Here is a 288358-nt window from a genome sequence, read left to right as displayed (position 1 = left end):
TGGACCCCTTCCTGACACCTTACACTAAAATTAACTCCAGATGGATTAAAGACTTAAACATAAGACCTAACACCACCAAAACCCTAGAAGGAAACCTAGGCAAAACCGTTCAGGACATAGGCGTAGGCAAGGACTTCATGACCAAAACACCAAAAGCATTGGCAACAAAAGCCAAAATAGACAAATGGGACCTAATCAAACTCCACAGCTTCTGCACAGCAAAAGAAACAGTCATTAGAGTGAATCGGCAACCAACAGAATGGGAAAAAATTTTTGCAGCTTTCCCATTTGACAAAAGGCTGATATCCATAATTTACAATGAACTAAAACAGATTTACAAGAAAAAACAAACAAGCCGATTCAACAGTGGGCGAAGGATATGAACAGTTACTTTACAAAAGAAGACATACATGAGGCCAACAAACATGAAAAAATGCTCATTATCACTGGTCATTAGAGAACTGCAAATCAAAACTACATTGATATACCATCTCATGCCAGTTAGAATGGCGATCATTAAAAAATCTGGAGACAACAGATGCTGGAGAGGATGTGGAGAAATAGGAACACTTTTACACTGTTGGTGGGAGTGTAAATTAGTTCAACCATTGTGGAAGACAGTGTGGCAATTCCTCAAGGACCTAGAAATAGAAATTCCATTTGACCCAGCAATCTCATTACTGGGTATATATCCAAAGGATTATAAATCGTTCTACTCTAAGGACACATGCACACAAATGTTCATTGCAGCACAGTTTACAATAGCAAAGACCTGGAACCACCCCAAATGCCCATCGATGATAGACTGGACAGGGAAAATGTGGCACATATACACCATGGAATATTATGCAGCCATCAGAAACCATGAGTTCCTGTCCTTTGTAAGAACATGGATGAACCTGGAAACCATCATTCTCAGCAAACTGACACAAGAACACAAAATCAAACACCACATGTTCTCACTCATAGGCGGGTGTTGAACAATGAGAACACATGAACACAGGGAAGGGAGCACTACACACTGGCGTCTGTTGGGGGGAAATATGGGAGGGACAGTGGGGGGTGGGGAGTTGGGGAGAGATAGCATGGGGAGAAACGCCACATATAGCTGAAGGGGAGACAGGCAGTAAATCACACTGCCACGTATGCACCTATGCCACAATCTTGCATGTTCGTCACATGTACCCCAAAACCTAAAATGCAATAAAAAAAAGATGCCTGAATAAAGGAGAATTAAAGGCTGCCTGAAACTCTCAGAGTAAATGAGGGAGGGTGGAATGAGAAAGGGAAAATTGAAGGATATATGTCCTTATTTGGGTCCCAGAGACAGAAAGATAAAAAGGTAAGAATGGGTTGAGTAGGCAGGTATACAGAAATAGTCTTGCTTACATATCATCCTACATAAACTGATGAAAAGCCATCATGGGGTTGAAGGGATGGAGTGGGAAGTCCCAGCACCAAACTAGGTGGTGAGGAGTTAGAGCCCTGTGGCTAAAAACTATGGCTAAAAAAATAATTAACTCCTAAGCTTCCCTGTGGGGATGTGGTTTTAGCCCATGAGATTTACAATATTACCAATGCACACATGTATGATGCTTTACAATTTCCAAAATTATTACTCTCACATAGTCTTTAAAGGTTAGAATGTCTAAATCCACACCCTCACGTGATGCTGGGATTCCATGTTAACCATTTCATTTCCTCCTCATACAATCTTAGTGAGATACATGTGTGGATAAAATTATCATTACTATTATACTAACCATTTAACAGAGGAGAAAGTAAACCAACAAGGGCAAGTGACTTGGCCTCAGTCAGAAAGTTGGTAAGTGATGGAGTTAAGCCTTTACTGTAAATACTAAACCACCTGCTATCCTCAGAAGCTGTACATTTTTTTCATGCCTCTGTTCCTTTGCACAAGTTCTTTGTCCTTCCTATAATGTCCTTTCCTCCTTCTCTGGTGATCTTCCCCTCATCTTCCAAGGCCTAGCTTGAATGCCACCTCCTCACTGAAGTCTTCCTTGACTTCCTATCCTCCCAAGAAGAATGAGTGGCTATTTTTTCTGGTCTCTTATGCATCTTTTACAAATCTTTATTAAACCACTTATTTTTGTGTATTATATGTATTTGGGCATATGTCTGCTTCCACGTTGGACTGAGAATTTCTAGCTCTTGGAGGGTAGGTACCTTGCTGCCTGCTTTTTATCTCTTTATTCTTCAGGTAGTGCCAGGTACTTACATTTGAAGAATAAAATGTCTTAATAAGTGAATGAGCTGGAGATTTTATGCACACTCTTACACCAGCTATAGCCCCACACATGTTTGCTCCTAAGACATGTCTTCAATTAACAGTGGGGTCTTTTTTGAGACTGGCTTGGTCAACATGTTCATCAAAATCTGGATGAAGTTGAGTCAATTGTCAGGCTCCTCATCCAATATTAGGTGACCCTGACCAGGACCACTGTCTCTGCAAGAGATTCATTCAGTTCCAGGATTGATGTGACCCTGAAGAAACCTGAAGATTCCCTCATTTTCTCCTGCCTGAACTCAGATGGTTCTAGAGTAGAGAGAAGTTTGGAGGAGAAACAAGAATAGAATAAAAAGAGAGTAGAGAAAAACAGAAAAAGGAGACAAGGAGGGAGAGATGGGAAGGAGAGAAAGAGCTAGAAGGGAGGGCATAGCAGAAAGAGGCAGATGTGCCACCTTAAATCAGATGGGAGACATTGTAGGAGTTGGAAGATGACAGCTAATTGGTACCATTTTCATGTAAAATCATATCACTGAGTTTCCACAGGCATATAGCTGATGCTTATAGTCACACACTCTCACACATGCGATACCAACGACAAACACCTGTATCCTTTACATTCCACAAGAATAGTAGCAAGGTGCAGTAGACACAGGGTCTGGTGTGAGGCAGATGTGGATTCAAATCCCGAGCTGTGTGTCTTTGATCAAGGAACAACTCTTTGAGGCTTATTTTCCTTTCCCGTCAAATGAAAACAATATTTACCTTGTAGGGTTATCTATCTTATGAAGATTAGTGGTACTGTACATAAAGTGTTTGGTAAATAGGCAGTCAACAAATGATAGCTACTATTATTACTGTGCTATCAGAATGCTGTGTAGTGAATAAAAGCAGATTTTGGAGTCAGACTTCATTTGAATTCTATTTCTGCTATTTACTAGTTAGATTTCATACCCACATTCTGAGAAATTAGTTCCCCTACCCTTAGAATTGTTACCTAGGCAGTGTAGTGCAAGAGCATGGTCTCTAGAGTTTTAATCCTGGCTCTTCCATTTACTGTGTGACACTGAATAAATTATCTGACATTTCTGAGCCTGTTTCCCCATCTGTAAAGTGGGAGGATAATAATAGTATCAGTTCCCTAGAGTTGTTGTGAAGATTAAATGAGTTAATTTATACTTAAAACTATAATGCTTAAATATGTATCTGGAAGATAGTAAGATCTCAATAAAAATCAACTATTTCAGTATCCGGAAATACTTTCCAAATTCATTGTCTCATTTATTTCTTACAATACTCTGTGAAATGTATATTCTCAGTCTCATTTTACAGATGACGAAACTGAAGCTTAGAATTGTTCAAGCTCATATAGGTAGCATTTGACAGGGCCAGAACAAAAGGTGTTTGCTGTAACTATATGTAATGCCTCTCTCTACTTCTCCACTTTAAACCCTGACACCTAGACTATTTCTCAGTGCTTTTCCTTGAATGCCACGCACTGTGTTAGGTGTGTCAGGAACTAATTCTGAAAATGCAGTATAGCCTCATTCTCAGCAAACATGCTGGATGGGCTTTGAATTGCCTACTTGTTCTTCTCAATGCTTGCTTTTGAACACTCACCTACATATCACCTCCTATGAAAGCCAGATCTATCGCTTCCCTGCTTTGCAGAAGTCACTTAACATTGCCTTTTCTCAGAAATCAGAGTTCTTACTTTGCACATTTGGTCATTCTGGCAAAATGCTTTTACCCTTTGTCTGACCTAATTAGCTAGAATTTAAAGCTCTAAGATATTAATTTCCACAAACACACTTTTGACACAGCAAAGTTGGCTAAAAACATATTTCTGTAAAGAGAATCCTAATTTTCTAATTCTCTATTGACTTTCATTGTAAAGTTGCAGGCGTGTTCCCATGGCAACTGTCCCCACAACACGCTGAATCTAAAGCTTTTGGTAAAGAAGGGTTGACTATGCTGTGCTGGCAAGGATTGGGCAAGACTGGACAGTGTATGAAATAATGTATATGAAAACAAAGTGCCATATAAATAGAAGATACTACTAGTAGAAACAGCAGGACAAGGATCAACTCTCAGTCCCACAGCCATGCTTGCCTACTTTCATCATCTGGAAAGTATTAGAAGTCATCCTACCTTAGATCTTTGCAAACTGCACTTCACACCCACTCCCCACACCTATCATCAGCCCTCTGTATCACATTTTGTTGCTTTAAAAAAAAAATCTCCATAGCACTTACCACCACCTAGCATACCAATTGTTTTATATATTTGTTTTTTATATTCAGCCTCTTCCCCCATTATAATGTAAGCAATATAATAATATGATTTCATTTATTTTACACTACTGTATCCTCATCACTTGGGACAATGCCTAATATATGATAGACACTTAATAAATATTTCTTGAACAAATGAAGGAATGAATGAATGGAGGTTGTTTGTTCTGCCTATAGAGCTCATTTCTCTGCCTCAACCTCCTACACCTGGTTAACTCCTTCACAGCCTCCAGAATACAGCTGAAATATCATTTCCTCAAGGACACTTTCCTGTTGCCTTATCCTTGGTTGGATCCTCCTATTATATCTTGTCACCACAGCCTATACGTTTTACCTATAGAGCACGATTAAATAATAAGTCATGTAATTTCTTGTTGTCTACCCAATTCAAGACAGAACCTCCATGAGGGCAGGGATTACATTAGGTTTACCTCTCAGTGCCTGGAATAGGGCCACAGGTCCTTATTAAATAAGGTATGAATTATCAAATACAGATTGTCAGTTAAGGAATGGCACTCAGGCAGCAGGGTGGTCTCAGCTTGAGTACATACTGGTTAGCATAAGATTCAGACATGTTTAGAGGACTGATGGGATGGTCTCTTAAGAGATCTGTTTAGATGAAGGATTGAGAAGCCTTCTGGGAAAGAGTCCAGTAAGAACAAAAAAAAGAGTGGAGGCTCACAAGGTTGGATCAACAGCAGTACAGCAGTGAACAGCATGAGAGAGAAAGGTAAAACCTAACAGGGCACTGGTTACCATTTCTATCACTCAGCTTTTTCTTTGGCCCAGATCTTGGGGCACTCAAGCCTGAGCTTTAAAGACAGTATGACAGGAGGAAAAACAAGGAAAGCTCTCCTACCAAGAAAAGCAGATATAAGAAATATGAGGCAACCTGCTTTGGGAGCTTTCTTTTTAAATATAGCCTAAATATGAAGGCATAGCCTGGCTCAAAGGAAGATCCACAATGCAGACAATAAAGCCCTCAACATTAGTTCCCAGGGGCAGTGGTGACAGTGGCCAGGGCAGTGGCAGTAGCATCTCTATAAAACCAGAGGCTGGCACCTAAACACTACAGGGAAGAAGAAAATGGTGGAAGACAAACTTCAGCTGAGAGAGCTGTGCTTGTGAACACATTTCCCAGCAAATGCTTGGAAAGAATTAGGTTATGGTATTCTAATCTTTGTCCAGTAATTTACTTTGTAGAGTAGAACTTTGCCAACTCTAATATATTCTCTCTCCTATAATCACCAGGATCACCTAGCCTCAATGCCATGGTCACTCCAGGAATTTTCAGCAACATGCACATCTCTCTCTCTCCATACTTCCAATTGGTTATGTTACTTTTAGTTAAATATAACAGATTTATTGAGATGTAATTTGCCTACTAAGCAAAACACCATTTTAAAGTATATAATTCAATGGTTTTTGGTATATGCACAGTGTTATGACCATTGCTACAATCAATTTTAGAACACTGTTATCACCCCCAAAAGAAACAAGAAGGCCGGGCACAATGGCTCCTGTCTGTAATCCCAGCATTTTTGGAGGCTGAGGTAGGAGGATCACAAAGTTGGTAGTTCAAGACCAGCCTGGCCAACATGGTGAAATTCCATCTCTATTAAAAATACAAAAAATTAGCCGGGAATGGTGGTGTGCATCTGAAATCTCAGCTACTCAGGAGGCTGAGACAGGAGAATTGCTTGAACTTGGGAGGCAGTGGAGGTTGCAGTGAGCCAGCCAAGATTGTGCCACTTCACTCCAGCCTTGGCAACATAGCAAGACTCCGTCTCAAAAAAAAAAAAGGAAATAAACAAGAAACCCAGTACTCACTAGCAGTAACATTCCATTTATTCTCAACATTCCCTCTACAAGCCTAGGCAACCAATAATCTACTTTCCAAATCTATAGATTTGTCTATTCTGGATATGTCATTTTGAAGACAGTCATAATATTGTATAATCCATTTATATGACATATCTCTCTTTTGTGTTACCAGAATTTCATTCCTTTTTACTAATGAATAATATTCCATTGTATAGATATACTACATTTTATTTATCTATTCATCAGTTAATGGACATTCAGGCTGTCTGTACTTTTTGGCTGCTATGAATAATGCTGCTATGAACATTAGTATACAAGTTTGTGTTTTCAGTTCTCTTCTGTATATACATGGGAGTGGAATTTCTGGGTCATATGGAAACTCTATGTTACACATTTGGAGTAACTGTCAGACTGTTTTCCAAAGAAGCTGCATCATTTTACATTCTTAACAGAAATGGATTAGGGCTCTAATTTTTCCATATCCTGAACACTTGTTATTATCTGCTTTCTTTTCTTTTCTTTTTTTTTAACTTTTATTTTAGGTTGAGGGGTACATGTGCAGGCTTGTTCTATAGGTAAATTGCATGTCATGGGGATTGACATAGAGATTATTTTATCATCCAGGTAATAAGAATAGTATCAAATAAGTAGTTTTTTGATCCTGTCCCTCCTCTCACCCTCTACCCTTAAGTAGACCCTGATGTCCATTGTTTCCTTCTTTGTATCCATGTATACTCAATGTTTAGCTCGCAGTTGTAAGTGAGAACATGTGGTATTTGGTTTTCTATTCCTGTGTTAATTCACTTAGGATAATGGCCTCCAGCTCTATCTATGTTACTGCAAAGGATATGATATCATGGTGTATATGTACCAAATTTTCTTTATCAGGTCTATCATTGATGGGCGTTTAGGTTGATTTCATGAATTTTCTATTGTGAATAGTGCTGCAATGAACACATGCATATGTGTGTCTTTATGGAGAACTATTTATATTCCTTTCGGTATATACCTAATAATAGGATTGCTGAGTTGAATAGTACTTCTGTTTTAAGTTATTTGAGAAATTGCCAAACTGCTTTCCACAATGGCTTAACTAATTTACATTCCCACCAGCATTGTATTAGAACCTAGCCAGCATCTGTTATTTTTCAACTTTTGAATGATAGCCATTCTGACTGGTGTGAGATGGTATCTCATCGTGGTTTTGATTTGCATTTCTTTAATAATTAGTAATGTTGAGCACTATTTTATATGCTTGTTAGCTGCATGTATGTCTTCTTTTGAAAAGTGTCTGTTCATGTCCTTTGCCTGTCTTTTAATGGAGTTGTTTGGTCTTTGCCCTCAAATTTGTTTAAGTTCCTTACAGATTCTGGATATTAGGCCTTTGTCACATGCATAGTTTGCAAATATTTTCTCCCATTTTGTAGGTTGTCTGTTTAATCTGCTGTTAGTTTCTTTTGCTATGTAGAAACTCTTTAGTTTAATTATGTCCCATTTGTCAAATTTTATTTTTGTTGCAATTGCTTTTGTCATCTACCCCATGAAATCTTTGCCAGATCCTATGGCCAGAATGGTATTTCCTAGGTTATATTCCAGGGTTTTTATACTTGTAGGTTTTACATTTATGTCTTTAATCCATCTTTAGTTTATTTCTTTGTATGGGTATAAGAAGGAGGTCCAACTTCAATCCTTTGCATATGGCTATCCAGTTATCTTAGCACCATTAATTGAATAGGGCATCCTTTCCTCATTGCCTGGTTTTATCTGCTGTGTCAAAGATCAGATGACTGTATATGTGTGGCTTTATTTCTGGGTTCTTTCTTCTGTTTCATTGGTCTATGTGTCTGTTTTTGTATCAGTATCATTCTGTTTTGGTAAATACAACCTTTTAGTATAGTTTGAAGTTAGGTAATGTGATGCCTCCAGCATCGTTCTTTTTACTTAGGATTGCCAGGGCTCTTCAGGCTCTTTTTTGGTTCCATATCAATTTTAAAATAGATTTTTCTAATTCTTTGAAGAATGTCATCAGTAGTTTCATAGGAATAGCATTTAAACTATAAATTTCTTTGGCATCATGGCCATTTTTAATGATTCTTCCTATCCATGGCATGGAATGTTTTCCCATTTGGTTGTGTCATCTCTGATTTCTTTGAGCAGTGTTTTGTAATTCTTGTTGTAGTGATCTTTCACCTCCCTGGTTAGCAGTATTTGTAGGTATTTTATTCTTTTTGTGGCTATTGCGAATGGGATTGCATTCTTGATTTGGCTCTCAGGTTGCATGTTGTTGATGTATAGGAATGCTACTGACTTTTGTGTATCCATTTTTGTATTCAGAATCTTGCTGAAGTTGTTTTTCAGATCTAGGAGCTCTTGGACAGAGACTATGGGGTTTTCTAGTTACAGAATTATATCATCTGAAAACAGGGATAGGTTTCTTCCTTTCTTTCTATTTGGAGGCCATTATTTCTTTCCTTTCCTGGTTGCTTTGGCTAGAACTTCCATAACTATGTGGAATAGGAGGGGTGAAAGTGGGCATCCTTGTCTTGTTCCCATTCTCAAGGGCAATGTTTCCAGTTTTTGCCCATGTTGTATGAATTTAGTTGTGGGTTTGTCATAAATGGCTCTTATTGTTATGAAGTATGTTTCTTCATTGCATAGTTTTTTGAGGATTTTAACAAGAAAACATGTTGTAATTTATCAGAAGCATTTTCTGCATCTATAGAGATGATCATGTGTTTTTTTGTTTTTAGTCCTGTTGATGTGGTGAATTCTATGTATTGATTTACATATGTTGAACCAACCTTGCATCCTAGGGATAAAGCCTACTTAATCATGGTGGATTATCTTAATTATGAGCTATTGGATTTGGTTTGCTAGTATTTCATTGAGGATTTTTTTCATCTATGTTCATCAAGGATATCAGCCTGAAGTGTTTTTGTTTTTGTTTTTTGGTGCATCTCTGCCAGACTTCGGTATTAAGATGAGGCTGGCCTCCTACAATGAGTTAGAGAAGAGTCGCTGCTCAATTTTTGGGAATAGTTTCAGCAGGAATGGTACCAACTCTTCTTTATACATCTGGTAGAATTTGGCTATTAATCTATCTGGTCCAGGGCTTTTTTTTTTTTTTCTAATTGGTAGGCTTTTTATTACTGATTCAATTTTGGAACTTGTTACTGGTCTGTTCAGGGCTTCAGTGTCTACCTGGTTCAATCTTGGGATGTTGTATGTTTCCAGGAATTTATCCATTTCTTCTAGATGTTTTAGTTTGTGTACATAGAGATGTTCATAATCATCTCTGAGAGTTTGTTGTATTTCTGTGGGGTCAGTGGTAATGTCCCCTTTGTCATTTCTGATGGCGTTTATTTGGAGCTTCTCTCTTTTGTGTTATTAGTCTAGCTAGCCACCTATCAATCTTATTTATTCTTCCAAAAAACAAACTCCTGGATTCGTTGATCTTTTGTGTGATTTTTTTGCATCTCGATTTCCTTCAGTTAAGCTCTGATTCTGGTTATTTCCTGTCTTCTGATAGCTTTGTGGTTGATTTGCTCTTATTACTCTAGTCCCTCTAGGTATAATGTTAGGTTGTCAATTTGAAATCTTTCTAACTTTTTGATGTAGGCATTTAGCACTATAAACTTCCCTCTTAACAGTGCCTTAGCTGTGTCCTAGAGATTCTGGTATGAAGTCTCTTTGTTCTCTTTAGTTTCAAAGAATTTCTTGATTTTTTGCCTAATTTTATTATTTACCCAAAAGTCATTTGGGAGTAGGTTGTTTAATTTCCATGTAATTGTATGGTGTTGAGTGATTTTCTAAGTATTGCTTTTTATTTGTATTGCACTGTGGTCAGAGAGTATGCTTGGTGTAATTTTGATCTTTTTGAAATTTTCTGAGGTTTTTTAAAAATGGCTGATTGTGTAATAGATTTTACAGTATGTGGGATATGCAGATAAGAATGATGCATATTCTGTTGTTTTGCATGGAGAGATCTGTAGATGTCTACTGGGCCCATTTGGTCAAATGTTGAGTTCAGGTCCCAAATAAGTTTGTTAGTCTTTCTGCCTTGATGATCTAATATTTCAATGGAATGTTAAAGCCTTCTAATATTATTGTGTGGTTATCTAAGTCTCTTTGTAGTTCTCTAAGAACTTGTTTTATGAATCTGGGTGCTCCTGTGTTGGGTGCATATATATTTAGGGTATCTAAGTCTTCTTGTTAAATTGAACCCTTAACCATTATGCCCTTCTTTGTCTTTTTTGATGGTTGTTGGTTTTAAGTCTATTTTTTTTCCTGAAATCAGAATAATGAACCCTGCTTTTTTCTGTTTTCCATTTGCTTGGTATATTTTTCTCCATCCATTTACTTTGAGGCTATGGGTTTCACTGCATGTGAGATGAGCCTCTTGAAGAAAGTATATCATTGGGTTTTGTTTCTTTATCCAACTTGCCACTCTGTGACTCGGGCATTTAGTCCGCTTATTAATATTTATCAATATTAATAAATGTGGATTTAATTCTGTCATATTGTTAGCTGGTTATTATGCAGACTTGTTTGTGTGGTTGCTTTATATTTTCCTCATCTGTGTGGGCTGATGATCCTTCAGTCTTTAAAGTTGTCCTTAAGATGGTTTTTTTTTCTTTTAATTTCTTTGATATCCTTGAGTGTTTGATTGCCATATAAACTGGGTTCAGTCAACTGGCTTTGATTATAGTGTGCTCCTGGATCTTGGAGGAGTCCTCTTCCATTACTGTCTGCATGCCCATGTTTCTTTTGTTGGGTGTTCTGGTCAACAGTGCTCCTTTTGGTAGGATCTGCTATTAGCAGACACGCTATATCCTTGCCCTGTCAGTGCTGATTTGCTGTCTGAGTGCCTCCTGTGGGGGAACATGGGGTTGTGCCTGTTTGCAGAGTTGAGACAGAAGGGGGAACCTTGGACTGCAAGCTCTTGTAGGTGTGGTCTGTCTGGTTACGAGAGGCAGGATTAGGTTGAGTTGCCTGAGATGTTGGCTGAGTGTTTCCAGGGCAACAGGAGGCAGTGCCCTTCAGCAAATTCAGGCAGAAGTAGGACCTCTAGGCTGGAAGCTTTAGCAGGCAAGACTCACCTAGCTATGAGAGACAATGGTAGGTGGAGTCACTCATTTTGTTGTCTAGGTGTTTCCCATGACAACAAGAGGCTGTGCCTACCAGCTAAATTCAGATAGAATTGAGACTGCTGGGTTGGAAGCTCAAGCTAGCATTGCCTTCCTGTCTACCAGCAGTGGGGATGAATGGGGTCATCTGCCCTGCCATTTGGGTGTTTTCCAGGATAACAGGAGGCTGAGCATGCTAGCTGCATTTAGGCAGAAGAGAGATCACTGGGCTAGAAGGACTAGCAGGCCTTAATTATCTGGCTACCAGTGTTGGGGGTGAGTGAGGTCACGTGCCCTGCTGTCCAGGTGCTTCCTGTGACAGCAGGAGGCTGCAACTACCAGCTGAGTTTACAGAGAAGTGGGATTGATGGGACAGAAGCTCTAACAGACATTGTATGCCTGGCTACCAGTGGCAGGGTTGGGTGCGGTCACCCTCTCTGACATTTGGGTACATCCCAAGATAACAAGAATTGCTAAATGAGTTCAGGCAGAAGTGGAACCACTGGGTCAGAAGCTGGTGCCAAGTCCCATCTGGTGAGGAGGTGTGGAATAATCTTGCTGCTCCCAGCATGGCAACTGCAGCCTCTACTGGGTCTATGATGCTGGTGCTAGTCTGCTCCACGGCCCAAGGCTTTTAGAGGTCCCCCTGGACTCAGGAGTTGCCCCTGCAAAATGTCTAGATGGCTCTCTGGCTCAGTCTAGAAGTGCAGTGGGGAGAGGTGCAGAGGGTGAGGGGAATTCTCCCATTCCCTGTCTTGCACAGGTCTCTGTTGAGAGTGGGAATCCCACAAGGGTATTTTACTCACTCACCCTTTCACATATTGGAGAGGTTCTCCTGGCCCCATGCTGAACCCAGAAAGGCTGGTGCCAAGCTTTACTTCTCTCTGCTCTCTGTGTTTCCCTGCTACCCTGATGGATCCCAACGTGGTGTCTCAGATGATTGACCTTCAGGGTTAGTATTCGCTAGCCTTATTGTTTCCTCTCCATGAGAGCAGTGCACAGGAACAGCTTCTAGTCTGCCATCTTGGCCCCTCCCCTCTGCCCTTTTTTTATTATAGACATCCTAGTGGGTGTGAAACGGTAGATCATTGTGGTTCTAATTTTCATTTCCCTAGTGGATAATGATGTTGAGCATTTTTTTATGTATTTATTGGCCATTTGTATATATTCTTTGGAAAAATGTTTATTCAGATTCATTTTCCATTTTAATTATTTCTTTTTATTATTGAGCTGTAAGAGTTCTTATATATTCTACATTAAACCCTTTTGGCAAAAATGTGATTTGCCAGTATTTTCTTCTTCTTCTTCTTCTTTTTTGTTTTTTGAGATGGAGTCTTGCTCTGTCACCCAGGCTGGAGTGCACTGGCACTCTCTCAGCTCACTGCAACCTCCACCTCCCAGGTTCAAGTGATTCTCCTGCCTCAGCCTCCTGAGTAGCTGGGACTACAGGCATGCATCATCAAGCCTGGTTAATTTTTGTATTTTTAGTAAAGATCGGATTTCACCATATTGGCCAGGCTGATCTCAAGCTCCTAACCTCATGATCTGCCTGCCTCAGCCTCCCTAAGTACTGGGATTACAGGCTTGAGCCACCATGCCCAGCCTCTTCTATTCTTTAGGTTGTCATTTACTTTCTTGATGACACACAAAATACCTTAATTTTTATGAAGTCCAATTTATCTATTTCTGCTTTCTTCCCTTGTACTATTGATGTCATATCTCAGAAACTATTGTCTACTCCAAGGTCACAAAGATTTACTTATATGTTTTCTTCTAATACTTTAATAGCTTCAGCACTTACATGTAGGTCTATGATCAATTGGACTTAATGTTTTTATGTGGGGTGAGGTAGGCATCCAACCACATTATTTTGCAGATGGATATCCAATTCTCCTAGTTCCATGTGTTGAGAACACTATCTGTTCCTCCACAAAATTGTCTTGGTACTCTTACTGAAAACCAAATGACTCTCAAATATATTCCACTAATTTAAATTTCTATCTTTAAACCAGTATCACACTGTCTTGATTACTGTATCGTTGTAGTAAATTTTGAAATCAGGAAGTGTGTATACTCCAACATTTTTCTTTTTCAAGAATGTTTCAGATTCTTGAATTTTCTTATAAATTTTATCATCAGTTTGTAAATTTTTATTATTATTATACTTTAATTTCTGGGGTACACATGCAGAATGTGTAGGTTTGTTACATAGGTATACATGTGCCATGACGGTTTGCTGCATCCATCACCCCGTCATCTACATTAGATATTTCTCCTAATGCTATCCCTCCCCTTGCCACCCACTCCCCTGCTATCCCTCCCCTACTGCCCCAACAGACCCCAGTGTGTGATGTTCCACTCCCTCTGTCTACGTGTTCTCATTGCTCAACTTCCACTTATGAGTAAGAATATGTGGTGTTTGGTTTTCTGTTCTTGTGTCAGTTTGCTGAGAATGATGGTTTCCAGCTTCATCCATGTCCCTGCAAAGACATAAACTCATCTTTTCTGTGCCTGCATAGTATTCCATGGTGTATATGTGTCACATTTTCTTTATCCAGCCTATCATTGATGGGCATTTGGGTTGGTTCCAAGTCTTTGTTATTGTGAACAGTGCCACAATGAACATATGTGTGCATGTGTCATTAAAATAGAATGATTTATAATCCTTTGGATATATACCCAGTAATGAAATTGCTGGGTCAAATGGTATTTCTAGTTCGAGATCCTTGAGGGATCACCACACTGTCTTCTACAATGCTTGAACAAATTTACACCCCCACCAACAGTGTAAAAGCCTTCCTATTTCTCCACATCCTCTCCAGCATCTGCTGTCTCCTGATATTTTGATGATCGCCATTCTAACTGGCGTGAGGTGGTATCTCACTGTGATTTTGATCTGTATTTCCCTAATGACCAGTGATGATGAGCTTTTTTCATGTTTGCTGCCTGCATAAATGTCTCCTTTTGAAAAGTGTCTGTTCATATCCTTCACCCACTTTTTGATGGGGTTGTTTGTTTTTTTCTTGTAAATTTGTTTAAGTTCTTTGTATATTCTGGATATTAGCCCTTTGTCAGATGGGTAGATTGCAAATTCCCATTCTGTTGGTTGTTGGTTCACTCTAATGATAGTTTCTTTTGCTGTGCACAAGCTCTTTAGTTTAATTAGATCCTGTTTGTCAATTTTGACTTTTGTTGCCATTGCTTTTGGTGTTTTTGTTATGAAGTCCTTGCTCATGCCTATGTCCTGAATGGTATTGCCTCAGCTTTCTTCTAGTGTTGTCATAGTTTTATTTTTTATGTTTAAATCTTTAATGCAGCTTGAGTTAATTTTTGTATAAGGTGTAAGGAAGGGATCTGGTTTGTTTTCTGCATGTGGCTAGCGAGTTTTCTCAACGCCATTTATTAACTAGGGAATCCTTTCCCCATTGCTCATTTTTGTCAGATTTGTCAAAGATCAGATGATTGTAGATGTGTGGTGTTATCTCTGAGGCCTCTGTTCTGTTCCATTGGTCTATATAGGTTTGGTACCAGTACCATGCTCTTTTAATTACTGTAGCCTTGTAGTATAGTTTGAAGTCAGGTAGCATGATGCCACCAGGTTTGTTTGGGTTTTTTGCTTATTATTGTCTTGGCTATGCCAGCTCTTTTTTGGTTACATATGAAATTTAAGGTAGTTTTTTCCAATTCTGTGAAGAAAGTAAATGGTTAGCTTGATGGAGATAGCACTGAATTTATAAATTACTTTTGGCAGTATGGCCATTTTCACGACATTGATTCTTCCTATCCATGAGCATGGAATGTTTTTCAATCTGTTTGTGTGCTCTCTTATTTCCTTGAACAATTGTTTGTAGTTCTCCTTGAAGAGGTCCTTAACATCTCCTGTAAATTGTATTCCTATGTATTTTATTTGCTTTGTAGCAATTGTGAATGGCAATTTGTTCTTGATTTGGCTCTCTTTAAGTCTGTTATTGGTGTATAGGAATGCTTGTGACTTTTGCACATTGATTTCATATTCTGAGATTTTGCTGAAGTTGCTTATCAGCTTAAGGAGATGATGGCGTCTTCTAAATATACAATCATGTTGTCTGTAAATAGAAACAATTTGATTTCCTCTTTTCCTAATTGAATATCATTTATTTCTTTTTCTTGTCTGATTGCCTTGTCCAGAACTTCCAATACCATGTTGAATAGGAGTGGTGAGAGAGGGCATCCTTGTCTTCTGCCAGTTTTCAAAGGGAATGCCTTCAGTTTTTGCTCATTCACTATGAAATTGGCTGTGGGTTTGTCATAAATAGGTCTTATTATTTTGAGATATGTTCCATCAATACCTAGTTAATTGAGAGTTTTGAGCATGAAGGGGTGTTGAATTTTGTCAAAGGCCTTCTCTGCATCTATTGAGATAATCATGTGGTTTTTGTCTTTGGTTCTGTTTATGTGATGGATTACATTTATAGATTTGCAAATGTTGCACCAGCCTTGCATCCCAGGGATGAAGATGACTTGATCATGATGGATAAGCTTTTTGTTGTGCTGTTGGATTCAGTTTGCCAGTACTTTATTGAAGATTTTTGCATTGATGTTAATCATGGGTATTGGACTGAAATTTTCTTTTTTAGTTGTTTTTTCCAGGTTTTGGTATCAGGATGACATTGGTCTTATAAAATGATTTGGGAAGGACTTCCTCTTTCTGTATTGTTTGGAATTGTTTTAGAGGGGGTGTTTCACACCTTGTTATTGGTTTATTCAGGGATTCAACTTCTTCCTGGTTTAGTCTTGGAAGTGTGTAAGCATCCAGGAATTTATCCATTTCTTATAGATTTTCTGGTTTATTTATATAGAGGTTTTTATAGTATTCTCAGATGGTAGTATGTATTTCTGTGGGATTGGTGGTGATATCCCCTTTATCATTGCATCTATTTGATTCTTCTCTCATTTCTTCTTCATTCGTTTGGCTAGCAGTATATCTATTTTGTTGATATTTTCAAAAAAGAAGCTCCTGGATGACACAGATGACATGATCTTACCTTCCAGAAACCCTAAAAAGACACAGACTGGCAAATTGGATAAAAAGTTAAGACCCATCAGTGTGCTGTATTCAGCAAATCCATCTCAGGTGCAAGGACACACATAGGCTCAAAATAAAGTGATAGAGAAAGATTTATCAAGCAAATGGAGAGTACAAAAAAGCAGGAGTTGCAATCCTAGTCTCTGATAAAATGGACTTTAAACCAACAAAGCTCAAAAGAGACAAAGAACGGCATTACCTAATGGTAAAAGGATCAACGCAACAAGAAGAGCTAATGATCCTAAATATATACACACCCAATACAGAAGCACCCAGATACATAAAGCAAGTTCTTAGAGACCTACAAAGAGACTTAGACTCCCACACAATAATAGTGGGAGACCTTAACACTCCACTATCAATATTATACAGATCAATAAGACATAAAATTAACAAAGATATCCAAGACTTGAACTCAGATCTGGACCAAGCAGACCTAGTAGACATCTACAGAACTCTCCACCCCAAATCCACAGAATATACATTCTTCTCAGCACCACATTGCACCTACTCTAAAATTGACCACATAATTGGAAGTAAATCACTCCTCAGCAAATGCAGAAGAATGGAAATCATAACAAACAGTCTCTCAGACCACAGTGCAATCATATTAGAACTCAGGATTAAGAAATTAACTTAGAATCGCACAACTTCATGGGAACTGAACAATTGACTCCTGAATGTCAACTGTATAAACAATGAAATGAAGGCAGAAATAAAGATGTTCTTCAAAACCAATGAGAACGAAAACACAATGAACCAGAATCTCTGGGACACATTCAAAGCAGTGTCTGGAGGGAAGTTTATAGTGATAAATGTCCACATAAGAATTGAGGAAAGATCTAAAATCGACACCCTATCATCAAAATTGAAAGAGCTAGTGGTGCAATATCAAAAGATCTCAAAAGTAAGCAGAAGACAAGAATTAACTAAGATCAGAGCACAACTTAAGGAGATAGAGACACAAAAAACCCTTCAGGAGCTGTTTTTTTTTAAAAGATCAGCAAAATAGACAAACCAGTAGCCAGATTAATAAAAAAGAAAGGAGAGAAGAATTAAATAGATGCAATAAAAAATGATAAAGGGGATATCACCACTGATTCCACAGAAATACAAAATACCATCAGAGATTACTACAAACAATTCTATGCACATAAACCAGTAAACATGGAAGAAATGAATAACTTCCTGGACACGTGCACCCTCTCAAGCCTAAATGAGGAAGAAGCATTCCTTTATACCAATAACAGACTAACAGAGAGCCAAATCAAGAGCAAACTCCCATTCACAATTGTTACAAAGAGAATAAAATACCTAGGAATAAAATTAAGAAAGGAAGTAAAGGACCTCTTCAAGGAGAACTACAAACCACTGCTCAAGGAAATAAGAGAGGACACAAACAGATATAAAAACATTCCATGCTCATGGTTAGGAAGAATCAGTATTGTGAAAATGGCCATAGTGCCCAAAGTAATTTATAGATTCAATGGTATTCCCATCAAACTGCCAATGGCCCTCTTCACAGAACTGGAAAAAACTACCTTAAACTTCATATGGAACCAAAAAAGAGCCCTCATAGCCAAGACAATCCTAAACAAAAATAATAAAGCTGGAGGCATCACATTACCTGACTTCAAACTACACAACAAGACTACAGTAATCAAAACAGCATGGTATTGGTACCAGGATAGAGATATAGACCAATGGAACAGAACAGAGGCCTTGGAGGCAGTGCCACACATCTACAACCATCTGATCTTTGACAAACCTGACAAACACAAGCAATGGGGAAATGATTCCTTGTTTAATAAATGATGTTGGGAAAACTGGCTAGCCATGCGCAGAAAACAGAAACTGGACCCCTTCCTGACACCTGACACTAAAATTAACTCCAGATGAATTAAAGACTTAAACATAAGACCTAACACCATAAAAACCCTAGAAGAAAACTTAGGCAAAACCATTCAGGACATAGGCATAAGCAAGGACTTTATGACTAAAACTCCAAAAGCATTGGCAACAAATACCAAAATAGACAAATGGGACCTAACTAAGCTCCAGAGCTTCTGTACAGTGAAAGAAACATTCATTAGAGTGAACTGGCAAACAACAGAATGGGAAAAAATTTTTCAATTTACCCATCTGACAAGGGGCTAATATCCAGAATCTACAAAGAACTAAAACAGATTTACAAGGAAAAAAACAAAGAAACTCATTCAAAAGTGGGCAAAGGATATGAACAGACACTTTTAAAAATAAGACATCTATGAGACCAACAAACATATGAAAAAATGCTCATTTTCACTGGTCATTAGAGAAAGGCAAATAAAATCCACATTGAGATACCACCTCATGCCAGTTAGAATGGTGATCATCAAAAAATCTGGAGACAACAGATTCTCGAGAGGACGTGGAGAAATAGGAACACTATTACACTCTTGGTGGGAGTGTAAGTTAGTTCAATCATTGTGGAAGACAGTGTGGCGATCCCTCAAGGACCTAAATAGAAATTCCATTTGACCCAGCAATCCCATTACTGGGTATATATCCAAAGGATTAGAAATCATTCTATTATAAAGACACAAGCACACATATGTCCATTGTGGCACTGTTTACAATAGCAAAGACCTGGAACCAACCCAAATGCCCATCGAGGATAGACTGGACAAAGAAAATGTGGCACATGCACACTATGGAATACTATGCAGTCATAAAAAAAACAATGAGTTTATGTCCTTTGTAGGGACATGGATGAATCTGGAAACCATCATTCTCAGCAAACTGACACAAGAACAGAAATTCAAACACTGCATGTTCTCACTCACAGGTGGTGTTGAACAATGAGAACACATGGACACAGGGAGGGGAGCATCACAGCCTGGGGTCTGCTGGAGGGGGCTAACGGAGGGACAGCAGAGGTTGCAGAAATTGGGGAGGAATAACATGGGGAGAAATGCCAGATACAGGTGGCAGGGGGATGGAGACAGGCAACCACATTGCCATGTATGTACCTATGCAACAATCCTGCATGATCTGCACATGTACTCCAGAACATATAGTACAATAAAAAAATAAAATAAAATAAAGAAATTTTTTTAAAAAACTTTGAGAACTAAAAAGAAAGAAAGAAGGCACTTATCTGATAAGCACTTGGGAATCAATGTATGTGCATTGAATGCCTTCTGAGACTCATGTGGTATGTAAATGATAGTTTCTAGTTACCTAGAGTAAAACACCTTGGAAAATTGTTCTCAGCAGATCAGATCAACAAGTCTCAAAGGTTTACAAAGTCCCTTCACACTGTAGTATGTAGTTCTGTCTTTCTCTGAGAGATTTTTCAACAGTTGGTTCTAGTCAAAGCTGAAAGAGAATTTGACATAAATGTCCACAATCATCTTGGCATAACACTATGTGGAATATGTTTCCAAGCCAAATAAATATGCCAATATGTTCTCTCTACCCAGCTATTCTACAGGCACTCAAAGTGAACTTTTTACCTTCCATGCAATTCCTTCTATTCCCCGGAAATCTGAGTCACCCTTGCCTCTCTCATCTCCCTGGTCCAAATCTACTTTGTGTAAAAAATCTCGCATGAATATACTGCTCTTGCCTTTTGTTACGACTTCCACTGCTCTAGGTCAAACCCTCATTCTTTACCATTGTAGAATCCTTACCAGTTTCTCTACTCTCAGTCTTGTTGACTCTAATCTTTCATAGTACAGCTGTTGTGATCTTTAAAAAAATACATTTTTATTGTATTTTTCCTTGCTATACATATTGTATGATTAATATATTGTATTGATCCTATTTTTCCCTTGCTAAAAAATGTTAATGGCATCTCAAAACCTACAGGGAAAGTATCTTCTCTGATCCATTCTTTCAGCCTCACCTCCTTCCACTTAATTTCCACACATGTGCCCTTTAATCATACTAACCTTCTTAAAATATCTCGAATAGGCCATGATCAGTCATACTCTTATACATTTGCACATTTTATTCTCTTTGCTAGGAATGTCTTTCTACTCTCTCTGACTGGTAAGCTCCTATTTATCCATCAGTCTAATTCATAAGTCAGTTCCTTTGTGAAGACATCTCTGACATCCTAAGGCAGAGGTAGTCAATTTGTGCTCTATGTTCTGTATACTGTACTATTATTGCTTTCATTTAAACATCTCTGGCTTCTCCACTATACTTAAAGTTAGGAACTCATTCTGGGGTGAAATAATCTTTGTATTTCCAACCCCTTGCAGAGCACTTGATGCAAAGCAGGCATTCAGAAAATATTTGGGAATGATCAGTCCTTCAACAATATAATCTTGCTGTTTAGCTTGTCAGCAAAATGGCATTGCAAATGACTAGAAACCTTATAAACACATGGATTCACATACCCACAGTGATGAATCTTGATTTTAATACAAAACACTTCCTGTACAGATAAAGGGGGAATGTCTTCTCCCATTAGACAAATTCATTTTGAATTGAGAAGAATTTTGAAATATATAAAATATAATACTAGTCTTTCTCTTCAAATATACAAACAAATAGGAAGTTGAAGATGAAAACTCACTTCTTTAAGTAAAATACTTTTAGTGTTTGGATGAAAAGGGACTGGATTTTTATTTAAAATGATGGTTACTACACATATACTTATCACTAAGTAAACAATTCAAAAATTTATATTAATATCTTTTTTAAATAATCATATATGTTTTAGCAAAGGAAAATTTTCCAGAATAAGTTGGTCATGTTTGTTAAGATAAAACACATTCATTCTCTTTTTAAATACAGTCTGGCAAAAAGTAACTCACCAATATTCATGACTAGCCAACTGAGTAGTAAATGACTTCACAAGTATCTACTTCAATTAGCTCTGGCAAATTTTAATAAATCATTATTTAGTTTCCTTACGTAGATGCAAAATTTACCTGAAGAGTAAAAATGTGAGTCATTGCTTTAAATTGTACTATTATGTTCTTTCTAAAATGAAGCCTAAATCTACTGCTGAGTTGAAGAACCTGCATTAAGGCTATAGCAAACAACAAGAAAGCACTTTTCCGAGAAAAATGTCAGGGATGTTGTAGTTAATAATCTGATTCATGAGTCAAATGGAGGGTCGGTCTCAATGACCTCTAATTTCCCTTTCAATGCCAATATTTTATGGTTCTATAAAGTCAAGTCCTCCTAACTGGTGATTTGAATATATTTACTTTAAATAAAATGTGCCTTACCATGAAGAACATTTGTTAAGCACATCACATTTTTGATGCCTTTCAAAAATTACAAAAACAGAAATGACTTCTATAATAGGAAGAATTGGGATCAAATGACAAACTTTAAAACACACACTTAATAATGCAGGAACTCATTTAAAATGACAGAGTTAAAGGGGAAAAACAGGTCATTTTCTGATAAAGTATTAATAATTTTCCGTACAAGTCAAAAAGTACAAAGAGTACCCTGTATTGAAAAAAGGAGCATGAGATCTGAAACTAAGTACATCTAGCAAATATCCTTTTGAAAGAAAAAAACTATTGGTCTCTTTTTATGTAATCAAGGATTTTTGAACTGTTTATAATTTAAAGCTACAATCCCTTTGCATACAATGTGGATACAGTTTTCTTTAAAAATCATTCCTTATCTTATGATTTCTTTCAGGGCCAGTTTCCTCACATGGTGACTTTCTCTCAGGTATAGAAAACCTCAAACAAGGCTTTGAGAGGAGTATGCTCCTCTCATAACTTTGTTATGACAAAGTTAGTGAAGGTTACTGGCTCTGTTATCGGTTAGTCTTAGGGATTCAGATCCCTCATGACCTTAGACAAACTCCTAAAAGTAACTGAAACTGTTTCACCAGCTATAAAATGAATTGTAATAAGGATTGTGTGAAACAACTTTTTTCAAATAATGTGATCAATAATTGTTATTATTAGTGAACACCAAAAATGATCATTAACATTTGGAACTGCTTGAATTTGTTACCAGGTAGAGCTCTTTCAGTTAAAAATACTCGTTAAAAATTTTTCCATATGACTTTGTTTCTTGTTCTTACATAAAGAGATAAACAGAAAAGGGCAGAGACTTTTATTTTTTATTTTTTTATTATACTTTAAGGTCTGGGCTATATGTGCAGAACGTGCAGGTGTGTTACTTAGGTATACATGTGCCATGGTGGTTTGCTGCACCCATCAACCCATCATCTAGGTTTTAAGCCCCACATGCATTAGGTAATTTGTTCTAATGCTCTCCCTTCCCCTGACCCCCACCCCCCAACAGGCCCCGGTGTGTGATATTCCCCTCCCTGTGTCCATATATCCTCATTGTTCAATTCCCACTTATGAGTGAGAACATGTGGTGTTCGGTTTTCTGTTCCTGTGTTACTTTTCTGAGAATGATGGTTTCCAGCTTTGTCCATGTTCCTGTAGAGGACATGAACTCATTCTTTTTTATGGCTATGTAATATTCCATGGTGTATATGAAGGGCACAGACTTTTAAAGGTCACAAATGTAACCCAAAGAAGGTTGCTAGAGATTTTGGCTGTACACTTAGATTTACAAACTTAATTTTACTCTATGATTAATATTTCACTATGGGAGGGGGAAATACGGCCTTCCCATTTCACTTAACAAAAATAGGAAACACAATGAAAATCATTGGTTTAAGTTATAACCAGTAAAAGCTGATTAATTCACAAAACATGTAGTTATTAATCCAGTGTTTATTATGTGCAAAGTCCAAGGCAAATTCATCCTATAGAGGACTCAAATGAGAAGAACGTCCTGTCTGCCCCCAAGGAGCTTATAGTGCAGTGATCTGTGAGATAAAAAAAACACAACTTTAGTGTAAGGCCTAATGTGCTGAGTGCAAATAGATTAACACAAAGTGTGGTCAATTTTTCCTAATGTCTTGAAACATTTTCTGGATAGAGCAAAGATTCTTTAGTCATTTAAAATATTAATCCATATATCTTAACTAAAGATTCAGAATCTGCCTCTTACTTGTTTGCAACAAAAACAGCTCAGGTCCATCTTTAGTTTTCCATGCAAATTGGGAAGGGCAGAATGTTCTCACATAAGGTAAGGTCTCACATTTTGTAATGGTTTTAACTGGTTTCCCACAAAGTTCTATTGTTACATATTGTTATTATTTCTACAGAGAGCCAAATGATCTGTCATTTTTCTGGCAGGTTCATTCTGCCTCTTTGAATGAAACTGGGAAGATTAGCAGGTTTCTAGTTTTCTAAATAAGGAATTACCAGCTCCCAGGCCACGAAAGGGTACAGAACTGTGGCTTGTTAGAAACTGGGCCACGCAGCAGGATGTGAGCAGTGGGAGAGTGAGCTCTACCTCCTGTCAGATCAGTGGTGGCATCAGATTCTCATAGGAGCAAGAACCCTATTGTGAACTGCGCATGTGAGTGATCTAGGTTGCATGCTCCTTATGAGAATCTAGTGTCTGACAATCTGAGGTGGAACAGTTTCATTCTGAATCCATTCCCCACCTCCCCTGCTTCCTTCCATGGAAAAATTGTCTTCCTTGAAACCAGTCTCTGGTGCCAAAAATGTTGGAGACCACTGCTCTAAGTGATGTAATCGAGATGGTGATTTGTGATGGTAAGGTCAAGGACAGTATTGGAAACTTGGATTTGAGGAGTAGTTCTATCACTAACAAGCTATGTGACCTTAAAAGACATTTTCCTCTCTATGCCTTCATTTCCTCATCTATCCTATTTTTTTTGATGTGAGGAGAACATTTAAGATCTATGTTCTTGGCAATTATCAAGTATACAATACATCATTAACTATACTCATCATGCTGTACATTAGATCCTTAGAACTTATTAATTCTGTTAAATTAAAATTTTACACCATTTGACCAACATCTCCCCATTCCCCTGCTCCCCCCAGCTCCCAGGAACTATCATCACATACATACCTATATGTGTGTGTGTGTGTGTATGTATGTATGTATATATATATATATATATATATATATAAAAAATATACAATGAAATTCTACATATATACACAATTGATGGACACTTAGGTTGATTCTATATCTTGGCTATTGTGAATAATATTGCAATGAACGTGGGAGTGCAGACATCTCTTCAACATACTGATTTCATTTCCTTTGGCTAATATCTCTTCAACATACTGATTTCATTTCCTTTGACTATAATTTTGTGACTGAGATTGCTGGATCATATGGTAGTTCCATTTTTAAGATTTTGAGAAACCTTTATAACATTGTCAATAATGGCTATACTAGGCAGGGGACCAGAGCACCACAGCCTGGTGTATGGTTCTGTTAGGCCTCTCGGGTGTTCTCCAGGCTTCTGGGGCATTCTTCAGCCTCTCCAGCCTTCTCCAGGCCTCTCAGGTGTTCTCCAGGCCTCTCCGGCGTTCTTCAGCCACTCCAGCCTTGTCCAGGCCTCTCAGGCGTTCTCCAGGCTTTTGGGGTGTTCTTCAGCCTCTCCAGCCTTCTCCAGGCCTCTCCGCTGTTCTCCCGTCCCAGGCAGCAGGATTTAGGGGTTAGTGATCGAAGATAGCTGATTAGGAGGAACTCAGGATTGCAGCTCCGAGAGAAGGCACAGAGGGTGAGTGGACGCCGCATTTCCAGATGGAATTTTACTGCCCACAGACCAGGAGATTCACAGGAGGAGGAGCCCCATGGGTCACCAGTGCCGCTGGTCTGACCGGTGCGGCCGCTTGGCCTACGCCCTGGGGCGGGGGGCAGCGGCTCCTTGAGCAGAGTGAGAGAGACTGAGTCCGCTCTGAGCCAGCAAGGGGAGCTGAAGCAGGAAGTCAAGCCAGGAGATTCCTGGGCAAGGGCACACCACGAATCTCAGAGCCGCTGCTTTGGCTGACACAGCGGCTCACAGGGCATCAGATTTTTACTGCCCATGGACCAGGAGATTCACAGACAGAGGAGCTCCACAGGTTGCCAGCGCCACTGGTTGGACCGGCGCAGCCGCTCGGCCAAAACCTGGGGCAGGGGGCAGTGGATCCTTGTGCAGAGTGAGCAAGACTGGGTCCCCTCTGGGCCAGCAAGGGGAGCTGAGTCAGGGAGTCAAGCCAAGAGATTCCCGGGCAAAGAGGGCAACACGGGAAGCATGGCTGAACCCAGGATGGTCCAGCTCTGTGGGGGAGGGGTGGCCTCCATTGGGAAAAACCCTGCAGTTCCCAGGGTAATTTGCCATAACCAAGGTAACTGGCCACTACAGAGACTCCGTCACTACAGGAGCGGGCCAACAGGGCGGAAGCAGTTCTAATGACACCCATATAAACAGGACTGCAGGGAAGTTCACACAGAAGCTGGGCAGAGCCCACAGCAGCTCAGCGAAGCAGCTGCAGCTGAGTGTGACTAGGCTGCCACCTTGTGGGCAGGGAAAACGGTAGCAAGACAACAGGAAATCATAAAGCCCCAACTCCCTGGGACAGAACACCTGGGGAGAAGAAAAGGGGGTTTATGAGTTCAGCTGCTGCAGACTTAAAATTACCAAAATCAGAAAGACAGCAACTACAAAGTCGATAGGTGGATAAATCCACAAAGATGGGAAGAAACCAGTGCAAAAAGGATGAAAACACCCAAAACCAGAACACCTCTCTTCCTACAAGGGAGCGCAACTCCTCACCAGCAAGGGAACAAGACTGGATGGAGAATGAGTGTGATGAAATGACAGAATCAGCTTTCAGAAAATGGATAATAAGAAACTTCCGTGAGCTAAAAGAACATGTTCTAACCCAATGCAAAGAAACCAAGAACCTTGAAAAAAGACTTGATGAAATGCTAACGAGAATGGACAACTTAGAGAGGAATATGAGTGAATTGATGGAGCTGAAAAACACAACACGAGAACTTCGAGAAGCATGCACAAGTTTCAACAGCCGAATTGACCAAGCAGAAGAAAGGATATCAGAGGTCGAAGATCAACTCAATGAAATAAAACGAGGAGGCAAGATTAGACAAAACAGGGTAAAAAGGAATGAACAAAGTCAACAAGAATTATGGGACTACGTGAAAAGACCTAATCAACGTTTCCTAGGTGTACCTGAATGTGACGAAGAGAATACATCCAAGCTGGAATATACTCTTCAGGATATTATCCAGGAAAACTTCCCCAATCTAGGAAGGCAGGCCAATATTCAAGTCCAGGAAATACAGAGAACACCACAAAGATATTCCTTTAGAAGAGCAACCCCAAGGCACATAATCATCATATTCACCAGGGTCGAAATGAAGGAGAAAATACTAAGGGCAGTCAGAGAGAAAGGTGGGGTTACCCATAAAGGGAAGCCCATCAGATTCACAGCAGATCTCTCAGCAGAAACCCTACAGGCCAGAAGAGAGTGGGGGCCGATATTCAACATCCTTAAAGAAAAGAACTTTCAACCCAGAATTTCATATCCAGCCAAACTAAGCTTCATAAGTGAAGGAAAAATAAAATTCTTTGAGAACAAGCAAGTACTCAGAGATTTCATCACCACCAGACCAGCTTTACAAGTGCTCCTGAAGGAGGCACTACGCAGAGAAAAGAACAACCAGTACCAGCCACTCCAAAAACACACCAAATGGTAAAGAGCATCAGCACAATGAAGAATCTGCATCAACCAATGGGCAAAACAGCCAGCTAGCATCAAAATGACAGGATCAAATTCACACATAACAATATTAACCCTAAATGTAAGTGGGTTAAATGCCCCAATCAAAAGACACAGACTGGCAAATTGGATAAAAAGCCAAAACCCATCAGTGTGCTGTATCCAGGAAACCCACCTCACATGCAAGGATACAAAAAGGCTCAAAATAAAGGGATGGCGGAAGATTTACCAAGCAAATGGAGAGTTAAAAAAAGCAGGAGTTGCAATTCTCATCTCTGATAAAATAGACTTTAAAGCAACAAAGATCAAAAGAGACAAAGAAGGACATTACATAATGGTAAAAAGATCAATGCAACAAGAAGAGCTAACGATCCTAAATATATATGCACCTAATACAGGAGCACTCAGATACATAAGGCAAGTTCTTAAAGACTTACAAGGAGACCTAGACTCCCACACAATAATAGTGGGAGACTTCAACACACCATTGTCAATATTAGACAGATCAACGAGACAGAAAATTAACAAGGATATCCAGGACTTGAACTCAGACCTGGAACAAGCAAACCTAATAGACATTTACAGAACTCTCCACCCAAAATCCACAGAATATACATTCTTCTCAGCACCACATCACACCTACTCTAAAATTGACCACATAATTGGAAGTAAGTCACTCTTCAGCAAATGCAAAAGAACGGAAACCATAACAAACAGTCTCTCAGACCACAGTGCAATCTAGTTAGAACTCAGAATTCAGAAGCCAACCCAGAACCGCAGAACCTCATGGAAAATGAACAACTTTCTCCTGAATGTTGACTGGATAAACAATGAAATGAAGGCAGAAATAAAGATGTTCTTCAAAACCAATGAGAACGAAGACACCACATTCCAGAATCTCTGGGACACATTTAAAGCAGTCTCTAGAGGAAAATATATAGCAATAAGTGCACACATGAGAAGAAAGGAGAGATCTAAAATTGACACCCTATCATCAAAATTGAAAGAGCTAGAGGAGCAAGATCAAAAAAACTCAAAACCTAGCAGAAGACAAGAAATAACTAAGATCAGAGCAGAATTGAAGGAGATAGAGACATGAAAAACCCTACAAAAAATCAATAAACCTAGGAGCTGGTTTTTTGAAAAGATCAACAAAATAGACCACTATCCAGACTAATAAAAAAGAAAAGAGAATAACCAAATAGATGCAATAAAAAATGATAAAGGGGATATCACCACAGATGCCACAGAAATTCAAACCATCATCAGAGATTATTACAAACAATTCTATGCACATAAACTAGTAAACCTGGAAGAAATGGATAAATTCCTGGACACTTGCCTCCTCCCAAGCCTAAACCAGGAAGAAGTCGAAACCCTGAATAGACCAGTGACAAGGTCTGAAGTCGAGGCAGCAATTAAGAGCCTACCACCCAAAAAAAGCCCAGGTCCAGATGGGTTCACAGCCAAATTCTACCAGACATACAAGGAGGAACTGGTACCATTCCTACTGAAACTATTCCAAATAATCCAAAAAGAGGGAATCCTTCCCAAATCATTTTATGAGGCCAACATCATCCTGATACCAAAACCCACCAGAGACTGAACAAGAAAAGAAAACTACAGGCCAATATCCATGATGAACATAGATGCAAAAATCTTCAATAAAATACTGGCAAGCCGATTGCAACAGCACATCAAAAAGCTTATCCACCATGATCAAGTAGGATTCATCCCGGGAATGCAAGGCTGGTTCAATATACTCAAGTCTATAAATGTAATTCACCACATAAACAGAACCAAAGACAAAAACCACATGATTATCTCAATTGATGCAGAGAAGGCCTTCGACAAAATTCAACAGCCCTTTATGCTAAAAACTCTCAATAAACTAGGTATCGACGAAACGTATCTCAAAATAATAAAAGCTATTTATGACAAACTAATGGCCAATATCATACTGAATGGGCAAAAACTGGAAGCATTCCCTTTGAAATCGGACACTAGACAAGGATGCCCTCTCTCACCACTCCTATTCAATATAGTACTGGAAGTTCTAGCCAGAGCAATCAGGCAAGAAAAAGAAATAAAGGGTATTCAATTAGGAAAGGAGGAAGTCAAATTGTCTCTATTTGCAGATGACATGATTGTATATCTAGAAGACCCCATCGTCTCAGCCCAAAATCTCCTGAAACTGATAAGCAACTTCAGCAAGTCTCAGGATACAAAATCAATGTGCAAAAATCACAAGCATTCCTATACACCAATAACAGACTTAAAGAGAGCCAAATCAAGAACGAACTGCCATTCACAATTGCTACAAAGAGAATAAAATACCTAGGAATACAACTAACAAGGAACGTAAAGGACCTCTTCGAGGAGAACTACAAACCACTGCTCAATGAAATAAGAGAGGACACAAACAGATGGAGAAACATTCCATGTTCATGGTTAGGAAGAATTAATATCGTGAAAATGGCCATACTGCCCAAAGTAATTTACAGATTCCATGCTATCCCCATCAAGCTACCAATGACCTTCTTCACAGAACTGGAAAAAACCACCTTAAACTTCATATGGAACCAAAAGAGAGCCCGCATAGCCAAGTCGATTCTAAGCAAAAAGAACAAAGTGGGAGGCATCACACTACAGGACATCAAACTATACTACAAGGCTACACTAATCAAAACAGCATGGTACTGGTATCAAAACAGAGATATAGACCAATGGAACAGAACCGAGGCCTTGGAGGCAACACAACATATCTATAACCACCCGATCTTTGAAAAACCTGATAAAAACAAGCAATGGGGAAAGGATTCCCTGTTCAATAAGTGGTGTTTGTAAAACTGGCTAGCCATATGCAGAAAGTAGAAACTGGACCCCTTCCTGACACCTTACACTAAAATTGACTCCAGATGGATTAAAGACTTAAACATAAGACCTAACACCATAAAAACACTAGAAGGAAACCTAGGGAAAACCATTCAGGACATAGGCGTAGGCAAGGACTTTATGACCAAAACACCAAAAGCATTGGCAACAAAAGCCAAAATAGACAAATGGGACCTAATCAAACTCCACAGCTTCTGCACGGCAAAAGAAACAGTCAATAGAGTGAGTCGGCAACCAACAGAATGGGAAAAGATTTTTGCAGCCTACCCATCTGACAAAGGGCTGATATCCAGAATTTACAATGAGCTAAAACAGATTTACAAGAGAAAAACAAACAAGCCCATTCAAAAATGGGCGAAGGATATGAACAGATACTTTACAAAAGAAGACATACATGAGGCCAACAAGCATATGAAAAAATGCTCATCATCACTGGTCATTAGAGAAATGCAAATCAAAACTACATTGAGATACCATCTCACGCCAGTTAGAATGGCGATCATTAAAAAATCTGGATACAACAGATGCTGGAGAGGATGTGGAGAAATAGGAACACTTTTACACTGTTGGTGGGAGTGTAAACTACTTCAACCATTGTGGAAGACAGTGTGGTGATTCCTCAAGGACCTAGAAATAGAAATTCCATTTGACCCAGCAATCCCATTACTGGGCATATATCCAAAGGATTACAAATCGTTCTACTATAAGGACACATGCACACGAATGTTCATTGCGGCACAGTTTACAATAGCAAAGACCTGGAACCAACCCATATGCCCATCGATGATAGACTGGACAGGAAAAATGTGGCACATATACACCATGGAATATTATGCAGTCATCAAAAACGATGAGTTTGCGTCCTTTGTAGGGACATGGATGAACCTGGAAACCATCATTCTCGGCAAACTGACACAAGAACACAAAATCAAACACCACATGTTCTCACTCATAGGCGGGTGTTGAACAATGAGAACACATGAACACAGGGAGGGGAGCACTATACACTGGGGTCTGTTTGGGGGGGAGTGGGGGGGACAGCAGGAGGTGAAGAGTTGGGGAGGGATAGCATGGGGAGAAATGCCAGATATAAGTGAAGGGGAGGAAGGCAGCAAATCACACTGCCACGTATGCACCTATGCAACAACCTTGCATGTTTTTCACATGTACCCCAAAACCTAAAACGCATTAAAAAAAAAATGGCTATACTAATTTGCATTCCTACCAAGAGCATGCAAGTGTTTCCTTTTCTCTCCACATCATCACCAATGTTTGTTACAGTTTATCTTTTTGATTATAGCCATCCTAACAGCTATGAGGTGATAGCTTATTGTGTTTTCTTTTAAATTTAATTTTATTTTATCTTAACGTTCTGTGATACATGTGCAGGATCTGCAGGTTTGTTACATAGGTAAACATGTGCCATGGTGGTTTGCTGCGCCTATCGAACTCTCTCCTAGGTATTAAGCCTGGCATGCTATTAGTATTTATCCTGATGTTCTCCATCCCTCAGACCCCCATGACAGGCCCCAGTGTGTGTTCTTCCTCCCCCTGTGTCCATGCTCAATGTGATTTATTTTGTATTTCCTTTGATGATTAGTGATGTTGACCATTTTTTCATATACCTCTTGGCCATTTGCATGTCTTCTGTTGAGAAATGTCTATGCATGTCCTTTTCTCATTTTTAAATTGTCCTGTTTTCTTCCTATTAAGTTCTTTTTGTTTGTTTGTTTGTTTGTCTTTTTACAAATTTTCGTTATTAACCCCTTGTCAGGTGTATAGTTTGTAAATATTGTTGGGTTCTGTTGTTATACAAATTGATTGTATTCTTTATAAATTGGGATTATGATTATCCTAAAGGAAGCTTGCAAATTCTTAGCTAAAGGCTTTTAGTTATATCATCTGGATGAAATATTGACGCTTCTTGTAATCACTTCTTCTAACCTCTCTCTCTCTTTATAAAATGATAAAATTTCCACTAGCTTAGAGGTAGGGTTTGGGGATAGCATAGTACAGGAGGGAGCAAGAAGATGGTGATGATAAATAGTGTTAAAGATGTCTAAAGAATTTAAGAAGTAAATTGATGTAGTCCAGCTTCCTCATTTTACAGTTTAGGAAATGGAGCCTGACAACGGAGATAAATTAAGGTGATAACAACAGCTAGCACTTACAAGTTGCTACTGTGTGACAGACACTGTCCTAAGTGCTTGACATGTATTATCTCATTTAATATTCACAATAATACTCTAGAATAGGGACTATAATACCCATTTTACAGATGAGAAAACCGGAGCACAGAGAGGTTAACTTGCTCAAGGTGACATAATTAGAGGGTAATAGAACCTAAATAATCCAAAGAATCTCTCTGGCATATTTTTCCTTCTAAAAACCATACTGCCCACTAAAAGCAATTTAAACTTTTAAATATGACATTTATACCTTCCATGATCTGATACTAGCCTATTTCTTAGCCTTGTTTCCCACAATTTATATTCATGTATTTTGCACTCCAGAAAATAGTTTGCCTAATATGCCACATGTTTTCCTCATTTGTTGCCTTGGCTGTGATACCTTCTGTTCCTTCTCTTGCCATTTCTACAAGTCCAAGTGTTGCCCATTCTTTAAGATCCAGTTCAAGTGTCATTCACTTCACTTAGAAGAATCTTCAACCTCCTCTGTGTGTCTGAAGCTCTTCAACCTGACCTTCTGCACAGGAGGGGCTTTTATTCTGGTTTAGCTAGGGAGAGGGAATGATAAGAGAACCTATACTTTTGTCCATTTCCTAGAGCCCTGCCTGCCTTATAGGCTTGTCATAAGGATGTAATGAGAAAATGGATATAAAAGGGCTTTTGAACTGTAGAGCACTGTAATGGTCATCATTGCATTTGGAGTATCTCTTTACTTTTCCAGGTTTGGGAAAACAGAATCTTCTCAGGGTGTGTCTGTTTTTAGAAGGGCAAAGTTCCATTTCTGATCTTTATTTTTAAAAATTGAAAATGTCAATATATAGTCCTGCGGGGATCCCAAGATGGCCAAATAAGAGGCAGCTCTGGAAAGCAGCCCCCAAGGAGAGATGCAGAAATCGAGTGGTCTCCACAACTCCAAACGAGGTACCAGGTTCATATTGTGGGTCTGGTTGGACAGTGGGTATAAACCAAATAGGGCAAGTTGAGGCAAGGTGGGGCATTGCTCCACCCAGGAGATGTGTGCAACCGACCTGGGAACTAAGGGATCTCCCCCTCTGGGACTTCAGTTTGGATACGGTGCTCCACCCAGGCACTCTACAATCCACAGAACAAGAGATCATCGCTGGGCTGAAAAGCCTCAGTGAGCTGCCTCAATAGGGCAGAACAGCAACTTCAGCTGGCGCTGGGGCTGTAAGCATAGATCTAGGCAGAAGCACTGGCTGAAGTGAAAGCCAGAAAGCAGGCTGGACGGATCTACCCTCCCCCCAGAGGGAAGGGGAACTGAAAACAGGGAAACACCCCATAAGGTAGGACGGGTCTCCCCACCCCCCGCACCCTGCACAAAGCCCAGCAGACTGAAAAAAACTCTCACATCAGAGTTTCACACCTAGAGAGCGACCAGGAACGATCCAGCTTGGCCAGGGGAGGGCCAGCCTAATTTTCCTGAGTAAATAAAAGATGCAGCAGCTCCACTGAATCCGTTGCAGCCCAGCAGCGCCTCTGAAGGCAGACAAAGGAAAGGCTGCCTCCCCAAACAGCTACCTGAGATCAAAAGTATATAAACCCAATGAGATGGGAAAAAAACAGCACAAGAAGAATGAAACCATCAAAAACTAAAACGCCTCTCCCACACCAAGAGACCACAACTCCTCACCAGCAAGGGAACCAAGGTGGACGGAGAACGTATTTGATGAATTGACAGAAGCAGGCTTCAGAAGGTGCATAATAACAAACTTCTCTAGTTAAAGGAACATGTTTAACCCAATGCAAAGAAACCAAAAACCTTGAAAAAAGGTTAGATGAAATGCTAACTAGAATAACCAGCTTAGAGAAGAGCATAAACGACTTGATGGAGCTAAAAAACACACCACAAGAACTTCGTGAAGCATACACAAGTTTCAATAGCCAAATAGATCAAGCAGAAGAAAGGGTGTCAGAGATTGAAGATCAACTCAATGAAACAAAACGAGAAGGCAAGAGAAGAGAACAAAGAGTGAAAAGAAATGAACAACACCTTCAAGAAATATAGGATTATGTGAAAAGACCTTATCTATGTTTGATTGGTGTACTGGAAGATGATGGGGAGAATGAATCCAAGCTGGAAAACACTCTTCAGAATATTATCCAGGAGAACTTCCACAAACTTGCAAGATAGGCCAACATTCAAATACAGGAAATACAGAGAACACTATGACGATACTCCTCTAGAAGAGCAACCCCAAGGCACATAATCATCAGATTTACCAGGGTTGAAATGAAGGAAAAAATACTAAGGAGGCCATAGAGAAAGGTTGGGTCACCCACAAACGGAAGCCCATGAGACTCACAGTGGATCTCAGCAGAAAGCCTACAAGCCAGAAGAGAGTGGGGGCCAATATTCAACATCCTTAAAGAAAAGAACTTTCAACCTAGAATTTCACATCCAGCCAAACTAAGCTTCATAAGTGATGGAGAAATAAAATCCTTTACAGACAAGGAATTGCTGAGAGATGTTGTCACTACCACACCTGCCCTACAAGAGCAGTAAACACAGAAAGGAAAACCCAGTACCAGCCACTGCAAAAAAGAACCAAATGGTAAAGGCCAATGACGCAATGAAGAAATTACACCAACTAAAGGGCAAAACAACCAACCAGTAATAAAATGGCAGGTTCAAATTCACATATGACAATATTAACCTTAAGTGTAAATGGACTAAATGCCCCAATCAAAAGACACAGACTGGTAAGTTGGATAAAAAGCCAAGAACCATCAGTGTGCTGTATTCAGGAGACACATCTCATGTGCAAAGACACACATAGACTCAAAATAAAGGGATGGAAGAAGATTTGCCAAGCAAATGGAAAGCAAAAAAAAAGCAGGGGTGGCAATCCTAGTCTTTGATAAAACAGACTTTAAACCAACAAAGATCAAAAGAGACAAAGAAGGACATTGCATAATGGTAAAAGGATCAATGCAACAAGAAGAGCTAATGATCCTAAATACATATGCACCCAATACAAGAGCACCCTGATACATAAAGCAAGTTCTTAACAACCTACAAAGAGACTTAAACTCCCACACAATAATAGTGGGAGACTTTAACACTCCACTGTCAAAATTAGACAGATAAACAAGACAGAAACTCAACAAGGAAATCGAGGACTTGAATGCAGATCTGGACCAAGTGAACTTAATAGACATTTACAGAACTCTCAACCACAAATCCACAGAACATACATTCTTCTCAGCACCACATTGCACTTACTCTAAAATCGACCACATAATTGGAAGTAAATCACTCCTCAGCAAATGCAAAAGAACAGAAATCATAACAAAGAGTCTCTCAGACCACAGTGCAATCAAATTAAAACTCAGGATTAAGAAACTAACTCCAAACTGCACAACTTCATGGAAAATAAACAACTGGTTCCTGAATGTCAAATGGATAAACAGTGAAACGAAGGCAGAAATAAAGATGTTCTTCAAAACCAACGAGAACGAAGACACAACATACCAGAATCTCTGGGTCACATTTAAAGCAGTGTCTAGAGGGAAATTCATAGCAATAAATGCCCACATGAGGCACAAAGAAAGGTCTAAAATCGACACCCTATCATCAAAATTGAAAGAGTTAGAGGGGCAAGGTAAAAAACACTCAAAAGCTAGTAGAAGGCAAGAAATAACTAAGATCAGAGCAGAATTGAAGGAGATAGACACACAAAAAAACCCTTCAAAAAAATCAACAAATCCAGGAGCTGGTTTTTTGAAAAGATCTACAAAATAGATAGACCACTAGCCAGACTAATAAAAAAGAAAACAGAGAAGAATCAAACAGATGCAATAAAAAACGATAAAGGGGACATCACCACTGATTCCACAGAAATACAAACTACCATCAGACATTACTACAAACAGCTCTATGTACACAAACCAGTAAATCTGGAAGAAATGGTTAAATTCCTGGACACTTGCACTTTCCCAAGACTGAACCAGGAAGAAGTTGAAACCCTGAAAAGACCAATTACAAGGGCTGAAGTTGAGAGAGCAATTAATAGCCTACTAATCAAAAAAAGCCCAGGTCCAGATGGGTTTACAGCCGAATTCTACCGGATGTACAAAGAGGAGCTGGTACCATTCCTTCTGAAGCTATTCCAAACAATACAAAAAGAGAGAATCCTTCCCAACTCATTTTATGAGACCTACATCATCCTAATACCAAAACCGGGCAGAGACGCAACTGAAAAAGAAAACTTCAGGCCAATATCCATGAAGAACATCAACACAAAAATCCTCAATAAAATACTGCAAACAGAATGCAACAGCAAATCAAAAAGTTTATTCCTCATGTTAAAGTAGGCTTCATCCCTGGGATGCAAGGCTGATTCAACATACTCAAGTTTATAAACGTAATCCATCACATAAACAGAACCAAAGGAAAAAACCACATGATTATCTCAATAGATGCAGAGAAGGCCTTCAAAAAATTCAACAGCCCTTTATGCTAAAAATTCTCAATAAACTAGGTATCAATGGAACATATCACAAAATAATAAAAGCTATTTATGGCAAACCCACAGCCAATATCATACTGAACAGGCAAAAATGGACACATTCCCTTTGAAATCCAGCACTAGACAAGGATGCCCCCTTTCACCACTCCTATTCAATATAGTATTGGAAGTTCTAGCCAGAGAAATCAGTCAAGAAAACGAAATAAAGGGTATTCAATTAGGAAAAGAGGAAGCCAAATTGTCTCTATTAGTAGATGACATGATTGTATATTAAGAAGACCCCATTGTCTCAGCCTAAAATCTTCTGAAACTGATAAGCAACTTCAGCAAAGTCTCCGGATATCAAATCAATGTGCAGAAATCACAAGCATTTCTATACACCAATAACAGACAAACATAGAGCCAAATCAAAAGTGATCTCCCATTCGCAGTAGCTACAAAGAGAATAAAATACCTAGGAATAAAACTAACAAAGGATGTAAAGGACCTCTTCAAGGAGAACTACAAACCACAGCTCAAGGAAGTAAGAGAGGACATAAACAGATGGAAAAATATTCCATGCTCGTGGTTGGGGAGATGCAACATCGTGAGAATGGCCATACTGCCCAAAGTAATTTATAGATTCAATGCTATTTCCATCAAGCTTCCAATGATCTTCTTCACAGAACTGGAAAAAAACACTTCAAACGTCATATGGAACCAAAAGAGAGTCCACACAGGCAAAACAATCCTAAGCATAAAGAACAAAGCTGGAGGCATCACAGTACCTGACTTCAAACTATACTACAAGGCCACAGTAATCAAAACAGCATGGTACTTGTACCAAAGCAGAGATATAGACCAATGAAACAGACAAGAGACCTCAGAAGCAACGCCACACATCTACAATCATCTGATCTTTGACAAACTTGACAAAAACAAGCAATGGGGAAAGGATTCCCTGTTTAATAAATGATGTTGGGAAAACTGTCTAGCAATGTGCAGAAAGCAGAAAGTGGACCCCTTCCTGACACCTTATACTAAAATTAGCTCCAGATGGATTAAAGATCTAAACATAAGACCTAACACCATAAAAAAACCTAGAAGAAAACCTAGGCAAAACCATTCAGGACATAGGCATAGACAAGGACTTCATGGCTAAAACACCAAAAGCAATGTTAACAAAAGCCAAAATAGACAAATGGGATCTAATTAAAGTCCAGAGCTTCTGTACAGCAAAGGAAACAATCATTAGAGCAAATCTGCAACCAACAAAATGGGAAAAAAATTTTGCAATCTACCTATCTGACAAAGGGCTAATATCCAGAATGTACAACGAACTAAAACAGATTTATAAGAAAAAAACAAACAACCCCATTCAAAAGTGGGCAAAGGATATGAAGAGACACTTTACAAAAGAATACATCTATGAGGCCAACAAACATATGAAACAATGCTCATCACCACTGGTCATTAGAGAAATGCCAATCAAAACCACATTGAGATACCATCTCACACCAGTTAGAATGGTGATCATTAAAACATCTGGAGACAATGGATGTTGGAGAGGATGTGGAGAAATAGGAACACTTTTACACTGTTGGTGGGAGTGCAAATTAGTTCAACCATTGTGGAAGACAGTGTGGCGATTCCTCAAGGACCTAGAAATAGAAATTCCATTTGACCCAGCAATCCCATTACTGGGTATATACCCAAAGAATTATAAATTTTTCTATTATAAAGACACATGCACACGTATGTTCATTGCAGCACTGTTTACAATAGCAAAGACCTGGAATCAACCCAAATGTCCATCAATAACAGACTGGATAAAGAAAATGTGGCACATATACACCATGGAATACTTCACAGCCATAAAAAACGGTGAGTTCGTGTCCTTCATAGGGACATGGATGTATCTGGAAACCATCATTCTCAGCAAACTGACACAAGAACAGAAAATCAAACACTGCATGGTGTCACTCATAGGTGGGTGTTGAACAATTAGAACACATGGACACAGGGAGGGGAGCATCACACACTGCTGTCAGTTGGGGGGGACTAGGGGAAGGACAGTGGGGGGTTAGGACAGTGGTGAGGGATAATGTGTGGAGAAATACCAGATATAGGTGATGGGTGGGATGAAGGCAGCAAACCACCTTGCCATGTATGTACCTATGCAGCAATCTTGCATGATCTGCACATGTACCCCAGAACCTAAAGTACAATAAAAAAAAAATTGAAAGTGTCAAAATTTCAATAAGAAAAAGGCCAAGTAATGAAAGGTAACATGGACAAATAAAAATATTGACTTTAGTAGGTGATGAGAATGTGAACAATTATGGTATTACATTTTTGTTGCTTTTACAATAGAGGAACATGAAAAGATGAGAAAAGCAAGGATAGTTGCTTGGAATTAATTGGGTATGCTCATAGCTTTTGTTTGATTTGCAAAATCTGTGTTCATTTAAAACCCCTAAGAGCAGGCTTGTGCTCTTTACTGATAGAGTGATAGGTCCATAATGCTATAAAATGAAGGGTGGCTACAGGCCCAGGTTTTATTTATGTCTATGTGTGCATGTATAAAACCCACCTCCAAGCTAAATGATGACACTCAAAAGCCTTTAAAGAGACAGTGACATCTGCTATGGGGGAGTCGCACTTAGGACAACTTGATTGACCATTTTTGGCATATGCTGGTCTAAATACCTCATCTATTGGCTAACAATCTTTTCTGAATTAGGTCCAACTCTCAGCAGGCACACTTCCATCTGGTTAAGTTTAGAACTCAAGCTGTTTTTAAAAACGACCTTACAACAATACTAGCCTAGGCAAAAGGTTCTTACGTATATCACCCCTGTACTTCTCTAAAATACATTTTCATTTCTCTTTGTTTTGAACAAAGAGTGACTTGGGTGAGTGACATGGTTGCTGGCGCTCTTGGAGCCTGGATTTTGATGAAGAGCAAGAATTTTTTTTTTTTTTTAAGACACAAAAGGAGATAGGGAGAAAGAAAATGTGTACTCCTGCGAAAAAAAAAAGGACTGGTATGCTTGCGTGGTGAAACAGGAAGCTGATATATTGGGTGCCTGCATTCTCTCACTGGAGGGAAGTAATGATGAACCCGATGAACAGCTGCTTAGTGCAGACAGAACCTTCTTCTACATGAGTCTCTCATTGTTTCTACATCATGCACTAACTTTTGGGACAGTACCTCATGTTATCAAGTTTCACAGATGATTAGAAGAGAGATGACAATAAGCAAAGCTATGTGGTGTATAACATGTACCAGCAGGACAGTAAATCAAAGGCCTGAGGACTTTGTCTTGTAATTTGCTCAATAATAATGCTGTTGAGCTTTCCTTACCACCCTCTGCTCCTTACTTATGGGTATAAGTTCCTAGATAAGAGTTGACTGGCTTACGGATTGTAAGTGAAGAGCGAGTTTGAGGATTGAGAGATATGGTTAGTATTTCTTCAGAATGTGTTTGGAGCCCTGATATTAACATAGAAGCCTGAGGTACAGTCTCTCATATCTAGGTGCTTTGTGATTCTGTCATAGGGTTGGGGTTTAGTGGGTGTTTCCTAGTTGTTACAACTTTGTGTAAAAACAATTTTCACTTTATTCCTAGTCTGGATCGACTTCAGAAAGCAATGTTTAGGATGGTGTCAGAAGTCTAGGGGTGTTCAGTTCTTTATTCAGTTAAAGATTTTTAATTTTGAAATAAGTTAAGACTCATAAGGAGTTGCAAAACAGTAGACAGTTCCTGTGTACACTTCATCCAGATTTCCCCAATAAAAACATCTTATGCAATCACACTGCATTATGAAAACCAGGAAATTAACATTGGTACAATAGTATTATCCAAACTATAGACCTGATTCAGATTTTATCAAGTTTTATATGTATTCATTTATGGAGGCATTTAAAATGAAATTTTGTGATGTGTAACTACCACCACCATCAGGATACAAAACTGTTCCATTACCAGAAAGAAGCTTCCTCATGCTACCCTTTTATTAAAAATCAGTCACATGGGTGTTTAAGATTAACTAAGTTTAAACCTATCCGAAGTGCCTCCTAACAGGAAATACTTTCCTGAAGCCTTTTTTCCAGCTTAAACCACCATGACTGACCTCCAGAGGAACACTATTTTCCTATTAAATCTCTGCCATGAGTGTGAACAATTTCCTCATTGCTTGGTTTCCTGTAGCACAGCTGTAAAAGGTTGAAATTTTTTAAAGACTTGAAAAAACATAAATGAGGAGCACAAAGAAAATAAAGAAGTACAAGACACACACAAGAAAATCAAGCTTCCAAAGAACTTGTTTCCAATTCCACGCTAGTTAACTTGCTTACAGGACTCTTAAGCCATGTCCCATGCCTTATTCTGTCTCCTTAGCTACTTGTGCTTCAGACCCTGGATACTGGCCAACACAACTTCCCAGGCACCTTGACTTACCCATTCTTTAAATCTCCATATGGCAGGCATCAATGTATTTCCTATTACTTGTGAGATGGCTATTCCTTTCTTTCACTTCTTCCATCAAGTACCCACACACCTAACCCTATATGGCCATCCACTTAGTGATGGCTTCTCATCTGACATTTTATCTATAATTTACTGGTGACTGACACAACTAATATTCTCATCTTTTAGGTGAGACTCTGACAGTAGTAATATAGTAGTTACATAAACTCTTGTTAAGGTCTTTCATTATAGATTCCCATAAAGTAACCACATATCCTTGCTTGGAGTTACAAGCCATGTTCTCACAGGTTTATCTCTAAGAGGGTCTCTATAAATCTGAACTCATCAGAGAAAATGATTATAGTTTTTTAGGGTAATGTAATAAATCATCACAAACTCAGCTGCTGAAAAAAACCCACCCATTTATTACCTCACAGTTTTATAGAAGTTGAGGAATGCTGTAGCTGCATTTCTCTGCTCAGGGTCTCACTAAACTAAAATCAGGGTGTTGGCTGGGTAAAATTCCTTTCTGGAGACTCTAAGGAATAATTTAATTCCAGCCTCATTCAGGTTTTTGGGGAATTCATTTCCTTGCAGCTGTAGGACAGAGGTCCCTATTTTTCTGCTAGTTATTGGCTCAGGAATGAAATGCTCTCAGCTCCAGAGGCTACCTCTCTCCATTGACAGTTCACAATATGGGTGTTTGCTTTATTCCAGGCCAGATGGAGCACCTCTCTCTGACTTACTCTTCTGCTCCCAGTTGGAGAAAATTCTATTTCTAAAGCACTTATATGATTAGGACAGGTCCACTAGATAATTTCCCTGTCTTAAAATCAGCTGTGCTACATGAGATAACCTAATAACAGGAGTAAAATGCATCATCTTCACAGTCCTGGGGATAATTCAGGGAATGTACACCAGGGAAAGGGAAACATTGGAGGACAAGACATCTTATGTTCTGCCTACAACATGAAACACTGTTTTTCCTGTTTAAACAAATCCCTTAAGTGATTGGCTCTCCATCCAGAATAAAGGTTGGATTAAAAATAGCATAGGTTCTCAATGATGTGCCAAGAACAGGTAACAAGTACGACCAGTTCTTGATTCCTTCAACCCTTAGGAAGATTCGTCAGAGCCTATGGTGACATGAACCCCTAAGCCCAATGGACTCAAGTTGTGAGCTGCTTTGATCACATACTCCAGAAAGCTGTGCAAATACTAAAATTTTATATCTATGCTTGATATGAAAAAGGTCAGGAACATAACTTTAGTGCTTCAGAAAAATCAAAACAAGCTATTCGGGCCAATGTGAAATGTGCTCAGAACTTAGATCTGATGTCTTTCTACTCTGACAAGGTCACTGTGATATTTAATGGTGCCTTGAATGTGCAAAGTGCTATTTAGAATACATACAGACATGCTACCCAAAGTTTATGTGTGGAATGGGCATTATATTTCAGTTGAAATAGATTTTTCTCCATATGATTTAAAAGAAAAGTACATAAAACTATTTATAAATCTGTCCTGATGAACACGCATAATGTATAAAATGTAATTTGTGATAACAACATAAATGGGAAGGGAGGAAGATGTATAGGAGGTGAGTTCTCATATATGATTGAAGCAAAGTTGGTATTAATTCAAACTAGATTGTTACAAGTTTAAGATGTTGGTTGCAACCACTAAGAAAATAACTAAAAATATACAGAAACAGAAAAGAGAAAATACAATACAAAAAAGTCAACTAAACACAAAAGAAGGCAGTTATGTTGAAATTGAAGAATAAAAAACATGTAAGACATCCAGGAAACAAACAGCAAAATGGCTGAGTTGAAGTCTTCCTTATCAGTATTTTAAATGTAAATAAACTCTTCAATTAAAAGGCAGAGATTGGCAAGATGAATGAAGAAATATGATCCAACTATTCACTGTCTATAAGACACTCACTCCCTATCATTTTCCTCCAAAGCCTCCAAAATAGTCTCACTGTTTGCAGGCTTAATCCCCTAAAAACTATTTCCCCAAATCAGAGTAATCATTCTAAAACAATCCTGATCTAAAAAGTCTTCCTTCAGTGGTTTTCTGATGCTTAAAATAAATAAAATTCAATTACTGTACCATGGCTTATAGGACTTGCCAAAGATTTTCCCCTGGTTCTCCTTATTCACTTCCATCTTTCTCATTGTACACTCCAATCGTAAACTAAACTGCTTGCTCTTTTCTACTCTAATTTTCAGTTTTTGGGCTTTGTTTGTGTGATAATTCCTTCTCCATAAGTAATTCTGACTCATGTTTCAGTTAACTGTCTCTTCCAGAAAGTCTTCTCTGACCAATGCCCATTGCTCCCCACTCCTGAACTGTGTCTATCCTGATTTTATAATATTAAAATTTCCTACATTTTTGTCTGTATCTCCCCATTGGATGGAATTATTATCGGCTATTCTGCCTAATGACCTCTTTGTTTTTATTACTGCTAAGGAAGCCACTAGGACTGTTGTACTAGAAGCTAAGTTCCCCACTGGCTGCTCTACACTGAGTTCATTGTAGACACTTGCGTTCTGAGTAAGTTTTGTTTGAAAACAGCCAACATGATTGTTTCTTTCTAAAAGGCAAGAATCTGCCTGGCTTCTTTTAGGTGTACCTTTTTATCTGCCTCTCTAATAAGTATTACATTCTCCTCACTCCCCTGCAAATGTCACATCTATCCTATCCAGGACTGTACAATAGGGTCAGATATTTCATAAGTGCTTAATTGATATTTTTGAATGTCTAAAAATTTGCAGCGTTATTCATCCATGAGTATTTAGTGATGAGCTGCTTGATTCCAAAAGGAAAAAGAGGAAAAAGGGGTCTATGAATGTAAACCTTAAGACTAATATTAATAACTCAGGTAAGATGGGTGGAATCTGGGCATCACTGTATTAAGAAGAAAATTGGAATACTGAGTGATAGGTGGGAGAATTACTTTGAAAAAAGTCCATAGGTAAGCCTTGTCCCTATCTGTGGGAAAAATTGGAGATATGGGTAAAGCACAATTCAGCGTATCACAAGTCAAGTTCTACTAACACATGTGTTAGGACCTGGAAACACTGAGAAGGAGAATTGTTGAAGATTCTATACTTTAATAATTACAAATACAAAAACACATGCTCTTTAGAGATCCATATATGCCTAATGACTTTCATAGTGCTCCCTCAGAATGTGTGTTTTAAGCCTTTTAACCTTCCCAAAATAACATGAAGTAGCAAGGATTATCCATTTGTTTGGCATAGTATCACCTTGACCAATAAAAGCCCAGTGTTGATGAGCAAGAACTTCTAGACTGGTAGTCCAATTTTTCTGACCCAAATTTTATTCACCATTTACTGAATGATACCATTTATATTCAGTGCAAATATTGTGCTGGGTAGTGCTGTGGGGGAATCATTCAGTAAGAATTTCTTGAGAAGCTTACAGTAAAGCAAAGAATGACACAAATACTTATGTCCACAAGTCTAAAGTGTGAAGGTAGTATAGAGTTGGGAAGATGAATTTAAACTGGAGTTGGATTTGGGAAATATAAGTTTTGTGAAGGGTATAGAATTTTAGATGAACTTTCTTTGAAGCACAGATAAATCTTTCAGGTATGGGGGCTATAACACTCTATGCAGAAGTAATAAGGAGTCAGAGGTAAAAGTAAAAAATAATGGGTGGTTGTGACAAAATAATGTACATGTAAGACTTGTGCATTGAAGCCTGAAATGGAAGATGACACTGAGCACTCTAAATTGGGGCTTATTATGGAGGATCTTGGATGCCAGGCTGAGCAGTTAGGATTTTATTAAGAAGTGAGCTCAAACTTAGATATGTGTTTTAGGAAGATAACTCTGATAGCACTGGGGACATGGGGAGGGAATGGACTAGAAAAGAATAAACTGGAAAAGGAATAGAGAAGGAATAGATTGCAAATAGAAATTTTCCACTTGCAAATAATGAATGGGCCTGGTGATTTCAAGTAATAAGAGCCTAAACTAGGGAGGTGCAATGAGAACGAAGCAAACTGGAGATATCTCAGGAGCAAATGTCTGTTTGAATGAAAGAGCAAGAGTGAAGTAATGGACTTTGACAAAGTGTTATTTTTTGAGGGATTCTGAAGATATCAGTAGGAGACTAGGACAACAGAGTGACTTTAATCAAGATGAAAAAGAAGGGAAGGAGCTGTCTTGTGAATTATTCACATATCTGATACAAAACGTTGCTTTGGGAGTTCCAGATATGTTCTAAGCTGGCCTTCAGGCAATCAGTGGAGGAATAGTAGATGCTAGAGTTTAAAATAAAACAAGCTTCACACTAGAGTAAGTCAGGCACTTCTTATGTTTCATTGAACCTTTCATTTTAGAGTTGAACACAGAGTTTTTTCCTACAAAGGTCAAATATCATTTTTGAACTACTTCTTAGTTCAATTTTTGATAGCAAAAGTGTGATGACATTTTAAACTTGCAAAAAATAATAGAGAGAAAAAGCTGTAAATAGAATTATAGGAAATATCTAGTAATTCTGAGCCTTATTTGTTCTTTGGAGGTAAGGAGGCAAAAGAATTAAAAGGTAAGAAGCTCTACAAGCAATGTTACACTGAGTATCTATTCACCAAGCACACATTTACTGAATGTTATGAGCAAGGGCCTTACTAGATACTGTCAGAGCTACAAATGTGAACAAAATGGTTCTTGCTCTCTCCAGAAACTTACAGTTTAGTGTGCCATAGACAAAAAGAAAAACACACACACACACACACACACACACAATGATTACAAGCCTGGGTAACTAACTGGAAGGGCGGCTGTTGCCTTAATGGAAGTAAGGGGGAAAACTGCATTTGTTTTCATACTGGACCAACTTGCTTTTTGTTTTTTTTTTGGTTTATTTTTGGTCAGAATTCATGGTTAATTATGTATCTTGAGCATTTCACTTTGTTTATTTTAACAGCTCTTAAAGCATGTGAAGGAGTAGAAATGAAGCATTTCTGATGGGAAAATAGAAGATAACTTTATTCTTAGGTCTAGCTGTGTCATTTAATTTTTATATTAAGGAGCTCAATATGTTTTCACACACATTCTCTTAAATAGTTTCTGTGAAGCACAGGGAGACAGAAATTATCCAGAGTATGCAGCAAGTCATCTCTCCAGGGTACCTTAACAACAATCAATAGCAGAGCCAGGACAGGAATGTAGGTTTCTTAACTTCGACTTTAAATCTCACTAGTTTAAACTCCATTTCTTCCCAAGATAATATTTTTTTTAAAAGTTAAGTAAAATCCTCTACATTAGCTACTGTTAACTCTAATTTGTTTGTAACTTTTTATTTTGATGGAGTCTCGCTCTGTCACCAGGCTGGAGTGCAGTGGCACGATCTTGGCTCACTGCAACTTCCCCATCCTGGGTTCAAAGCAATTCTCCTGTCTCAGCCTCCCAAGTAGCTGGGGCTACAGGCACACACCATGAGGGCTGGTTAATTTTTTTGTATTTTTAGTATAAATGGGGTTTCACCATAATGGCCAGGCTGGTCTCAAACTCCTGACCTCAGGTGATCCACCTGCTTCAGCCTCCCAAAGTGTTGGGATTACAGGTATGAGCTACTGAACCTGGCCTATGACATTTTTACTCATTCCAAAATCTTAGCTCCTGGAAACTTTAAAAAGACATTGCATTGGAATTTACTGGAGATGGATTCCTGGGCCTTGGAAGATGACGAAGACTGTAGTCTGAGTTCCCAATAAGCTCGACCATTAACAGGTACTTTTAAAAGAAGTCTGAAGTGTGAGATATTCCCTGCAAATTCATCAATGGGTGGGGCAAAACTAACCTTGGCATCTGCTTTCCCTTAAAAATTGGAGCCCATTTTATACAGGGGAGTATTACATTAAGATGCCTTTATTAATGTTTCTGTAAGATTAATCATTCAAACAACAAAGTGAGCTCCTATTACATCCTCGGCATGGCATAAATTAGAATTTTACCCTTTCTTATAATAACTGGGCCAGGATAACTGTTAAAAGAAAGAAATTTGGAACCTATATCTGGGTTACTAGACATTGACCCTTTCTTGAGGCTGTAAGTTCTTGAATATGGTGTGTGGATGATTACAATTCATTTATGTGTGTGTCTCTGTGAGCTTATATATGTATATATATATACACACCTGTAAAAATACATTTGAAATGTAATTTCTGATGAAAAGGGATTTTACTGCTATAACACAGATGGAAAAAGACTGAACTCAACAAAGTGGTAGCCCTTCTTAAAAATATAAAAGTCCCAGTAAGAAAGGCCAATAGGGTTACTAGAAGGATACAGTATTCATTTTCCAGTGTATTTCTCCTGTTCTTTTGTTTTGTTTTGTTTTTGAGATGGAGTCTTACTCTGTTACCCAGGCTGGAGTGCAATGGTGCAGTCTCTGCTCACTGCAACCTCTGCCTCCCAGGTTCAAATGATTCTCCTGCCTCAGCCTCCTGAGTAGCTGGGACTACAGGCATGTGCCACCACACCTGTCTAACTTTTGTATTTTTAGTAGAGACGGGGTTTCACTGTGTTGGCCAGGCTGGTCTTTACTCCTGACCTTGTGATTCACCCACCTCAGCCTCCCAAAGTGTTGGGATTACAAATGTGAGCCACTGCAACTGGCTTCTCCTGTTCTTAAAAGAGGTGTACATATTTATGGGGCACAGAGATATTCTGATACAGACATGCAATGCAAAATAATCACATCAGGGTAAATGGGGTATCTATCCCCTCAAGCATTTGTTCTTTGTTTTATGAACAATCCAGTTATACTCTTAGTTATTTTTAAATGTACAATTAAATTATTTTTTACTATACTCACCCTGTTGTTGTAGCAAATACCAGGTCTTATTCATTTTTTTTCTAAGTATGTTTTGTACCCACTAACCATTCCCACTTCCACTCCTACCCCCACAATACCCTTTACATCCTATGGTAGCCATCTTTCTATTGTCTATCTCCATGACTCAATCATTTTAATTTTTAGCTCCCACAAATAAGTGGGAACATGTGAAGTGTGTCGTTCTGTGCCTGGCTTATTTCACTTAATATAATGACCTCCAGTTCCATCTATGTTGCTGCAAATTACAAGATCTCATTATTTCTATGGCTCAATAGTACTATATTGTGCACATGTGCTACATTTTCTTTATTCATTAATCTGTTGATGGACACTTAGGTTGCTTCCAAATCTTGGCTATTGTGAATAGTGTTGCAATACCTATTCACAATAGCAAAGATGTGGACTCAATCTAAATGCCCATTAACAGTAGAATGGATAAAGAAAATGTGGTGCTGCATATACATCATAGAATACTATGTGGCCATAAAAAAAGAATGAGATCATGTTGTTTGCAGCAACATAGATGATGCTGGAGGCCATTAGCCTAAGTGAACTAATGCAAAAACATAAAACCAAATACCACATGTTCTCACTTGTAAGTGGGAACTAAGCAATGAAAGCACATGGACATAAGGAGGGGAACAACAGCCACCAGGGCCTAATTGAGGGTGGAGAGTGGGAAAAGGTAGAGGATAAAAGACTACCTATTAGGAACTATGCTTAGTACCTGGGTGATGAAATACTCTTTACACCAAACCCACATGACATGGACTTTACCTGCATGTGTATTCCTAAACCTAAAATAAAAGTTGAAAAAAGAAAATAAATTGCAGATTAATGTTGCTAAAAATAAGTGCTATAACAAACATGGGAATGTAGACATCTTTTGATATATTGATTTCCTTTCTTTTGGGTATTTATCTAGTAGTAGGATTGCTGGATCATATAGTAGATCTCTTTTAAGTTTTCTGTGGAACTTACAAACTTCCAAACTGTTCTCCTTAGTGGTTGTACTAATTTACATTCCCACAAACAGTATACAAGGTTTCCCCTTTCTCCATATACTCGCTAGCATTTGTTATTGCATGTCTTTTGGGTAAAAGCTACTTTAACTGGAGTGAGATGATGTCTCACTGTAGAATTGATTTTCAGTTCTCTGATGATCAGTGATGTTGAACACCGTTTCATGTACCTGTTTGCCATTTGTATGTCTTCTTTTGAGAAATGTATATTTGAATCTCTTGCCTTTTTTAAAAAATTGTATTATTAAAGTATCTTTTCCAGTGGAGTTAATTGAGCTCCTTATATATTCTGGCTATTAATTCCTTGCTAGATGGGTAGTTTGAAATATTTGTTCCCATTCTGTCAGTTGTGTCTTCATTTTGTTGATTGTTTTCTTTGCTGTGCAGAAGTTTTTAACTTGATGTAATCCTATTTGTCCTTTTTTGCTTTGGTTGCCTTTACTTGTGGGGTATTGCTCAAGAAACATTAGCCCAATCCAAAGTCCTGGAGATTTGGATTTTCTTTTAGTAGTTTCATAGTTGGAGGGCTTAGAGTTGTCTTTAATTCATTTGTGTGTATGTGTGTGTGTGTGTGTGTGTATTTTAAAACATCTACAGGGACTTTTGTGTACACTGTACCCAGTGTATACTCTTTTACCTCTCACTCTTCCCACACTTTCTCCCGAGTCCCCAAAGTCCACTGTATCATTCTTATACCTTTGCATCCTCCTAGCTTAGCTTCCACTTTGTTTTGTTTTGAGACAGAGCCTTGCTCTGTTGCCCAGGCTGGAGTGCAGTGGCATGATCTCAGCTCACTGCAACCTCTGCCTCCTGGGTTCAAGTGATTCTCCTGTCTCAGCCTCCTGAGTAGCTGAGATTACAAGTGCCCACCACCATGCCCAGCTACTTTTTGTATTTTTAGTAATGATGGTTTTTTGCCGTGTTGGCCAGGCTGATCTTGAACTCTTGACCTCAAGTGATCCACCCACCTCAGCCTCCCAAAGTACTAGGAATACAGGCATAAGCCACCACACCCAGCCTTAGTTCTCACTTATGAGTGAGAACATATGATGTTTGGTTTTCCAATCCTGATTTATGTCACTTAGAATAATAGTTTCGAATTCTATCCAGGTTGCTGAGAATGGCATTATTTCATTGCTTTTTATGGCTGAGTAATATTCCATTTTATATATATTACTATATATATAGTAATATTCCCATATATGTATAATCACATTTTCTTTTCTTTTCTTTTTTTGAAAGAGAAAAAAGAAAGAAAGAGAGTAATATTCCCATATATGTATAATCACATTTTCTTTTCTTTTCTTTTTTTGAAAGAGAAAAAAGAAAGAGAGAAAAAGAAAGAGAGAAAGAAAGAAAAAAAGAATGAAAGAGAGAAAGAAAGAGGAAGAGAAAAAGGGAGAGAGAACAAGAATCTTGCTCTATTGCCCAGGCTAGAATGCAATCTAAAAATAGGTATTAAAAACCTCTTTTATGCCAATGCTTGTGCTTAACAATGGAGACAGGAAGGAATAAGGGAGGAAAATAACAAACAAGCAGCCAACCAATATTTCATTTAAACCTGTGAAATGCTATGCAATTGCTGAGGAGTGATTTACTTCCAATTATGTGGTCACTTTTAGAATAGGTGTGATGGGATACTGAGAAGAATGTATGTTTTGTGGATTTGGGGTGGAGAGTTCTGTGAATGTTTATTAAGTTTACTTGTTCCAGGTCTGAATTCAAGTCCTGGATGTCCTTGTCAATTTTCTATCTCGTTGATCTGTCTAATATTGACAATGGTGTGTTGAAGTCTCCCACTATTATTGTGTGGGAGTCTAAGTCTCTTTGTAAGTCATTAAGAACTTGCCTTATGTATCTGGGTGCTCCTGTATTGGGTGCATATATATTTAGGATCGTTAGGTCTTCTTGTTGCATTGATCATTTTACCATTATGTAATGTCCTTCTTTGTCTCTTTTGGTCTTTGTTGCTTTAAAGTCTATTTTATCAGAGACAAGAATTGCAACTCCTATTATTATTATTATTTTTTTGCTCTCATTTGGTTGGTAAATCTTCCTCCATCCCTTTGTTTTGAGTCTTTGTGTATCTTTGCATGTGAGATGGGTCTGGATGCAGCATACCGATGGGTTTTGGCTTTTTATCCATTTTGCCTGTCTGTGTCTTTTGATTGGGGCATTTAGTCCATTTAAATTTAGGATTAATATTGATATATATGAGTATAATACTGCCATTTAATGCTAGCTGGCTGTTTTGCCCATTAATTGATGTAGATTCTTCATTATGGTGATGCTCTTTACCTTTTGGTATGTTTATGGAATGGCTGATACTGGTCATTCCTTTCTATGTGTAGTGCTTCTTTTAGAAGCTCTTGTAAAGCGGGCCTGGTGGTGGTGATGAAATCTCTGACTACTTGCTTGTTCACAAAAAATTTTATTTTTCCTTCACTTATGAAGCTTAGTTTAGCTGGATATGAAATTCTGGGTTGAAAATTCTTTTCTTTAAGGATGTTGAATATTGGCCCCCACTCTCTTCTGACTTGTAGGGTTTCTGCTGAGAGACCTACTGTGAGTCTGATAGGCTTCCCTTTGTGGGTAACCTGACCTTTCTCTCTGGCTGCCTTAGTGTTTTCTCCTTCATTTCAACCCTGGTGAATCTAACGATTATGTGCCTTGGGGTTGCTCTTCTTGAGGAATATCTTTGTGGCGGTCTCTGTATTACCTGGAGTTGAGTATTGTCCTGTCTTGCTAGGTTGGGAAAATTTTCCTAGATAATATCCTGAAGAATATTTTCCAGCTTGGATTCATTCTCTTCGTCACATTCAGATACACCTATCAAATGTAGATTAGGTCTTTTCACATAGTCCCATATTTCTGGGAGACTTTGCTCATTCCTTTTTACCCTTTTTTCTCTAATCTTGTCTTCTCGTTTTATTTCACTGAGTTGGTCTTTGACCTCTGATATCCTTTCTTCTGCTTGATCAATTCTACTGTTAAAACTTGTGCTTACTTTGTGAAGTTCTCGTATTGTGTTTTTCAGCTCCATTAATTCACTTATATTCCTCTCTAAATTGTCTATTCCCGTTAGCATTTCATCAAACCTTTTTTCAAGGTTCTTAGTTTCTTTGCATTGGGTTACAACATATTCTTTTAGCTCACCCAAGTTTCTTATTATCCACCTTCTGAAGCCTGATTCTGTCAATTCATCACAGTCATTCTCCATCAGGCCTTGTTTCCTTGCTGATGAGGAGCCGGATCCCCTGTAGGAGGAGAGGCATTCTGATTTCAGGTGTTTTCAGCCTTTTTGCACTGGTTTCTTCCCATCTTTGTGGATTTATCCACCTGTCATCTTTGTAATTGCTGACTTTCAGATTGGGTCTCTGAGTGGACGTCCAGCTTGTTGGTGATGAAGTTTTTTCTGTTTCTTAGTTTTCCTTCAGTGGATGCCCCTCCCCCACAGAGCTGGACCTTCCCAGGTTCAGCTGTGCTTGCTGTGAAACTCTCAATCCTCAGTGTTTCCAATTGCTGTTTTTTTGTCGGGGTGGGACCAGCTGAGCCTGATCACCTGGCTCCCTGTCTCAGAGCCTTCTTTTTTCAGTTGAACGGTCGATTCTCTCCCAGGTGTTCCAGTCACCTGTTGAAAAGGTGCTTGAGTCCATGTAATTTCCCTTGCATCAACCCACTGCACCGGCTGAAACAGTGGCATTGAGATTTGTGGTGCTTTTCTGCCTGGGAATCTCCCAGTCTGGCTCCCTGTCTCAGTCCCCTTTTCAATCAGCTGAATGGGCAACTCTGCCTTCCCGGAACTCCAAACGCCAACCAAAAGGGTGCCCAGTCCCTTATACTCTGCACTGAGAACCGCCGCGCCAGAGCACTGGCAAAACAGCCGCATTGGCCAAAAGAGTAGCCCTGGTGACCCATGGGGTTCCTCTGCTGGAAATCTCCTGGTCTGTGGGCAATAAAAATTCATCTGGGAGTGTGGTGTCCACACACTCTCTGTGCTTTCACTGGGAGCTTCAATCCTGAACTGCTGCTAGTCGTCCATCTTGGACTCTCTCCTATAATCACATTTTCTTTATCCACTCGTTGATTAATGGGCATTTGGGCTGGTTCCATATTTTTGCAATTGCAAATTGTGCTGCTATAAACATGCCTGTGCAAGTATCTTTTATGTATAATGACTTCTTTTCCTCTGAGTAGATACCTAATAGTGGGATTGCTGGATCAAATCGTAGATCTACTTTTAGTCCTTTAAGGAATCCTCACACTGTTTTCCATAGTGGTTGTACTAGTTTATGTTCCCACCAACAGTGTAAAATTGTTTCCTTTTCACCACACCCACACCAACATCTATTTTTTAAATTTTTTTATTATGACCATTCTTGCAGGAGTAAGGTAGTATTGCCTTGTGGTTTTGATTTTCATTTCCCTGATAATTAGTGATGCTGAGCATTTTTTCCATATGCTTGTTGGCCATTTGTATATCTTCTTTTGAGAATTGTTTATGTGTGTCCTTAGCCCACGTTTTGATGGGATTCTTTGTTTTTTTTCTTGCTAATTTGTTTACGTTATTTGTAGATTCTGGATATTAGTCTTTTGTTAGATGTATAGATTGTGAAGATTTTCTTCCACTCTGTGGGTTGTCTATTAACTCTGCTAATTATTTCTTTTGCTGTGCAGAAGCTTTTTAGTTTAATTAAGTCTCACATATTTATCTTTGTTTTTGTTGCATTTGCTTTGGGTTCTTAGTCAGAAAGTCTTTGCCTAAGCTAATGTCTAGAAGGGTTTTTCTGATGTTATCCTCTATAATTTTCGTATTTTCAGGCCTTAGATTGAAGTCTTTGATCCATCTTCAGTTGATTTTTGTATAAGGTGAGAAATGAGAATCCAGTTTCATTATTCTACATGTGGCTTGCCAATTATCACAGCACCAGTTGTTGAATAGAGTATCTTTTCCCTACTTTGTTTTAGTTTGTTTTATCAAAGTTCAGTTGGCTGTAAGTATTTGGCTTTATTTCTGGGTTCTCTATTCCATTCCTTTGGTCTATGCACCTATTTTTATACCAGTACCATACTGTTTTGCTGACTATGGCCTTATAGTATAGTTTGAAATCAGGTAATGTGATTCCTCTAGATTTGTTCTTTTTGCTTAGTCTTCTTTGCCTATTCAGGCTCCTTTTTTGTTTCATATGAATTTTAGGATTGTTTCTTCTAGTTCTGTGAAGAATGATTGTGGTAGTTTGATGGGAATTGCATTGGATTTGTAGATTACTGTTTGCAGTATAGTCATTTTAACAATATTGATTCTACCCATCCATGAGCATAGAATATGTTTCCATTTGTTTGTCTATGATTTATTTCAGCAGTTTCCCTTGTAGAGGTCTTTTACCTCTTTGGCTAAGTATACTCCTAAGTGTTTTATTTTTTATTTTCTTGCAACAATTGTAAAACAGGTTGAGTTCTTGATTTGATTCTCAGCTTGGTCGCTGTTGGTGTATAGCAGAGCTACTGATTTGTGCACATTACTTTTGTATCCTGAAACTCTGCTGAATTTACTTACCAGGTATAGGAGCTTTTTGGATGAATCATCAGGATTTTCTAGGTATACAATCATATTATCAGCAAACAGCAACACTTTGACTTCCTCTTTACTGATTTGGATGACCTTGATTTCTTTATCTTGTCTGATTGCTCTGGCTATAACTTTTGGTACTATATTGAAGTGGTGAAAGTGGGCAACCTTGTCCTGTTTTGGTTCTCAGAAGGAATGCTTTCAACATTTTCCTGTTCAGTATTACGTTGGCTGTGGGTTTGTCATAAATGACTTTTATTACATTGAGATATATCCCTTGTATGTGAATTTTTCTACAGGTTTTAATCATTATGGGATGCTGCATTTTGTCAAATGCTATCTCTGAATCTATTGAGTGAGCATGTGATTTTTGTTTTTAATTCTGTTTGTGTGCTGCATCACATTTACTGATTTGTGTGTGCTAAACCATTCCTGCATCCCTGATATGAAACCCACTTGACCATGGTGGATTTTCTTTTTGATATGCTGTTGGATTCAGTCAGCTAGTATTTTGTTAAGAACTTTTGGCCGGGCGCGGTGGCTCACGCCTGTAATCCCAGCACTTTGGGAGGCCAAGGCAGGTGGATCACGAGATCAAGAGATCGAGACCATCCTGGTCAACATGGTGAAACCCCGTCTCTACTAAAAATACAAAAAATTAGCTGGGCATAGTGGCGCGTGCCTGTAGTTCCAGCTACTCGGGAGGCTGAGGCAGGAGAATTGCCTGAACCCAGGAGGCAGAGGTTGCGGTGAGCCAAGATCGCGCCATTGCACTCCAGCCTGGGTAACAAGAGCGAAACTCCGTCTCAAAAAAAAACAAAAAAAGAACTTTTGCATTTACTTTCATCAGGTATATTGGTCTATAGTTTTTTTGTTGTGTCCTTTCCTGGTTTTGATATTAGGGCAATACTGGCTTCATAGAATGTTTTAGGGAGGATTCCCTCTTTCTCTGTGGAATAGTGTCAATAGTATTAGTACCAATTCTTCTTTAAATGTTGTAGAATTCAGGTGTGAAGCTGTGAATCCATCTGGTCCTGGACTACTACTACTACTACTACTACTTCTTCTTCTTCTTCTTCTTCTTCTTCTTCTTCTTCTTCTTCTTCTTCTTCTTCTTCTTCTTCTTCGATGGAATCTTGCTCTGTCATCCAGACGGGAGTGCAGTGGTGCAATCTCGGCTCACTGGAACCTCTGCCTCCTGGTGGATCAAGCAATTCTCCTGCCTCAGCGTCCTGTGTAGCTGGGACTACAAATGTACATTGTTACGCTCAGCCTCCAAAATCGCTGGTGTGAGCCACCTTGCCTGGCCCTGTACTTTCTTTGTTTGTGATTTTTAAAATTACTATTTCAGTCTTGCTGCCTGTTATTATTGTTCTGTTCAGAGTTTCTATATCTTCATGTTTTAATCTAGAAGTGTGTATTTCCAGGAATTTATCTATCTCCTCTAGGTTTCCTAGTTTATGCATGTAAAAATGTTCATATAGCCTTGAATAATCTTTTGTATTTCAATAGTATCAGTAGTAATATGTCTAAATGAGCTTACTTGGATCTTTTCTTTTCTCAGTCAATCTCACTAATGGTCTATCAATTTTATTTTTTCAAAGAATAAGTTTTTGCTTCCTTTATCTTTTGTATTTTTTTTTTTCATTTATTTCTGCTCGAATTTTTGTTATTTATTTTCTTCTGCTGGGTTTGGGTTTGTACTGTTCTTGTTTTTCCATTTCTGTGAGGTGTGAAATCAGATTGTCTACTTGTGCACTTTCAGACATTTTGATGTAGGCATTTAATGCTATGAACTTTCTTCTTAGCATTGCTTTTGTTATATGCCAGGGGTTTGATCGGTTGTGTCACTATTATCCTTTATTTCAAAGAATTATTTAAATTTTCCTCTTGATTTCATTGTTGACCTAATGATGGAAAAGGAGCAGGTTATTTAATTTCCATATATTTACATGGTTCTGAGGTTTCATTTTGGAGTGAATTTTCAATTTTATACCACTGTTGTCTGAGAGAATACTTGATATAAGTTTGATTTTCTTAAATTTACTGAGACATGTTTTGTGGCCTATCATATACGGTCTATGTTGGAGAATGTTCTATGTGCTGATGAAAAGAATGTATATTCTGCAGTTGTTGGGTAGAATGTTCTTTAATATCTGTTAAGTCCACTTGTTCCAGGTTATAGCTTAAGTCCATTTTTTAATTGACTTTCTGTCTTGATGACCTGTCTAGTGCTGCCAGCAGAGTATTGAAGTTCCACTGTTATCATGTTGCTGTCTATCTCATTTCTTAGGTCTAGTAGTAATTGTTTTATTAATTTGGGAGCTCCAATATTAGGTGCATATATATTTAGAACTGTGATATTTTCCCATTAGACTAATCCATGGATCATTATAAATGTCCCTCTTTGTCCTTTTTAAGTGCTGTGGCTTTAAAGATTGTTTTGTCTAATATAAGTATAGCTATTCCAGGTAGCTTTTGGTGTCCATTTGCATGGAAATATCTTTTTGCACCCCTTTACCTTAAATTTATGTGAGTCCTTATGTGTTAGGTGAATTTCCTGAAGACAGCAAAAATTTGGTGAATTCTTATGCATTCTGCCATTCTGTATGTTTTAAGCGGAGCATCTAGGCAATTTACATTCAATGTTAGAATTGAGATGTGAGGCATTATTCTAGTCATCATACTAGTGTCTCAATACCCTGGGTGTTTTTTTTTCCTTTTCATTGTGTCATTGTTATATAGGTCCTGTGAAATTTGTGCTTCAAGGATGTTATTTTTTAGTGTATTTCAAAGATTTGTTTCAAGAGAGAGCTGCTTTCAGCAGTCCTTGTAGTGCTGGTTTGGTAGCGTTGAATTCTTTCGGCATTTGTTTGTCTGAAAAAGACCATCATTTCTTTTCTTGTTGAGTATCTGCCGGGTTTTGGTATCAGGATGATGTTGGCCTCATAAAATGATTTGGGAAGGATTCCCTCTTTTTGGATTATTTGGAATAGTTTCAGAAGGAATGGTACCAGCTCCTCTTTGTATGTCTGGTAGAATTTGGCTGTGAACCCATCTGGACCTGGGCTTTTTTTGATTGGTAGGCTATTAATTGCTGCCTTGACTTCAGACCTTGTTATTGGTCTATTCAGGGTTTCGATTTCTTCCTGGTTTAGGCTTGAGAGGAGGCAATTGTCCAGGAATTTATCCATTTCTTCCAGGTTTTGTAGTTTATGTGCATAGAGTTGTTTATAATAATCTCTGATGATGGTTTGAATTTCTGTGGAATCTGTGGTGATATCCCCTTTATCATTTTTTATTGCATCTATTTGGTTATTCTCTCTTTTCTTTTTTATTAATCTGGCTAGTGGTCTATTTTGTTGATCTTTTCAACAAATCAGCTCCTGGATTTATTGATTTTTTGAAGCGTTTTTTGTGTCTCTATCTCCTTCAGTTCTGCTCCGATCTTAGTTATTTCTTGTCTCCTGCTAGGTTTTGAGTTTTTTTGATCTTGCTCCTCTAGCTCTTTCAATTTTGACGATAGGGTGTCAATTTTAGATCTCTCCTTCCTTCTCAAGTGGGCACTTATAGCTATATATTTTCCTCTAGAGACTGCTTTAAATGTGTCCCAGAGATTCTGGTATGTGGTGTCTTCATTCTCTTTGGTTTCGAAGAACATCTTTATTTCTGCCTTTATTTCATTATTATTCCAGTCAACATTCAAGAGAAAGTTGTTCAGTTTCCGTGAAGCTGTGCGGTTCTGGGTTTGTTTCTGAATTCTGAGTTCTAACTTGATTGCACTGTGGTCTGAGAGACTGTTATGGTTTCCATTCTTTTGCATTTGCTGAGGAGTGATTTACTTCCAATTATGTGGTCAATTTTAGAGTAGGTGTGATGTGGTGCTGAGAAGAATGTATATTCTGTGGATTTGGGGTGGAGAGTTCTTTAAATGTCTATTAGGTTTGCTTGGTCCAGGTCTGAGTTCAAGTCCTGGATATCCTTGTTAATTTTCTGTCTCGTTGATCTGTATAATATTGACAATGGGGTGTTAAAGTCTCCCACTATTATTGTGTGGGAGTCTAAGTCTGTTTGTAAGTCATTAAGAACTTGCCTTATGTATCTGGGTGCTCCTGTATTAGGTGCATATATATTTAGGATCGTTAGCTCTTCTTGTTGCATTGATCCTTTTACCATTATGTAATGTCCTTCTTTGTCTCTTTTGGTCTTTGTTGCTTTAAAGACTATTTTATCAGAGATGAGAATTGCCACTCCTTTTTTCTGCTCTCCATTTGCTTGGTAAATCTTCCTCCATCCCTTTATTTTGAGCCTTTGTGTATCCTTGCATGTGAGATGGGTTTCCTGGATACAGCACATTGATGGGTTTTGGCTTTTTATCCAATTTGCCAGTCTGTGTCTTTTGATTGGGGCATTTAGTCCATTTATGTTTAGGGTTAATATTGTTATGTGTGAATTTGATACTGCCATTTTGATGCTAGCTGGCTGTTTTGCCTGTTAGTTGATGCGGATTCTTCATTGTGTTGATGCTCTTTACCAATATCCATGATGAATAAAGATGCAAAAGTCCTCAATAAAATACTGGCAAGCCGATTGCAACAGCACATCAAAAAGGTTATCCACCATGATCAAGTAGGATTCATCCCAGGGATGCAGGCTGATTCAATATATGCAAGTCTATAAACATAATTCACCACATAAACAGAACCAAAGACAAAAACCACATGATTATCTCAATTGATGCAGAGAAGGCCTTCGACAAAATTCAACAACCCTTTATGCTAAAAACTCTCAAAAACTAGGTATTGATGGAATGTATCCGAAAGCAATAAAAGCTATTTACGACAAACCAACAGCCAATATCATACTGAATGGGCAAAAACTGGAAGCATTCCCTTTGAAATCTGGCACTAGACAAGGATGCCCTCTCTCACCACTCCTATTTAATATAGTACTGAAAGCTCTAGCCAGAGCAATCAGGCAAGAAAAAGAAATAAAGGGTATTCAAATAGGAAAAGAAGAAGTTAAATTGTCTCTATTTGCAGACGACATGATTGTATATCTAGAAGACCCCATCGTCTCAGCCCAAAATCTCCTGAAACTGATAAGCAACTTCAGCAAAGTCTCAGGATACAAAATCAATGTGCAAAAATCACAAGCATTCCTATACACCAATAACAGACTTAAAGAGAGCCAAATCAAGAACGAACTGCCATTCACAATTGCTACAAAGAGAATAAAAGACCTAGGAATACAACTAACAAGGAACGTAAATGACTTCTTCAAGGAGAACTACAAACCACTGCTCAACAAAATAAGAGAGGACACAAACAGATGGAGAAACATTCCATGTTCATGGTTAGGAAGAATCAATATCGTGAAAATGGCCATCCTGCCCAAAGTAATTTACAGATTCAACGCTATCCCCATCAAGCTACCAATGACCTTCTTCACAGAACTGGAAAAAACCACCTTAAACTTCATATGGAACCAAAAGAGAGCCCACATAGCCAAGTCGATTCTAAGCAAAAAGAACAAAGCGGGAGGCATCACACTACCGGACATCAAACTATACTACAAGGCTACAGTAATCAAAACAGCGTGGTGCTGGTACCAAAACAGAGATATATACCAATGGAACAGAACAGAGGCCTCGGAGGCAACACAACATATCTACACCCATCCGATCTTTAACAAACCTGACAAAAACAAGCAATGGGGAAAGGATTCCCTGTTTAATAAATGGTGTTGGGAAAACTGGCTAGCCATGTGCAGAAAGCAGAAACTGGACCCCTTCCTGACACCTTACACTAAAATTAACTCTAGATGGATTAAAGACTTAAACATAAGACCTAACACCATAAAAACCATAGAAGAAAATCTAGGCAAAAGCATTCAGGACATAGGCGTAGGCAAGGACTTCATGACCAAAACACCAAAAGCATTGGCAACAAAAGCCAAAATAGACAAATGGGGTCTAATTAAACTCCACCGCTTCTGCACGGCAAAAGAAATAGTCATTAGAGTGAATCGGCAACCAACAGAATGGGAAAAAATTTTTGCAGCTTACCCATCTGATAAAGGGCTGATATCCAGAATTTACAAAAAACTAAAACAGATTTACAAGAAAAAAAACAAGCCCATTCAAAATTGGGTGAAGGATATCAACAGTTACTTCACAAAAGAAGACATACATGAGGCCAACAAACATATGATAAAATGCTAATCATCACTGGTCATTAGAGAAATGCAAATCTAAACTACATTTTGAAACCATCTCACGCCTGTTAGAATGGCGATTATTAAAAAATCTAAAGACCACAGATGCTGGAGAGAATATGGATAAATAGGAACACTCTTACACTGTTGGTGGGAGTTTAAATTAGTTCAACCATTGTGGAAGATAGTGTGGCGATTCCTCAAGGACCTAGAAATAGAAATTCCATTTGACCCAGCAATCCCATTACTGGGTATATATCCAAAGGATTATAAATCCTTCTACTATAAGGACACATGCACACGAATGTTCATTGCAGCACAGTTTACAATAGCAAAGACCTGGAACCAACCCAAATGCCTATCAATGATAGACTGGACAAGGAAAATGGGGCACATATACACCATGGAATACTATGCAGCCATCAAAAACGATGAGTTCACGTCCTTTGTAGGGACATGGATGAACCTGGAAACCATCATTCTCAGCAAACTGACACAAGAACACAAAATCAAACACCACATGTTCTCACTCATAGGCGGGTGTTGAACAATAAGAACACATGGACACAGGGAGGGGAGCACTACACACTGGGGTCTGTTGGGGGGAAATAGAGGAGGGACAGTGTGGGGTGGGGAGTTGGGGAAAGATATCATGGGGAGAAATGTCACATATAGGTGAAGGGGAGGAAGGCAGCAAATCACACTGCCACATATGCACCTATGCAACAATCTTGCATGTTCTTCACGTGTACCCCAAAACCTAAAATGCAAAAAAAATAAATAAAATATAATAAAAATATTGTGATAAAACTAAATAAAGACCATCTTTTCTTTATTTATGAAGCTGTTTCACTGGATACAAAATTCTTGGCTGATAGTTGTTTTGTTTAAGGAGGTTTGAAATAGGACCCCAAACTCTTCTGGCTTCCAGGGTTTCTGCTGATAAATCTGCTGTTAATCTGATACGTTTTCCTTTATAGGTTACTGGATGCTTTTGCCTCCCAGCTTGTAAGATACTTTCCTTTATCTTGACGTTAGATAATCTGATGATTATGTGCCTAGGTAATGATCTTCTTGTGATAAATTTCCCAGGTGTTCTTTGAGCTTCTTGTATTTGGATGTCTAGATCTCTAGCATGACTGGGGAAGTTTTCCTCAATTATTCTCTCAAATAAGTTTAAAAAAGTTTAGATTACTCTTCTTCCTTGGGAACACCAATTATTGTTAGATTTGAATGCTTAACATAGTCCTAAACTTCTTGGAGGCTTTGTTCATTTTTTTAAATTCTTTTTTCTTTGTCTTTGATGAATTGGGTTAATTCAAAATCCTTGTCTTCAAGCTCTGAAGTTATTTCTTCTGGGTGTTCAATTCTATTGTTGAGAATCTCCGGTGCATTTTGTATTTCCCTGTGTCCTTGATTTCCAGAAGTGGTGATTGGTTTTTATTTATACTACCTATTTCACTGAAGATTTTTGGTTTCATATCTTGTATCATGTTTTTTCTTTTTTTATTTCATTAAGTTGGACCTCACCTTTCTGCAGTGCCTCCATGATTAGCTTAATAGACTTGAATTCTTTTTCTGGCAATTCAGAGATTTCAACTGGGTTTGGATCCATTACTGGTAAGCTGGTATAATCTTTTGGGGATGTTAAATAACCTTGTTTTGTCATATTACTGTAATTGTTTTTCTGGTAACTTCTCATTTGGGTAAACTATGTTAGAGGAAATATTTGGGCCTCAAGGGCTGCTGTTCAGATTCTTTTGTCTCACAAGGTGCTCCCTTGATGTGGTGTTTTCCCCCTTCCCCTAGGGATGGGACTTCCTGAGAGCCAAATTGCAGTGATTGTTTTTGCTCTTCTGGGTCTAGCCACTGAGCAGTTCTACTGAGCTCCAGACTGGTACTGAGGGTGTCTGCAAAGAGTCCTGCAATGTGATTCATCTTTAGGTCTTTCAGCTGTGGATACCAGTACCTGCTCCAGTGGAGGTAGCAGGGGAGTGAAGTAGACTCTGTGAGGGTCCTTGGTTGTATTTCTCTTCAGTGTGTTGTTTCTGTGTTGCTTGGGCTCCAGCACTGAGGTGGCACTTTCAAGAGCACATCAGCTGTGGTACTATATCAAGGATGTAAACTTGCCCTACTGTTGCCTGATTAAGTATTTAGGTTTCTAAGGTAGTTAACAGGACCATAGAACTCCTACGAGATTATGTACTTTGTCTTTGGCAACCAGGGCAGGTAGAGAAAGACCACCAAGTGGGGGCAGGTGTAGGCATGTCTGAGCTCACACTGTCCTTAGGTGGGGCTTGCTATGGCTGCTGTGGGGCATGGGAGTGTGGTTCCCAGGCCAATGGAGTTATGTTCCCAGAGAGATTATGGCTGCCTCTGCTGAGTCATACAGGTCACCAGGGAAGTTGCTGAAAGCCAGCAGTCACAGGCCTCACCCCACTCCCATGAACCACTGAGTCTATTTCCAGTCAGCCAGTGACCAGGGCTGAGAATTTGTCCCAGACCACCAACCTCTCTGCTGAGAAAGGAAGCTGACGTACAGTTTTTTTTTTTTTTTTTGCAACTCAAGGAGCCTGCAGTGGCCATACAGTTCCTCAAAGGGTTTGTGAATTCTCTCAGCTTTCCTTATGTGTTCTTGCAGTAGTTCTCGGAACAAAAGTCGATGATGTCAGTTTGTATGTGCTGCTATCTCTGTACAGGAGCTATGAGCTAGTTCTGCCTCCTATCTGCCATCTTAATCTATCAGCTTTAATTCATTTTGATTTTATTTTTGTATATGATGAGAGATGAGGGTCTAGATTTATTTTTTTTCATATCCAGTTTCCCCAGCACAATTTGTTGAAAAGACTGTCCTTTCCCCATTGTATGTTCTTGGCACTTTTGTCAAAAAAGGGTTTACTGTAGATGCATATATTTATTTCTGGATTATTTATTCTGTTCCGCTGGCCTGTGTATCTGTTTTTATGCCAGTACCATGATGTATTGGTTACTATAGCTCTGTAGTATAACTTGAAGTCAGTTAATGTGATTCCTCCAGTTTTGTTTTTTTGCTTAGGATAGTGTTGGCTAATCTGGGCCTTTTGTGGTTCCATATAAATTTTAGGACTGTTTTTTCTATTGCTGTGAATAATGTCATTGGCATTTTGATGAGGATTGCATTAAATTGGCAGATTGCTTTGGGTAGCATGGACACTTTAACAATATTGATTCTTCCACTCCATAAACATAGAATACCTTTCCATTTTTTGGTGTCTTTGTCATTTCATCAGTGCTTTACACTTTTCATAACAGAGATCTTTTACTTCTTTGGTTAGGGTAATTCCTGGGTGTTTAATTTCATGTGTAGTTATTGTAAATTGGATTACTTTTAAAATTTCTTTTTCAGTTGTTCATTGTTGGCATATAGACATGCTACTGATTTGTGTATGTTGATTTTGAATCCTGAAATTTTAGTTAATTTGTTTATCAGTTATAACAGTTTTCTTTTGGAGTCTTATGTTTCTCCAAACATAAGGTTATACCATCAGCAAACCAGGATAATTTAACTTCTTTCTTCCTAATTTGAATGCCCTTTAAATCTTTTTCTTGTCTGATTGCTCTAGCTAGGACTTCCAGTACTATTCTGAATAACAGTGATGACAGTGGGCATCCTTTTCATGTTCCACATCTTAGAGAAAAAGCTTTCACTGTGATACTAGCTGTGGGTCTATCATATATAGCTTTTATTATGTTAAAATACGTTTCTCCTATCCCCAGATTTTTGAGGCTTTTATGATGAAGGAATGTTGAATTCTATCAAATACTGCTCAGCACCAATTAAAATGATCATATGGTTTTTGCCTTTCATTTTGTTGATATGATGTATCACCTTGGTTGATTTGCATATTTTGAACCATCCATACATCCCTACTATGAATCCCACTTGGTCATGATGAATAATCTTTTTAACGTATTGTTGAATTTGCTTTGCTATTACTTTCTTTAGTAGTTTTACATCTATGTTCATTAGTTATGTTATCTTACAGTTTTTTTGTTTTGTTTTGTTTTTTTGGTATGTCTTTGTCTCATTTTGGCATCAGGGTAATACTACTCTTGTAGAATGAGTTTGAAAGTATTTCCTCCTACATTTTGGGGAATACTTGGAGTACAATTAGTATTAGTTCTTCCCTAAATGTTTGGTAGAATTCAAGGCGTGGAGCAAAATGGTATAAGAGAAAGCTCCACTGATTGACCCCTAACAAGAACACCAAGTCGGCAAATATCTACGTAGAGAAAAACACCTTCAGAAGAACAAAAACTTAGGTGAGCACTCATAGCACCTGGATTTAATTTCATATCACTGTAAGAGGCACTGAAGAGATTTTACAAAACAGTACAGAATCACCAATGCCATCCCTCTCCCACCCCCAGCATTAGCTTGGTGCAAAGAGCTTCTGTGGGCACTCGGGGAGGGAGAATACAGCACTTGTGAGACATTGAACTCACTGCTGTCCTGTTAAAGCAGAAAAATAAAACTGGACCAAACTCACCTGACACTTGCCCATGGAGAGAGCATGTAAACCAGCCAGAGAAGAATTGTCAATTTCAGTGGTCTGAACTTGAGTGTTTAAAAATCTTACCACCAAAGGCCACAGCACTCTGTGACTCCAAGTAAACTTGAAATATTGTCTAGGCCATAAAGATTGCCACTTCTAGGTGAGTCCTAGTGTTAAACTAGGCCAAGAAACAGTGAACTTGGTTGGGAGTCATTGGAATACGACATACTGAGACATCAACTGGGTCAGTCAAAGGAGTGCTAGCATTGTGCCTCCCTCAACTGCAGGCCACACAGTGGCTGCAAAACAGATCTTTTCTTCTACTTGAGGGAGGAGAGGAAAGATTAGGGGGGATTTTGTCTACATGTAGGATACCAGCTCAGTCACAGCAGGATAGGGAACTGGTCAGTCATGAGGCCCTAGTTTCAGGCCATAAATCCTGGATGATATTTCTAGACAACTAGATACCAGAAAGGAACCCACTACCTTGAAAGAAAGGACCCAGTCCTGGCAACATTCATCACCTGCTAACTGAAGAGTGCTTGGTCCCTGAATAACAAACAGTGATAGCCAGGTACCACATCCAGGGACTTGGATGAGCATCTGAAACTTGCTGGCTCCACGTGAGACTCACTACATTAATAGCTGTGGTGGCTATGGGGAAAAATTCATTCTTCTTCAGAAAAGCAGAGGACAAAGTAAAGGGGTGTTTGTCTTGCACCATAGCTACCAGCATGGCCCCTGGGGTGTAAAACACCAAGTAGGCTCTTGGGGTCCCCAATTCTAGGACTTGACACTTGAATAGCATTTTTAGTCTTGCCCTGGGTCACAAATGAAATCCTACTGCCCTGAAGGGTGAGTCATAGATCAGGCAGCATTTATGACAAGCTGACTTAAAAGACTTTGGGGGCCATGCGTGGTGGCTGACGCCTGTAATCCCAGCACTTTGGGACGCTGAGATGGGCAGATCACAGGGTCAAGAGATTGAGAACATCCTGGCCAACATGGTGAAACCCTGTCTCTACTAAAAATACAACAAAATTAGCTGGGCGTGGTGGCACGCACCTGTATTCCCAGCTACTGGGGAGGCTGACACAGAAGAATTGCTTGAACCCGGGAGGCGGAGGTTGCAGTGAGCCGAGGTCACACCACTGCACTCCAGCCTGGCACCTGGTGACGGAGTGAGACTCTGTCTCGAAAAAAAAAAAAAAACTTTGGGGCCACAGCATTAAAGAAGCTCCTAGCTGAACTTTGTAATGATTTCAACTGTGTATGAACTTTCCTGAGCAGAATCTGGGGAGGGGACAAATGAGAAGTGCAGATACAAGCATAGAGCTGCAGCTGAAGGTGTAGGCAGGTGGAGAGGCGAGGCCTGGGGCCCTGCTTGTTTTCTCAGCCAGAAGGCCTGGGGCAAGATCTAAGCCCTGCCCACTCACTGCCTGGATATAAACTCAATCAGTTAGGGAGGAACAGCTGGAATGAGACTGCCTTTGCTGGCTTTGTGGAAGCTGGGTGAGGCATGTCATTGCTGGCTTTCCCCTACTTCCCTGGTGACTTGTATGACACAGCAGAGGCAGCCATAACCCCTGTGAACATAACTCCGTTGGCCTAACGACCAACTCCCCATCCCACATAGTGTCCACAGAAAGCCCCACCTGAGGAGAGCCTGAGCTTAGACCTGCCTAACCCTGCCCCCACCTGATGGAGAGCCTGAGCTTAGACCTGCCTAACCCTGCCCCCATCTGATGGTTTTTCTCTACCTACCCTGGTACCTGAAGACAAAAGACATAATCTCTTGGGAGCTCTATGGCCCCATCCATCACCTAAGAAACCTGAGTACTCATCATGGCCAATGTAGGACAAGATTATATCTTCCTTCTACTAGCACAGCTGGCACTCTCTTGAAAGCATCACCTCCTGGCTGGAAGCCAACAAACTTAAGCCATTACAGCAACTCATGACAGAACAACCCTGCTTCAAAGGAGAAAATGAAAGCTAATTCCACGGCCTACAACACCCTGGTTAACCAGAGGTCCTGAGTCTGTCCACATGACAACTGCACTCCTGTGATAACCAGCATTGGAGAAAACCAGTACACTAAACAAAACTACAACCGAGGACTTCCACAGAGTCCATTTCACTCCTTGTCAACTCCAAGCAGGTACTCATATCCACAACTGGTAGACCTAAAGATGGGATCAAATCACAGGACCCTTTGCAGACATTCCCCAGCACCAGCATGAAGCCTAGTAGTCCCGCTGAGTGACTAGACCAAGAAGGGCAATAACAATCACTGCTGTCCAGCTCTAAGGAAATCTTATCCCTAGAGGAAGAGGGAGAGCACCACATCAAGGGATCACCGTGTGGGACAAAAGAATCTGAACAGCAGTCCTTGAGTTCTAGACCTTTCCACTGAAACAGTCTACCCAAATGAGAAGGAACCAGAAAAGCAGTTCTAATAATATGACAAAACAGCATTCTATAACACCCCCCAAAAGATTACACTAGCTCTCCAGCAACAGATTCAAACCAAGAAGAAATCTCTGAATTGCCAGAAAAGGAATTCAGAAGGTTATTAAGCTGTTTAAGGGGACACCAGCGAAAGGCAAAAAACAACTTGAAGAAATTCTAAAAAATACAGAATATGGATGAAAAAATCTCCAGAGAAATAGATACCACAAAGAAAAGACAATTACAACTTGTGGAAATTAAAGAGACACTTAGATAAGTGCAAAATACACTGGAAAGATAAGTGCAAAATACACTGGAAAGTTTCAACAACAGAATCAAACAAATAAAAGAAAGAACTTCAGAGCTCAAAGACAAGGTTTTCAAACTAACCCAATACAGCAAAGACAAAGAAAAAATAATAAAAAAAATCAAAGCCTCCAAAAAATTTGAGATTATGTTAAGTGACCAGGCATTTGTGTTCCTGAAGAAGAAGATAAACCTAAAAGTTTTTAAAATGTATTTGAGGTAATAATCAAGGAAAACTTCCCTAGTCTTTCTAGAGATCTAGACATCCAAATACAAGAAGCTCAAACAGAAAGAGAGCTACTCTATATGTTTACATGAAAGTAAGGAAGGAGAACCAGAGTTTCTGCCTGGTAATTCAGAGTATCCTCCTGTATCTTTTCGAAGACCATCAAGGCAGTACCTCTACGAGTCTACAAGAACCACAGTATGATAGGTCTTTGGGTGACCCATAAAGCAGATACAGCTTATATCAAAACACCAAAGTCATTTCAAATATCTGGAAAACCTTCCCAAGAAGGATGACTACAAATAAGCCCACATAGTGAAGACTATAATATATACCTAACCCTTCAATTCCGAGACACTGAAGAATATCTACTAGCATCAACACCAACCAGGAAAACATGACCTCATGAAATGAACTAAATAAGGCATCAGGGATCAATCCTGGAGCAACAGAGATATTCAACCTTTTAGACAGAGATTCAAATTAGTTGTGTTGAGAATACTCAAAGAAATTTACAGAAAAGTAATTACAGAGAAGTAATTCAGAATTTTATTCAATAAATGTAACAAAGACATTGACATAATAAAAAGAAATCAAGCAGAGATTATGGAGCTGAAAAATGCAATTGGCATACTGAAGAATGTGTAAGAATATTTAATATCAGAATTGATGAAGCAGAAGGAAGAAAGAGTGAGCTTGAAGACAGGCTATTAGAAAATACACAGATACACAGTAGAAGGAAAAAAGAAAAATGAATAAAAAACAATGAAGCATGCCTACAGAATCTAGAAAATAGCTTTGAAGGGGGAATTCTAAAAGGTATTGGCCTTAAGAAAGAGGTAGAGAAAGTTTATTCAAAGAGATAATGACAGAGACTGTCTCAAACTTAGAGAACAATTTACATTTAGAGATCCTTTTACCATTACATAATGGTAAAAGGATCAATGCAACAAGAAGAGCTAACGATCCTAAATATATACACACCCAATACAGGAACACTCAGATACATAAGACAAGTTCTTAATGACTTATAAAGAGACTTAGACTCCCACACAATAATAGTGGGAGACTGTAACATCACGTTGTCAATATTAGACAGATCAATGAGATAGAAAATTAACAAGGATATCCAGGACTCGAACTCAGACCTGGAACAAGTAAACTTAATAAACGTTTATAGAACTCTCCACTTCAAATACATAAAGCATACATTCTTATCAGTACCATATCACACCTATTCCAAAAGTGACTACATAATTGGAAGTAAATCACTCATCTGTAATTGCATAGCATTTCATAGATTTAAATGAAATATTGGCTAGCTACTTCTTTGTTATTTTCTTCCTTTATTCCTTCCTGTCTCCATTGTTAAGCACAATTATTGGCATAAAAGAGGTTTTCAGTTGCCATTTTTAGACCGAATTCTAGCCTGGGCAATAAAGCAATACTCCCGTTCTCTCTCCCTCTTTCTCTTCCTTTTTCTTCCTCTTCTTCATTCTTTTTCTTTCTTCCTTTTTTTTTAAATAAAAGGAATAATGGAAATAGAAAGTTAAACCTCTGAAATGTATTTGATTTAGCCTTGGCTGAAATTGTGACCAAAACTAGAGGATCACAAACTTCAGCGCTCAGTTTCATGAAGAATTTTGAAGAATGAATGACTCTTGGTATAGGAATTGGCAAATGTGAAGCACTGAGCTAGCCAGAAATCCTTATTATATAATAGGGAAGTACAAGAAGATTATTTTAAACCCACTAAGAATATAAACAGCAAGATTAGGATGAAAGTCTCTTTTCTTCATGTTTATATTTCTTCTGTATCTTGTCATAAAATTATTCCCTAACTAGTTTTCAGTAATTTCCTTGGAGAAATATTGACTTTAAATTTAAAAAAAAAGAAAAATATAGAACTTTTGTAATATGTAATCTGTTTTGTAGCCTAGGAAAACTGACAGTCAGGAATTTCTGATAATGAACATCACAATTAAGATGAAGTAAGAAAAATACCAATGCACTTTATTTCTCATCATTGACTGGAATCTTTCTGCAGATTTTAAATGCAGGTGATGAATAAACCAGATGGAATCTAATAGCAGTACTTGGCAAAGAAGTTATGAACTGATAGAAGACAGACAAATGTTTAATGTGATAATCAAATCCTAAATTTATTCTTTTTGTGTGATGCTTAAGTCCTAAGACCAAAGATGGTGAAAATGTTTAACAAATAAATGATAATTCAGCAACAGGTAAATATTAATTTTCTTAACTATGCCTATTTATTACTTTTTAAAAAATTCTGTGGCATAAGTTTATTTCAAATTCTTTGAAGTAAAAGGAAGTATTGATGAATTTTGCTAGTATCACACAGGAAGTTTAGAAAGCCATGTTTTAATTAAAGCAGAAAACAAAAATTCATGGCTCATGTATTTGGCTAAATTATGATGATATTTTATTTCCTAGTGAACTGTAACTCATAGTACTCATCAGAATCTAAATCAAACTTGAATACCCCCAAAGAGCTTTCTAAAGCAATGTTCTCATCCACTGACAAAAAAAGAGAGCAATATAAATATCCATGGATGAGAAAGTTATAAAACATCAAGAAGATTTATCCCAAGAAGACTACCTCAAAACATTTAATAATCAGACACCCAAAAGTCAAGGATAAAGGAAAGATTCTAAAAGCAGCATAAGGAGAGAAACAAAAACCATACAATAAAGCTCCAATACTTCTGGTAGCAGAACTTTCAGTGGAAATCTTATAGAACAGAAGAGAGAGGCATGACATATTTACAGTGCTGAAGGAAAAAAATGCAAAACATTTACCTTAGAATAGTATATCTGGTGAAAATATCCTTCAAATGTGAAGGAGAAATACTTTCCCAGACCAAAAAAAAAAGAAAAAGAAGTTGAGGAATTTTATTAATACTGGAATGATCCTGCAAAAATTCTTAAAGGGAGTACTTCAATCAGAAAGAAAAGGACGTTGGAGATCGATCCAAGATGGCCACTTAAGAGGAAGTCGGGATTGCAGCTCCGAGAGAAGGCGCAGAGGGTGAGTGGACGCCGCATTTCCAGACGGACTTTTACTGCCCACAGACCAGGAGATTCACAGGAGGAAAAGCCCCACGGGTCTCCAGCGCTGCTGGTTTGAGCGGAGTGGCCGCTCAGCCTACGCCCTGGAGCGGGGGGCAGTGGCTTCTTGCGCAGAGCGAGAGAGACAGAGTTCCCTCTGAGCCAGAAAGGGGAGCTGAAGCAGGGAGCCAAGCCAGGAGACCCCTGGGCAAGGGAGTGCCACGAATCTCAGAGCCGCTGCTTCGGCTGACGCAGCGGCACACAGGGCAGCGGATTTTAATTGCGCGGAGAAGCTCCCCGCATTCCCAGCACCGCTGGTTGGCCCGGAGCAGCCGCTCGGCCTGCACGGGGGGCGGGGAGCAGTGGCTCCTTGAACAAAGTGAACGAGACTGTGTCCCCTCTGGGCCAGCAAGGGGAACTGTGGCAAGGAGGCAAGCCAAGAGATTACAGGACAAAGAGGGCCCCTCTAGAAACACGGCTGAACCCGGGACGGTTCAGCTCTGTGGGGGAGGGGCGTCCTCCATCGGGAAACACCCTGCAGTTCCCGGGGAAATTTTCCGTAACCAAGACAACCCGCCACTACAGAGACTCCGTCACTACAGGGGCGGGCCAGCATAGCGGAAGCAGTTCTAACTACACCCACAGGACTGCTGGGAAGCTCACACGGAAGCTGGGCGGAGCCCACAGCAGCTCAGCGAAGCCTCTGCAGGCTGAGTGTGACTAGACTGCCACCTTGTGGGCAGGGAAAACGGTAGCAACACAGCTGAAAAATATAAAGTGCTAAACCCCTGGGCCAGAACACCTGGGGAGAAGAAAAGGGGGTTTATGAGTTCAGCTGCTGCAGACTTAAAATTACCAAAATCAGAAAGACAGCAACTACAAAGTCAATAGGCGGATAAATCCACAAAGATGGGAAGAAACCAGCGCAAAAAGGATGAAAACACCCAAAACCAGAACACCTCTCCCCCTACAAGGCAGCATAACTCCTCACCAGCACGGGAACAAGACTGGACGGAGAATGAGTGTGATGAAATGACAGAATCAGCTTTCAGAAAATGGATAATAAGAAACTTCTGTGAGCTAAAAGAACATGTTCTAACCCAATGCAAAGAAACTAAGAACCTTGAAAAAAGACTTGACGAAATGCTAACGAGAATGGACAACTTAGAGAGGAATATGAATGAATTGATGGAGCTGAAAAACACAACACGAGAACTTCGCGAAGCATGTACAAGTTTCAACAGCAGAATTGACCAAGCAGAAGAAAGGATATCAGAAGTTGAAGATCAACTCAATGAAATAAAACGAGAAGGGAAGATTAGAGAAAACAAGGTAAAAAGGAATGAACAGAGTCAACAAGAAATATGGGACTACGTGAAAAGACCTAATCTAAGTGTGATAGGTGTACCTGAATGTGACGAAGAGAATGCATCCAAGCTGGAAAATACTCTTCAGGATATTATCCAGGAAAACTTCCCCAACCTAGCAAGGCAGGCCAAGATTCAAGTCCAAGAAATACAGAGAACACCACAAAGATATTCCTCTAGAAGAGCAACCCCAAGGCACATAATCATCAGATTCACCAGGGTTGAAATGAAGGAGAAAATACTAAGGGCAGCCAGAGAGAAAGGTCGGGTTACCCACAAAGGGAAACCCATCAGACCCACAGCAGATCTCTCAGCAGAAACCCTACAGGCCAGAAGAGAGTGGGGGCCGATATTCAACATCCTTAAAGAAAAGAACTTTCAACCCAGAATTTCATATCCAGCCAAACTAAGCTTCATAAGTGAAGGAAAAATAAAATCCTTTGTGAACAAGCAAGTACTCACAGATTTCATCACCACCAGACCAGCTTTACAAGAGCTCCTGAAGGAGACACTACACATAGAAAAAAACAACCAGCACCAGCCACTCCAAAAACGCACGAAATGGTAAAGAGCAGCAACACAATGAAGAATCTCCATCAACCAATGGGCAAAACAGCCAGCTAGCATCAAAATGACAGGACCAAACTCACACATAACAATATTAACCCTAAAGGTAAATGGACTAAATGCCCCAATCAAAAGACACAGACTGGCAAATTGGATAAAAAGCCAAAACCCATCAGTGTGCTGTATCCAGGAAACCCACCTCACATGCAAGGATACACAAAGGCTCAAAATAAAGGGATGGAGGAAGATTTACCAAGCAAATGGAGAGCAAAAAAAAGCAGGAGTTGCAATTCTCATCTCTGATAAAATAGACTTTAAAGCAACAAAGATCAAAAGAGACAAAGAAGGACATTACATAATGGTAAAAGGATCAATGCAACAAGAAGAGCTAACGATCCTAAATATATATGCACCTAATACAGGAGCACCCAGATACATAAGGCAAGTTCTTAAAGACTTACAAAGAGACATAGACTCCCACACATTAATACTGGGAGACTTCAACACACCGTTGTCAATATTAGACAGATCAACGAGACAGAAAATTAATAAGGATATCCAGGACTTGAACTCAGACCTGGAACAAGCAAACCTAATAGATATTTACAGAACTCTCCAGCCCAAATCCAGAGAATATACATTCTTCTCAGCACCACATCACACCTACTCTAAAATTGACCACATAATTGGAAGCAAATCACTCCTCAGCAAATGCAAAAGAACAGAAACCATAACAAACAGTCTCTCAGACCACAGTGCAATCAAGTTAGAACTCAGAATTCAGAAACCAACCCAGAACCGCACAGCCTCATGGAAATTGAACAACTTTCTCCTGAATGTTGACTGGATAAACACTGAAATGAAGGCAGAAATAAAGATGTTCTTCGAAACCAACGAGAACGAAGACACCACATACCAGAATCTCTGGGACACATTTAAAGCAGTCTCTAGAGGAAAATATATAGCAATAAGTGCCCACATGAGAAGAAAGGAGAGAACTAAAATTGACACCCTATCATCAAAATTGAAAGAGCTAGAGGAGCAAGATCAAAAAAACTCAAAACCTAGCAGAAGACAAGAAATAACCAAGATCAAAGCAGAAATGAAGGAGATAGAGACACGAAAAACCCTACAAAAAATCAATAAATCCAGGAGCTGGTTTTTTGAAAAAATCAACAAAATAGACAGACCACTAGCCAAACTAATAAAAAAGAAAAGAGAGAATAACCAAATAGATGCAATAAAAAATGATAAAGGGGATATCACCACAGATGCCACAGAAATTCAAACCATCATCAGAGATTATTACAAACAACTCTATGCACATAAATTAGAAAACCTGGAAGAAATGGATAAATTCCTGGACAGTAGTCTCCTCCCATGCCTAAACCAGGAAGAAGTCGAAACCCTGAATAGACCAATAACAAGGTCTGAAGTCGAGGCAGCAATTAAGAGCCTACCACCCAAAAAAAGCCCAGGCCCAGATGGTCTCACAGCCGAATTCTACCAGACATACAAAGAGGAACTGGTACCATTCCTACTGAAACTATTCCAAATAATCCAAAAAGAGGGAATCCTTCCCAAATCATTTTATGAGACCAACATCATCCTAATACCAAAACCCGGCAGAGACTCAACAAGAAAAGAAAACTACAGGCCAATATCCATGATGAACATAGATGCAAAAATCTTCAATAAAATACTGGAAAGCCGATTACAACAGCACATCAAAAAGCTTATCCACCATGATCAAGTAGGATTCATCCCGGGGATGCAAGGCTGGTTCAATATACGCAAGTCTATAAATGTAATTCACCACATAAACAGAACCAAAGACAAAAACCACATGATTATCTCAATTGATGCAGAGAAGGCCTTCGACAAAATTCAACAGCCCTTTATGCTAAAAACCCTCAATAAACTAGGTATCGATGGAACGTATCTCAAAATAATAAAAGCTATTTATGACAAACCGACAGCCAATATCATACTGAATGGGCAAAAACTGGAAGCATTCCCTTTGAAATCCGGCACTAGACAAGGATGCCCTCTCTCACCACTCCTATTCAATATAGTACTGGAAGTTCTAGCCAGAGCAATCAGGCAAGAAAAAGAAATAAAGGGTATTCAATTAGGAAAGGAGGAAGTCAAATTGTCTCTATTTGCAGACGACATGATTGTATATCTAGAAGACCCCATCATCTCAGCCCAAAATCTCCTGAAACTGATAAGCAACTTCAGCAAAGTATCAGGATACAAAATCAATGTGCAAAAATCACAAGCATTCCTATACACCAATAAGAGTCTTAAAGAGAGCCAAATCAAGAACGAACTGCCATTCACAATTGCTACAAAGAGAATAAAATACCTAGGAATACAACTAACAAGGAACGTAAAGGACCTCTTCAAGGAGAACTACAAATCACTGCTCAACGAAATAAGAGAGGACACAAACAGATGGAGAAACATTCCATGTTCATGGTTAGGAAGAATCAATATCGTGAAAATGGCCATACTGCCCAAAGTAATTTACAGATTCAACGCTATCCCCATCAAGCTACCAATGACCTTCCTCACAGAACTGGAAAAAATCACCTTAAACTTCATATGGAACCAAAAGAGAGCCCGCATAGCCAAGTCAATTCTAAGCAAAAAGAACAAAGCAGGAGGCATCACACTACCGGACTTCAAACTCTACTACAAGGCTACAGTAATCAAAACAGCATGGTACTGGTACCAAAACAGAGATATAGACCAATGGAACAGAACAGAGACGTCGGAGGCGACACAACGTATCTACAACCACCTGATCTTTGACAAACCTGAAAAAAACAATCAATGGGGAAAGGATTCCATGTTCAATAAGTGGTGTTGGGAAAACTGGCTAGCCATATGCAGAAAGCAGAAACTGGACCCCTTCCTGACACCTTACACTAAAATTGACTCCAGATGGATTAAAGACTTAAACATAAGACGTAACACCATAAAAACACTAGAAGGAAACCTAGGCAAAACCATTCAGGACATAGGCGTAGGCAAGGACTTTATGACCAAAACACCAAAAGCATTGGCAACAAAAGCCAAAATAGACAAATGGGACCTAATCAAACTCCACAGCTTTTGCACGGCAAAAGAAACAGTCAATAGAGTGAATCGGCAACCAACAGAATGGGAAAAAATTTTTGCAGCCTACCCGTCTGACAAAGGGCTGATATCCAGAATTTACAATGAACTAAAAAAGATTTACAAGAAAAAAACAAACAAGCCCATTCAAAAATGGGCGAAGGATATGAACAGATACTTTACAAAAGAAGACATACATGAGGCCAACAAACATATGAAAAAATGCTCATCATCACTGGTCATTAGAGAAATGCAAATCAAAACTACATTGAGATACCATCTCACACCAGTTAGAATGGCGATCATTAAAAAATCTAGAGACAACAGATGCTGGAGAGGATGTGGAGAAATAGGAACACTTTTACACTGTTGGTGGGAGTGTAAATTAGTTCAACCACTGTGGAAAACAGTGTGGCGATTCCTCAAGGACCTAGAAATAGAAATTCCATTTGACCCAGCAATCCCATTACTGGGCATATATCCAAAGGATTATAAATCGTTCTACTATAAGGACACATGCACACGAATGTTCATTGCAGCACAGTTTACAATAGCAAAGACCTGGATCCAGCCCAAATGCCCATCGATGATAGACTGGACAGGAAAAATGTGGCACATATACACCATGGAATATTATGCAGCCATTAAAAAGGAGGAGTTCACATCCTTCGTAGGGACATGGATGAACCTGGAAACCATCATTCTCAGCAAACTGACACAAGAACACAAAATCAAACACCACATGTTCTCACTCATAGGCGGGTGTTGAACAAGGAGAACACATGGACACAGGGAGGGGAGCACTATACACGGGGGTCTGTTGGGGGAGGGGGGATAGTGGGGGTGTGGGGAGTTGGGGAGGGATAGCATGGGGAGAAATGCCAGATATAGGTGAAGGGGAGGGAGGCAGCAAATCATCCTGCCAGGTGTGCACCTGTGCATCAACCTTGCATGTTTTTCACATGTACCCCAAAACCTAAAATGCAATAAAAAAAAAAAAAAAAGAAAGAAAAGGACGTTAATGAGAAATAGTCACCTGAATGAACAAAACTCACTGGTAATAGTACACAGAAAAGCACAGAATATTATATCACTAACTGTGGTGTGTAAAATATTCTTATCCTAAGTAGAAAGACTAAATACATACCTATAAAAATAATAAATACAAGAAAATTTCCAGATATGGCCAATACAATAATATATAAATGAAAACTTCAAAAAGTTAAAAACAGGGGATGAAGTTAATTTATAGAGTTTCCACTAGGTTTTTTTTTTGTTTCTTTGTTTATGTAACTAGTGTTAAGTTGCTATCAGGTTAAAATAATGGGTTATAAAATAGTATTTGCAAGCCTCTTGGTAGCCTTAAGCCAAAAAATGTATAGTGGGTACACAAAAAATACAAAGCAAGAAACTAAATTATATCACCAAAGAAAACCACCGTCACTAGAGAAAGACAGAAAGGAAAGAAAGAAGGAAAAGAAGGCCACAAGACAACCAGAAAACACAATGTCAGGAGCGAGTCCTTACTTATTAATAATTACATTGAATGCAAATAGACTAAACTCCCCAATCAAAAGTCATCGACTAACTGCATCAATGAAAAAGCAAGACCTACTGATCTATTGCCTACAAGAAACACACTTCACCTATGAAGACACACAAAGACTGAAAACAAAAGGATAGAAAAAGATATTCCATGCCAATGGAAGCCAAAAAATAGCAGGAGTCACTGTAATTATACCAGGCAATATATATTTCAAGACAAACACTATTAGAAGAGACAAAGGAGGTCACTCATAATGATAAAAATATCTATTTAGCAAGAAGATATAACAATTATAAATATATATGCACCCAACACTGGAGCACCCAGATATATAAATCAAATATTATTAGAGCTAAAGAGATAAATGTGCCCTGATAAAATAATAGCTGGAAATTTCAACACCCTACTTTCAGCATTGCACAGATCTTCCACACAGAAGTTCAACAAAGAAACATCAGATTTAGTCTGCACTACAGGCCAAATGGGTCTAATGGATATTTAGAGAGCATTTCATCCAAGAGCTACACAATACACTTTCTTTTCCTCAGCACATAAAACATTTTCAAGGATAGAACACATGTTAGGTCACAAAACAACTCTTAAATAATTCAAAAAATTGAAATAATATTAAGCATTTTGTCTAACTGGAATGAAATAAAACTAGAAATTAATAACAAAAGGAGTTTAGAAAACTAAACAAATACATAAAAATTCAACAATATGCTCCTGAATTATCAGTGGGTCTATGAAGAAATTAACAATAAAATTGAAAGAAAGATGTCCCTACACAAACAATAATTCAAATACAAGATACAAAACCTATGGGATACAGAAAACATAGTATTCGGAGGGAAGTTTATAGCATTCAGTGCCTACATCAAAAAAGAGGAAAAGCTATAAATGAACAATTTAATGATGCATTTTAAAGAAGCAGAAAAGCAAGAGCAAACCAAACCTGAAATTAGTAGTAGAAAAAAGAAATAATAAAGATTAAAGAAGAAATAAGTAAAATTGAAATAATGAAAATAATACAAAAGATGAATGAAAACAAGCCTTGGTTGTTTGAAAAGTTAACAACATTGATAAATCTTTAGCCTGTCTAACTATGAAAAAGAGAGAAAATTCAAATAAATAAAATCAGAACTGAAAAAGGAGACATTATAACTGATACTGCAAGTAATCAAAGAATAATTTGTGTCTACTGTGAGAAACTACATACCAATACATTAGAAAATCTAGAAGAAATGGACAAATCCCTATACAGACTACCAAGATTGAGCCACGAGGAAATCCAAAACCTGAATAGACCAATAACAAATAACAAAACCAAAGCTGTAATAAAAAGTCTCCCAATAAGGAAAAGCCCAGGACCTGATGGCTTCATTGCTGAATTCTCCAAATATTTATTAAAGAGTTAATACCAATACCACTCAGACTTTTCTGACAAATAGAGGAGGAGGGAATAGTTACACATTCATTCTATGAGGTTAGTATTACCCTGATATCAAAACTAGACAAAGAGACATTTTAGAAACCCTACAAGACAATATCTCTGATGAATATTGATGCAAAAATCTTCAACAAATGGCCAGGAAACCTAATTCAGCAGTACATTAGGAAAAAAAAAAAAAAAAGAAACACTGTTTTTTTTTTTTTTTTTTTTTTTTTTGAGACAGAGTCTCACTTCGTCACCAGGCGCTAGGCTGGAGTGCAGTGGCACGACCTCAGCTCTCGGCTCACTGCAACCTCCACCTTCTGGGTTCAAGCAATTCTCCTGCCTCAGCCTCCCGAGTAGCTGGGACTACAGGTGCACGCCACCATGCACAGCTAATTTTTTTTTTTTTTTTTGTATTTTTAGTAGAGATGGGGTTTCACCATGTTGGCCAGGATGGTCTCTATCTCTTGACCTTGTGACCCACCCGCCTCGGCCTCCCAAAGTGCTGGGACTACAGGCATGAGCCACCGTGCCCAGCCAGAAACACTGTTTATAATGACCAAGTGGGATTTATCTCAGGGATGCAAAGATGTTTCAACATACACAAACCAAGCAATGCAATATATTGTATTAACACAATAAAGGATAAAAACCATACAATCATTCAATTAATGTTGAAAAAGCATTTGATAAAATTCAACATCCCTTTATGCTAAAAACTAAAACCCTCAAAAAACAGAGGATAAAAGAAACACACCTTAACCTAATAGCCATCTACAACAGACCTACAGCTAGTATCATACTAAATGGGAAAAAAAACCCTGAAAGCTTATTCTCTAAGAACTGAAAAACAATAAGGATGCCCACTGTAACCCCTGTTGTTAAACATAGTGCAAGAAGTCCCAGCTAGAGCAATCAGACAAGAGAAAGATATAAAGGACAACCAAATTGGAAATAAAGAAGTCAAAGTATCCTTGTTTGCAAATGATATAATCTTATACTGGAAAAAACCTAAAGACTCCACAAGAAAACTATTACAACTGATAAACAAATTCAATAAAGTTGCAGGATACAAAATCAACTTATAAAAATCAGTACCATTTCTATATGTCAAAATTAAACAAAGTGAAAAAAATAAAAATAATAATCCTATTTACAATAGCCACACATAAAATTAAATACCTAGGAATTAAAGAAATGAAAAATCTCCTTTTTTTTTTTTGAGACAGTTTCACTCTGTTGCCCAGGCTGGAGTGCAATGGCGTGATCTCAGCTCACCACAACCTTCACCTCCTGGGTACAAGCAATTCTCCTGCCTCAGCTTCCCAAGTAGCTGGGATTACAGGTATGCACCACCACACCTGGCTAATCAATGAAATAAATCTATAATAAAACCTATAAAACACTAAGGAAAGTAGTTAAAGAAAACCAAAAAATGGAAAGATATTTCATGTTCATGGATTGGAAGAATCAATATTTTTAAAATGTCTACACTACCCAAAGCAATCAACAGATTCTGTACATTCCCTATCAAAATGCCAATTACATTTTTCAGAGAAATGGAAAAAAGGAATGTAAAATTCATATGGAACCACAAAAGAGCCAGAATAGCCAAAGCAACCCTACGTAAAAAGAACAAAACTGGAAGAATCATGTTACCTGACTTCAAACTATACTACAAAGCTATAGTAAGCAAAAGAGCATGGTACTGACACAAAAACAGAAACATAGATCAATGGAACAGAAGATAGAACCCAGAAACAAGTTGACACACCTAGAGTGAACTCATTTCTGACAAAGGCACCAAGAAATATACAGCAGAAAATAGTCTGTTCAATAATGGTGCTGGGAAAACTGGATATTCATACTCAGAAGACTGAAACTAAAACCCTATCTCTTGCCACATACAAAAATCAAATCAAAATAAATTAAAGAGTTAAATCTAAGACATCAAACTATGGGTTTATTGCAAGAAAACTTGGTGAATATCTCTAAGACATTGGTCTGGGCAAAAAATTCTTCAGCAATACCTCACAAGCAAAAGGAACGAAAGCAAACATGGACAAATGGGATCACAAGACAGATCCAAGATGGACAAGTAGGAACAGTTCTGGAGTGCAGTTTCCAGCGAAGAACAACATAGAGGGTGAATGATCACCACATTTCCTAACAAGTTTTTACTGCCTACAGGCCAGGAAATTACTGGGCCAAAAAGCAACACAAGTTTCCAGCATGGCTGTTTCAGCTGGTGTGGTGGTTTCTGCACAAAAGTTCACACAAATCTGGGTGGCCATTTCAACTGGTGCCTGCAATGCTTGGGAGACAGAGCTGCCCATTCAACTGAAAAAGAGGGGGCTGAAACAGGGAGCCAGGTGATCTGGCTCTGCTGGTCCCACCCCCACAAAGACCAGCAGTCAGAAATGCTCTGGATTGAGAGAATCACAGCAAGTGCAGTTGGACCCAGGACGGTCCAGCTCTGTGGGGGGAAGGGCATCCACCATTACTGAGTCAGTCCACCACTACTGAGGCAGTCTGCCATTACAGAGAAGTCTGCCATTATTGAGGAAGTCCGCCATTACTGAGGCAGACCACCATTACTGAGACAGTTCTAACTGTACCTCTGTAAAGAAAACCACAAGGAAGTTTACACTGCAGCTGGGCAGAGCCTGTGGCAGCTCAGCAACAACTGTGCTGGCAGACTGTGACTAGTCTACTTTCTTGCTGGGAAGGGCATCTCTGAAAAAAGGTAGCAGCACATCAGGAACTTATAAATAAAGCTCAACCTTCCCAGGACAGAGCACCTGGGAAAAGATGTGGTTATGAGTTCTGCTGCAGCAGACTTAAACGTACCTGCCCAGCAGTCCTGAATGGAACAACAGAGTTCCCAGCACAGCACTTGAGCTCCTATAAGGGAAAGACTGTCTCCTCAAGCAGCTCCACAACCCCTGCATAGCCAAAGAGACAGCTCATAAAGGAGAGCTCAGGCTGACATCTAGTGGGTGCCCTTCTGGGATAAAGATAACAGAAGAAGAAATTGGCAGCAAATCTTACTGTTCTGCAGCCCCCACAGGTGATCCCCAGGCAAGCAGGGTCTGAAGTGGACCCCCAGCATTGCTGCAGCAGAGGGGTCCAACTGTTAGAAGAAAAACTAAAAAACAGAAAGAAGTAGCTTCAGCATCAACAGACAGTATATCCACTCAGAGACCTCACCCGAAAGTCACCAACTACAAAGACCACAGGTGGATAAATCTGTGAAGATGGGAATAAAACAGCACAAAAAGGATGAAAACACCCAAAACCAGAACACCTCTCCTCCTCCAAGGGATCACAACTCATCAGCAAGGGAACAAAGCTGGATGGAGAATAAGTCTGATGAATTGACAGAAACAGTCTTCAGAAGGTGGGTAATAACAAATTTCTCTGAGCTAAAATACCATGTTCTAACCCTATGCAAAGAAACTAAAAACCTTGAAAAAGGTTAGGTGAAATGCCAACTAGAATAAACAGCTTAGAGAAGAATATAAATGACGTGATGGAACTGAAAAACACAGCATGAGAACTTCACGAAGCATGCATATGTTTCAATAGCTGAATCAATCATGAAGAAAGGATATCAGAGATTGAAGATCAACTCAGTGAAATAAAGCAAGAAGCCAAGATTAGAGAAACAAGAGTGAAAAGAAATGAACAAAGGCTACAAGAAATATGGGATTATGTGAAAAGACCTAATCAACATTGGATTGGTATACCTGAATGTGATGTAGAGAATAAATTCAAGCTTGAAAACACTGTAAAGGATATTATCCAGGAGCACGTCCCCAACCTAGCAAGGGTGTTCATGGAAACTGAACAACTGGCTCTTGAATGTTGACTGGATAAACAATGAAATGAAGGCAGAAATAAGGATGTTCCTTGAAACCAATGAGAACAAAGACACAACGTACCAGAATCTCTGGGACACATTTAAAGTAGTGTCTAGAGGGAAACTTATAGTAATAAATGCCCACACGAGAAGCAAGGAGAGATCTGAAATTGACACTGTATCATCAAAATTGAAAGAGCTAGAGGAGCAAGATCAAAAAAACTCAAAAAGCTAGAGAAGTCAAGAAATAACTAAGATCAGAGCAGAACTGAAGGAGATATAGACACAAAAAACACTTCAAAAAATCAATAAATCCAGGAGCTGGTTTGTTGAAAAGATCAACAAAATAGGCCACTAGCCAGACTAATAAAAAAGAAAAGATAGAAGAATCAAATAGTTACAATAGAAAATGATAAAGGGAATATCACCACTGATTCCACAGAAATACAAACTACTATCAGAGATTACTAAAAACAACTCTATGCACATAAACCAGTAAATCTCGAAGAAATGGATAAATTCCTGGACACTTGCACCCTCCAAAGCTTAAACCAGGAAGAATTTAAAACCCTGAAAAGACCAATAACAAGAGTTAAAGATGAGGCAGCAATTAATAGCATGCCAACCAAAAAAAGCCCAGGTCCAGATGGGTTCACAGCCGAATTCTACCAGACATATAAAGAGGAGCTGGTACCACTCCTTCTGAAGCAATTCCAAACAATACAGAAAGAGGGAGTCCTTCCTAAATCATTTTATGAGACCAAAATCATCCTGATACCAAAACCCAGCAGACACACACACACACACACACACAAAATAAAACTTCAGGCCAATATCCATGATGAACATAGATGCAAAAATCATCAATAAAATACTGGCAAACCAATTGCAACAGCACATCAAAAAGCTCATCCATCACGATCAAGTAGGCTTCATCCTGGGGATGCAAGGCTGGTTCAACATACACAAGTCTATAAATGCAATGAATGACATAAACAGAGCCAAAGACAAAAGCCACATGATAATCTCAATAGATGCAGAGAAGGCCTTTGACAAAATTCAACAGCGCTTCATGCTAAAAATTCTCCATAAACTAGGTATTGATGGAATGTATCTCAAAATAATAAAAGCTAGGTATGACAAACCCACAGCCAGTATCATACTGAATGGACAAAAACTGGAAGCATTCCCTTTGAAATCTGGCACTAGACAAGGATGCCCTCTCTCACCACTCATATTCAATATAGTATTGGAAGTTCTAGCCAGAGCAATCAGGCAAGAAAAAGAAATAAAGCATATTCAATTAGGAAAGGAGGAAGCGAAATTATCTCTATTTGCAGATGACATGACTGTATATTTAGAAGACCCAATCATCTTAGCCCAAAATCTCCTTAAGCTGATAAGCAATTTCAGCAAAGTCTCGGGATACAAAATAAATGTGCAGAAATCATAAGCATTCCTATGCACCAATAACAGACTAAGAGAGAGCCAAATCAAGAGCAAACTCCCATTCACATTGCTACAAAGAGAATAAAATACCTAGGAATACAGCTAAGAAAGGAAGTAAGGGATCTCTTCAAGGAGAACTACAAACCACTGCTCAAGGAAATAAGAGAGGACACAAACAGATGGAAAAACATTCCATGCTCATGGTTAGGAAGAATCAATATCGTGAAAATGACCATACTTCCTAAAGTAATTTATAGGTTCAATGCTATCCCAATCAAGCTATCTTTGACCCTCTTCAAAGAACTGGAAAAAAAAAAGCACCTTAAACTTCATATGGAACCAAAAGAACGCTGGATAGCCAAGACAATCCTAAGCAGAAAGAACAAAGCTGGAGGCATCACACTACCTGACTTCAAAATATACTACAAGGCTACAGTAATCAAAGTAGCATGGTACTGGTACTAAAACAGAGATATAGACCAATAGAACAAAATAGAGACCTCAGAAGCATCACCACACATCTACAACCATCTGCTCTTTGACAAACCTGACAAAAACAAGCAATGGGGAAAGGATTCCTTGTTTAATAAATGGTGTTGGGATAACTGGCTAGCCATGTGCAGAAAGAAGAAACTGGACCCCTTCCTGACACCTTACACTAAAATTAACTCCAGATGGATTAAAGACTTAAACATAAGACTGAACACCATAAAAACCATATGAGAAAACCTAGGCAAAGCCATTGAGAACATAGGCATAGGCAAGGACTTCATGACCAAAACACCAAAAGCATTGGCAACAAAAGCCAAAATAAACAAATGGGATCTAATTAAACTCCAGAGCTTCTGTACAGCAAAAGAAACAGTCATCAGAGTGAACTGGCACCAACAGAATGGGAAAAAATTTTTGCAATCTACCCATCTGACAGAGGGCTAATATCCAGAATCTACAAAGAACTAAAACAGATTTACAAGAAAAAAACAAACAAACCCATTCAAAAGTAGGCAAAGGACATGAACAGACACTTTACAAAAGAAGACATACATGAGGCCAAGAAACATATGAAACAATGCTCATCATCACTGGTCATTAGAGAAATGCAAATCAAAACTACATTGAGATACCAACTCATGCCAGTTAGAATGGCGATCATTAAAAAATCTGGAGACAACAGATGCTGGAGAGGATGTGGAGAAATAGGAACACTTTTACACTGCTGGTGGGAGTGTAAATTAGTTCAACCATTGTGGAAGACAGTGTGGCAATTCCTCAAGGACCTAGAAATAGAAATTCCATTTGACCCAGCCATCCCATTACTGGGCATATATCCAAAGGATTATAAATCGTTCTACTATAAGGACACATGCACACGAATGTTCATTGCAGCACAGTTTACAATAGCAAAACCTGGAACCAAACCAAATGCCCATCGATGATAAACTAGACATCGATGATGGACTTGACAAGGAAAATGTGGCACATATACACCATGGAATACCAAGCAGCCATAAAAACGATGAGTTTGTGTCCTTGGTAGGGACATGGATGAATCTGGAAACTATCATTCTCAGCAAACTGACACAAGAACAGAAAATCAAACACCACATGTTCTCACTCATAGGCAGGTGTTGAACAATGAGAACACATGGATGCAGGGAGGTGAGCATCACACACTGGGGTCTGTTGGGGCGGGCTAGGGGAGTGACAGTGGTGATTGGGGAGGTTGGGGAGGGATAACATGGGGAGAAATTCCAGATATAGGTGATAGGGGGATGGAGGCAGCAAACCACATTTCCATGTATGTAGCTATGAAACAATCCTGCATGATCTGCACGTGTACCCCAGATCCTAAAGTACAATAATAAAAAAAACACACACACAGAAAAGAAAAAAAATGTGATCACAAGTTAATAAGCTTTTGAACAGCAAAGAATACAATCAAAAAGAACTTGCTATATGTATCTGGGTCCTCCTGTATATTTTGAGCCTATGTGTGTCTTTGCTTGTGAGATGGGTGTCCTGAATACAGTACACTGATGGGTCTTGACTTTTTATCCAACTTGCCATTCTGTGTCTTTTTATTGGGGCATTTAGCCCATTTACATTTAAGGTTAATATTGTTATGTGTGAATTTGATCCTGCCATTTTGATGCTAGCTGGGTGTTTTGACCGTTAGGTGAGGCAGTTTCTTCATAGTATTTGTGGTCTTTACATTTTGGTATGTTTTTGCAGTGGCTAGTACCCATTGTTCCTTTCCATATTTATTGCCTCCTTCAGGAGCTCCTGTAGGGCAGGCCTGGTGGTGATGAAATCTCTCAGCAGTTGCTTGTTCGTAAAGAATTTTATTTCACCTTCACTTATGAAGTTTAGCTTGGCTGGATATGAAATTCTGGGTTGAAAATTCTTTTCTTTAAGGATGTTTAATATTGGCCCCCACTCTCTTCTGGCTTGTAGGGTTTCTTCTGAGAGATCTGCTGTGAGTCTGATGGGCTTCCCTTGGTGGGTAACCCAACCTTGTCTCTGACTGCCCTTAGTATTTTTTCCTTCATTTCAACCCTGGTGAAGCTGACGCTTATGTGCCCTGGAGTTGCTCTTCTTGAGGAATATCTTTGTAGTGTTCTCTGTATTTCCTGGAATTGAATGTTATCCTGCCTTGCTAGGTTGGGGAAGTTCTCTTGGATAATACCCTGAAGAGTGTTTTTCAAGTTGGTTTCATTCTCCCTGTCACTTTCAGGTACACCAGTCAAATGTAGATTTGGTCTTTTCACATAATCCCATATTTCTTGGAGGCTTTGTTTATTTCTTGTCACTCTTTTTTTCTCTAATCTTGTCTTCTTGCTTTATTTCATTATGTTGATCTTCAATCTCTGATATCCTTTCTTCTGCTTGATTGATTTAGCTATTGAAACTTGTGTATGCTTCGTGAAGTTCTTGTGCTGTGTTTTTCAGCTCCATCAAGTTGTTTATGTTCTTCTCTAAGCTGGTTATTCCAGTTATCATTTCATCTAACCTTTTTTCAAGGTTCTTAATTTCCTTGCATTGGGTTAGAACATGCTTCTTTAGCTTGGAGAAGTTTGTTATTACCCACCTTCTGAAGCCTGCTTCTGTCAATTTGTCAAACTCATTCTCCATCCAGTTTTGTTCCCTTGCTGGTGAGAGGTTGTGATCCCTTGGGGGAGAAGAGGCATTCTGGCTTTTGGTGATTTCAGTCTTTTTGCACTGGTTTCTTCCCATCTTCCTGGATTTATCTACCTTTGGTTTTTGAAGTTGGTGACTTTTGGATGGGGTTTCTGTTCTTTCTGTTGATATTGAAGTTATGTCTTTCTGTTTGTTAGTTTTCCTTCTAACACTCAGGCCCGTCTGCTACAGGTCTGCTGGAGTTTGCTGGAGGTCCACTCCAGACCCTGCTTGACTGGGAATCACCTGCTGGGGACTGCAGAACAGAAAAGTTGCTGCCTATTTCTTCCTCTGGTAGCTTCATCCCAAAAGGGTACCTCCCAGATGTCAGCCAGAGCTCTCCTGTATGACGTGTCTCCCAGTTAGGATACATGGGGGGTCAGGGAGCCACTTGAGGAGGTATCCTGTCCCTTAAGTGAGCTCAAGCACTGTGCTGGTAGATTCATTGCTTCTTTCAGGGCTGCCTGGCAGGGACATTTACGTGTGCTGAAGCAGAACCCACAACTGCCCCTTTTCCCAGGTTCTCTGTCCCAGGAAGATGGGGGCTTTGTAAGTCCTGGATGGGCTGCTGCCTTTTTTTTTCAGGGATGCTCTGTCTAGCAAGAAGTGAATCTACTTGGCCGTCTGCCCACAGAGGCCTTGATGAGCTGCCATGCTGGGCTCCACCCAGTTGCTGTGTAAACTTCCTAGCAGCTTTGTTTACACAGACAATGTTGAAACTGCCTACCTGAGCCTCAGCAATGGTGGGGGTCCCTCCCCTCACCAAGTTCAAATGTCCCAGGTGGAGCTCAGACTGCTGTGCTGACTGTGAGAATTTCAAACCAGTGGATCTTAGGTTGCTGGTCTTCGTGGGGGTGGGACTTGACTTGCCAAGCCAGCTTCCTTGGCTCTCTGGCTTCAGTCCCCTTTTTCAGGGGAATGAGCGATTCTGTCTCGCTGGTGTTCCAGGCATCACTTGACTAAAATGGCCACCCAGTTTTGTGCTGGAAATCCAGGGCACTGATATTGTAGGCCCCAGAGGGTATCTGCTGGTCTGTGGGTTGTGTAAACCATGGAAAAAGCACAGTATCTGAGCCAGAGTGCTGGAGTGTCTGGAAAAGTCCCTAATGGTTTCCCTTGGCTGGGAGAAAGAGTTTCTTTTTCCCTTGTGCCTCTCAGGTGAGGCGATGCCCCACCCTGCTTTGGCTTGCCCACTATGGGCTGTTCCCACTGTCTAACCAGTTGCAATGAGATAAACCTGGTAGCTCAGTTGAAAATGCAGAGATCACTTGTCTTCTGATGCGCTCTCACTGGGAACTGTAGACTGGAGCTCTTCCTATTCAGCCATCGTGGTAGAAGTCTTGAACATTTTAAAATGAAAAGTATATTTGCATTGTTTGTAACTCAAAAGATAATTGTTTGAAGGGATAGATAACCTATTCTCTATGATGTGCTTATTTCACATTACATGCTTATATAAAAATATCTCATATATCTCCTAAATATATACATTTACTATGTACACACAAAAATTGTAGCTAAAACTAAAATTTAAAGGTTTGGTAGAACTAGCAGTGAAACCATTAAGTTCTGGGGTTTTCTTTACTGGGAGAAATTTTATTACAGCTTTAATCTCTTTACTTGTTACTGATTTGTTCAGGTTTTGGATTTCTTCCTGGTTCAATCTTGGTTGGTTGTATGTGTCTAGTAATTTATCCATTTTTTCTAGATTTTCCAATTTATTGGCACATAGTTCTCATAGTAGCCACTAATGAGCCTTCAAATTTCAGTATCAGTTGTAATGTCTCCTTTTTCATCTCCAATTTTATTTATTTGGGTCTCTCTCTCTCTCTCTCTGTCTCTTTTTCTTTCTCCCTCTTTCTCACTCTCTTTTAGTCTGACTAAACGTTAATTTTATCTTCTCAAAAATTAAGGTTCTGTTTCATTCATCTTTTGTATTTTTTAAATTCCAATTTCATTTATTTCTGCTCTGATCATTATTATTTCTTTACTTCTACTAATTTGGGGTTTGATTTGCTCTTGCTTTTCTAATTCTTTAAGATGCATCAATTCGTTGTTTATTTGAAGTTGTTCTTCATTTTTTATGTAGGCACATATAGTTATAAATTTTCCTGTTAGTACTGTTTTCACTGTATCCCGCAAGTTTTGCTTTGTTGTGTTTTCATTATCATTTGCTTCAATACAATTTTCAATTTTTTAAAAAATGTTTTCTTTGATCCACTGGTCACTCAGGAGCATATCGTTTAATTTTTATGTATTTTTATAGTTTCCAAAATTCCTCTTGTTTTTGATTTCTAGTATTATTCCATTGTGGTCAGAGAAGATGCTCAATATTATTTCACTTTTTTGAATATTTTTAGACTTGTTTTGTGACCTAACATATGGTCTGTCCTTGAGAGTAACCCATGTGCTGAGAAAAAGAATGTGTATTCTGCAGATGTTGGATGAAATGTTCTGCAAATATCTATTAGGTCCATTTGTTCCATTATGCAGATGGTCTGGTATTTCTTTGTTATCTGTCTGGAAGATCTGTCCAATGCTGAAAGTGGGTGTTGAAGTCTCCAGCTATTACTATATTGGGTCCTATCTTTCTCTTTAGGTACAATAATATATCTGGGTGCTCCAGTGTTGGCTACATATTTGTTTTCTGGTTTTTACCTTTTTTTTTCCTTTTAGTGAAGGTGATTTTCTCTATACCTTAACTTTGTCTCCACTCTCTTTTGATTGTTACTATTTATATTCTTTTGTACTTGTCTTGAAATGTTGTTGTAGTTATCATTTTTAATTCATTTATCTTTTAGTCTTTCTACTAAGTATAGAAGTAGTTACACTCCAAGTTTACAGTGTTATAATATTCTGTAGGCTTTTTTTGTGTACTTATTGTTACCAGTGAGTTTTGTGCATTCAGATGATTTCTTATTGCTCATTAACATTCTTTTTTTTTTTTTTTTCTGAATGAAGTACTCTTTAGCATTTCTTGTAGGACGAGTGTGGTGTTGATGAAATACCTCAGCTTTTTCTTGCCTGGGAATGTCTTTATTTCTCCTTCACACTTGAAGGATATTTTCACCATGGATACAATTCTAGCGTAAAAGTTTCTTTCCTTCAGCACTTTAAATATGTCATGCCATTCTCTCCTGGTCTTTAAGGTTTCCACTAAGAAGTCTACTGCCAGACACGTTGGAGCTCCATTATATGTTAATTCTTTCTTTTCTCTTGTTTCTTTTAAGGTCTCTCTCTCTTTTTTTTTAATCCTTAACCTTTGGGAATTTGATTATTAAATGTTTTAAGGTAGTCTTCTTTGTTTAAAATCTGCTTGGTCTTCTATAACCTCCTTGTATTCAGATATCGATATTTTGCTCTAAGTATGGAAAGTTCTCTGTCTCTTTGGATAAACTTTCTACCCCTATATCTGCCTCTTTCTCCTCTTTAAGGCCAATACTCTCAGATTTGTCCTTTTCAGGCTATTTTCTCAATCAAGTAGCCGTGCTTCATTCTTTTTTAGGGTTTTTTTTTTCATCATCTCCCTTGACTGTGTATTTTTTATATATAGCCTGTCTTCATGCTCACTAATTCTTTCTTTTGCTTGATCAATTAAAAGAATGTAGTGTATTCTTCAGTATCAATTTTCAAGTCTAGAACTTCTGCTTGACTCTTTTAAATTATTTCAATCTCTTTGTTAATTTTATTTTATAGCATTCTGAATTTTTTTCTGTGTCATCTTGAATTTCTTTGAGTTTTCTCAAAAAAGCTATTTTGAACTCTCTGAAATGTTGCATATTTCTATTTCTCCATCATTGGCCTTCAGGTCCTAATTTAGTTTGCTCAGTGAAGCCATGTTTTCCTAAATGGTCTTGATTCCTGTGGATGTTTGTCATTGTCTGGGCATTGAAGAATTAGGTGTGTATTTTAGTATCATGAATCAGTCTCAGCTTATTTGCACTTGTCCTTCTTTGGAAGGCTTTCCACATATTGAAAAGGACTTTGGCATTGTGATCTATGCCATATCTGCACCAAAGGGTACTCCATGATGCTGTGGTTCTTGCAGACATGTAGAGATATTGCCTTGATATTTTTGGATAAGATGTGGAAGAATTAACTGGATTACCAGGCAGAGACTCTTGTTATTTTTCTTTACATTTCTCCAAAGTGACTCTCTCTGCTGAGCTGCCTGGAACTGTGGGTAGAGTGACACAAGCACCACCACCACTGGGACTGCATTGGGTCAGACCTGAAGCCAGCACAGCATTGGGTCTCACTCAAGGCCCGATATAACCACTACCTTGCTAACACCCATGTTCCCTCTAGGTTCTAGGGCTCTACAATCAGCAGGTGGTAAAGCCAGTCAGGGTTGTGTCTTTTCCTTTGGGGTGGTGACTTTCTAGACCCTGGGTGGGTTCAGAGATGTCATCTGGGATTCAACAACTAGAGTGAAAAACGTTAGAAATCTGCCTGGTTTTCTATTGTACTGAAGCTGAGCTGGCACTCAAGTCATGAGATGACATTCTTCCCACTCTTTCCTCCTCTTTCCACAGGTAAAGGAACCTCAATCCATGGCCTCCACTTCCAGAGGCCAGCAGAGAGTACTGCCATACTACTACTGATGTTTACTTGAGGCCCAAGGGCCCTTAAGTCAGCTTGTGAATAATGCTAGGCTTGGGACTCACAAATCATGGATGTGGGCTCCCTTCTGGCTCAGGACAGGTCAAGGAATTCCATCAAAGAGTCAAAGTCTATAATCACAAACTCCAAGAGCCTGCCTGGTGCTCTATACTTCTGTAGCCAAGCTGGTACCTAAAGTGGAATACAAAGTCCCCTTTACTTTTTCCTCATCTTTTCTCAAGCAGAAGAACTCTTTTATCATAGTCACCACAGCTGGGAATGTGCTTTTTCTCACCTGAAGCCAACACTTCTGAGGATCTCACCAAAGGCCCATGGCATACTACCTGGTTATCACTGCTGGTTATTGTTGGAGCAAGGGCTGTTTAGTCAGCAGATGATGGGTCTTGCCAGGACTAGGTCCTTCCCGTCAATGAAGTAGGTTTTTTTTTTGACTTAGGTTGTGTCTAGAAATGTAACCCAAAAGTTAGGCCTTGAATGGGGGCCTCATGACTGCAACCAATGCCCTATGCTACTGTGCCTGTGCTGGTATCTGAGGTGCAACACAAGGTTCTTTTAACTCTTCCCTCTCCTCTTCTCAAGTGGAAGGAAGGGATTTTTTGGAGCCATGAGCTGTGCCCCCTGGGGTTGGAAAGGGGTGGTGTAAGCACTCTGTTAGCTGCCCTGGCTGGTGTCTCAGTGTATCTCATGCCCACCAAGTCCAGTGGCTCTGAGCCCACCTGAGCACTGGGACTTGCCTAGGAGTTGGGTCCTTGTGGTTTAGTCTGCCGAGGTTTATTTACGGACCCAGAGGACTTTAGTCTGTTATGGAGTGAGTGTTGCTGTTCACTCGGGGCCAGCAAAATATTAAATATATTAATTTGAGGAAAAGTTATAGGTTGGTCTCAAACCTTTCGGAAGGCCAAAAGGTTTTATTGGGGCAGGCCGAAGGTGGCCGCTGGTCCACTAAGTTAGGGAGAAAATAGGGATGAGGCTTTCCCAATTAAGTCTGTTTACCCCACATCCCTTTGTCTCCACTCTGTTTACTCATGTAAACTTTGTGCTGGATGGTTCTGTAAGGGGGAGATCAAAGGGGAATTACCTGTTAACAGTGTTTACTCTGGGCCTGGAACCTAAAGCTTTTATCATTCATATAACTACTCTTTTAACCATGTTAATTACCAACAAGCATGTTAACTTAGAACCTCTGTTATAAAATCTTGAGGGAATAAAAGTGTGGATGGGCAGAAGGTCTGGGTCTACTGGTTGTGTTTTGCCCTCTGAAAGCAGCCAACTGCCATCCCTAGTCCACTTGAAGCACTGTAACGGTGTGAGAATGCATTCATTCATCCGTTGTTGAGTCAGGTTCTGCAAGTCAGACTTCTGCAGATGGTGACTGATGTCTCAGGTGGTGACCCTGACATGACTGAGGACACAGTGGAGAGGCTTGCTAGAATTCAAATTCCAACCACTGTGATGTGTGATTCCCTTCTAGCAAGGGCAGGCCTATATGCTCCCTCTGTGGGTGGGTGTTAACTGAGTTCAGTCTGGTTTTGCTTTCTGCTGTCACAGCCAGCATCGAGTTCTATGGAAAGTCTCACAATTGCTTTTATCTTCCTCTCCCAACAACAGAGGTTTTCTCTCCATGACACACAACTGCTGCTGTGGGATGTGGGAGTGGTGGCATCAGCAATTTAAGACTGATTTTCCTACCCTCTTCAGTGCCTGTTTTTAATGACATTAGGTTGAAAGCAGGTACTGTGAGTGCTCACCTGATTTGCAGTTCTTATGAAGGTGCTTTCCTGTATAGACAGTTGTTAAATTTGGTGTTCCTTTAAGGTCAGGGTGGGTGGTGTGATGATTTGTGAAGCCTTCTATTCAGCCATCTTTCTCTGCCTATCAAAAACTCTTAATCTTGAAGAAAAGAGATAATAGGCATGAAAATGCTTTGCTAATGGCAAAGCAGTACAAAAATGTAGAATGCTAGGTTGTCCAAAGATAACAAATACCATAATATGTTTTCCACACTTATTTTGAAGGATTAATTTACTTAATTTGCACAGAGTTTATATAGCTCCCTGGAAGTCACAGTGGAGACAATGACTTCCTCACTGCCCAGAAACCAATTTCTTTGTTTGACAAGATATCACATTTCTAATAAGGCATGCAACATCAAGTAATGGATTCATATCCTACATATAGAACATTTCTCAAAGGTTTTGGTCCCAGGAACATTTATCAAATGTTTGGTCTCCTTTCTCATTCTTTAGGATTATTAAAGACCTTAAATAGCTTTTGTTAAATACATGGATTATATCTACCACTATTTACTGTATTGAAAATTACATTTGAAAAAATATATATGTTTATTTTAAGATAGTAAACATATTATAGAACATAAATATAATGTTTTGATATGAAGAATAATATTTTATAAAGAATGAGTGAGAAAAGAGGCACTGTCTTATAATTTGCAAATCTCTTTAATGTCTGGCTTAATAGAAAATAGCTGGATTCTCATATCCGCTTCTGCCTTGAATCTTCTGTGATATGCAATTTTGGTTGAAGGAAATTCAGCCTGAAATGGATATATAGTTGGGAAGAGAGGAGGATTTTAACAGCTTCTTCCAATTATTTTAAATTTTTCTTGACTCTACAACAAACAAGACAAGTGTAGTTTCTTAGTTTGCAATGTGTGACACTATATCAATGAAATTTTCAGACTTCATTGTCTCAAAATCTACTGGTCTATCTTGCAGTTTGAATGAATCTGTCACCCAAGCATGATTCTGTAACATCATGCATTGGTTATATTAAAAATATTGGTTTACTGATTTATGTAGATCTTTCAAATGTTGACATATTCTTTTATAAAATATCTCAGCTATTAAATCTGTTAATATCACCACTTATCTCTTCAGAAAAGTCATAATTATTGGAAAGCTGTCAGGCTCACAGTCGTGGATACAAGTTTTTCAAAATTCTACTTTATTTTCTGAGAGCTCAATTTTTAAATTATACTTTAAGTTCTGGGATACATGTGCAGAATGTGCAGGTTTGTTACATAGGTATACATGTGCCATGGTGGTTTGCTGCATTTATCAACCCATCACCTACATTAGATATTTCTCCTAATGCTATCCCTCCCCTTGCCCCACAGTCCCTGACAGGCCCCAGTGTATGATGTTCCCATCACTGTGCCCATGTATTCTCATTTTCAACTCCCACATATGAGTGAAAACATGCAGTGTTTGGTTTTATGTTCCTGTGTTAGCTTTCAGAGAATGATGGTTTCCAGCTTCATCTATGTCCCTACAAAGGACACAAATGTTGTGTATATGTGCCACATGTTCCTTGTCCAGTCTATCATTGATGGGCATTCAGGTTGGATCCAAGTCTTCGCTATTGTAAACAGTGCTGCAATGAACATACATATGCATGTGTCTTTATAATAGAATGATTTATAATCCTTTGGATATATACCCAGTAATGGGACTGCTGGGTCAAATGGAATTTCAATTTCTAGGACCTTGAGGAATCACCACACTGTCTTCCACAATGGTTGAACTAATTTACACTCTCACCAACAGTGTAAAAGTGTTCCTATTTCACCACATCCTCTCCAGCATCTGTTGTCTACAGATTTTTTAAATGATCGCCATTTTAACTGGTGTGAGATGGTATCTCAATGTGGTTTTCATTTGCATTTTTCTAATAACCAGTGATGATGAGCATTTTTTCTTATCTTTGTTGGCCTCATAAATGTCTTCTTTTGAAAAGACTGTCTTTCATATCCTTCGCTCACTTTTGAATGGGTTTGTTTGCTTTTTTCTTGTAAATCTGTTTTAGTTCTTTGTAGATTCTGGATATTAGCCCTTTGTCAGATGGGTAGATTGCAAAAATTTTTTCCCATTCTGTTGGTTGCTAGTTCACTCAGATGATTATTTCTTTTGCTGTACAGAAGCTCTGGAGTTGAATTAGATCCCATTTTTCTATTTTGGCTTTTGTTGCCAGTGCTTTTGGTTTTTTAGTCATGAAGTCTTTGCCTATGCCTATGTCCTGAATGGTTTTGCCTAGGTTTTCATCTAGGGGTTTTATGGCGTTAGGTCTTATGTTTAAGTCCTTAATCCATCTGGAGTTAATTTTAGTGTAAGGTGTCAGGAAGGGGTCCAGTTTCTGATTTCTGTTCATGGCTAGCCAGTTATCACAGTACCATTTATTAAACAAGGAATCCTTTCCCCATTGCTTTTTATGCCAGGTTTGTCAAAGATCAGATGGTGGTAGATGTTTGGCATTGCCTCCAAGGCCTCTGTTCTGTTCCATTGGTCTATATCTCTTGGTGCCAGTACCATGCTGTTTTGCTTACTATAGCCTTATAGTATAATTTGAAGTCAAATATCATGATGCCTCCAGGTTTGTTCTTTTTGCTTAGAGTTGTCTTGGCTATGCGGGCTCTCTTTTAGTTCCATATGAAGTTTAAGGTGTTTTTTTTCAGTTCTGTGAAGAGGGTCATAGGTAGCTTGATGGGGATAACATTGGATCTATAAATTGCTTTGGGCAGTATGGCCATTTTCACGATATTGAGTCTTCCTAACCATGAGCATGGAATGTTTTTCCATCTGTTTGTGTCCTCTTTTATTTTCTTGAGCAGTGGTTTGCAGTTCTCCTTGAAGAGGTCCCTTACTTCCTTTCTTAGTTGTATTCCTAGGTATTTTATTCTCTTTGTAGCAATTGTGAATGGCAGTTCGTTCTTGATTTGGCACTCTGTTAGTCTGTTATTGGTGTATAGGAATGCTTGTGATTTCTGCACATTTATTTTGTATCCTGAGACTTTGCTAAAGTGGCTTATCAGTTTCAGGAGATTTGGGGCTTAGACGATGGGGTCTTCTAGATATACAATCATGTCATCTGCAAATAGAGACAATTTGACTTCCTCCTTTCTGAGTTGAATACTCTTTATTTCTTTTTCTTGCCTGATTAATCTGGCTAGAACTTCCAATACTGTATTGAATAGGAGTGGTGAGAGAGGGCATCCTTGTCTAGTGCTGGGTTTCAAAGGGAATGCTTCCAGTTTTTGTCCATTCAGTATGATATTGGCTGTGGGTTTGTCATAAATAGCTTTTATTATTTTGAGGTAAGTTCCATCAATACCTAGTTTATTGAGACCTTTTAGCATAAGGTGCTGCTGAATTTTGTCGAAGGCCTTCTCTGCATCAATTGAGATAATCATGTGGTTTTTGTCTTTGGTTCTGTTTATGTTGTTGATTATGTTTATAGACTTGTGTATTTTGAAACAGCCTTGCATACCCACGATGAATCCTACTTGATCGTGATGGATAAGCTTTTTGATGTGCTGTTGAAATCGGTTTGCCAGTACCTTATTGAAGATTTTTGCATCTATGTTCATCATGGATATTGGCCTGATATTTTCTTTTTTTGTTGAGTCTCTGCTGGGTTTTGGTATCAGGATGATATTGGTCTCATAAAATGATTTGGGAAGGAATCCCTCTTTTTGGATTGTTTGGAATAGTTTCAGAAGGAATGTTACCAGCTCCTCTTTGTATGTCTGGTAGAATTTGGCTGTGAACCCATCTGGACCTGGGTTTTTTTTGATTGGTAGGCTATTAATTGCTGCCTAAATTTCAGCCCTTGTTATTGGTCTATTCAGGGTTTTGACTTCTTCCTGTTTTAGGCTTTGGAGGGTACAAGTGTTCAGGAATTCATCAATTTCTTCAAAGTTTACTGGTTTATGTGCATAGAGTTGTTTGTAGTAATCTCTGATGGTAGTTTGTATTTCTGTGGAATCAGTGGTGATATTCCCTTTATCATTTTTTTATTGCATCTATTTGATTCTTCTATCTTTTCTTTTTTATTTATCTGGCTAGCAGTCCGTGTATTTTGTTGATCTTTTCAACAAACCAGCTCCTGGATTTATTGATTTTTTGAAGCGTTTTTTGCGTCTATATCTCCTTCAGTTCTGTTCTGATCTTAATTTCTTGTTTTCTGCTAGCTTTTTGAGTTTTTTTGATCTTGCTCCTCTAGCTACTTCAATTTAGAGCATAGGGTGTTGATTTTAGATCTTTCCTTGCTTCTCATGTGGACATTTATTGCTATAAATTTCCCTCTAGACACTGCTTTAAACATGTCCCAGAGATTCTGGTACATTGTGTCTTTGTTCTCATTGGTTTTGAAGAACATCTTTACTTCTGCCTGCATTTCATTGTTTATCCAGTCAACATTCAAGAGAGTGTTGTTCAGTTTCCATGAAGTTGTGTAGTTCTGAGTTAGTTTCTTAATCCTGAGTTATAATTTGATTACCCTGTGGTCTGAGAGACTGTTATTATTTCTGTTCTTTTGTATTTGCTGAGGAGTGATTTACTTCCAATTATGTGGTCGATTTTAGAGTAGATGTGATGTGGTGCTGAGAAGAATGTATAGTCTGTGGCTTTGTGGTGGAGAGTTCTGTATATGTCTATTAGGTTTACTTGGTCCAGATCTGAGTTCAAGTTCTGTATATCCTTGTTAATTTTCTGTTTCATTGATTTGGTTAGAGTCCAGACCCATCATTGTGCTGTATTCAGGAGATCCATCTCATGTGCAAAGACACACATAAGCTCAAATTTTACCATTGGCAACAAACACTGTTTATTGTTTCGCTTCAAGTGACATGCTTGCTTTATTAATTTCTGAGAAAACGTGTCAGATATTCAAATCTGAATAGTCATAATTCTGTCAGTATTCCATTCAAGTGAGAATGGTGTTTCATGAAAAAAGCGACTTTTCAGTTTTCAACTCAGGCAACTGCACAAGTACCTTTCCATGAGGAAACAATTATACTTCAGTGTGTAGTGGAAGTGCTTTATGTGTACTTCTCATTTCACACCACAGAATACTTTTATTTTTTTTATCGAAGATGATTTTAAATAAAACTATCATTTAAAAATTTTTACAGTAAGTTAATGATGGTAAAGAATACAGTAATAAGTGGTACAATTTCTCCCATCAACACAGTTGTTCCAGGATAAACCATGAGTTTCAAAAAAGTCTTTTAACACTTTGAGTATTTCAGCAACACTTGTGTTTGTTTCTAACCATTCCCAGCAACTTCAGCAACATTTATGGATTTTTACATTTGTGAGGCAAAAGTATAATTCTGAAGATGATGTCATTCTTCATATTTGTAGCTAAATATTTAAATAGATGAGTTATTGTATCCTTGGAAAATGGCAGTGCCACAATTCCTTTTATTGACTTTTCATTCAGTAGGCATTCATTCAGCAGCGTCAACTGGAGAAGGCTTAATTTAGTCTCTTAATTACTGTGTATGCTCCTTCAGCCAGTTTATAACAATTTACCTCATCTCTAAAAAGAGAAAAATTAGCTGTGGATAGTGGCATGTGTCTGTGGTCCCAGCTACTCAAGATGCTGTGGTGGGAGTATCACTTGAGCCTGGTAGGATGAGGCTGCAGTGAGGCATGTTCATGCCACTGCATTCCAGCCTGGGTGACAAAGCAAGACACTGTCTCAAAAAATAAAAAAAAAGTAATTTACCACTGCGAGCAGAGAAAAATTACTCTGTATATTTTCTCCCCTAAAGCAACACACAGAGTCCTCAATCCTTCCCTCCTTTTTACCTGCAAAGTTTGTTTGTTTATTTTATTATACTTTAAGTTCTGGGGTACATGTACAGATTGTGCAGGTTTGTTACATAGGTATAAACGTGCCATGATGGTTTGCCGAATCCATCGCCCCGTCAACTACATTAGGTATTTCTCCTAATGCTATTCCTCCTCATCCCCCCACCTCTGCCAAATTAGTTTGTAGAACAAAAAATAATCCACAGAAAAATGTTCCTAAGTGCCATGAACAATTAACATTTCTATTGCTAATGGCAGTACATTGTAACTAACAAAAGCAATATCTGGTGTAAAAACATTAAGAAAATAAGTCTTTAAAAAGTCAAAGAATCTCCTTTCTGTCATGTGGAAAACCTGGAATTTAAGTATTCCTACAAATATCCATACAACTGGCTTACTAGGATGTCTTTTATCATAGACTGTTTGTGTGTTGGGGGATCATTTTCTGGTTTTGTCTGTTTATGCTGCTATAAAGAAAAAACTGAGGCTGGGTAAAGTATAAAGAAGTTTATTTGGCTCACAATTCTATAGGCAGTACGCAAAGTATGGCACCAGATCTGCTTCTGGTGAGAGTTTCAGGATGTTTCCACTCATGGTTTAAAGCAAAGGGGAACTAGAGTGTGCAGAGATCACATGGTGAGACAGGAAGCAAGCAAGAGAGAGAGGGAGGTGCCAGGCTCTTTTCAACAACCAGTTCTCATGGAACTAAGAGTGAGAACTCACTCCTGCAAGAATGACAACAAGCGATTCATGAAGGATCAGCCTCCACAACTCAAACACTTCCTGTGAGGCCCCACCTCCATAACTGGGGATCAAATTTCAAAGTGAGATTTTATGAGGCCAAACAAACCATGTCCAAAGCATACCATTTGTAAAATAAACAAACAAAAAAGTTTTTCTGATAACTCATAATACACTTCTATGACCACCCTGAGGATAAAGTTGCCATCAGAAGAATTATATTTCCTCTCCCAGGAATGGATCAATATTCACATTAAAAAACACAACACACTTGGCTGGGCACAATGGCTCATGACTGTAATCCCAGTGCTTTGGGAGGCCAAGGTGGAAGAACTGCTTGGGGCCAAGAGTTTGAAAACAGCCTGGGCAAGATACTGAGACCCTGTCTCTTAAAATAGAAAAAATAGCTGGACATAGAGGCACACACCTGTAGCTTCAGCTACTTGGGAGGCTGAGGTGGGACAATCACTTAAGCCCAGGAGTTTGAGGCTACAGTGAGCTATGATCGCACCACTGCACTCCAGCCTGGGTGACATAATGAGACCGTGTGTACAAACAAACAAACAAAATGCTTGGTAAGCTTTAATTGACTTTACCACATATCATCTAGCTTAAATTTCTAACATTGAGTAAATTCAAGAAGTCAGTTCATAAAAGTCTGTGTTGTCGTAAAATTACCTAAAATGCCTAAGAGGATTAATGTCAGTTCAAGTCTTTAAAATCTCTACAAACAGATTCTACCACTTTTTTGAAAACATCATTCTGGAGATTATTATTAGTTTATATGAATGAAAACTCCCATGATATATGATCTCAAAGTGTAATTAATTGAAAAATCTTTAGGCAAGAAACTAATTTTGACTACTGATTTTATTTCCTGCCCTTTTCTTATTGTTAATTAAAATTTTTTTTTAGACATGGGATCATGCTATGTTGCCCAGCCTGGTCTTGAACTAGTGGGCTCAAGTGATTGTCCTGCCTACCACTCTCCCGTTTTTAAATTAAAAAATATTTTAATTATTATTATTATTTATATATATTTTATTGCATTTTAGGTTTTGGGGTACATGTGAAGAACATGCAAGATTGTTGCATAGGTGCATACATGACAATATGGTTTGCCGCCTTCCTCCCCATTACCTATATCTGGCATTTCTCCCCATGTTATCCCTCCCCAACTCCCCACCCCCCGTTGTCCCTCCCCTAGTTCCCCCTGACAGACCCCAGTGTGTGATGCTCCACTCCCTGTGTCCATGTGTTTTCATTGTTCAACACCCGCCTATGAGTGAGAACATGTGGTGTTCGATTTTCTGTTCCTGTGTCAGTTTGCTGAGAATGATGGTTTCCTGGTTCATCCATGTCCTTACAAAGGACACGAGCTCATCATTTTTGATGGCTGCATAGTATTCCATGGTGTATATGTGCCACATTTTCCCTGTCCAGTCTATCATCGATGGGCATTTGGGTTGGTTCCAAGTCTTTGCTATTGTGTACAGTGCTGCAATAAACATACATGTGCATGTGTCTTTATAGTAGAATGATTTATAATCCTTTGGCTATATACCCAGCAATAGAATTGCTGAGTCAAATGGAATTTCTATTTCTAGGTCCTTGAGGAATTGCCACATTGTCTTCCACAATGGTTGAGCTAATTTACACTCCCACCAGCAGTGTAAAAGTGTTCCTATTTCTCCACATCCTCTCCAGCATCTGTTGTCTCCATATTTTTTAATGATCGCCATTCTAACTGACGTGAGATGGTATCTCAATGTAGTTTAGATTTCCATTTCTCTAATGACCAGTGATGATGAGTATTTTTTCATATGTTTGTTGGCCTCATATATGTCTTCTTTTGTAAAGTGTCTGTTCATATCCTTTGCCCACTTTTGAATGGGCTTGTTTGTTTATTTCTTGTAAATCTGTTTTAGTTCTTTGTAGATTCTGGATATTAGCCCTCTGTCAGATGGGTAGATTGCAAAAGTTTTTTCCCATTCTGTTGGTTGCTGATTCACTCTAATGATTGTTTCTTTTGCTGTACAGAAGCTCTGGAGTTGAATTAGGTCCCATTTGTCTATTTTGGCTTTTGTTGCCAATGCTTTTGGTGTTTTGCCATGAAATCCTTGCCTATGCCTATGTCCTGGATGGTTTTTTCTAGATTTTCTTCTAGGGTTTTGATGGTGTTAGGTCTTATGTTTAAGTCTTTAATCCATCTGGAGTTAATTTTAGTGTATTTTAAAAAGTTTTTGTGGGCATATAGTAGGTGTATATATTTAAGAGTACATAAGATGTTTTGATGAAAATATGCAATGTGAAGTGAGCACATCATGGAGAATGGGGTAGCCATCCTCTCAAGCATTTATTCTTTGAGTTACAAGCAATCCAGTTACATTCTTTAAGTCATTTAAAAATATACAATTAAGCTATTATTGACTATAGTCACCCTACTATGCTATCAATTAGTAGGTCTTATTGATTCTATTTTTTTGGGATGCATTAATTATTCCCACCTTCCACCCAACTCCCCAATGCCCTTTCCAGCCTCTGGTAATTAACCTTCTATTCTCTATTTCCATGAGTTCAATTAATTTCATTTTTCAATCACACAAATAAGTGAGAACATGCAGTGTTTGTCTTTATGTGCTTGGCTTATTTCACTTAACACAATGTTCTCCAGTTCCATCCACGAAGTTGCAAATGACTGGATCTTATTATTTTATGGCTGAAGAGTACTCCGTTGTGTATATATACCACATTTTCTTTATCCATTTATTTGTTGATCAACACCTATGTCGCTTCAAAATCTTAGCTATTGTAAACAGTTCAGCAACAAATATAGGAATACAGATATCTCTTCAATATACAAATTTTCTTTCTTTTGGCTATATCCCTAGTGTATGTCCTTGACACCTTTGTGAAAAATGACTTAACTGTTGGTGTGTGGATTTGTTCCTGTGTTGTCTATTCTGTCCTATTGGTCCATGTGTCTGATTTAGGCCAGTACCATGCTCTTTTGGTTACTATATACATTTGGTAGTATAATTTGAAGTCAGGTAATGTGGTTCCTCCAGTTTTTTTCTTGTTGGTTAGGATAGCTTTGGCTATTCTGGGCCTTTTGTAGTTCCATATACATTTGAAGATTTTTATTTTTTATTATTATTTTTTTTTATTGCATTTTAGGTTTTGGGGTACATGTGAAAAACATGCAAGGTTGTTGCATAGGTGCATACGTGGCAGTGTGATTTGCTGCCTACCTCCCCTTCACCCATATCTGGCATTTCTCCCCATGCTATCCCTCCCCAATTCCCCACCCCCCTGCTGTCCCCCCCACTCCCCCACGAAGATTTTTTAAAAAATTTCTGTAAAGAATGCCATTGTTATTTTGATAGAGATTGCATTGAATCTGTAGATTGCTTTGGGTAGAATGAACATTTTAACAATATTGCTACTTCCAATTCATGAACATAAAATACCTTTCAATTTTTTGGTGTCCTCTTAAATTTCCTTCATCAGCATTTTATATTTCTCATTATAGAGATCTTTCACTTTTTAAATTAATTCCTAGGCATTTAATTTTATGTATGGCTATTGTAAATGAGATTACTTTTTTCTTTCTTTTTCACTTTGTTTACTGTTGGCGTATAGAAACACTACTAATTTTTGGATGTTAATTTTGTATCTTGAAACTTTACTAAATTCGTTTATCATTTTGTTGTTTTTCTTGTGAAGTCTTTAGGTTTTATCAAATATAAGATCATATCATCTGCAAAAAAAGGATAATTTGAGTTCTTCCTTTCCAACATAGATGCCCTTTATATCCTTCTTTTTCTGATAGCTCCAGCTAGGACTGCCAGTATTATGTTGAATAACTGGTAACAGTGGGCATCTTTGTTGTGTTCCAGAACTTACTGGAAAGGCTTTCCATTTTTCTCTATTCAGTATGATACTAGCTGTGGGTCTGTAATGTGTGGCTTTTATTATACTGAGAAATGTTCCTTTTATCCTTCATTTTTGAGGATTTTTATCATGAAACAATGTTGAATATTATTAAATGATTTTTAGGATCAATTGAAATGATCATACAGTTTTTATTCTTTATTCTGCTGATATGATGTATTATGTTGGTTGAGTTGAATTCATTGAATCATCTTTGTATCCTAGGGAAAAATTCCACTTGGTCATGATGAATGATCTTTCAAATGTATTGTTGAATTTGGTTTGCTACTAATGACAAAAACCAGAATTACTTTTGCACCACCCTAATAGTATTTTATTGAGGATTTTTGTGTCAATATTTATGAGAGATATTGGCCAGTAGTTTTCTTTTTGTGATGTGTCTTTGTCTGGTCTTGGTGTCAGGGTAATACTAGCCTCATAGAAAGAGTAGGAATGTATTTCCTCCTCTTTCATTTTTTGAAATAGTTAGAGTAAGATTGGCATTAGTTCTTTAAATATTTCGTATAATTCAGCAGTAAAGCTATTAGACCTCAAACTTTTCTTTGCTGTAAGACTTTTTATTACAGCTTCAATCTCATTATTTATTGGTCTGTTCAAGGTTTGCATTTCTTCCTGAGTCAACCTGGGTAGGTTGTATGTAACTAGAAATACATCAATTTTTCAAGATTCTTCAATTTATTGGTACATAGTTGCTCATAGTAGCCTCTAATGATTGTTTGAATTTCTGCAGTATCAGTTGTAATTTTATTTATTTAATTCTGATTTTATTTATCTGTATATTCTCTTTTTCTTAGGCTGGCTAAATGTTTGTCTTTTTTTTTAACTTTTCAAAAAAACAACTTTTTGTTTTATTCATCTTCTGTATTTTTTATTTCAATTTTATTTATTTCTGCTCTGATTTTTAAGATTTCTTCTACTATTTTTAGGTTTGGTTTGTTCTTGCTTTTCTAATTCTTTAAGATGCATTGTGAGATTGTTTATTTGAAGATTTTCCTCTTTTTTATGTAGGCACCAATAGCTATAAACTTCCCTCTGAGTGCTGCTTTTGCTGTATCCCATATATTTTCTTATGTTATGTTTCCATTATCATTTGTTTAAATAAATGTTTAAGTTTCCTTCTTAATTTCTTCATTTACTCACTGGCCCGTCAGGAGCATACTGTTTTATTTTTATGTATTTGTATAGTTTCCAAAATTCCTCTTATTAATTTTTAGTTTTATTTCATTGTGGTTAGAGAAGATGCTTGGTATTATTTGTGCAGAAGAAAAAAAAAGTACATTCTGTAGCTCTTGGATAAAATGGTTTATAAAGATCCATTAGATCCACATGGACTATAGTGCAGATTAAGTCTGATGTTAATTTGCTGAGTTTCTCTATGGAAGATTTGTGCAAGGCTGAAACAGGGGTGCTGAAGTCTCCAGCTGTTATTTGATCAGGGCCTATTTCTCTCTTTAGCTCTAATAATATTTCCTTTATATGTATGTGGGTACCAGTGTTGGGTGCATATATATTTAAATCGCTATATCCTCTTGCTGAATTGACCCCTTTATTATTATGTAGTGACATTCTTTGTCTCTTCGAATAGTTTTTGTCTTGAAATCTGTTTTATCTGATACAGGCACAGCAAGTCCACCTCTTTTTTGGTTTCCATTTGTGTGGAATATCTTTTCCCACCCCTTTATTTTCAGTCTATTTGTGTCTTTATAGGTGGAGCATGTGTCTGGTAGGCAACAGATCAGTGGGTCTTGTTTTTTTTTTTTTTTTTGTCATCCATTCAACCAGTCTATATCTTTTGATTGGTGGGTTTAATCCATTTATATTCAATGTTGTTATTCACAAGAACTTACTCCTGCCATTTTATTATTTGTTTTCTGGTTGTTTTGTGGTCTTCTCTTCTTTATTTCTTTCCTTCCTGTCTTCCACTAGTGAAGATGATTTTCTTTATTAATATAATTCAATTTCTTGCTTTTTATTTTTTTATGTATCCATTGTATGTTTTTTGGCTTGAGGTTGCCATGAGGCTTGCAAATACTATCTTATAATCCATTATTTTAACCTGACAACAACTTAACATTATTTGCATAAACAAAGAAGCAAAAAGAAAACTAATAAAAACTCTAAGCCCTAACTTCATCCCCCGTGCTTTTTAATTTTTATGGTTTCTATTTATATCTATTGCATTGACTATGTCTCAAAAAGTTATTGTAGTTATTATTTTTTACTGGTCTATTGTTTGGTCTTTCTCCTTAGTATGAGTAGTTTACACACCATAGTTAGTGATATAATATTCTGTGTTTTTCTGTGTACTTACTATTACCAGTGAGCTTTTTTTCTGTCAGGTGACTATTTATTTCTCATTAATTTCCTTTTCTTTCTGATAGAAGTACTCTCTTTATCATTTTTTGCAAGATAGGTCTGGTATTGATGAAATTTCTCAGCTTTACTTTGTCTGGGAAAGTCTTTATTTCTTCTTCATGTTTGAAGGATATTTTCATTATATATACTATTCTAGGGCAAACATTTATTTTTCCTTCCACACTTCAAATATGTCATGCCACTCTCTCCTGAACTATAAGGTTTCAACAGTAGATTCCGCTACCAGACATATTGGAGTTCCACTGTATGTTATCTTTCCTTTCTCTTGGTGCTTTTAGAATCCTTTGTTTATCCTTGAACTTTAGGAGTCTGATTATTAAATGTTTTGAAGTAGTCTATTTTGCATTAAACCTGCTTGGTATTCTATAACTTTCTTGTACTTGGATATTAATATCTTTCTCTAGGTTTGGGGAGTTCTCTGTCATCCCTTTGCTTTAGCTTTCTACACCTATCTCTTTCTCTACATTCTTTTTAAGGCCAATTACTCTTAGGTTTGCCCTTTTAAGCTATTTTCTAGATCCTATAGGCACACTTCATTGTTATTTATTTTTTCTCTTTTGTCTCCTCCATGTACTTTCACATAGACTGTCTTCAAGCTCACTAATTCTTTCTTCTGTTCAATCAATTCTGCTGTTAAAGGACTCTGATGCGTTCTTTAACTGATTCTTTTTTAATTATTTTAATCTCTTTGTTAAATTTATCTGATAGGATTCTGAATCTTTGCTCTGTGTTATCTTGAATTACTTTGAGGTGTTTTTTTTTTTTTTTTTTAATACAGCTATTTTCCATACTCTGTCTGAAAGGTCACATATCTGTTTCTCCAGGATTGGCCCCTGATGGCTTATTTAGTTCATTTCATGAGGTCATGTTTTCCTGGATGGTGTTGATACTAGTAGATGTTCTTTGCTGTCTGGGTATTGAAGGGTTAGGTATTTATTGTTGTCTTCACTGTCTGGGCTTATGTGTAGCTATTCTTGAAAAGACTTTTTCAGATATTTGAATGGACTTAGGTGTTGTGATCTAAGCTATATTTTCTTTAGAAGACACTCTAAGTCCTGTCACACTGTGGTTCTTGCAAACTTATAGATGGTCTTGGACAACAACCAGAAGAATTTTTTGGATTACCCGTCAGAAACTTCTGTTCTTTTTCCTTTTTTTCTCCCAAATTTATACAGTCTCTCTTCCTTTATTCTGAGCCACTTAAAACTAGACATATAGTGATATTTTGCCCACCATGACTGTTGATGCATTGGGTCAGACCTGAAGCCAACATTGAGCTGGGTGTTGCCCAAAGGCCTACTGCAACTACTCCCTGACTACTGCCTGTGTTCTCCCAAGGCCCTTGGGTTCTACAATCCACAGGTGTCAAAACCAGCCAGGCATGTATCCTTTCCTTCAGTGTGTCAAGGTCCTCACTCTCCCACCAAGCCCCAGGTGGGTCCAGAAGTGTTGTCTGGGGGTCAGGGACTAGAGTAAAAAAACCTTACATGTCTACCTGTTCTATTGTATTGCGGCTGAACTGGCCTTCAAACCACAGGACACAGCCCTTCCCACTCTTCCCTCCCATTTCCAAAGGCAGAGGAGCCCTACCCTATAGTCACCACCTCAGGCCACAAGAAGTACTGGTAGACTACTGAGGATGTTCCCTTAAGACCTAAGTTCTCTTAAGTCAGCTTGTCATAAATGCTGTCTGACCTGGAATTCACACTTCAGGGCATTGGGCTTTTCTCAAGCCCAGAGCAGTTCCAGAAATGCCATCCAAGATTCAAGTCCAGAAATTGGGGACCCCGGGAGCCTGCTTGGTTCTCTACTTTTCTGTGGTCATGCTGGTACCTTATTATTGGTTTTCATAAAAGTGTTTTTGTCTGTGTAGATAGTTGTAAACTTGCCATCCTTGCAGGGGAAGATGATTGGTGGAGCTTTCTATTTCACCATCTTGCTCTTCTCTCCATTCATTGATCAGACACGGCCACATGTTGACCTTTATAAGAATGACTATTACTGTTTTTTCCTATGGGTAAGAAAGTATATAGTTAGTAAGTTTCGCAAAATTACATTACTGTTTCATGCAATAGCATTTTTGTTACTTCCTTTAATATTTCTTAATTTGTTTATATATTGGGATTTGTATTGCTCTTCTTCAGGGTTTTTTTTTGTGTGTGTGCGTGTGTGTGTGTTAGCCAAATGACTTTTCAATAGAAATAAGTTGTTTCTAATCAATGAGCCATGAGACATATAACAAATATTCAATAATACCTCCAATGTTTTTTCAACAAATAAAAAGCCTCTTAGAAGTATTGTTGTCAATCCACAAGTAGACTATAGGTCAAAAGGAAAGAATAGAAATGTAAAGTCTTTGAAAATCTGTTATTTCTGACTCAGGAGATTGATGAAAGCAAATATATTGTACTTTCATTGGCATAATTTAATTTTGTTTCTCTGGCTCCTGATTTGCTAAGCACTGCTGGGAACCTCTCCCCTAAGCTGCAGAAGCAAGCCTCATAAGCTAGGTTAGCAAAGTCGTATTCAAATCTAAACATAGAATAAGTCAATTAGAATTAGTTGGGCTAATTAGGAATATAAATATTCTATAAATTTCTTATCCTCCACAAATACACAGTGTGATGAATCTCTACTGTAATTCTTGGACTTGGCATTAAGACCCTATGAGGTGAGATACAAAGTAATTCCCATATGACCTTAGTAAGACAAGTCATGAAAACAGATTTAAACTAGCAACTGAAAGGCCAGGGTTTTTGTTTTGTTTGTTTTTAGCTTTACTATCTCAGGACACGTAAATTGTACAGGCTAGTGGTTGTCTCAAAATATTAAATGTGATAAAGCCCAAAGGAAGACAGATTACCCATTTCAATTGATATGTTCTGAGAATAAAGAGTTAGATGAAGACCAGAAAACTATACCTTCAGAGACTAAGTTCAATAGAGAAAAAGTTGGGGAACATTAGCGTTCTTAGGTATTTGTAAGATCTTCAGTGTTGTGTACAAGCAACATTTAGTGGGACTATAACAGGTACATTTACAACAAATAGGTGAATACAAATCAGCTGTTTAAGTTGTATTAATTTGATGTCAATTAACTAATACCTGGGAATACCTTACATAACTCTACTTTTTAAAGGGTTTAAAGTTAGCAGTGACTGCAGTGGAGGCTGCTACCTTACTAAGCTCTGACAAGGTTCAATATATGACAGGACAGCAGGAATACATCATTTTTTCTTTTATTACAAAAGCCCAATGTGTTTTATTTTAGATCCTCTTTTGGATACAATACAGTCAGAAATAATTATATCCCATGGATCTCAACTCCTGAAGATTGTAGTTGCCATACTAAGAAGAATTTAAACTTTCAAAAATATCATCTAGGAGGTGTCAAATGGCTTCACTTTGGCTGAAAGATTTAACATCCTTGCTAAACCAATTGCTACTATTAGACTATAAATCTACAGCACCTATATCCTGTGTATTTTCCAGTTTCTGATACATTTGTCCACTATTAATTCCATAATTAAACTCAAACTGAGTTTAATTATAAGCACTTCTCTTAGTAGCTCCATTAATTGCTGTCAACTCAGAAAAGTATCTGTAACCATATACCTCTGCCTAGCACTTAAAACTATGAGGTAAGGTAGAGATAAAAGAAAATTAGACCTCTGTTTCCTCTTTGGCTATGAGACAATTAATGCTTACATATGCATAGCACATCACCACATGAAAATAATAATCACATTCATTAATCTCATTTAGACCTCAGCAGAATTCTGTGAAAATTCCAGTGGATGAGCTAGTGTTCTAACATACGTCTTTGAATAACAAAGCCATTTGCTTTTTTATGCATGTGCTGGTTGTCTGGACTTGTTCCATTCTGGCTTTAAAAAGCACTTTATAGTTTATATAACAGTCCCTATTGTACTATATTCCCTGAGAGAAGAATATAGCATAATGTACTATTTTACACTCCCTATTGTGCTATATTCCCTGAGAGATGAATCCTATATTCATTCCTTAAGTATGTGCCCTAAAACCCTAAAATATAATACTATATTCTCTAATACTACTAATAATACTAACTAATATGCATCAATTTTTTCCATTTTTATTTTTATTAAGTTCTGGGGTACATGTGCAAGATGTGCAAGATTGTTCCATATGTAAATGTGTGCATGGTGGTTTGTGACACCTGTCAACCCATCTTCTAGGTTTTAAACCCTGCATGCATTAGGTATTTGTGCTCATGCTCTCCCTCTGCTTCCCCCACCAAGACAGGCCCCAGTGTGCAATGTTCCCCTCCCTATGTCCATGTGTTCTCATTATTCAACTCCCACTTATGAGTAAGAACATGCAGTGTTTGGTTTTCTGTCCCTGCATTAGTTTCCTGAGCATAATGGCTTCCAGTTTCATCCATGTCTCTGCAAAGGATATAATCTCATTCCTTTCCACAGCTGCATAGTACACCATGGTGTATATGTGCCACATTTTCTTTATCCAGTCTATCATCGATGGGCATTTGGATTGATTCCATGTCTTTGCTATTGTGAATAGTGCTGCAATAAACATATGCATGTATGTATCTTTGTAATAGAATAATTTATATTATTTTGGGTACATAACCAGTAATGGGATTCCTGGGTCAAATGGTATTTCTGTTTCTAGATCTTTGAGGAATTACCACACCATCTTCCACAATGGTTGACCTAATTTACATTCCCACCAACAGTGTAAAAGCATTCCTATTTCTCTGCAACCTTGTTGGTATCTGTTGTTTCCTGACATTTTAATAATTGCCATTCTGACTGGAGTGAGATGGTATCTCATTGTGGTTTTGATTTGCATTTCTCTAATGATCAATGATATTGAGCTTTTTTTCATGTTTGTGGGTTGCATAAATGTCTTCCTTTGAGAAGTGTCTGTTGATGTCCTTTGCCCACTTATTGATGGGGTTATTAATTTTTTTCTTGTAAAATTTTTTAAGTTCCTTGTAGATCCTGGATATTAGACCTTTGTCAGATGGATTAATTGCAAAAGTTTTCTCCCACTCTGCAATTTGCCTGTTCACTCTGGTTATAGTTTATTTTGCTATGCAAAAGCTCTTTAGTTTAATTAGATCTCTGTCAATTTTTGCTTTTGTTGTAATTGCTTTTGGTTGTTTTATCATAAAATCTTTGCCTGTGCCTATATCCTAAACAGTTTTGCCCAAATTTTCTTCTAGGGTTTTTATAGTTTTGGGTTTTATATTTACATCTTTAATTCATCTTGAGTTAATTTTTGTATAAAGTGTAAAGAAGCCCAGTTTCAATTTTCTGCAGATGACTAACCAGTTTTTTCCAGCACTATGTATTAAATAGAAAATACTTTCCCCATTGCTTGTTTTTGTCAGGTTTGTCAAAGATTAGATAGTTGCAGATGCATCGTGTTATTACTGAGGCCTCTGTTCTGTTCCATTGGTCTATATATCTACTTTGGTACCAGTACCATGCTGTTTTGGTTACTGTAGACTTGTAGTATAGTTTGAAGTCAGGTAACATGATGCCTCCTGCTTTGTTCTTTTTGCATAGGACTGCCTTGTCTCTACAGGTTCTTTTATTGTTCTGTATGAAATTTAAAGTAGTTTTTTTCTAATTCTGCAAAGAAAGTCAATGGTAACTTGATGGGAATAGCATTGAATCTGTAAATTACTTTAAGCAGTACGGCCATTTTCATAATACTGTTTTTTTCTATCCATGAACATGGAATGTTTTTCTATTTTTTTGTGTCTTCTCTGACATCCTTGAACAGTAATTTGTAGTTCTTAAAGAGGACCTTTACTTCCCTTGTTAACTGTATTCCTAGGTTTTTTATTCTCTTTGTAGCAATTGTGAATAGGAGTTTATTCATGATTTGGCTCTCTGCTTGTCTGTTGTTGGTGTGTAGGAATGCTTGTGACACTGATTTTAATATACATCAATTTCTAAGACCCAGTAGAATATAAATAAAAAAGTTAATTATGTATTCCGATTAGTTGATAAATTCAAATCAGGGAAAATATGATCAGATTACCGGTGACAAAGCAATCTCCTTTACCCTCACTGCTTAGACATGGCACGGTGAAAAAGAGAGCTGAATTGAATTCTAGTCCTAGTTCTGCCATTGAACTACTTAATGAACTTGGCTGAGGTAGACACATTCCCTCTGTCTCCTCAATTCCTTAAACAGAGAAATAAGGGGATTGGAATAAATTGGAGGTTGGCAAAATCTGGCCAGCTTCTGATGGTGCTTTTATAAATAAAGTATTTTTGGGAACATAGTGACTCTCATACATTTATGTTTTGTCTATGGTTGCATTTGCATTGCAAAGGCAGAGTCTAGTAGTTGTGACAAAGACCATTTGACCAATAAAACCACAATATTGACTATTTGGCCTTTACTAAAAACGTTTGCTAATTCATGGACTAAATCATCTTAGTTTTCTTCCTATTCTGATATTGTAGACAACTATAAAATGATTATGGTCTTTACAACTGCATCCTATGTAAAAACTTGCAGATTTTATTTTATGCAGTGGCTCTTCCTTACAGACAGCATGGCATCTAATATTATTAGTGGAAGAAGGGTTTGCTTTTATTTTTCATGACTAAAGTTAAGGGCAGCATGTGTACAGTTTTTTGTTTCTTTGTTTGTTTTGAGATGGAGTTTCACTCTTGTCATCCAGGCTGGAGGACAATGGCATAATTTTGGCTCACTGCAACCTTCACCTCCTGGGTTCAATTGATTCTCCTGCCTCAGCCACCCAAATAGTTGGGATTACAGGCATACACCACCATGCCCAGCTAATTTTTGCATTTTTAGTAGTGACAGGGTTTCACCATATTGGTCAGGCTGGTTTCAAACTCCTGGTATCAGGTGATCCACCCACCTTGGCCTCCCAAAGTGCTGGGAATACTGGCATGAGCCACTGCATGTAGCCTGAGTTTTTTGTTTTAAATCACCATTATTAAGAATATTTTAAGCATGGTAAATGAACTTCTGAAAGTAGCAGTTGGAGACTCCTTATATTAGTTCATTTTTCATGCTGCTTATAAAGACATACCCAAGACTGGTCGATTTACAAAAGAAAGAGGTTTAATTGGAGCTACAGTTCCACATAGCTGGTGAGGCCTCACAATCATGGTGGAAGGCAAGGAGGAGAAAGTCACATCTTATGCGAATGGCAACAAGCAAAAAGAAAGAATGAGAACCAAGTGAAATAAGTTTCTCTTTATGAAACCATCAGATCTTGTGAGACTTATTCACTACCACGAGAATAGTATGGGGAAAACTGCCCTCATGATTCAATTATCTCCCACTGTTTCCATCCCACAACACATGGGAATTATAGGAGTACAATTCAAGATGAGATTTGGTGGAGACACAAAGCCATACCATATTATTCTGATCCTGACCGCTCCCAAATCTCATGTCCTCACATTTCAAACCAATCATGCCTTCCAACAGTCCCTCAAAGTCTTAACTGATTTCAGCATTAATTCAAAAGTCCACAGTCCAAAGTCTCATCTGAGACAAGGCAAGTCCTTTCCACATATGATCCTGTAAAATAAAAAGCAAATAAGTTACTTCCTAGATACAATAGGGGCACAGGTATTGGGTAAATACAGCCATTCCAAATGGGAGAAATTGGCCAAAATAAAGGAGTTACAAGCCCCATGCAAGTCCAAAATCCAGCAGGGCAGTTAAATCTTAAAGTTCCAAAATGATATTTTTTGACACCATGTTTCATATCCAGGTCATGCTGATGCAAATGGTGGGTTCCCATGGTCTTGGGAAGCTGCAATCTAATGGCTTTTCGGGGTACAGTCTCTCTCCTGGTTGCTTTCACAAGCTGGCATTGAGTATCTGCAGCTTTTCCAGGTGCACAGTGGAAGCTGTTGGTGGATCTACCATTCTGGGGCTTGGAGGATAGTGGCCCTCTTCTCACAGCTCCACTAGGTGATGTCCCAGTGGGGACTCTGTGTAGGGTCTCTGACCCCACATTTCATTTCCACAATGCACTAGCAGAGGTTCTCCATGAGAGTTCCACCCCTACAGCAAACTTCTGCCTGGACATCCAGGCATTGCCATACATCCTCTGAAATCTATGTGGAGGTTCCTAAACCTCAGTTCTTGACTTCTCCACACCCACAGGTTCAACACCATATGGAAGCTTCCAAGGTTTGAGGCTTGCACCCTCTGAAGCCATGGCCAAAGCTCTATGTTGGCTCCTTTTAGCCACAGCTGGAGTGACTGGGACACAGAGCATCAAGTCCCTAGACTGCACATAGCACAGTGACCCTGGACCTGGCCCACGAAATCATTTTCTCTAAGGCCTCTGGGCCTGTGATGGGAAGGACTGCCGTGAAGACCTCTAACATACCCCGAATATATTTTTTCCATTGTCTTGGAGATTAACATTCAGCTCCTCATTACTTACACAAATTTATGCAGCCAGCTTGAACTTTTCTTCAGAAAATGGGGTTTTCTTTTCTGTCACATTGTCAGGCTGCAAGTTTTTCAAACTTTTATGCTCTGCTTCCCTTACAAAACTGAATGCCATTAACAATGTACAAGTCACCTCTTGAACGCTTTGCTGCTTAGAAATTTCTTCCACCAGATACCCTAAATCATCTTTCTCAAGTTCAGAGTTCCACAATCTCTAGGGTAGGAATAAAGTGCCACCAGTCTTTTTACTAAAATATAACAAGAGTCACCTTTGCTCCAGTTTCCAACAAGTTCCTCATCTCCATCTGAGACCATCTCAGCCTGGACCTTATTGTTCATATTGCTATCAGGCTTTTGGTCAAAGCCATTCAACGAGTCTCTAGAAAGTTCCAAACTCTCCTACATTTTCCTGTCTTCTTCTGAGTCCTCCAAACTGCTCCAACCTCTGCCTATTACCCAGTTCCAAATTCACTTCCGTATGTTTGGGTATCTTTTTAGCAACACCTCACTGTACTGGTATTAGTCTGTTTTCATGCTGCTGATAAAAACATACCTGAGACTGGGCAATTTACAAAGGAAAAAGTTGAATTGGACTTACAGTCCCACGTGGCTGGGGAGGCCTCACAGTCATGGTGGAAAGCAAGGAGGAGCAAGTCACATCTTACATGGATGGCAGCAGGCAAAAAGAGAGAATGAGAGCTAAGCAAAAAGAATTTCCCATTATGAAACCATCAGATCTCATGAGACTTATTCACTACCATGAGAATAGTGTGGGGGAAACCACCCCCATGATTCAATTATCTTCCACTGGGTTTATCTCACAACACATGGGAATTATGGAACTATAATTCACGGTGAGATTTGAGTGGGGACACAGAGATAAACCATATCACTCCTATAATTAAAGCCAGAAGAAAAACTGCTTGAGGATCCCAATTTCTTACTTCAATGGCATGAGTTATTGGAATATGGAAGTAAAATACTCACAACATACTACAGTGTCAGGATATGTACAAAACACATTTTGTGTCATGAATCACATGACAACACAGGCTATAGTCAATACACTTATGATTAACAACAATTTCTATTCTCCCAAAACACAGTACCACCCTACTCCGAGTCCTATGCAACCACTAGTCTACCTTCTGCCTCTATGGATTTGCATGTTATGGAAGGGAAGCATACAACACGTGGACTTCTGTGACTTGCTTCTTTGACCTAGCATGTTTACAAGGTTAATCAATGCTGTAGCATGTACTAGTGCTTCTTTGTTTTCTATCATAAAATGATATTCTATGGTATGAAGCCATGATATTTTATTCATAGATTCATCAGTTGGTAGACTTATGGATTATTTACATTTTTTGGCTATTGTGAATGGTATTACTATCAATGTTCATATATAAGTTTTTGTGTAGACTTGTTTTCAGTTCTCCTGGGTATGTCAACATCTAGGACTGAAACTTATGTGTCATATAGTAATGCTATGTTAAATTTTTTAGAGGAACATCACTGTTTTCCAAAGCAATTACACCATTTTACATTTGCTCCAGCAATACATGAGGGGTCTATTTTCTCCACATTCTTGCCAACATTTTAATTATGTCTTTGTTATAGCCATCCTAGTGAATGCAAAGTGGTATCTCACTATGATTTTGACTTGCATTTCCCTAACAACTAATCATATCAAGCATCTTGTCATGTGGTTATTGGCCAATTGTTTATCTTCTTTGAGGAATTTCTATTCATATCTTCCTGTTTTTTTCCTTAGGATCTCTATGTTGCTCAAGCTGTATTCAAACACATGGGTTCAAGCCAAGCCAATTCATCAGACTATTGAGCAGCTGGGACCACAGGCATGTGCAACGGTGCCTGGCTTCTATCTTTTAATTGGGTTATTAGCTTTTTATTATTGGGTTATATTTATATATTTTTGTATTTTCTGGATAGAGTCCCCTATCAGATATATGATTTACAAAATATGTTCTCTCATTCTGAGGGAGAATTATTTTCTTGAGAATCAATTTCTTGATGGTATCATTTGAAGCACTAAAATTGTTAATTTTCATGTTTAATTTATCTATTTTCTTTTTTATTGCTTGTACTATTGGTGTTAGAACCAGAAAACCATTGCTTAATTCAAAGTCATAAAGACTTCTTCCTATGTTTTCTTGAAAAAGTTTTGTAATTTCAGCTCTTAAATTTAGGTTTATGATCTACTTTGAGTCAATTCTTATATACGTGGTGATGGAGATCATCTGCATTTTTTGAATGTGGATATGTAATTGTCCCAGCACCCTTTGTTGAAGAGAATGTTCTTTCCTCATTGAATAATTTTGGCATGTTTGTCAGAAATGAACTCATTTTAAATGTAAGAGTCTATTCCTGGACTCTCAATTCTATTTCACTAATGTATATTTCCATCATTTTGATAGTAATACACAACATCTTGATTACCTTTGAGGTAAGTTTTACAATCAGGAAGTGAGAGTCCTCCAACTTTCTTTTTATTCCCTTATTGCCCTGGTTAGAAACTTCCGTACAATATTGAATACAAATTATATGTAAGCACAAACATTCTTGTTTTATTCCTAATCTTAGGTATTCAACATTTACTCTTTCACCATCGAGTATGATGTTAATTGTAGAATTATCATCGATGACATTCATCAAGTTGAGGAAGATTCCAGGTTTATTACGGTTTTGTTTAATCATGAAAGAGTTGTGCATTTTTTTTTGCATTTTTCTTTTTTTTTTGCATTTTTCAAATGACTTTTCTGCATCTATTAAAATAATTATGTTTTACATCCTTTATCCTGTTAATATGGTTTATTACCTTATTTTTGAATGTTAAATTAACCTTCCATTTATAAAATAAATCCCACTTGGTCATGGTGTACAATCCTTTTTTTTTTATTTTTGTTGGTACATAGTAGGTGTATATATCTATGGGGTAAATAGGTGTTTTGATTCAAGCATGCAATGTGCAATACATGAGGGTAAATGGGGTATTCATCACCTCAAGCATTTGCCCTTTGCATTACCAACAACCAAATTATAGTCTTTTAGTTATTTTTAAGTGTACAATTAAATTATTATTGACTATAGTCACCTTATTGTGCTACCAAATACTAAATCTTATTCATTCTATTTCTTTTGTACCCATTAACCATCACCACTTTTCCCAACCCCCAACTCCCAACTACCCTTCTCAGTCTCTGGTAACTATTATTTTACTTTTGCTCTCCAAAAGCTCAATTATTTTAATTTTTAGCTTTCACATTAAGTGAGAACATGTGATGTCTGTTTTTCGATGCCTGGCTTTCGATGCCTGGCTTATTTCACTTAACATAATAACTTTCAGTTCCATCCATGTTATTGCAAATGACAGGACCTCATTTTTTATGGCCGAATAGTACTTCATGGTGTATATGTACCAGATTTTCTTTGTCTCTTGATGGTCACTTAGATTGCTTCTAAATCTTGCTATGGTGAATAGTGCTGTGATAAATATGAGAGTACATACATCTCTTCAATATACTGAATTCCTTACTTTAAAGGACATACCTAGCAGTGGGATTGCTAGATCATGTGGTAGTTCCACTTTTAGATCCTTATTGTGTATCTTTTGATAAAAACCATTTTAACTTGGGTGAGATAATATATCATTGTAGTTTTGATTTCTATTTCTTTGATGATCAATAATACTGAGGACATTTTCCTATACCCATTTGCCATTTGCATATCTTTTTTTGAGAAATGTGTATTCAGATCTTTGGTCCATTTTTAATCACATTATTATGTTACTTCCCATTGAGTTGTTTGAGCTTCTTATAATATATTTTGGTTATGAATCTCTTGTCAGAGGGCTAGTTTGCAATTTTTTCTCCCATTCTATGGATTTTCTCTTCCCTTTGTTGATTGTTTGCATCGCTATGCAGAAGCTTTTTTTTTTTTAACTTGATGTGATACCATTTGTTTATTTTTGCTTTTGTTGCCTATGCTTGTGGGGATTACTTAAAAAAATAATTGCCCATCTAATGTACTGGAGAGATTTCAATTTTTTTTTTAGTAGATTCATAGTTTGAGGTGTTAGAGTTAAATCTTGAATACATTTTGATTGGATTTTTGTATATGGCAAGAGATAGGGATCTACCTTCATTCTTCTGCATATGGATATTCAGTTTTCACAGCACTGTTTATTGAAGAGATAGTAGTTTACCCAATGTATGTTCTTGGCACCATAGTTGAAAATGAGTTTATTGAAGATAAATGGATTTCTTTCGAAGTTCTTTATTATCTTCCATTGGTCTATGTGTCTTTTATGCCAGTATCATGCTGTTTTGGTTACTATAGCTCTGTAGTATAAGTTGAAGTCAGATAGTGTGATTCTTTCAGTTTTGTTGAGGATAGCCTTGGCTATTCTGGGTCTTTTGTGGTTTCATATAAATTTTATAATGCTTTCTATTTCTGTGAAGAATGTTATTGGTATTTTGATACAGAATGCATTAAATTTCCAGATTTCTTTGGTAGTATGGTCATTTTAACAACATTGATTCTGCTAATACATGAACACAGAATATCTTTCCATTTTTTGTGTCCTCTTCACTTTCTTATATTAATGTTATATAATTTTCATTGTACATGTCTTTCACTCCTTTGGTTAATTTCAAGGTATTTAATTTTCTTTATAGCTATTGTTAAGTTAATAGGATTACTTTTTTTGAATTTTTTTATTGCATTTCAGGTTTTGGGGTACAAGTGAGGAACATGCAAGATTAATGCATAGATACACACATGACAGTGTGATTTGCTGCCTTCCTCCCCATCACCTATATCTGGCATTTCTCCCCATGCTATCTCTCCCCAACTCCCCACCCCCACTGTCCCTCCCCTATTTTCTCCCAACAGACCCCAGTGTGTGATGCTCTCCTCCCTGTGTCCATATGTTCTCATTGTTCAACACCCGTCTATGAGTGAGAACATGCGGTGTTTGATTTTGTGTTCCTGTGTCAGTTTGCTGAGAATGATGGTTTCCAGGTTCATCCATGTCCCTACAAAGGACACAAACTCATTGTTTTTGATGGCTGCATAGTATTCCATGGTGTATACGTGCCACATTTTCCCTGTCCAGTCTATAATCGATGGGCATTTGGGTTGATTCCAGGTCTTTGCTATTGTAAACAGTGCTGCAATGAACATTCGTGTGCAGGTGTCCTTATAGTAAAACGATTTATAATCCTTTGGATATATACCCAGTAATGGGATTGCTGGGTCAAATGGAATTTCTATTTCTAGGTCCTTGAGGAATCGCCACACTGTCTTCCACAATGGTTGAACTAATTTACACTCCCACCAACAGTGTAAAAGTGTTCCTATTTCTCCACATCCTCTCCAGCATCTGTTGTCTCCAGATTTTTAATGATTGCCATTCTAACTGGTGTGAGGTGGTATCTCAATGTAGTTTTGATTTGCATTTCTCTAACGACCAGTGATGATGAGCATTTTTTCATATGTTTGTTGACCTGATGTATGTCTTCTTTTGTAAAGTGTCTGTTCATGTCCTTTGCCCACTTTTGAATGGGCTTGGTTTTTTCTTGTAAATCTGTTTTAGTTCTTTGTAGATTCTGGGTATCAGCCCTTGGTCAGATGGGTAGATTACAAAAATTTTTTCCCATTCTTTTGGTTGGCGATTCATTCTAATGACTGTTTCTTTTGCTGTGCAGAAGCTGTGGAGTTTGATTAGGTCCCATTTGTCTATTTTGGCTTTTGTTGCCAATGCTTTTGGTGTTTTGGTCATGAAGTCCTTGCCTACGCCTATGTACTGAATCGTTTTGCCTAGGTTTCCTTCTAGGGTTTCTATGGTGTTAGGTCTTATGTTTAAGTCTTTAATCCATCTGGAGTTAATTTTAGTGTAAGGTGTCAGGAAGGGGTCCAGTTTCTGCTTTCTGCACATGGCTAGCCAGTTTTCCCAACACCATTTATTAAACAGGGACTCCTTTCCCCTTTGCTTGTTTTTGTCAGGTTTGTCAAAGATCAGATGGTTGTAGATGTGTGGTGTTGCCTCCGAGGCCTCCGTTCTGTTCCATTGGTCTACATCTCTGTTTTGGTAACAATACCATGCTGTTTTGATTACTGTAGCCTTGTAGTATAGTTTGCAGCTCGGTAGTGTGATGCCTCCTGCTTTGTTTTTTTTTTTTTTTTTTTTTTTTTTTTTTTTTTTTTTTTTTTGCTTAGAATTGGCTTGGCTATGTGGGCTCTCTTTTGGTTCCTTATGAAGTTTAAGGTGTTTTTTTTTCCCATTCTGTGAAGAAGGTCATTGGTAGTTTCATGGGGATAGCATTGAATCTGTAAATTACTTTGGGCAGTATGGCCATTTTCAAGATATTGATTCTTCCTAACCATGAACATGGAATGTTTCTCCATTTGTTTGTCTCCTGTCTTATTTTGTTGAGCAGTGGTTTGTAGTTCTCCTTGAAGAGGTCCTTTACAACCTTAGTTGTATTCCCAGGTATTTTCTCTTTATAGCAATTGTGAATGGCAGTTCCTTCTTGATTTGGCTCTCTTTAAGTCTGTTATTGGTGTATAGGAATGCTTGTGATTTTTGCACATTGATTTTGTATCCTGAGACTTTGCTGAAGTTGCTTATCAGTTTCAGGAGATTTTGGGCTGAGATGATGGGGTCTTCTAGATATACAATCATGTCGTCTGCAAATAGAGACAATTTGACTTCCTCCTTTCCTATTTGAATACCCTTTATTTCTTTTTCTTGCCTGATTGCTCTGGCTAGAACTTCCTGTACTACATTGAATAGGAGTGGTGAGAGAGGGCATCCTTGTCTAGTGCCAGATTTCAAAGAGAATGCTTCCAGTTTTTGCCCATTCAGTATGATACTGGCTGTTGGTTTGTTGTAAATAGCTTTTCTTATTTTGAGATATGTTCCATCAATACCTAGTTTATTGAGGGTTTTTAGCATAAAGGGCTGTTAAATTTTGTCGAAGGCCTTCTCTGCATCAATTGAGATAATCATGTGGTTTTTGTCTTTGGTTCTGTTTATATTGTGAATTATGTTTATAGACTTGCGTATGTTGAACCAGTCTTGCATCCCCAGGATGAAGCCTACTTTATCATGTTGGATAAGCTTTTTGATGTGCTGTTGCAATCGGTTTGCCAGTATTTTATTGAAGATTTTTGCATCCATGTTCATCATGGATATTGGTCTGAAGCTTTCTTTTCTTGTTGAGCCTCTGCCGGGTTTTGGTATCAGGATGATTTTGGTCTCATAAAATGATCTGGGAAGGATTCCCTCTTTTTGGATTGTTTGGAGTAGTTTCAGAAGTAATGGTACCAACTCCTTTTGTGTGTCTGGTAGAATGCGGCTGTGAATCTGTCTGGACCTGGGCTTTTCTTGGGTAGTAGGCTCTTAATTGCTGCCTCAACTTCTGACCTTGTTATTGGTCTATTCAGGGTTTCGACTTCTTCCTGGTTTAGGCTTGGGAGGATGCAAGTGTCCAGGAATTTATGCATTTCTTCCAGGTTTACTATTTAGTGTGCATAGAGAGGTTTATAATAATCTCTGATGATGGTTTGTATTTCTGTGGAATCTGTGGTGATATCCCTTTTATCGTTTTTTATTGCATCTATTTGATTATTCTCTCTTTTCTTTTTTATTAATCTGGCTAGTGGTCTGTATATTTTGTTGATCTTTTCAAAAAACCAGCTCCTGGATTTATTGATTTTTTGAAGCACTTTTTGTGTCTCTATCTCCTTCAGTTCTGTCCTGATCTTAGTTATTTCTTGTCTTCTGCCAGCTTTTGAATTTGATCTTGCTCCTCTAGCTCTTTTAATTGTAGTGATAGGGTGTTGATTTTAGATCTTTCCTTACTTCTCATGTGGGCATTTAGTGCTATAAATTTCCTTCTAGACACTCCTTTAAATGTGTCCCAGAGATTCTGGTATGTCATGTTTTCATTCTCATTGGTTTCAAAGAACATTTTTATTTCTGCCTTCATTTCATTATTTATCCAGTAGTCATTCAGGAGCAGGATGTTTAGTTTCCATGTAGTTGTGCAGTTTTGAGTGAGTTTCTTAATCTTGAGTTGTAATTTGATTGCACTGTGGTCTGAGAGACTGGTTGTTATGATTTCTGTTCTTTTTCATTTGCTGAAGAGTGATTTACTTCCAATTATGTGGCCAATTTTAGAGTAGGTGCAATGTGGTGCTGAGAAAAATGTATATTTTGTGAATTTGGAGTAGAGAGTTCTGTTGATGTCTATTAGGTCTGATTGGTCCAGATCTGAGTTCAAGTCCTAGATATACTTGTTAATTTTCCTGTTGGTCTAATATTGACAGTGGAGTGTTAAAGTCTCCCACTATTATTGTGTGGGAGTCTAAGTCTCTTTGTAGGTTGTTAAGAACTTGCTTTATGTATCAGGGTGCTCCTGTATTGGGTGCATATGTATTTAGGATCATTAGCTCTTCTTGTTGCATTGATCCTTTTACCATTATGTAATGTCCTTCTTTGTCTCTTTTGGTCTTTGTTGGTTTAAAGTCTGTTTTATCAGAGACTAGGTTTGCAACCTGTGCCTTTTTTTGCTCTCAATTTGCTTGGGTAATCTCCCTCCATCCCCTTTATTTTGAGTCTATATTTGTCCTTGCACTGGAGATGGGTCTCCTGAATACAGCATACTGATGGGTCTTGACATTTTATCCAATTTGCCAGTCTGTGTCTTTTGATCGGGGCATTTAGCCTGTTTACATTTAACATTAATATTGTTATGTGTGAATTTGATCCTGCCATTTTGATGCTAGCTGGTTGTTTTGCCTGTTAGTTGATGCAGTTTCTTCACTGTGTCAATGTCATTTACCATTTGGTGCATTTTTGCAGTGGCTGGTACTGGTTGTTCCTTTCCATGTTTAGTGCTTCCTTCAGGAGCTCTTGTAAGGCAGGCCTGGTGGTGACAAAATCTCTCAGCAACTGCTTGTCTGTAAAGGATTTTATTTCTCCTTCACTTATGAAGCTAAGTTTGGCTGGATATGAAATTCTGTGTTGAAAGTTATTTTCTTTAAGGATGTTGAATATTGGCCCCCACTCTCTTCTGGCTTCTAGTGTTTCTGTCAAGAGATCTGCTGTGAGTCTGATGGGCTTCCTTTTGTGGGTAACCTGACCTCTCTCCATGGTTGCCTTTAGCATTTTTCCCTTCATTTCAACTCTGATGAGCCTGAAGGTTATGTGCCTTGGGGTTGCTTTTTTGAGGAATATCTTCGTGGTGTTCTCTGTATTTCCTGTATTTGAATGTTGGCCTGCTTCACTAGGTTGGGGAAGTTCTCCTGGATAATATCCTGAAGAGTGCTTTCCAGCTTGGATTAATTCTCCCCATCACATTCAGGTACACTGATCAAACATACATTAGGTCTTTTCACAAAATCCCATATTTCTTGGAGGGTTTGTTCATTTCTTTTCACTCTTTTTTCTCTAATCTTGCCTTCTTGTTTTATTTCATTGAGTTGATCTTCAATATCTGATATCCTTTCTTTTACTTGATCGATTCAGCTATTGAAACTTGTGTATGCTTTGTGAAGTTCTCTTGCCATGTTTTTCAGTTCTGTCAAGTCGTTTATGTTCTTCTTTAACCTGGTTATTCCAGTTAGCATTTTGTCTAACCTTTTTTCAAGGTTCTTAGTTTCTTTGCATTGGGTTAGAACATGTTCATTTAGCTCAGAGAAGGTTGTTATTATCCACCTTCTGAAGACTCCTTTTGTCAATTTGTCAAACTCATTCTCCATCCAGTTTTGTTCACTTGTTGGTGAGGAGTTGTGATTCCTTGGGAGAGGAGAGGTATTCTGGTTTTTGGTGATTTCATCCTTTTTGTGCTGGTTTCTTCCCATCTTCATGGATTTATCTACCTTTGGTCTTTGAAGTTGGTGACTTTCAGATGGGTCTCTGAGTGGATGTCCTTTCTGTTGTTGTTGAAGCTAGTTCTTTCTGGTTTTTTAGTTTTCCTTCCAACAATCAGGCCCCTCTGCTGCAGGACTGCTGGAGATCCACTCTAGACCCTGCTTGCCTGGGAATCATCCATGGGGGCTGCAGAACAGCAAGGATTGCTGCCTGTTTGTTCCTCTGGTAGCTTCATCCCAGAAGGGTACCCACCAGATGTCAGCTAGAGCTCTACTGTATGAGGTGTCTCTTTGGATATATGGGGGTCAGGCAGCCACTTGAGGAGGCAGTCTGTCCCTTTTCAGAACTAAAGTGCTCTGCTGGGAGGTTTGTTGCTCCCTTCAGAGCTGCTGGGCAGGGACATTTAAGTCTGCTGCTGTGGAACTCACAACTGCCCGTTTTCCCAGGTGCTCCATCCAGGGAAGGTGGGGCTTTATTTATAAGTCCCTGACATGCTGCTGCCTTTTTTCAGAGATGCCCTGCCCAGCAAGGAGGGAGTCTAGTCACAATCTGCCTGCAGAGGCATTGTTGAGTTGCCGTGGGCTCCACCCAGTGGCTGTGTAAACTTCCTTGCGATTTTGTTTACACAGATTAGGTTAGAACTGACTTGGTAACAGTGGACTGCCTTGGTATTGGTGGACTGCCTTGGTAATTGTAGACGCCCTTCCTCCTACCAAGCTCAAACTGCAGGTCAAGCTCAAACTGCTGTGCTGGCTGTGAAACTCTCAAGCCATTGGGTTTCCATTTGCTCATCTTTGTGGGGGTGGAACCCACTGAGCCAGATCACTTGGCTCCCTGCTTTCAGCCCCCTTTTATTCAGGGGAATGGGTGGCTCTGTCTCACAGGCATTCCAGGTGCCAGTTAAAATGGCTGCCCAGATTTATGCTGGAAACCCCCAGTGCCAGCTGAAACAGCTGCCCAGATTTGTGCTGGAAGCCCATGGTGCTTGTTGGCCCTGCAGGAATCTCCTCATCTGTGGGCTCTAAAGACCATGGGAGAAGTGTGATATCTGAACCAGAGTGCTTGAGTGGTCAGAACAGTCCCCAATGGCCTCTGTTGGGTGGGAGGGGTGTCTTTCAGCCTGTCGCACTTTTCAGGTGAGGAAGCACCCCACCCTGCCTCGGTTTGCCCTCCTTGGGCTACACGCATTGTCCAACCAGTCCCATTGAGATGAACCTGATATCTCAGTTGGAAATGTGGAGATCACTCACCTTCTGCATTGCTCTCACCGGGAACTGTGCTCTCGAGCTGTTCCTATTCAGCCATCTTGGCAGAAGTCCCTCATAAAGGCTATTTAATCTTACCAAATGCTTTTTCAGCATCGATTGAAATGACCATATAGATTTTGTCTTTCATTCTGTTGATATAATGAATCACATTGACTAATTTCCATATGTTGGTCCATCCTTGAATTGCTGTGATAAATTCCAGTTAGTCATTATGAATAATAATTTTTTAATGTGTTGTTGAATTTGGTTTGCAAGTATCTTGTTGAGGATTTTTGCATCATTGTTTATTACATATATTGGCTTGTATTTTTTTTTTAATGTTTCTTTGTCTGGTTTGGATATCAGGGTAATAATGGCCTCATAGAATGAGTCTCAAAGCATTCTTTTCAACTTTTTGAAACACTTTGAGTAGGACTGGTATTAGTTCTTTAAATGTTAAGTAGAATTCAGCACTGAATACGTCAAGTCCTGTGCTTTTCGTTGCTTGGAGACTCTTTATTATGGCTTTGACCTTGTTACTTGTTATTGACCTGCTCAGATTTTAGATTTCTTCATCACTTAATCTTGGTAGGTTGTATGTTTCTAGGAATTTGTCCATATCTCTTAGATCTTCCAATTTATTGGCATATAGTTGATCATAGTAGTCTCTAATGATTCTTTAAATTTCTGCAATATGGGTTGTAATGGCTTCTTTTCATCTCTGTGTTCCTTTGGGTCCTCTCTATCATTTTGTTAGTTTGTGTAGCTAAAGATTTGTCAATTTTGTTTGTTTTCTCAACATAAATATCAACTTTTGGTTTCATTGATCTTTTGTATTGTTTTCTTAGTTTCAACTTCATTTATTTCTGCTCTGATCATTATTTTTTATTCTACTAATTCTGGATTGGATTTGCTCCTGCTTTCCTGATTCTTGAAGCTACATCTTTGGGTTATTTAAATTTTGTGTACTTTTTTGATGTAGGCACTTTACAGTTATAAACTGCATTCTTTGTACTGCTCTTAAGGTATCTTATAGAATAGGTTTTGGTATGCTGTGTATCTATTTTCATATGTTTTTTCAGATTTCTTCCTAATTTCTTTAATGACCCACTGCTCATAAAGAAGCATATTGTTTAATGCCCATGTGTTTGTATAGTTTCCACATTTTTTCATTACTGATTTCTAGTTTTATTCCATTGTGATCAGAGAATATAGATGATATTATTCTTTTCACATTTTAAGACTTTTTTTTGGGAGGGGCTAACAAATGTTCTACCCTTGACAATAATTCATATGCTGAGGAAATAAAGGTATAATCTGCATCCACTGGATGAAATGTTCTGTAAATATCTATTTGGTTCATTCATTCTACAGTGCAGATTAAATTCAGTTTTTCCTTGTTGATTTTCTGTGTGGATAATCTATCCAATGCTGAAAGTGAGGTGTTGAAATCTCCAGCTATTATTGCACTGTGATCTACCACTCTTTAGCTCTAATAATATTTTCTTTATCTATCTGGGTGCTCCGGTGTTTGTTACATACATATTTACAATTGTTATATCCTCTTGCTAAATTGACCCCTTTATCATTATATAATGATCTTTATTGTTTATTTTATAGGTTTTGTCTTGTGATCTATTTTATAGGTTTTGTCTTGTGATCTATTTTTTTTCTGATATAAGTATAGTTACTCCTGTTCTTGTTTTGGGTTTTCGTTTGCATGGAATATCCTTATTTATCCCTTTATTTTCAGTCTATATTTGCCTTTATAGGTGAAGTGTGCTCTTTGTAGGCAATGAGCATTGGGTCTTATTGGTATAACCATTCAGTCAACTCTATGTCTTTTGATTGGATAGTTTCATCCATTTACATTCGATGTTATTTGCTTTGTGGTCTTCTCTTTCTTCTTTCCTGTCTTAATCTTAGTAAAGGTGATTTTCCCTGGTGATATGTTTTAATTTCTTGCTTTTAATTTTTTTGTGTATATGCTATATGTTTTTTGATTTGAGGTTACCAAGAGGCTTGGAAATACTATCTTATAACACATTATATTTAACTGATTATAACTTAATACTGATTTCATAAACAAACAAAAAGAAAAGCAATAAAAACTCTACATTTTAACATTTTTTAGTTATTCTTTTTTATTGGTTCATCTTTTAGTCTTTCCACCTAAGATATATTTACACACTGCAATTATGATGTTATAGTAGTCTGTGTTATTCTGCATATTTACTATTATCAGTGAGTTTTGTGCCTTCAGATGATTTATTTTTGCTCATTAACATCCTTTTATTTCTGATTGAAGTACTCACTTTAGCATTTCTTGTAGGAGAGGTCTGGTGCTGATGAAATCCCTCAGCTTTTGATTGTCTGGGAAGGTCTTTATTTCTTTCATGCCTAAAGGATATTTTTGATAGTTATATTATTCCAGGATAAAAGTTTTTGTCTTTCAGTATGTTAAATATGGCATGTCACTATCTCCCTGGCCTGTGAAATTTTCACTGAGAAGTGTGCTGCCAGACATATTGAAGCTCCATGATATGTTGTTTCTTTTCTCTTGCTGCTTTTAGGATCTTTTTTTATCCTTGACCATTGATAGTTTGACTATTAAATGCTTTGAGGTAGTCTTTGGGTTAAATCCAGTTTATCTTCTATAACCTTCTTGTACTTGGATGTTGACATCTTTCTCTAGGTTTCGGAAGTTCTCTGTTATTATTGCTTTGAATAACCTTTGTTCCCCTATTTCTATCTCTACTTCCTCTTCAGGGCCAATATCTCTTCGATTTTCCCTTTTGAGGCTATTTTCTAGGTTTTGTAGGAAGGTTTCCTTCTTTTTTATTGTTTTTTTTTTTTTTTTTCCTTTTGTCTCCTCTGACTGTGTATTTTCAAATAGCCAGTTTTTAAGCTAATTATTTCTCCTGGTTGAGCAATTCTGCTATTAAGAGGCTCAGATGCATTTCTCAGTATGGAAAATAAAATGTTCACTTCCAGAGTTTCTGCTTTTTGTTTCTTTGAACAAAAAGAAATTCCATCTCTTATCTTGAATTTCATTGAGCTCCATCAAAACAAGTGCTTTGTATGCTATGTCTGGAAGGTCTCACATCTCTGTCTCTCTGAGATTAGTCATTAGTGCCTTATTTAATTTGTTTGGTGCAGTTATGTTTTCCTAAATGGTCTTGATACTTGTGGATGTTCATCCATGTCTGGGCATTGATGATTTAGGTACTTATTTTAGTCTCTGCAGTCTGAGCTTCTTTGTGTCCATCCTTCTTGGGAAGACTTTCTAAGTGTTCAAAGGGACTTGGGTATTGTGATCTAAGTATTTGGTTACTGCAGCCATATCTGCATTATGGGCACCCCAAGTCCAGTAACACTGTGGCTCTTGCAGATTTCTGGAGGTACCATCTTGGTGTTTTGTGTAAGATCTGGGAGCATTCCTTGGATTACCGGTCAGAAGCTCTTGTTCTCTTCCTTTTCTTGCAAACAAATGGAGTCTCTCTCTCAATCTGTGCTGAACTGCCTGGAGCTGGGAAGGGGGTGACACCAGTATTCCTGTGGCCACTACTACTAAGACTGCACTAAGTCAGACTTGATGGCAGCACATCACTGTGTCTCACCAAAGGCCCATAGGGACCACTGCCTGGTCACCACTAATGTTCACTCAAGGACCAAGGGCTCTTCAGACACTAGGTAGAAAATCCAGCTAGATTTGTTTCCTTTCCTTCAGGGCAATGAGTTCCCCCGAACCCTAGCTGGGTCCAAAAATGCCTGCCAGGAGCCAGATCCTGGAGTCCAAAACTTAGGAATCTGTTGCTCTATTCTAATGTGGGTGTGTTGGCACCCAAGCCACAAGACAGTCTTTCCTACTCTTCCCTCCCATTTCCTTAGGTAGAGGAGTCTCTCTATGGCCACCCCACCCCAGGCCTGCAGGAAGTACTGCCAGGCTGCCACCAATGTTCACTCAAAGCCCAAGCACTCTTCAGTCAGGTTGTGGTGAATGATTCCAGCCTGGGTCTCTCACTTCAGGGCAGTGGGCTTCCCTGTGGCCCAAGGCAGGTCCAGAAATGCCATTCAAGAGCCAAGGCTTGGAGTCAGGGGAGCATAGTAGCTTACTTAGTGCTCTAGCTCAGTGGCTGAGCTGGTAATCAAGCTATAAGACAATGTCCCCTTTACTCTTTGCACTTCTTTTCTCAAACAGAAGGAGTCTTTCCCTATAACCACTATAGCAGGGATTATGCTGGGTCACACTCACTGACACAACTCTGAGTCTCACTCAAGCCTTTGGTGAGTACTGCCTGGCTACTACTGCTGATCATTCGCTGGCCCAGTGCTCTTTTGACAGGTGTGAATCCTTCCAGGATTGGGTCCTTCCCTTCAAGGCAGTGGGTTCCATTCTGGTCCAGGGTGTGTCTAGAAATGTCATCTGGGGGCTGAAATGGGGGCCTCAGGATTCTGCGTGGTGTCCATCCTATTGTGTATGAACTGGTATCCATGTTGCAAGACTAATTTCTCTTTACTCTCCCCTCTCCTCTCCTCAAGCAGAAGGAAGGAGTCTCTCCTAGAGCTGCAAGCTGTGCTGTCTGGGGTCGGGGGAGCTGGGATGTAAGCACTCCCTTTACAGCACTGGATGGTACTTCAATAGATCAAGTTAAAATCCACTGACCTTGAATTCAGCACAGCACCAGGACTTGCCCAGGAAAAAAAAAAAAAAAAAAAAAAAAAAAAAAACAGGCACATAGACCAATGGAACATAATCAAGAACCTAGAAATAAAGCTATGTACCTACAATCATCTAATCTTCAACATGGTTGACAAAAATAAGCAATGGGGAAAGGACACCCTATTCAATAAATGGTGCTGGGATAACTGGCTAGCCATATGCAGAAGGCTGAAATTGGACTCATATCTAGCATCATATACAAAAATTAACTGAAGATGGATTAAGATCTCAAACTACAAAAATCCTAGGAGAAAACCTTGGAAATGCCCTTCTCAACACCAGCGTTGGCCAATAATTTATGGCTAAGTCCTCAAAAGAAATTATAACAAAACAAAAAATGAGAAGTGGGACCTAATTAAACTAAAGAGCTTCTGCACAGCAAGATAAACTATCAAGTAAAAAGACTATGTACAAAATGGGAGAAAATATTCACAAAATACACACCTGAAAATGGTCTATTATCCATAATCTATAAGGAATATAACAAGCAAAAAACAAATAACTCTATTAAAAATGGGCAAAGAACATGAACAGACACTTCTCAAAGTAAGACATATAAGCGGCCAACAAACATGAAAAAATGCTCATCATCACTAATCATCAGAAAAATGCAAATCAAAACCATAATGAGATACCATTTCACACTAGTCAGAATGGATATTTTTTGACTGAAGCCAAAAAACAACAGATGCTGGTGAGGCTGCAGAGAAAAGGGAATGCTTATAAACTGCTGGTGGGAATGCAAATTAATTCAGGCTCTGTGGAAAGCAGTTTTAACTTAGAACTACCATTCGACCCAGAAATCCCATTACTGGGTGTATACCCAAAGAAAAATAGATCATTATACCAAAAAAGGCACATGCACTTGTATTTTTATTGCTGTGCTATCCATATAGCAGAAACATGGAATCTATCCATGTGGCCATCAATGGTGGGCTGGATTAAGTAAATGTAAATATATACCATGGAATACTATGCAGCCATAAAACACAAAATCATGTCCTTCACAGCAACACAGATGCAGCTGGAAACCATTACACTAAGTGAACTAATGTAGAAACTGCAAGCAAAATATCATATCTTCTCATAAGTGGGAGCTAGACATTGGGGTACATATGGTCATAAATATGGGAAAAGATGTTAGAGAATAAAAGAGAAAGGAGGGAGGGAGAAGGGGTGAAGGTTAAAAAGGGCTACCTATTGAGTACTATGCTGACTACCTGGGTGACAAATTCACTTGTACTCCAAACCTCAGCATTGCACAAAATACCTTTGTAATAAACCTGCACATGTACCCTGATTATAAAATAAATGTTGAAAAAAAGTATATTTTTAAAAGTTACGTTCTTAGTGACTGTTCTATGAATGACAATATACATTCTAATCAGTATTTACTTCATATTTGCACTGATTAGTTACAGTGAAATATAGAAAGTTTAAGAGAGATCCAAGATGGCTGATCACTAGCAGCTCGGGCTCATAGTTCCCAGTGAAAGCACAGAGAACGAGAAGACGCCAAACTTTTAGACGAATATTTGTTGCTCACGGACCAGGAGATTCCCAGCAGAGGAGCCCCACGGGTCGCCAGGGCAACTCTTGTGGCCGGTGCAGTGGTTTTGCTGGCGCCTTAGCGCGACAATTCTTGGTGCAGAGTCCGGAGATTCCCAGGCAGAAAAGCACCATCAATCTTAACACCGCTATTTTGGCCGGCACAGTGGATTGCTCAGATTTTGGCGCTGGGAATCAACAACTTGGACGTCTGCTCAGAGACCTAGTTAGAAAGTCGGTAATTACAAAGACAACAGATGGATAAATATATAATGAAGGGAAGAAACCAGCGTAAAAAGGCAGCGAATACTCAAAATCAGAATGCCTCTCCCTCTACAGGGGATTGCAATTCCTCATCAGTAACGGAACAAGGCTTAATAGATTACACGTGTGTTCCAATAACAGAAGCAGGTTTCAAAATGTGGGTGATAAGAAACTTCTGTGAATTAAAAGAACTTGTTCTAACCCAATGCAAAGAAACTAAGAACCTTGAAAAAAGGTTTGACGAAATGTTAACGAGAATGGACAATTTAGAGAGAAATATAAGTGAATTGATGGAGCTGAAAAACACAACACAAGAACTTCGTGAAGCATGCACAAGTTTAAACAGTCGAATTGATCAAGTAGAAGAAAGGATATCAGAAATTGAGAACCAGCTCAGTGAAATGAAACGAGAAGACAAGATTGGAGAAAAAAGGATAAAAAGGAATGAGCAAAGTCTCTAGGAAATATGGGACTATATGAAAAGACCTAATTTACGTTTGATAGGTGTACCTGAATGTGACGAAGAGAATGAATCCAAGTTGGAAAATACTCTTCAGGATATCATTCAGGAAAACTTTCCCAACCTGGCAAGGCAGGGTAATATTCAACTCCAGGTAATACAGAGAACACCACAAAGATATTCTTCAAGAAGACCAACCCCAAGGCACATAATTGCCAGATTTATCAGGGTTGAAATGAAGGAGAAAATACTAAGGGCAGCCAGAGAGAAAGGTCAGGTTACCCATAAAGGGAAACCTATTAGACTTACAGCTGATCTCTCAGCAGAAACCCTACAAGCTAGAAAAGAGTGGGGACCAATATTTAACATCCTTAAAGAAAAGAACTTTCAACCCAGAATTTCCTATCCAGCCAAACTAAGCTTTATGAGCAAAGGAAAAATTAAATCTTTTGCGAACAAACAAGTACTTAGAGACTTCACCACCACCAGGCCTGCTTTACAAGAGCTTCTGAAAGAAGCACTATACATATAAAGGAACAACCAATATCAGCCTTTCCAAAAATATATCAAAAAGAAAAGAGCATTAACACAATGAAAAATTTACACTAACTAATGGGCAAAACAGCCAGCTAGCATCAAATGCCAGTATTAAACTTATATATATTTTAATTGGATAAAAAGCCAAAACCCATTGGTATGCTGCATCCGGACCCATTTCACATGCAACGATACACAAAGACTCAAAACAAAGAGAAGGAGGAACATTTATCAACCAATTAGAGAGTAAAAATAAACAAATAAACAAAAAGCAGGAGATGCAATTCTCGCCTCTGACAAAGTAGACTTTAAAGCAACAAAGAGCAAAAGAGGCAAAGAAGGACATTACATAATGGCAAAAGGATCAATGTAACAAGAAGAGCTAACGATTTTATAGATCAACGAGACAGAAAATTAACAAGGACATCCAGGAGTTGTACTCAGACCCAGAACAAGTAAACTTAATAAACATTAATAGAACTCTCCACTTCAAATACACAAAACATATATTACCACCTCACACCTATTCCAAAGGTGACTACATAATTGGAAGTAAATCACTCCTCAGTAATTGCATAGCATTTCATAGGTTTAAATGAAATATTGGTTGGCTACTTGTTTGTTATTTTCTTCCCTTATTCCTTCCTGTTTACATCAAGTATAATTATTGGTATAAAAGAGGTTTTCAATACCCATTACTGAACTGCATTCTAGCCTGGGCAAGAAAGCAATACTCCGATTCTCTCTCTCTCTCTTTCTCTTCCTTTTTCTTCCTCTTCTACATTATTTTTCTTTCTTTCAAAAAAAAAAAAATTTAAATTTAAAAAAAAAAAAAAGTTTACTACTATATAGCTCCTTTCCATCCCAGTTTTGTGCTATTGTTATTCATATTATGTCTATATATGTTACAAATCAATAATACATTATTACAATCTTTATATGATCTTATGTCTTTTTAAAAAGCTGAGAGAAGGGCACATATATATGCATAGAGTTTATGATATTTGCCTTTTTATATACCATTTCTGGCTCTTGTCATTTGTGCCTTTATATTCAAGATATTACCTGGTATCATTCTTTATATAGCTTTTTTTCTATTCCCAATAAAAGAATAATATAAATTGTTGTATGCAGTTGCTTTATAAGTCAGTTAAGAGAAGAAAGGAAAAAAAAATGCAATTATACTGTCTTTTTAAAGTACTCACATGATTGCCATTACTGGTGCTTCCTATTTTTTCATGTGAATTTGAATCACTGTCTGGTGTGACTTGCTTTTTGCCTGAAAAACTACCTTTGTATTTCTTATAATGCAAGTCACTACCAATGAGTTTTCTTTTTACTTGTCTGAGAACATCTTATTTTACCTTCATTTCTAAATGACAGTTTTGCTAGATATAATATTCTTAGTTGGGTGGTTTTGTTTAATTTCAGCAATTTGAACATGTCATCATTATGTCTTCTGGCCTTCACTGTTCTGATGAAACTTCAATTGTTAACCATATTGGGGTTTCCTTGTATGTGAGGAGCTATTTTCCTCTTATGGCTTTCGAGATTTTCTCATCTTTAGCTCACAACATTTGACTATGATGTGTCTCCTTATTTACCCTACTTGACATTTGTTGAGCTCCTTTGATATGTAATGTTTTGCATCAAATTTAAGTGTTCTTGTGAATTTCAGATTTTAGTCCCCCTCACTTCCTGGTACTTGCATAGTGCATGTGTTGGTACATATTTCTCTTGTTATTTTTCCCCACTGTTTTCTCTGTTCTTCAGACTGCATAATCTCTTTTGATCTTCCTTCAAGTTTAGATTTTTTTCTGCAGCTCAAATATACTATTAAACTTGTGAATTTCAGTTATTGCACTTTTCAACTCCAGAATTTCCATTTATAGATACACACACACCCCTTCTCTTTGTTGGCAAATATTTTGTCTGCTGCAAAAGTCATCTGGGCCACTTCTAAGGCAGTGTTTATCACCTTCTTTCCCCCCATGTATGGGTTACTCTTTCCTGTTTTTTTCCCATGTCTTGTAATTTTTTGTTGTAAATTAGACATGTTAGATAGTACCTTACAGCAATCCTGGATACTGATCCTCCTTTCCTGGGGAATTTTAGTTGTTTATTTCCTCTGCAGTGTACAGCCTGATGTTAGCTCTGTTTTTCAGTTCAGCTATTAATACCTAAGGGTTGCCCCCAGGTTAACACAAGGCACTTACTAACCAATAGGATTTTTACACTTTACCACTGGATGTGTGTGTGTTTGGAGGCTGTTACGAAGAGTTCAGGAAATTTACTTTTCACCCATGTTCATCAGGGACTAGAAGCTTGGAGGATCCCTCTGTGATTATCATAAGAAAGCACAGCCTTTGACATACACAGTCTTTCAGATTGCCAGGGATGAGTGCCATTTTATTTTTAATCCTGTGTTCCTAGGAGTCACTTCTGGGTCAAAGTAGCTTATTGTTCAGTGTTTGGTCAAAGGTTGTTTTTAAATTCCTTGTGCCAGTAAAGATTTAGCTTGTGTTGATGGGTCTGCATACATTGGAAAATGCTTTCGAGTCTGTCCCATGTTCTGCTCTGATTGTTGTGAGTTGGTGCAGCCCAGCACCTGCACACAAACTTTTCGACACCCAGAGTTAACTGCTCCTGGGAGGGCTCTTCTTGGCTGTCTCTTTCATGTTTCTATTAAACTTCTGTTTGCTTTGTATGTGCAAGCTTCCCTTAACTGATCTCCACCAAGAGCTCCATCCACTGTTTTTGACACATCTTTAGTGTTGAAGTTCTCCGTATTCTGTTCCAAATGAAGTCAGTTTCCACAGGCAGAGCAATGGAGTTGCCTTTATTGCATACTTTTCCCCTTGGACAGAACCTCTGAACCACTTAACTGAAGCTAAGGGTGGGGCCCATTTTTCCTGAAATAAAATCAGTATTTTACTCATGGGTGATGGGGTGGAAGTCCCAGTATTTGCCAGTTTCCTTCATTGAGTGATGCTTCCAATATTATGAGCAAGTTGGGATAGATAAAATCAGGGCCTCCTTATTCTTAGTCTTTGCATAGAATTTCTACTCTAAGGTGCTGGGTGGCAGAAGGCGTCTCTAGTCCTTTTGGCTTCTTCTGCCTGGAGTAGAATTTCTGCAACACAGGTTTGAGGGTGTGTTTCTTTGGGGTTGAAGGGTGGGATAAGAAATGTAGACAGTTGGCCCTGACAGGGTAAAACTGTAGATCTGGAATGTGAGCTGGGAGATGAGTGAGCCCCACCTACTCCCATCATCTTTCTTAAAAATTATAAAGTTCTGGGGTACATATGCAGATTGTGCAGGATTGTTATTATAGGTATACACAGGCCATGTGGCTTGCTGCATCCACCCTCCTGTCATCTACATTAGGTATTTCTTCTACTGTTATCCCTCCCCAATCCCCCCACCCTCTGCTATCCCTCCCCTAGTCCCCTGACCTGCCAACAGGACTGGTGTGTGATGTTCCCCTCCCTGTGTCCATGTGATCTCATTGTTCAACACACACTTATGAGTGAGAACGTGGTGTTTGGTTTTCTGTTCTTGTGTCAGTTTGCTAAGAATGATGGTTTCCAGATTCATCTATGTCCCTGCAAAGGACATGAAGTCATCCCTTTTTTATGGTTGCATAGTATTCCATGGTGTATATGTGCCACATATTCTTTATCCAGTCTATCACTGATGGGCATTTGGGTTGGTTCCAAGTCTGCTATTGTAAACAGTGCCACAATGAACATATGTGTGCATGTGTTTTTATAATAGAATGATTTATAATCCTTTGGGTATATACCAAGTAATGGGATTGCTGGGTCAAATGGAATTTCTATTTCTAGATCCTTGAGGAATCCCACACTGTCTTCCACAATGGTTGAACTAATTTACACTCCCACCAACAGTGTAAAAGTGTTCCTATTTCTCCATATCCTCTCCAGCGTCTGTTGTCTTCAGATTTTTTAATGATTGCCATTTTAACTGGTGTGAGATGGTATCTCAATGTGGTTTTGATTTGCATTTCTCTAATGACCAGTGATGATGAGCTTTTTTTCATGTTTGTTGGCTGCCCCATCATCTTCACCATACATGCCCAGAATGGAGCATCCAGGGTAGAACACTCAGGTAACACCTGGGTGGGGGTGGGGGATGTATGAAACAGGTTGTTCCTCAAAGACCACAGACTCTTGCTGTTCTTAATGAGATTCAATAGATTTTCTTGAATGTTTCTCTATTTTCTATACGCCTTTAAGACAATTTTCAGAAATTTTAAATGACTGCTTTAAAGAAAACAATTTTACCAGTAAAAATGTTGTTTTGCTGGGGAGAGTTTCTATTGGGCTCCTTACTTTGTGATTCTGGAAGTCCTACTCTGCAATTTATTTATTTCACCAATGCCAACTATATTTCAAGTTGTCATGGTGAGGTATTGGGAAAAATTTTCCGTCAGCAATAACCGCACCTTGGATAAACCTCATTGGCTATGATACTGCCACTGTGCAAAACTTCCAATTTATTTTTAAATGTAACTTGAGTGAAAATGTGGTGCAGCAGAAGGAAGAATGGACTAGGTGCCAGGAGCCAGGGTTTTCATCCAAACTTGGCCTCAGTTTCCTCATTTGTAGAATGAAAGTATTGTATTAAATGACCTCTAACCTCCTTCTAACTTTAAAATCTCATGACTTTATGAAACTGAAACTACTGTAGCTGTGTAAGAATGGGAAATATGGAAACAATCCACTAACCTCTTTCTTTTAACCAAAGAATGCTCCAACCTGTTTTTAATTAGAACATGCATTTCATTTCCAACTCTACCTAATAAAAAGGCTAGTTTATCACACAGTTTGCAGTCAAGATATTTCTATACCCAAAAGTTTCCTTTCTAATCATTAGAACTGAGAAACTGGTGACAACAGAAACTTGTCTTTCACTGATTGGCCATCAAAAATATGACAGCTTAATGTTAACTGAAAGCACACTATAATTTGCTGTCATTTTATCTGCATTATGAGCTTCACAATTACTTTCTCTTAGACACAACAAGTTTTTACCTTCTACATAAGGCTGTTAGTGTCTCTTGTTATCTGTATTTATTCTCAGTATTTGAATGACAAAATATCAGTTTTCCCTGGACACTGCAAAGAAGAGTTGCTTCAATGGGATACCCATTTCTAGTCACAAATATAATGTTTATTTAGTAGTGATTATCTACAGATTGCTATAAACAATAAAAGTGAGGCAAAGGGCCTCTCTGAAGTTATTTTGTCATAACTAACCAGTTTTAGCCTATTTGATTTGGTATTGTCGTTTACTATACAATTTACATTAAAAATCTATATATTTAAATAGATTTGTTTACAATTTAAGAAAACTACAATTGCAAGCATATCTAAATGCTTTCAAATATCAATCCATGACAGACTATCCAGTAACAAAGCTACAAGGTAAGGGAATTATGAATATACACTGTCAAAAGTTGCTACTCACTGACACATTCAGCAAGTAGGAAGGATAAGAGCAAGATGGCACTATGGACAAAGAGATCCAGAAATAAAGAATCATACAATCTTTAAATACCTTGACTTTAAAGCAAAAATATTTTTAAAAACAGCCATCTTCACAAACTACTTTGTCAACATCTAAAGGAAAGACACCATATTTATCTTAAGGTTTATAAAAGGTGCAAATCTCTGTAGAGGAAAAATAAACGCATATCTTGAGCTTGTTCATGTCCAAATGCTAAGGTTTCTTTTTGATTTTCAAAAGTGACCCTCAGACTCGAGCTGTTAAAAATTTCCAAATGAGCCCATCTGCTCACCAAGATATTTCTATGTTAAGAACCTTCAGTAAGGCATCTGGCCCAGTTTTTATAATCCCAAATTACCTTGGTTTCAACTTAATTTCTGTAAACTAGAAGTCCCTTAGGAAGAAAGTAAAATTTTCAATCTTTAAAATAAAGAGATATAAAAAATAAAACCCTATCATCTTGCTCCATTTCAGATTTCATATTCTAAAACTGTACCTTATTCATCACAACGTATTAAAAAACATTATGTTGCAACACTGATTTAGAAATTTATACACTATCCTGTTGTGTGAGTATATAATATTATAATGTAAAATTAGTATACTATAATTAAATGCCCTTTTTCTTGGCATTTCTTCTGAATGAATCATCCTAGGAAGCTTTATTTGTCTATTATTTCCCTGTACAGAACCACCTTAATATGAAGTGGTTAAAAGGAATGCCTTTAAGACTTAGCTATTGACCCTACAATAACTGTTTTTCAAGTAATTTAAGATTTTATTAGCTGAAAATAATGGTTAATGACCACCATGGCCTAGGGACCACTTGCAATCATATGAAAAGAAAATAGCTTCATATCTCTTAGTGGGAAACTTATCCACACCCTGAAAACATTCCTAACTTTCTTGGACTAAAGGTTCCCCATATCACAAAGTAACTTACTTTGAACACTATTCACATCTCAAAATGAATTACTACTGATGGTTACTTCAATATATGTGCTTGTTCATGCAGCTAAGCAAAATCTTTTCCATCAGCATCACTGGAAATGTACAGAGGGAATTAAAAGAGAAGTAAAATTTCTATTGAGACTTTAACCGTATTTCCAGTAAAGTAACTAATTTATTCAAAGGAAGTGCTTATTTCCCCCCATTCAGAAGAGCAGTAACAACTATGGTTTCAGAATAAGAAATGTCGAAAAGGAAAAAAAAAAAAAAAAACTAATCCGTTTTTCAGTTGATTATGCATCTCAGTATTAACTCTAGCTTTAAAAGCAAGATCTTGCATCACTTACTCTGGTAGCAAAGACTATGAAATACTGGCTTCATGTTACTTAACAAATTACCTTTGTATAACAAAAGTGGGCACCTAAGTTAGATAAGTTCAGCTATCCACTCACCAATGTCAACAATATAAAAATTAATCTCTCCCATATCAAATTAGCATGAGAAATTTCTTAAAACTATAAACCAATAAAATATTAGGAACTTTTCTGAGAAATAAAACCTTATTACATAGTTATGTGGCCATTCATGAGGTGCATACATTTTCAAATTGAATGATTACTACCAAACAAAGCACGTTCATATTGGAAAAGAGAAGAACTTTCTAAGTGAATATATACCAATATTTTATCAATTCTTTATAGCATGTAAAACTTTTTTTCCTTCCAGGGTAAAACTACATTATGTTGTCTGGGCTCTTCCTTGTTATGTCAGGCTTAAAGAAACTAATTAAATTACTGAAAATTAAGGGAAGACCTTATAATAAAGAAATTCTGAAGTGTCAACACAGATTAGAGTCTTGATCATCTAAAGAGTATAATATGTAATACTCTTCTATTTACCTAAATGTCCTTGATAATTTGAAATGGACACTGATTTATACATGTGTGAGCATGTGCATGAATGAACAACATCCCATTTACTTGTTTCTTTGTAACCTTCCAATAGCAAAAGCAGCACATTTAAGATGGAAATAGAAGAGGAAATTAACTTTCTAAGCTTTTCAGATTACCTCTAGTATAGCAACTCTCAAATTACGTAGGGGTTTGTAAATCTTTAAAGAAAAATGTGTAAAGTTTGGTCCAAAACAAAAACGATGCCTCATTTTTTTGTGGAAAAATAAAATTCTATTCATTCACTAGATCAAAATTATGGTGCTGCTTAATGATGAAGAATATCCTATATAGCAACATGAGAATGAAGGTTTTTCCTCCAAAAAGTACATAGTTGCAAATGGACTTCAAAAATTTCAAGTATAGGTTGGGCGTGGTGGCTCATGTCTGTAATCCCAGCACTTTGGGAGGCGCCAAGGTGGGCGGATCACGTGAGGTCAGGAATTCAAAACCAGCCTGGCCAACATGGCAAAACCTTGTCTTTACTAAAAATAGAAAAATTAGCCAGGTGTGGTGGTATGCGCCTGAAATTCCAGCTACTTGGGATGCCGAGGCACCAGAATCGCTTGAACCCAGGAGGTAGAGGTTGCAGAGCGCCAAGATGTGCCACTGCACTCCAGCCTGAGTGACTGAGACTCTGACTCAAAAAGAAAAAAAAAATAAGTATAGGTATCTATCAAGTAAGACATCAAACTATAAATGCATGTCTATTCCTGATACATTCTAATTTTAAATGTTTATAAATTCATTTTCACATCAATTTCAATTGGAGGGGAAGAAACAATGATCCTACACTATCCTCTTTTTCTTTAATTTTAAGAAACAGACACTTTCCCTCTAAATTGCCAGTATAAAGGAGGTTTTAAAAATTATAAAAATTTGGAAACCAATCTGATTCATCTGTCTATAGATATCAAATGAATGTCAGGCCTTAAGAGGGTAATGTGGTGATATCAAACAGGTAGCAAAAATGCACTGAGCAGAGCCAGGGCACTGACAAGAAAATAATTTGTGGATAAATACAGATGCCACACTAAATACAGTGTCAAAGATGTAAAACTCAAATCCCCTTTTAAATAAATCTTATCTAAAAGAAGGATTATAGAAAATGGGAATGTATGATTTTTTTAATAAAACAATTCTGCTTCAATGCAAACATGTAGTCCAAAAGAAAACAAAGAAAAGAAAATGTCTTATGTGACTTAGCACGAACAGTTTCCACAGCCTTTCACACTATTGACAATTTCTTCTTGTAGTTTCTTTCTTTCCTCCTCTTTGGATATATTTTCTTTCTTTGCTTCCCATTTGGTGTTATCATGGTTCTGCACACGGCTGCTCTGTGTATGCCACATTTCTGAATAGATACTATAAGGGTTTGCAAGCAAACCATGGTGGGTACCACGTTCGGCTACCTTACCCTAAAAAGCAAACACATGAGAAACACAGAGAAAGGTCATTTAACTAGTATAATAATTGAAAAAAACCAAATACTTTCTAACTAAGGATACTGAAAGATTTGCACTCATTAAAATACGTCTCCCAATTCCTCATACACAGTATAAGTGAAACAATTTAGGTAGGAATGCTTTCTTCCCAGTTGAACTACCCAGTGTCAGTGAACAAACAAAAGGCTATGAAATTTCTCATACCATAAACGCCATTTTACTTAAAGGAAATAAAATTGTAATGTTTCATTTTTCATTTTGAAGGGCATAAAGGGAAGGTTAAAATGTAAAAAGGTGATATTTTCTGTAATCAGCAAATATTCAAATCAAAAGCACTGTTATTTATACAGGGATTTAAAGGAGTTAAAAATAATATCCTGAAATTCTTATGTGTACTTTGAAATAAAAATGATTTCATGAAATAAAAAAGATTGAATGAAAATGAAAAGTTTACTTCTTCCAGTAGCTATTTTTAACAATGGTTATTAAACTTAACACTATAAAGATTTGGTATAGATTCCAAACTCTGATCTACAATTAATTTGTTTCTTGATACCTATGGTTAAACATGCTGAGAGACAAAAGTAATTATGTCACTTTTACTGGTATTCCTGGTACAGGACTTTTACAATATACCCTTAAGTAAAATAACTGAAATTTGTCTGTGCCTACATTTAAGTATTTACATATAATGTTATACTGGTATTTCTTGATTTATTCACTTCTGGCTTTATCTACTGACTTCCTATTATGGAATATGGAGATTCAACACTTATCCTATCCCACATTCCTGCTATTCCATCATTTATTTTCCTAATAACATCAGTTACATCACAAACTTTGATTCAGTGTTTACCTTATTATGTCTATGTAAGTATTCCCCGTTGAGCTAAGTAGGTACTAGGATTTTATATATATTTTCTTATATAGTCTTTTAATCCTCCTAGACTTAGTAACTTCCTTGTTTTTCATTTGCTTAGTTTTGTATGCCACTATTGGAAATCTCTCAAAAGTTTATTACAGAATTATGAAACACTTTTCAAACAGTAGTTTTCTCATAATCAACTACATTAGGTAATCTATTAGTTTATTTCCCCCCCACCATCCAGAGATATTCCCTTCAGAGCTTTTAGGTTGTTTTCTATATCCTCAATTCTGAAATTATATGATAATGTGCCCTTGTATAGCTTTATTTTTCCTTTCCATTCATTGTGGTGGGTACTCAGTAGGCCCTTTCAATCTAGAAACTCTTGCTCTAAAGTTCTAGACACTTTTTTGGTATTAATTTCAATGGCAAAAACCACAATAACTTTTGCACCAACCTATTATTTGACAATTTCCTCCCCTTTCTCTGGCCTCTCTAGAACTACCAGTAGTCAGATGTTGAACTTTTTAGACGAATTCTCTTGTTTTCTCATCTTTTCTCTATATTCTCTCTTTTCTGGAGATTTCCTTGACTTTGTATCAGCAAAGACATTCTCATTTTGAAAATCTCGTTCTCAGGTCATTCCTTTACTTATTTATTTACCAAAACCTATTTTAAAAATTTAAAATATTTCAAGAGTGACTCAATGAACAACTATACATGATTCTCCTAGTTTGGCAACTGTTATTTTTCCCTACATTTGCTTTCTCCACCTCACCTTCTCTCTATATATACATGATTTTTTTGCTACATCATCTGAGAATGATTTACGGACATCATTATATTTCACCCTTAAATATTTCATTAACATGCATCTCCTAAATACAAAGACATTCTCCTACAGGACAGGAATACAACTATATCACACTCAGGAAATTTAACAATGGCCAGTCATGGTGGCTCATGCCTGTAATCCCAGTTCTTTGGAAGGCTGAGACAAGAGGATTGCTTGAGCCTAGGAGTTCGAGACCAGCCTTGGCAACATCATGAGACCCTCATCTCTATCTTATCTAACATACTGTCCATATTCAAACTTCATCAATTGTACCAATAATGTCCTTTATACTTTTTTCCCATCTAGGATCCAATCAGGATCAACACATTGAATTTATAACACCTTCGTTCTAGGCTGTCTCTGTGAGACACTGACATTTCCAAAATTTTAAAATCTTCTGTTTTTAAAATATTGCCTTTCAATTTGTATTTGTCTAGTTGTTTCTGATTATTAGATGCAGACTAACCTTTTTTTTTTTTTTAAGAGATAGGGTTTTGCTATGTTGCCAAGGCTGGTCTCGAACTTCTGGGCTCAGGTAATCCTCCCACCTCTGCCTCCCAAAGTGCTGTTATTACTGGCATAAGCCACCACACCCAGCCCAGGTTAAGCATTTTGGGTAGAAACAGAAGATGATATATCTTCAGTGCATTACATCAGGAGGTACATGAGTTCAATTTGCTCCACTATTGATATTGGGGTTGATCATTTGGTTAAGGTGACATCAACCAGTTTCTATATTTTTCTATTTTCAACGTATTTTTTCTCTAATTAGTAAGTAATCTAAGGTAATTTCAAAACATGCGAATATTCTAGCCCCAACAGCTTTTTACCATATGGTTTCAGCAACCAGTGATGACCCTTACCTGAATCAATTATTATAACGGTGGCTGTAAAATGTGATTCTCTAAATTTGTAATTCCTCTTACATTTCATGTGTTAGTTGGCTTTCTTCTGACAGGGGAATTGTCCTTTTCCCCTTGATAATTTTTGTTTTAGCAGTAGCATCATGGATGCATAGATGTTTTTTATTCAAGGTATTATAATTAATTAGTGTTATTATTCTTTTTATTCCCCAGTTGACTAGTAGGTGCTCATTCAAAATGGTTACTGTGTTCTCATGACTTGTGTTCATTAGTTTCCCTGCCCTAGATTGGGAATCAGCTATTTCTCTAAAGAATCTTGGTTCCTTTAAGTGAGGAACAGTATTTAGTGCCCAAGATCTAGATGCCAAGTATACTCATTACTACTGGGTTTTCACTGCTTCTAGGCCTCTTCAGTGAATAGAGTTAGGATATTGTTTTTAAGTCATAAATTCAAACTGATAATTCTATTCCAATATAACATTACAAGGTTCTCCTCTTCTTTGCCATTCCATATTTGTATCTTTCTTCTCCCAAGAGATCTGTTTCCCAACATCAATGTATTTACTCATAAGCTCAGTCTTAAACTATACACAAAAACAGGCCGCAAATGGTTACCCCCACACTATTACCAAAACAAACTAAGTTCAAATTTCTTTTGGGTTATTTTTGTCTTTATAATATATTCCACTAAGGGTATATAATCAAAGTAATATGTTCAAAAGTTACTTGGCTTAATTCTATTTTTCTTCTTTGTGGTTATGTCAGCAATTTAATATGCAATTAGTTTTACTTCTTTCTGTTTGTATTCAGTTTTTATTTTTCTCCTGTCCTTGTTGATTTAATTTTATTTTTGAAGATATAAAAACACTAAGCATGGTTCAAAAGTAAAAAAAACATTAAAACTTCATTCTCTTTTCCATATCTCTTCTAACCCTTTGTACCCGCATCTCATAGGCAGCCAGCTGCTTTAGTTTCTGATGTATCCTTTGAATTTTTTTTGCAAAAATAAGCAGACATACATATATTCTTTTTCCCCTATCTTTGCAAAAGCTAGCATGCTATGCTATATACTCTTTTGCATCTTACTTTTTCACTTACCAATATATCCTACAGATCATGCCATATAAGTTTCCTTTACTTTTTTTTGTTTTTAATTTTTGGGGACAGAGTCTCGCTATGTTGTCCAGGCTGGTCTCCACCTCCTGGGATCAAGTCATCCTCTCACCTCTGCCTCCCAAGTAGCTGGGATTATAGGTTACTTTTTTTTCTTCTGTCCTTACTTTAGAAGTACTGTATTTTCCATGATCTCTCAGCAGATTACTAAAGTCTACATTTTCCATTGAGTTCTTTTTTTTTTCTGTTTGTTTTGGAGGTCTATCCACTGACATTTAAGAATAGAGCATTAAAAGGCTGACTGGAAGCTCTGTGTGCATAAAGATGCCTTCTAAACCAGTGGACTTCATGGTAGGATGATTATGTAGATATCTGGACATTTTGTTGGGGTTCCCAAATACAAATTTTTCTTGCCTGGGGCCGTTTTTGTTTCTCCAGAGAAGAATCCTCCAATTATCTGCTGATGAGGGAAGAAATAGTGACAGTAGTAATGAACAACTGGTTGACAAAGTTCTTGGAGCCAGTGGTACAAGAGAGTCTGTGGTCCTATCCTTTGGTATGTTATGATTTTCTGTTAATCTCTCCCTTCATTGTTAATGTGCTTGGTGGTTTGCTTGTGTCCAAAGGCACTAATTTCCTGATAAGTAAATCTCCAGCCTCTTGCTAAGGTTAGGAAGGAGTATAAACACCAGGCTGTGGGGGTGAGAAAGGGGCCTGGGAACTTTATTTCTTATGTAGACTTACACTTAATTCTGTTACTTTTAACCTCATGCTTATCACCACTTTTCATCATACCTGGTGCCTCCAATTCCTGAGCCTTTTCAAAAGGGGTCTATGATATGAATCAACTTGCTTTTTTTTAATTGATGTCTCTCTCTTTTGACACACAGTATTCAACTTTTTAGTCCTGCTAATCTATGTATTTACCAGTTTCCCCCAATTTGCTGATATCTCTTGTCCACTGTTATTTCCTCTCTTGTTATCTTTATCCTTATGGCTTTATACTTATTATACTTATTTTATTTCTTCACTTTCATTTTAGTATGGTTAGGGGAAGAAGAGATAAACAAATGTATCCAACCTTCCACATTTAACTAGAAGTTCCCTAGATATGCCATCTTAACATTAACATTACTACAGGAGATTGCTGACAGAAAACAGAAGGTGATAGACTATTAGTCAAAGCTAAGGTTATATTAGTTTCACTAGAAAATGAAAATCCATTATCTTCATAATCAGACAACTATAGAATCACCAAATTATGAATATAAAGAGATATTCTTGTTTAGATACGGATGCCATGATCATTAACAAATTAGGTCCAATTATAACCCAAAACCCAAGTGGCAATGGTGTAAAATAAGTGTATAGATACTGTGAATTTCATGGCATGAGGCAGGTAATCATATGCCTGCTAACGTATTTTAACAACTTCTATTTGTAAGAAAAGGCTCTCACTACATGGCTGCATAGAATCAGAAAGCTTATAAAAAAGTAGCAGATTTTATTTAAGATTCTTGAACATCAATGATATAATAAAGTATATTTACAAAATTTCCCATTTAAGACATTCTGGTACAACCATACTGGAAAAATCAGTTTGCTAATGAATGTAAATGTTTATGAACAAACCAACAGAAAGGCCTAGGGTTACAAGTACGCAAGCAACTTATGAAGGTAATAGTATACAAACCACAACACTGAATACCCTATAAGAAATTTTAGTGGAGTGAAAAAGTCCCTCTAAATAGCTCAATATACAGACAGTACATGAGAATGCTTCTCTCTAAACTCTTAGTACACAGATTTTCAAAGGGCGTGGTGGTTCACTCCTGTAATCCTAGCACTTTGGGAGGCTGAGGCAGGTGGGTTGCTTCAGCTCAGGAGTTCGAGACCAACTTGGGCAACATGGTGAAATCCTATCTCTACAAAAAATTAGCTGGGCATGGTGGCACGTGCCTGTAGTCCCAGCTACTTGTGGGTCTGAGATGGGAGGATTGCTTGAGCCCAGGAGGTCGAGGCTGCAGTGAGCCAAGATTGCACCACTGCACTCCTGGATGACAAAGTAAGACACTGCCTCAAAAAGAAAAAACAAAAAGCAAAATGATAAAGAAGTGAAGATATATTTATTAGAAGGGAAAAACAATTACAGAAAAGGGGGAATGTAGGGTGGAAAACTGCATAATGTCAGAAATAAGTACTAGGGGGATGTGGGGAGAAGAGGGCCTTACAGAAAGGAGGAAAGAAAAATTACTGCAATTTTCTAATCTGCCCATCACAATAGTGGTACTCTGATTGATTTAGACTTTTAGATAGTATACTCATATAGTAATTCCCTTAGAAGAGATGAAGCAGACTACCTTTTTTCTTACTTTCCTGAGAAGAAAAAACATATAATAAAAATGACCATGTTTGAAAATGACCACTTTACTTTATGGTAATTTTCTTTTAACTATCAAGGTTATGTGCAGGTATTAGAAAAATAAAAATGTATAATGCAGCATAGACACTGAGCAAAGAGACTATTCAGAGAAAAAATGAATGCAGAAAAGTTATTTTATATATGTACCATTGAAGATCTGCTTCTATCGTGAAGGTTTAATGCTTTCCTGATTAAACTTCTGTTTGTAATACTTTAATGGAGAGTGAGTTAATATAGTTTATTCCTTCTTGGAAGTGACATGCATTATTTCCAATCAAAAGGGTCTAAAAACAGAATCTTACCAGGATTCAATCTCAACCAAATAATGTAAGAAACAATATTTAAGCTTCTTGTATCTATAACAATTTCCAGTGTTCCTCAAATACTAAACTTTAAAGTTAAATCTCTTACCTGGTCCAAGACAATGATTTCATCTGCATCAACCACTGTTGACAATCTGTGTGCAATGAAAATAGAAGTTCTGTGTTTGACCACATCCTTCATGGCACCAAGAATAGTCTGCAAGTTTGATAATATGAAGAATAGAAGAAAAAAAAGAATTACTCATTAGGCAAATGTAAATTAAAATAATCATATATTTCCTAAAGAAACATATAAAATGTCAGTTAATCTTTTATTATGTAAACTTTATACTGATACCAAATATTAGACTTACTCTCATAATTGCTAAAAGGAAGAGCAGAAAGCAAAAAGAGAAGGCAAATATGACCACATGATCACGGAAAAAAATTCTTTAAGATAGGCAATATTTCTCTAAATTACAAAATCTGGGAGAAAGTAAACAACAACTCTCATGATATCAGGAACATAGCCATATATGATGTTTACCAGTGAGAACAAAACTAAAATGAGGAGAGACTTAAGTGATAGAACACAGAGAAATTCAAAACAATCCAAAGGTAGAGAGACTCAAAGAGTATAGGAACATTTGTTTTTCCTTAATTCAAACTCAGAGGACAGAAAGGAAAACAAAGACAACTGTATATTTTTAACTGCAGAAACCTCTTTTTCAAAAGCATTCTGACTTCCTAATGCATCCTGGAAATACATTTTTGTTTATTCCCTGTAAAGTATAAGAGTTGTATATATATTCAGCAATACTTAAAAACCTGGGCCTAAGCAAGTTAGATGGAAATAGCAGCGTGGGGGATGGGGATATACCCAAATTTCCTATGGATATTTCTAAACATTTTATTTATTAAAGATATAAAATTATCAAGAGCAGATGGTTACCCAGGAAAAAAATCTTGTATTTTACTAGGGCAGACTGATAATAAGGTACAGGGCCAATATTAAGAAAGCCTGTTATGTTTGTGAGGAGTCCTTTTTTTATCTTTAAGTAAACTCTGACATCCTACTGAAGACTCTGGACCTTTTAAAAAGGCCTATTAAAGTTTACCAAATCTTCCAATAACTCCTTCCCTTGGGGGATTGTCTGTTAGCTCCTAATGGGTTATGCTCTCTGACATAATAAGCTATGTGACTCAAATAATGACTGTTAGTAGGTCCTTTAGTTTGTGGTAGTATGACACATTTTTAGGTATAAAGTTCTGATAAGCATGTTCCTACTTTTCCTATGAACGGTGTCTGGTCCTGCTTATGGTTCATTTCAAATATAACAAATATCCATGCTAACCAATTCACTTCAAAATTAAATTGCTTTAAATACGCCGCAGATCAAACAATGGGTACTGAAACTTAACTCCGTATGCAAATATTACGTCATATAGCCTGCAAAGTTGAATTAGGCCTATCCTTCAACACTAGGTTTATACTATGTATTGAATTAAAAGGTAATTGAATGAAGGCAATTGACAAATGCATCTGCTTATCTTCAGTTCTAGATTAAGGGGATATGATACTGAAATTACCATTGTTGTTGAGACTTTTGTATGTAATGTAAAGATGTTGCTATGAAATCTAATGCAGTTGTGGGGTAATGTCATGACACCAGTGTCACATCTTGGTGTTTCATAACACTTCCAGTGAAATGAATACAAATTGATACCAGCACTGCATGTTGTGTGTGCCTGACTTGCATCTCATAAGTTGCTCTACAAGTGAAAGGCTTTCCGGTATGTACTGTGTCACAGGTGTCACAATCACTTGACTATTTTAATGAGTGTTAAGTGGCAATAGGAGAGAGACTAAAACTTTCTTCCTTTGTCAGTATATTAGGTAATTCCTGTAGCTTTGCAAGATGCAAAGGCAATAAAACAACTGCATAAGGTATCACATGGTTCCAAAAAGAGACATATTTGCAAATGGACTTAACACTGTGCTATCTCTAATTCAATGCAACCTGGCATTCTTACCATCAACACTTGTCATATGGAAAAAAGGGAATAGGCATTTTGCTCTATAGCACTTCCTATTGAAGTTCATTCAAAATACAAAGTAATGCAGCCATTTACTGAAACTTTCAAGTAGAAAAGTTAAATACTGAAGAGCTTTATTTTAATCATAACTTACCTCTTCAGTAATCGAATCTAATGATGAAGTAGCTTCATCATAGAGTATGACTGGGGGGTCCTTCAAAATGGCTCTTGCAATTGCTACTCTTTGCTTTTCTCCTCCTGGTAAAGAAAAATTTTACGTTCAGAAGCACAGTGTAAGCATATTTTATGTTTCTAGTGTTTCCACTGATTACAACCACCAAGTAATACATTGAACATTTCCCTATTCTCCTGATCACAGTTCATTTTACTGAGTTGTAGAGTTGAAGTTCATATGTAATATCTTTTGACAATTACATTCCCTGAAACATGAATGCATAGGAGGTGGAAAAAATGAGAATGAGGCAGGAGGGTAACAACTCTGATTCTACTATTATTCTTCTACCAGAAGTATGCTTATTATATATATTACTTTATATTACAGATAATTCTCAGTGAACAGCAATCTCAGAAAAATTTCAATGACAGAATTGACAATGCCAAAAAAAACCAATATCTGAAATCTGTAAACTTGAAGACATTAAACTAAATAACTGAATTCTCTTAAGAAAAAAAATAGCATTCAGCCGGTATTCTCAAGGACTGTTTTGATAGAAAGCTGTTATTTTTACAGCATTCTTCAAAGTTAAGGACATATAGTAGATATCTCTTCCTTTATTTAGGTATTTATTATAGGTCTCTAGCATATCACATTTTTAAAATAGAAAGGAGACAGGCCCAGAAGAGTTAAGTGATTTGCTCAAGGTCACAGAGCAAGAATCTGGACTAGACTCGTTCCAGTCCAATGCTCTTCTTATCACAATGTATAAGCCCACATTTATTCCTAAATACAAGAATAAATATTTAGAAAGTATTTCCTAAATAAATAGTGAAAATATGTAGTGAAATGTGTAGAAACTTTGCTTTATTACTGGGACTACTGTAGGTCTAAGGTCACCAATCTTACATAGAACTATAGTTGGAAGTACAGAAGATGCTACTCTGCTGAATATGTCCCTTTTAGCTTCTTGTCTATTATACATTATTAATGTCTGAAAAAAACATATTTTTCAGCTTAAGTAACCTTTTTAGGGCTCTAATTGTTATCTGGTACATTTAAATATTTTTATTTTTACTTGTTCTACAATTATCTTTGGCCTATAAAGAGGATCCTTATTTTAAATAATAGTAAGTTTATATTCATGCTAGACATACTCTTCCCCACCTCACAAGATCAAAATTCTCCTAACAAGGCAGGTACCATAAGAACTATCTTCCTGCTTATCTATCAACCCAGTAGCACAAAGCTCCTTAAAGAAGTAGATACTTGGAGGAAGGACTAGTTTTGAAGTGCCTCTCAAATTTCAAGTGAAAGCCAACTCAGTTGTAATTCTATTCAATAGTATTCTGGAACTTGGAGAATAAATGTCTGTTTATTCTCTAACATAATTATTAGCATAGATGCTAAATAATAAACTGCTCATTTTGAGAGGTTTAGTTGTAAGGAAATGGGAAATAGGTAAGAATAAAATTTCTTTAGCTATTCCTATCCCCCAAAGGCATGTGTAAAGGAAAAATAAGATTAGAAAATGGAACACAGCATAGCTGGCTGAGGCAAAGTCATGCATTAAGAGGGCTAGTTTATGTTACATGATAAATTGGGGATCACCAGAATTAGCCAAACGGACATATAATTTGGGCGTGGGCCAGGAGTTGGAAATTACTCCTATTAAAAGCAGTAATAAAATGTAAAGGTGGACTGGAATGATACAGGCATCTTATACTACCAGGTAATGACCAACTTAACTTGAAAATAATCTTTGCTTAAGATTTTCTAAACCTAGCCCAAAACTTTCTAACAGACTGCCAATTACTGGATTAACAGGCCTGTTTATGCTTCTTTTTTTTTTAACTTCCAAATCATTTAGCATAGTAGCTTGCACATAGTGTGTATCTAAGAAACATTGTAAATAAATGAAGCCAGTTTGTAATGAAGAGGAATGAGGATTCGTTAAAATTCATATAGAGCATTTCTCATTCTATTTTTGCCTTACCTTTATCTATAATCAATATATTTCTTCCCCAAACTAAACTAGACATCAGTATACTTTTGAAATACAAATAATCTGGGGGTAAAGAAACATTTTTCTGTGTCCTCCAAAGAAAAAGCAGTCATTTTAGGGTAATTCATTATAAACCTAGCAATCTCATAATTAAAGATTTAACAAGAAATGTATACGCCACAAAACATCCTTGGTCACAGAACACACAAGGACATAAAAGTGAAGTTGGCTGTAAGGAAAGTATAGCAGTTAACAGGATCAAATATAAGGAGGTTGAAAGTACTGAAAACATCTTCTAATGATCTAGGAAGTTATGGTAAGAGATATACACTATTCACTATCAAATTACCTCTCCCTACCCTTACTACTTTCCCAGGTAAAGAACAATCTTGTTTTTCCTTTACCATGAAGATTGTGGTTAACAAGTTAGCAATGATCTAAGCATATTTTGATAACTTACTTAATATGAAACACCTACACTATTAGCAGCTGCAAGTGAAAAAAAAAAGACTTGCATGACTTGAGAATAGTTACTAGTTATGTTGAATTGGTTGTAGTGAGGGCTAGAGTAATAACCCCATCAAATGTAACTCAGTGAGCACTAGGTTTGAAATCTCTCATTACATTTTCTAAAAAGTGGCTCTGACAAATTAGAATTTGGGCAGGTCTAAAATCTCTGATCACCTGAAAGCTTGAGTCCTCGTTCCCCTACTTGGGTGTCGTATCCATGTGGCATTCGAAGAATTGCATCATGAAGTCCAGCTAATTTTGCCACCGCATACACTTCCTCAGGTGAAGCACTGATGTTCCCATATAAGAGGTTGTAATAAATAGTATTATGGAAGAGGACAGCATCCTGAAGCAGATATACTGAATGAATATATATATATATATGTATGTATATGTATATGTTCATGATTAAAAATTCAAATAGTAAAGAGACAAAGGCATAAAGGGTAAACCATGACAGTTCCTTTCATCATCCCTCATCTGTGATACCCCATTCCCTTCCCAGATGTAGTTACTATAAACGATTTGGTGTGTATCATTCCAGACTTCTTCCTGTGAATTTACATACCTAAACATATGCTTTTTCCCCCAACACAAGTGTGGTCATTTTATACATATTATTTTGCAATTGCTTTTTTCACTTAACATATCCCAGAGACGGTCCATGTCAGTAACAGAACATTAACTCATTCTTTTTAACAGTTGTGTATTCCATACTATGGAAACATCATAATTTATTTATAAATTCTCCTACTGATGGACACTGATGTGATTTCCAAATTTTTGCTACTACAATGTTGGCATATATGACTTTGTACACCTGTGTGTTTCTGTAAGAAGATCCCTAGAAGTAGATTGATGAGTTAAAAGTTAAGCATACATTTATCCTTTTGATACTATTGCCAAATGTCTTCCAAAAATGGCTCTACCAGCAACCAATAATGTTGGTTATTGTAGCTCATACAATAAGTATGAGCTAACCAATAGCATATGAGGGTACCAGTTTCTCATATCATCAGACATCCTGGATACTAATACTTTTTAGTTACTGCTACTCTTAGGGGAGAAATGTGCTTTTTGTTTAAAGTAGTATTTCCCTCATTACTAACGAGGTTTGAATACGTTTTCCCATGTTTCTAAGAAGCTTTGACATTGATATTAAAACAGAAAACAAATAATTCATACACTATATATATTTTTAGAGAAAGTTCACTGCAAGCATTCATTTGATATTTCTACTTATTCTTACATTGCACACCAAAGCTAATTTACTTAAAGTAAGCATCCATTCCTCATTTTTCTTTCAGTCTCTAAATGGTTGGAAGGCTGTAGTTAGGTAAAATAAAATGATTCCATTAGTTCACATTAACCAGGACACCCATCTTCTTTAACATCATGATCAGACCAAGAATTTCATATATTACTTTAAATAATATTTAAATCATTTATATACTGATTAATAAAATTCCTCATATGGAGATAATATCTAAACTCAATAAGCTCATTGTATAAACAGAAACTGCTTATTTTTAAATAATTTACATTGAGGGAAAAGTTAAACATACTAACTAGAAAATCTGAAAGTATAAAAACTAATATAAAATTAAATACTGGATTTTTTTTGTGTAACTTTTGCTAAATGGGGAGATTTTAGCAGCTCTAGCCACAAAAACATGGGTAACTGTGAGATGATGGACATGTTAATTTGCTTCTCTACAGTAAGCTAATTATCTATATGTATCTCATACCATCATATTAGATACCTTAAATATATAAAATAACATTTAATAAATTAAAATTTAATCCATATGCCCATCATCTAGCAGTATCTACCATTACATTTTGGTATATTTTCTTTTTTCTCTACTGAAATGTATTCATTTAATATTATAAAATCAGGATATTATATTTTGCTTGGAATCCTCCTTTTTAATACTTTGTATTTGCGTATTTTTTATGACAATAATCTTTAAAAACACAGTATTTATGAATGGTTGCACGACTCTGATCCTATGATAATAATGTAACCATCCACTTTCTGTTGGACATTTACATTGTTTCGAACTGATGCTACTATAAATAATGCTGTAATGAACATCTTTATATATAAATACTTGTTCACATGTCTGTTTATTTCTTTACTAAAATTTCCCAGAGGCAGAATTATTGGAAAAAAGGATATGAATATTTTTCAGGCACTTGATACACATTGCCAATTTGCTTGTCAGGAAAGCTGTATGCCGCCACCAGCAAAACAACAGATTGTCCATTTTACATGGCCTTGCCCAAACTGGATATTAGGAATTTCAAAATCCTTGCCAATCTGACAGGTAAAAAAATGACACATATCCTGTAGCAGATTTAATTTATATTGCTAAGGCCTCCAATGAGGATGAGAGTCTTTTGTTTATTGATCATGTATATTTTCCCTTTGTGAATGTGTTGGATGAGGATAATTGTTAGAATGCCCAAGAAAATGGCAGGAATCTATTTACATGGATGAGGCCACTGAACGCTAAGTAGTCACAGCTCAAAATCCAGTCCACAGACAAACAGTTTAGATCTGTGTTTCTTTTGTTTTTTGAGATGGAATCTCCCTCTGTTGCCCAGGCTGCAGTGCAATGGTGCAATCTCAGCTCACTGCAACCTCTGCCTCCCAGGTTCAAGCGATTCTCTTGCCTCAGCTTCCCAAGTAGCTGGGATTACAGGCGCCTGCCACCACGCCTGGCTAATTTTTGTATTTTTAGTAGAGACGGGGTTTCACCATGCTGACCAGGCTGGTCTTGAACTACTAACCTGAGGTGATCTGCCTGCCTTGGCCTCCCAAAGTGCTGGGATTACAGGCGTGAGACACTGCGCGTGGCCTAGATTAGTGTTTCTTAACATACAGTCTATGAAGCATCTATATCAGAATCACCTATGAGGCATTTTCAAAAAGGCAGGTTTCTGGACCCCCCCCCAGTCCTCCAAAATCGTAACTAATCCAATTTAAATGATGTGGATTATTTAATTTTTTAAATTTATAAATGCTATTATATATATTTAAGGTATAGAATATGATGTTATGAGATACATATAGATAGTAAAATGATGACTATAGTGAAGCAAATTACCATATCCAACATCTCACATAGTTACCCAATAATTTCTCTAGGTGACTCATGCTGACTAATGTGGGATTCTCAGTGAAAAAGAGGACAGAGAAGAGCGTCATGTGTGGGATCATTTGGGGGACCTTTTGCAAGCTTCATATCCGTGTCCAATCACTTTCTTACAGTTCTTTCTCTCCCCATATTTTGATCTATTCTCCCAGGGATCTGATTCTGGCTCCAGAAATCAATTTTATAATACATACTAGCTGCAACTAATTCCCAGGTCTCTCTATTAGCTTTCATCACAAAAAAGCTCACATCCTATAAGGCTATCTACTTCTTTACTTCTCAGATCTTACTTTGAATTTATTTTCCCTCCAAAGTCACAGAGGAAATATTTATTAAGTGCTTAACACGGGTTAGGCACTGTGCTTGGTACTAATGGCAGAGTGATTAACAAGGCATACAAAGTTGAGGCTGGTAGCCAAGCTACTTTGTAATTATTACAAATTTACTATGTTGAAACTGTTCCAAATTACAATCGTTTTCATTTACTGAAAAATTATGTGGCAGACATTGAACTTCGTATTTTACACTTATTATCTCTAATCCATAACAATAATTCTATCCTGTAAGATAAACAGGATCCTTATTTTACAGATGGGAAAAATGAGACCCCAGGCCACAGAACTAATGAGGATTAGAGCTGGGGTTAGAATTCAGGTCTGTGCTCTTTCTATTCTATTATGCTATCATTCCAGGGCTTAGATATCTTCCTATCATGCAGATTTTCTATTCAAGTTATTTCTTTTCCTTTTTTTTGGGACGGAGTCTTGCTCTGTCACCAGGTTGGAGTGCAGTGACCCAATCTTGGCTCACTACAACCTCTACCTACCAGGTTCAAGTGATTCCCCTGCCTCAGTCTCCCAAGTAGCTGGGATTACAGGCACATGCAACCATGTCCGGCTAACTTTGTGTATTTTTTAGTAGAGATGGGGTTTGACCACGCTGGCCAGGATGGTCTCAACCTCCTGACCTCGTGATCCACCCAACTCCACCTCTCAAAGTGCGATTACAGGCGTGAGCCACTGAGCCAGTCCTCTTCTTTCCCTTTAAAAAAAAATTCCTTTTGGTAACAGAAATTCACTGGTAGGGTCTAATACTACCTACTTTAGTAGCATATGTTGATCCTTTGATTCAAACTGTTCTAGTTACAGATCCATCAACCCAATAAATCTCCCCCATTTTTTTTTAAATACCTGAGGTACCACTCCCACTGCCCTCCGAAGGCTTTCCAGGCTCACATCTTGTATATTTTGACCAGCAAGATAAATGCTACCCTTTTGAGGCTCATAGAAGCGAAACAATAGCCTCACTATTGTACTTTTCCTGAAATTGAAGATGAAGAAAGGTTATTTAGCTCCTATTAATATTAGGAAACTCCAGTAATGATTACTAGAGTAATTACCACAGTAATCATTTTTATCATAATTAAGAAAAAAATTATATTGGGAATCATCAGTCTATAATACAGAATTTTATAAATAACTAAATTACCCACCCTGACCCACTACCTCCTACAATGGCCACTTTCTTTCCTGCAGGGACTTCAAAGGATATTCCACTAAGGACTTTCTGGCCCTCAATGTATTCAAAATGCACATTATCAAAGGCCACGGTAGCTGTCTGTGGTGTGATCTGAAGGGGTGATGCCATCACTTTGTCCTACCAGGGAAAAGAAAAAAAAAAGCCACTTTACACACTGTCTAGAGTACAGCTATGAAGACAATTTTCTAATTTGCAGAAAGGAAAAGGAAATAATGGAAAAGAAGGAGGTTTACAAGTGGACTTAAACCACTTCCAAGCATGCATGTAAAGATTTGTTTTCTCACTCTTCACGGCTAAGGTAAAAAAAATCCTGAATGTTTTGGTTTCTGAGCAACTTTTTGTGAGGTACGGGTGGGGAGGGAGAATGGATGATGGGCAGGGCAGAAAAGGGGTTGAGGATGTGAGGAGAGGCAATCATACATTCTGTGTCATCATTAGCATAAGGAAATTCAGTGTAAGTAAAAATAATTCAATTTAACAAAATTTACTTTCTAGTATTATAATAGTCTTCGTTAACATGGTAAGGTTTTTAAACACATAAGTGAAAGCTATAACAACCTCTTAATACAGGTGATAGCTCCCCCCACTGCCCCAGCCCAATTCCTGCAAGTAAAAGAAATTGGTTTGCTAACAGGGTGATGCAGGAATATTCCTAGAGTACTACTACTAATGGGATGATGTTGACGTACTTTTGAAAAGGTACTATATAGATTACTTACTTTAATTCGGGTGTCTACCTTGAGCAGAGTAAACAAGGTATTCATATCTATGAGTGCTTGTCTAGTCTCTCTATATACAGTTCCCAGAAAGTTCAGGGGTAATGAAAGCTGAAAAAGCAGTCCATTCACCATTACTAGATCTCCAACAGTAAGGGTACCTTAATATGCAATTGGCAGAAGAAAAAAAAGGATATTTTAGATAAATGTTATATACTTTTCCAATTTAAGAGAGACATTTATAGTCTATTACTAGGGAATACAGTTCAAAATATACTTAATCAGCAACAACTCTTATGTCAGCTCAATTTCAAAGCATTAATCCATGATTTAGGTAATACAGGGAACTTGATATACATTAAGTGGAATGGGAAAGGTCCACCTATATACTATATATAATATATAAAAAAAGAATGGTTTGAGGATAGAAATGGAAGGCTAAAAATTTTCTCTTTTTTACCCTAAGACATGAGCAATGGTTTTTTTTTGTAGTGTAAAATAGAAATTTAAAAAGTAGTATACATTAAAAATTAGAGAAAATAGATATCACAATTAAGGATGATAAACCATTCTGACGTACATCAAGTTGAAGGAAACAAGACAACAACAAAAAATGTATGCCACATATTTAGGTCACAGTGAGTGAATGAATACTAACTGAGTCGGGGGTAGTTTACAGAAAGGAGGCCCAGACATGAACTTTTGAAGTGTTTTGCAAATAAAAAAAAGGAGTAGAAAGATTAAAAGGTTTCTGGTAATTCTTCAAAAAGACTGTTTGCAGTCTAGTCCTTTGAACTAAACACTAAATTAATTACACTGCTTTATAGGTCTACAAGAGAAATTAGAAAAACCAGATGTTAGAAAATTGTTCTTAAAAGATCAAGTAGTAGACCCATACAACCTACAAACAGTAATCCCAATCAATGAGTGAGCCAGTGCTAAACAAAAGGAAGTTAAAAAACCATTATCAAACAATCAAGAAAATACATTCTGATACAAAAAAGAAAAGTACTCCAAGAATGCTTAAGCACTTTAACAACCTTTATAATTAAGATAAACATACACATTCCTTTCATTAATCTTTATTTATAAAAGTTGAACAGCCTATAAATGTGATAACCACAAACACATTACCTGCCACAATTCCCTGACTGGCGAGCACCATTATAGCTGTTAAACCGACACTGAAAATAGCACTTTGACCAAAGTTCAGCATAGCCAGAGTAGAGGTACTTTTCAATGAAGCAGTCTCGTACATCTTCAAAAATCCATCATATCTCTGTGCTTCATATCTTTCATTATTAAAATACTAAAAAATATGTAAAAATAACTATGGGCAAGTATAATTAGAATTTATTCTCTTAAGTGATTAGTATACTTGTCATCAGATTTCATGTATGAATACAATTTTGTACTGCAGATTCCATTTTAAAAATTGACTTTCAATATATTGGACTATAATATCCCTGCAGTTTTCCACAATAAATTATATTTGAAAAGTCCACAAAATTCACCCTATGAACATTTACTGAATGTTTAGCTAATTCCAACCCAGATCTAAAACAAAATTAAAACAAAATCTTCAATGATACTTCCTTCACAAAGCCTTCCCTGAGAATTGACAATTCCCACTGCCCTCATCACATTATGCCTTCTTATCTAGTCACCTGCATACTTACTTTAATTTTTTCAGTATAGTATAAAATTCTAGGAGAGCAAGGATTAGAAAGTAATCCTTTTTTTTTAATCACCCTCCCCTATCAAAGCAGTTAGAACACACAAGAGGCATTCAGTAACTATTTGTTAAATGGAAAAATGAACGAATAAATGAAAGAATTAATGGGAAGCACTATGCTAGGCACTCTGAGGGATAGAAGAGAGTCAAGAATTTATATGCCAATTTGATTGGCTTAATGTTCATTCTGAATCAAGATGCTAATGGTATACAGTAACGCATCACTTAACAATGGAGCCATGTTCTGAGAAATGCATACTTTAGGTAATTTTTGACATTGTATGATTATCATAGAGTGTACTTACACAAACCTAGATGGTATAGGCTACTACTCACCTAGACTATACGGTATAGCCTATTGCTCCTAGGCTATAAATCTGTACAGCATGTTACTGTATTGATTATTGTAGAAAACTGTAACACAATGGTATTTGTGTATCTAAACACAGAAAAGGTACAGTAAAAATATGGTAAAGAAGATTTACAATGGTATATCTGTATAGAGTGCTTACCATGAATGGATCTTGCAGGACTGGAAGTTGTTCTAGGTGAGTCAGTGAGTGAGTGGTGAGTGAATATGAAAGCCTAGGGCATTACTGTATACTACTGTAGACTTCATAAACACTGTATACTTAGGTTACACTAAATTTGTTTAATATTTTCTTTCTTCAATAATAAAATTAGCTTACTGTAACTTTTTACTTTACAAACTTAAATTTTTAAAACGTTTTTACTCTTTTTAATAACAGTTAGCTTAAAACACAAACACATTGTACAGCTGTATAAAAATATTTTCTTTCTTCATATCCTTATTCTATAGGCTTTTTTCTATTTATTTATTTACTTTTTAAACTTTTTTGTTAAAAACTAAGACATAATTACACACATTAGCCTAGACCTACATAGGGTCAGGATCAAATATCACTGTCTTCTACCTCTACCTCTTGTTTCACTGGAAGGTCTTTGGGGGCAATAACAGGCATGGAGCTGTTATCTCCTATGATAACAATGCCTTCCTCTGCAATATCTCCTGAAGGACTTACCTGAGGCTATTTTACAGTTAACTTCGTTTTTAGAAGTAGACGAGTACACTCTAAAGTAATGATAAAAGTATAGACGTATACTAGATAACATAGTAGTTTATCATTATCAAATATTATATGACAGGTGAAGTAGGTTTGTTTACACCAGCATTACCACAAACAAGTAAGTAATAGAGTAATGAATTGTGCTACAACATTACAATGGCTACAATGTCACTTGCTGACAGGAACTTCTCAGTTCCATTATTATCTTATGGGACCAACATCACCGACGCAGTTTATCGCTGACCAAAACATCACTATGCAGTGCATGACTGTATTTATGATCACTTACAAGTTAATTCAGAAGGTAAAAATCTGATAGTGCCAAGCAAAAACTGAGAAGGAAACAAAGGATAGTTTCTAAACAAAAGAGAAACAATAAAATAGCTTTTATTCCATCACACCTAGAGGTCATATCCTAACCTGAAGCTTTAACTTATACTACCTATTAAATTAAATGGTAAGAAATCTTAGTGCAGTGTGAAAGGCAAAGGAAAGTATAAGTAAACATATTACCTTCACAGTTTCATAATTCAGCAGTGAGTCTATAGCAGCATTACCTGCATCATTATCTGCTTTGTTCATTTCTATTCTAAATCTAGTTCTGTAAGACAAAGAGTTGCGCAGGCATGAAATACATGTTATAAAAGCATAACTAATGAAATTTTATGTGGCGTCTAGGCAATAAATTACCTCCACCGTGTGACTGCAACTGTGAATGCTGTGTATGTACCAAGTGTTCCGAGGGTTACCAAAGCAAACTGGGCACCGCATTTGTAATACTAGAAAAAGAAGTCAAAAGAAGAAATGAGAAACGGTTATTGTTCTTGCCAAACAGTTTATAATACACAACAGTAAATCCCACTCAAAAGATTTTTACAAAAATATGGTGGTGGGAAGTTATGTATGTGAATCATGGGTAAAAAAACCGAATACTTTAGAAAATCTACTTTAGGCAACAAGGGAAGAAAGTCGAACTGCACTTCCTACATCAATAGTACCATCAAATACTAATAGGAAGATAGCACAGTAAGCCTAAAGAGGAATAAACATATACATGGAGATATATATATATATATATATATATATATATATATTCACTTTTACCTATAAAAGGTGAAATTGTTAATCATTAGAGAAATGCAAATCAAAACCACAATGAGATATCATCTCAGACCAGTCAGAATGGCTATTATTAACAAGTCAAAAAATAACAGATGTTGTCAAGATTGTGAAGAAAAGGGAACACTGATATGCTACTGGTGAAAATGGAAATTAGTTCAGCCACTAGGAGAAGCAGTTGGGAGATTTCTCAAAGAACTTAAAACAGAATTACCATTTGATCCATCAATCCCATTACTAGGTATATACAGTCAAAGGAACATAAATCATTCCACCATAAAGACACATAAACACATATCTTCATTGCAGCACTATTCACAATAGCGAAGTCATGGATGCTGACCAATGGTGGACTAAATAAAGAAAATGTGGTACATGTACACTATGGAATACTATGCAGCCGTGAAAAACAAATTCATGTCCTTTGCAGCAACATGGATACATCTGGAGACCATTATCCTAAGTGAATTAACTCAGGAACAGAAAACCAAATACCACATGTTCTCACTTATAAGTGGGAGCTAAACAACGAGTATACATGGATACAACGAGGGGATTGGACACTGGGGTCTACTTGAGGGTGGAGGGTGGCAGATGGGTGAGGATCAAAAAACTACCTGTTAGGTACTATGCTCACTACCTGGGTGATTAAATAATTTGTACATCAAACCCCAGTGACACACAATTTACCCATGTAACAAACTTGCACAGGTACCCCCAAACCTAAAAGCTGAACAGGAAAAACAAAAAAAAAGTGAAATTGCCTAAAATGTTATGAATGGTGATGGGAAATCTGGATATTCTGAGCATATTAGTCAAATGCCATATACAAAAATCTCTGCTTAACCAAAAACCTTTTAAGTACTAGTTAATGACTGATCTAAGTGGAGAACTGAACAGCTCTTTACAATAACAACATGATAAAGAATTTGAGCAGTCCATCGAAGCTTGTGGCAAAATAATTAAACTGCATGTTTCTAGCATCATGGAATTTTGCTTTCAAACCCATGGGCATGCAACAGTATAACAGCTTAAAATATTCAATGGCTACTAATCAGAATTTAAGATAAAAGCTTGTTATAAAAAATATTTAACTTACCAAAACACCACTGACAAGCATCACTTCAAACATGATGGGAAGAAGATTAAATACCAAAGCACTCAGGACAAAACTGATACCCCTTGTTCCTCTGTCAATAGCTTTAGATAAAGCTCCCGTCTGTCTGCTCAGGTGAAAACCCAGATCCAAGTTGTGAAGATGGAGAAAGACATTTTTGGCTATTCTTCGGATTGAATTTTGGGCTACCTTGCCAAATACTGCATTTCGAACTTCATTAAAAAAAGCAGCTCCGGCTCTTGATACACCATCTAACAATACATACAAAAGAAAAAACAGGATGTAACAATATTAGAATCATAGGAGTATAGAAATGACAAGGGCTCAGAAAATGTTTGTACAATAATTCAATGAATGAATATATCACAGAATATTTACAATAAAGCAAACCTAGAATTAATCTAGCCTAATGAGTATTAACTTTTCTACCACTATTAATCCCTTCAGTGTTATTTCCCCCCAGGCTTTCAGATGTTAAAAGATTTTTTTCCGGCCGGGCACGGTGGCTCACACCTGTAATCCCAGAACTTTGGGAGGCTGAGGCGGGTGGATCACAAGGTCAGGAATTCAAGACAAACCTAGCTAAGATGATGAAACCCCATCTCTACTAAAAATACAAAAATTAGCTGGGCATGGTGGCACGTGCCCATAATTCCAACTACTTGGGAGGTTGAGGCAGAGAACTGCTTAAACACGGGAGGCAGAGGTTGCAGTGAACCGAGATCACATCACTGCACTCCAGCTTGGGCGACAGAGCAAGACACCATCTCAAAAAAAAAAAAATTTTTTTTCCAATTAAAATACTTTAATAACAGCCCATATGGCATTATTGTGGATAAATGTGCAGTATCCGTTAAGATTTTTGATCTAATTTAACCTCCCAAAATAACAAATGATAAAATCAAGACCCTAAAAAATCAAGTGCCTTGACTAAAGACATACCTTTACTAAGGTCTCCCAAATTTCATAGTGTCCTTTCTGATGCACAGGACACATAGCATTTATATTCTATTCTTTTCAAATTGTAGATTTGTGTCATTACTAATGAACATATTTTAATAAAGAATTAATGACATATATAATGTTATTTAGCTATTTCCTGTTTAATAGCTAACAATGCCAGCAAGAAAATAACTCACCTTCGTGGAAATGGACATTACAAAAAGCCTATTAGAAGTGGTTGTTATGAATTTAATGTCTTATTTCATATTATTGTTGTCTAGAACTTGTAGAAATGCTACTATTATCATGGAATTTTTGGAAAGTGTATCATACAGAGTAGTTTTTAAAAACACATATAAAAAAATCTGACATAAAACAACAAATATCCAAAAACGCTAAGTTGTGTTTGCAGTGAAAAGGTCATCTGCTCAAATATGATGAAACCTCCTTGAAAGTCAACACCTGTAGACAGATTAAAGAATCACACATACAGCCAATCAGAACTGCTGTTGCCATGGTTGCAACTGTATTTGGTGCATCACTCAGGTTCAGCATGTTTCCAGACATCTGGTTGAGGCTGTCTACAGCATATTTAAACATGAAGGGAACCACAATATTCATGGCCTAAAAACATAAAAACATCAATTACCCATTATATACAAAATACTTATTTATAAAAGTATAAATATTTATCTTAAATTAGTACTTATGGTAATGTTTACATATTTACCAATTACTGGTTTTAGAGTAATTTTCCCCATTCATAAAGACAAAATATTTGGCATTGAGCGAATTGTCATTTCAGGCTTCATAATTCACAATGCCATGTTAATATTCATTTATAAGCTATGTGAATTAGTAAAATGCTTCTGCATGAAATCATCCCTGATCTGCCACTCAAAAATGCTGTCTCCATTATCTAAAATACTACAATGCTCATGACACTATGGCAAACCATCTTACATTGTAGTTATTTGTGTATATATTTCCCTTTCCTACTAGATCCTTGAGGGTCTATGTCATATTACTTTTTGTTCCACCCATGCTGAATATAATGCTTTTACACAGTAGGCATTCAATAAATATTTCAAAAATAATTTGGTGACCAATATAATGGTAAACTAAATTATACAGCAAAATGGATCACAAAAGCAGATAAATTACAAGTATATACGGCTTATTCACCATTGGAAAAAATACTGACAAATCTATTTGGCCTACAGAAAGCTTCTTTGTTCCAATACTATATAAAACAAAGCCCAATTATTATCAAAACTAAGCTTTCAATAATGAACCTATTTCTCTATGAGAATACATCAAAATAAAACTTTAAAAAGAAAATTAGCAGTATGATGCTTTCATACATTCAAGGCAAATGTTTAATCATTCACATTCTATATTTTCTGCAGTTACAGTATCCAAAACATCAACCATCATTTAGGAACAGTAAGTTTGTCAGACTCCCAAAGTTTCTTTGAAGAAATCAAATTGATGCACATAATAACATGTAAAAACAATTCTATAAGCCTTAATAAAAACACTGAAATCCCAGATCTTGTTTATGCTCCATTATTATGCCATCTATCTTTGCAAAGTTTCGCTTATAACTGATAGAAACTATGTAATCTTACCAAGATTCCAAGGTAAGGTATACAAGAGCCTTACCAACCAAGGAGGCAGTCTAATATTCAACAATATCATTGAAAGACACAGCAGATGTTGTGATGCTTTTAAGAATGTAACCTTATGGGATAAATTGCTTAAACATTAAACTTTCTGACTTCCAAAATCTAATAGAATATATGGCAGGTCTCAAATAGCATAAATTTCTCAATTCTGATTCCCTTGTAGTCATATAACCTTAGGTTCTTGCTTCTTCTTGAAATGGTCTCCTTTCCTCTATCTACCTCGTCACTCTTCAAAGCCCAATTTGAATCCCATTTCTGTCATAATGCCTTCTATGAAACTTGAAGCCATTTTGGCACTCTCCATTTTCCATCTTCTATCTTTTTGTTACAGATTATAGCTCAACATTTATCACTTTTATATTTCTGATTCATTTTGTATGTATACATGCATAGATATATTTGCCTTCTTTTTTTTTGAATAAATTTAAGGGGTACAAGTGCAGTTCTGTTATATGGATATATTGTGTATTGTGAGGTTTGGGCTTTTAGTATATCTGTCACCCAAATAACATACAAACTTTTTGTGACAAAAATAGCATTTACTGAACAACAGCTAGATGAATCAGGTATGGTGAAAGGTAGGTACCTTTCACAAACGTGAGGAATGAAAGAAACAATTTTTCTAAATAGATTTTATCCCTATAGTTGAGGAAATGAGGTTTAATGACTTGTCTGGTAAGCAGCAGAGCTGAGATTAAAATCCAGGTTTGACACTTGAAATCAGAATTTTTTCTAGTATACCACAGCCACATTAGCAGCTTATAAGGCAGGGACAATATATTTCACTTCTTTGGCACCCTAAAATGGATGCTCTCAATGGTACTGTTTAAACCAGTTATAGTTGTAAAGTATATCAAAAGTAATTTAAATAAATTTGAGCAGATTCCAGGTTTTCCATTTAAGGATACATTCCCTTACCTGTAATCCAATACACTTTCTTCAGTAGGAGAAAAAGTGATAGTTATAGCTACCATGCAATTCTCATAGCTCATAGCCCATTATACCTTTTACAAAGCTGTAGTGAATGATGCCTAAAACTAATATATCACCAATAAAGTTGTGCAATTTTACTTTCTTGAAAATGTTTTTGGATTTGGTCAAACTTTAGAACATCCTCGTAAGTGTTCAGGACATGTGAGTGTCATCTGCATTGTGTTGGTAGTGGCAGAGAAAGGGCAGTTAGCACATGCAAAGAATATGGCACTACCTCTAATAATAACTGAATATCATCAGTTTTCCCATAAAAGTAATTTTAAAAAGGTAAGAAACATGCCATGTATGTTAAAAAGGAAAGAAATACACCAAAGAAACAAGGATATTACATGTAGATGTTTTTATTAATACATAGTGTAAGTTTTGTCTTGTGATATTTTGGGGGTGGGAGTGGCAAATAGTGGTTTTCCCCAATATCCTGCCTTTAGCAGAACTAGATTTAAACCATTCCAGGCAAATAAGAATCTTTTTAAAAAACTTTTTTATTTTGAAATAATTAGACTAATAGGAATTTGCAAAAGTAGTACAAAGAGACTCACGTACCCTTCACCCAGCATCTCCTAATGACATTTTATTTAGCTTTAGTTCAATATCAAAACCAGAAAGTTAACATTGGCACATTACTGTTAAATACTGGACTAGAGAACTCATTCAGTTTTTACCATCTTTTAGCCTGTATTCATGTGTATGTGTGTGTAGTACGTATGTGTCTGTCTGTGTGGTTCTATGCAATTGTATCACATGTTCAGATCTGTCACCGGCACCACAATCAAGACACAAAACTATTTCATCACCATCTCTAAGAAAAATAAAAAAGTTAGCTGGGTGTGGTAGAGAAATCTATTATGCCACCACAAGAGAAATCTATTATGCCACCACTTTGTATTCACTCCCATCCTACCTGCCTCACTCCAGTCCCTGTACCCTGGCAACCACTAATTTGTTCTTGATCTCTATAGCTTACTCAGGTTGAGAACATTCTAGAAATGGAATCATATAGTATATAACCTTTTAAGATCAGCTTTTGTTTCATTCAGCATAATGCCCTCAAAGTTTATCCACACGGTTACATGTATCAATAGCTCATCATTTGCTATTTCTAAGGATTACTCCATTGACGCATTCGGATTTATTCAACCAGTCACCACGAAGGACATTTTGGTTGTCTCCAGCTTTGGGCTACTATAAGTAAAGATGTTATCAACATTCTCATATAGGTGGATGTAAGTTTCCACTCATCTGGGAAAATACCCAAGAGTCAAAATGCTAACTCATGTACCTCTATGCTGACCTTACTTAGAAACTGCCACACTCTTTCTAGAGTTGCTAATTAATTTTATTTTATTTTATTCTGAGACAGAGTCTCGCTCTGTTGCCCAGCCTGGAGTGCAGTGGGGCGATTTCAGCTCACTGCAACCTCCACCTCCCAGGTTCAAGTGATTCTCCTAACTCAACCTCCTGAGTAGCTGGGATTACAGGTGCATGCAACTACGCCCAGCTAACTTTTTTATTTTTCTTAGAGACGGGGATTTCACCATGTTGGTCAGGCTGATCTCAGACTCCTGACCTCATGATCCGCCTGCCTCAGCTTCCCAAAGTGCTGGGATAACAGGCATGAGGCACCAGGCCTAGCCATTTTATTTCTGAGACAGAGTCTCACTCTGTTGCCCAGGCTAGAGTACAGTGGCACGATCTTAGCTCAGTGCAACCTCCACCTCCTGGGTTCAAGCAATTCTCCTGCCTTCCTGATTCAGCTGGGACTACAAATGCATGCCACCATACTCAGTTAATTTTTGTATTTTTGGTAGAGACAGGGTTTCACCATGTTGGCCAGACCAGTCTCAAAACTCCTGGGCTCAAGTGATGCTGCCTGTGTCGGCCTCCCAAAGTGCTGAGATTACAGATGTGAGCTACCACACCTGGCCAGCTGTAACATTTTATAATAACCAGCAAAGTATGAGTGACCCAGTTCTTCTGCATCCTCCAAACATCTGTTATTATCATTTTTAAAATTTCAAAACTGTTCTAATAGGTATATATTGATACCTCATTGATGTTGAACACCTTTTAATCTGCTCTTTTGCAATCTATATCTTCTATTTGGTGAAATATCTGTTCATGTCTTTTGTACATTTTATAATTGGATTTTCTGCTGTTGAGTTTCAAGAGTTCTTTATATATTCGAAATATAAGGCCTTTGTTGGATATGTGGTTTGCAAATATTTTTGCCCAGTCTATTGACTTTTATTCTACTCAGGAGTCTAACCTCTCACCCCATTCAGCAGTAATGAGAAACCTCTTCTACCAAGAGTCAATAGGAGCCCAAATAGGAACCTGGATTCTCATCTCCACTCACAGTAATGAGGCAGCACCCCTGCTCCACTGAAGTGGTATCACAGGAGGTCTGCTAAACAGAAGATTTACATAAGATTCAGAGTCCCCTAATATCCCACATTTTCAGGTTTCAATTTAAAATATCACATCAAGAACCAATAAAATATCAATTTAAGTAAGACAATACAATCAGTAGACACTAACATCAGGATGACACAAACATTACAACTATCTGAAAGATTTCAGAGTAGCCATCATAAAAGTGCTTCAAGGAATATTTATGGACATGCTTGAAATTAGTGAAAAAATAGAAGTCTCAGGAAATAAAGGATATAAAGAACCAAAGGAAAAATACAGAACTGAAAAATATAATAACTGACATATTAAAAACTCAACAGATGGGCTCCATGGCAAAACAGAGAGGACAGGTAAGTATTGGTGAACTTGAAAATAGAACAATAATTAGAAGTACAATGCTTTCATATATTCAAGGCAAATGTTTAATCCTTCACATTCTATATTTTTCTGCAATTATAGTATGAAAAACATCAATTATCACTTAGGAACAGGAAGTCTGTTACACTGCCAGAGTTTTTCTGAAGAAATTAAATGGATGGACATTAATAATATGCAAAAACAATTCTATCAGGCTTAATTAAAACACTGAAATCCCAGCTCTTGTTAATGTTCCATTATTATGCTGTCCATCTTTGTTAAGTTTAGCTACAACTGATAGAAGCTATGTAAATCTTACCAATCAAGATTTCAAGGTAAGTTATACAAGAGTCTTGGCAACCAAGCAGGCATTCTAGTAGTCAATAATATCATTAAAATACACAGCGGATGTTGGGATGCTACCTAAGCTTAACAACAGGGAGAAAATAGACTAAAGAAAAAGAAAGTTAACAGTCTCAGGGACCTATGGAGCTGTAACAAAACAGCTAACATCCTTTATTGAGCCCCAGAAGAATAGTATAAGAGTGTAGGGGCACAAAAAGTACCAAGGAAATAACGGTTGAAAATGTCTCAAAATTTGGCAAAAGACATAAACCTTCAATTTCAAGAAGCTGAGTAACCCAAATATGGCTAAGCCCAAAGAAATTTACACCAAGACACATCATAATTAAACTTATAAAAGCTAAAGACAGAAAAAAAAAATCTCAAAACCAGCTAGATAAAAACATGTTATGTATAAGGGAAAAACAATCTTAAGACAGCAGATTTCCAGGGAGGCCAGCAGTAAGTGGCACAACATTTTTCAAGTGAAGAAAGAAAAGATCTGTCAACCTAGTATCTTATACTGGGCAAAATTAGCCTTTGTGAATGAAGGGAATATCAAGACATTTTCAGATTAAGGAAAGCTACGAGAATTAGTTACCAGAAGGCCTGCTTTAAAAGAATTGCTCAAGAAAATTCTTCATACAACAAGAAGTGAAAGCAGAAGGAAACCTGGAAAATCAGGAATGAAGGAAGAGCAATGGAAATGGTAAATACCTGCGTAAATGTAACAACATATTCTTCTCTTTAGTTCTTTAAAAATACATTTGATAGTTAAAAGCAAAATTTAAATTTGTCTAGAAAGATTCCATAAAGAAAAAAAAATCACTGACCGATGGGGTGTATAGTATATATAGATATAATATATGAAACAACTGTAAATATAAAGGGGGAAGGTAAGAGAATTTACAGAGTAGTAAGTTTTTACACTTCACTTGAAGTAGTAAAATATTCTAAGCAGACTGTGAAAAGTTAATTATGTATATGATAATTTCTAGAGTAACCACTACAAAATTATATAAACTAAAACGTACAGTGGATAAATTAAAATGGGATAGTAAAACCTGTTCAAATAACATAAAAGGTGACAGTAAAGGTAAAACCAAGTAACAAAATACATTTATCAGAAAACACATAATAAAATAGTAGATTAAAATCCAAATATATAAACAATACCAATATTATCAATATATTATTATGATCAAAGAAATCAATTACTAATACACCAACATACTAGCAATGAAGTTAGAAACCAAAATTTTAAACAGAAAATTATTTACATTGCCCCCATCAAATAAAAAAATTAAATCTAACCCAGAGTCTCAACTTCCAGCTCTACTGACAGTTTGGGTGCCTTAATTCTTTCTTGTGGGAAGAGCTATTCTGTACATTGTACAATGTTTAGCAGTGTCCTTAACTTCTACCCAATATATACCAGTAGCATACCCCACCCCCTCTAGTTGTGACCTATAAAAATGTCTCCAGACTGCCTAAAATCCCCTTGGGGTCAAAATCACCCCTGGTTTGGAACCACTGGTCTAACCAAACATGTATCAGGTCTGTATGTTGAAAGCGATTAATGCTGATGAAATACATCAAAGAAAAGCTAAATAAATGGAGAGACATACTACATTTATCCAATGGAAGACATGACCTAGTAAGGATGTCAATTCTCCTCAAATTGATCTACATTTTTAAAATAAAATTTCATTTAAAATATCATCAGGTTTCTTTGATACAAGACCTTTAATAGCTACAGAAAAGTTTATTCTAAAATTTATATGCAGAGGCAAAAAAACTAGAATAGTAAAAAACAATTTTGAAAAGAAGGGAACAAAGTTGGAAGAATCACTCTACCTGGCTTTAAAACTTACTATAAAACTACAAATATCTGTAAACTAAAAATATAAAGATAGTGTGCTACTGGTGAATGCAGAAACACAAAGATCAATGAAACAATAGATTCCAGAAAAAGACTCCATATATAATCACTATGGTAGGAAGAATAATGGCTCCCCAAAGACATCCATGTACCAGTTTCTAGAACCTATAAAGATGATACTTTATATAGCAAAATGAACTTTGCAGATGTGATTAAGCTAAAGAACATGAGCTGGGGAGAGTATCCTTGATTATGTAGGTGGGCCAAATTTAATTACAGGAGTCCTTATAAGAGAGAGGCAGGAGAGTCAAAGTCAAGAGAGAATATAAGATGAAGGAAAGCAGAAGGGTCAGAGTCAGAAGGAGATTGAACATGCTGTTGACACTGAAGACAGAATAAGAGGCCCTGAGCTAAGGAATGTGGGTAAACTCTAGAGGCAGGAAAAGGCAAGGAAATAGATTTTCCTCAAGAGCTTCTGGAGGGAGCACAGCCATGCCAAACACCTTTATTGCCATCCAGTGAAACATAATTTTGGATTTCTGACCTCCAGAAATGTAAGAATATAAATTTGTGCCATTTTCAGCTACCATGTTTGTGATAATCTCTTACAGCAGCAACAGGAAACAAAGCAAATTGAATGGGGAAAGGATAGCCTTGGTGTTGAAACAATTGGACAAAAAATTTAATTTCTACCTAAACCTCATACAAGAATTCATTCAAAATGTAGCACTCTAGTTCAGTTCAGACATTTTTTTTTTTTTTAAATGGGGCAAAGATCTAAATGTAAAAGAGAAAAATATGTAAAACATTTAGAAGAAAACAAAAGAGAAAATCTTAATGACCTTGGGTTAGGCAAACAGTTCTTAGACATGACAACGAAAGCATAATCCATAAAGGAAAAAAATAATAACTGAAATTCATCAAAATTAACAACATTTGTTCTACATAAAATACTATTCAGGGGATTAAAAAACAAGCTACAGACTAAGAGAATATAGCTGCAAATCATATATCTAATAAAGGTTTCATGTCAGAATATATAAAGAATTCACTAAAGTTGAGAGGAAAAACAAATAGCCCAGTTAAAAAAATAGACAAAATGCTTAAACAGACACTTCACAAAAGGAAGACATACGAATGGAAACTAAATGCACACAAAACTGCTTAACATCACAGGCCTTAAGAGAAATGTAAATTAAAACCACAAGATACCACTATTTACCTGACAATACCAAGAGTTGGCAAAGAAGCTAAGCAACAGGAACTCTTTCATATACACTGCTGGTGGGAATACAAACAGAACTACTCCGGAAAACAGTTTGGCAGTTTTTATCAAGTTAAAAATGTGTTTAGCATGACCTAGCATTCCACTCTTAGGTATTTAATCTAGAGAAATGGAAACGGGTTCACACAAAAATCTGTGGCAGTAATTACATGAATATACACATGCTAAAAATTATGGAATTGTATACTAAAAAGAGTACATTTCACTGCATGTACATTAAAATTAAAAGAAATAAAGGCAGTATCACACCACAGGCCTGGCTCCCTGAGGGCAGGAAATGTCTAAAAATGAGGCTGAATCACAGTGTATTTCAATAAAAATCAGCCCAATATCAAGTTTCACATCGTGTTACTTTTTAAAAATTAAGAAACTGGTTATATTTACAACATTACGATCTTGTGGCAAAAGGTATATTTAATGTGACTGCAATGTGCACACTAAGTACACGAGAAATAAAGGAACTTTTAAAGTTTTTTTTTAAAATGGTGTTTCACTGTCATCCAAGCTGGAGTGCAGTGGCATGATCTTGGCTCACTGCAACTACCGCCTCTGGGTTCAAGTGATTCTTGTGCCTCAGCCTCCCGAGTAACTGGGACTACAGGCATCTGCCACCACATCGAGCTAATTTTTGTATTTTTAGTAGAGATGGGGTTTCACTATGTTGGCCAGGCTGGTCTTGTATTCCTGGCCTCAAGTGATCTGCCTGCCTTAGACTCCCAAAATGCTGGGAAACTTATATAACTTTTTTCTTTCTTAGATCAAAAATTTAAATCATATAAATAATCTGCTAAGCTCTTAAATTTTCAGAGACTGGTATATCATTACAAAATGGTATTCATTTAATATTTAGCACAAAACTGTACAATTTGGGACACTAACTGAAGAAGAGAGTTAAGTAAAAAGTAAAATTGCCATAAAGGACTACCAAAAGTATGCTGTATATACATGATGCCACAATTAATCACCAATATAGTCAGTCTGCTGAGGACCTCAAGTTCCAGACTTAATTATCACTTATCCCGTTATGACCATGACTAGTCATCTGAGAAACCCAATTCTTTCAGACTTTTAAATATCTAAACTCCTCAATAAATTTACCTCTTTCAGAGTGCCCTCTGTTAAAAGGGCTCTAGGAGCAGTGCTGCCAAAAAGTGCCCACTATATCTAAACAAGTAAAAAAGAATTTTGTTCCTTTGTTTAATTGCTTCTCTAGTCACAAAAGAATCAGAAGGGAAACAAAATAAAGACCAAGAACACTAAAGAGAGATTTGATTAGCAAGGCAAAACAACGATAAAAGAAAACTAGACAAGGTAAGGTAGAAGATCTGCAGGAGTTATTTTCCAAGCACTTGTCACGAGACCCCACTGAACAAACAAGATGTGAGCAAAAGAGAATGCAGCAAAGAAACCAGACCAAACCAGCTAGAACCAAGATGGCGACAAAAACAACTTCTATTCGCTCTCATTGCTCATTATACACTAATTAGAATGCATTATTATGATAAAACAAACTCCCATCAGCACAATGACAATTTACGAATGCCATGACAACTCCAGGAAGTTGCTTTATATGGATTAAAAGGGGAAGGAACCCTCGGTTCCAGGAATTCCCCAGCCCTTTTCCAGAAAATTCATGAATAACCCACCTCTTATTTCACAACTAATCAACAAATAGCCATATAGCTAGCCAGAAATCCACGAGGGCTGCTGCTACTACTCTGTCTATGAAGCAACCATTTTCCTGTACTCTGTTGCTCTAAGAAACTTTCTTTCACTTTGCTCTCTCAGCTGACTCTTGAATTCTTTCCTGCACTAAGCCAAGAACCCTCCCAGGCTGAGCCACAATTTTGGGGTTTGCCTGAATCAAGGGTATTCAGACAATTTGTTAAGATTAGGGTAGTGGTAGAATCTTCACAGAACTGAAGTTTCTATTCTCATTAAAGGAAAAAAATCAGACAAACATAACAAAACAGTTATGTAAGTTGATCAAATAGAAATTATTTTATACTATATACATTATTAATTCATGAAAATTAGGCCTATGTAATAAAGCAAATGTCATTAAAGATTTCCATCATATAAACAAAATACTTCTGGCTTGTATATGAAGTTTGCTTTGGGCATCAAAGAGTAACTTCAACAGAAAACAGCCTATTTAATCCAATCATTGCAACATAGTTGAATACGGATTCTGAGAAAGTAAAGCAAGAGTTATGACTAATCTATGTGAATAACACACGCAAAAGACTCCATATGCAAGACTGTTACATAATGTGATATTTCTAAGAAATCTGTTGTTTTTACCTAATAGTTTGAAAGTATAAACATGAAAAAGCTACAACACAGAAAGGGACTATATGTCATTGTCATTTTAAATAACAGACATCTAAAAGCTAGAGGTCATAATATCCATAGAACAAACTTGTTTTATCTTATTTCACAGCTGAAGCACACAGAACTGAAAGCAAATTAAAGAATATGGAAGAGCAGTTGACTTTCAGTCTCAACTCCACTAATCTAATTTAATCTAATTTAGATAAGAGATAAATCCTCTTACCTAAATCCTCTAGGAGATAAAACATTTAGAGGGGAAAAGTAGATCACAATGATATTTAATGAACAACCTCAATGTAACTAGTAGAACTTACAAAATATGTGAACCTGATTTCATTAAAATTTTTTGTTCATATGGCCTTATCCCCTAAAATCTATCTGGCCCCGTTTGGCAGGTTCTAGAGGAAATTCTAGCCTCTGACAACTACAGCTAAAACTAATATTAAAGACAACCAATTCCTAGCTAGATAAACATAAAATCTCATTTGTCTGGCCTATGTTTAGCAGGTTCTAAAGGAAATTCTAGCCTTTGACACCTACAGCTACAACTAACATTAAAGACAGCCAACTCCAGCCAGATAAACATAAAATCTTACATTAAAGGCATATTTACCTCAGTACATTTTATCTAATGCATTGTGCCTAGCTCTCAAAAACAATTACAAAGCATGCTAAAAGGTAAAGAAGAGTCTGAATAGACAAAGTAAACACTGGAGCCTGACTCAGACAGAGATTTTAGAATGATCAGATCAGGAATTTAAAATGCTAAAGGCTCTAATGGAAAAAGCAGATAGCATGCAAAAAAAGACGGTTAATATAAGCAAAGAGAGGGGAATCTCTAAGAAAGAATAAAAAGTTTATAAAAGAAATCAAAAACACTCTAACAGAAATGAAGAATGTCTCTGATGGGCTCATCACTAGACAGGGCACAAAACAGAAAAGAATCAGTGAGCTTGAAGATGTACGGCAGTGAAAACTTCACAAAGTGAAAAGAACAAGAATTTAAAATAGAAAAGAAATGCAAGAAATACGGACAATTACAAAAGGTGTAATGCATGTAGACATAATGGGAATACCATAAGGAAAAGAGAAAAGGAATGGAAAAAATATTTGAAATAATAAAGGCTAAGAATTTTCTAAAATTAATGACAACACCAAACCACAGATCCAAGAAAGCTCAGAGAACACCAAGTAGGAAAAAAAAAAAGCAAAAATTTACCAAAAGGTACACCTTGGCATATCATATTCAAACCACAAAAAAAATCAAAGACAAAAATAATCTTAAAAGAAGCCAGAGGAATCACCTATAAAGAAACAAGAATAAAAATAACAGTGAAGGTTGGCTGGGCATGGTGGCTCACACCTGTAATACCAGCACTTTGGGAGGCTGAGGTGGGCGGATCACCGAGGTTAGGAGTTCAAGACCAGCCTGGCCAACATAGTGAAGCTCTGTCTCCACTAAAAATACAAAAATTAGCCAGGCATGCTGATGCGTGCCTGTAATCCCAGCTACTTGAGAGGCTGAGGCAGGAGAATCTCTTGAACCCCAGAGGCAGAGGTTGCAGTGAGCTCAGATCAGACCACTGCACTCCAGCCCGAGTGACAGTGTGAGACTCCGTCTCGAAAAAAATAAAAATTAAAAAAAAATAACAGTGAACCCAAGTAAGAATGGAATGAAGTGAAATATTTAAACTTCTGAAAAAAAAAAAATCCACCAACCTAGAGTTCTGCACCTAGTAAAATTGTCTTTTACAAGTGAGGGAAAAATATACTCTCTCTACAAAAGCAATATTGAGGAAATCTGTTGCTAGTACGTGGACTTGCAATAACTATTAAAAAAAAAAAAAGTTCTCCAGAGAGAATGAAAATGATATTGGTCAAAACCTCAGATTTATATTTAAAAGGAAAGCAATGTTAGAGAAGGAATAAAAGTAAAATAAAATCACTTATTTTTACTCTTAATCAATCTAACAGATAAATTTATTCAAAATAACAGCAACAATGTACTGGGTAATTAGAGCTTATAAATAGGCTAAATGAATCACAGCAGCCTGTAAGTGATAGGAGGAATGAATTGGGAATACAGTTATTTGCACCACCCCCATGAAGCAGTATAATGTTATATTAAAGTGGAATTAGACTGCCTATAAATGTATATTGCAAACTCTACGGCAACCACTTAAAAATTAAAAAGTATAATTGGAATGTTAAATAATTAGCAAATAACAAAATCATATAAAATGTTTAAAGTCAGAGAAGGAAGAAAAAGTTTGAAGAAAAAGAAAAAAAAACAAAGAAGGCGATGAACAGAAAACAGTTACACATATGGTCAATATAAATCCAACAATATCAGTTAATCATTTTAAATGAGAATAGTCTATACCAATTAAAACACAGATTGTCATCATGGCTGGATCTGACGGCATTAAAAAAACCAGATTGTCAGAATGGATTTTTGAAAGATAATCCAACTACAGACCTCACTTTAAATATAAAGACAAAGTGAATTACATGTAAATGGATGAAGAAATATATACCATCTTAACTCTATTCAAAGCTAAGCTGGAATAACTATATTAATTTCAGATAAAGCACACTTCAGATCAAGGAAAATTAACAGAAATAAAAGAAGACACTACATAATGATAAAGAGGAAACCACAAAGATGGCCTAATAGGAAGAGCTAAGATCTGCAGTTCCCAGTGAGAGCACACCAGAAGAGTAGTGATCTCTTATTTCCAACAGGTAGCAGGTTGATCTCACTGGGACTGATTAGACAGTGGGAACAGCCCAAGATGGGCAAGCCAAAGCAGGATGGGGCACAGCCTCATCCGGGAGGTGCAAGGGGCCCGAGAACTCCCTCTCACAGCCAAGGGAAGCCATTAGGGACTTTTCTGGACACTCTGGTACTCTGGCTCAGATACTGCACTTTTCCCACAGTCTACTCAACCCATAGCTCAGGAGATTCCCTCCAGCGCCTACAACGCCAGCCCTCTGGGTTTCCAGTACAAAGATGGGTGGCAATTTTAGTCGAGTGGCACCTGGAATGCCAGCGAGACAGAACAGCTCATTTCCCCAGAAAAACAGGGCTGAAGCGAGGGGGCCAAGTGAGCTGGCTCAGCAGGTCTCACCCCAAGGAAGACCGGCAAGCTAAGATCCACTGGCTGGAAATTTTCGCAGCCAGCACAGCAGTCTGAGCTCGACCTGAATGTTCTAGGTTGGTGGGGGAAGGGGCGCCCACCATTGCTGAGGCTCCAGTAGGTGGTTTCAACATTGTCTGTGTAAACAAATCCACTAGGAAGTTTACACAGCAACTGGGCAGAGCCTAGCATGGCAGCTCAGCAAGGCCTCTGCAGGTAGACTGTCAAGTAGATTCCTTTCTTGCTGGGCAGGGCATCTCAGAAAAAAAGACAGCAGCCCATCAGGAACTAACAAAGTCCCCACCTTCCTGGGACAGAGCACCTGGGAAAAGGGGCTGTGGGTTCTGCTTCAGTAGACTTAAACATCCCTGCCTGGCAGCCCTGAAGGGAGCAAGGGATCCTCCACCACAGCACTTGAGCTCCATTAAGGGACAGGCTGCCTCCTCAAGTGGCTCCCTGACCCCCCCGCATATCCTAACTGGGAGACATGTCATACAGCAGAGCTCTGGCTCGTATCTGGCAGGTACCCTTTTGGGACAAAGCTACCAGAGGAAGGAACAGGCAGCAATCTTTGCTGTTCTGAAGCCCCGCAGGTGATTCCCAGGCAAGCAGGGTCTGGAGTGAACCTCCAGCAAACTCCAGCAGACTTGCAGTCTGACTGTTATTAGAAGGAAAACTAAGAAACAGAAAGAAATACCTTCAACATCAATAGAAAGGATGTCCACTCAGAAACCCCATCCAAAAGTCACCAACCTCAAAGACCAAAGTTAGATAAATCGACGAAGATGGGAAGGAACCAGTGCAAACAGGCTGAAATTGCCAAAAGCCAGAATGTCTCTTCTCTTCCAAGGGATCACAACCCCTCACCAGCAAGGGAGCAAAACTGGATAGAGAATGAGTGTGACAAATTAACAAAAGGAGGCTTCAGAAAATGGGAAATAACAAAGTTCTCCAAGCTAAAAGAGCATGTTCTAATCCAATGCAAGGAAACTAAGAGCCTTAAAAAAAGGTTACACGAAATGCTAACAAGAATAACCAGCGTGGAGAAGAACATAAACAACATGATGGAGCTACACGAAAAACACAGCATGAGAACTACACAAGTTTCAATAGCCAAACTGATCGAGTGGAAGAAAGGATATCAGAGACTGAAGATCAACTCAATGAAATAAAGTAAGAAGGCAAGATTAGAGAAAAATGAGTGAAAAGAAATGAACAAAGCCTCTAAGAAATATAGGATTATGTGAAAAGACCAAATCTACGTTTGATTGGTGTACCTGAAAGTGATGGGGAGAACCAAACCAAGTTGGAAAACACTCTTCAGGATATTCCCCAACCTAGCAAGGCAGGCCAACATGCAAATACAGGAAATACAAAGACCACCACAAAGGTATTCCTCGAGAAGGGCAACCCCAAGCCACGTATTTGTCAGATTCACCAGGGTCAAAATGAAGGAAAAAATGCTAAGGGCAGCCAGAGAAAAAGGTCAGATTACCCACAAAGGGAAGCCCATCAGACTCACAGCAGATCTCTCAGCAGAAACACTACAAGCCAGAAGAGAGTGGGGACCAATATTCAACATTCTAAAAGAAAAGAATTTTCAACTCAGAATTTCATATCCAGCCAAACTAACCTTCATAAGTGAAGGAGAAATAAAATCCTTTATGAACAAGCAACTGGAGAGATTTTGTCACCAACAGCCCTGCCCTACAGGAGCTCCTGAAGGAAGCACTAAACATGGAAAGGAACAACCAGCATCAGCCACTGCAAAAACATACCTAACTGTAGAGACCATCGACACTATGAAGAAACTGCATAACCTAACGGGCAAAACAACCAGCTAGCATCAAAATGGCAGGATCAAATTCACACATAACAATATTAACCTTAAATGTAAATGGGCTAAATGCCCCAATCAAAAGAAAAACACTGGTAAAATGGATAAAAAGTCAAGACCCATCAGTGTGCTGTAATCAGGACACCATTTCACATGCAAAGACACACACAGGCTCAAAATAAAGGGATGGAGGAAGAATTTGCCAAGCAAATGGAGAGCAAAAAAAAAAAAAGCAAGAGTTGCAATCCTAGTCTCTGATAAAACAGACTTTAAACCAACGAAGATTAGAAGAGACAAGGAAGGGTATTACATAATGGTAAAAGGATTCATGCAACAAGAAGAACTAACTATCCTAAATTTATATGCACTCAATACAGGAGCACCCAGATACATAAATCAAGTTCTTAATGACCTACAAAGAGACTTAGACTCCCACACAATAATAGTGGGAGACTTTAACACTCCACTGTCAATATTAGACAGATCAATGAGACAAAATTAACAAGAATATCCAGGACTTGAACTCAGATCTGAATTAAGTGGATCTAATAGATATCTACAGAACTCTCCACCCCAAAACCACAGAATATGCATTCTTCTCAGCACCACATCGCACTTATTCTAAAATTGACCACATAATTGGAAGTAAAACACTCCTCAGCAAATGCAAAAGAACGGAAATCATAACAAACAGCCTCTCAGACCACACTGCAATCAAATTAGAACTCAGGATTAAGAAACTCACTCAAAACTGCACAACTACATGGAAACTAAACAACCTGCTCCTGAATGACTACTGGATAAATAATGAAATGAAAGCAGAAATAAAGATGGTCTTTGAAACCAATGAAAATGAAGATACAATGTACCAGAATCTCTGGGACACATTTAAAGCAGTGTCTAGAGGGAAATTTATAGCACTAAATGCCCACATGAGAAGTCAGGAAAGATATAAAATCAACACCCTACCATCACAATTAAAAGAACTAGAGGAGCAAGATCAAACGAATTCAAAAACTAGCAGAAGGCAAGAAATAACTAAGATCAAGCAGAACCGAAGGAGACAGAGACACAAAAAACCCTTCAAAAAAATCAATAAATCCAGGAGCTGGTTTTTTGAAAAGATCAACAAAATACATACACTGCTAGCCAGACTAATAAAAAAGAAAAGAGAGAAGATTCAAATAGATTCAATAAGAAGTGATAAAGGGGATATCACCACTGATCCCAGAGAAATACAAATTACCATCAGAGATTACTACAAATACCTCTATGCAAATAAACCAGTAAATCTAGAAGAAATGGATAAATTCCCGGACACTTACACTCTCCCAAGACTAAACCAGGAAGAAATTGAACCCGTGAATAGACCAATAATAAGGTCTGAAGTTGAGGCAGCAAGTAATAGCCTGCCAACCAAAAAAAGTCCAGGACCAGACAGGTTCACAGCTGAATTCTACCAGAGGTATAAAGAGGAGCTGGCTCTTTAGTAAAGAGCAATAAAATTGCTAAGTCTCTAGTAATCAAGCAAAAAAGAAAGAAGAGAAATTACTAACATCAGAAATGAGAGACAGGTCTTCAGTATTGTTTCTATGAACATTAAAAGGATTAACAGAGGGATATAATGAGCAACTCTAGTCCCACAAATTTGGTAACTTAGATGAAATGGACAAATTCCTTAAAAGATCCCTTCCTATACAAGATAAATTGAATAGGTCCACATCTATTAAAGAAATTGAATCAATAATCAATAACCTTCCCAAACAGAAAGCATGGGTCCAAATGGTTTCACTGGTGAATTTTACTAACTACTTAAAGAAGAAATGATAGACTGGACAGGGAAAATGTGGCACATATACACCATGGAATATTATGCAGCCATCAAAAATGATGAGTTTGTGTCCTTTGTAGGGACATGGACGAACCTGGAAACCATCATTCTCAGCAAACTGACACAAGAACAGAAAATCAAACACTGCATGTTTTCACTCATAGGTGGGTGCTGAACAACGAGAACACATGGACACAGGGAGGGGAGCATCACACACTGGGGTCTGTTGGGGGAAAATAGGGGAGGGGACAGTGGGGGGGTGGGGAGTGGGGGAGAGATATCATGGGGAGAAATGCCAGATATAGGTGAAGGGGAGGAAGGCAGCAAATCACACTGCCATGTGTGTACCTATGCAACAATCTTGTATGTTCTTCATATGTACCCCCAAAGCTAAAATACAATAAAAAAAATATAAAAAAAAAAAAGAAGAAGAAATGATGTGAATTCTCTATAATTTCTTCTGGAAAACAGAGGTAGAGGGAATACTTCCTAACTCATTCCATGAAACCAGTACAACTCTAATATGAAAACCAAAGACATTACAGGAAAACGACAGACCACTTTCTCTCCTGAATCAAAATCCTCAATGAAATATTGCCAAATCATACCCAAAAATATATAAAAATAATTATACAACATGACCAGTGGAATTGATTCTGGGTAAGCTGGTTCAATATTTGAATATCAATTAATGTAATTCATCAGATCAACAAGCTAAAGAAGAAAGAAATCAAATGATAGCAGTAGGTGAAGAAAAACCATTTAACAAAATCCAACACATACTCATTACAAAAACTCCCAGCAAATTAGGAATAGAAAAAAACTTCAACTGGATTACACACACCTACAAAAAACCCTAAGGCGAACAATATACTTAATGTTGGGAAACTAGATGTTTTCCCACCTAAAACTGTGAACAAGGAAAGGATGTCCTCTTTTACCACATTACATTCAACACTGTACTAGAAGTCACAGCTAATGCAATAAGATACGAAAAGGAAATAAAGGTATTAATTTTAGAAAGGAAGAAATCAAACTGTCTTTGTTTATAAGTAATATAATTGCCTATATAGAAAATCTGAAAAAAAAAATCAACAAAAAACCCTACTAGAACTAATAAGCAATTACAGCAAAGTTGCAGAATACAAGGTCATATACAAAAGTCAACTACTTTCCCACATACCACCAATGAATATGCAATTTGAAATAAAAAAATACAACACCATTTAAATAACACCAAAAAATGAAATACTTCAGAACAAATCTAACAAATATGAACAAAAGGTGTATGAGGAAAACTACAAAACTCTTATGAAAGAAATCAAATAAGCTAAATAAATGGAGAGATACTCCATGTTCATGCATAGGAAGACTCAATACTGTTGAAATGACAGTTTTCTCCAGCTTGATCTATATATTCAATGTGATACCAATCAAAATCCCAATAAGTAATTTTGTGGATATGGACAAACTAATCCTAAAGTTTATATAGAAAGGCAAAAAACTGAAAATAGCCAACACAATACTGAAGAAGAAAACAATATTGGAGATCTGACACTACCTGACTATAAGACTTACTATATAAAGTTATAGTAATCCCAACAGTGTGGTATTGGTTAAAAAACAGACAAACAGATCAATGGAAATAGAAGAGACAGCACAAAAATAGACTCATATAAATATAGTCAACTCATCTTTGACAAAGGAGCAAAGGCAACCCAATGGGGAAAAGATAGCCTTTTCAATAAATGATGCTGGAGCAAATGGACATGCCAAAGGAAATAAAAAGGAATCCAGACACAGACCTTACCTATTTCATAAAAATTAACTCTAAATAGATCATAGACCAAAATAGAGAAAATGAAACTACAAATCATCTAGAAGATAATTTAAGATAAAATCCAGGTAACCTTGGGTTTGGCAATCACTTACCACCAAAAACATGATCCATGAAAGACTGGTAAATAGGACTTCATTAATACTAAAAACTTCTGCTTTGCAAAAGACACTGTCAAGAGAATAAGATGACAAGCCACAGACTGGGAGAAAGTATTTGCAAAGACTTATGTGATAAAGGACTTGTATCCAAAATATAAAAAACAAAACAAAACAAAAAAAACCTTTACATCTCAGCAATAAGAAAACAATCAATCAAATTTAAAAATGGGCAAAAGAACTGATCAGACACTTCACCAGAGAAGATATACAAATAATAAATAAGCTTATGAAAAGATGCTCAACATCATATGTCATTAGGCATTTGCAAAGTAGAACAAAAGTGAGATGCTACTATACACCTATGAGAATGGCTAAAATCTAAAATATTGATAACACCAAATGCTAGTGAGGATGTGGAACAATAGGAACTTTATTCATTGCTTGTAGAAATGTGGAATGTTATAGCAACTATAAAAGGTAATTTGGTAGTTTCTTACAAAACAAAACATAGTCTTACAAGACAATTCAGCAATTGTATTCTTTTAGTATTTACCCAAATGAGTTGAAAAGTTATGGCCACACAAATAACTGCACACAAATGTTTACTGCAGCTTTATTAATGATGGCCAAAATCTAAAGGAAACCAAGATGTCTTTCAACAGGTGAGTGGATAAACACACTATAGTACATCCATACAATGAAATATTATTCAGTGATACAAAGAAAAGAACTATCAGGTCACATACACACACAAAATGAAGAGCTTGAAATACATATTGCTAAGTAAAGGAAGCCAGTCTGAAAAAGCTACATGCCATATGGTTCCAAGTATATGACATTATGGAAAAGGCAAAACTAGAGAGTTAGTAAAAAGATCACTGATTGTTAGGAATTTTGGAGGAAGGAAGGACAGATGAATAGGTGGATCACACAGGATTTGAGGGGCAGGGAACCTATTCTGTATGATACCATAATGGTGAATACATGACATATATTTCCCAAAAACCATATAACTGTAAAACACAAAGAGTGAATCCTAATATAAATTATGGACTTGGTTAATAATAATGTATCTTTTAAAAATAATTGGTTCATCAGTTTTAGCAAATGTACCACATTAATGCAAGATGTTAATAACAAAAGAAATTGCGTTGTGTGGGAATAAAAGGGGTATATATAAGAACTCTTTGTACTTACTGTTCAACTTTCTGTAAACTTAAAAAATTTCTCTAAGATATAGTCTTTTAATAAAAAAAAAAAAACCCAGGGTAAAATTCATACTTCTCAACTTAAATCAGGTAGCATTGTCTCATTTAAAAAACATTTTTCAGAAAAATCTCAAAAAACAATCAAGAAGTACATAAATGTTTTGAAGTTACAAATATCACAATAGGTCTTCAAAAATGCTAAATCCTTCATGAATCCTTCCCTAAATGCTTAATTGTTGGCACTCTCCTAGAGCTTCATTTGTCTCTCCTTTTGGATGTTTCTATTATGGCATATATATAATCATTATTTGTTAGTCACTCAATAAATATTTGCTTTATATATATTACCTGTTATACTTTATATAATGGATACATTTCTGAAGAAAAAGAGTATTTATTTTTGTATACCATACTCTCCCTTAAAAGTATTATAATTGTAAAGATAGATTATTTTTGCACTTGATACTTTAATTTCCTTTGCCACCAGTTTTTCTGTCGACTGTGTGGTTTCCAAGATGGCAGTGGTTAGAGAAGATGAAGAAATTTTTTTGGTAATATGAAAGGTAACATATATTTTATAAAATCAAATTATTTCAATAAATGTGTTTTATATTTTCCTTAAATCCTGGCATGGCTGTATGTAAAATACTAATAGAAAGGTCAAATTTAAAGAAAAAAAACCCTTAGAAGGCCTCAAAGTCCCAAGATTAATAACAATATGATACTCCTATGATATATGTATAGATGGTAAGAAAATACATCGCATACGATTTGTAGGAATTTAAGGAATGAACACAAATGGCATTTTGTTTTTCTCTTGGTAGCGGAACCCCTAAAATATATCTTATATAGAACCCAAACACATTAAAATAGAATTGCTGCAACTCTCCTAGAAGGAATACCAATACACTCTCTTAGTATACTCTGGACTCCAAAGCATCTCTACATAATACAGTTTATCTTTAAAATTTTTGCTGGAGACAATGATAGCCTTAAGACCCTCAGAATCAAAAGAGGATTAAAAAGTAAATAAGCAAGCAGAAGGTATGTTATGCTCCCATACATCAGGAACGAAATCTTCCTCCTATTTTCTTCTTCTTACTTGACAATCCTTTCTTTCTTCTTTCTCAACTATGCTTCATGCCTAGTTATGATAGCACTACAGCCATGCAGATGGCAGGGTAGCATTTAGAGCTGAGAAGATTCTTGAATGCTGCACTAAAATCCCAGAATATGTGGAGGAAGTAGGAAAGATCAAAGTATAAAGAGGCCTAGATTGGTCCAATGTGTTTATATGTCAAAGCATATATTCAGGTTTGATGAAAAACAGGAAGCCAAGGATTAAAGGGGGTAACAATCCATCTTTGCACACCAATTATAAAACAAACCTGGAATATTACTCAAGAATAAGCAATGATCACTTTTTAAATATTTACAAGAGCAAGCACTTTTAAACAGGACAGTCCACAAAGCTGTACAAATGCTTTTTGGAATGGCCAAATGGTACTACTATGTTCTGCATGCCTGAAGTTATTCTATGATCTAGTTTCTGTTTTGTAAAAAGAAAATTGTGTTCTATATGTTTTGAAAGTACTAGTAGACATTCATCATAACATCTGGCAATTTCTTCCTTCCCCTGATTCAAAAGAAATCAAACATACTTTTTGAGGATTTTTCTATATTCGCTTTTGTTTATTTGCAATCAGTTTACATGAGTTTAGTACAGTACTTTCCATCTTATGGGCACTCAGTATTTATTGATTAAAGAACCAAATAATAACCGTCTAAAAATATTTTAGTCATTAAGAAAGTTAGTTTAGATCTAGATTTCACACCCTGACATTGACCTATCATTAAGCAATAGAAATCTGTATTTTGAAGGACTGGAACTCACTCTAAAAATGAATTCTAATACAAATGTCATTACTTAAGGCTCCCAACTCTGAATAGCTTAATTAGTCATGTTCTAATCTGTTCTCTTCAATTAAAAAGCAAGTCTAGAAACAATCTGCCTTTAACTCGTCAGCAAAGTACTTGCATTCAACTAATAAAGGAGCATATGAGCTCAGAATCATCTTTATTCTTAGGTAATTGGTATGTAAAAGACAATTCAGCAACCAGTACTATGCTAAAAATGAACATAAGGGTTAAAATTTTTCAACAATACCTACGAAAATTACATTTGTAATACTGTTCTCTCTGTTCAGCCTAAACAAATATAACAAAAAATGGGTTCCTGATCTGTTGCTCAGCATCTTAAGTAAGTACTCTCCCCATGAATGGGTAACATCCACTGGGAGAGTACTCAACAGAGATTACAGATGAGAAAGGAGACATGAAAATGGAATCTGACTGTGAATAATTTTGGCTTTACTCTTAACTCTTTAGTCACTCCTTCTCAGTTTCCTCTATTTATTTTCCTAGAGGAACACATTAATCAAAGGTACTGTCCCTAGTTGTCTTCTATTTCCTTCTATTTGTGTTCTTTTCCTTCGTGAACTCACCAATTTGCATTGTTTCAGCTGTCACCTCTTTAGACTTGGACTCCTTCCTGAGATTGTTTCACATTTTGTATTACCAGCTAAGTATCTCTAGCTGGATGTTCTGCTAGTATCTAAAATGTAACATGTCCAAAACCAAGATCTTCATTTTCCCCAAACAAGATCTTCTGACTTATACTCACTTCTGTTAAACGCATTCTTTTGTTTTTTGGTTTTTTTTTTTTGAGACAGCATCTTGCTCTGTAACCCAGGCTGGAATGCAGTGGTGCAATCTCTGCTCACTGCAACCTCCGCCTCCCGGGTTCAAGTGATTCTTCTGCCTCAGTCTCCCGAGTAGCTGGGACTACAGGTGCCCACCACCATGGCCAGCCAATTTTTTGTATTTTTAGTAGAGATGGGGTTTCAATACGTTGGCCAGGCTGGTCTCGAACTCCTGACCTCAAGTGATCCACCCACCTCGGCCTCCCAAAGTGCTGGAATTACAGGCATGAGTCACCGCACCCTGGTGTTAAAGGTATTCTTATTCTCTCACCCTGGAATCCTATCTTTTTTTTTTTTAACTTGTAATAGTTGATCCATTGCTAAGTATTGTTGACTCTATCTCCCTACTGCATGGTATCTCTTGCTTTATCCTCCATATTACGATTTCTACTACCAATTCAGTACAAATTGCTATTACTTCTTATCTAGACTATTACATGAGCCTTATACTGGTCAGTATACCTTTGCTGAATGAATGTGTGAAATAAATGGCATCCCTATTTTAGGTCTATCATCACTTTTACGCATGGCCAGATTAATTTCCTAAAACACATTTCTAACCTTATTACTTGTCTATTCAAAAGACAGTTTCCTACTTCCCACATAATTACATTTTTCTATTTCACAGTCAAAATATTTCACATTTAGGAGCTCTGTCTTTCCAAGCTTATTTCCAAATTCTCTGAAACATCTTCCCCTCACTGAAGACAAGATGGACTATTCGCTTCTCTACACATACTATGCCCTCTCACAACTAGGCCATTTTTCATGTTATTCCTACACCTGTACTAATCCAACTCATCAATCAATAGACCTAAAGTAGGGATACCATTTATTTCACATATTCATTCAGCAAATGTTTACTGACCAGTTATAAGGCTCATTTAATAGTCTAGGAAAGAAGTAATAGCAATTTGTACTGAAGTGGTAGTAGAAATTGTAATATGGAGGAAAACACAAGAGATACTGTGTACTAGGGTAGATGGAGTCCAGGTCTATTTCAGATGTCATCTCCTCTGTGAAATCTTTCCTAAATCCCCATGATGGTGGTTACTAACTTTCCTCTGAAACCCCACAACACCTGAATGGTACCTTTTTAAATCATGTATGACTTACCTTTTATTATGGCAATAAAATAAAGCTTGCCTTATCCCATATGGTTTGAGGAAAGAAATTTGCTTTGTTCATATTTGAATACTCTGCAATGCCAAGAACGGCAGTTTGTATAAGTTCTCAATAGTTTTAGAGTAGGGAAAAGAATGAACAAATAAAGGAGATTATACACGATATAGGGAAAAAAATAAGTGGTAAGAACTGTTTTTTGTTTTTTTTTAATTGCATTTTAGGTTTTGGGGTACATGTGAAAAACATGCAAGGTTGTTGCATAGGTGCATACGTGGCAGTGTGATTTGCTGCCTTCCTCCCCTTCACCTATATCTGGAATTTCTCCCCATGCTATCCCTCCCCAACTCCCCACCCCTCCCGCTGTCCCCAATACTCCCCCCGACAAACCCCAGTGTATAGTGCTCCTCTCCCTGTGTCCATGTGTTCTCATTGTTCACCATCCTCCTATGAGTGAGAACATGCGGTGTTTGATTTTGTGTTCTTGTGTCAGTTTGCTGAGAATGATGTTTTCCAGGTTCATCCATGTCCCTACAAAGGACGCAAACTCATCGTTTTTGATGGCTGCATAATATTCCATGGTGCATATGTGCCACATTTTTCCTGTCCAGTCTTTCATCGATGGGCATTTGGGGTGGTTCCAGGTCTTTGCTATTGTAAACTGTGCTGCAATGAACATTCGTGTGCATGTGTCCTTATAGTAGAACGATTTATAATCCTTTGGATATATGCCCAGTAATGGGATTGCTGGGTCAAATGGAATTTCTATTTCTAGGTCCTTGAGGAATCGCCACACTGTCTTCCACAATGGTTGAAGTAGTTTACACTCCCACCAACAGTGTAAAAGTGTTCCTATTTCTCCACATCCTCTCCAGCATCTGTTGTCTCCAGATTTTTTAATGATCACCATGCTAACTGGCATGAGATGGTATCTCAATGTAGTTTTGATTTGCATTTCTCTAATGACCAGTGATGATGAGCATTTTTTCATATGCTTGTTGGCCTCATGTATGTCTTCTTTTGTAAAGGATCTGTTCATATCCTTCGCCCATTTTTGAATGGGCTTGTTTGTTTTTTTCTTGTAAATCTGTTTTAGCTCATTGTAAATTCTGGATATCAGCCCTTTGTCAGACGGGTAGGCTGCAAAAATTTTTTCCCATTCTGTTGGTTGCCGATTCACTCTATTGACTGTTTCTTTTGCCGTGCAAAAGCTGTGGAGTTTGCTTAGGTCCCATTTGTCTATTTTGGCTTTTGTTGCCAATGCTTTTGGTGTTTTGGTCATAAAGTCCTTGCCTACGCCTATGTCCTGAATGGTTTTCCCTAGGTTTCCTTCTAGTGTTTTTATGGTGTTAGGTCTTACGTTTAAGTCTTTAATCCATCTGGAGTCAATTTTAGTGTAATGTATCAGGAAGGGGAGGAGTTTCTGCTTTCTGCATATGGCTAGCCAGTTTTGCGAACACCACTTAGTGAACAGGGAATCCTTTCCCCATTACTTGTTTTTGTTAGGTTTGTCAAAGATCAGGTGGTTGTAGATATGTTGTGTCGCCTCCGACGCCTCTGCTCTGTTCCATTGGTCTATATCTCTGTTTTGGTACCAGTACCATGCTGTTTTAATTACTGTAGCCTTGTAGTAGAGTTTGATGTCCGGTAGTGTGATGCCTCCCGCTTTGTTCTTTTTGCTTAGAATTGACTTGGCTATGCGGGCTCTCTTTTGGTTCCATATGAAGTTTAAGGTGGTTTTTTCCATTTCTGTGAAGAAGGTCATTGGTAGCTTGATGGGGATAGCGTTGAATCTGTAAATTACTTTGGGCAGTATGGCCATTTACACGATATTAATTCTTCCTAACCATGAACATGGAATGTTTCTCCATCTGTTTGTGTCCTCTCTTATTTCGTTGAGCAGTGGTTTGTAGTTCTCCTTGAAGAGGTCCTTTACGTTCCTTGTTAGTTGTATTCCTAGGTATTTTATTCTCTTTGTAGCAATTGTGAATGGCAGTTCGTTCTTAATTGGGTTCTCTTTAAGTCTGTTATTGGTGTATAGGAATGCTTGTGATTTTTGCACATTGATTTTGTATCCTGAGACTTTGCTGAAGTTGCTTATCAGTTTCAGGAGATTTTGGGCTGAGACGATGGGGTCTTCTAGATATACAATCATGTCGTCTGCAAATAGAGACAATTTGACTTCCTCCTTTCCTAATTGAATACCCTTTATTTCTTTTTCTTGCCTGATTGCTCTGGCTAGAACTTCCAGTACTATATTGAATAGGAGTGGTGAGAGAGGGCATCCTTGTCTAGTGCCTGATTTCAAAGGGAATGATTCCAGTTTTTGCCCATTCAGTATGATATTGGCTGTTGGTTTGTCATAAATAGCTTTTATTATTTTGAGATACGTCCCGTCTATACCTAGTTTATTGAGAGTTTTTAGCATAAAGGGCTGCCGAATTTTGTTGAAGGCCTTCTCTGCATCAATTGAGATAATCATGTGGTTTTTGTCTTTGGTTCTGTTTATGTGGTGAATTACATTTATAGACTTGCGTATATTGAACCAGCCTTCCATCCCCGGGATGAATCCTACGGGATCATGGTGCATAAGCTTTTTGATATGCTGTTGTAATCGGCTTGCCAGTATTTTATTGAAGATTTTTGCATCTATGTTCATCATGGATATTGGCCTGTAGTTTTCTTTTCTTGTTGAGTCTCTGCTGGGTTTTGGTATTAGGATGATGTTGGTCTCATAAAATGATTTGGGTAGGATTCCCTCTTTCTGGATTATTTGGAATAGTTTCAGTAGGAATGGTACCAGTTCCTCTTTGTATGTCTGGTAGAATTCGGCTGTGAACGCATCTGGACCTGGGCTTTTTTTGGGTGGTAGGCTCTTAATTGCTGCCTAGACTTCAGGCCTTGTTATTGGTCTATTCAGGGTTTCGACTTCTTCCTGGTTTAGGCTTGGGAGGAGGCAACTGTCCAGGAATTTATCCATTTCTTTCAGGTTTTCTAGTTTATGTGCATAGAGTTGTTTGTAATAATCTCTGATGATGGTTTGAATTTCTGTGGAATCTCTGGTGATAACCCCTTTATCATAATTTATTACATCTATTTGGTTATTCTCTCTTTTCTTTTTTATTAGTCTGGATAGTGGTCTAATTTGTTGATCTTTTTGAAAAACCAGCTCCTGGATTTATTGATTTTTTGTAGGGATTTTCGTGTCTCTATCTCCTTCAATTCTGCTTTGATCTTAGTTATTTCTTGTCTTCTGCTAGGTTTTGAGTTTTTTTTGATCTTGCTCCTCTAGCTCTTTCAATTTTGACGATAGGGTGTCAATTTTAGATCTCTCCTTTCTTCTCATGTGTGCACTTATTGCTACATATTTTCCTCTAGAGATTGCTTTAAATGTGTCCCAGAGATTCTGGTATGTGGTGTCTTCGTTCTTGTTGGTTTCGAAGAACATCTTTATTTCTGCCTTCATTTCAGTGTTTATCCAGTCAACATTCAGGAGAAAGTTGTTCAATTTCCATGAGGCTGTGTGATTCTGGGTTTGTTTCTGAATTCTGAGTTCTAACTTGATTGCACTGTGGTCTGAGAGACTGTTTGTTATGGTTTCCGTTCTTTTGCATTTGCTGAGGAGTGATTTACTTCCAATTATGTGGTCAATTTTAGAGTAGGTGTGATGTGGTGCTGAGAAGAATGTATATTCTGTGGATTTGGGGTGGAGAGTTCTGTAAATGTCTATTAGGTTTGCTTGTTCCAGGTTGGAGTTCAAGTCCTGGATATCCTTATTAATTTTCTGTCTCGTTGATCTGTCTAATATTGACAATGGTGTGTTGAAGTCTCCCACTATTATTGTGTGGGAGTCTAGGTCTCTTTGTAAGTCTTTAAGAACTTGCCTTATGTATCTGGGTGCTCCTGTATTAGGTGCATATATATTTAGGATCATTAGCTCTTCTTCTTGCATTGATCCTTTTACCATTATGTAATGTCCTTCTTTGTCTCTTTTGATCTTTGTTGCTTTAAAGTCTATTTTATCAGAGATGAGAATTGCAACTCCTGCTTTTTTTTGCTCTCCATTTGCTTGGTAAATCTTCCTCCATCCCTTTATTTTGAGCCTTTGTGTATCCTTGCATGTGAGGTGGGTTTCCTGGATACAGCACACTGATGGGTTTTGGCTTTTTATCCAATTTGCCAGTCTGTGTGTTTTGATTGGGGCATTTAGTTCGTTTACATTTAGGGTTAATATTGTTAAGTGTGAATTCGATCCTGTCATTTTGATGCTAGCTGCCTGTTTTTCCCATTGGTTGCTGCAGATTCTTCATTGTGTTGATGCTCTTTACCATTTCGTGTGTTTTTGGAGTGGCTGGTACTGGTTGTACTTTTCTGTGTGTAGTGCCTCCTTCAGGAGCTCTTGTAAAGCTGGTCTGGTGGTGATGAAATCTCTGAGTACTTGCTTGTTCTCAAAGGATTTTATTTTTCCTTCACATGTGAAGCTTAGTTTGGCTGGATATGAAATTCTGGGTTGAAAGTTCTTTTCTTTAAGGATGTTGAATATCGGCCCCCACTCTCTTCTGGCCTGTAGGGTTTCTGCTGAGAGATCTGCTGTGAGTCTGTTGGGCTTCCCTTTATGGGTAACCCGACCTTTCTCTCTGGCAGCCCTTAGTATTTTCTCCTTCATTTCGCCCCTGGTTAATCTGATGATTATGTGCCTTGGGGTTGCTCCTCTAGAGGAATATCTTTGTGGTGTTCTCTGTATTTCCTGGACTTGAATATTGGCCTGCCTTGCTAGGTTGGGGAAGTTTTCCTGCATAATATCCTGAAGAGTATTTTCCAGCTTGGATGCATTTTCTTCGTCACATTCAGGTACATCTATCACACGTAGATTAGGTCTTTTCACATAGTCCCATAATTCTTGTTAACTTTGTTCATTCCTTTTTATCCTGTTTTCTCTAATCTTGCCTTCTTGTTTTGTTTCATTGAGTTGATCTTCGACCTCTGATATCCTTCTGCTTGGTCAATTCGGCTGTTGAGACTTGTGCATGCTTCGCGAAGTTCTCGTGTTGTGTTTTTCAGCTCCATCAATTCACTCATATTCCTCTCTAAGTTGTCCATTCTCGTTAGCATTTCGTCAAGTGTTTTTTCAAGGTTCTTGGTTTCTTTGCATTGGGTTAGAACATGTTCTTTTAGCTCACGGAAGTTTCTTATTATCCATTTTCTGAAAGCTGATTCTGTCATTTCATCACACTCATTCTCCATCCAGTCTTGTTCCCTTGCTGGTGAGGAATTGCGCTCCCTTGTAGAAGGAGAGGTGTTCTGGTTTTGGGTGTTTTCATCCTTTTTGCGCTGGTTTCTTCCCATCTTTGTGGATTTATCCACCTATCGACTTTGTAGTTGCTGTCTTTCTGGTTTTGGAAATTTTAAGTCTGCAGCAGCTGAACTCATAAACCCCCTTTTCTTCCCCCCAGGTGTTCTGTCCCAGGGAGTTAGGGCTTTATGATTTCCTGCTGTCTTGTTATCGTCTTCTCTGCCCACAAGGTGGCAGCCTAGTCACACTCAGCCTGCAGAGGCTTCGCTGAGCTGCTGTGGGCTCCGCCCAGCTTCCGTGTGAACTTCCCTGCAGTCCTGTTTATATGGGTGTAGTTAGAACTGCTTCCGCTATGTTGGCCCGCCCCTGTAGTGATGGAGTCTCTGTAGTGGCGGGTTACCTTGGTTACGGCAAATTGCCCTGGGAACTGCAGGGTGTTTCCCGGTGGGGGACGCCCCTCCCCCACTGAGCTGGACCATCCCGGGTTCAGCCGTACTTCTCGTGGCACCCTCTTTGCCCGGGAATCTCTTGGCTTGACTCCCTGCCTCAGCTCCCCTTGCTGGCCCAGAGGAGACCCAGTCTTGCTCACTCTGCACAAGGAGCCGCTGGCCCCTGCCCCAGGTGTTGGCCGAGCGGCCGCTCCGTTCCAACCAGCGGCGCTGGCAACCCGAGGAGCTCCTCCGTTTGTGAATCTCCTGGTCCGTGGGCAGTAAAAATCTGCTGCCCTGTGAGCAACTGCGTCAGTCGAAGCAGCGGCTCTGAGATTCGTGGTGCGCCCTTGCCCAGGAATCTCCTGGCTTGACTTCCTGCTTCAGCTCCCCTTGCTGGCTCAGAGGGGACTCAGTTTTTCTCACTCTGCTCATCGAGCCGCTGCCCCCAGCCCCAGGGTGTAGGCCGAGCAGTCACGCCAGTCAGACCAGCGGCGCTGGCGACCCATGGGGCTCCTCCTCCTGCGAATCTCCTGGTCTGTGGGCAGCAAAAATACGTCTGGAAATGCAGCGTCCAGTCACCCTCTGCGCCTTCTCTCAGAGCTGCAATCCCGACTTCCTCCTAATCGGCCATCTTTCCTAAAATCTTCAGCTATTGCTTTTTTAAAGTATATTAAATGCTGGAGATGAAACTACATGAAACTTGTGAAAATACTTTATAAACTACAGAGTACTGTATAAATGTCAATTGTTAGTAATTATTGTCAGAAACTTCTTGGTCTTTAGAAAATGCTGCTGTCCAATTAAATCCTCTGTGTCCACAGAAAATACCCAGTGTTGAAGATCGATTACTCAGCTTGTTAAGGTGTCACTATTCATATGGTTCTGACCATTCTGCAAGCTGTACAGGATGCATAGCACTGGCGTCTGCTGTTGGTAAGGCCTCAGGAAGCTTACAATCATGGCAGAAAGCAAAGGGGGAGCAAGACATCTCACCAATGACCACAGCAGGATGCTAGCCATGAGCTTCCTTTGAGCCTCAAACTGCACTGACATCCAGGCACTTCCTCCCAGAGTTCCATTAAAACCTTGAGGTCTACATTTTCCTTGGCTATGGCTCAAAACAGAAGCAACTCTTATCACCTGTGTTCTCCAGCCCTGTCCGGTTTTGCTCCGTGCTTCCTCTCCTCCAGAACTGTTTTCTAAAATAAAATATTAATCCTTATATATAAGAGAAGTAGCCAAATTAAAGCAAACCTCCTTTATACTCATTTTTAAAAAACACTTTTAACCATATTTTTGGAAATTTATTTTTAATACTTGTATTTTACTCTCTGCCAGGCACTGTTGTAAGTCTTTTATATGTTAACTTATTTAATTCTTATAACAATCCTATTTTACAACTGGGGAAACTGAGGTACAGAGCCTAAACAACTTGCTTAAGCTTACAAGGTTAGTAAGTGGCAAAGCCCAAGCAGTCTGATTCCAGAGACTTCATATTGACAATATAACGTACCTATAAATGTACACTTCCCTGACTTTTAAAATCTGAGTAAATTGGGGGTGGGATGCAGTGGCTCATGCCTGTCATCCCAGCACATTGGGAGGCCAAGGCAGGTGGATCACTTGAGGTCAGGAGTTTGAGACCAACCTGGCCAACATGGTGAAACTCTGTCTTCACTAAAAATACAAAAATTAGCTGGGCATGGTGGTGTGCGCCTGCCTGTAATCCCAGCTACTCTGGAGGCTGAAGCAGGAGAATCGCTTGAATCTGAGAGGCAGAGATTGCAGTGAGCCAAGATTGTGCCACTGTACTCCAGCCTGGGCAACACAGTGAGACTCTATCTCAAAAAAAAAAAAATAACTGAGTAAATTGGAAACAAGGTTTATTTTCTTGAAAACTCAAGGTCATTATTATAACTTTGCTTTACATTACAACTGAAAAAGCTGCTGAAATGCAGGGGGCTCCTATACTGAACATACCAAAACAGTTAGGTTTTGTGGCTGCCTTTTTTTTTTTTTTTTTTGGTTTTTAGCTTTACTCTTGATATTAAACTGTTACTTACTACTTATGGCTATCAATGTTCCTGAAATACTTTCATCCTCTTTTCAATTTACTGGGATCTGGGAACCAAGCTTACCAAAAATAGATATTAAGAACCAAAGAGGCTCTGAAAAGCTTCTTTTATAAAGGTCCTTATGCTTTGTTACAATCAGTGTTCCTATATCTTACAACGGCTTCAGGAGCGGATTCTATTGACTATCAGAAGTCTGATTGAGAGATAAACAGGACATTACCATATCATTTATAATGACTGTATAAAATAATTATGTAAACTAAATGAGGGTCCTAAAAGTTGGTCATACTATCCCAAAAGTGATTTATATCAGGTCCAGCGTTCATGACTAGAAAATGTAGTATTTCTTAGTTAGAGCAACCAAACAATGCATAATTTCTTACCTTTGCACCACCCAAAAATCCCAGGGAAATGGCAACTCTAGCTCGTAGATCTGGCCTGTCTTTGGGCCACACATAAGAAAGCATTGCTTTAATGATTTTCCGAGTATCAACATCTTTTAGCTATTGAAAGAGAGAAAACAAAGCAGTGAATAACATGTCATTTTAAATATAACCATAATTCAATAATGTAGAACTTATATATTTGAGAAATACATGAAAACATTACAAATATAACTTTTATTCTGAATCTAAGGCTAATTATCTTTCCAATTCAAAATATTTTGGATAAAAATTAAGTATTTCAATTACTTTAAAAAAATTACTCATTTCTCTTAAATGTCTTTCAATTTTAGCCACTCTCATATTGTCAAAAAAGTGATTTAGTGGTGAAGGGACATGTACTATACATTTATTTATTAAGCTACAAAACACTACAGAAAATTCAAAAGACATTTCCATATTTCCATTTTTGTAGTCAAAACTTTATATATATTTTGACTATTTGTCAGTTTTTTATTTAAAATACTTTGGAGTCCCAAGGTCTAAACTCATAGTACAGCAGAATTGCAATACTCCTTTTTAGGAAAGTAGAGGCCTTGGTATTGACTATATCAAACAACGTTGGGTTACTGAAAATTTCCAAACAAATGTAATTTTCCAATAATACTTAATCTGATATAAATCCATCTCAGATTTTTTCTTTGTCCCATGCTCCTGAGGCAACATTCCCATTAAATCATTTTGCTTTACTTTCAGCTTTAGAGGCAGAATATTAAGAATCAAAATCATACTTTTTTTCTTTTTTTTGAATCAGATCATGATTTAGGAATTTATTAAAAAGGTAAACTAAGAAGAAAGCCAAGTTTCACAATAGCTTCATCAGCTGAACATCATGTTTTCTGGGCAATGTGGAGAAATGCCTGCAAGCACTCTTTCTCCCCTAGGCCTCAAATGTGCTGCCAAATCCTCTACTCACCTCCCTGCGTTGCTGAGTGAACTGAAGGGGGGAAAAACACAGAAAGGTCAGGACACTTTTACAGAGGTGGCACAGGTGTCCCGTTTTACTCGATGTTTGGGGTTCCCAAGCTGACATGCTAACCCCAGATATTATTTAGAAGAGCATTAAAAATTTAGCTGAGTGAAGCTGTGTTTTCTGATTGGGGTCTTTTGCATGGTGACTTTTTTTTTTGTGGTCCGTGTTTTTTTTTTTTTTTTAATTGCGTTTTAGGTTTTGGGGTACATGTGAAGAACATGCAAGATTGTTGCATAGGTGCATACATGGCAGTGTGATTTGCTGCCTTCCTCCCCTTCACCTATATGTGGCATTTCTCCTCATGCTACTTCTCTTCAACTCCCCACCCTCCGCTGTCCCTCTCCTCTTTCCCCCCAACAGACCTCAGGGTATAGTGCTCCCCTCCCTGTGTCCATGTGTTCTCATTGTTCAACACCCGCCTATGAGTGAGAACATGCGGTGTTTGATTTTGTGTCAAAACCATACTTTCTAATACCAAACTAAGGAGAGCAATACATATATATTCTAAAACTACTATATTATTATGGTTGGCAAAACAATCCCCATTTAAAAATTAAAATATTAACTTGATTTCTGGAAAAGATATTAAAAAAGAATAAAACATACCCAAAAAACACTGAAAATAAAAAGAAAAAAGTAAAAAAAAAAAAAAAAAAAGATACTGCTTATTACTGCTGAGGGCATATGGAAATGAGCACTCTAATATACTGTTAATGGAGAATACACTGAAATAATCTTTCTGGAGAGCAATCTGCTATCTATTATAAGCTTTTAAAATAATTTTGCCCTTTGTGTCAAGAATTCTACTTCTGGGAATTTATGCCCCCCCCAAAAAAAACACCCTTAAAAATATGCCGTAAGTTGAATCAATTTTATCTCCTAAAAATCTCTTGAATGTATTCCTTTCCATTTCTAACCATAAGCTATCATCAATTATCGCATAAACCACTGCAACAATCTCCTAACTGATCTCCCTGCATCTACTTTGTTCCTTATCTAGTAAGTTCACCCTGCAATCAGATTTCCCTTCCAACTTAAAACCCTTAAGCAGTATCCTATCATTTTTGGGATAAAAACTAAAATCTTAGCTTATAAGGCTCTGCTTGGTATGGCTTCTGAATACCTCTCCAGTCATGTTTTATACCACTGCTTTCAGTGCTTAGGCTGCACTTCCTTTCTTTTAGTTTCTTAAACATCCCATAATCCCTTCTGTCACAGGGTCTTTACAACAGTAATGTCCACTCTGTCTGGAATAATCTCTCTCTCTCTCTAAAACCTTCCCCTGTGGCCCCTTCAACCTCTTTCAACTAGTTGACCAACAGCTCAAGCAGCATTTCCTCAATAATGCCTTCCCTAGACCATCAGCGTCCTTCGCTGTATTCTCTCACAGTACAGTATACCTTTCTTTCACAGTATCCATTTTAGTTACAAACTACAAAAACAGCAGTACAATTATTTGATTAATATCTACTCTCCTGCTAGAATTTACATTCCACGTGAGTAATCACTCTAGCAGTATTGCTCACTGTTGTAACCCAAAACCAAATACAGTGACTGACATACAGTAGGTACCTAATGAATATTTGTTGAATAAAGGAATGAAAATTTAGCTATAAGGTTGTTTATACCAATTCTGTTTTAATAGAAACAAAATTGGAAACAGCCTAAATGATAAATGCTGGAGAACAGTGTAAATAAATTCGAGTGAACACATACAACAAAATGCAACCATTCAGAAATATATGTAGTGACAGACGAACGTGTTAAATGAAAAAAGCAGAGCGAAAATATATTATTTTGTGGAAAAAATGTCATATATTTAGGAGTTTACATGTGTATACAAATGGATCTGAAAAGCAAGACCACCAAAAGTGTCAATAACAGTAGCATGAGTGGGTGGAATCATTGATACTTTTTTATATCCTTTCTTATGGCTTGCTTCTACTTTTATAATTCACATATATTCAGCAAGGGTTGGGGAGGGAAGTTACACAATTTCAGGCAGATTTGCAAAGCAAGGAATGTGGGAAAATTGTCAACATATAATATAAAACTAATCTGCATTATATAATGTACCGTCAAGGCCCAGGACAGTACCTTATATAACACAGGTTAGTTTTATATTATGGTTATCCTTCTAGGACACAGAAACCTACTTTTCTAGTCTTTTAGGCAGTTTATTGCAATAAAGAGTAACAGAAATAAAATTGTTCATATTGTAAAATCACAAGGATTATCTTCCTGAACTGCTTTAAATACATGACAAAAATATGAAATGCTGAAAGTATAGTTCTTAATGCTTTATTTTATACATACACATACACATGCTCTTATAACTGGTAAGGGCTTTTAAGGCAGTAATTTTAAAATTCACTTTCCCAACAGAACTATTATGAGATAAATATAATTCAAAGCATTATAATACAAACTAGGGCATTTCAACCACTTTCCCATTTCATGAGTTTTGTCTATCTTATTTTTCTTGATGGAATAATGGAAAAAGGCCCTGTTTCCGCTTATCTTTAGAAACATTCTCTCCTATCAAAACCTTCTATAACACATCCCAGAATTTTTTCAATAAGGACACAGAGAAGTTATGGCTAAGAGCAAGAAAATTATTCTAGTTGGCTTAATAGTGCATAAAATGTCACCACTTCATTTAACAAAATGGGTTCTAAAGTTGTGTAATCATGCATTATGAGTCCATTAGGCTGTAAAGTACATGAATTCCATTAGTTTTCATAAACTATAAAGTTTGAAAAATAATGTCTTTTTTTAAGTGGAGACCAAACCAAAGAGGCATTTCAGAGGCTGAGGCACATTTTTTATTGATTCATAATATTTTACATACTTATGGGATACAGATGATATTTTGTTGAATGTATAGAATGTGTGATGATCAAATCAGAGTATTTGGTATATCTATCTCCTTGCCTATTTATCATTTCTATGTGTTGGGAACATTTCAAGTTCTCTCTTCCAGCTACTTTGAAATATTCATTATTGCTAACTATAGTCACCCTACTCTGCTATCAAACATTACAAATTACACCTTTTATCTAACTGTAGGTTTGAACCCATTGACCAATCTCCCTCTACCCTTGACTCCTAACCACACACTCTTCCCAGGCTCTGATATCTATCACTTTATTCTCTACCTCTATAAGAACAACTTTTTTAGCTCCCACATAAGATTGATAATATGTGATATTTGTCTTTCTGTGCCTGACTTATTTCACTTAACATACTGACCTCCAGTTCCATCTATGTTGCTGCAAATGATACAATTTCACTCTTTTTTATGGACTAAGAGTATTCCACATTTATATTATCAAATTTCCCATTGATGGACACTTAAGTTGATTCCATATCAGCTACTGTGAATAGTGCTGCAATCAACATACAACACACAGGTATCCTTTTGATATACTAATTACCTTTCCTTTGGATAAATACCCAGTAGTGGGATGACTGGATCATATGGTAGTTCTGGTTTTAGTTTTTTGAGAAATCTCCACACTGTTTTTCATAGTGGCTGTACTAATTTACTTTCCCTCCAATGGTGTATAAGAGCTTCCTGTTCTCTGCATCCTCACCAACAACTGCTATTTTTTGTCTTTTTAATCACAGCCATTCTAACTGGGGGAAGAGGATATCTCATGTAGTCTTGATTTGCATTTCCCTGACAATTTGCGACGTTGAGCATTTTTCCATATACTTTTTGGCCATCTGTATGTCTTCTTTTTAGAAATGTCTTCTTAATTGAATTATTTATTATTGAGTTGAGTTCCTTGTCTATTTTGAATAGTAGTCTCTTGTTGGATGAATAGTTTGAAAATATTTTCTCCCATTTAACAGGCTCTCTTCACTCTGTTGTTCCTTTTGTTGTGCAGAAGCTTTTTAGCTTAATACAGTCCCAGCTGTCTATTTTTGGTTTTGTTGTCTGCTTTTCAGGTCTTCACCACAAAATCTTTGCATAGACCAATGTCCTAAAGTGTTGTCCCTATTTTTTCTTCTAGTAGTTTTATAGATTGAAGTCTTACATTTAAGCCTTTAATCCATCATGAGTTGATTTTTGTACATGGTGAGAGAGATAGGGATTCAGTTTCATTTTTCTATATATAGACTCCAATTTTGCCAGCACAATTTATTAAAGTGTGCTTTTCCTGGTGTATGTTCTTGATGCCTTTGTCGAAAATCAACTGGCTATAAATACATGGATTTATATTTGGATTCTCTATTCTGCTGTATTAGTCTATGTATCTGTTTTTATACCAATATCATGCCATTTTTCTTACTATAGCCTTATAATATATTTTCAAGTCAGGTAGGGTGATGTCTCCAGCTTTGTTCTTTTTGCTCAGGATTGCTTTGGCTGCATGGGCTCTTTTTTCGGTTCCATGCATATTTTTGAATTCTTTTTTCTATTTCTATGAAAAATAATGTTATAGTTTTCCTTGTAGAGATCTTTCACCTCCTTGGTTAGATTTATTCCTGAATATTTTTTTGGGTAGCTATTATAAGTGGGACTGCCTTCTCAAATTTTTTTTGTAGCGATTTCACCATTGGTGTATAGAAAGGCTACTGATTTTTATATGTTGATTTTGTGTCCTGTAACTTTACCAAATTTATTTATCAGATATAAGAGTTCCACTGGTGAATTCTATAGGTTTCTTCTAGATATAAAATTGTGTCATCAACTAAGAGGGACAATCTGACTTCTTTCCCAATTTGGATGTCTTTTATTTGTTTCTCTTGCCTGATTGCTCTGGCTAGGACTTCTAGTACCATGTTGAATAGGAGTGCTGAAAATGGGCATCTCTGTTTTGTTACAGATTTTTGGTGGAAAGGCTTTCAGCTTTTTCCCATTCAGTTGTTGTTACCTGTGGGTAAGTCATATAGAGTGTTTACTGTGTTGCGTTTTTCTATGCTTACTTTGCTAAGAGTTCTTATTACAAAGAGAATTCTATCAAATGCTCTTCCTGTGTCTATTGACAAAATAAAAGATTGATTCTTTGAAAAGATAAACAAAGTTGAAAGACCGCTAGCTAGATTAACCAAGAAAAAAAAAAATAAGATTCAAATATACACAATGAGAAATGGAAAAGGAGATATTACAACTGATACCACAGAAACACAAAATATCATCAGAGACTACTATGAACACCTCTATGCATACAAATTAGAAAACCTAGAGGAAACAGATAAATTTCTGGAAATGTACAACCTCCCAAGATTCAATGAGGAAAAAACCAGAAATAAGGAACACACTGATATGAGTTCTGAAATTGAATCAGTAATAAAAACATCTCAAAACAAACAAACAAACCAAAAAACCCCAGAACCAGGTAGATTCACAGACAAATTTCATGAGACATACAACGAACTGGCACTAATCCTACTGAAACTGTTCCAAAACATTTCAGGAAGAGGGAATCCTCCATAACTCATTCTATAAGGGCAGCATTACCCTAACACCAAAACCAGGCAAGGAAGCAACCAAAAACAAAAACAAAACAAAACAAAAAACCTACAGGCCAATATTCCTGATGAACATAGATGTAAAAATTTTCAACAAAGTATCAGTAAACCAATCCAACAGCACAACAAAAAGATAATATACCATGATCAAGTGGGTTTTATTCCAGGGATGGAAGAATATATGCAATATATGCAAATCAATAAATGTGATTTACTACATAAACAGAATTAAAAACAAAAACCATCTGATCATCTCAACAGATGCAGAAAAAGCATTCAATAAAATCCAGCATCCCTTCATGATAAAAACCTTCAATAAACTAGACATAGAAAAAATATACCTCCAAATAATCAAAGCTATATATGGCGAACCCACAGCCAACATCATACTAAATGGGGAAAACTTGAAAGCACTCCTGAGAATTAGAATAGAACAAAGATGCCCACTTTCAACCACTCCTATTCAATGTCTTACTGGGAGTCCTAGCTACAGCAATCAGAGAAGATGAATAAATAAAAGCATCCAAAATGGAAAAGAAGAAGCCAAATTATCTCTTTTTGCCAATGATATGATCTTGCACCTAGAAAACTCCTCCAAAAGGATCCTAGATTTGATAAATAATGTCAGTAAACTTTCAGGATACAAAATCAATATACAAAAATATGCACTCCTGTACGCCAATAACAATCAAGCAGAGCATCAATCAAGAGCTCAATCTCATTTACAATAGCTACAAGAAAATAAAATATCTAGAAATACATTTAGCCTATGAGTTGAAAAATCTCTACAAGAATTATAAAACAGTGATGAAAGAAGTAATAAATGACACAAACAAATGGAAAAACAAACTCAAGGATTGGAAGAATCAATATTGTTAAAAAGACCATACTGTCCAAAGCAATTTACAGATTCAACACTATTCCTATCAAACTACTAATGTCATTTTTCACAGAATTAGAAAAAACTGTTCTAAAATTCATTCTGAACCAAAAAAGAGCCAGAATACCCAAAGCAATCCTAAGCAAAAAGAATAAAGCAGGAGGTACCACACTGTCTGACTTCAAATTATACTACAAGGCTACAGTAACCAAAACAGCCTGTACTGGTATAAAATACACATATAGATCAATCAGAAAAAAAGCCACGTATGTACAACTAACAGATCTTTGACAAAGTTGACAAAAGTACACACTAGGGAAAGAACAATTTATTCAATGAATACTGCTGGGAAATCCAATAGCCACATACAAAATAATGACAATGGACCCATATCTATCACTAAAAACAAAAATTAACGAAGATCTAACCATAAAAAGCCTAGAAGAAAACCTAGGAAAAACTTTTCTAGACATTGGCCTAGGCAAAGAATTTATGACTAAGGCTGTAAAAGCACAGGTAACAAAAGCAAAAATAGACAAATTGGACTTAAATGAAAAGGACTCTACACAGCCAAAGAAATAATTAACAGAGTAAATAGAAAACTTACAGAATGGGAGAAAATATCTGCAAACTATGCATCTAACAAAGAACTAATATCCAAGATCTCAATGAGCTCAACAAGAAAAAAACAAGTAACTCCACCAAAAAGTGAGCAAAAGATAAGAACAGATAGTTTTCAAAAGAAGACATATAAGCGGTCAACAAACATATGAAAAAATGTTCAACATCACTAATCATCTCATCAAAGAAATCCAAACTAAAACCACAATGAGATACCATCTTACACCAATCAGAATGGCTCTTATTAAATAATTAAAAAACAACAGATGTTGGTGAGGATGTAGAGAAAAGGGAATGCTTACACACTGTTGATAGTAATGGAAATTAGTACAACTTCTATGGAAAACAGAGATTTCTTAAAGAGCTAAAAATAAAACCACCATTCAATCCAGTGATCCTAGTCCTGGGTATCTTCCTAAAGAGAAACAAATCATTATATAAAAAAGACACCTGCACTCATATGTTCACCACAGCACAATTCATAATAGCAAGTAATGGAATCAACCTAAATGTCCATTGACGGATGATTGAATAAAGAATATGTGGTATAGAGTATCATCAAGGGACACAGAGCACGATGGTGGACTAGAATGCTCTACCAATCATCACCCCACCCTTCAAGGACACCAATTTAATAACTATCTACATAGAAAAAAATACCTTCATAAGAACCAAAAATCAGGTGAGCCCTCATAGTACCTGATTTTAACGCAGTATTGCTGAGTCACTGAAGAGATAGAAAAAAGTCTTGAATTGCTGATGCCACCCCTCCCCGACACCTCAGAAGCAGTGGTGTGGTGCAGAGAGCATCTCTGGGTGCTGGGGGCAGGAGAGCACTGCAACTGTGAGGTGCTGAATTCAGTGCTGTCCTGTTAGAGCAGAAAGGAAAAGGAGAAAGAGGACGAAACTCAGCTGATGCCCACCCACAGAGGAAGCATTTAAACCAGCCCTAGTCAGAAGGGAGTAATGGATCACATAAACCTTGCCACTGCAGGCTGAAGTGCTTTGTGTTCTAAATAAGCTTGAAAGGCAGTCAAAGCCATAAAGACTGCAACTAATAGGTGAGTCCTAATGCTGAACTAGGCCCAGAGACAGTGGGTTGAGGCAAGGGGCACACAACCTACTGAGACACCAGCTGTGGTGGCTAAGAGAGTGCTGACATCACTCTCCCCTAAGCCCAGGTTGCACAGCCACTGCTCCAAAACAGATCCTTTCCTTCCATGCGAGGAGAGGAAAGAGTGGTAAGGACTTTCATCTTGCATCTTGGAGATCAGCTAAGCAACAACAGGATAGGGCAACTGTCAGAGTCGTGGCCATTCCAGGCCTTAGCTCCTGGACCCATTTCCAGACACATCCTAGGCCAGAAGGGAATCCATTGCCTTAAAGGGAAGGACCCAGTCCTACCAACATTCATCACCTGCTAACTGAAGAGCCCTTGGGCCCTGAATAACCAGAAGTGATACCCAGTTACATCAAAGGTAAGCCTCTGAGAATTGCTGGCTTCAGGTGAGACTCAGTACATTACCACCTGTGGGGGCTAGGAGTGAGGCTCCTTTTGCTTGAGAAAAGCAAGGGGGAAAGTAAAGGGAACTTTGTCTTGCACCTTAGGTACCAGCACAGCCACAAAGGGGTACAGCACCAAGCAGGCACCTGATGGTCCTGGATTATAGGATTTGACAAAATTCATTGGCCAGACAATGAATTTTCTATCCCAAAGGGAAGACAATTTTAGAAATCAAATGAAGATCATAAGGCTGCTTGATTATGTATGAAATCAGAGTTGCAAAACAGCCTCACCATGTCATCTAGGTATGCTTGCTCACTGGTCTGATGTGTCCACTCATTTTAACAAGCCTCTCCCCAATCTTCCAATTTTTAATCCTCCAAGTTACTCCACATTTTAATACCATTTTTTAATATTCCAAGTTACTATTTTACTTCTGATTACATCAAGAACTGCCCTGGGCCAGAAGGGGGCCCACTGCCCTAAAGGGTGAGTCTCAGGCCAGGCAGCATTTACCACAAGCTGAGTAAGAGTCCTTGGGCCTTAAGGGAACACTGGGGGTAGTCTGGCATTATTCCCTGTGGCCTGTGGTGGCTGTGGCTACAGAGTGAGTCTCCTCTTACTTTGAAAAGGGGAGAGGAGTGGGAAGGACTACATCCTGTCGCATGAATACCATCTCAACCTCAGTATAACAGAACACCTGGCAGATTTCTAAGGTTTCTGACCCTAGTTTCTGACTCACAGACAGCACCTCCGGACCCACCCAAGGCCTGGGGGAACTCGCCACCCTGAGGGGAGGAACACAGTCCTGGCTGGCTTTGCCACCTACTGGTTGCATAGTTCCAGGGACTTGTCGAACATAGGCAGTAGCCTGGGAGTGGTTACAGCAGGCCTTCAGTGTACACCAAAGTACTCTGTTAGTATGAGGAATTAAATTTTTTAGAAATAACATATATTGCAATTATGATCTAGATAGCCATAGTTAAAGGAAGCAATTAGATTCAGGAAAAAAAAAACCTCACAATGGTAACAAAGAAACAAATTCAAATAGAGTCACTAAGATTTCTGAATAGTAACAAAATTTTATTTACTTTTTTTCAGAAATGAGTTTAGAAGAAAAAGTTTGGAAATGACAGAGGGCTGTGAGAGGAGCTGAAAGCAACTGAAAACAAGGCAGCCCAAGAGAAAAAAGCAGAAGAAAAAGAAATTTGACTGATATCAGAAATACTCACTAAATACTTATTCCATTAATTATCTATTTTGAAACACATGATGGGAAATTCTTATTAATATCCTAAGGGCAATACCTAGTAATTAAATCACCACAACTTTTGACAGATTTTAAAATATTTACTTATTTGGTATTAACATATAGCTTCATAAGCTTCATGAGGCTGGACAGGTAAGAAATAATGAAAGGAACATCTATACAATGAAATAGCACAATCATAGCATGGTGATCACAAACAAATAAATAAATAAATACACAAATAAAACTGGAAGTATCAAACTCAATAGGGTATAACTGGAAAGCCACAAATTATACTTCTTATGACGTGACAGTGCGCAATTTGACAGTGTGATCCCAGGAAGAGAAGCACTGCCTCATGGCCAAATGTGCTATAAGTGAACATCTATACCTAATAACCATGTAGATAGGGCACAAGAATAAAAAACCAAAACATCTGGAGCAGCTCATTTGGTAGAATTTTCAGATATTAAAGACAACTGTATATTAATAAATTTAATACATGTTCTGTTTCTCAGGTGGGTAAGTTTCTATTTCTCACCAGAAAAGGTCAAGCACTGAAGCAACAGCCAGTTTTTCCACCAGCAGCTCATTCTTTTCAAGGGAGTGAAGCCCAGTAAGAGTAAAAAAAGAAAATGAAGAGTAAGAAAAAAAATGATCTTTTAATAAAGGTAGAAGAATCACCTTTTCCTTAGCTGATAAGGAATTTCTCTAAGAATTCTGGTTTTATAGGCATTCCTAAATTTTAATAGCAAGAAATGTGATACCTCATAGAACCAAGGGACTGATTTTGAAAGAAACTACTTGGGGACAAAACTTGTAGTGAGGGAGAAAAAACATACAAAAAAAATTGAAATGCTGTTTTGTAAAAATAGGAGCTATAGGCTGAAAGTTTTCTCCCTAAAGAACCAATCTAGAAGAACGTTTGGAAGTGTCCACAATTTCAGGGATAAGCAAACTATCCAGAGAAAAGAACAACTGTCTCTTCAACCTAACAAGTGCAATAAAAGGAACAACTGAAACCAACACTTCAATACTGTTAAGGATAACAATGGATTGATAAAAGGTATGTCAAAGGAAGACTAGCAAGTTCGGTAGATGTCTAAAAACTCCAGGGGGTAACTGGAAAATTTTTCTCATGTTGTTGGAGATATACACATAGTGAGTTTGGGATGAAAGAAGAAAATATGTATTAGTTGTCAGGAAAGGCTTTACAATTTTTGTTACATTATATGTCAGTTTGTTTTCTGGACTTTGTTGGTCTAAAACTTTGATGAAGAACTTATTCAGTGGTGATTACACCCTTTCCTTAAATGGATTATGCTACATATTCGACGGATTTGTATTCGAAATTCCATTTAATAATTTACAATAAAAAGAACTACCAGCCAGACTGACATTCAAATTGGCCAGACGATGAATTTTCTACCCCAAAGGGAAGACAATTTTAGAAATCAAATGAAGATCATAAGGCTGCTTGAATATGTATGAAATCAGAGTTGCAAAACAGCCTCACCATGTCATCTAGGTATGCTTGCTCACTGGTCTGATGTGTCCACTCATTTTAACAAGCCTCTCCCCAATCTTCCAATTTTTAATCCTCCAAGTTACTCCACATTTAAATACCTTTTTTTAATATTCCAAGTTACTGTTTTATTTCTTCTGATTACATCAAGCACTCCGATTGCTCTAGTAAGTGATAATTTCTCTTTAAAAACTACTAGCTTCTGACTGTCCAATCAATAAGAATGTGTTTCTAACATAAAAAGGAATAAGTCAAGCAAAATCTCAGAAAGAGTCTTTTCATTAAGCTCTTCATTATTTGTGTCCTTATTAAGAGGCCATGGCTAACTAAATTTACTAGCAGATGCCTCTTCAAACCAGCATACAAATAAAAATTTAAATGCAGGAATAAAGCTCCAAAATCAAATCCTTTAAACATCTGGGGATTCTATTATAAAACAATTCCTTAATTTATCTACTTTAAAACCAGGAGTTTTCAAATACTGAAATTGCCACTCTTTTTTCATAAACCCTTTATGATCCCATGCTATATAAATGGATGATTTAAGTAACTTCTGAGCAGCATTATTAATACTGATTGTTAGTTGTTAAGAACACACACACATGTAAATGAATAAGAAGTGAAGCAAAGCTGGGTATGATGGTGCACACTTATAGTCCCAGCTACTCTGGGAGGCTGAAATGGGAGGATCGTTTGAGCCCAGGAGTTTGAGAGCAGCTTAGGCAACATAGTGAGATCCCTTCTCTATAAACAAACAGAAAGTAAAGCACTACAGATTTCCGTTGGTTATAAGGTAAAATCTGTTATTTGTCACAGTGATAAAACTTCTACAGGGTAGTTTAGATATTCTGCCATGTAAACTGTTAAGTTTCTACACAGCAGAGATTTCGTCTTGTTCATTATTATATCGCCAATACTTAACACAGAGTTTAGCACAAAGAAGGTAGTCAATATATACTTTTTAAATAAATGGATTATGGTAGAGGACAGGCCTTACAATCTCACATTATAACAACAGCAGCTAAAATTTATTGAGCACTTACTATGTGTCAAGCACTACTTAACAGCTTTAACATGGCATGAGGAGTTAACTCATTTAAACCCCCTTCAAACATATAAAGGAACAACTAATATCAGCCCTTCCAAAAATATATCAAAAAGCAAAAAGCATTAACACAATGAAAAATCTACACCAACTAACGGGCAAAACAGCCAGCTAGCATCAAATGCCAGTATTAAACTTATATATATTCTAATTGGATAAAAAGCCAAAACCCATTGGTATGCTGCATCCAGACCCATCTCACATGCAACGATACACAAAGACTCAAAACAAAGAGAAGCAGAAAGATTTACCAACCAAACAGAGAGTAAAAATAAACAAAAAGCAGGAGATGCAATTCTCGCCTCTGATAAAGTAGACGTTAAAGCAACAAAGATCAAAAGAGGCAAAGAAGGACATTACATAATGGCAAAAGGATCAATGTAACAAGAAGACCTAACGATTCTATAGATCAACGAGACATAAAATTAACAAGGACATCCAGGACTTGAACTCAGACCCGGAACAAGTAAACTTAATAAACATTTATAGAACTCTACACTTTAAATACATAAAACATACATTACCACCTCACACCTATTCCAAAAGTGACTACATAATTGGAAGTAAATCACTCCTCAGTAATCGCATAGCATTTCATAGGTTTAAATGAAATATTGGTTGGCTGCTTGTTTGTTATTTTCTTCCCTTATTCCCTCCTGTCTACATCATTAAGTATAATTATTGGTATAAAAGAGGTTTTCAATACCTATTACTATACTGCATTCTAGCCTGGGCAAGAAAGCAATACTCCCATTCTCTCTCTCTCTTTCTCTTCTTCATTCTTTTTTTTCTTTCTTTCTTCCAAAAAAAAAAGAAAAAAAAGGAAAAAAAAAAATAACCCCCCTTCAAAATTATCATCCCTATTTTACAGATGAAGAAACCGAAGGGCAGAGAGATTAAGTAACTTGCGCAAGGTCATTCTACTAGCAAGTGATGGAGCCACAATCAAATCCAGGCAGTCCGGCTCCAGAGCTCAAGCTTTTAACTACAACTCCATACTATTTCTTTTCTGGCATGGTCTCCAAGCTATATGATTCTATGATTCCATTTAGCTAAAACTGCTAAACTAATACAAAGATGGCAAGGAAAAAAGAACAAAGGATTAAAGACTAAACATAAAGTATTACAATGAGTTTTGCTTTATTTTACTGGAGCAGAAAGAAATTGTCTTGAAGTTCATATCACTTGAGCCTAAAAGAAGTAGCTGCTTCTCCTGCATTAAATCAACATATTTTTGGTTGTGTTTAGAACATTATTAGCAACTATCCTTAAGAGGCCTTGGTGACAGATCATCCTGAAAACTGGCAAATATCATACCAAAGACTAATGCACAGATAAACAAATCTCACTATTTGGGTTAATTTTTAAAAGTTTTATTTTATCATACTTTGTTGTTTTAAAAATCAGCTATGAAGGATAATAATGTTCAAAAATAGGACAGAAACATGAATGTAAAGTGTTTTAAGTTCCTTGAAAGAAGAGCTGTACTGGGAATCAAAGAAGAATGGAAAAAAGCACTGAAAACTGTTTCCTGCCAATCACTTTCTATCAATAAAATAACTAACATTTACTTCTCTCTCTACAATTCAAAGAGTAATTTTACATAAAATTTGTTCACTTGACCACCAACTCTGAAAATATCATTTCTACTTAGAGATAACATGTATATACTGATTAAGTAAAGCCAGAGGAAGAAAATAAAGGCAAGCTCAGAGAAAAAGGGCCAGATGTAATACTGTATAACAGTATTCCAATGACATTTTTGACTTACTGAGAAAAAATATAGAATGCAAGTCTTTTTATTTCAACAGCCCTACTGCTTAGCATGTCTACATAATGATGATAATAATAATGACAAAAAATATGGATAACTAGGTGGATCAGGTAGGCAGAGGATTTGCCAGGAAGGTAGGCGATATTCTAGGATTTCTCTTAAGTGTATAGAAGGGGAAACAATAACCTTGAAGCACACACACACACAAATTATTTTTTAGGTGCTAAATATAATTTGCTTACTTATTATAAAGCTAGATTACATAACAAATAACCTCAACTAATGCTATTTTAAAGAACTATAACATTTAGGTGGATAGAAAACTTTTCTTTTTTAGTCAATCATTAATTTCTGTTTTAAGTCTGAGAAAATATCATCTATAAAACTGTGGTCAATTCATATATTTTTTTTTCATTAGAGTACATGCAGTTAGATGAGTCAAGCAAAATATTCTAGAATATTATAATCCAAAACACATATATCTTCCATGCAAGCACAATCATCAAGAATTTCCAGTTACTTGTTACTGACTCTTACCCCTTCTTTTGGGTCTGTGTGGAGTCCTCCTCCTGCATGACCATGCCAACATGTCCTCTTTTCTATCAGTGGCCACACCTGGAGAACCTAATTGAAGATGATACCAAGAAGTCCATTAGTTATTACAGAATTTCAGATATTTCAAAATCTGGCTTAAACAGTCTAATCTAATGAATGTTTCCAAAACAAATTCAAAGGTATAGTATTTAGTCTGGCACAGTAAAGCAAAACACCTCCAGAATTAACTTATAGCTAAATTTATATAAGAAATTTTAAGATACAACAAACTCACAGAAGTCACTTTCTCTAAATAGCTTTTGAAACTCATGTTTAAAGGATTTAACTTGTTTTACACTTCTACTTGACTTATACTGGCTTTCCCAATGTCATTCACTCCTATAGTGCTGATAATCTTTTATTCCATTATTGGCAAGCAGGTATAATATACAGCTATTATATCTCACTTGCTTTCCTTGTGTATACAGTTCTGTTTTATAGTTAATACAGTTGATTTTAAACAACTGATTATTTTTCTTACTGTACTGGCTCATATATACATTTAGAAACAAGGTATTTTTAAATATTTCATAGTGTGTCTTATGCCTATCTTGTAGTCATTTACATAGGCTATTTTGCCTTTCTTATTACATGATAAATTTCTTAAGATTAGAGACAGTGTCTTTTATCTTTGTATCTCCAATGGAACATACCACAGTATCTTACACATGGGCAAAGTAAGTTTCAATACCTGCTGGATTAGATGATTTTTCAGTAGCCATAATAATCAATAATTAATGAACAAGGGAACAGTTCTTTACAAACACAAATGTGTATCAATATCATATATAGCATAACAATATCAGCTCTGGGCCAAGCTATGAAAATGGAATTACAAAAAGCAAAAAGTGCCTTCTTGTTCTCACCAGTTGAGACAGAAAATGTAATTGCCATAAGCAAGTTATTGATTTTTGGATCAATAATCTTAAAGCACTTTGTAAAAGGAAAACATCAAAAGGTAATTCTTAGTCTGACAATATCTCTTTGTGCCATTTTTTTCCTCTGAAAGACTGAGCAACAAGTTTTATCAAGGGGTCTCGTGAATACCACACGAGATAGGGAGATCTTTAACAAAAGATTAAAATAGAAATAAACTTACTGGTATTATAGACAATGAGAAGACTAACCACATTGTCCCCTTAACACTTAAATAATGGAAAATATAATTAATTTATACAGCCTCTACATAAATTAGAACTATGCCTTGTACCTTAACGGCAAATAATTATTTTATTATTAAAAACAAAAAAAACCCAAAGTACCCAGAATTTAGACTGTCTTCTAATTTTCTAGTCTTTTCTATCATGGAGATTTATGGTCTCATTTTAAAGCACTGGGAATTTTTAAAGATGTCTTTCACTTATATAAGCAATGAAAAATAACCTCATCAACATGTAAACCCAGCATTACCTACCTCATGGGCTCTAATAAGCTTAGAATCCCTTGGCATTTCTGCTATCTGAACATCAATAACATCAAAAAACAAAAAGCATTTCATATATCATATATAAATTAGCAGGATAAATTTAAGTGTCAACAAGTTGCTATTACATTTATAAAAGCTTTCTAAAAATGTTACTCTAGTTGGCACTTATCTCAAGAGATTCTGATAGATTTTTCCAGGGATAGAAAACATCAATACTTCTCTCTGCATTTCCTGAAGCAGAAACAAATCTTTTTATTCATCTTGCCAGCATTTAGAAAAACACGAAAAGGGAGATGTAAGTATGTAGTACAAATTGGGAAATGCTCCAAGGGCTTACAGGTTTTTCCTAGCTATATGTAGATGTGTTTGCTCAATCTTACCTTTGCAGCATCTAAGAACTGTCTTGAATTGCCATTTCCCACTCTCTGCCACGTGATACTTTTTAATGACTCTGGGCTCTGCTGACAGGAAAAAAAAAAGTAGGGGGACGTTTCAGTGGACACTTAATATTCAAAGATTTATTTTGTTCATAAACATACATAAAATTAAAACCACAGCCAATATTGGAGAGATAATTATGCTTTCGAGGTATGCCTAAAAAGAAAAAAAATAGGCCGGGCACGGTGGCTCATGCCCAATCCCAGCACTTTGGGAGGCTGAGGTGGGCAGATCACGAGGTCAGGAGATTGGGACCATCCTGGCCAACATGGTGAAATCCTGTCTCTACTAAAAATACAAAAATTAGTTGGGCATGGTGGCGCACACCTGTAGTCCCAGCTACTGGAGGCTGGGGCAAGATAATTGCTTGCACCCGGGAGGTGGAGATTACAGTGAGCCAAGATTGCACCACTGCACTCCAGCCTGGCAATAGAGTGAGACTCTGTCTCAAAAAAAAAGAAAAAAAAAAGACAATACAAGTTGTGGTCCAGGTATGAAGTAAATTGTATTACTCATTATAAATGTCAAATTTTGTTTTCATCTTCTTTGTTTCTGGTTTCTGTCTGCTTCTTTTCTTTTTTTTTTTTGGTCTTTGCTTCCTAAATCCCCTAAAGTCTTCAACCCAATTTCTTTCTTTCTTTTCTTTTCTTTTTTTTAAATTATTTATTTATTTTACTTTAGGTGCATACTATATCTGGCATTTCTCCCCATGTTATCCCTCCCCACCCCCCCTTCCCTCCCCACCCCCTACTGTCTCTCCCCTATGCCCCCCCAAAATGTCCCCTGTGTGTGATGCTCCTCTGAGTCCACAAGTTCTCGTTGTTCAACACCCACCTATGAGTGAGAACATAACGGTGCTTGGCTTTCTGTTCTTAGGTCAGTTTGCTGAGAATGATGGTTTCCAGATTCATCCAAGTCCCTACAAAGGACATGAACTCATCGTTTTTTATGGCTGCGTAGTATTCCATGGTGTATATGTACCACATTTTATTTGTCCAGTCTATCACTGATGGGCATTTGGGTTGGTTCCAGGTCTTTGCTATTGTACACAGGGCTGCAATGAACGTAAGTGTGCATGTGTCTTTATAGTAGAATGATTTATAGTTCTTTGGGTATATACCTAATAGTGGGATTGCTGGGTCAAATGGAATTTCTATTTCTAGATCCTTGAGGAATCGCCCCACTGTCTTCCACAATGGTTGAACTAATTTACACTCCCACCAATTGTGTAAGAGTGTTCCTATTTCTCCATACCCTCTCCAGCATCTGTTGTCTCCCGATTTTTAATGATCGCCATTCTAACTGGCGTGAGATGATAGCTCAGTGTGGTTTTGATTGGCATTTCTCTAATGACCAGTGATGATGAGCATTTTTTCATGTTTGCTGGCCTCATATATGTCCTCTTTTGAAAAGTGTCTGTTCATATCCTTTGCCCACTTTTGAATGGGGTTGTTTTTTTCCTTGTATATCTGTTTTAGTTGTTTGTAGATTCTGGATATTAGCCCTTTGTAAGATGGGTAGATCGCAAAAACTTTTGCCCATTCTGTTGGTTGCTGATTCACTCTAATGATGGTTTCGTTTGCTGTACAGAAGCTCCGGAGTTTAATTAGATCCTATTTGTCTATCCTGGCTTTTACTGCCATCTGAAACTATCAAACAATACAAAAGGAGGGAATCCTCCCCAACTCATTTTATGAGACCAACATCATCCTGATACCAAAACCAGGCAGAGACTCAACTAAAAAGGAAAACTTTAGGCCAATATCCATGATGAACATCAATGCAAAAATCTTCAATAAAATACTGGCAAATAGATTACAATGGCACATCAAGAAGCTTATCCATCATGACCAAGTAGGCTTCATCCTGGGGATGCAAGGCTGGTTCAACATATGCAAATCCATAAATGTTATCCATCACACAAACGGAACCAAAGACAAAAACCACATGATTATCTCAACAGATGCAGAGAGGGCCTTCGATAAAACTCAACAGCCCTTCATGCTAAAAACTCTCAGTAAACTAGGTATTGATGGAACGTATCATAAAATGATAAAAGCTATATATGACAAACCTACAGCCAATATCATACTGAACGGGCAAAAGCTGGAAGAATTCTCTTTGAAATCAGGCACTAGACAAGGATGCCCTCTCTCACCACTCCTATTCAACATAGTATTAGAAGTTCTAGCCAGAGCAATCAGTCAAGAAAAAGAAATAAAGGGTATTCAACTAGGAAAGGAGGAAGTCAAACAGTCTCTATTTGCAGATGACATGATTGTATATCTAGAAGACCCCATCATCTCAGCCCAAAATCTTCTCAAACTGATAAGCAACTTCAGCAAAGTCTCAGGATACAAAATCAATGTGCAAAAATCACAAGCATTCCTATATACCAATAACAGACAAACAGCCAAATCAAGAGCGAACACCCATTCACAATTGCTACAAAGAGAATAAAATACCTAGGAAAAAAACTAACAAAGGATGTAAAGGACCTCTTCAAGGAGAACTACAAATCACTGCTCAATGAAATAAGAGAGGACACAAACAGTTGGAGAAACATTCCATTCTCATGGTTAGGAAGAATCAATATCGTGAAACTGGCCATACTGCCCAAAGTAATCTATAGATTCACTGCTATCCCCATCAAGCTACCATTGACCTTCTTCACAGAACTGGAAAAAAAACACTTTAAACTTCATATGGAATCACAAGAGATCTCGCATAGCCAAGACAATCCTAAGCAAAAAGAACAAAGCCAGAGGCATCACACAGCCAGACTTCAAAGTATACTACAAGGCTACAGTAATCAAAACAGCATGGTACTGGTACCAAAACAGAGACATAGACCAATGGAACAGAACAGAGACCCCAGAAGAAGCACCACACATCTACAACCATTTCATCTTTGACAAACCCAGCAAAAATAAGCAATGGGGAAAGGACTCCATGTTTAATAAATGATGTTGGGAAAACAGGCTAGCAATGTGCAGAAAGCAGAAACTGGACCCCTACCTGTCACCTTACACTAAAATTAACTCCAGATGGATCAAAGATTTAAACGTAAAACCTAACACCATGAAAACACTAGAAGAAAACATAGGCAAAACCATCCAGGACATAGGCATAGGCAAGGACTTCATGACTAAAACACCAAAAGCAATGGCAATTTCTTTCTTAAATGGCTTTTATACTCTTTTCAAATACTCCTCTTTTGTTCTAACTCTTTTTATTGCATTCTATTATGCTCTACATCTTGTTTCTGTTCCTCTTTAGTCTTAATCTAAATGCTAAATTTATGTACTAGTCACAAGATCAGTTTTGACAAACAATTCTATGTAACGAGATGATGAACTCTATAAGCCAAACGTAAAATTCTAAGTCCCCAAACCAATTGAATGGACCCCCCCTTGGCCAAGGGAACCCCAAAGAAACCTGGAAATCTAGCTCAGGTCATGATGCTGGTTGGGGGCGGAGGGAGGAGGAAAATTGGACATGCCTCAATATAACCTCTTCCCTTTGGAGTTTAGAAATAACTGACCAGCATTAACATTAAAACAGCCATCTTAAGACTGACAAAGAAGAATTTGTGGCAATAGGATGCCAAATTCCAACTTGACTGCTACAGTAACACATGACACTTAACAGGTCCTGAAGGAAATCAAAGTATTTTATCCCAAAATATATTTCTTTGACATATTCTAAAATGGCCCTGTAAATCTGTCTCTCAGGGGTGAAATTTGCATTCTATAAAGAATTTCTTTCCTTTACTAAGTCTTTTCTGGAAACTCTGACACCTTTTAAGGCCTGATAAGAGAAATTCACCATCTTTTATCTTTGAAGCTTGCCAACAGGAAGCTTCATCTATATGACAAGAACCTTGGATTCCACAACCTTTTTTTTTTAATTGCATTTTAGGTTTTGGGGTACATGTGAAGAACATGCAAGATTGTTGCATAGGTGCATATGTGGCAGTGTGATTTGCTGCCTTCCTCCCCTTCACCTATATCTGGCATTTCTCCCCATGCTATCCCTCCCCAACTCCCCACTCCCCACTGTCCCTCCCCTATTTCCCCCAACAGACCCCAGTGTGTAGTGCTCCCCTCCCTGTGTCCATGTGTTCTCATTGTTCAACACCCGCCTATGAGTGAGAACATGCGGTGTTCGATTTTGTGTTCATGTGTCAGTTTGCTGAGAATGATGGTTTCCAGGTTCATCCATGTCCCTACAAAGGACACGAACTCATCATTTTTGATGGCTGCATAATATTCCATGGTGTATATATGCCACATGAGGAAGTTACCCTATATGGACTAAAATGGGAGGCACAAATAATCCACCTTGATTATGTGCTTCTTTAGCAAAAGCAAAACACCAAAAGCAATGACACCAAAACACCAAAACACTCTATCGCCAGGCTTCTTTAGCACATAATCAAGAAATAATCATAAAAATCTGCTTTGCCTACAGAATAGCCATTCTTTTATTCCTTTAGTTTCTTAATAAACTTGCTTTCACTTTACACTTAAGACTTCCTCTGAATTTTTTCTTGCATGAGATCCAAGAACCCTCTCTTGAGGTCTGGATCGAGACCCCTTTACAATAACATCTTTCTGGTGACCACAGAAGAGACAATACTGAGGAAATCCCCGATCCAAAGGCTAACTTTGGGTAAATGGTGAGGTCCAGTAATATCTTTCTGGATACCACAGAAGGGACTATACTAAAGAGACCTGTTACCCAAAGGAAAATCAGCCTGAAAAAATAGAAGATGGATCTTCATCCTTTTGCAACTCTTAGGATTAAGGGTGCACTTATAAAATGGAGGGGGGAAATGTCAGAGGCGTTTGAACCAGAGCAACTCTATCTTGAGTAGGGGCGTGGTAAAATAAGGCTGAGACCTGCTGGGCTACATTAAGGCATTCTAAGTCACAGGATGATCTAGGAGGTTGGTACCAAATATAGGTCATAAAGACCTAGCTGATAAAATAGGGTGCAATAAAGAAGCCAGCTAAAATCCACTAAAACCAAGTTAGCAACAAGAGTAACCTCTGGTCATCCTCACTACTATACACCTATCAGCGCCATGACAGTTTACAAACGCCATGGCAACATCAGGAAGTTACCCTATATGGTCTAAAAAGGGGAGGCGTGAATAATCCACCCCTTGTTCAGCATATAATCAAGAAATAACCATAAAAATGGGTAAGCAGCAGCTCATGCTGGTGCTCTGCCTATGAAATAGCCATTCTTTTATTTCTTTACTTACTTTCTTTTTTCGTGAAATGGAGTCTCATTCTGTCGCCAGGCTGGAGAGCAGTGACTGGATCTTGGCTCACTGAAACCTCCGGCTCCCCAGTTTAACAGATTCTCCTGCCTCAGTCTCCCGAGTGGCTGGGACTACAGGCACACACCACCATGCCCAACTAATTTTTGTATTTTTAGTAGAGACGGGGTTTCACCATGTTGGCCAGGATGGTCTCGATCTCTTGACCTCGTGATCCATCCACCTTGGCCTCCCAAAGTGCTGGGATTACACGTGTGAGCCACCGCACCCGGCCTCCTTTACTTTCTTAATAAACTTGCTTTCACTTTACTCTAAGGACTCGCCCCAAATTCTTTCTTGTGTGAGATCCAAGAACCTTTTCTTGAGGTCTGGATCAGGACCCCTTTCCAGTAAGAAAAGGGCAAGTAACACTTAAGCTTTCCCTAAGCCATAAGTGTGTTGTACAGCTGGAATAATGTGTCAACATAAAAAAGATCAATTTTATGCACTGCAAAATACCAAAAACTATATCAACCCAAAACCAATCTCTATACACAAAAAAAGTAACCAAATTATAAAAAAAAAAAATCAGCTCAATTGTCTTTCAAAATGTAATAAACGGTAGTTGATTTCTGCTTATATATATTTATAAATGTAAAATGCATTTCTATATGCCTTATATGTTAACTATGACCATTTCAAAAATACCAATGGCTATTTGCATATTGTTTTGCTGAACCCAAGCTTTCATACCACACTATGGATTCTCAAATCTCTTCACCACAGTAACCAAGCCTTGCACTAGTAATGATGCCCTTCTGGTACTTAACTCCACTATTGTTCTCATTGTCTTTCTCCATATTCGGAAGTTCTACCAGCTTTACTCCCCCATTTTCATGTTTTTCACTAGCTCCTAGTTCAAGTAACTGCACATCAAAGCAAGATCTTGCCTATGTTTGCACATGCAAATGCAATTTAACCTTCTTTGCCTTTCACAACTTGCCTAGTTATCTCAAGTAAATGGCTATCTAGTTTCTTTCTTCTCTCTCAAAACCATGCCTATATATCACTGCTAGGTGAAAGATTAATATTGGTAGTACCCTTAAATTAACAGCAAAATCATATATTCTGAAGTCATACTGTGTAAAATAAATAACTTCCATCAAATCTAAGCCCTTAAAATTACCCATGAAACTCCTTCAGAATTTTCAGCTACCTCTTTATCCATCTCTAATCAAATCATTTTTCTCCCTTAAGCATGAGTATTCAAAGTAAATATTTGTTTAAATTTATCTTTATTTTTTCCCAAGGGTCCAGCAATGTCCTAGATCAAGGTAAACAATTTTTTAATGTGCATATTCAAAGTGAACTTCTGGTACTAAAAAAGTATTGTTAAAATTATTAAATATATCAGGTATATAAAAAGCTCAGAAAACAATATAATAAACACATATGTACTCACTACCCAGTTAAGACGTAACAGATAAAAAGAAAGTCCTCCACATATTCTTCTACAATGTCATCTCCTTCCTGTAACCCAGAGATATGCAGCACTGATTATTTAAAACATCTTTCACTGCAAAGGTAAAAATCTCTGTCACATAATGGGATCACACTTTTTGGGGACTAGTCCTGAAACCCTACTGGGATTTATAATATCCTTCCTATGGAAAAATGTTCTGAGTTTTAAATAACAGACTTACAACCATTTCTGAAACACAATTTATTTGTAAATTAGAGACTCTATTTTTAAAACCTCAAGGGAAGGATTTGTAGCAAGATATCTTCCATTTATACACTGAGGTAGGTAACATGAAAAAACAAAATAAATTGATTTGAAAATTAGAGGGTTGGATTACATGCCCTCTAAGGTCCATTCTAACTCTGAAATTCCACGATTTTTATGGAATGAAATGAAAAGGCTGCTGTTATTAATTGAATTTTTTAAAACTTAGCTAAGTTTTAACTAAGTAGATAATTTATTTCTTCAGTAACTCTAACGTGTGAATTTATTTATAACATCATTCATCCAAAGACATACACAACAATAAACCATTTATTACAGAAGATAACAGACATAACTAATATGCAGATACCAAAATAATTCAGTATACCGAAAAATGACAATCTGCCAGTCCACTTTACGTGGCAGATAAGTTAAAATGTTTACACTGTAGGGTCATGTTTATCTCACCATAAAAAAAAAACTTCTGGAAGAATCTAAAAGTTAAGGAATCTGTGACCTCCAAGCATAATAATGTATGCTCTCATTTAGATCATCACTATTCACCCACTAATCATTAAACATATTAATCCTCAATAGACAGTTGCATGGACATAATGCTTTGACTATGTAAACATTCAATAAATAATTATAAAATATCCACACTAAAACCATCAGTCTAGCAGACAGAACTGCTTCCATGTAAATGAGGCCGAGACTCAAGTGAAGAGGCTAATAAAACTGAAACCTAGTCACACTACAATTGTATCTTCCTTCATGGTAAAAATTCAATCTTTATAAAAAAATCTTATTAATTTATTTAGTAATTTCTAATGATTGTATCCCTAAATAAAAGTTAATTTTAATAGTTCAAGTTACACCCAGTGTTTACGATACTGGAAGAATTACCTAATAATAAAAAGACTAAAAACAATGTATAACTGGTCAACCCACCAGGGATTTTGGAGTCAATTATATACTCTGTATTTCCGAAGCTTCAGAAATTAAACAGTTTACAATTACAAATCCATGACGCGTGTAATGCTTAACAGTATCAAAGTCATGTGTGAATATTACCATCTGATCATAATCATCTGTGATTGAAATTTAAAATATTTCAAATTAAGCTCCCAATACATTTTTAAAGAGAAACTGCTGTGATTTAAAACTACATTTAACCTACTTTGAAAGTATAAGTCTGACTTAAAACTTGGTTTTCTTCCCAAATTGTAAGTACAGCTGTAATTCAGTACTTACAAATTCTGCAATTACAGCTCTCAGCTGAAAGTTAAGGGATAAAGTATTTTCTTTACTGTGATAGATATTCAATAAATGCTTATTGAATGAATGAGTAAATGGAAGCACAGCATAAGGATTTTGGACAGCATATTTCACCTGAGAGTTCATTCAACAGGCCATAAAATCATCAGGCTGATCTCTGTCGCTATAAAATCACTCTAGAACAGAGGTTGTTAAACTTTTCTGTGAAGAGCCAGATAGTAAAATTTTTTAATCTTTTAGAAGAATACTTATTAACAAAGTTAAAACTAACTTTAAGATTACATAAAAGTATAATATATAAAAATAGCAATTATCTCACATACTCTATCTCCAGTGCCCTGCATTATTCCTGCTAATAGTCCTTTTCATAACATACTTTCTATTTACCGTCATGTGCTATATAACAACATTTCTGTCAACAACGGACAACATAAATATATGACACTGGTCTCATAAGATTATAATATCATACTTTTACTGTATGTTTTCTATTTAGATACACAAATTCTTAGTATTGTGTTAATAGCTGCCTACAGTATTCAGCACAGTCACATTCTATACAGGTTTGCAACCTAGGAGCAATAGGCTACACCATTTAAGTCTGTGTTAAGTACACTCTATGATGTTTTCACAGTAGTGAAATCGCCTAAATGATGCATTTCCTGAAATGTATCCCAGTTGCTAAGTGATGCATGACTGTATTTTTTATTGTATATATTAAGGTGTACAACATGTTTTGTTATATGTATATATAGTAAAATGATGACTGCAATCAAGCAAATTAACATATCTCCTCACAGTAACCTTTTTTGTGTATTGTGAGAGCACCCAAAATCTACTCTTAGCAAATTTCCAGAATACAATACAATATTATTAACTATAGTCATCATGCTGTACATTAACTCTCTAGATTTATTCATTCTATATAACTGCAACTTTGTAACTCTTGACCAGCATCTCCCCATTTTCCCCAACTCCCTTCACCCTGGTAACTACTGTGCTACTCTGTTTCTAGGTATTCAAGTTTCCTAGATTCCACAACAGTGAGATAATGTGGTATTTGTCCTTCTATGTTTGGCTCATTTCACTTAGTATAATATCCTCCAGATTCTTCATCCACATTGTCACAAATGGCAGGAATTCCTTCTTTCTGAAGGCCAAATAATGTTCCATCATATATATATATATATATATATATATATCTCCATTCATCCATCCACAGACAATCCAGTTGTTTGCATATCTTGGCTATTGTGAGAAATGCTGCAATGAACATGGGCATGCAGATATCTCTTTGATATGCTGATTTCATTTCCCTTGTGCCTATAAACAGAAAAGGAATTGCTGGATCATGTAGTATTTCTATTTTTAATATTTTGAAGAATCTCTACAGTTTTCCATAATGGTTTTCTCAATCTAGATTCCCACAAACAGTGTACAAGGGTTTCCTTTCACCACATGCTCACCAACACTTGTTATCTCTTATCTTTTTGGCAACAGCCATCCTAACAGGTGTGAGGTGATACTTCATTGTGATTTTGATTTGCATTTCTCTGGTGATTAGTGAGGTTGATCACCTTTTCACACCCACTGACAATTTGTATGTCTTCTCTGAAAAGCATCTATTCAAGTCCTTTGCCCACTTTAAAACTGGTGTGTGTGTGTGCGTGTGTGTGTGTTGAAGTTGTGTGAGTTCCTTCTGTATTTTGGATATTAACCCCTTATCAGATATATGAATTTGTAAATATTTTCTCCCTGTGTTGCTTCATAGTTTTGTTGACTGTTTCTTTTGCTGCACAGAAGCTTTATAGTTTGATTTAGACTTATTTATTTTTGCTTTCGTTGACTGAGCTTTTGGTGTCACACCCAAAAAATCACTGCCAGGGGTAACATCAAGGAGCCTTTCCCTGTTTTCTTCTAGGAGTTTTAAGGTTTCAAGGCTTATGTTAAGTCTTTTACCCATGTTGAGGGTTTTTTTTTTTAATGAATAAGATAATGGTCCAATTTCATTCTTTTGCATGTGGATATCCTGTTTCCCAACATGATTCATTGTAAAGACTGTCCTTTCCACATTTTGTACTCTTGGCTCCCTTGTGGAAGATTAGTTGACTACATATGCATGGGTTTATATCTGGGCTCTATATTCTGTACCATTGGTCTATCTGTCTGTTTTTATGCCAGTACCATACTGTTTCGATTAATATAGTTTTGTAACTTGAAATTAGGAACTGTGATGCCTCCAACTTTGTTCCTCTCTTTCAAGATTGCTTGGCTATTCAGGGTCTATTGTTCCATGTTAATATTATAACTTTTTTCTATTTCTGTGAAAAATGCCACTGAATTTTTTATAGGGATTGTGTTGGGTAGTATGGAAATTTTTATAATATTAATTCTTCTAACCCATGAACACAGGGTATCTTTCCATTTATTTGTGTATTCTTCAATTTCTTTCATCAGTGTTTCATAGTTTTGAGTATACAGATTTTTCACCTCCTTGGTTAAATTTATTCCTAAGTATTTTATTCTTTTTGATGCTATGGTAAATGGGATTGTTTCTTGAGTTCCTTTTTCCAGACAGTAAATATTTTAGGGTTTGCAGGCATATAGCTTCTGTCACAACTACTCAATTCTGTCATTGCAGAATGAAAGCAACCATACATTATAAGTAAGTGAACGAGTGTGGCTGTGCTCCAATAAAACTTTATTTATGAAAAATGAAATTTGAATTTCACAAAACTGTCATCTATCACAAAATATTTTTCTTGTTTTTCCAACCATTAAAGAATGTTTTCAAATATTCTTAGCACAGGTCCCTTGCAAAAATAGGTGGCATGCTGGATTTGGCCCAAGACCCATAGATTGCTGACCCCTGTTCTAAATCATTTCTAAAATCCCTCAATCTCCAAGGACTTTGAGAATGATAAAGCAAAACAAAATAAAGTACACCTACCAAAAAATCTCCACCAGCACCATCACAAAAAAAGCAACACACAAACAAAAAATATGCATGGGATTCTCCTCTTCCTCAAATAGTTTTCCCTGTATCTACCAAATTTTCACATTTCTGGGTATATAACACCAACAGCAAGACCTATTTAGAATACAGAAGAAAAGGTCTTGATAAAAGTTTTTTATGTTTGTTTAAGCAACTTCTATGAAGTAAGTTTTCTTGTTCCCAGTCACATAGGTTCATTTATCATAGCATTTTTGTCATCATGAAACTTGCATACTGCTTCATAAGTTTTAGCTAAGTGATATAAGATTCCAAGCTGCTTGCTAATAAGAGTAACAAAGAATTACAAAGCATTTGCCAAAATCAGGGCAATTAAAACCAATGGCTGAATATTAAAAGTTAAGAAAAAACTCCAGAACCAACTCCTTTTAAAACATGAAAGTTGGGGACAAATGTATAAAGAGAAATTGCTTTATCATATTAGGAATGAATATACCAAGAACACATTTTAGACACATTTAATAGTGAATAATTTCATTGAGCAGGCTTATTAGAACCCAAGGACTTTAGAAAATTGGTATGAATCTTCTAGTACTTCTAAGATTCCTAATCCTATTGTGTTTGTGGACAGAATAGAGAAGTTATCACACATTCCACACAACAGCTGGAGTGCTGAGATAATATAATAAAAGAAGTTGAGAAAGTAGAATTGGAATATTTTCTGCTACTTTACAGTTTCAACTTTCAGTAATTTAATACCGAAATTGCTTGCTCTTATATTTACTAATGTGGACTTGGAAGAGAACCCTCAAGCACATTTTTTAACTTTCGGTTCCATAGCTGGACAATTTCATTATGTTTACCTGTAATGTTCCTTTATGTTTGTTATTTTTTATGGATGTGTCAGATTGCCACTGATGATTAAATTACCTGGATAATTATTCTAAGCTCATATAAGATAGCATTTTCATTTACTTGGATCATTCTGCATTGCTCACTATGCAGGTCATATCCCAGACCCACTGGTTTTCTTTATAAGCATTCCAGCAAAGTCTGATACAGGCCATCCATTAGTAGGCTATATCAGACATAATCTGCTTATAACAGAAGGTGTAGGCTAAGAGAACATTGATATAAATACAAACCCAACTCTATGGCTGACAAATGATACCTAATAAGTTCCTGCTTAACGCTAGATAGAAAAGGTACTTTAAAAGTATTTGGCCTTGTACATTTTAAATTCCTTTTTGCTTATCTATATCTAGTCTCTTTCTAGCATGCTGAAAGTTAACTTCTACTTCAGAGGTAGGGAAACACAGGCATTTGGGACAATTTCTGATAGCAATCTACTGCTCCCCTCAGCGTCGATATCTTCTCTTTATCTCCTTGCTACTCCTTTTTTCTTTCTCCCTTTTCATGTGTTCATTGATTTCTTTTTCTTCTATTTTTAATTTGTTAGTTTAATACTGCTATGGGCACTCATGCCTGAGGTTTCTGATTCCTACTCCATTACCTCCTCATGGTCTTACTAAACAGAAGCATGATACAGAATCCAACTGTTTATTTCTGACAACACCACTATTGCCCAAATCAATTGAATTAGCTCTGCAAATGAAAACAAAAAGGGACTTTTCCAAAATATGTTGTAAACCTACTCTACCCCACACTCCCCAAAACACATACACATATAAATATGCCTAATTTTGCTCCCTCTCATTTTTCTTCAGGCCTATTTGAGCCCTGAAAACCTGTCAGAGTTTTTTCTAAAAGTATCCACTTCTCTTTTAAACTACACTTCAGACATTCTATAAGGTGACTAAAATTCATAAAATAGCTAGAACACTTCTTTACACAAAATGCCAAGAAGTAAACTGACAACTCTGCTAGAAGCACTTTAAGAGCTATTTTTTTTAAGCTAGCTGCCTTGAAAAGAAGCACCTAGATCCTTCAAGTCACTCTAGAATGTTTAAAGAGTAAATAAACTTTAAATTATCCAGCCAACCTTTTCAAATTGCACTCACTACCATACAAAAAGAGTTTTATCTTACATAGTCTACACAACAAAATTTTAAATACATGATCCTTATGCTTTAGGAGTTTACACTCTAAAACTGACAGAAGCAGGTGGAAATGTCACAGTAAGATAAATGCTATGGAAAGATAATATGGTGACTGCCTGAAATAAGTTATCTGAAACAATGAAAACAAAGATACAATGTACTAGAATCTCTGGCACACAGCTAAAGTAGTGTTTAGAGGGAAATTTATAGCACTAAATGCCCACATAAGAAAGCAGGAAAGATCTAAAATTGACACCCTAACATCACAATTAAAAGAACTAGAGAAGCAAGAGCAAACAATTTCAAAAGCTAGCAGAGGGCAAGAAATAACTAAGATCAGAGCAGAACTGAAAAAGATAGAGACACAGAAAACGGTTCAAAAAAATCAATAAATCCAGGAGCTGGATTTTGAGAAGATTAACAAAACAGATAGATCGCTAGCCAGACTAATAAACAAAAGAGAGAAGAACCACATAGACACAATAAAAAGATACCACCATTGATCCCACAGAAATACAAACTACCATCAGAGAATACTATAAACACCTCTATGCAAATAAACTAGAAAATCTAGAAGAAATGGATAAATACCTGGACACATACACCTTCCCAAGACTAAACCAGGAAGAAGTCGAATTCCTGAATAGACCAATAACAAGGTCTAAAATTGAGGCAGGAATTAATAGCCTACTAACCAAAACCAAAACAAAAACAAAACCCAGCACCAGGAGGATTCACAGCTGAATTCTACCAGAGGTACAAAGACGAGCTGGTACTATTCCTTCTAAAACTATTCCAAACAATAGAAAAAGAGGGACTCCTCCCTAACTCATCTTATGAGGCTGACAATATCCTGAAAACAAAACCTGGCAGAGACACGCACAAAAAAGAAATTTCAGGCCAATATCCCTGATGAACATTGATGAGGCAATCCTCAATAAAATATTGGCAAACTGGAATCCAGCAGCAAATTAAAAGCCTTAACCACAACAGTCAAGTAGGCTTCATCCCTGGGATGCAAGGCTGGTTCAAAATACGCAAATCAATAAATGTAATTCATCACATAAACAGAACCTATGACAAAAAACATATAGTTATCTCAATAGATGCAGAAAAGGCCTTTGATAAAATTCAACATTCCTTCATGCTAAGAACACTCAATAAACTAGGTACTGATGGAACACATCTCAAAACAACAGGAGCTATTTATGACAAATCCACAGCCAATATCATACTAAATGGGCAGAAATTAGAAGCATTTCCTTTGAAAACCAGCACAAGACAAGGATGCCCTCTCTTACTACTCCTATTCAACATAGTATTGGAAGTTCTGGCCAGGGCAATCAGGCGAGATAAAGAAATAAAGTGTTTTCAAATAGGAAGAGAGGCAGTCAAATTGTCTCTGTTTGCAGATGACATGATTGTATATTTAGAAAACCCCATGGTCTCAGCCCAAAAACTCCTTGGATGATAAGCAACTTCAGCAAAGTGTCAGGATATAAAATCAATGTGCAAAAATCACAAGCATTCCTATACACTAATAATAGACAGAGAGCCAAATCATGAATGAACTCCCATTCACAATTGCTACAAAGAGAATAAAATACCTAGGAATACAACTTACAAGGGATATGAAGGATCTCTTCAAAGAGATCTACAAACCACTGCTCAAGTAAATAAGAGAGGACACAAACAAATGGAGAAACATTCCATGCTCATGGATAGGAAGAATCAATATTGTGAAAATGACCATACTACCCAAAGTAATTTATAGATTCAATGCTATTCCCATCAAACTACCATTGACTTTCTTCACAGAATTAGAAAAAACTACTTTAAATTTCATATGGAACCATTCCTTGCAGAATTAGAAAAAAGTACTTTAAATTTCATATGGAACCAAAAAAGATCCCGTGTAGCCAAAACTATTCTAAGCAAAGAGAACAAAGCTGGAGGCATCACGCTACCTGACTGCAACTGATACTACAAGCTACAGTAACCAAAACAGCATGATACTGATATCAAACAGATATATAGACCAGAGGCCTCGGAAATAACACCACACATCTACAACCATCTGATCTTTGACAAACCTGACAAAAACAAGCTATGGGGAAATGATTCCCTATCAAACAGTTTTGGGAAAACTTGCTAGCCATTTGTAGAAAACTGAAACTGGACCCCTTCCTTATACCTTATACAAAAATTAATTCGAGATGGATTAAAGATTAAAACATAATACCTAAAACCATAAAAACTCTAGAAGAAAACCCAGGCAATACCATTCAAGACATAAGCACGGGCAAAGACTTCATGACTAAAACACCGAAAGCAATTCCAACAAAAGCCAAAATTGACAAATGGGATCTAATTAAACTAAAGGGCTTCTGCACAGCAAAAGAAACTATCATCAGAGTCAAGAGGCAACCTACAGAATGGGAGAAATTTTTGCAATCTATCCATCTGACAAAGGGCTAATATCCACAATCTACAAGGAACTTAAAATGAATTTACAAGAAAAAAACAACCCCATCAGAATGTGGGCAAAAGATATGAACAGACACTTCTCAAAAGAAGTCATTCATGCGGCCCACAAACATATGAAAAAAAGCTCATCATCACTGGTCACCAGAGAAATGCAAATCAAAACCACATTGAGATACCATCTCATGCCAGTTAGAATGGCCATCATTAAAAAGTCGAGAAGCAACAGATGCTAGAGAGGAGAAACAGGAATGCTTTTACACTATTTGTGGGAGTGTAAATTAGTTCAACCATTGTGGAAGACAGTATGGAGATTTCTGAAGGATCTAGAACCAGAAATACCATTTGACCCAGCAATCCCATTACTTGGTATATACCCAAAGGATCATAAATCATTCTATCAAGACACATGTGCATGTATGTTTATTGCAGCACTGTACACAATAGCAAAGACTTGGAACCAACCCAAATACCCATCAAAGATAGACTGGATAAAACAAATGTGGCACATATACACCATGGAATACTATGCAGCCCTAAAAAAAGAATGAGTTTGTGTCCTTTGCAGGGACATGGACATCATTCTCAGCAAACTAACACAGGAACAGAAAACCAAACACTGAATGTTCCACTCATAATTGAGAGTTAAACAATAAGAACATATGGGCCCAGGGAGGGGTACATCACACACCAGGGCCTCTTGGGGAATGTTGGGGGGCAAGGTAAGGGATAGCATTAGGAAAAATATCTAATGTAGATGATGGGTTGATAGGTGCAGCAAACCACCATGGCACATGTATACCTATGTAACAAACCTGCATGTTCTGCACATGTATCCCAGAACTTAAAGTATAATAAAAATATGTATATATGTTTTTTTGACTGCCTTTCCACCATCATCTACCCCCAAGAAAACCCCTTCACTATTAGTTTACCCCTATAGATGCTTAGGCCAGAACAATATAGAGGGTTTGCTGAAGGACGGGGTAGTTAGTATTTTACCACTTTTTATATTTTTGTTTTGATTTTGGCTTGCTAAGGTATTTTTACATTATATAACAATGCGAATTAGTAACAGCTATCCTATAATCATATAATCATCTTTAGTAAAGAACCACAGTGACTACCACTCACTGAGCATTTATTATTTCGCTATTCTAATGTCCAATACTACATTGTGTCATTTAATTATCTCTTCAACCCTACAAGGTAGCTAATACTATTATTTTCCCATTTTTATAGACTAGAAACTGAGGCTTAGAGAGGTTTACTTGTTCAAGTTCATACATTCTATAAGTGGTGGAATGGAGATAATCCATTACTAACACTACCAATACTAACAATATTAGCAATGTCACGGAATCTAGTGAATTTACTAATTGTCATATTACTGACTGATAACCTTGAAATGTCTAGGTTAACTTTTCTGTTGCTATTGAGCCATACATGATTTTGTTTGTTTTTTGGTACAAGAATCAATGCAATTCTGGTGTTAAAAATATAGGAGTAAGTGATATCACCAAAAATGACAGAGTATGGGGCTCCAAAAATTCATCCCTCCACTAAGGCAACAAGCTAGCAAAAACTGTCAGATCTCAATCAACTTTTCCAGAACTCTGGAATCTAATGAAAAACTAACAACAACCAGGGGAGTGTATAATGAAAAAAAAAGTTGTTAAATAAGTATCAGAAGAGAGTATTATGACATTTGTGCTCACTCACATACCATCTTTCCATCCCCCAATGGCGATGGCAGCTTGCATTTTTGGTATGGCTTGCTGGTACCAGAGAAGGAAATATAGTCTTGTTTTCAAAGAATTATGGTTACACTTTTTTTACTTTTTTTTTACTGTCCCTCCCCCGCTGCACCGGCATCATCCGCCATTTGGTGTTTTATCGGAGAAGCAGCTGGTTATACTTGACTTGTCCAGCAGCTCTCTGAAGGACTGGCTCAGGGGCTTGCTTATCTTGTACCTATCAGAACACTCTTGGGGCTTGGAGTAGCTTTCCATGGAGTCCTATGTTGAAAGTATATAAAGGCATATGCCTGGGGCAAGGGATAACAGACGGACAAGCAACAAAAAGAGTAAACACCCTAGGACAAGCAACAAAAAGAGTAAACACCCTAGGAAGAAAGAGCCTGGGGAAAGAGATACATGGGAGAATTAAGTACCTTGAAAAGAGGTGCGGTGGCAAGTGCCTGTAGACCCAGCTACTCGGGAGGACAGGAGGATGAGGTGGGAGGATCGCTTAAGCCCAGGAGTTCTGGGCTGTAGTGCGCTATGCTGATCGGGTGTCCGCACTAAGTTCGGCATCAACATGGTGACCTCCCAGGAGTGGGGGACCACCAGGTTGCCTAAGGAGGGGTGAACTGGCCCAGGTCAGAAACGGAGCAGGTCAAAACTGCCATGCTGACCAGTAGTGGGATCATGCCTGTGAATAGCCACTGCACTCCAGCCTGGGCAACAAAGCAAGACCCTGTCTCTAAAAAACAAAAAACAAAAAAAAAAAAAGAAAGAAAGAAAGAAGGAAAGAAAAGTAAGAATATAAATAAAGCAACACAAAAGTGTACATGTACCTATTAACATCTATTTACTAAAGCAAAGGAAAAGAAAAAATCAAAATGGAGATAAAAATATTTACAAAAATAAAGAGACTCATTATACAAAAATTAAAGATAAAATATTTCACACTGAAAGAGTCCATAGAGTGCCAAGAGAGTAAGAAAAAACTACCTCCTGGACATATTCACAATAAAATTTAAAAACATCTAAGTAACATAATATATTCTAAATGAATCTCAAAAAAGAAAAACACAACTAAGAGTCACACAGACAAATGAGGAAACAGAAAAAATAGAAAAGTGATTTAAAAATTACAAATAACATGAAGTAAAAAGAATCAGATGGACATCAGACTTCTTAACAGTAATACTAGATGCAAAAAGAAAATGGAGGATTTTCAAAGCATTGAAAGGAACGAATGTTGAGCCTAGAGTTTTATATCCAACTTAATTGTGTTTCAAACGATGGCATTCTTAGCACGGGTTTACATGGGTCTGTTCGGTTTGTAAAAAAAAAAAAAAAAATCACCAAGCTGTATACTTATGATCTGTGCACTTTTCTGCATATATGCTTTAATAAACAGTTTTAAAAGCATATGATGAGGGAGATGACAGGGCAGTGGAAACATAATTTTTTAATTTTCTCAAATTTTCACACTAACAGAATAATCAAAAGCAGAACCTATGAACAACACCTGTTTTACAACAAAATTAGGCTACAACAAATACCTTTCAATCTCAAAATGCAAACACATAGAGAGAAACACCAACAGCCACATGATCTACGTGGTATCAACAATTCTATGGTAATAAGCAGAGGGCACATGCAGACCTGAGACCAGGAGAAAACCCAAACAGCCAATAAGTACTCAGTGAAAAACACAGTGGCCAACTTAGAAACAGTAGCTGAAACTGGAAGGGCTTTTGTCCATTGCAACAGTGGATATGAATGCAAGAGATCTGAAATAATACAGCCTAAAGGAGCTGGAGTAGTCTATTAACCACGAACTCTATTGACCAGTGCAGGCTCCTTTTCAGGACACTGACGAGAAACTGCTGGAAGTGGAATTGAAATGGGGCAGGATAAGGAAAATAGAAATAAAGAAAAACAAGTTCTAAACAAAAGTAAGTAAAAAGAAGAGAGAGAAAAACTGAAAGCAACACAAAGGGGATCTCTGTGAAGTTAGAAAAAACACTTGAACCAAGTTTTTGTCTTTTTAGTTCAGGAAAAAGCATTTTACATATAAATGAGCAACAGAAAAATAACAAGGTCAAATCCCATACAAAGTTAATATAGAAAAATACAATAATGAGAATTACAGCCCTATAGACAAGGAAAGCACAACAGAAAAACTTGCCTATAAAACAGATAAAAATGTAAACTATTTCAAAATAAGCTAAAAAATTAAGGATATTGTATAAGATAGGAAAAACAACATAAATCAAAATTAGATAAACTCAGAAGATGAGAGAACGCAAGAACAAGAAAAAACATTTTAGAAATGAGGCCCTGATCAGAAGAAACACAAAAGACAAATAAACTCAACGAGTGATGTCTTAAGAAAAGGAGAAGGTGAAAAGGAAGAAAATATGAAAAGTAATAACGAAATGATACAAAAAAAGATTCAAGAGAAAGTGACATAACTGAAAACAGCCAGAGAACATCCAACGTATGACTAATATACGTCCCTGAAGAAGAAAAGTAAAGTATACTTTTGATTTCAAAACTTACTATAAAAGTATAGTAATTAAGATGGGGTGGTATTGACACAAAGATAGCAATAAAAATCAATGGAATAGAACTGAGAGTCCAGAAATGAACAGTTACATTTATGGTCAACTGATTTTTGACAAGCGTCCTGAGAAAATAAAAAGGGAGAAAAGCAAGTCTTTTCAACAAATGGACCTGGGACAACTATATATGGACATGCAAATACCCCTCAAAATGAACTGCAAAGCAAGCTGTAAGAATATGAACTATAAAACATTTAGAACAGACATAGGATAATTTTTAATGAGCTTTAATTAAGCAAAGGCTTCTTAAACAAGACATCAAAAGCATTAGCAATAAAAGAAAACAACAGATAAATTGGACTTAACCGAAATTAAAAACTTTTGTGCTTCAAAGAACATTACCAAGAAACTGAAAAGACAACTTGGAACAGGAGAAAATATTTGCAAATAATATCTCTGGTAAGAAATCCATATCCAAAATATATAAAGAACAACAACATGACAATAAGAGGACAACCCAATTAAACAATGAGACAAAATCCAATAAACACTTCTCCATATAAGACCATGAAAAGAAGCTTGGGGATAGAGTGCCAAGATAGCTGACTAGAAGCTAATGTGTACCATTTTTGTGGAGAGGAGACAGAGTGGCCAGTAAACACTAGCTCTTCAACTGGACTGTCTAGGAGGATACACTGGGACTCATCAAGGAAGTAACATGACCCAGGGAGAATGGAAGAGAGCAAGACAGGACAGCTGCCCACTTAGGATTGGTGCAGAGCCAAGGAAGGCTCCCCACACAGGAAAATGGTGAGTGAGCAAGAACCCCTGCTGACCCACAATTCCCTCAAGGTCAGGAGAGAGCAAAGAGCTTAAGGACTTAGGAGCTTCCAGCACAGCATAGCTGCCTTATGTAAAAGTGACTAGTCTGATCTCCACAGAGGTCCCTGTCCCTACTACTCCTCACTGGGTAGGGCCCTCTGACCTGGGCCCACAGCACAACCACCCTGACACCACCTCGGCAGCTCTGCATCTCTCTGAGGAAGAAATCCCAGAGTCAACCCATATCCCTTCTGCCATTACAGCTACAGCAGTACCATCCTTACTGCCTTTGACCTAGGGAAGGAAAAAAGAGCCTGGTCACTTCACTGATACCTCCATGACACTGCAGCCACCATACAGAGAGGAGCCCATTTTCTCTTCCCTGTGAATCCCCATCCCTCCTCTTCACTAGACAGGGCCCCAGGCTTGGGCCTGCAGGACAGCTTCCCCAAACTTGGCTGAACATTCACATTGTCAGTGGCTCTGTGTTTCTCTGGTGTGGAGCTTATCAGTGGCCACTGACAGCCCGTCAGCCTCTGCCACTGCCACTGCCCTGCTACTAGCCTTGCTGTCCTCGGACTAGGGAAGGAACAAAGATCCTGAGTGCTTCATTCACACCTCCAGCATGCCACAGCTCTCCTATGAAGAAGAGGCCAGTATGACTTCCCTGTAAGCCCCTGACCTCCCCTGCCCAGCACCAGGCAGGGCACTCTGGCTTGGACCCGAAACACAGCCACCCCACATTAAGCTGATTATTCTAACTGACAGCAGCTCTGCATTTGTCTGGGGCAGAGCCCCAAGGAACAAGTGAAAGGCCCTCTGCCATTGTCACTGCCAAGGTTGCCAACCCTGTTGACTCCAGCTCAAGAAGGAACAAAGCCTGAGCTCACCCCAGACCTGTGGAGCACAGCTTAGGAGTGCCAAACCAAGATCTACAGCCAGCACTTGAGTGGGAGAGGAGTTCACACTCTTAAAGCACTGAGAGGGAGCATGGCTGTAAATGCAAGGAAATTCAGAGGGGCCGCATGGCTGAGCAAGAGCCTTCCTACTGGCCATTACATTTTAAGTATCATCTGGATCACAGCTCAAACTTCAACATCAAAAATACTTTGCTAAAATACTCTGCTATGAAACCAAGAACAAGAATTCAGCTGCAAATAAAGACCCTGCACCAAGCCTCAGCCCTTTGAAAATGTCCAGAAACAAAGTCACAGATTATACTCAAATTATACCACAGTTAAAGGAATATCAGCCCACACAGATGAGAAAGAACCAGCACAAGAACTCTAGCAACTGTAAAAGGCAAAGTATCTCCTTACCTCCTAACTACCACACTAGCTCTGTAGCAATGGTTCTTAACCAGAAGGAAATGGCTGAAATTCCAGATGTAGAATTCAGAATTTGGACCATGACGAAGATCATCTAGATTCAGGATAACACTGAAACCCATTCCAAGGAATCCTAGGTATACAATAAAATGATTTAAGGAATGAAAGATTAAATGGCCATGTTAAGAAAGAACTAAAATGAGCTAAATAACTGAAAAATTTTCTACAAGAATATCATAACACAAGGGGGAGTATAAACAGCAAAATGAATCAAGCGAAGGAAAGAATCTCAGAGCTCAAAAACAGGTTCTTCAAATTAACTGTTACACAAAAGAAATAATTTTTAAAAATGAACAAAATATGGGAGAAATATGGTATTAAGTAAAGAGATCAAATCTATTACTAATTGACATCCCTGAAAGACAGGGACAGAAAGCAACTTAGAAAATATATTGAGGATACTGTCCACAAAAATTTCCTCAACCTCACTTAAGAGGTTGACATACAAATTCAGGAAATTCTGCGAGAATTCCTGTCAGTGTGAGATACAGTACAAAATAACCACCCTCAAGACACATAGTCATCAGATCCTCCAAGGTTGAAATGAAAGAAAAAATATTAAAGCAGCTAGAGAGAAGGGGTAGGTCACCCACAAAGGGAAGAAACTCCATTAGGCTAACAATGGACCTTTCAGCAGAAACCCTAAAAGCCAGAAGAGACTGTGGAACTATATTCAGCATCTTTAAAGAAAAGAAATTTTAGCCAAGAATTTAATATCCAGCCAAACTAAGCTTCGTAAGCAAAGGAGAAACAAAATCCTTTTCAGACAAACAAATGTTAAGGAATTCATTATCACCAGGCCTGCCTTAAAAAGAGGCCCTTAAGGGAGTGTTAAACATGGAAATAAAAGACCATTACCAAAAACCACAAAATACACTCAAATACATAGACCATCGACACTATAAAGCAAATACACAATCAAGCCTACATAAAAGTCAGCTAACAACATGATGATAGGATCAAATCTGCACCTTAATTAATATTCAACTTAAATGTAAGTAAGTTAAATGCTACACTTAAGAGGCATAGAGTGGCAAGTTGCCACTCTAAAAAAGCAAGACCAAACTATATGCTATCTTCAATAGACCCATGTCACATGCAAGGACACCCACAGCCTCAAAGTAAAGAGATGGAGAAAGATCAAGCAAACAGAAAACAAAAAGAGCAGGGCTTGCTATTTTTTTTTTTTCTTAGACAGAATCTCACTCTGTCGACAGGCTGGAGTGCAATGGCTGAATCTCAGCTCACTGCAACCTCCTCCTCCTGTGTTCAAGCAATTCCCCTGCCTCAGCCTCCCAAGCAGCTGGGACTACAAGTGAGCGCCACCACGCCTGGCTAGTCTTTTGTATTTTAGTAGAGCTGGGGTTTCACCATGTTGGCCAGGATGGTCTCGATCTCCTGACCTCGTGATCCACCGGCCTTGGCCTCGCAGTGCTGGGATTACAGGCGTGAGCCACCATGCCTGTTTATTCTTATTTCAGACAAAACTGACTTTAAACCAACAACAATCAAAAAGGACAAAGAAGGGTATTACCAAATAATAAAGGGTTCAATTCAACAAGATATAACCATCCTAAATATATATGCACCTGACACTAGAGCATCCAGATTAACAAAAGGTTTCTAGAGACTTACAAAGAGACATAGATAACCACACAATAATAGTGGGATGCTTCAACACGCCACTGACAGACAGTATTGGACAGATTATAGAGGCAGAATACTAAAAAAGATATTCGGAACTTAACTTTGCACTTGACCAAATAGGCCTAACAGCCATCTACAGAACACTCCACACAAGAAAAATAGAATACACGTTCTTTTCATCTGCACATGGCACATACTCTAAAATTGACCATATGCTTTACCATAAAGCAATTCTCAACAAATTTAAAGAAAAAGTGAAATCATACTAACCACACTCTCAGACCACAGAGCAATAAAAATAAAAATCAATGCTGAGAAAAATCACTCAATACTATAAAAGTACATGGAAATTAAACAATCTGCTCCTCATTGACTTCTGGGTAAATAATGAAATTAAGGGAGAAATCAAGAAATTCTTCTAAACTAATGAAAACAAAGATAGAACATACCAGAATCTCTGAGACACAACTAAAGCAGTGTTATCCGGAAAGCTTAGAGTGCTAGATGCCCACATCAAAAAGTTAGAAATATCTCAAGTTAACAACCTAACATCATATCTAAAGGAACCAGAAAAACAAGAGTAAAGCAATATTAAAGCTAGCAGAAGATAAATAAAGTGAATAAAATGGAGATGAGAAAACTCACACCAAAAATCAACAAAAACAAAAGATGGTTCTTCAAAGAATAAATGAGATTAATGCACCACTATCTAGACTAATTTAAAAAAAAAAAGGGAGAAGATCCAAATAGGCACAATCAGAAATGACAAAGGGGGCATTACTATCGACCCTGCAGATAAAAAAAAAAAAAAAAAAAAACCTTAGAGACTTATTACAGACACCTCTATGCACACAAACTAGAAAACCCAGAAGAAATGGATAAATTCCTAGAAACATATAACCTCTCAAGATTGAACCAGTAAGTGAAGCCCTGAACAGATAAATGAGTTCAAAAACTGAATCAGTAATAAAAGCCTACCAACCACGAAAAGCCCTGGTAGAGACAGATTCACAGCCAAATTCCACCAGATGTATACGGAAAAGCTGTTACCAATCCCATTCAAACAATTCAAAAAACAGTCTAACACATTTTCTGAAGCCAACATCATTCTGATACCAAACCTGGAAGAGATACAAGAACAACAAAAAAGAAAACTTCAGGCCAATATATCTGACCAACGTAAATTTAAAAATCATCAATGAAATACCAACAAACCAAATTCAGTAGCACAACAAAAAGCTAATCCACCATGACCAAGCAGGCTTTATTCCTGAGATGCAAGTCTGGTTCAACATATGAAAATCAATAAATGTGATTCAGCACCAGAAACAGAACTAAAAAGAAAGACCAAATGAACATCTTAATAAACACACAAAAGAATTTTGACAGAGTTCAACATCCCTTCATGTTAAAAAATCATAAACTAACTAGGCATTGAAGGAAAATACCTCAAAGTAATGAGAGCCATCTAAGACAAACCCACAGGCAACAGCATACTGAGTTGGCAAAAGCTGAGAACATTCCCCTTGAGAACCAGAACAAGATGAAGATGTCACTCTCACCAGTCCTATTCAACACAATACTGGAAGTTCTAGCCAGAGCAATCAGGCAAGACAAAAAAATAGAAGGCATCCAAACAGGAAGAGAGGAAATCAAGTTATCTCTCTTCACAGATGATATGATACTATCATATCATCTAGGTATCACCTAGAAAACCCCATAGTCCTTGTCCAAAGAGTCCTATATCTGATAAACAACATCAGCAAAGTTTCAGGATACAAAATCAATGTACAAAAATCAGTAGCATTTATATACACCAACGATGTCCAAGCTGAGAGTCAAATCAAGAATACAATCCCATTCACAATAGCAACAAAAAGAATATAATGCCTAAGAATACAGCTAACCAGGGAAGTGAAAAGGCTCTACAATGAGGATTATGACACTGCTAAAAGAAATCAGAGATGGCACAAACAAATGGAAAAATATACCATGCTCACAGATATGAAGAATGAAAACTGTTAAAATGGCCATATTGCCCAAAACAATTTACAGATTCAATGCTATTCCTATTCAAACTACCAACATTTTTCAAAGAATCAAAAAAACCATTCTAAAATTCATTCAGAACCAAAAAAGAGCTCAAATAGCCAAAGCAATCCTAAGCAAAAACAAAAAACAACAACAACAAAAAACAAAGCTGGAGGCATAGAGGCATCACAATACCTGACTTCAAACTATATTACAAGGCTAGAGTAACAAAAACAGCATGGTACTGGTATAAAAACAGATACACAGACCATTGGAACAGGTTAGAGAACCCAGAAATAAAGCTGCATAGCAACAGTCATCTGATGTTCAATAAAGCTGACAGTAACAAGCAATGGGGAAAGGATTTTCTATTCAATACATGCTGCTGGGATAACTGGCTAACCATACACAGAAGATGAAAATGGGCCCCTATCTTTCACCACTGACAAATAAATTCAACATCAATTAAAAGAAACTATAAAAACTCTGGAAGACAATATAGAAAATACCAAGGACCTGACAAAGACTTCATGAGGAAGACACCAAACGCAATTTTAACAAAAACAAAAATTGACAAAAGGGACCTAATTAAACCAAGAGCTTCTGCACAGCAAAAGAAACAATCAACAGAGTAAACAGACAACCTACAGAATAGGGGGTAATATTTGCAAACTATGTGTCTGACAAAGGTCTAATATCCAGAATCTATAAGGAACATAAAACAACAAGCATAAAACAACCAACCCCATTTAAAAATGGGCAAAGGACATGAACAGACACTTCTCAAATGAAAACAAACACATGGCTAACAAGCATATTAAAAAATACTGAACATCACGAATCATTAGGGAAATGCAAATCAAAACCACAATGAGATACCATCTCACACCTGTCAGAATGGCTATTATTAAAAAGTCAAAGAATAACAGATGTTAGCAAGGTTTTGGAGAAAAAAGACTACTTATATACAACTGGTGGGAATGTAAGTTAGCTCAGCCATTGCGGAAAGCATTCTGGAGATTTCTGAAAGAACTTAAAATAGAATTACCATTCGACCCAGTAATCCCATTACTAGATATATACCCAAAGGAATATAAATCCCTCTACCATAAAGACACATGCCTACATAGGTTTGTGGCAACACTATTCACAATAGCAAAGATATGTAATCAACCTAGATGCTCATCAATGGTGGACTGAATAAAGAAAATATGGTACATACACACTATGGAATACCACACAGCCATTAAAAAAAAAGAGAGAATCATGTCCTTTGCAGCAGCACGGAGCTAGAGGCCATCATCCTAAGCAAATTGACACAGAAAGAGAAAACCAAATATTGCATATTCTCATTTCTAAGTGAGAGCTAAACATGGAGTATACATGGACACTCAGAAGAGAACAACAGACACCAGAGCATATTTGAGGGTGGAAAATGGGAGGAGGGAGAGAATGGAACTACGTATCAGGTATTATGCTGATTACCTGGGTGACAGAATTATCTGTACAATAATCCTCTATGACATTCAATTTATCCATGTAACAAACCTTGAACCTAAAAGTTGGAAAGAAAAAAACAAAAACATCTTCTAAATGTTTGCTTACACAAAAGAATGCTCAAAACCATTAGTCATTAGGAGAATGAAAATCAAAACCACAATAAAACATCATCACTTCATGTCCACTAGTATTACTAAAATTTAAAAAGATAGATGTTAACAAGTGTTGACAAGGATGTGGAGAAATTGCAACCCTCATACACACATACACACACACACACGTTCCAACAGAAGAAAAAAAGGATTCTGAAGTTGTTAGGTACACAAGCATATATGTGTGTATACACACACGCATAGTTATACATATACATATGCACACACACACAAATATATACAGACACATACAAAATCAAGCCTGGCAACTGTATTGTTCAATCTGTATTTAACAGGTTTTGTTTTAGTTTGGGCTGCTTTAAATTTTTTTTTCTTTTTAATTAACTCTCGATAAAAGCTCTTCATAAAGATTTTCCCAAACCAGATACTAATACTGGAGGGAATGAAGAAATACCTTTTATATCACTTCATACCTATTAACAAGTAACTGGACATATTATTCTCATTTTTAACTGGTATTCCTTTTTCATACATCTTTTACAATAGTAGTTCCCAAGCCTAAGTACACACCAGAATCCTCGAGAAGCATTTAAAAATATAGATTATTGAACATTATCCCAGACTTGCTGAAGAAGAATCTTCAGGGATGTGATACAGGTATCTGAAACTATTTTTAAAGACCTTAAGGTAATTCTGATAAAGTTAGCTCAGCACCTAATCCCAGGTTCACATTCACGAACCACTGCTATACACTACTGAAGATTAATCTTCCTAAAACACTTCAAACCCTTAGTCCCCCTGCTCAAAATTCTCTAATAATTCCCTACGAACTCCAATACTCTTGGAATGGTATTTACGTTCTTTGTTGATCTGACACCAATTTACCTTTTCAGTCATATTTCTCCCAGCTCTATTTCATGAACACTTTATTTAAACTGATGTATTCACTAACCTTCAAACATACTTTGCACATTTGCTGACATCAGTTCTCTTTCCTAGAATGTCTTCTCCCTTCCTCTTTCTCTAAACTCATCTCTCAAGATGTCACTCAAAATTTACCTCCTTCCTAAATCCTTTCCACATCACTCTCTTCTCCAAGCCTGAAGTAACTCTCTCATCTGAGACTAGTACCTGTTTACAAAACTCACTGGTCAATCCTGTAATCTCTTATATGCTTCTGAACTGGTCTTGAAGTCTTTATTTTTATTTAGGTTCAAACTCGTATTACATTTTATTGAATTAGTCTATATACTCAGTAAGGGTAGGTAGCATGTCTTTTCATTCTTTATATCTGCCATGCCAAACTTCATAATGCTTCTCAGAGGAAATGCTCATATGAACATTAATTTTATTTAATTCCTTTCCATCTAGAAGGTCTCTGTTCTCGTTTCTATAGACAACTAGGATAAAAGGCTAGGACAGGATTGGGAGTGAAGGTTTCCTCCCACCTTCACTTTCTGATCTTGTTCTGATATCTTCTTTAATTTAAAGGCAGGATGTGGAAAGGATATCAAAAGACACTCAGAGTCAAAAATAAAATTAGAAGAGAATAGAAACCAAGACCAAAATGTTTCTCTCATCCTTTTCTATCACCAAATCTCCCTATTCTTAACTTTACACATGAGAGTTGGGGAATTAAGTAGAAGTTCTATCACTAGGACATAGTCTCACAAGGTTAAAAACAAAAACACTTAACTCTCATGTTTTCAGGATGAGAGTGGAGCACGTGAGAGATGAACTAACGTCACCTCTTGCCAAAATGTTGGCATTTTTAAATTACATTTTTCTCTGAGAAAGATACCAATTCAGCATCTTTTAATTCTAAACCAAGCCTCAGAGACAGGAAGTAGCTCAGGTTCTGGCAGCTGCTTTGCTGAGAAACTTAAAGACCACAGCAAAGAAGAGACAATAACTGGGCTCAAACTACATATTTATTGTAACATATTTCAGCATCACAAAAATGAAAGTTGGGTTCATTGTAGAAAATTTGGAAAATACAGAGAAGATGACAGAACATAACAGTCACCCCTTATCCTCCCACCCAGAGATAAACAATGTTTTTATATTTGAGTGTGCTTTTTTTTTAGTCGTTGTTTCTTGCATATGTTTTCTTAAAAAAAAAAAAACAATCATTTGGCCTACTGAATTTTGTAGACCGCTTTTTACACTGAATATTAGATCACATGCATTTTCCCCATCATTAAATATTTTTGAAAAACATCAGTTCCGACATCAGTTTAAACATTTATTTAACCAATCCCAGTGTCAGATACAAAAGTTGCTTTCAACTTTGACCACTACAAATAACACAGTAAACAGTATCTTATATTAACTTATAAATATTTATACACTTTTCTGATTGTTTCCTTAAGACAACTTCTTAGAAGTAGAATTGTTGGGTCAAAGAGGGTGAAATATTTTTAAGGTTTTTCATTTATTCTGACAAACTGCCCTCCAGAAAAGCTGTGCCAACTTACATTCTCAGTAGCGGTGCATAAGAATCATTTTACTACAGTAACACCGGGTGTGTGTGTGTGTATTAATATTTTTATTATCATCAATTAAATGGACTGAAAAAAAAGATTTCATTGCTTTTAACTCACATTTCTTTGATTTTTAAAATGAAGTTGAGCATCTTTTCATATGCTTATAGAATATCTATCCAATACTTCTTTTTCTATGAATGGCCTGTTCATGTCTATCTTTCAACACTGTTTTTGGTATTTTAATAAAATTCATTTGTACATGTTCCTCATATATTAAGAATATCAACTCTTTATTAGCCTCATATGTTATGAATGTTTATCTTTTTTATGTTATCTTTGACAAAGTCATGTACTTTTACATCATCAAATTTACTCACTTTATTCCTTTTTTCTTATGTTCAGAAAATCCATTCTTGTACTGGGAGTAGATAAATTGTCATACCACTTCTTTCATTGTTTTAAGGTCTAGTTTTATCATATTTAATCAGTAACCCATTAATGGCTTATTTTAGTATATGGTATTAAGTAAAGATCTCTTTTTTCCCCTACTGATTTTAATTTGAAGAATTTGTCAAACACTAACATTATATTTGGGTTTGTTTCAATATTTGATATTTGGTCTCATTAATTTCCCTATCCATATGTTAGTACCACACTGTTTCCTTTATTAGAGACAGGGTTTTGCTATGGTCCCCAAGATGGACTCAAACCCCTGAACTCAAAGTATCCTCCTGCATTAGCATCCCCAGTAGTTGAACTACAGGCATGTACCACCACACTCAGCTTCACACTCCATTTATTTTACAATACAATGTAATATCTGATAGAATAAGTTTTTCCTTCCCAACACACTTACATTACTCCTTGTCTCCAAAATTTTATTGGCTTTTCTCACCAGTTTATTGCTCCAGAGAAGATTAAAATAGTTTTGACAAGATCTCCTTTAAAAATCCTGTAGCGATTTCTACGCTTCTTGGCCTTTTGGCTAAGATCAAGTGTGGATTTCATTAAATCTATTAATTTGGGGAGCATCAATATCAGCATATTATATAATCTAGTATTTTTGTTCATTTATTTAAATTTTCTTTTATGTACTTTGGTACAGTTTTGTAGCTTTGATCATATGTGTCTTAAACATTCTATATAAATTTACTGCTAATATGTCCACGTACAGTTGATACTCTGAGAGTCTAACCCATATTGTATTTTCTATAAACTAAGGTCATCTTCACAATGTATTAAAATATGTAGAACTTTTGTACTAGCCTGTATGCTTATACACTTACAGATTAAAAGCTTATATGTAGAAATCTGCCTAGATAACATCAAGGAGAATCAATTGAGGAGCTTTTAAAGAATACATTCTTCCACAACTCCTACCCCTAGGCAACATTCCTTCCTGAAACACTTTCAAGTAGTCAATACCAAGAACCCAAGAATGAGTCGCTATGGTTACTAAGATTATTGGCTTCCTAACATGACCCAGAAGGCCCCTATATAGTTAGGCCTCCACCTACCTCTCTGGTCTTATCTTATAGTACATGCACTCCTATACTCCCAATCACCACAGAGCTTTTATACATGTTTTTATATGCATTATCCTCTGTCTGGAACTCTCTTTTCTTTTTTACCTAGTTAACTCCTACTCATCCTTCAGATCTCAGCTCAGGCATGACTATCTCAGGGAAGCCTTTCCTAAATTTCTTGATTAAGTCAAATTTCCATATTAGCAAGTCTCACGGAAGCACACATCTCTCAGTGCAGTATTTGTCATCTTGCCAACTTTGTATTTTAATTTTTGTCATCATTTAATGTCTGAATCCCCATCTCCCCAACCATTTGGTCCAAGAAGAGAAGGACCAAGAAGTCTATTTCCCCTGTGATCCCATAACCTACCGTACTTCCTAACTCACAGTATAGTATTTCCATGTGTATTTGTCCAATAAACAGTTAAAAGAACAGTAAATCTGAGTAACTTGATACTTCTATTACTGGCAATTCTTTTTCAAAACTGGCTCAATTTCTCAGTTGGTTTCAAAAGTCCCAATGACAGAGAACCCCAGGAAAAAAGAGAATGACAGCTTCACCTATTCCCGAATTTCTCTCTGGATTTTCATTTCTCAGTAGTCGTTAGGTCAGAATCCCAGGAAGAGTTGAGAAAAGGTTAGTGTACATAATGAAAGTCCGCTGAAGTAAACTGAATTTAAAAATCTTAAAATGATATACTGGGACAAACATTCTACTAGAAGGTAGGAGTTCTCGGTTCTAACATGGCTTATTCATTACCTCGTTTTGCTGTAAGCCATGTGATCTTTCAGTTTCTCATTTGTAAAATTAGTAAAATGGAATCGAATACCTCTATTTTCTAAAGTGAAATCTAATAAATCTATGACTCATGTGTAATCTCTGTATGTACTTAAAAAAAGCAACTGCTTTTGCTGGCAAGTAAAACATTAGTTAATAAGCCATTTGAAACATCATCCAAAAGTAAGTTTATTTAAATGAAATTTGGAGAGAATACAGTATTTGGCCTTCTTATATGACTATCACTAAAATTTGTGTTTTATTCACTAAAATTCTATTTTTTAAGTAAAATTCTTACATTAAGTCCCTATGCAATTTCAAACTTTAGAAAATCAAAATTGAAAGTAAATGCATTAAAAGACAACTCCACTATATAATTGTACATGTTTTTAGCCCTTGTAATGAATTTAAATATATTATAACAGTAAGTACTGTGAGTAACAACCTAAAAACTATTAGCTCTGAAAAATGTTAATATTTGTTATTTGGAGTTTTTCTACATACATGACAACGTAAATTATTAAAGTACGAAAGTTAAGGATTCAAAACACCATGATATAGTGGTGGCTCTGATACAGGTGAGTTTAAATATTATAAATAAACTAGGTTCTTAGAAGAGTAAACAAAATAATTACATTGGGTCATATATTCAAGCTTACACTTATTCCTGGAAAGCAAGGATGGTTCAGCAAATAAAAGTCAATCAATGTAACAAATCACATTTACAGAATGAAGGACAAAAATGAAATGATCATCTCAATTGCTGCAAAAAAAAAGCATCTGACAAAATTCAACAACCTTTCATGATAAAAATGCTCAAAAAACTGTGAAGGAAACTATCTCAATAAAATAAAGGTTATACATGAAAAGCCCACAGCTAACATCATACACAACAGTGAAAGACTAAAAGCTTTTCCTGTAAGATTAGAAATAAGGTAGGGATGCCCACTCTTGCCACTTCTATTCAATATAGTATTGGCTGTCCTAGCCAGAGCAATTAGGCAAGAAAAAAATAAAAGACATTCAAGTTGGACAGAAAGAAGTAAAATTATCTCTGTCTATAGGTAACACATTCTTATATGTAGAAAACCCTAAAGATTCCTCAAAGAAACTATGAGAACAAATGAATTCAGTAATGTTGCACAATATAAAATCAATGCTCAAAAATCAATTGTATTTGTATACACTAACAATGAACATTATAAAATAAACAATCCCATTTACAATAGCATAAAAAATACTTAGAAATAAACTTAACCAAAGAGAAAAACTTGTACACTGAAAACTACAAAACACTGCTGAAAGAAATTGAAGGAGACACAAATAAATAGAAAGACATCTCATGTTCATTTTATATTGTTGAACCATCCATATAACCCATAGTCATCCCTATCAAAATCCCAAAAGCTTTCTGTAGAAATAGAACAAAAAATAATCCTAAATTTCATATGGAATCTCAGGGTACCTCAAATAACCAAAATAATTGATATGGTTTGAATCTGTATCCCCACTAAATCTCATGTTAAATTGTAATCCCTAATGTTGGAGGTGGGGCCTGGTGGGAGGTGGTTGGATGATGGAGTTGAATTTCTCATGAATGGTTTAGCACTATCTTTTTGGTGATGTTCTCATGATAGTGAGTGAGTTCTTGCAAGATCTGGTTCTTCAAAAGTATGCAGCACCACTGTCCTCATTCTCTCATGCCTACTCCAGCCATGTGAAATGTGTGCTCCCCTTCACCTTCCACCATAATTGTAAGTTTCCTCAGGCCTCCCCAGAAGCCAAGGTGATGCCAACATCATGCTTTCTAAACAGCCCATGAAATTGTGAGCAAATTAAACCTCTTTTCTTCATAAATTACCCAGTCTCAGGTATTTCTTTATAGTAATGTGAAAACAGATTAATAAAATAATCTTGAAAAAGAACAAAGTTGAAAGCCTCCCACTTCCAGATTTCAAAACATAACAAAGCCACAATCATCAAAACGATGTGATACTGGCATAAAAATACACAAAACACTGGTACAGAATAGAGAGTCCAGAAACAAACCCACGTGCATATGTTGAAGTAATCTTGACAAGAGTGCCTAGATCACTCAATGGAGAAAGAACAGTCTCCTCAACTAATTGTACTGGAAAAAAATGGATATCCACATGCAAAAGAATGAAGATGAACTCTTCTCTCACCTTATGTACAAAAATTAACTCAAAATGAATGAAAGACTAACAGACCTAAAACTATAAAACTTCTAGAAGAAAATATAGGGGAAAACTACATGAGGTTAAATTTGGCAATGACTTCTTGGATATGATACCAAAATCACAGGCAACAAAGGTAAAAGTAAACAAATGGGACTACGTCCATCTTAAAATATTCTGCACATCAAAGGAAACAGTCAAAAAAGTAGAAAGATAACCCATGGAACAGAAGAAAATATTTAAAAATCATATATGTGATAATGAATTAATATCCAGAATATATCAAGAACTCCTACAGCAAAATACATAAAAAATTTCTCAATTTAAAAATGGGCCAAGGACTTGAATAGACATCTCTCCAAAGATATATAAATGGTTAATAAGCATATGAATAGATGCTCAAAGTCATTAGAGAAATCTATATCAAAACCACGAGATACCACTTCGCGCCCATTAGGAAGGCTATTATCAAAAAAAAAAAAAAAAAAACAGAAAATAACATTAGTTAACAAGGATATGAAGAAATTGGAACCCCTGTGTATGGCTTATAAGAATATAAAATGGTGCAGTGATTGTGGAAAACACTATGGTAGTTGCTGAAAAAATTAAAAATAAGATTATCATATGATCTAGCCACTGCACTTCTGGGTATACATTCAAAAGAACTGAAAGCAGGACTCAACAGACATTTGTATGCCCATGTTAACAGCAGCATTATTCACAAGTCAAAATATGGAAGCAGCCTAAGTGTTCACTGACGTATAAATAAACAAAATGTATATATGCATACTTTATTAAAGGAAAGAAATTCTGACACATGCTACAACATGGAAGAACCTACGTGAAATACACTGGTCAAAAAAAGCCAACCACTTATATTCCACTTATATGAGGTACCTGGAATAGTTAAATTCATTAAGACAGAAAGCAGAATTGTGTTTGCTAAGGGCTGGGACAAAGGGACAATAGGGAGCTAGCAGTTAATCAATGCAAAGTATCAGTTTGGGAAGATGAAAAAGTTCTGAACATAGACTAGGGGGATGGTTGCACAATAATGTGAATGTACTTAATGTCTCTGAGTTGTACACTTAAAAATAGTTAAACAGGTAAATTTCATGTTATGTAAATTTAACCACAATACAATGAACAACAGAAATACCAACCCCTAAAATCCCAACAAACCAAAACTTATAGGATCCAGTGAAAGCAGTACTCAGAGGTAATGTCATAGCATTAAATGTCTACCTTAAAAATAAAGAAAGATCTCAAATCAATAAGCTAACTTTACATCATAAGGACTAGAAAAAGCAAACTAAATCCACAGCTGGCAAAGGGAAGAAAATAATTAAGATTCAAGTGAGATAAATGACATAGAGAATAACAAAATAGAGAGAATCTAAGAAGCCAAAAGTATGTTCTTTGAAAATATCAACAAAATTGACAAACCTTCAGTGAAACTGACAAAAAGAGCGAAGATGCAAATAATTAAAATCAGAAGTGAAAGTAGGGACACTGCTACCAACCATAAAGGAAATAACAAGGATAAATAACCATATGGCAACAAAATTAGATAACCTAGATAAAATGGACAAATTCCTAGAATATAAATTACCAAATACAAGTCATTGGGTGTATACCTGGGAGTGGAATTGCAGGGTTACATGGGAATTCAAGAAGAAATAGAAAATCTGAACAAGAGACTGAATCTATAATAAAAAAAAAATTCCCAAAGAAAAGTCCTAAACACAGATGGCTTCACTACTAAACACTGGAAGAAATGACTTAAATCCCTCTCGAACTCTTCCAAAAAAATAGAAAATAAGGGAATACTTACCATTTCATTCTATCAGGCTAGCATTACCCAGATACCAAAGCCAGATAAAGACATTAGAAGAAAACTATAAATCAATATCCCTTATACAGATGCAAAAATCCTCCACAAAATGTCAACAAACTGAAGCCAGAAGTATTTTAAAAGGATTATATACCATGACCAAGTGGGATTCGTTCTAGGAAGCAAGAGTGGTTCAATATAAGAAAATCAACCAATATAATATTTCACATTAATAGATAGATAGAAAAAAAAAATACATGATCATCTCAATTTATGTAGAAAAAGCACCTGACAAACCTAACACACTTTGTGACAAAAAACACTCAGGAAACTAAAATATATATTTTTTTCTTTTTTCCTCTCTTTTTCCTTTACAAAAATATGCTTGCCCTAGGAAACTACAAATATTAAAGAATTTCCTTAGAATAATAAAGGGCATTTATGTAAAAACAACAGCTAACATCATAATAATGAAAGACTTAAGTGTTTCTCTTAAGATCAAGAAGAAGACATGGACAACTGCTTTCATTACTGCTATTCAATACTGTACAAGAAGTTCCAGTCAGAGCAATTATTCAAGAAGAAGAAGAGGAAAAAGTAGATTCTGAGGCAGATCTTGGGGGGAAAAAAAGAGGAAAAAGGAAAAAAATTGGAAGACTCACACTTCCCAATTTCAAAGCCTACTACAAAGCTACAATAATTGAAACGGTGTATTACTGAATAACAACAGATATTTATTTATTTATTATTTTTTGAGACAGAGTCTCGCTCTTGTTGCCTAGGCTGGAGTGCAGTGGCGCAATCTCGGCTCACTGCAACTTTCGCCTCCCAGGTTGAAGCAATTCTCCTGCCTCAGCCTCCCAAGTAGCTGGGTTTACAGGCATGCACCACCACACCGGGCTAATTTTGTATTTTTAGTAGAGATGGGAGTTCTCTGTGTTGGTCAGGCTGGTCTCGAACTCCCGACCTCAGGTGATCCACCTGCCTTGGCCTCCCAAAGTGCTGGGATTACAGGCGTGAGCCACCACGCCCAGCCAACAACAGATATTTAGACCAAGAGAATAGAATTGAAGAGTCCAGAAATATGCTTGTCGATTGATTTTTTTAGAGGGGTACCAAGACTGTTCTACAGAGAAAACACAAGCTCTTCAACAAATGGTGCTGGGGCAACTGAATATCCATGTGCAAAAGAATGAAGTTGGGCTCCTATCTGAAATCATATTAAAAAATTAACTCAAAATAGGTAAATGACCTAAATAGAGTTAAAATCATAAAGCTCTTAGATGAAAACATAGAAGGAAACCCTCATGCCCTCAAATTTAGTAATGCCAAACATATAAAAAGATTATCCACATCATTGTTATTAGGGAAATGCAAATGAAAACCACAAGAAGGTACCACTTCACATTCACTAGGGTGGCTATACTAAAAACTAATGACAAACAAAAAACAAAACAGAAAATAAGTGTTACGACCAGGTGTGGTGGCTCATGCCTGTAATCCCAGCATTCTGGGAGGCCGAGGCTGGCAGATCATGAGGTCAGGAGTTCAAGACCAGCCTGGCCAACGTGGCGTAACCCCACCTCTACCAAAAAAATAAAAATAAATTGGCTGGGCATGGTGATGAGTGCCTGTAATCCCAGCTTCCCGGGAGGCCGAGGCAGGAGAATCACTTGAACCTGGTAAGCAGAGTTTGCAGTGTGCTGAGATTGCGCCACTGGACTCCAGTCTGGGTGACAGAGTAAGACTCCATCTCAAAAAAAAAAAGTGTTGTCAGGGATGTGGAGAAATTGGAAGCATCATACATTGTTGGTAGGGATACAAAATGGTTCAGTTGCTGTGCAAAACACTTGGCAGCTCCTCAATAAGTTAAATACAGAATCATCATGTACCTGCAGGACTAAGTATGAAAGGAGAGAAAAAAGAATTACCATATAACCCTTCAATTCCACTCCCAGGTATATACCCAAGAGAATTAAAAAGCAGGCACTCAAAAAAACTACATGAACATGCTTGTTTATAATAGCACTATTCAAAATAGCCAAAAGGTTTAAAACAGCCCAAGTGTCCTCACTAGATGAACGGGTTAAAAAACTGGTAGAGGCTGAGTGTGGTGGCTCACACCTGTAATCCCAGCACTTAGGGAGGCCAAGGCAGGTAGATCACTTCAGGCCAGAAGTTCAAGATCAGCCTGGCTAACATAGTGAAACCCTGGCTCATGCCTGTAATCCTAGCACTTTGGGAGGCCAAGGCAGGCAGATTGCTTTAAGTCAGGAGTTCGAGAACAGCCTGGCCAACATGGTGAAATCCCCATCTCTACTGAAAACACAACAATTAGCTGGGTGTGGTGGTGCATCCTTGTAATCCCAGCTACTTGGGAGGCTGAGGCAGGAGGACTGCTTGAACCCAAGAGGCAGAGGTTGCAGTGAGCCGAGATCATGCCAGTGCACTCCAGCCCGGGTGACAGAGCATGACTCCGTCTCAAAGAGAAAAAAAAAAAAACCTGTGGTATATACATATACATATAAAGTAATGTTATTCAGCCAGAAAAAGGAATGAAATGTCAATACATGCTACAACATGAATAAACCTATGAAACATTATGCTAAGTGAAAGAAGCCAGATAGAAAAGGTCACTTTTGTATCTGCTCAACACATAAGGAGTTTTACTTTGGAGTGATGAAAACATTTTGTAACTAGATAAGAGGTGGTGGTGCGGTACGATGTGAATTTACTAAATGTCACTGAGCTGTTCATTTTTAAATGGTTAATTTTATATTGTGTAAATTTCTTAATTATTTTTAAAAAGTAATCTATGACAGACAAAATTATATCAATGTCATTTAATCAGAAGTAACAAATGAAAAGTTAGACACACATTTCTGAAAATACAGAGTTTATCAAATAAAACAATCCCAATTTTTTTCCATGGAAAACTACTTTAAAAGGTAATGCTCTCATTTCCTTTTAGATTATAGTCTCATAGGTCTTACGTGAAACACTGTTAACTGTAAACCTTATTAAATTTCATTCACAAGGCCAGTAATTGCACTTAACTGTGGATATTGGTAGTTTGCAGAACTTAAGAACTGATTATATTTTAAAATATTTAGTTATCTATTAACCAGATCTTGGTTTCTAAATATTATTTTCCAATAAAGATCTGTATCTTTTATTGGAAGGTTCTTGGAGAAGGGGCTGATTTCAGGACCAGTGCACGGAAAATATAGGATGAACCTGGAGCATTGTGTGGTGTCAAAAAGTAAAGAAATGCTTGGAAAAAGATGAGGGCATGTCCAACCTAAAGGAGCTCCCAATGGCCCAAACAAGGAACAATAGAGCAACAAAATATATAATTAATGTATTGGATACCAACTCACAGAATATAATTAACATCTGTGAGTCCATCCTGATATAAACAATTAAATGAGAGAGAAGGAATATCTCTTTCTTACATAAAAATTCCAATTAACAAATGTAGAAAGCATGAGGGAAACAGAAAAACAGACAGTTGTCCCACAGCATCTGTGAGAGACTGGTTCCAGGAACCCCTGTAGATACCAAAATCCAGATATTCAAGTCCCTTGTATAAAATGGCATAGTATTTACATATAACCTATGAACATCCTCCTGTATACCTTAAATCATCTCTAGATTACCTGTAGTACCTAATACAATGTAAATGCTAAGTAAATAGTTGTTATACTGTACTGTTTTAGAATTAATGACAAGGGGAAAAAAGTCTGTAAATATTCAGTAGATGCTACAGTCATTTTTTCTCCAAATAATTTAATCTGCAGTTGATTGAATCCATGGATGTGGAGGACATGGAGGGCCACCTGTCATTAGGCTAACACCTAATTGTAGGCAAGATCCACTGATGCATACTAAAATTAGCTGCTGAAAATTTAGAAAGAACTATGATGTTTGCATACTTTCAAAGAATCTCCCCCCAAGGTGTTTTTAAATTAGCCTTTCCCCATTCATCCACCCATCCAACAACTACCTACAAGATTTCAATACTCATCTATAAATTCTTCACTTGCAAAGTCTTTCTTCACCTCCCTGGACTGAAGGTGGTTCCTCACCTCTGGGCTCACATAAAATCTTGCTTGCACATCGCTCTACAAAAGCATTTACCACACCTTAAATTATTGGTTTGCCTATCTGTTTTCTCCTCTAAACTGTGATTTCCTGGAGGGCAGGCTATGTCTCATTCATGGCTATAGCCCCAGTGCCTAGTAGAATGTCTGCCAAATGGCGGGTGCCCAATAGGTGTTTGTTAAAAGACTGGTAGCATGTTCCTTTTGTAAATATAGAGTATTAGGTGGTGATAAACTCTAGAAACAGAATATAGTTTGATTTTACTGTTTTTACATATATGTCAATATTCTAAGCTAGTAACATTTAGGAATTTGTTTCAAAGAATTTTACAATAGGTTAAACAGATTTACTCTAGCTATTTAACAAAGCAAAAGATTATAGATGCACAAAGGGCCCTGTTTCCCTTTTAAAACTTAATGCTTTTAATATCATCCAAGTCACCTCTGGAATGCTTTGCTGCTTAGAAATTTTTTCCACTAGATACCCTAAATCATCTCTCTCAAGTTCAAAGTTCTACAAGTCTCTAGGGCAGGGGCAAAATGCCATCAGTCCCTTTGCTAAAACATACGAAGAGTCACCTCTGCTCCAGTCCCCAACAAGTTCCTCATTTCCATCTGAGACCACCTCAACCTGCATTTCGTTGTCCATTATCATTATCAGCATTTTGGTTAAAGTCATTCAACAAGTCTCTAGAGAGTTCCAAACTTTCACACATTTTCCTGTCTTCTTCTGAGCCCTCCAAACTATTGCAACCTCTGCCTGGTACCCAGTTCCAAAGTCACTTCCAAGTTTTTGGGTATCTTTTCATAGCAGCACCCTACTCTACTGATACCAATTTACCCATATTAGTCCATTTTAATGCTGCTGATAAAGACATACCCGAGACTGGAAAGAAAAAGAGGTTTAATGGACTTACAGTTCCATATAGTTAGGGAGGCTTCACAATCATGATGGAAGACAAGAAGGAGCAAGTCATGTCTTACATTTATGATGGCAGGCAAAGAGATAGCTTGTGCAGGGATACTCCCCTTTATAAAACCATCAGATCTCAAAAGACTTATTCACTATCATGAGAACAGCACAAAAAAGACCTACCCCCATAATTTAATCACCTCCCACAACATGCGAGAATTGTGGAAGTTATAATTCAAGATGAGATTTCGGTGGGGACACAGCCAAACCGTATCAGATGGGTAAGAAAAATTTTATTCAAATACCCAATTTTATAGTCTAAAAACACTGAGACTGAGATAAAATAACTAAGATAAGGTAATACTCTCCTGATTTAATAACCTGTCTTCTTTCCATGATACAAGAATACTTGGTGACAAATCTTGTCAATGCTACTTCATGACAGGCAGTGTAGGCCCTTATCACTTCTCTCCTAGATTACTTTAATATTCTCTTAGTTGATGTCCCTATCTCCAAGCCTTGCCTATTTCTAATCTATCCTTCAAACTGCACCCAGAATCATAGTCCTAAAACAAATTTGATAATGTCACTCCCTACTTAAAATTACTTTCTAGAATGGCTATGTCCAAGAGAACTTTCTGTGATGACAAAAATATTCTGTGTGGTGAAATATAATAGCTACTTAGCCACATGTGGCTATTGGGCACTTAAATTACATCTAATATGACTAAGTTACTCAATCTTTAATTTGATTTTAGTTGAAATTTAAATAGCTACATATGGCTAGTATCTACTGTATTTGGCATTAGAGCTCTAATCAATAGGGCGCCTTTTTTCTGATCCTGGTGAAAACCATTAAATAAATAAGTAGAACTAAGAAAAAATAAAATTTTAAAGCATTTTGTAAACTAAAACACTGTAAAAATATTAGCTGATATTATTAAAAGTATAGGTTATACTGACCTATTAGCATAGCTGCTTTTTTTTGGCTTTTCCGTATTTTCTAATCTTTCAGTAGTGAGTTTGTACTATTGTCATAATGTTTTTAAATATAAAAACTTGATTTTGAAAAAAGAAACCTAGGTATAAATAGTTCTTTAATAGGCAGAATCAAATATGCAGAATATGTGCGTTACATAGAAAGAGGAGAAACCACTGAAATGAATAGGAAACACTGGGACTCAGTTTCCAAAGAATCTCCCAATTCTGAATGAGGTAACAACTAAAAACTGGTTACATTAAAAAGCAGGAAATACTTCCAGGAAAGCTTTATAAATGCATTAAAGGCTTTTTTACTCTGGGGTGGGGTGCTGGCCATCTCAGATATCAGTGACTTCTCTATGTCTCACAAGCAAGAGTGATCGCGCAGGTTTTAGGAGGATCTCCATGAACTACGAAGAAATTGAATCCCTGAACAGATGAATAATTAGTTCTTTACTTGAGGCAGTAACAAATAACCTACCAACCACAAAAAGCCCACGACCAGACAGATTCACACTGAATTCTACCAAATGTACAAAGAGCTAATACCATTTCTACTGAAACTATTCCAAAGAATTGAGGAGAAGGGATTCCTCCCTAACTCATTCTACGAGGCCAGCATCATCCTCAGACCAAAAATTGGCAGAAATACAACACCAAAAAAACCTTCAGGCCAATATCCTTGATGGACACTGATGCAAAAGTCCTCAACAAAATACTGGCAAACCAAATCCATCAGCACATCAAAAAGCTTATCCACCACAATCAAGTAGGCTTTATCCCTGGGACGCAAGGTTGGATCAACATACACAAATCAATAAATGTGATTCATCACATAAATAGAAGACAAAAACCACATGATTATGTCAATAGATACAGAAAAGGCTTTTGATAAAATTCAACATCTATTCATGTTAAAAACTCTCAATAAACTAGATATTGAAGAAACATACCTCAAAATAATAACAGCCATATGTGACAAACCCACAGCCAACATCATAATGAATGAGCAAAAGCTGGAAGCATTCCCCTGACAACCAGCACAAGACAAGGATACCCTCTCTCACCACTCCTATTCAACACAGCATTGGAAGTTGTGGCCAGGGCAATCAGGCAAGAGAAAGAAATAAAGGACATCCAAATAGGTAGAGAGGAAGTCAAAATATCCCTGTTTGCAGATGACATGATCCTGTATAGAAAACTCCATAGTCTCAGCCCAAGCTGATAAACAACTTCAGCAAAGTCTCAGGACACAAAATCAGTGTGCAAAAATCACTAGCACTGAGTCAAGCCTGGCTCTAACAAAACAAAACAAAAGACAAAAAAAAAATAATAAAAATAAAAATCACTAGCATTCCTATACACCAAAAATGGTCAAGCCAAGCACCAATCAGGAACAAATTCCCATTTACAATTGCCACAGAAAAAATAAAATACCTAGGAATATAGCTAATTAGGGAGGTGAAAGTTCTCTACAGGGAGAACTGCAAACCACTGCTCAAAAAAATCAGAGATGACACAAACAAACGGAAAAACATTTCATGCTCATAGATAGAAGAATCATGGATAGGATAGTCAAAACGGCCATACTGCCCAAAGCAATTTATAGATTCAATGCTATTCCTGCTAAACTCCCACTGACATTGTTCACAGAGCTAGAAACAACTATTTTAAAATTCATATGGAACCAAAACAGAATCCCAATAGCCAAGGGAATCCTAAGCAAAATTGAATTGTGTACTCCCCGCCCCCACAAATTCATATGTTGAAGTCCTAACCTCCAGTACTTCAGAATGTGACTATATTTGGAGACAGGGCCTTTAAAGAGGTAATTAAAATTCAACGAGGTCATTAGGGTGGGCCTTAATCCAATATGACCAGTATATTTCTAAGAAGAGGGTATCAGGACACAGACACACACAAGGGAAAAGACCATGTGAAGACAGAGGTAGAAGATGGCCATCTATAAGACAAGGAGAGAGGCCTCAGAAGAAATAACTCTAATGACATCTTCATTTTAGACTTCATGGGTTCCAGAACTGTGAGAAAATACATTTCTGTTGTATAAGCCACCCAACCTGTGGTGTTATGGCAACTGTAGCAGGCAAGCACAAGTGCACACGCAGAGTTTTCAAGTCACTACAGTCAAAGTAGTTGAAGGAAGAATTCATACTTAGCAAATATTCATGTGCTAAAAAATATGAATATATTATTACAATGATCTTATAGTATAAGTTACTCAAGATCAGTAAAAACAATTTGATAAGTAAACCAAAATTGAAGCCTCACTTTCTTTTTCTATATGCTTTGAAAAGCATAAGTTTAAAAGCTGCTCTCCCAAAACATCAGCACCTAAGAAACTATACCCTTAGGATGCAGTTTTCCTACTCTAATATCCTTTCTTCTCTGGATGTTGTAAAGAAAACTTAATCAGAGGACTAATGAACATGTCAAAATACAGTGTGCAGTTAAAATTTCTACAAAGAGTAAACTTTTATATCTTATTCCTCAAAGAATTTTATCCTGTAAGTCACTTTATCTTAGCAAATGATGCTCACAAATAAAGTAACTTGAAAATTTTAGGATCAAAAGTAGGTGTGCTTTGGTTATTGAACTACAACTGACAACAATCAGTGATGCTACTCCACCATGGTACCATATGCCTAATGACAGAAATACAATGGACAAACTTATGAGGCTGCCTTGAAGAAAGTTAGCTTTCAATTCCAAATGTATAGCAGTGAAGCAAATATTATTAATTATTATGTTAGACTTTTGTTTTGGTTTGGTTATAGGGTTTAATCATTCATTTCACAATCAGAAGATTCTGATTGCCTACACATGTAACATACCATGCCTAGCTCTGTGGAAGATAAAAACAAAAAGATGCCTGGAATATATTAGCCTTTTAGGCTCATAAAATCTTATCTCCTCCACAAGATACATAACTACTTGTAGGAAAAAGTGTTATAAGAGTTCAGTGGAGGGAGAAAACAAAGTCTTATGAGCTTATCAAGAATGGTTTAAGGGAATTAACTGACCTTTGATCTAATACTTGAAAAACAGGCAGGAGTTAGAGAGAGGGCATTTCAGACATAGGGTATGGCATAAATGAAAAAACAGACACAAAAAAAACACATGGTCCAAGGAACGGGGAGCAATACAGGATAATTGGAGGGACAGGGTATTTGTAGAGAAATAGTTTACAATATGGCTAACAATGTAGTTAGGTGGAAATTTTTAAGGCTAAGATGTAAAGCCCACTGAAGTTTATGCAGGGAAGTGATGGAATAAAAGTTATGCCTTAGGAAGAATAATCTAGATGTGCTGTATAGGATGAAATGAAAGGGCAAGTCCCTGAAAGCAGAGAAAAGCCATGCATAAAGTAATAAGGGCCTAAAACTAGGGCAGAAGTTAAGGGACTGAAAAAGACAGAAGAGGCCATTGCTACCACAAAGAAATGTTCACCTACCTCACAGGATTACTGTGAAGACCAAATGACATTAAATAAAGACTTGAAAAGTATCTTTACTCAGTAGTGGCAAATCCTACAAGGGAGTCAAGAGAGCACAGATGAAGACTTCAGTGAGATGTATTTTAGGAAAGGAAGGAGAAAATCAAAACAACAAAAATATCACCTTTTACAGGTAACTATGTATACCTGTTAAAATTATTAAAATCTTAAGTCTTAAAAGACATAATTTTGGTCAAGATTAAGCACCAATGAAAAAATGCTCACAAGTAAAAAGAAATAGAATTTAAAATTATCCCAATAATGCAAAACTTATGTACATTTAAGAACAGAGATTCAAAGGAAAAAGAAAAAATTATTTAACATGTGAGATTGTAGATATCTGTCTAACGTTTTATTAGATGTGGTTTTGTATAATTAAAATGGGGAAAATGTAAAGCATAAGAATTGTATATACAACAGGCAATTTTATCTCTTATTATATACCTTATTTTACAATATGGGAAAGAACATACTTTTCTTTGATAAAGCAAAATCTTTAAGATAACACTGACAATAACAATATAACAATAAATGATATTAAATGTATAACAATTAAATAAATTCTGTATTTATCATTTTATTAAAATTTTGATGTAAGTTTCTCTTCTATTTCTACCACCCTGCCCAGTGACAAGTGCTCTTTATCTTGCCACTGGCTACTCACAAACCCCATTAGAAACCCACCAGCCAGCAATATTGTATTTATCATGAATTCTTCACTGCAAGAGGGGATAGGTTTTTGATTCCCCTGAAATTGCATGCAAAATGAAGCATATATGTACGTGTAGTTTTCTAGGAAGAAAGTCTATGGCTTTTATCAGATTCTCAAAGGGCCTCATGTTCTAAAAGAAAGTTTAGAACACTTATGAAATTTTCTCCTCTTCCTAATCATCTTAACAACTAGTTAAAACCAATGTGTCAAGGACTTAGAGAACGTTATTTATTCAACTATCTCTGAATAAGGAATCCCTAAATTCCTCTTCTCAAGCCCCAGTGCTACTTTTGATTAAGACCTTTATATTTCCATTCCTTATCATATACAGCCCAGGTAAGGTGTATCTTTATTTACAACTTTTATAGCATTACTGCTGTTCTTCACCACCCCTTAGAACCTATTTCTACCTTCTTAGATGAATTCAGAACCTATCTTACTTTTTCCACCACACTACTTCCATTTTCCCAACACTAGCAAATACTAAACTCATCATTAAATTCAATTTTTCTAATCCTACTCTTAGATATACAAATATGACAAGAACAATACAAATTTGTCCCATCAAAAATTCATGTGAACTTAATCTTACTCTATGTTGCTCGTAAATACTATCACAAACTAGAGGTACTATATACAAAGGGTTGGTCCTAAAGGATTTCAGTGAGGAAACAAGAGAGTTGCAAGAAACCTTAGAGATCTGCTAGTCAAATATTACTAGTTTACAGAATTCAATGTCCAAAGGAACAAGTTATCTGCCCAAGATCATTAACAGTACAAACAGAGCTCAGGTGATGAAGTGTCCTGGTCCAGTGTTCACTCCACAATACCATGTTATGCCCTTTGTATAACAGTTAATTCATTATTTTTAACATTTAGAAATAAAAATCCTTTAAGTCATCTGTATTTTCTTTACAGTAAGGCTTACTACTACCTCAAGCCCTCGTAATAGTATTCAATATCACTCCTTCCAAGCTTACTGGGTGAGAACAATGTAGGGGACAATTAAAAGCCTTATTGAAATCAAGAGAGACTGTCACTCACTCACATAAAGAATTGGTTTAGTATGTCTTGCTCTTCTCAAAACCAAGTTGGCTGCTTCCTAATAGCTAATATTTTTCTATTGACAGTATATTATGGTTTAAAAATTTTTAAAGTCAAGGAGAGAGATCCAAGATGGCTGATGATTAGCAGCTCGGGCACGTACCTCCCAGTGAAAGCGCAAAGAACGAGAGGACGCCACACTTTCAGACGAATATTAGTTGCTCACGGACCAGGAGATTCCCAGTGGAGGAGCTCCACGGGTCGCCAGGGCGACTCTTGTGGCCGGCGTGGCGGTTTTGCTGGTGCCTTAGCACGCTAGTTCTTGGTGCAGAGTCCGGAGATTCCCGGGCAGAAAAGCACCATCAATCTTAACACCGCTGTTTTGGCCGGCTCAGTGGATTGCTCAGATTTCGGCGCAGGGAATCAACAAGTTGGACGTCAGAGACCCAGTTAGAAAGTCGGTAATTATAAAGACGACAGACGGACAAATATATAATGAAGGGAAGAAACCAGCGTAAAAAGGTAGAGAATACTCAAAATCAGAATGCCTCTCCCTCTACAGGGGATTGCAATTCCTCATCAGTAACGGAACAAGGCTTAATAGATTACACGTGTGTTCCAATAACAGAAGCAGGTTTCAAAATGTGGGTGATAAGAAACTTCTGTGAATTAAAAGAACTTGTTCTAACCCAATGCAAAGAAACTAAGAACCTTGAAAAAAGGTTTGACAAAATGTTAACGAGAATGGACAATTTAGAGAAGAATATAAGTGAATTGATGGAGCTGAAAAACACAACACGAGAACTTCGCGAAGCATGCACAAGTTTAAACAGTCGAATTGATCAAGCAGAAGGAAGGATATCAGAAGTCGAGGACCAGCTCAGTGAAATGAAACGAGAAGACAAGAATGCAGAAAAAAGGATGAAAAGGAATGAGCAAAGCCTCCAGGAAATATGGGACTATGTGAAAAGACCTAATTTACGTTTGATAGGTGTACCTGAATGTGATGAAGAGAATGAATCCAAGTTGGAAAATACTCTTCAGGATATCATTCAGGAAAATTTTCCCAACCTGGCAAGGCAGGGTAATATTCAACTCCAGGTAATACAGAGAACACGACAAAGATATTCTTCAAGAAGACCAACCCCAAGGCACATAATTGCCAGATTTATTAGGGTTGAAATGAAGGAGAAAATACTAAGGGCAGCCAGAGAGAAAGGTCAGGTTACCCATAAAGGGAAACCTATCAGACTTACAGCAGATCTCTCAGCAGAAACCCTACAAGCCAGAAAAGAGTGGGGACCAATATTTAACATCCTTAAAGAAAAGAACTTTCAACCCAGAATTTCCTATCCAGCCAAACTAAGCTTTATGAGCGAAGGAAAAATTAAATCTTTTGCGAACAAACAAGTACTTAGAGAGTTCAACACCACCAGGCCTGCTTTACAAGAGCTTCTGAAAGAAGCACTATACATATAAAGGAACAACCAATATCAGCCTTTCCAAAAATATATCAAAAAGCAAAGAACTTTAACACAATAAAAAATTTACATCAACTAATGGTCAAAACAGCCAGCTAGCATCAAACGCGGGTATTAAACTTATATATATTTTAAATGGATAAAAAGCCAAAACCCATCGGTATGCTGCATCCGGGCCCATCTTACATGCAACAATACACAAAGACTCAGAGAGAAGGAGGAAGATTTACCAATCAAACAGAGAGTAAAAATAAACTAATAAACAAAAAGCAGGAGATGCAATTCTCGCCTCTGATAAAGTAGACTTTAAAGCAACAAAGATCAAAAGAGGCGAGGAATGACATTACATAATGGCAAAAGGATCAATGCAACAAGAAGAGCTAACGATTCTATAGATCAACGAGATAGAAAATTAACAAGGATATTCAGAACTTGAACTCAGACCCGGAACAAGTAAACTTAATAAACATTTATAGAACTCTCCACTTCAAATACACAAAACATATATTACCACCTCACACCTATTCCAAAGGTGACTATATAATTGGAAGTAAATCACTCCTCAGTAATCGCATAGCATTTCATAGGTTTAAATTAAATATTAGTTGGCTGTTTGTTTGTTATCTTCTTCCCTTATTCCTTCCTGACTACATCATTAAGTATAATTATCAGTATAAAAGAGGTTTTCAATACCCATTACTAAATTGCATTCTAGCCTGGGCAAGAAAGCAATACTCCCATTCTCTCTCCCTCTTTCTTTTCCTTCTCCCTCCTCCCCATTCTCTGTCTCTCTTTCTCTTCCTTTTTCCTCCTTCCTATTCTCTCTCTAAAAAAAAAAAAAAAAAAAAAATTTTTAAAGTCTTTCTTGGTTTCCTAATAAAAGGATTATGCTTTTAAGGTTTGTGTACCCCCAAAATTCCTATATTGAAACTTAATTACCAATGTGATGGTATTAAAAGGTGTGGCCATTGGGAGGTGATCAGGACAGGAGAGATGAGTTCTCATAAAAAGAATTAGTCCCCTTATAAGAGAGGCCAAAGAGCTGCTTGCCTCTTCTACCATGTGAGGACACAGCTAAAAGCCACTGCCTATGAACCAAGTGTCTAGTGAGGGCTTGTCTGGTGAGCAAGACCTCACCAGACACTAAATCTGTCAGCACCTTAATCTGTGAGAAATAAACTGCTCTTGTTTATAAGTCATGTAGCTTATGGTATTTTGTTATACTAGCCCAAACAGACTAAGATAGACTATTAGTTTAAGAAATTATTTCTCATATGCACATTAAATCCCTCTTCCTGCAAATGAAGTCTACATCTTTATATAATAACTGAATGTTCCAGGTAAGTTTAGGCATCAATGAACTACAAATAACCCCTTCAGGTACTTTTATTTTTTGAGACAGAGTCTCAGTTTGTTACCCAGGCTGGAGTGCAGTGGCATGATCTCAGCTCACTGCAACCTCTGCCTCCTGGGTTCAAGCAATTCTGTCTCAGCCTCCTGAGTAGCTGGAACTACAGGTGCACATCACCATGCCCAGCTACTTTTTGTATGTTTAGTAGAGATGGTATGGTATTACAAAATAATTATTGAATTTATACCTTAGGATAATCATTAGTATATAGTGTAATATTAAAGCTGAAAGGAACCTAAGAGCAGTGTTATGAAACAATATTAGTGGGTTGGATTAGCACTTTTTAGATGAAATTCAGTAGAATATAAAAGAAAATAGCAGAGCTTTTTACATCCTAAGTGTAAAAAAAAATAGCAGTACTTTGTACATATAGTGATATCGGTCAGGTCTCGAACTCTTGACCTCAGGTGATCTACCCGCCTCAGCCTCCCAAAGTGCTGGGATTACAGGTATGAGCAACTGTGCCAGGCCCCTTCAGGTACTTTAAGTGTCACTAAATCACCTCTCACCCTTTTCAGTTCCATGACATAATCCACTTAAAGACATCCTTATTTCTCCTCTAAGTTCTGTTTTTTATTCTTATAGTACATTTTGGTTCTGTTGAGTAATCACTGTAGTTTCTTCATATGCATCTTATATTGTGAAATTTAAATATAAACTAGAACCTCTAAAAAGTAGAGTAGGAGGATTATTTGGCTAGTGTTATTATTATATTCCCACTTCAGTTAATATGAAAGTCAGGAGTAAAGTATTTTAACTTTTATCTACTTGGTTAACTATTAGCAGCCAATGGTGGAAGAGTGAGAAGACGGAATTTGCTACTGGAAGAAATTAAACCTCCCATTCTTTGTCCATGAGGTCAGAACCAACAAATGAAAATAAAACAGTACCTATCCAAAAGAACTACCATATTCCACAGCCCAGCATATACCGGGTGAGAAATACATTTTACAATGAATTCCAGTAATCACATACATGTGGGATTATATATGTGTGTGTGTGTGTGTATGTACACACACATAAAAGTGTATGAAACAACACTTAAGATGTAAAAAGCACTGCTATTTTCTTTTATATTCTACTGAATTTCATCTAAAAAGTGCTAATCCAACCCACTAATATTGTTTCATAACACTGCTCTGAGGTTCCTTTCAGCTCTAATATTATGCTATATACTAATGTATCCTAAAAGTATACATTTAATAATTATTTTGTAATCTTAATCACAAGTCATGAATTTGCAAGTACCTCAGGTTAGCTCAGCTTCTACTTTGAAAACTTTATAATCATTCCTTCCTCACCCTGTTAAATCCATATTTTAAAAAAGGATGGCAAGAGTTCCATGCCTTTAAGAAACAGAAAACAAAGGTAACATCTTTCCCTTGTTTTTCACACAGGAAATGGTAACCAAAGGAAATGGTAAGATGTAAAGGACAGAGTGGAAGAAGGAAGTTGTGGAGATAATGCTCTTGGAAAGAGAGAAAGCTAAATATGTATTGCTATTGCCACCACTGAGATTTCTAATAACTTTTCCTTTTCCCTCTTCCCCCTCATTCTTCTAGCTTAAGAAAGTCCTACAAATTTTATCTTAACTTCATCTGCTTTATTGGAGAACTATAGAACAAAAACCATTTCCAAGAGATCATGTGTTTCAAACTTTCAACCATAAAATACTTTAAAAACATTAATAAAATCATCTGGATTTGCTTCTCTAGCCTAATCTTCTGCTACTTCCTATCTTGAACGCCTCACTACAGTCTAAACTATGTGCAGTTCTACAAAAGGTCCATGCTCTCTCTGACCTGTGGGCCTTTGCACATGCTATTCCTTTTTTAACTGACAAACTCCTAATTTTTTAGTTCTTGCCTTAGATATCAGTTATTCAAGGCAATCTTCCCTACCTTAAGATTAGACTTAGTGCCTCTCATATGTACTCTCCCATACCTTGTACCTCCCCCATTATTACACATTTCCACTATATTTTAATTGCCTATTAATTTATATATTTCTGACTAGATTTTAAGTTCTTTAAAGATGGGGCTTATATTTTGTTTTGTTTGTTCCTGTAGAGGTATTCAATAATTATTGAATGAATTATAAATCTCATTCCATCAGCCTTCCACATGCTTAGTGTCATTCCCTATTCTCCCTGTTCAGAATATTCTTCTCAATTGTATCACCAGCATGAAATACTCTCTATAATCTGGTCCTTAATTATCACTATTTCCTCTGGATGCCTATACCCCTTTACTGTACATACTATTCATTCGCTCATTAACCCACCATTGGGTTTTTCAGTTATTTTTGTAATGCATAGATCCAGTCTCCTTAACGAAACTGTACAATCCTTGATGGCACAACTGTATGTCTTTCTTAGTAATTATCTAGCACAGGGCTATGTACAAGGTAGACGCTAAATATTTGTAGATGAAGAATCAAAATGTAAGCAGTAGTTTCTCATACAAAGCTGACAATATTTTAAAGTGCTACTGATAAATAAGTGATGGCGATTAAACCTCTTGTCAATACATAGAAAATAAAAAGATATACTTTAGTACAGTTAAGTACAAATAATTTTTTTAAAAACCGTTCCTGAGAGGTAATAATGGACTCAAATATTAAGAGGCACTACAACCATAGCTGCATTCATAAATTAAGGATCTCTATGGCTTCCAAAATGACCTGTGCACAGAGATCATCACTGTATTTTTCAGATCTAGGACAATCATATTTATATACGAATTTAGGGCAGTCTATGTTTTGGAAAGATAGTTATGGTTTTGGCCTATCAGGGAGCACGCCTGTCAGCAAGGGAGTTAACTGACACCACTTGTTTATAGATAGCTTGCTGTCATTACAGTGCTCTCCGAATTGCTAATTCCAACTGAGTAAAATCTGAACCACAGATAAACAGGTCCCAAATTCTATTACTAATTGGGGAAAATAACCCAGTCTTCCTCGTATTTAGAAAGGCAAGCAGGCTGTGAATGGTGTCTACCCCATCTCTTAATGTGGGAGAAAAACTGTGACTCCTACAAGAAGGTCCAGCGCTCCAGGTGTTCTCTGCCCAGAACCTCCTGCCCCGTTTCCCTTTGCTGAACCCAAAGGTTTTCTTGTTCATCCTTTCTTCAAATTACTGACGTTAATTTCATTCACTTACTGCTGCTCCGTGTTAGCCATGACTTTCTGCCTGGTGCTCTCTCTGCCCCGAGGTCACGAGGGCAACCTTTTCTCTATAGGTCCCCTTGTCCTTCACCCTATTTTTCAGTGTCAATGGCATCTCACCTGGTAGGCTCGAGCGGTTCCCGAGGCGCCGAGTTGTAACCTCCATTGCAGACCTGAGCCGCTAACAGAAACTAAAGGCCGAATCAGAATCGCGGAGTGTCGGCGCTTTTCGAAAGCAGCCGCCGCGGCCGCCCAACGCCAAGAATGCATCGCGAGCAGCGCCATCTTGAGCGAGGAAAGAGGAACCGAGAGAAGAGGATTGTGGGACACTGGCGGACTGAATTCGGCTATCTTAATTGTCTCTCCTCTCGTTTTCCCAGTGCCCCAGACCGGAAATGGATTCTGTTTGACGATTCGGAGGTATTCGCGCAGCCTCTTCCCCCCCGACCCCCCAGGCTGAGCTTTGATTGTTTTCCTTACACAACCGGGAATATTGGAGTAACACTCTCTTTTTCTCTTTTCCTGGAGTTGCCAGATGAAATACAGGATGCCTACCTAGTTAAGTTTCAGTTTCACATAAACAACGAACCATTTCTTCGTACGTGTGCCCCACATATTGTATCTACTAAATCTGTCAACCCCATCTTTGTCTGTCATTCTCTTACCCCCTCTAACTCAATGCCACGCTTCCCTCTCTCCATTTTCCCTATGCATATTCTTATCTCCACTCTCCTCTGAATTAAGGAAAGATTAAACTACAGACGTTAATTTCCCCTGGGAGGAGGTTTCAGTGTGAGATTTACTGTCTTTCCGTCCTATAACCACTTTTACTTTGCTGATTGTTCTCTGTTGCACAAACCTTGGGGCAGTTTTGCTTTGATCTGTTTCTCTTGGAACAGTCTCTCTCTCTCTCTCTCTCTCTCTCTCTCACACACACACACACACACACACACACACACAACAGACATCTTTACTAATTTTGTCACACTTTCTAGCCCTTTGCTTTGGTTTTTGCAGCATCCCTAATTATTGAAAAATCGCTAGGTTGGCTGAAGGGTGGTAAAGTGAAATGTATGGAGAGAAGTCCATATTTAAAGACAGGTTTATGTTCTTTTGCCACCACTATCATGAAACAAAATGTCAAACTATGTTTACAGCTATCTAGGAAACTACATTTCCAGTTGTAAATGTTACCTGAAACCCCGGAGACAATAATGCAGTTGGAATTTTATATTCATTGCTGCATGCTTCAGCTTTTCACACAAAAGAGACAAATAATTATGGACTTCTTAGGAAGAGGTACTTTGGACAAGTAAGTCTGATAAAGAAAACTAGAAATACATAGCCCATGCAGTTAGCGTCTGGGATTCATATTACACTCCCAGATGTTCAGGAAAGGGGATGCTTGAGCTAGTTATTTAAAGAAAAATAGAATTCAAGTTGAAGAGGTTGACTGGAATTACATGTAAAGAAGAGGACATGTTACAAGCAAGAAGGCATAAGAAAACATTTTCAGGTTCAGGAGTCTATGGAGTTCGGGAAAGTAGTAGAAGATTAACCTGAGTGAACAGAGACCTGATGGTAAAGGGCCTTCTATTTCATTCTGAGAAGTTAATACTTTATCCTATAGCCAGTGAAGAGTTTTAATCAGGAGAGTAACATGATCAGATTTATGTATCCATTGAGCCACTCTGGCTTAAGTGAGAAGGTTGGACTGGACAAAGTTCGTATTGAAGTCATGAAGTTAATGCAATAGTTCAGTCATAAAATAAAGGCCTGAACCTGGCAGTAGCAGTGGCAGTAGATCGATTACAGGGCTATTAGGAGATGGAATTGGCAAGACTTAGTGACTAATGGGATGTTTCTAGCTTATTATTGTATTTTGACAGTAGATCAGTAATGGTCTCTTATTAATGACTATATTGTCATAAATAGATATTTATTCAGCATCTATTCTGTGTTAGCTACAGTATACATTAGAGAAACTCTAGACTCTACTACTAAGATTTATTTTAGGGCTGAATATTGCCACTGAAACTTACCACCCAGTTGTGAAGTCTTTGAATGGAGCCAAAGTATTTTTTTTTCCAAAAGTAGTGCTCATCGTAAGCCATCTCTTTTGATCAAAAAATGTGAATAACATTGGAATACCGAAGTAGTTACTCTACAATGAGCTAGAGTGAGGCAAATATTTATTTGCAAAATAAGCCAAGGAAAATTTCCCAGGCACCCAGAGATAGAACGTGAAGCATAGTAAGAGTTGCACACTGCTGGGGAGGAGCAGCAACAAAAAGGCCAATTCAGCCTGTAAAAACTTGACACATAACTGTCTGAAATAAATTAAAGGGACAGGTATACACAATAAAAGCTGCTAAAAAAAAAAAACTTCTACAACCTCAGATCACATGATAGCACTTTATGTATGCAATAATTATACTTAAATATGTATAGTATTTTGTAATTTACAATTTGCTTTGTCATACCTATTTCATTTAGTCCGCACATCAGCTGTGGAAGATAGGTATTATTTATTAATATTCCCGTATTTATGAGGAAACTGCAGCTAAGAAAGGTTGTGACTAGGTCAGAGGCCACAGAGCTAATGGGATGGAGACTAAACCTAAGATTTATGACTCCAAACGCAGTGCTCTTTTCACTTAATAACATCTGAAATGTGGAAGAAACACTTGAGCAATTTAAGAAGGCCACAGTGGTCTTCTGTTTCTAAAAAATGCCAGAACTTATTCTCAACTTAGGACCTTTCCACTTGCCTTTCCCTTCTACCTGGAATATCTTTCCTGTAGATTTTTAAATGACTTTTATCATTCAGGTCTCAGAGCGAATGTCACCTGCTTAGAGAAGCTTTCCAAGACAACCTTATCTAAAGAGGCCACCCCCGTCCCTGCCACTCTGTATCACATTACCTTGTGTTATTTCCCTTAAGATCTTGCTATTCGAATGTGATCCATGGACCACTAGCATTGGCATTACTTGAGAGGTTGTTAGAAATGCAAAATCTTTTCTAGCTATTTTGAACTATACAATAAATTATTGTTAACTATAGTCACCTACCCTACTGTACTATAGAACACTAGATCTTATTCCTTCTAACTATATTTTTGTACCCATTAACCAACCTCTTTTCCTTGCCCCCTCCCTACTGCCCTTCACCTTCTGATAACCACTATTCTACCCTCTACCTCCACGAGATCCACTTTTTTAGCTCCCATATATGAGTGAGAACATGTGGTATTTGTCTTTTTGCACCTGCCTTATTTCGCTTAGCATGATGACCTCCAGTTCCATCAATGTTGCTGCAAATGACAGGATTTCATTATTTTATGGCTGAACATTTTATTGTGTATATGTACTGCATTTGGAAGAAAGAGAACATTACCAACATAAAGAAAAGCTAAATGTTTCTTTATTACTTTGTTGTATATATTGTTTATGATATAATATGCATGTATCAAAATATCACATGTACTTCAACAATATGTACAATTATTACATAGCAATAAAAAAAGAAATGCAGAATCTCAGGCTCGATGCCAGATCTAAAGATTCAAAATCTGAATTTTAATTAGAATGCTTCAGGTTGTTCATATGCACATTCAAGTTTGAGAGGCACTTCTAGAGCACCTATCACTTTCTGAAACTAACTTCTTTATTTTTCACGTGCTTTTAATATTTGGAAATATTTAGTCATAACTGAAAATTACAAAGAAAAATATAATCACCATGTACCTACAACCAAGCTTAGTCATAGCTTAATATTTTACTATATTTGCCTTCGATCTTTTTTCTTTTTCCTTTTTTTTTTTTTTTTTGAGACAGAGTCTTGCTCTGTCACCCAGGCTAGAGTGCAGTGGCACAATCTTGGCTCACTGCAACCTCCAACTCTTGGGTTCAAGAAACTCTCCTGCCTCAGCCTCCCAAGTAGCTGGGACTACAGGCGTGTGCTACCACACCTAACTAATTGTTTTGTATTTTTAATAGAGACAGGGCCTCACCTTGTTAGCCAGGATGGTCTCAATCTCATGACCTCGTGATCCACCCACCTTGACCTCCCAAAGTTCTGGGATTACAGGCATGAGCCACCATGCCTGGCTTGCCTTAGCTCTTAAAAATAACTTAGTTGAAGATCCCTGCATTGCCCTTCTTTAATCCTAGTCTCTTTATCCTTGTGGATTTATTTCTGTTTCATTATTTTATGCTATTATGGTGGAATCTGTAAAGAAGAGGTAATAAATAGGTTTCATTAATCCACTGTGATTATCTGGATGTCCTACGTATTTTATGAGGCTAGTATAAACTTAATACCATACATGAACAAGGACCATACAAGAAAATTATAGGTCAATCTTGGTTATTAACATAAATGAAAAACTTTTTTAGAATAGTAGACTCAATATGTTTAATGACAGTATACCTCTTATTTCTGGTTTTAATTTGTCTTGACAGAATGCATCCTTTAGTGATTCTTTTACTGAAGTTCTGTACATAGTAACTTTGACTCTTGAAGTTCCTGAAGATATCTTTATTTCATCCTCATTTTGCATGATAGTTCAGCTGAGTATCAAGTTTTAGGGTGATAGATTACTGAATTAAATTTCCATGGAAATAAATAATAAATTTTCCTGTCATTACATAATCTGTTCTTCTTCTTTTTTCTTTTGGTGGTGAGAGTCCTTGTACACTTTGTAATTTTTTGTTGTAATTTCTTCTTTAAGAGATTTTTTTGTTATAATCTCTTTCCTAAGATTTCCGCACATACATTGGGTTATAGAAATGCCACTACAGGACAGTTTTGTGTTTACTTCTACAGTGTTCCTACAGAATTTACCAGCTTGAGACCAGTTTTTACTCTATTTTTTTGAGATTTGGTTTTCCATGCCATATACGTAGTATGTGTATGGACCCTGCACCCATGCACAGTGCGGATTTTTCATGGAGGATCCACAAGTGAGAACAGATTTATTGCTTTCAGGACCACATTCCTAGGCTAAGGATCAGAGTTTTTCTAGTACTTCTTTTTGCAGGACTCCCAAATCCAGCTCACTATCTACAAATTGGATCTGTGGCCTACTACCCATTTCAGTAGGGCATGAAAACTCAAGCCACACGGGAGTGGAAAAGGATTTGACTACATAGGAGCATGGGAGAATGATTTAACTGTTCTTTATCTTCATTGTGATGGTTGTTAAACAACTGTATGCATTTTTAAAACTTGCAGCACTGTATACTAAAATAGTGATTTTACTGTATTACCTTAATTTATAAAAGAAAAAAAAAGTACCCCAGACTTTGTCTTACATCTGATTTATCTATGGGCCATTGGTCTTCAACTCTGTTTATTGTTCTGGCTGTGATTTTCCTCTTTGTTACTAACCTCTAGACATTTCCTTTGTTTGCTTTCAAGCTCAACTATGCATTTTTTAGAAACCATGGGGTTTTTTGTTGCTATTTTTATCCAACTTGTCTGTGTTTGGAGTCTGTAGGGTAGTGTCTCTTACATCTTATCAGTTACCCTCTTGTCTCTATTGCATACCCCTTAACCTGGTATTTGCACTTTAAAAAAATGCAGGCCGGGCGCGGTGGCTCAAGCCTGTAATCCCAGCACTTTGGGAGGCCGAGGCGGGTGGATCACGAGGTCAAGAGATCGAGACCATCCTGGTCAACATGGTGAAACCCCGTCTCTACTAATACAAAAAATTAGCTGGGCACGGTGGCGCGTGCCTGTAATCCTAGCTACTCAGGAGGCTGAGGCAGGAGAATTGCCTGAACCCAGGAGGCGGAGATTGCGGTGAGCCGAGATCGCGCCATTGCGCTCCAGCCTGGGTATCAAGAGCGAAACTCCGTCTCAAAAAAAAAAAAAAAAAAAAAAAAAAAAAAAAAATGCAGCCCAAAATTATCCTTCCCCCAAAATAAGATGAATTGCATAAAGATGTTTATATCAGTGTTATTCACAATAGCAACTTTTTCTGTTGTTTTGTTTATTTATTTTTTAGAGACAGAATCTCGCTCTTGTCACTCAGGCTGGAGTGCAGTGTTGCAATTACAACTTACTGCAGCCTCAAACTCCTGGACTCAAGGTATCCTCCTGCTTCAGCCTCCCAAGTAGCTAGGACTAAGGTACGTACCACCATGCCTGACATATGTTTAAAAATTTTTTTTAAAGATAGGGTTTCACTATGTTTCCTAGGCTGGTCTCAAACTCCAAGCCTCAAGTCATCCTCTGGCCTCAGCCTCTCTAATGGCTGGGATTTACAGGCATGAGCCACCATGACCAGTGGAACTTTTGAAAATAATTCCAAATATTTTAAAAGCAGTTCAATGAAATACCTCAACATCCATTACATGAAAAGTATATGTATCGATTTGTGTTGATACTGTATATGGGAAAGTATATATGAAATAATGTTGAATAAAGCAGAAACAAATATATATACATTTATGCATATGTATATGTAAACACACGCACACACATGTTTATTACTATCGAGATTTTAGAATATTCCATAAAATAAGTAGTTGTTTTAAAGTTATATTTATCTGCCATGTATGTACCTATGCAGCAATCTTGCATGTTCTTCACATGTACGCCAAAACCTAAAATGCAATAAAATATACATATATATAAAAGTTATATTTATCACTTTTTTCCCCTTTTTTAAGGCACTGTTTATTGGGCATTTATTCTGTTTTAAGCACTGCACTGCACTGCACTGTGTGCTTTAAGTTGTCTCATCAAATTTAATCCACTCAACACATGTAAAGAGTGGGTTCTGTTATAATCTCCACCTTACTAATGAGGAAGAGGAAGCTCAGGGGTTGCCCAAGTAGTTTGGAAGTGGTAGAGATGATATAAAAATCCAGAAGATCTGATTCCAGAGCCCATACTCCTTATCACCATGCCATAGAGGGTTTTAATAATAGTTGCTTGTATAAAAATTAAATTTTAAAAATTGATGCACAGTTTTAGTTATTTTGTAACTTAATAAGTATTTAGAGATTTTAGTCAATTTTAATGCTTAACCTCCAGGGGAAAAAATCTTTTACAAAATTGTAAGTAAGCTGGTTTATTTGCATATAATGCAAAATAATATATTAAACCTCATAAATAATAATAACATATTAATTATTGAGTGCTTTATCTGTAACAGGGAGTTGCTACTGCTTTACATACATGATCATATAACCCTCTCAAATATTGTATGAGGTAGGTAATATTATAATCACCTTTTTTTTCCTGCTGATGTAACCTGAGACTTACAGACATTAAAGAACTTTCCCAAGATTGCTTACCTAGTAAACAATGGAGTCAAAACTCAAACCTAAACCTGACACTACAGTCTATGCTGCCAACCTATTCTGCCTTTTCTTGTATGTGTCAATGTCACCTGTAGAATTTAGGGGGCATGCCAAATCTGTTTTCACTGTCTAATAGTGTGGGCAATCCTATGTATTATAAAGCAGTGAGCCAGCTTTGTTTTAACAAAGAATAATCTTGTGGGAATTTTGTTGGACTGCAGGACCCCATGAAGATGGCACAATAAGAATCATCTCATTTTGAAGACTATGTATACCCTTGCTCCAAAAGTCATCAAGTGTATCCCTTAGAAATATTTCTAGGTATACTCTAATTTCAAGTCTCTTGAAGACCTAACTTGCCTGCTGTTTTAAAGCTCCATGTTTTTACTGTGGTGTGAAGGATCCAGTGAACCGTGAAAACATGTCTTTTTATCTCTGTAGCATGTAGACCCAGGATAAAGCTATAGATTAATAACTCAGTGTGATGTTTTTAAGTTCTCATAGCTCACTTCAAAGTTTTCATCTTAAACTATTCCAGTTGCAATTTCAAGATGACCTAAAAGACATTGAAGTGGGGTGAAAGAATGAGAATGAGAAAAATTAGAGAGTTATCTGGAAAACTATTTTAATGAGGTGGGTTACAAATGAGTTGATAGGCTTGACTGTGACATCATTTTTTAATAGGCTAAGCCTGATGAGGGTTCATGTCTCACTATTAATGCACTATCACTAAGATCCCTCTGCCTATAAAAACCCATAATTATGTGATGTCTTACTAACCTGAATCGTTATTTACTTTATGTTTGAGGGAGCCTTTCTGGCAGAATCAGATGTTTTAAAAGATCTGTTGTTACCCAGGTAACTGCAATAATTATGGCAGCATTAATAATTACAGAGAAGGAAGGAAACTCAGGTACGTGGAGACAATACTGAATTAGGTATGATGGCAAAAGCATCAGCATGATATTGTATTGATTTCATGTTGCTGCATAACAAATTACCACAAACTTTCTGGCTAAAAAAACATGCATTTATTATCTCACTATTTCTCTGGGTCAGAAATCTAGATACAGATGAGTTACATTCTCTGCTCAAGATCTTACCGAGATAAAAATCAAGGTGTCAGCCAGGGCTGCAGTCTCATCTGAGACTTGGGATACCTCTCTCAAAGTCACTGATTGCCTGAGAAACTCACTTCCTTACAATTATAGGACTGAAATCCTTGTTTTTTTTTGCTGGCTATTGGCTGAGGACTTCTCTGTAGAGGCTGCCTCAGATATTTGCCACCTTTTATAGGTAATTAACAACATGATTAGTTGCTTCTCCAAGGCTTGAAAGAGAATCTCTTTGGTTTTGAATCTGTCTTTCAAGAAAGGACAGAACCCTCTTTTAAAGGGCTTACCTGATTAGGTAAGACCCACCCAAGATAATTTCTTTTTTGATTAACTTAAAGTCAACCGATTCAGTACCTTAATTACATCTACAAATTCCCTCATCTTTGCCATGTAACATAATCACATCAGGGGAGTGATAGCCCATCATATTCACAAGTCCTGCCCACACTCAAGTGGAGGAGATTATATGGGGTATATATACTAGAGGGTGGAAATGATAGTGGCTATCTTAGAATTCTGCCTATACAAAAAACTGGGTTGAAGATTAAGTTTTAAATGAAAATAAGTCTACACAAAAACCTGTACATGAATGTTTATAGCAGCATTATTTAGAATAGCCAAAAAGTAGAAACAACATAAATGTTCATCAACTGGTGACTGGATGAACAAAATGTGGTATATCCATACAATAAAATCACTATGGTTTAAATATGCCCCCTAAAAAGCATGTTTTGGAAACTTAATCCCCATTGCAGCCTAATTCATATTAGGTGAGGCCTGATGAGTGATATTTAGGTCACGAGGGCTACACTCTTATGAACGAACTAATGTTGATTATTAAAGAGCTTGAGGGCTGGGTGCAGTGGTTCACTCCTGTAATCCCAGCACTTCAGGAGGTGTAGGTTGTCATATCACTTGAGGTCTTCGAGACTAGCCTGGCCAACGTAGTGAAAACTCATCTTTACTAAAAATACAAAAATTAGCTGGGCGTGGTGGCACATACTTGTAATCCCAGATCCTCAAGAGGCTGAGGCAGGAGAATCTCTTGAACTCAGGAGCCAGAGGTTACAGTGAGCTAAGATTGCCCCACTGCACTCCATCCTGGGTGACAGAGCGAGACTTCATCTCTAAATACATAAATAAATAAGTGCCTTGAGGTTGTGAATTTGATCTCTCACATGCATATGCATGCTTTCTTACCCTTTCACCTTTTGCCTTCCACCATAGGGTTATGCAGAAAGAAGGCCCTTGTCAGATGCAGAGCCCTTAACCTTGAACTTCCCAGCCTCCAGAACTGTAAAAAATAAATCTCTTTTCTTTACAAATTACCCAGTCTCAGAAACTCTGTAATAACATAACAAACAGACTAAGACAGAAATATTATTCCATACAAAGGAATGAAGTATTGATACAAGCTCCAACATAGATGGACCTTGAAAACATTATGCTAAGTGAAAAAAATAAAAAATACCATATATTGTATGATTCCACTTATATGAAATGGCCAGAATAAGCAAATCTATAAAGATAGAATTTTAGATTAATGATTGCCTAGGGCTGGGGAATTGGAATACCTGCTAATGTGTATGAGGTTTCTTTTTGAAGCAATACAGATATGTTCTAAAGTTGATTGTGGTGATGGTTGCAAAACTCTATGAATACACTAAAAACTATTGAATCATACACTTTATAGGTGAATTATATGGCATATGAATTATATCTAATAAAACTGTTTTTAAAAAAATCAAGTTTTATTACTTGCCAACTTCTTTGATGTTTGGCAATTCAAACTCAGTTTTCTCATCTGTAAGTGGATTTAAGTAGATATAATACTATCCTTAAGTGAATATATTTCCTTCACAAGGTTGCTGTGAGGTTCAAATGAAATAATTATGAGAAATTGTTTTGTAAACTTCAAAATGCTATACAAATTTTTTAAATTGTTATTATGTAGTATATAACTTTGCAATCAAGGCAAGATTAACTTAATCCTTTTTTTGGCTATCTTGTCTCCCAGTATATTAATTACAATAGCTGGGTATCATTTCTGTATTTCCAAGACTAAATCCTTCTTCCTCTAGTATGTCCATTTCCTTTCATTCTCAACAGAAATGGAAAACAGTTGCTCAATCCTATCTATCCTTTCATCTTCTTGAAGTATTTTCTTTAAAATTCCTGAATTCTCTCCCACATCAATAAGCTAATCCAGTTTCAAAGCTATACAAGCCCAATTTGTTTAACCTTTACTTATAAACCCTCATAAATGGAAATATCTTTGCCCTTCATCGGATCCTTTTATATGTAAGAGATAAATTAGTGCTTCAGAATTAAAAGTAAGATCTGCCTTTGGGGTCTATGTATAACAAGCAATGTTTAAAGCAAAGGTCAAGTAAAGGATAAGAGATTGGGGACTGGAAGAGACATTTTATTTAATTGAAACTAAGAAGAATCCACAGGGATTACAATTCTCTAATGTTTGAAGCAGCAGATGAAATCACACAGGAAAATATTTTTAGGCATGTCAATGGCATATTTAAATGCTTGCAATATAATACTACAGGGAAAGGCTAAATTAACAAAAAGTATTAGGTAAAGCATATTCATATGTGGAAAAATTGAAAGGTAAAACAGATGATTGGTCAATTTTAAAAAATTTAATGATTTTGTAATATTGTTTTCTGGTTTCTTTTTAAGATAATAAATTTTTTCTTTTCTTTTTTAAATAGAGATGAAGAATCACTATGTTGTCCAGGGTGGACTCGAACTCCTGAGCTCAAGTGATCCTCCTGCCTCGGCCTCCTAAAATGCTGGGATTACAGGTGTGAGCCACCACACCTGGCCTAAATGATAAATTTAACATAAAAATGATGAAGAATTCACATATCATGGAAAGTTTCTGAAATATAATTCATTCTCTAGGTCATTCAGATTATTAGTAAGATCAGGGTGAAAAATCATTAACCCAGCACATAACCAATAAAAGACATTTTAAGTTTAGGATTTAAATATGAAGGACTGTCAATACTAAAACCCTAATATCCTAGGACAAAATGGAATGGTTGGTCATTCTCATTTAGTCTTACAATAATTTTGTCCATAAGGGGCATCTTATCATTTTATTCCTCTTTCATACTCATGGTATATGATAATTAAAATTAACATGATTTTTAAACCCTGTCTTTCAACCCTCTTTCCATATTTTAAACACTTCCCCTGTCTTCTCCCTATTTACCAATTACCAACCCATTCTGAAAAGAAATTGCGTTTGAGAAGAATGATATTGTAATAACAGATAAAAATAAAAATGTCAGTTTCCACTCAGTAAGGATAGTGTTGAGCATGTTGTCTCTAATACTTTCTGGAGACAAGAAAGTCAGACAAAGTATGATGGCCTCCTCCATGGGGCTAACTCCATAATGAAGGTGGGTTCATGAGACTATATAATAGCTTGAGGCCCCATTCCTTAAGACCATTCAAATTCATCTGACCAGATCCTCTACTCACCAAATGGCCTTCTTTTCCATTTCTTTTTTTTTTTTTTTTTTTTTTACCATTTTGCGAATAATTTAAATCAAAATGTATAAAAGGTAAATGAACAATTCTATAATTATTTAAAATCTGAGCATATCGAAGAAGCTACCACCCAGGTGAAGAAATAGAGCATTAACAAATTCCCAGGCGCCATCAGTAACAAACTGTCCTTTCCCCACAAAAGAAAACTGAAGACATCCTTACTTTGGTTAGACTTGCCTTTTTAAAAATTTTACTTAATGGAATCATATAGTTCTTTTCTACATCTGGTGTTTTTATTCAACATTCTGTTTGTGTGATCCATGTTGTGACATATAGCTGTATAATTTATTTTTATTACCATGTAGTATTCCATTGCAGGAATGTGTTTGTTTCCAGATTGGGGTCATTATTAATAATGTTGCTATAAATATTCTTATATATGTCTCTTGGGTGTACATGTGCATGCTTTTCTTTTGTAAATAGACTTAGGAGTAGAATCTCTGAGTCATGTATCTTCAACAATACTTGATATTGTACATTCTTTTCCATTTAGGCATTCTGCCTATGTGCAATGGTATCTCTACACTTTCAATTTGTATTTTCTTTTTGTAATTTGCACTTTGCCTATGAAATTTAGCACTGTAAAAAAATTGTATCAGTAATTGGGGTATCCTCTTTTGTGAAATACTTGTTCAAGCCTCTTGCTCATTTTCATGTTCTTTTTTATTTGCAAGCATATTTATATTTTCTGATGTAAGTTTCCTGTTGGTTATATGTATTACAAAAATCTTTCCCCACACTGGATCTCCTAAAGTTGTATGTAAAGCATGAATTGTATGACTTCAGAATTACTCTTCAAATGATTCATGGCCCTGGATCATATATGTCTCTTTATCATCTTTAAGTAAGCATCATATTAGACCCATAATAGGGGTTCAAGCAATATTTAGTTAAGTCATTGAATGATATGGAGAATTGATTTTTGTGTAGTTTTTAAATGCTACATTTTACTTTGCATATGTATTTAATTTTATAACTTCGAAAATAGTTTCCAAACATTGCTATGCAATATTTTATTTTCATAAGCTTTGAAAGAGGATCTGTCTAATTCTTTAGGTGCACAATGGTTCTGGGTCTGGAAAGATTGGGTCTTTAATTGAAATAATAATAAGAAAAAACACATAAATCACAGATGAAATAAAATGTTATTGTCAGGCTGGACAGGTGGCTCATGCCTGTAATCCCAAAGCTTTGTAAGGCCATTCAAGACCAGCCTTGGAAACATAATGAGATCCCTGTCTCTAAGTAATTTTTTAAATTATCTGGGAACAGTGGCATGTGTCTGTAGTAACAGCTACTTGGGAGGCTGAGGCAGGAGGATCACTTGAGCCTAGGAGTTCAAGGCTGCAGGGAGTTATGATCATACCACTGCACTTCAGCCTGGGTAACAGTGTGAGACTCTGTCTCAAAACAGAAAAGTTATTGTCAAAAGGAGCTACATAAATCTAACAAATCAACAAAGCACTCATGTTGATAGTAACAATTATATTAAAGCCAGAGAGGTTCTAAAGTGACAATTCCTCCTGGTTTGAAAAAATCTAGCAGTTTTCTAGGACACAGGACTTAAAATACTATAAAACCGGAAAGACCTAAAACCATAAAAATGCTAGAAGAAAACCTAGGCAATACCATTCAGGACATAGGCATGGACAAAGACTTCATGACTAAAACACTACAAGCTATGGCAACAAAAGCCAAAATTGACAAACGAGACCTAATTAAACTAAAGAGCTTCTGCACAGCAAAAGAAACTATCATCAGGGTCAACAGGCAACCTACAGAATGGGAGAAAATTTTTTGCAATCTATTCATCTGACAAAGGGCTAATATCCAGAATCTACAAAGAACTTAAACAAATTTACAAGAAAAAAATGAACAACCCCATCAAAAAGTGGACAAAAGATATGAACAGACACTTCTCAAAAGAAGACATTTATGTGGCCCACAAACATATGAAAGAAAGATCATCATCACTGGTCGTTAGAGAAATGCAAATCCAAACCACAATGAGATACCATCTCATGCCAGTTCAAATGGCCATCATTAAAAAGTCAGGAAGCAACAGATGCTGGAGAGAATGTGGAGAAATAGGAACACTTCTACATTATTGATGGGAATGTAAATTAGTCCAACCATTGTAAAAGACAGTGTGGCAATTCCTCAAAGATCTAGAACCAGAAATACCATTTGATCCAGAAATCTCATTACTGGGTATATACCCCAAAGATTATAAATCATTCTGTTATAAAGACACATGCACACGTACATTTACTGCAGCACTGTTCACAATAGCAAAGACTTGGAACCAACCCAAATGCCCATCAACGATAGACTGGATAAAGAAAATGTGGCACATACACACCATGGAATGCTATGCAGCCATAAAAAAGGATGAGTTCATATCCTTTGCAGGGGCATGGATGAAGCTGGAAACCATCATTCTCAGCAAAGTGACACAAGAACAGAAAACCAAACACTGCACATTCTCACTCATAAGTGGGAGTTGAAGAATTAGAACACATGTACACAGGGAGGGGAACATCACACACTGGGGCCTATTGGGGGTTAGGGAGTTAGGGGAGTGATAGCATTAGGAGAAATATCTAATGCAGATGACGGGTTGATGGGTGCAGCAGACCACAATTGCATGTGTTTACTGATGTCGTGGACATGCACATTCTGCACCTGTATCTCAGAATTTAAAATATAATAACTTAAAAAATTAAAAAAAAAAGGAACAGCCCTGGGCAAAATTGTGTGATTGGTACCCTAGTTTAGTCTTGCAATCAGTTTGTCCAGCATAAGCTTCTTATATTTATTTTTCTTTTTTGTACTCATGATGTATGATAATCAAAATTAATGTGATTATCTTTTGACTCCCTTCTCTGTATTTTAGATATTGCCCCCACTTTTTCCCTATTATTTGCTAATACAGCAATGAAGCTTGCCTTGTTATTCATTAATTTTTCCTTTTGATCTTTCATACCTGACTCTTTTTTTGTGTGACTTGGATGTCTAGAAATGAATATGCTACTCATTCCATTTGGAGGCTGGCTGATGGTGTCATTGAAGTATGGATTTCTAAACATTTTGATATTACAAGAGACAGTATACAAGTTTAAACAGGAAAAGAACAGGCAACTCCAAAATATTCACTCTTTCCTTCATGTAGGTTATGTGTTCTTTATTTCACTTAACAAATTTATATAACAAAGCATCATGACATAAAAACACTGTAATAGGTGAAAAAATGCAATGCCACAATAACAACTTTGTCCTTTAAAGAACATATAGTCTAGCAAAGGGCATAGAAATGTAAATAAATAACTAATGTAAACAGAATAAAAGAAATACCAAATACAAGAATAAGTAAGAAAACAGTACTGGTGAGAAAGGGAAAAAATAATTTTGACTTAGGGGAAGGGGCATAGATCAGAAAAATGTATCACATAATAAAAAGCATGTGAACTAAGTTTTGAGGAATAGAGAGTCTAGTAGGAAGAAAAGTCGAGAGAGAAAGCTTTCCAAGTTAATGAACCAAGAAGGGTGAGAGTATATAGTAATTTTTTCAATTTAGTAATTGGAATACAGTGACAGGTGAAGCTGTAGAATTAAGGCAGATAAGACTATTGACGTCTAATAATAATATTAATAATAGCTAACATTTCCTGAACTCTTATGTTATACTAAGCACATAGTATGATCTCATTAGCCAACACATCAACTCTATGGGGTAAGTACTCTTTTTAGTCTCACTTCATGAATAAGGAAATTGAAATTCAGAAAGTCTCGGTAAATAGGCTCAGATTTAACAACAAGGAAGTGGTCCAACAAAGATTTAAATCCAAACCGACTTCATTCACAAGCCTGTACTCTTCTTAACCATTAGGCTCTAGACTTAAGGATTTGGGAATTTATTTTGTAAGCATTGGAAGGCCATTTGAGGAAGGGAGTGAATATTATTCAACTTGTGTTAGGAAGCTAACTGGCAACAGTGGGAAGGCTGAATTGGAAGGGAGAGAGACTACATACAAGGAAAGTAGTTGATATGCTATGGCAACAGTTCAGGTGAGAGATGAGGGACTGAAAGAAAGTGGTTGCAGAGGAAATAAAAAGGGGACAGATTTAACATTGTGGGGGTAGATTATACAGAATTTGTTGGTTACTTAAATGGGAAGTATGAAGGGATTTCTAATTATGATAATTGTGAAAATGGTGGTGCATTTAAACAAGAGAGGGAACACAAAGATATATCTTGTGATATATGGTGGAGAGGAGGATGGAAGAAGGTAGTGAATATGGAACATGTTGCAACTGAGGTTCTGGCAGAGCATGCAGATAGAAATTGGCATCTGGAGGAAAGTAACTATTTTAAAAAATTGTTTAGCCAAAACACATGAGATTGCAAAATTTCCATCACAAAAACCTCTCCATTTAAGTCAAGGTAACAATAGGTTATTCATTTTACTCGGTGTTTTAAAACATAAAAGGCTGCTATGCCCTGATTGTCGCTATCTAAAGGGCCTAACATTCATCAGCTGCAAGTTGCATCCAAGTGATTTCAATGTGGAATAATCCACAATACAATTTCTATTTACTAATATAAATAGTAAATAGTAAATGCCTCAAATGTTGGCAGTGATATTGATGATGATGAGTTTGAATTTGAATATTTCCATGGGGTCTCCTAGAGGCTTTTCTAGGAGAAGAACACTAGGTTTTTCTTTACTTATAACATTTTTTAATTTTTACTTACAGCATTTTTTCTTCTCATAACATAGAATTCACCATTTTAAGATATACACTTCAGTTTTTTTTTCGTATATTCACTGTGTTGTACAACCATCACCATCAACTAATTCCAGAATGTTTTCATCACCTCAGAAAGAAACTCCATACCTCTTAGGAGTTAGTCCCAGCAGCCCGTTCCCCACACACCCTGGCAATCAGTAATCTACTTTCTGTGTCCATGGATTTGCCCAACTTTGACATTTGATACAAATGGAATAATGCAATATTTGGCCATTTATGTCTGGCTTATTAATGGAAATATCTGGCTTATGTCATGACTCCAACTATCTATAGGGTCCAATATTTATCAGCTGCAAGTTACATCCAATTGATTTCGGTGTCACATAATCCACCATACAATTCCTACTTACTAATAAAGCTCTTCAAATGTTGTCAGTGATGTTGATGATGATTTTGAATTTTAATATTTCCATGGGTTCTCCTAGAGCCTTTTCTCCTTGAAACAGTCATTGTGATTGCAAAATATTATTTGAGGAAGTTTCCGAGGTTTTCAAGGTTCATCTATTTGTAGCATTTAACAGTACTTCATTCAATTTTGCAGTATCTTCATCAGCTAATAGGAATTTGAGTTGTTTCTATTTTCCCACTAATACAAATAATATTGATATAAACATTTATGTATAAGTTTTTGCATGGACACATCTTTTTATTTCTTTGGAGTATGTACCTACGACTCAAATTGCTTGTTCATATGGTAATTCTATGTTCATTTCTTCTAGGAACTGTTTTTCACAGTGGCTGAAACATTTTATATTCAACCAGTAATATATGAAGGTTCTAATTTCTTTACATCCTATGCAACACTTGTTAGTGTCCTTTTTTTTTTTTTTTTTTTTTTGAGATGGAGTCTCGTTCTGTCACCAGGCTGGAGTGCAGTGGTGCGATCTTGGCTCATTGCAACCTCCACCTCCTGGGTTCAAGTGATTCTCCTGCCTCAGCCCAAGTAGCTGGGATTACAGATACCCACCACCATGCCTGGCCAATTTTTGTATTTTTAGTAGAGATGAGGTTTCACCATGTTGGCCTGG

At 37.1% G+C, this 288358-nt stretch overlaps 1 protein-coding gene and 1 pseudogene across 5 annotated transcripts; both read right to left on the bottom strand.

Annotated features, from left to right (window-relative positions):
* Positions 1 to 138822: 138822 nt before the first annotated feature.
* On the bottom strand, positions 138823 to 138953 carry LOC135269440 (U4 spliceosomal RNA; annotated as a pseudogene).
* Positions 138954 to 141065: 2112 nt separating this feature from the next.
* ABCB7 (ATP binding cassette subfamily B member 7) lies at positions 141066 to 270842 on the bottom strand. 5 transcript variants are annotated; one of them, XR_010337542.1, is made up of 17 exons: positions 270637 to 270842; positions 216745 to 216825; positions 214882 to 214968; positions 199173 to 199292; positions 166351 to 166483; positions 164900 to 165168; positions 163372 to 163460; positions 163195 to 163282; positions 160993 to 161167; positions 159862 to 160019; positions 159096 to 159259; positions 158794 to 158923; positions 154617 to 154788; positions 151907 to 152010; positions 149825 to 149932; positions 146977 to 147451; positions 143200 to 143288 (listed from the first exon to the last, which is right to left on the bottom strand). XR_010337542.1 is itself a non-coding variant. In XM_012455778.2 (16 exons), exons 1-16 carry the CDS (start codon positions 270799 to 270801, stop codon positions 143073 to 143075), a joined length of 2259 nt encoding a protein of 752 aa, XP_012311201.2. In that variant the 5' UTR covers positions 270802 to 270842; the 3' UTR covers positions 141066 to 143072. The 5 variants fall into 5 exon arrangements, 4 of the variants coding, with proteins under 4 accessions (XP_012311201.2, XP_012311202.2, XP_012311204.2 ...); XM_012455778.2 differs by lacking the exon at positions 146977 to 147451 and having other exon boundaries at positions 141066 to 143288; XM_012455779.2 differs by lacking the exon at positions 146977 to 147451 and having other exon boundaries at positions 141066 to 143288; positions 216745 to 216822.
* Between the last annotated feature and the right edge of the window lie 17516 nt (positions 270843 to 288358).

This window comes from Aotus nancymaae, unplaced genomic scaffold, assembly GCF_030222135.1.
Source record: "Aotus nancymaae isolate 86718 unplaced genomic scaffold, 86718_ANA_hifiasm-v0.15.2.pri h1tg000004l, whole genome shotgun sequence".
Taxonomy (NCBI): Eukaryota; Metazoa; Chordata; class Mammalia; order Primates; family Aotidae; genus Aotus; species Aotus nancymaae.
Note: the sequence above shows the minus strand (reverse complement) of the source record. Positions and strands in the feature narration are given on the sequence as shown.

Excerpts from the sequence above, each read along its gene's own strand:
- ABCB7 (XM_012455778.2), bottom strand. The coding sequence starts at position 270,801 with ATGGCGCTGCTCGCGATGCATTCTTGGCGTTGGGCGGCCGCGGCGGCT. Across the intron at positions 199,293-214,881 it reads ACACAGACCCAAAAGAAGGG|CTAAAAGATGTTGATACTCG; the intron begins GTAAGAGTCAGT and ends CTCTTTCAATAG. Across the intron at positions 163,283-163,371 it reads GTTGCAGTCACACGGTGGAG|AACTAGATTTAGAATAGAAA; the intron begins GTAATTTATTGC and ends TTTGTCTTACAG.